The following is a 288,358-nucleotide window of genomic DNA, read 5'->3' as shown; positions in this document are numbered from 1 at the left end:
CCCCCAGGCTTGGCCTTCCCCCTCGCATCAGGAGTTGCTGGGGTGGGTCCTTACGTTTTTATGTTCTTTTACAGAATGAATATCAGGAAGAATCATCTGGGGCCACCTTTGAGGCTGGCCACAAAGCCATGGAACTGAAGGGTTTTATCTTCAAGTACAAAAGCCATCCTTTGGGCCATTCTTGCTCTTACCTACAGAGGTAACTGAAATTTCTACTCATAAATATGGAGAAGCATAATATCTCTGTTTTATCAGGTCTTGACTGTGGAAATATGTATACATACATACACGTACATCTGTGTGTGTACATATATATATTATATTGAATTTCGAAGAGTCTAGTTGTTTGTTTGAGAGTCTAATATCTACCTTTTTTATTTTTCTTCTATTTTGTGGGATCAGTTTTTCCTTTCTTACAAAAATTATATTACAATGCATGTTAGACACGCATCTAAGACTTCAAGCTGTTATTTTCTCCACTTGGTCACAGCAGAAGCCCTGTATCCCTATTATCATGTCATTTTGCAAATTCAGCCTGACTTGTGAGGGAGGGGGTCAGCCAGCCACATTTGTGTGGGTCTTCAGGACTTTCTGGGTTCTGTTCCATCAGTTTATGTCTGCCCCCTTTTCAATACTACACTGTCTTAATTATTGTAGCTATATTATAGGTCTTAAAATCTGGCCACGTGCAGCAGCTCATGGCTGTAATTCAAGCACTTTGGGAAGCTGAGGAGGGAGGATTGCTTGAGGCCAGGAATTCAAGACCAGCCTGAGCAAGAATGAGACCCTGACTCTACAAGAAATAGAAAAATTAGCCAGGCACGGTGGCATATGCTGGAAGTCCCAGCTACTCGGGAGGCTGAGGCAGGAGGATCACTTGAGCCCAGGAGTTTGAGGTTGCAGTGAGCTATGACAATGCCACTGTACTCTAGCCAGGGCAACAGAGAGAGATTCTGTCTCAAAAAAAAAAAAAAAAAAAATTGTGTGGTGTGATTCCTCCATCTTTATTCTTTTTCAAAATTGTTTTAGCTCTTCCAGTTCCTTTGCTTTTACAACTATATTTTAGAATCAGCTTATCTGTATCTACAAACACTCTTGCTGGCATTTTGATTGGAATTCCAACTCAAACTATAGATCTTTGGGGGACAATTAACATTTTTTTCAATGCTAAGTCTCCTAATCCAAAGAAACAGTTAGTTACTCCATTTATTTAGGGCTTTGATTGTTTCATCAGTGTTTTGTAGTTTTCATCACACAGATCCGGTATTGTTCTGTTACATTTCTACCTAAGTTTTATTTCAGCTATTGCAAATGGTATTTTTAATTTCAGTTTTTAGTTCACCTACATTTTCAAATTTACATGCACAGACTTGTGCACAGTATCCCCATATCATGCTTTTTAATATCTGTGGGTTCTATAGTGATACCCACCTTTTCATCCCTGATATCGGTAATATGCGTGTCTCCTTTTTCATTTGTTTTATTTTTTTCTCTGTTACCTTTTCCAGGTTTATTTTCCTTATTTTCCCGGCCTTCTCCCTCCGTAGATCCCACTCCTCGTGTTAACCTGGAAATTATTCTCTGCTTCTCCGTTCTGCCGGCGGTTCCTTCACGTGTAACAGATAACTAAACGCACCGTGTTACTCAGGGTTTTCTGGGGAAACAGAACCAACAGGATGTGCACATACGGAGAGAAAGATTTACTACAGGGCTCTCGTAATTACGGAGGCAGCCCGGCGCCAAGGCCTGCCCGTGGGAGGGCGAGCTGCAGGCCAGGAGAGCCGGGGTTCAGCCCCCGTGGGCGTCTGAGGGCCTGAGGCCAGGAGAGCCGACGGTGCAGTTCTAGGCTGGCGGCCTGGAGGCTCCAGACCCAGTACGAGCAGATGCTTCAGTTCAAGCCAGCAGGAAGGCAAAGCCAGTGTTGCAGCGTGAAGACAGTCGGCGGGAGGAGCTCCCTCGCACTCACAAAGGGTCAGCCTCTTACTCTGTTCAGGCCTTCAGGTACTGGGTGAGGCCTGCCCACATCAGGGAGGGCATCTGCTTTGCCCAGTCCACCCATTTAAATGTTGATCTCCTTTAAAAAAATCACCCTCACGGAAACTCCCAGAATAACGTTCCATCAACCCCATGGCCCAGACAAGCTGACTATTCTATTCTTTAAAGTGCCATTATTTAGAGGGAATCAATTAATTTAGCCTTTGGTAGCAAAAGCCCACTGGCCTCCTTTTGGTACCTTTCCCCAGAGTATTACAGCCTGGGGACAAACGGCCCCACAGCCCCAGCCGCAGACGCCATCGCGTGCATCAGCGCTGCCGAGGCTGACTCCCTGCCTCCGGACGAAGCTCATGCAGGGCCTGGAGACACCAGGAAGAGCGTCACTGAGGAAGGTGGCCCTTCTGGGAAACCGGGGCCCATGACAGTAGGCGGGCGCTGCTCCAGCTCTGCAGCTCTGAAACGTGAGGTTTGTGAGTGTCGTCACCAAGCGTGTGTCCTCCAGCAGGCAGGAAGCCAGTGGCCTCGGGCCTTATGCTCCGTGGGTGAACAATGCTGTTTCACCTGCTCGATTTCTGACATCTCATCAACAAAGTAGAGGCAATTCTAGAGCTTGCCCAGAAGGAAACTACACTTTCCCTCCTGAAGATATTGCCTGAATTATCCATCCGACTGTTACACGTACAGAAACGTTATTCGCTAAACGGGTTTGCTGGTAATTTGATGACCGTCCCACCGGCAGCTGCCCCAGCCTCTTGCTTTCAAACCAGCCAGCAGTTTATGTCCCAAAAGAGGAAACACTTCGAGGGCCGAGGCCTCAGCCAGCCAAGCACAGGGCTCAGTCAGGACAGAGGGGCCGGGCGTGGGGAGGGCAGCAATTTGGGTCCCGGCTCGCAGCAGGGCTCCCGGCCGCCAGGCTGGTGGTCGGCAGTCCTACAGAACATCGAGTAAGTTGCAACGTGGCACCGAAAGCTGACGGGCACTGAGAGGCTGTGGTCGCTTAGAAGCCCCACTGAGGCACTCAGGGAGCTGGCCGTGAGGTGCATGTTCCTAAACAGCCTCTGGGAGCTGCCGAGTGCAGGCTCACACCCCGGGCTAGAAACCCCACGCAGACAGAGGATTATGAACACGCCCTAGGGAGCTGGGACCCAACCCTCACCTGCTGCCCACTCGCTCGTGTGACACTCTTGAACCTCGGGAAGCAGGCACTTAAGGTTAGTTTGGTTTAGAAAGGCTTACCTCTCAAAAAAAAATTTTTTTTTTTTGAGACAGAGCTTCGCTCTGTCACCTGGGCTAGAATGCAGTGGCATCATCACAGCTCACTGCAAACTCAAACTTCTGGGCTCAAGCGATCCTCTCAAAAAAATACTAATAATAGCTTCTCTGACACCTCTCATGGGGTCAACTGTTCAAAATCCCATTTGGCTAGCTCCATGTGGTTCTTCAAACCTTGGCATCCTTAGTTTACTTGTTGGGAGAGGCAGATAGATAAGCTGGGCCCTGCCCCTGGGTGCTCAAGTCTAGGGGACGGCAATGTCCACCAGGCATTGGTGTGTTTGAGTGAGCCCTCGTGATGGGTCTTGCAGTAGTACGCTCAGGACTCACCTGCCCACCTGTGCGCGAGGGAGGAGGGTGTGCAGGGCCAGCAGGCCGAGGACGGCAGGGCGTGCGTTCTCCGACCCTTTCTCCTCTCCGGGCGGGATTCAGTGTGGTTGCTGTCAAGCCATGCTCCCTTTTTTGTGTCTGCATAAAAAGGAAGGAAGGAGAAAGAGGCAGCAGGAGCTCGACTCCCGCGCACTCTGCTGAGGGGGCCTGGCACTGGGGCGTTCCAGCAGGCCTTCCTCCACCAGCCGCTCTGTCTCGGGGGACACAAGGAGAGGTGGTCGCTGGGTTTGGCCAGCAGCGACGCTTGCCCAAAGAACTGACCAGTAGAGGTAGCCAGGAAGCCTCCTGGCCTGGCTGCCACGCTCAGGCTGCCACTCAGTGTCCCTCTGTCTGGAACCCAGGGCTCTCTCCCTCAGCTGTTATGGCAGTGCCAGCCCCTTCCTGCCCTCAGCCGCTGTGGAATGAGAGGCCAAGAGGAATCTGGCCCCTGGGAGCCACTGCCACGCGTGCCTGCAGAGCCCGGGGCCCGAGTCCCTGCCTGGGCCCACGCAGGTCCTGACTGAAGACCCCCTGAACTGGGGCTCTGCTGCCCACGCTGGACCACCGTGGCCATTTCCTGCTCCTCCCCCAACATTCAGAAACAGCCTGGATGTGGCTGAACCAAACTCAGGATTCCTTTCCCCGGGAAAAGCCCAATCCACCCAGGTGCTGCTGGTATTTCCTTGCTTGTATCCCAAACTACCCCACGTGCCCTCTCCCTTCCTGCCCCAGGCTCTACTAGCACAGCCGTGAGTTGTAGGAACAGGGTTGGCAGCAGCGAGGGACAGCTTGCTGTGGGGACCAGGGTCGCCATTCTGGGAACTTAGTGAACAAGTGAACCAAATGAACAAGCACTTTCAGATGACGGTATTTATTTATTTGAGTGGAAATGGGCCAAATATCTCCCTTTCAAAAAGGCACGGCCAGTTTTCCAGGAGCCTGCAGGATACAGAAAGCACAGCTCACCCCTGAGTTCCAGGTGGCTTCGCGAGACTAGACTCCGACTGGCCCTGGCAGGGAGAGGGTAGTGCGCACGCTAGCCAGCCTGGCCACGGTGCCGCAGACTGCGGGCTCCAACACGGAAACGGGCAGTCTCACGGTTGTCGAGGCTGGAAGGTCAAGATCAAGATGCGGGCAGGGTTGGTCTCTCCTTGGCTTGCAGATGCAGTCTCCTCCCTGTGTTCTCACATGGTCGTCCCTCTGAGTGTGTCTGAGTCCTCATCGCCTCTTCTGATAGGGACACCAGTCAGATTGGACCTGGGCCCACTCTAAGAACCTCATTTAAACTTAATTGCCTTTTTAAAGGCCCTATCTCCAAAAACAATCACACTTCAAGGTACTGCAAATTTTAGGGGGACAGAGTTCAGCCCCTACCAGGCAGTCCCCTCCTACTGCCCCCAGCCCTGCCCACCTTCGGTTTCCCCTGAGATGTTCTAAACGCCTTCCTCTTGTATGTCTTGTTCCAGCCCCTCGATCACTTTCCATTCCTAAACTCTTTGTCTCTGTTCTGTGGTTTAGGACATTTTAATCATCCTGTTATCCTTTGCTAACCACCAAATCGTCAAGTCTCCGGCCTGGAGAGCCTTCTCCTGGGCTGCTCTGTGATTTAAGGGCAGCCTGGTGCTGGCATCTGTCTGCACTATTTTGGAGACCGATTAATCCAGAGCCTCCTCCACGATGCCAGGCTGTGGACTCTTCAACGTGGCAGAAAACCTCAGGGCAGACCACCCCCACAACGATGCCAGCTTCCTCCACAAATCTAAGGACTGTCACCGGGAACCCCCAATTCAAGCCAGACTGTCACAGCAGCACTGTCAGCATCAGTGCTAGCAACGTGCAGATGCAGGCTGTCAGGCCAGACTCTTGCATTGGAGCCACCTGCAGACTGAAGACCCCTGCTCTGGATCAGCACCAGGATTCATCCCTGGTTTCAACACATCTTGGGCCTTCGGGCTCCTATCACAAAGCTGCCTTCACAGCTGACAGATTAGCATTCTACTGGCCAGGGCCTCACACAGAGCTGGAGTCACTGGTCACTCTTGCTGACGTGTAGCAGATCATTCCAAAGGAGTCAAGGAGTGCTTATTGGAGACTTCTAGCCATTTAGAGGTAGTGCAGGCTAGCATTCCAAAAGCACAAATTCCGCACTTTGCCTAAGTGTGAACTCCGACTCTCCCGGTTACTAGCTGTGTGACCTTGCGTAAATTACCTGACCTTTCTGGGCCTCCATTCACTCTTGTATAAAGTAGGAACAATAAAGGCGCAGTTGGCCCTCTGCATCTATGGATTTAACCAACCTTGACAGGAAATCTCTGTGGAAACAACGTGCATGGCTGCCTATGTACTGAACATGAACAGGTGTTTCCCTCATCATTATTCCCTAAACAACCTAGGCACTAGTTTCATTGTACTGGGTATTATAAGCATCCTGGAGATGATTTAAAGTACTTGGGAGGCCGTACGTAGGTTACGACAAATACTATGTCATTTTAAATAAGGCACTCGAGCGTTCACCGATTTTGGTATCGGGGTAGTCCTAGAATCAACCCCGCACAGATACTGAGGGACAACTGTACTTACCTTCTCAGGTAATTGGATGAATGAAATTATCTATAGGAAGCATTTAGAAAGTGCCTGGCATACAGTAAGCATTCTGTAAGTGTTTCTGTGAACTATTATCATTATGGCACTTTTACCATGATTTAATAAACACTGTGGGGAGTTCATCATCTGCCTCTCAAACTTTGCTCCATCTTACTGTGTCTTGGCCGGTAGCAGCCAAAGCCAGTCAGTCCCATTGCGGTGACAGCCGAACCCTTACCAGGGAGTCCCGACAACCGCTGGCTGCACTGGGAGGCACCAATGCTGAAGACGCTTGTCCTTGCAGTGGGAAGGCTCTGTCCAGGCATTCATGGATGGAGCCTGGCCCTCACCCCCGGGCACAAAGCTGACCCCATCCCCAGGCAGCATTCCCGGCAGACTGGACTTAGGAAGTTCCCATGGCCTCTCCCACATTCCTGGACATGAAACAAGTTGCAGAAACAGTATTTTAAGTAAAACTGAAATGTTGGCCTGTGAAATAGAATGCTATGTTCTTGGCTAGCCACGCATGTCTCATAGATGGATCTGGAGGAATAGCTCTACCATTTTTCAAGCTACCTAGAAGCTAATTTGAACAGTGTGATAGTTAAGTTAATTTCATTCTGGGCACTTGTCACAACAGCGTATTCTCTCTTTTTAAAGGAAAATTTCTTCTGGGGACCTTAAGCCATTTTGTGTCCATTAAGAAGCCTTCCTGCACCTCCCGCGAGGTATCGGCACACACCTGCAATGACAGGGCAGAGGAGCGCCAGCGGACGCTCCAGAGCACTGGCATCCACAGACCGCCCTGAGCCTGGGAGTCCTGTTTCCTCCTCCGCCAGACTAACTAGTAGCCAAGTCAGATGAAGTTTTATTCCTGGGAGGATAGAGGAGGTTTTAAGCAAGCAGTGGTTAAATCCTGGGAGAAGTTAGAAGAAGTGAAAGGGACTCTTCCAACTGGGATGACAAAGTGGCCAAGTGGCGGGTGGCGAGACTGCGGCAGGCAGCCGAGGGCCGGGCCAGCCCAGGCAGGCCAAAAGCTTCACCTGCCATGTTTGGAAATCGGAGATCCTAAACCACATGACTCTATCCTATGGGTAAAAACGACGCCAACTAGGGCAAGTGAAGAGGAGTGAGGACGCGGCCCCACCCACTGGGAATGATGCCTGGTTCTTCTAAAGAGGGGGAGGATGGAAGGAAGGAAATCTCGAATTCTGATGAGAAGCCAGACAGTAGGAAAGACGAAAAAGCATCATCTAAGACTCCAGCATACGAGGGAGGAGGAGGGCTGTCAAGGATGCTCTCTGCTCCTTCAAAGCATCTCAGCTGCTCCCTCCATATGTAGAAATAAACACTCTTTGCAAAGGCAATGATTCGCTGAGAAAACATCCATTTAAATTGTCTTGCAATATTGACACTGTCATTAGACCTTTCCAGTGACGGTGTATTATTGCTTCCCGTAAGTGTTTGGTGAGAGTAGAGTCTCATTGTTTAGAAGAGAAAATAAAACAAAAGTCCAAAGATACTGTGCTTGAAAAACACACCTGGCGACAGGAAGCTGATGGCCCCAGACATCGGGAAGCCTGTGTCCCCGCTGTCCTCCAGCCCGGCAGGCTGAGTGCACTCACTCTCTCGCTCTCAGTGAAGCGCAGCTGGGCAGCCATCCAAATGGTTCATATTAAACTCTAGCTATATTCAGCACAAAAGTCATCGGGCATCAGAGGATCAAAGTTACATCAACTAACAAGCGCCGGGGGATTGATAAGCAGCTAAAATTAGGTCATTGCAGAGTAGTGGCCTTTGATGGATGAAGTGAAATTTAGCCGCGGGTTTGCTATTTAGAGATCTGTTACAGCGCCCTTTCCCGCCGCCACGATGAGCACAGGACGAAGCTCAATGTTTAATCATCACTGTCGGCACGACTGTGGCAAAGCCCCAGTTTCCTTAAGAGCCGTTCAGCTCTCAGGCCCAGCCAGAAAGTGCGTTTGAATCCCCACATCCAGAGCCTAAAAGAGGCTGTTTCTTCCTCCTCGGGGCAAGTTCTCTAAAGTTATTTTAATCACTTTTAAAAGCACTGGGTCAAACAGTGCCATGTCCAAATCCTGACCCAGCTCGGTGTTTCAAAATTCTTCATCTACTTAAGACAAGCTCAGCCCTGGGCTGCCAGGGGTGCATCCACTGCCCCGTGGCCGTCTTTCTGTTTCTCCCTCTTTGCTTCGATCTTGGAAGCACACCCTCCACAAGGGCTCCCATGTCTTCCTTCCAGATCATTCTGTTTCCAGATGGGCTAAGGTGGAGATTGGTTTCGTTTGCTTCTGGCTGGTTGTGGCTGAAGCCCCAGCCTGCGAGGCGGTCACCAGCTCTGGTTTCCTAGCCCTCCTGGCCAGGCCAGGGGCCAGCAAGCCCTTGGGCAGGCGTGTTCCGTCCAGCAGGGCGGGGCGGGGCTGTGTGCTCACAGGTGTCGCTCCACCGCAGCTGTAGATGGCTGTAGACGGCTGTAGACTCCGCATCAGGGCCCCCAGGCCACCTGAGAACAATGATGATTCTGAACTCACCACCGGCAGAGGGGAGGAAAAGGCAACAAAGATTAGGAAACCAGTCAGGGAAGAAAGGAAGCAGTTTGACCCAAACGAAGCTCGAAACTAAATAAATAGTGGTGGACACATGGTGGGGAGGGGGAAATGCCTCCGGGGTCATCTGGGCCAGAGACATCTGGGTCAGCTGGGACAGCTCCAGGGAGAGCCAAGCCACATGCACGGCTGGGAAGAGGGGAGCACCCGGGCATCACCCCTCCCCGTGGCCCTGGGGAAGCGTGAATCCTCAGCACTCCAGGGAGAAGCTGCCTCCAGAGCAGCCGGGACAGTCATCCCCACCAACCCCTGGGTGAGGACAGTCTGGGGGCACTGGGGTGCTGAGAGCCACTGGAGAGGAGTGCCCCTTCCCACCTTCTCCCAGGAGGGGCACACACGCTTCCCAGGCATCCTCTGGTCCTGGGTGGCCAATGCCAGATCATCCCATCCTTTCAGACACGAGGACAGGGCTGGGAATGGCTTTCCATATGCAAAATCCACACCTTTGCTTCCTATTCTAGCCCAACAGTTATGCCAGGCTTTGTCAGGAAGACAAAACTAATCAGGGAGCTGTCAGGTCCCACTGTCCCTCGGTGGAGCAGCCTCTGTGATCTCGCAGGCCTCTGCTGCAGACAGGCTGGGGGACGGTTCGAGGTTTCCTATGATGGGGTGATGGTGGGTGGGGCTGCAGGGCCCAGACAAGGAGGGAGCTCTCAGGCAGCCCAGCTGATGCCGAGCCTGGGCGCTTGCTCGGATTCACATGACAGAGAGAGAGATAGACTTTAAATCTGAGAGTGGCTGAGGGTCTTGTTCTTAGCTGTGTTTCTGCCTTCTCCATACATAGCCGCCCCACATATCTATCTTATTTGGGTTCCCCCAGAAGCCCACCCTGAGGTCACATCCAAGTGCAGGCAGTGGATCTGGGAGGTCATCCCCAAGGGCGCTGTGGGGGATGGGACAGGGAAGGCAGCAGTGAAGCGAGCTGCCCCCAGGGGCAGCTGGAGCCCGACCCTGCCTGGGAGCTCAGGCCCCCCCCCACCCTCCGTGGGAGCAGGAGGGGAGGCAGCGGGACGGTGTGGAGCAGGAGGGGAGGCAGCGAGATGGTGTGGAGCAGGAGGAGAGGCAGCAGGACGGTGTCGGCCGCTCCCCACCCGCGCGACCACTGGTCGAGGCTGCTGGGTGTGGTGGGCATTACTTCTCCAGCATTCTGGCCTGCTGAGTCGTGGGAAATTAGGCTCTGACAGCCAGAAACATCCCGGCCAGGAGATGCAGGTGCTGGAGGTTGGGAGTGTGAACTAAAATAAAATCTTAAGCCCCCCAGCTGACTGCATGGACCCCTGCTTGGTCAAGGGGACCCCAGAAATACCCTAAAGCTGAGTTGCTGGCCATGAGGGGGCCTGCTTGGTCATGGCCCCTCCCCTCTTTGTAACTCATTGCAAAGTTTACATCACCCCTCCAAGTCCTCAGTATACCCAACGGATCTCATGAGTCTGAGTCTATGTCCAGTAGCTTGTCTCTGATTAACAGACTTCCTTATCTTAAAACATTCCAAGCCTTTAGACAAAGCTTCATTTCTTTAACCAATTACAAATCAAAGAATCTTTAAACCTACCTATAACCTGTAATCCCCTTAATTTGAGTTGATCTATCTTTTTGGGCCAAACCAATATACACCATGTATTGACTTATGACTTTACGTGTAACCCCCGTCTCCCTGAAATGTATAAAACCAAACTGTAACCCAACCACAGTGAGATCACTTGCTCAAGATTTCTTGGGCCTGGCTCCAGGCCGTGGTCACTCATACTTGGCTCAGAATAAACCTCTTTAAATTATCTTACACAGTTTGAGACTTTTCTGTTGACAGGAGCTAACAGCATGCCCTCGCACGGCAGGGTGGGGGTCGGGGCAGCAGAGCACGCACATGGCACTTGCCACAGCTGCCAAGATTTTATTTTCACGGGGTACTTTAAGAAAGCTTAGATTTGAGCCCTATGTCATGAGAAATGGGAGCAAAAAATCTGATTAGAGTCAAGAGTTGTTTTCAAGTTTAATTCAGAGTCACTTCGACTCATGTTCAAAATCCTAGCCATGTGGACTTAACACAGGGTAGGTGCTCAGATCATCCACCTGAGGGATGTGACATGCCCTGGGAATGTGAGCCCCACCCCCGCCAAAAGCCCACTCCTGGAGGCCAGTAAGTTACCCCTGTATACATTACACAAGGACAATGCTGTCAGTGTTAATCACCTTCAGCTCTGTCATTTGGATTGTACCAGGATGGCCCTGTAGCTCATGTGGGCCAATTGTATTTTCCAGAGAAAATGATGTTGGTATATAAGCCATTCCTCAAACTCTTCTTAAAGTGTGGTGCTAGCCTTCTCTCAGGAGGTAGGTTCTATATTCCCTCCTGTTGTGGTCTGAATTGTGTGCCCCCCAATTTATATGCTGAAGCTCCAATCCCTAGTGCCTCAGAATATGACTGCCTGTGTGTGGAGATGCGGTCTTTAAAGAGATAATTAAGGTTAAATGAGGTCCTTAGGGTGGACTCTAACCCAACATGACTGTTGCCCTTATAAGAAGAGATGAGGACACGGACACACACAGAGGACAGCCATGTGAGGACACAGGGAGAGGACGCCGTCTGCAGGCCGAGGAGAGAGGCCTCAGGAGACACCAGCCCTGCTCGCACCTTGATCTCAGGCTTCCAGCCCCCAGCGCTGTGGGAGAGTAAACGCCTGCTGTGTAGCCCCGTCTGTGGACGCTGCTATGGTGGCTCTGGCAAACTCCTACGCCTGCCCCCGGAACTGAGCAGAACTTGGCCACTCTGCACCAGCAGAACGCAGTGGAAGTGACACTGCACGACTCCCAAAGCTAAGTGGGGAAGGAGGGAGCAAGAGAGCTTCTGCCTGGCTCTCTGTCTCTCCTGGTGCTTGTGGTCAAACCCAGCCACCGTGCTGAGGGAGCCCCAGCCAGCTGACAGAGATGCACTTAGGAGAACTGAGGCCCCAGCCAGCAGCCGCTCAGTCGGCAGACACGTGTGAGTGAGGCTGCGGGACTCCCGGGCTTTTAAAAATTGAAGTGCATACAGGAATGTGCACATAGCATACTGCACAACATGATGCATTTTTGCAAACCGAACACATTCATGCAACTAGCATCTTAAACAAGAAACAGATCAACACCGGGACCCCAGAAGCTCCCTCTCATCTCCTTCCGTCAGGAGCACTCTAGAAGATAAAATTGTCTACAGATACCCCCATATGATAGTACGTGTGCTTTTCCTACGCGGTAAATTGAAGCAACATGTAATGACACAGAACCAATGGATTCTGTAAACAGTTATGTTTTATACATCGCAGCAGCAAGTCCACACATACAGCAGTGTATTTTTGTGCGATAAATACTTAGGACGCCCACAGACAACACGTGGTGCCCAATGGGCTCAGGATCCTGCTGTCACCTGCAGCTTCCAACAGGCTGGGCAAACAGACCACCAGCTTCCCTACCTCAGAGAAGCTGTCAGAGAGGAGCCCAGGGCTGTAGCAGCCACGTGGTGCTCAAGTTAGTAGGAAAGCTCAGGCCACCAAGCAGAAGCCTTGGCAGACATCAGAAGCACCGCCTTTCTAGAGGAGGCTTCTCTTTAAAAGAGTGAAAGGGCCAGGGGAGGAGGGAAGGACAGAAGGGGAATACAGGGCTAGGGCATCTCAATGCTCAGCCCCAGCAAAGGAAGCCCCTGACAGGCCTGGCCACACACCAGGAGGAAGCCTGGACTGGGGGCGTTGCTGTTGAATTTGGGGGGTAGGTGAGGAACTTGTCCCACCTTAACTCACTCTGCTCTAATTCCCGGTCCCAGGTCCTCTGGAGTCTCACCTGGGCATTGCTACTGAAGACCTGCCTGGGTGCCCCGGACCTCAGATACAATGGCAAATGCAGGACACATGGCCCTCTCCTCATTGTGCAGCAAGAGATTCAGAGAAGAAAGGACGCAGTCCCAGGGGTGTGTGCAGGTGCATAACTGCTGTGGCATGAAGAAAATGAGGTACCCTGGGACACTTTGCAGCGGTCAGGAAGAGGCTTGAGTAGTGGCAGAGGCCAAGCCACAGGGCATGGAAGGTAGGGATGCGCAGCCGTACGGAGGGGTTGGTGCCGAGGCAGAAGAGAGCAGGCCATATTTATGGAGCCAGAACCTCTCAGAATGCCTGCAAGGTAGAGGTGCGGAAAGTAGGCTGAGAGCTGCTTGGGCTCTGTCCTAAGAGAAATGGAAACGAAACACTATTTTTTCTTGAGACAGTCTCACTCTGTCACCCAGGCTAGAGTGAAGTGGCATCATAGCTCATAGCAACCTCAAACTCCGGGCTCAAGCCATCCTCTTGCCTCAGCCTCCCGAGTAGCTGGGACTACAGGCATGCGCCACCATGCCCGGCTAATTTTTCTACTTTTAGTAGAAATAGGGTCTCACTCTTGCTCACACTGGCTTAGAACTCCTGACCTCAAGCGATCCTCCCGCCTCTGCCTCCCAGAGTGCTAGGGTTACAGGCTTGAACCACCACGCCCGGCCCAAACACTATTTTAAACAGAGTAATGAAATGAAGACGGTTCTAATCTAGAGCAATAACAGGAAAGAAGGCTGGTGGGGAGCTGCAGGCAGAGGCCAGTCAGGAGGCCGTGGCCAAGAGAAGGATGTGGGAGCCGTGCCCACCCTGTGCGGAGATGGCCCGGCCATGGGTGCCAGAGGAGCACTGGTGGGATTTGGGAAGTGGCTGGATGGGGTGGAGGTAGGGAGGACGAGCGCAGACGGGCTCCAGAGCTCTGCCCGGGACAGCTGGGTGGACACAGCACCACAGAATGGCTGTTGGCGGGGCCATCAGCCTTGGTGAAACTGCCCTTTCCACAGATCAATAACGGGGTGCAAGGCGAGCACTGCGGTAAGAGCCTAGCCAACAATAAGGCGCAGGCCTGGCTAAAAATGCTGACAATAACTAGCCACTGTCCCCCTGTTTGCGTCTCTGTAATCGCCACTCTGGAGCCACACAGCTGGTGGTCATAAAGATCCTTAGCTTTCTCCGTAGATAACATCACCTTTTTGAGACCCAGGGGTAGTTTCTGAGGTATCTTCCAGGCCCCGCATTCCAGCTGAACGGCTGACCCACCCAGGCCAGCGGCCCATACCGAGGGACTTGATGCAACTGGTCTTGTGACCCCACCCGAGAACCTGGTCAGCAAAGAAGACAATTTCTGCACCCCTAGGGCTCCGGCCGAAACCCAGCCGATTAGCGGGCTCAATTGCCTATGCCACACTGCCTTTAAAACCCAGTCTCCCAAATTCTTGGGGCGGTGGATTTGGGAAATTTCTCCTGTCTCCCCTCTTAGCACTGTGCGGATTAAACTCCTCTGCTGCAAACCCTGCTGTCTGGGTGCACTGGCTTCCTCCTGGGCCGAGGGCAAATGAGCCTGGTGGGTGGCAACATTAGGACAGCTAGGACTGGGGTGCCACTGGGCATGGGGCCCGAGGAGGGATCAGCGCTGGGGACCAGCAATTGGAGTCCCCACCAATCCAGGACACTTGAAGCCACCGTGCAGGGTGGGGCAGCAGCCCCAGGGATGGCACGTGACCTGGAAGGACCAAAGGGCCCTGGGTGGGTCTAGGAGAACTCCCAGGTCTCAGGAATGGAAGGGAAGCAGCTGTTCGCAGAGCGTGAATGAGAGGCAGCCACCGCAGAGAGGGAGGGCCAGCAGCCTGGGGTGCTGCTGGCGGGAGGGAAGGAGTGTCTTGTGCCCCTTCCTGCACCTCCTGGACAACACTCGGCTCAGCTCCCACCTGCTCTGCCCTCGCTCTGCCTTCCTTCTGCCGCCTCCGGGGCTGCGCCAGCGAGCCTAGCACCTGCCTCTCCCACCTCGGCCTCAGCATCCGAGCACTCCTGAGGAGGGAGGAGTGGTCTCTGCTCCCTGCCCTGACCTGATTTTAACCTCACATCCTGGGACCCCAGTCTGGGTCCCAGATCTGCCCCGGCCCTTGAATCACCCTACAAAGGGGGCTTCTGATAAACATAGAAATGGACCCCCTCACATCATGGTTATAAAGTCATGGGTGATTCTGGATGGGGACACAAAGAGTCCTACTGACAGTGGTAACATAGGGAAAGGGCCCCAGGGACCTGAAGGGCGGTGAGAGTCACACTCACTGCAACCCTTGTCCTAAGGTGAGAGCTTTTCGCTTCTGTGTTCATGCATCACTTCTTACATATAAAAATCCTAGATAAGATAAAAGTGGGTTTTTATAGTCAAAAAGTTCAAGCATCACTGCTGTATACTCTTCTGCTTTTGCACAAAAATGGGTTCAGGCCTCCTTCGTCCAGACCTGAGCTAAGCAATCCATAAAAACACAGAGCTGTGCTGTCTCACCAGACATGTTGGAAACTCCAGTCTAACAGCCAAAGACAAACGGAAGCAGCTTAGATCTTTACTGCCGCCTAAGGATGACACCGAATGTGCCCATTCAGAGCACCTAGCAAGAATCCTTGAAATAAACGCAGCCCGAGGTGCCGTGCTGCTCAGCACCCCTCCCCGAGAGCCCTCCCCTCCTCCTTTACCCCCCACCCCCTGCCCAGAACTGCCCCTGCAGACTCTGCTCCCCATGCCGGCCAAGCCACCCACTGTGCGGGTGACGCTGCCTCTCCTGTCAGCCCTCCGGGATTCTGGACAACAGAGGAGGACGAGAGCTGACCAATAAGCAAGTTAAAATCCCACCTCCCCCAGCAGGGGCGATTGCAGAAGGCTGCAAACACGGACGAGGCACCACCTTTCACACGTGCCACAACTTCATTCCACATTTTGTGCCTTTCCTTCCCCCGTGGCAAGAATGGCTTTGCTGAATGCTCTCCTGGGGGAAGTCATTTAATTGTTTCAATAGTGCCAATTATGAACTCATGGGTCAATGTTTGTTTCCCATAATATAGCAGCTTAGCTAATTAAAAAGATTAACCTTGGGTAAAAACAGAGCCTGTATTTATGCAAATCACATGAAAGAATGTCTTGCACACAGGGGATGAGGGTGGCCCTCGCCCTTTGAAGGCTCACCGAGGCTGTCCAAGGTCCAGACACGTCCTGGCCCTGGCTGCACGCTACCGCTGTGACGGTCTGGGGGCCTGGCTCCCTAGCCCATCACAGCAGGACCTGCAGATGTGGGCAGGACACCAGGACTCTCCACAGCTCCCCAGGGGACTCCAGCGAGTGGCTTTTGGTTGGCAGTCAGAGCCTTCTTTCTTTCCAAACGGAATTTTTAGAGGCAAATTCAGGCCAAGTCCTACCCACATGTCCCCTTTCAATCACAGGCGCTAACAAATATTTGGGAAGAGTCTTCCAAAAACATGCTTTTCTTCTCTCTCACCAGAGTGGTCCTCAACTTTAGCTACTTCTCACCCCGGGAGCATGAAGAAGCAGGCAGGCCCGCACCTGCCCGAGAGGGCCTCAGTTATATGGTGATCTCTCGGGTGGAGCCACGGCCTCAGCGCCTCCACATGGACCGCCCCTCTCTGGCCTCTTCGGTCACCAGGCTGCCCCTACTTCCCCCACGTCCTCCCTCACAGATGTCAGTGCCCGCGGCTGGTTTGGGGGATCTATCACTGCTGCATGTATCTTGGGATCTCTGGGGTAACTTGTCACCTGTTTTTCTTGCCCATTTTCGGCCACGGGCTTTTGGTTTTGCTATCTAGTTACTCAGCTTTTAAGTGTGTGAGAGGGGAGAGGGCCGGGGAGAGCGGGCGCAGCTAACCCTGAGGGATGACCCGAGGCTCCCGCTGCCCACCCGAGCCATGGACTGCAGCTCCCCGGCGCCTCTCCTGGGAAACGATGCGAAGTCATTACAGAAAGGTCAAGTTGTTTTCAAAAAAACTCCTTTTTAAAAAGGGAAGAAAAAGTTTAATATGGCTCATAAATATTTGTTAAAAAGTGCTTAATTTGAAAATGAAATTTCATGCTGCCTGGAACTTTAATACACACGGAAAACTCAGTCTCTGACAAATCTGAGTAAACGTACGTACATAAGCATATACCTGTCTCTGGCTTTCTGTAACTCAAATGCAGGGTTTAAGTATCGCTTTTTGAGAACGTAATAAGCATACATCAGAGATATTGCACGTTCACTTCTAGACCACTGCAGTAAAACAAATATCACAGTACAGCTAGTTGCACTAATTTTTGGTTTCCCAGTGCATACAAATGTTATGTTTACACTCACCTGTAGTCTATTAAGTGTGTCATAACATTATGCCTAAAATACAGGGTCTCCCAAAAGTCACCATACATAGGGAAAATGGGAAATTGTAGCTAAATGTACCTTTATTTACGAAATATTCAATACAAAATTTTTCCTTTGTATGACAAAGGAACATACCTTAATTAAAAAATACTTTACTGCTAAAAATTACTAACAATCAACTGAGCCTTCAATGACTCATAATCATTTTGCTGGTGGAGATCTTGCCTCAGTCTTGATTGGGGGCTACATGCTAAGGGTGGCAGTTGTGGAAGGTTACGTGTCTGTTGGCAAATTCAACATAAGGCGACAATGAAGTTTGCTGCATTGGTTGCAAGAAAGATTTCTCTGTTGCATGTGAGACGTTTGATAGCTTCTTTTTTTTTTTTTTTTCAGACAGGCTCTTGCTCTGTTGCCCAGTCATAGCTCACTGTAATGTCAAACACCTGGGCTCAAGCGATCCTCCTACCTCAGCCTCCCAGGTAGCTGGGACTGCAGGCGTGCATCACCACGCCCAGCTAATTTTTCTATTTTTTGTAGAGACGGAGTCTCTCTTGCTCAGGCTGGTCTCAAACTCCTGACCTCAAGCAGTTCTCCCGCCTCAGCCTACCAAGGTGCTAAGATTACAGACGTAAGCCACCACACCCAGCTGATAGCATTTTACCCACAGAACTTCTTTTAAAATTGGAGTCAATCCTCTCAAATCCTGATGATGCTTCATCAACCAAGTTTATGTAATAGTCTAAATCCTTTCAGCAATGTTCATACCATCTTCACTAGGAGTAGATTCCACCTTAAGAAACCACTTTCTTTGCTCATCCATAAGAAATAACTCATGTGTTCAAGTTTGATCATGAAATTGCAGCAATTCAGTCCCATTTTCAGGCTCCACTTCTAATTCTAGTTCTCTTGCTATTTCCACAACATCTGCAGTAACTTCCTCCACAAAATTCTTGAAGGCCTCAAAGTCATTCATGAGGGTTGGAATCAATATCTTCCACACTCCTGTAAGGTTGATATTTTTACCTCCTCCAATGAATCACAAATGTTCTTCATGACATCTAGTATGGTGAATCCTTTCCAAAAGGTATTCAATTTATTTTTCCCAGATCCCTCAGAGGACTTACTATTATGGTACTATTACAGGCTAGCAAAACGTATTTCTTAAATGATAAGACTTTAAAGTTGAAATTACTCCTTGATCTGTGGGTTGCATAAGGGATGTTGGTTGCTGGTAGGAGACGCTGGTCTCTTTGTTTACCTCCATCAGTGCTCTAGGCAGACTAGGCGCATTGTCAATGAGCAGCAATATTTTAAAAAGAGGGTTGTTTTTTTTTTTTTTTCTGAGCAGTAGTTCTCAACAGTGGGCTTAAAATATTCACCCAGTAACAGATGTGCTGTTATCCAGGCTTTATTCTTCCATTTCTAGAGCACAGGCACTGTAGATTTAACAATGTTTAAGGGCCCTGGGGGTATCGTAGGCAGCTGTAATACAATGTAAGTATTTGTGTATCTAAACTATCTAAATGTAGAAAAGGTAATGTGTTGCACTATGACACTACAACAGCTACAATGTCACTAGGCAATAAATGAATTTTTCACTTCCATTATAATCTTATGGGACACAGTCTGTTGTAGACTGACTGAATATTAACATCATTGTGTGGTACATGACTGTATTCCCACTAAAATCTCCACTAATGTGCCTATTTTTCCTAAATAGGTCTCTGGCTCTGTTGGCAGCTTATTTTTCATATGAAGCATAATAAATTACAGGGTTTTATTGGTTCATCCAATACATTTCTACTGAGCAACAAGGATGCCTCTAGCTCCTGGAGAAACAGTGAAAAAGAAAGCAGAAGTCTTCTAGGGAATTCAAGGACAGAGAAGGAAAGATGTGAATCCAATAATCTAACAAAGAGCTGTGGATGGCTGAGGGTCAGAGGGAGCTCAGGTGGCCAGCAAGGACTGCTTGTGAGGAGCTGGCGCAAGGGAAATGGATTATTGTCTCTGTTTCTTGTTGCTGCTGTTGTTGTGGCTTTGATTTTATTTTGAAGAGACAGCAGTTAGTACAAACCCCCAAGAGTATGGAGAGGTGTGTCCATCCCTAGGCTGTATGCCCTTAACTCTGGACGTTTCAGCCAGCTTGATGTCCACTTGTGTCTCTGCCCAAGGTCGTGCTCTGGACCCTCAGTCTGGACCCCGGCTCCCTTGCTTCTCAGAAAGAGTAACCCTGAGCTGCCTGTTTTTGGGGGTCCAAGGAGGGTGAGGCTCTGGATGCCACTGTGTGACAAGGAGTCTCCACTCTTCACAGACCGTCCTCAGCGCCCACCCCACTCCGCACGCTACTTTCCTCTGCTCCGCTGGGAGGATGGCACTCCTGGGACTGCCTCTTGAATAAACAGCCTGCTCTTACATCTTCATCTCAGGATCTATGTCTGGGGAAAGCCAGAGTAAGACATGACTCTGAAATCACACTGCGAAAAGGAAGGGGAAGGAGCCTGAGGAGCAGAGGCCAAAGACATTAGGGGGAAAGTGAAGAAATGGTGCCTGGAAGCCAAGGAAAGGAGGAGTGGCCGGCAACATGGAGCCCCGCACAGCGCTGAGCAAGACAGAGGGCTGGGAACATCCGTGTCTCTGATGCCTGGGGCACGTGGCCTTCCCAAGGACGTGCCCCCCAGTCCATTTGGAGCAGGCTGTGGCAAGAACAGGCATAGATGGTGGGAAACACATGCAGCTAGTGTGGATGGCGCTGGCTGGACAGGGGTGGAGACAGGCGGCAGCCGTCAGAGACCCTGCGGTTGGTGGGGGCTTTGCTAAGATGGGAGAGACCTGAACACGTTCCAATGCCTATTGCAGGATGCACCTAAAATGGAGAGGTGGATCCACAGGAGAGAGAAAATAAGCAATGGCGTGAAGTCTGGGGAGGCGGGTGATGCTGAGGCCAGAAGCAAGAGCGATGGGGCTGAGACGGTGCAATGTAGGCGGGGTTGTGCGCTGGCAGTGAGAGCAGCCTGCCCGCAGGAACACAGCCTTATGCTTACGGGGGAGAGAGGGACACACCCGTGTGTGCAGAACACAGGCGCTCTGAGACCCTGGGCACAATAATTTACAAATGTTGTCACAAACGTGGATTAGTGCCCAATGTTTAGAAACCTAGAGCCCAGAGGGAGTGAGGCAGGACTACACAGCTCAGATCTGGGTCTGGCCCTGTGGCCCCAACAGCCTGTCTGCTGAACTTGAAGATGACAGCTGGATTCCAGTTGCATGTCTGCGGGTTCCAGCCTTGTGACCTTGGGCCAGTCAACTCAGCCTCTGGGCGCTCAGTTTTCGCACCTCCCCACTTACCTTATACGGCTAATGGGAAGGACCAATTACCAAATACAAACTCGTGAACACTCAGCTTAACAAATAATGACTCGTCTATTCATACGACAAGTAGGTTCTGAGGGCCCCAAGAGCTGTGGCAAGTGTCTCCGGCCCCAGAAACCCAGAGCCAAGCCCCACCTGTGAAGAGCTCAGCTCAGTAAGGGACAGACGTGCACAGCATGTGCTCCAGAGGGGAGGGCAGTGGCTGGGGGCTGCCCAGGATGTCTGGAGGCCGGGGGGAAGGGGGGGTCACCTGACTGTCCAGAAGCTCGGAGGAGTAGGAGGAGGAGTAGGAAGGCAGCCTTTCAGTTATCTACATATACAACAAAGCACCCCAAAGTCTGGCAGCTTAAAGCAACAATGTTTTCTTATACCAGTGATTGTTTCATCATTTTGCCCCTGGTCCCGGAGGTGGACTGCACTCTGCTAGGCAGCTCTTGTCTGGGTGCCTCACGCAGCTACAGCCTTGTGGAGGCTGAGGCTGGACTCATTCATGAGGGTCCCTCACTCATCTGTCTGTGGTTAGTGCCAGCATCGGCTGGGATGTCCACTGAGGCTGTTGCCCAGAGCACCTGCCTGTGGCCTCACGGTGTGGCCTGGGCTTCCCTGTAGCATGGTGGCTGGACTCCAGGAGCAGGCATCCCAGGTGCTGTGGTTTGAGTGTTTGTCTCTTCCAAACACCTGCTGGAATTCAGTTGCCATTGTGACAGTATTAGGAGGTGGGATGGTTGAGAGGGCATTAGGCCACCTCATGGGCAGGATTGGTGCCTTATAAAAGGGCAAGTTTGGCCCCTTTTTGTCCTCCCTCTCCCCTCTCTTGCCCTCTCACTTGCTGTCATGGGATGACACAGCAAGGCCCCCACCAGATGCCGGCTCCTCCATATTGGCCTTCACAGCCCCCAGCCGGGAGCCAGCACATGTCCGTTCACTCTGCACTGCCAGTCTCGGGGTTCTGGTACAGCAGCCCAGAAAGGGCTGAGAAGCAGACAAGAGGTAGAAGCTGTATCACCTTATATGACCTCACCTTGGCAGCAACATTGTACCCCTTATGATGTCTCTATTTGATGACTGATCATCAAGCCTGGCCCAGATTCAAGGGGACAAAACAGAGAGCCCACCCTTAAGGAGAAGGGTAACAGCATATTATAGAAAGAGCACTGGAACAGCACATAGTGTGACAGCCATTCTCTGAAGACACAATCTCCCATAGGTAGGACGGCAGAGCAGGTGTCCCCTCCAGAAGATGGCCCTGGTTGGCGAGCAAGTAGGCAGCCCCTTGGAGAGGGAGCCACAGGGGCATGACCTGGGCAGTGCTGAGGAGGCGGTGGCGGGGGTGGGAGAGGCCGTGCCACACTGGTGGAGTCCAGCAGGCTCGGAGCAGGCGATCAGACATACTTCCGCCCACAGACACTGTGCAAACAGACCACTGGAGCACATGCATGTCTGTGTGTCCATCTCCCTGGGGACATGCATGACGAGCAGTAATGCCCAGGGCTGGGAAAGGAAGTAGATGTCTGAGGGAGGATAGCAGGTCATCCCACATGTTCTCGATGCCATCCACCTTGGGAGGCAGCCCTGTGGCTCATGGCCAGCTCAAAATAGGGGGCTCAGTCCTCTCTGTGACAATGTGAAGACAGATGGCTCTGCAGGCCAGGAAGGTCATCTGCTTTTGCAAATGACTTCAGCCCCTCCTCTTGTAAAAGACAAGAAGCCTGTAGTTCAGCCCTCCAGTTCACACCTCCTGTTTTCTCAGCCTTTCTCAGTAGGATCCTAACACTTAAGCCCTACAGGGCCCAATATATAGCCACTAGCCACATGTGGCTCTATTTGGCTAGGCAGAATTGAGACATGCTCTATGTACAAAACACATATCCAATTTGGAAGACTTAGCACAGAAAAGAAATGCAAAATATCTCATTAATGATCTCTTATGTCAATAACATGTTGAAATTATATATTTTGGATATGTTAGGTTAAATATAGTATATTATAAAAATTAATTTCACCTGTTTTTTGTTTTTGTTTTCATTTTGTTTTGAGACAGAGTCTTGCTCTATTTCCCGGGCTAGAGTGCCGTGGCATCAGCCTAGCTCACAGCAACCTCAAACTCCTGGGCTCAAGCAATCCTTCTGCCTCAGCCTCCTGAGTAGCTGGGACCACAGGCACGTGCCACCATGCCCGGCTAATTTTTCTACTTTTGGTAGAGATGGGGTCTCACTCTTGCTCACACTGGCTTAGAACTCCTGACCTCAAGGGATCCTCCTGCCTCTGCCTCCCAGAGTGCTAGGGTTACAGGCGTCAGCCACCGGCCCAGCCTCTTTTAATTTTTTGATGCAATTACTCACATTACATTTCTTTTGGACAATGACACTCTCCTGGCTGACATGTCCAGCACCAAGACTCTCCCCTCTCTGTGTGGTGGCTGAGCTATTTCCCGGCCTGTGCAGCCCCCTCCCCTTCCCCGACAAAACCAGTCCTCTCTGCTTGAGCCAGATCGAGTCCTGCTAAGCTTTGTTCTCTGATAACTCATTCGTGTTTGGGCTAATGTATCTCCCTAGACGTGATGCTGCCTCAAGTTTATGATTAGAACATCACTGAACTGGCTAAAATGAAGTAAGAACCTTGGCTTCCCCTGGCCTCTTCCTCTGAAGAACTCAGATTCTGTGCAACAGAAAATGCTGCAGCTGGTAGGTAAATAGCTTGGCAGCTTCCGGAGAGCCTGGTGCACTTGTAAACATTTATAATTCAAACCCTGGGCAATGTTAAAACAGCGTCACATTACACAGTGCATTTCCCATTTCAAAGACTCTGAAAATGAGAGGAAGACAGTTCCCAGAGCACCCTCAGAAACCCCTCAGCAGAGGCCACAATTACCAAAAAAAAATACACAGATCATTTCTCTCGTTCCCATGCCTGTGATACCAGCATACAGATATCAGATGTGTAAAGACCTGACCCACAGCTTCCTTACAGAATAAACACATAAGCTGGAACCTATTTCTTCTCTTGGACTGGTCTCTGATGGGGAGGATCTATATATTAATACTCCAACCACCAGCAGAGAGGGTTAGCTTTCTGCTCCTTTTTTAGTCTGCAATGTTATGTATTCCCTAACTAACATTTGTGCTGACATTTCTCCTGCTATCTCTCAGCCTAGAAATGACTTATTTTTGGAAAGCTTAAAAAGATATTCATTCAGCCTTTTTCCATCCAGTAAGAAATGCAGTAGAAAAGAAAAACAATTGGATGCTCACTCAAAATCTTTAAGAATTTAAGCCATCTTTGCCAGGCATGAAAAGTACTCACTGGTAAGGATCATGGTAAGGAAGAAAAGACATCTAAACGCATATGACAATGGCACAACAAGCTGGGGGCCTGGGAGACATATACACACAGACACTTGGATGTAAACTGACGCATGCACAGGTTCTGTTTAAATCCACTTCATCAACAGACCTGTGTGGCATCGTGGGCGCCACCACTGAAACCCTCAGTGGGACCGAGGTTGGCTCTGACCACCACCTCTGCCTTTGCCACCCAAGAGCCACTTCAGGAGGAGAGACGCAAGCTGAGAGAACTGAAATGATGACTTAGATGCTTGTTATGAATAAACCAAGCCCTGTGCTTGACATGAATTAGTTCATTTAATCCTACCTTTCTTGGGAGGTAGGTATGATGCCAGGTGGAGAAATGAAGCTGAGAGGACACAAACAGGCCATGTCGTCTGCCTGAGGTCAACAGCACAGCTCCATGCGGCGCTGAGCACATGCGCTGAGCACGTGTGCTGGCCGGAGAGTGCAGTCTGCCCTCCACGTCTGAGGGCTCCACGTCCATGATGCAACCAACCTCAGATGGAAATAGTTTTTTTAAAAAGATGGTTGCATCTGTACTGAACATGTACAGGCTTTTTTCTTGTTATTTTCTAAACAATACAGTATTGATATAGTATGTACATTGCATTATAAGTGATCTAGAGATGATTGAAGTATAGGGAAGGATGTGGATAGGTTATATGCAAATACCACACCATTTTACATCTGGATTTTGGTGTCCATGGGGCATCCTGGAACCAGTCCCCCATAGACACAGAGGGACAGCTGTATATCGCCTCTCAAGTAAAAACAAAGAAGGAAATTGTTCATTTATTCATTCATTCACTGATCCATTTTCTTAGCAAATGTTCACTGAATCCTCACTGAAGGAGCTTCCCTGTTGGTCCCTGGTCAAGTGTTAACTGTAGAGCCCTTTGCCGGCCTCCTGAGAAGACAATGTGAGTGACAATTCCTACACCCAGTCAACTCCGCACGGCACTGCAGGGACTCAGAACCCTCCAGCCTCCTTTTCTTCCCTCCAGAATTAAAAAGCTGCCTGCTCCCAAGAAAGAGTGTTTACTGTCTGGACAGCAATAGGGCACCAAGGTAACCAAGACAGGTTTTAATAAAGCACACGGCCAATTTTTCCTCTACAGAGAATAACACTAATGCTCTAAATCATTGAGCAAGGCCATGGTAAAAGCCTTAATAATAAAGACTGACATTTGTTGAAGATTTACTTTTTGTCAAGCTCTGAGCTGAGCATGTTTAATTTTCAGAACTCTATGCAATAGGGACGATTCCCTGATTTCCTGCTGAGGAAATGAGGGCTTAGAGCACTAGTCTGCCTGGGTCACAGAAGCAAATGCCAGCATCGAACACAGGTCTTTCTGATTGAGTGCACCCTCAGCATCAACGCTACACACACATTCCTGAAGACTGAAGCACCACACAGAGATGTCTAAGTGACGATGCCATTCCCAAGTGACTTGAATCTAGGATGGCTCTATTATTTCTAAGCCACAGGCAATGACCCACTTATTTCAATGCATATTAAGTGCCTGGAATATTTAGAACAAGCAGAAAATAGTGCAAAAATTTTCAGCCTATTAAGATTTATCTTAACAATGTGAATCCTAGAGTCCTCTAATCAAAACTCATTTATGTTATTTCCATAGTAAATATTATGCATTTCCTCCTGCTGCTGTTTTCCAGGAAGGTGGACTTGCAAAGGGCTCTGCCAAGAGAGGGCAGGCACACTGCCACCTCAACACCCTCCCCTGAGGCAGCAGCCCACCTCCCCCACCCATTCCAGAAAACTGAAGGGTCATTCCTGGGTGGTCCTTGTTTTGAAAGAAGAGGTTGAGGAGGGGAACCCAGGCTGGGATTAAATCCTGAGGTGGCACCAGGAGAGACTGAATTTCGAATGTCACTTGCAGAACATGTCCCAAATTGGGAAGCGGGGGGCAGGCTGGTGAACGCATCTTATCACTTGTGCAGTATCTGAATGTATTAGTGGAGAGAAGCTTTTGAGAAAATCAGCCCATGGTTTTCGTATAAATCTCTGATAGCGTCTGGAAAGCTTTGAGGACAGAGACAGGCAAGAAGAATTGCTCGCACACGTCAGCTGTGGCTGCCGCCTGGTGCCCTTCAGCTGGCCAAGAAGTGCACATTGGCTAAGCCCCCGGAGGCCAGGCCTTGGGGTACCAGATCTGGGCTGTCAATTCCGGGAAAGCCTGCTCCACGGAGCCGGGGAATCGGTGGCAACTTTCCTCAAGCTTCACCCTGGAGCTGGGCTCCTCCAGCAGTGGCAGGAACCTGCCTCCCACTCAGCCGCGGACACCCCAGCATGAAACCTTCTGTGTCATCGGGAATCTTTGAACACATCTGGGAGAGACAGAGACAGGCACGAAGAATTGCTGTGGAGGACGAGGCGTGGGGGGAACAAGGGATAGGAGGACAGTTGTGGCCCAGGGCCCCTTCTGCACGGTAGGACATTGGTGGCTTAAGGTAAAACCACGAGAGAGAATGAAGTCTGATTTTTCCAGTAAGCTCTTTCCGCGCGCCCTGCCTTCTCCTTCTGCGGCATCCACCCGTTGGGGATTTATTCACAGGAACGGGAGGGACAGGGAACAGAGAGGCGCGTCGTGGTCATTTCGTGCTGCTGTGACAGTACCACAGACCGAGCATTATCGGCAATATAATCTACTGCTCACGGTTCTGGAGGCTGGGAAGGCCATGTTCAAGGCCCTGGCATGGTCATCGTCTGTGACAGCTGCTCTCTGCTTCCACGGCGGTGCCTTGAGCACTGCGTCCTCGAAGGGCGGAAGGCCAAAGCGCAAAAAGGCCTTGATGCCATTCACGCCATTCACTAGGCTCTTGCCACTTAATCACCCCCTAAAGGCCCCGCCTCTTGATACTGTCACCCTGGCAAGAAAGTTTCAACATATTAGTTTGGGGGGCCATTCAGACAGCAGTGAGCGGAGGGACCCCAGCGTGGTCACTTTTACTGAGCCAGTCAGCCCTTTGCCACGCGTGTGGAGGAGGGCGGCTCCGAGCCGGGGACACGCGGGAGGAACGCGCTCGGCCCAGCGGTCGTGCACGTTCACGTCCGAGGATTCACCAGGTACTTAAACATGGTTCGCATATTTTTTCTAACCCCCCCCCCGCCCCCACCCCGTGAGACTCTGTAGTATGTTCTGCATTCCTTTTAACCTCTTGGCTTGTCAAAAGAGCATTTCAAACTCTAAATTTCAGGGGGCCCTGACAGGCATTTCTGAGTTTGGTTTTTTCAGGAGGACATCAGCAAATTAAAACAATTGAGCAAAAACAAAAATGCCATTTTGTGTTTTCCTGGGTTAAAGACAGACAATAAAGTCTGACTTGATACGCTGACAACATTCCCGGTTTACTTGGTCAGAAACCAAACCCCAAAGAGGCATGAACTGAAGTTGCATCCCATCTCCTGCTGCAGCGGGTGACATGCATTATCAGCTTTGTCTTCCATGTCTGTGTCACCCTGCTGTTTGCTCCAAGCTCTTGATAGGGCAGAGAAAAGGGAAGAACTTCCACACTCAAGGTCTGCCAGAACTCCCTCAGGCAAGCAGAAAGATGGTTTCTCTTCAAGAGCTTTGCATGTTGATGAGACAATGAGTCAGGAAGGGATTGGATTTAACCTGCTTGAAGATAAAGCTGCTGGAGATTTTCAAATTGGAGACTGATACCCTTTTTATATTAAAAAAAAGTCACTGGCTTCTAACTTCTCAGAGCATGAATTTCCATGTTATTACAGTTTCGTTTATCTTTGGAAAGTGCTAAATATTTAAAGGCTTAAAAGTGGCCAGGAAATTCATAAACACGCATTCAAAAATAATCTCATTCCATTCTAAAATTGGAAGTGGGGAAAGTCAAGGAAATCAAAACAAGTTGTTAAAATCAGTATTAATGTTGGATCAAATCTTTGTTTGTTTCACTTCATTTTATTGATTCTCGATAAACCCTGAAAGGAGGTGACTCACGCTATTCCCGGAGTGTAGGTGACAAACCAGGTCCCAAAGAAGGGATGGCCCTCCCAGAATATGTCACACTCAGTGAGGCAGAGGTCTGACTCTCACAGCCTCTTCCCCTGTCAGAATGCAAACTGATTCTGGCAATGTAAATTGCATGGATGGTAATGTCTTGCTTTGGCTGTTGGAAGAAACATTCAGGAAATGTGCCTCAGGCAAATTTAGTTTTGACAAACTAAGAATGTCACATATATAGTTTAGCCACCTACTTGGCAGTGGTAGCTTAACAGAGCATTGTTATTTTTCTGTAGAGCCAGAATGCTAAATTTGATAGTTGAATAGTTCTTGGATATGTTTCAGAAAGAAACATCTATATTCTATGCTGAACAGCTCTCTGAAGGAGCAACAAAAGCAGGATATTTTTCTAGAAGGCATAGAATTTTGGCTAGGGCATTTTAAAGAAAACCTATTAATAGATCCTCATGCCTGAAATTCTGTAACACACTAGTGTCTTGAGCGAAATCATACGAGGCCTGTGCCTGGCCTGCCCCTCTGCGCTGCTGGGCTCCGATGAACAGTCCGGTGCACCCAGGCTGGGCGCTGGCATGTGTGGATGCTCTGACTTGACATGCACATGTTCTTTTTCACACTTCTCTCACTCAGCCATGAACCTGGGCATTCACTACGTTTGTGTACATATCTTCTTCCTTAAATGGATGGAAAACCGTTTACTTACCAACTCCTCCTATTGTTTTCTATCCAAGGGCCAGATAACCAAACAAACCCTCAGTTGAATTTGCAGTTCCCTGAGGCTGGACATTTTTATATATGTTTATTATCCACCTGTATTTCATTTTCTGTGAATCACATATTTATCTTTTCCATTTTTCTCTTTCATTGCTTGCATTGTTTTTATGGTTTTGTAGGCACTCTTTATACATTCTGAATACCATTTCTTGGTTTGCTAAATATCTTCTCCCTGTTATTTGTCTTCTCTAAATGTTTTGGAACAGCTATTCCTGTGCACTTTCTTTTGCATGTAAACTTGAGGATCATTTTGTCAATTCCAACTTAAAAAAAAAACCTTATTTGGATTTTGATTGTGATTGAAATGAGTTTATATTATCCGGGTAGAATTGAAATCTTTATAATATTGAGACATCCTTTCAAAAGAATGGTCGGTCTTCCTATTTATTCAAATTATTTATATACATTAAGGTTCAACTATAGATTTCTGAGATAGTCTCTATTAGGTTGAGGAAATATTTTCCATCAATCAGTGACTAATGATTATTTCCTTAATTAGGAAAAGATGTTGAATATTTAAATATATTAATTATTTCTATTGAGAGAATATATGGTTTCTTCCCTTTGCCCATTAAGGGGGTAAATTGTGTCAACAGATGTTCTGATATTGTACCATCCTTACATTCCAGGTATAAACTCTAATTGTCCATATTTTACTTCTTTAATATGCAATTAGAGTCAGTGGGCTAATATTTTATTTAGAATTTTCATCTTTAGGTACCTAAGTGAAATGAGTCTGTGATTTTTTTTTTTACACTGTTATCTAGTTTGGGATAAAGATTATACTAGCTTTACACAATGTATTGGGGCATGCCTTAGTCCATTTTCTGTTGCTATAGCAAAACACCACAGACTGGGTAATTTATAAAGAAGAGAAGTTTATTTGGCTCACAATTGTGAAGGCTGGTAAGTCCAAGAGCCTGACGCTGGCCTCTGGGAAGGCAGCCAGAAGCTGAGGAAACAGAGGGAAAACACACAGGGCCGGGGGTGCTTTATAGCAACCCACTCCTGCAACAGCAGCATTTATCCATTTGTGAGGGTGGAGCCCTCTGTGTTTTAAAAACTGAAACTGGAGATCATTTCATAAATGTGTTTATGTAAGAAAAGTGAACAGAAATCCAATCAGTAGTCCCATTTCCAAGGAGAAGGACTAGACCCTGTCTTAAAAAATTGATGAGTAAATAAATTTTTTTGTTTTCAGTTAAACGCTTGAGGTCTGTAATGACATTTTATTGATTCCTCACTTTAGCACACTTTTTTCACTGAACAGACTGTGTTGGATAAGAGGGATTCTACTCTAATTTATATTTTCCTGGATTAGCATTACTTTCATCTAAAGTTTCAAAAATGTTGGCATAGAGCTGTATTCAATTCTAATCTCTTCATATCTGCAGTTTTGGACTCGTTTTCACTTCTAAGGCTCTTATTTGTGTCTTATTGCTGCTTTTTGTATTTGTTTTTTACTTGTTCAGAATGGCCAGAGATTCATTTAAATTATGTTTTATTTTTAAAGCCCTATTTCTTTTTTGTTTTCTGTTTCACTAATATTTACTTTTACCCTTATTATTTTCTTATTTCCACCATATTTGGGTTTATTTTATTATTCTCTTTTTGCTTCTCTTGTTTTCTAGTGCCAGGATTGACAGCTGGACATTCCCTCTGATGGCTGCTGTGTCCACGTCCCTCGTGGTATAGCGGTGTCATGGACATGCAGCCACATCCATAACTAGCTGTAGTTACCTAGGTTTTATTTTCTTTTTATGTTAAAGGATATGCTTAAATATTGAAGTAGAATCATTTTCCAGCCTTTTGATATTAATGCTTAATTATGTTTTGCAGTATTCAGAGAATGTGGCTCATCTGCTTTTTGCATTGTGGAATTTATTAAGATGCCCTCTGTGTTTTACTTTAGCAACAATTTTTGTGGATGTTCTATTCATGTTGGAAAAGAAGGTATGTTCTATGTTGGCATAAAAGAAACATGTTTGCACATACATATGTATATACATTTACAATTAAGCTTATTAATTATGTTATTCAAATCTTCTACATCCTTGTTATTTTTTGTCTACCATGGCAAACTGCTCACCCAGCAATCATTCCACTCCATTTCTATTTGCCCACACATTCTGATTTTCTTCTCAGGGGTAGCAATATGCCCAGGCTAGAAGATGAGTCACAATTAAGTCTAGGCCAGCATTTCTCAGCAGAGGCCTTGCTAACATTTTTGCTCTTGCTTGGAATGCTGGTGTAAGAACATAAGATCTAGAGCTATGGCAGCCATCTTGTGATCATTAGGCATTTTTACTCATTTTAAAAGTTCATTTGCTCACCACTCCTTGTGTAGCCTTCATGTTTCTCTAGTATTTCTTTTTATTTTATATTTTGTTTTTAAACAATCCCTCATAGATAGTCCAGTAGTGGTACATTTTCTGAGTCCTTAGTGCCTAACAATGTTCATTGTTCACCTGCTGCAGCTTCACATTTCATTGACCTTGGGCCTGATCTCCCCGAAACCTCTGGCCTTGCAGTATCTTCTGCAGTCATTTTGCTCTGGTTTTGTTTTTCATGGAATCTGATCCTGTGTTCTGTCTTTCAGAAACTGTTCAAAAATCTCTCCTACCTCATGGCACTCTTTTATGTTTCTGCATCATTAAGGGTTTATTCTTCTAAAATTTTCTTTTTTTGTCATTTTGTGGGAATTGGGACTAAAATGATGGTAGATGCATGAGCTCAGTCAGTCATCATAATTCAATATAAAAATTTTTTAACAGAAAAATCAATAATCCATTCTTTAGAAATGTATAAGGCAATAATGGTTTTCAAACGATTCCATCTGGGCTCAGGAATATACTGATTGTAGTTCTGTGGGGTTTTTCCTCCCCTGGCTGCTTTATGTGCCTTTATGTGTGGACCCTTTTCTGGTACCATTAAAATATATGCTTGCTTCTAAGCAGGCCCCAGCCCAACCAAAGGGTGAAGCATGAATACACATCACACCCAGCGAGCAGGCTGGGCTTGGTGTCCAGAGCCTCTTTAGCTTAGATTTGCCCTGCCATCCAAAGCCGGCATCCTTTACTCCACTGGAGAACCTCATCCCAATTCCCAGCTCATACTTCCCTCAAATAAAAATGTGGTCTCCCAGCTACATACCAGGCAGCTTTTGTTTAAAGTGGAGAAGGTACCAAAAGTAAACAACAGGGCCAAGGGCATCTGTCCCCATGGCACAAGCCCCATGGGGACTGAGGCCTGTTTATAGGCTCTAAGCAAAAAGCCCCAGATTGTAAAGGACTGGGGTGCCAAGGTGGCCCACCTAAGTGGATTAAAGGTTAAGAGCCAAGGCCCACCTTCCCCCTGTGACCCAGGGCAAGCTACTGAGCCTTTCCAGTTAGCATGTCCTTAACTGTGAGATGGTGAATAGCTGTGGCTGCTTCGCGGTTCCAGTGTGACAAGCGAACACATGCATGGCACTCCGAGCCTGGCCAGCACTCCGTGAACACCTGCTGCAGCTCACAACCGTTGCTCACTGAAAGCCCTGAGGTTCCCGCCCTCACCACCAGCCTCACATTCCAGGATAAAGCCTAGATGTGTCCACTGTCAGGGCCCACTGGGAACAGTGTACCTAGGCAAACATAACTCTTAAAATGTAGCTATCTGCAGAATCAAAGAATGCAGGCACACAGGTCGAACTAGACAACAGAGTGTGTGTGTTCATGGTTTATACATGTACAGTCAGGCATCACGTAGCAACAGTAAGCTAAGACTAATTTATTATTGAAGACAGAATTGTTTGACATAAATGTAGTGTAGCCTACGTGTGCAGTGTTGGCAAGTCTGCAGCAGCGCACAGCAACGTCCTCGCCTTCGCACTCACTCGCCCGCACTCTCCGACTCTCCCAGAGCAACCTGCAGGCCTGCAAGTTCCATCCACGGTAAGTGCCCATTACAGCTGTACCATTTTTTCATCTTTTATACCATATTTTTGCTGTACCTTTTCTCTGTTTAGATACGCAAATACTTAGCAGTGCATTGCTGTTGCCCACTGTGTTTAGTACAGCCACATGCAGCACAGGGATGTCGCCTAGGGGCCTGGGTGTCGCCTAGGGGCCTGGGTGTGCAGTGGCTCTGCCATCTAGGCTTGCGTAAGTGCACTCTGTGATGTTCATATGACAACAAAATCACCCAGTGACACGTTTCTCACAACATATCTTTGTCGTTAAGCAACCCACAAGCGTTTAAGCTTATATGTGTGTTTGCGTGTGTGTGTGTGGATACGTATGTGTACGTATGTAGATGTGAATGTGTATATGTCTGTGTGTACATGAATTTGTGTACATCTGTGTGTCACTGTGTGTAAAGATGTGTGCACGATCATGTGTGTGTTCATGTGTGTCTTGGGGAAATGGCATATGACATCAGGGGACAGAGCTGAGCATCTCATTCCTCCAGCCAACCTAAGTCCATAAAGTTTCTCAGTTCACAAGAATCACTAAAAATCTTTGTCAGGTCCAACTGTGCTGGTTCTCATTCAGAGTGTGCACAGGGAAGCTCTCACTGTTCTTACAGGGTTTCATTAGCATAAATATGACATTAGTGGGACTGTTAGAATGTGCTTCTCTCTCAAGAGACTCTGCAATCCAATTCGTGAAACACTCCAGTCTGACAAATGTGGATCACATTTAAATGAAATATCAAGAGAAGTCAGTTAAGTGACTGACAGCCAGAGGAGAGAGGCACAGATTATAATTTCTTCTTAAAGAAAAAATGTATTCCTAAAATATTTATGGATCAGTTTCCTAAATTGCTTTATAATCTATAGAGACAATTGTCCTTTAAACATCTTCCATAATATTAGTGTCCTTTTAAAGCCATAATCAACTTTCTTTCCATTTATTTCCTCCATTTTCCAAGTTGGCATGAGTTATAGACTTTTCCCTAAGCTCTTCTTTCCTCCAAAATCATTACAAAATTCAATTATGACCTAATATGCAGTACTTTCTATAATTGGAGAAGCTGCCTATAGAAAGTCAGATAGAAATGTGATTATTACATTTATTATCCATTTAGTGTCACAGGCTTCCTCAGCAAAGGAAGAATACTTTAATTGTAAGTGCAACTGATATCATCATACAAAATAGGCAGGTCTACATGAAATGCTATTGTCTTGTCAGTGTTTCAGTGAAACTGTCCCCTGGTTTGCAGATACAGACCTTCATGCCAACAGAGGGTTCCGAGTTCACTTGCAAAGAACAGAATTCACTGGAGCCACTTCAAGTAGGTAAGGACATGTGACGGAGTATGAAACGGCTGACGGGTCAGTGGGACGGCTTCTCCCTCCCCTCTGCTTTCCAAATGCTGCCAGCGAGCCTCTGGAAGCCCAGGTGCACAGGCACCCACATGGTGCACCTGCCAGCCTCCTGTCCTCTCCCAGGCAGGGCGCAGGACAAGAGGAGGTTGGCATGGAGGTCGGATGCCAATCAATCCTTCCCACCTGGGCCACATTCCAGGAGCCATGCGGAACCGTGATGTTAGTAGGGATTGTTCCCCAGGAGAACACACATGCCTGCGTGGATGCTCGTGCAACTTCTAGGAGGCAGAGCTCATTCAAGACAGCGCAGAATCACAGTGTTGAACGCAGAAGCCGGTAGCCGCGTGTGGCTGCCATGCTCCTGAACCGGGGTGAGTCTGAATCTAGACGTGCTGCAGGTGTAAAACACACACCCGGACCCAAAGGGTTAGTATGACACCAGGAATGTAAAACATCTCTTTAATAATTTTTACATTGATCACATGTTAAAATTATAATATGTGGGGTTTATGGGATTAAGTAAAATTTATTAAAATGAATTTCATATGGACAGAAAAATGGATAAAACAAAATGTGGTCTATACATCCAATGGAATATTATTAATATTTGGCCTTAAAAAGGAAGGGAATTCTGACATCAGCTACGAAGTGGATGAACCTTGAGGACACTATGCTGAGTGGAATAAGCCAGTCGTGAAAAGATAAATACTGTGTGATTCCACTCAGGAGAGCCACCTCGAGTACCCATGGAACTCGTGGTCACACAGAGGAGATCTGTGTGTGTGTGAGAGAGAGGGAGAGAGAGAGAGAGAGAATGTTTCCCGGCAGACTGGAGTTAACAATGCAGAACGTCCAGTGACAGTCCAGGCTCACCGGGCTGTGGACACGGCTAGCCCGGCACGTGCTCCACCGAGAGGAGAGGCAGGGCGCAGTGACCCGGGAGGGCCGGGGACAGCGGCAGGGAGGACACCAGCGGCCTGGTGGGAATAGTGATCCCCCCGGAATGGACAGCTGGCCCTCACCGGGCCCTGTCGTGTGCTGGGAGCGCACCCCAAGGGCAGCCATGCCCATCCAGCGTCACAGCAGCCCCTGAGACAGGCCCCCTCCTCCCTCTTACAGAGAAGAAAACCAAGCACCCAAGGAGAGCCGCTCACCGCAGCCCAGAACCCACCCTCTCACCGGACCGGGGCCGCGGCCTGGGGAGGCGGGAGGACCAGGCTCGCTCCTCACTTTTCCGCGTCCCGGGTTTGCTTCTGCTCCGGAAGTGCCTTCCAAATCCGTGTGTCACTTCTAGGGCTTCCTGAAGCCCTTCAGCGTCGAGCCCAGTTAGATGTTTATTTTCCTGTGACCTCAAATCCCTGAGGTTGATGGCAAATGCTAAAATATCCCCATTTTATATGGAATTTTTCATAATTTTAAAGCTATTCTTATAATTTGAAAGCAAGTTCTGTATTTTCATCACAATGAGATGTGTCACTATAAAACCTCACATAAATGCCATTTATATATTACAGATTCTTTCTCTCTCTCTCACACACACACATACACATGCCGTAATTAAAGATAGTCACAAGTCCCTTACTTAACCTAGCCATAAGATGTCTATCTCATAAGGAATAAAATAAATATCATGAGTCCACACTAATATAAAATAATAGAATAAATAAGTGAATAAATGTGGGAGGATAGATATGTCACAGAAAAATTCCACTAATAAGTGCAGAAGGAATGAGGGAATACAAAATCATTATAAGGCAAACACCACAGTCACAATGGTTGCAGGCAAGATATGCCAGTTGTTTGTGGATAAAAGGGATATTTGCATAGTTCCAAAGCATCTCCCCCGCAAAATTTATTAACTACAGAGGTAAAATGGTAACTTTACTAGTTCTTATTTACATCTACTTTATAATTTCTTATTAATTATTTATAATATTTACTATTTCTGCATTAAAAAATCAAGTGGACACTCCCTTACACAAATCATCAATGTTAGCAAAACCGACAACACCACCTATTACGTCACATACCCCTGGTATGGTGCACTGACAAGGGTACGGCGTCACTTCTGGAGTATTCCTGCCAAAACTCACACCCTCGATTACATCACAGGAATACAGCAGACAAGCCTGGATTGAGAAATGTTCTGCAAAATAACTGACCAGCGCTCTGCAAAAGTGCCAATGTCAAGAAACACAAGGGAAGACTGAAAAGCTATCCTAGATTGGAGGAAGTTAGGGAGCCAGAGCTCAATGCAATGTGGCATCTTGGACTGGAGCCTGGGACAGATAAACGACATCATAGGAACATGGGAAAATCAGAAAGAAGTCTGTAGTTCAATTAATGGTGTTGCACCAATGTTATTTCTTGATTTCGACAGTTGAAGGTTACACAATCACTGATTAATTTTTGCAACCCTTCTATAACTCTAAAGTTATCTCAAGATAAAAAGTTAATACAAATAAAGACATCTGGGTCCAGCATACCCAGGCAAGCTCTCCCGTCATCAGGACAGAGCGTGAATCTTCCTTTTCCCGGTTGCCCCTGTTAAATACCCTGGGCCCAGTGCCAACTAGAGTCGGGACGCATTAAACCTCTTCAGACCCCCTCTCAGACTTTTATTTGTTTGGAGGGTTTTGCAGAGAGGTTGTTACTGGATTTTATGAAATGATGAAAGTAGTACGTGCTCACTGTAACAAGTCAAAGAATGAACATGCATAATGGAAACAGCAACAAATGATTCATCTTCCCACAATTCATCCCCGCCCGGCGGCACCCGTAGTTAGCAGCTGGCAGGCAGCCTCCCTGCACGGTCGCTCACAACCACTGGTCACAGAGGGATGTGGTTTTCTTTGCTACCCGTACGAAGAGAAGGAATCAGAACAAAAGTATTATTTTGAAACTTAACAATTTTTCATTTACTAATTCATCCTGGGTATTTCATAGATGTAGAGATAATATAATTCTACCTGATGTTAAAGAGCAGCATTCTATTCCAATAAGATTATGCTTTGGTTTAGTCAACCAATCTCCTTTTGATGGGTACTCATATCATTTCTAGTTTTTTGCCACCATAAACAATAATCTTATCTATTGGCACTTTAGTTTCTGCAGAGTAGTCTCTAAGAGAAAGGGATTGCTAATACAGAGGAGATAAACATCTTATCTTAATACATACTCTGGCATTATTTTCCATAACTGTTTTAACAATCGTATTCCCACAAATAATGCATAGAAAGCCTTTTTTCTCAAACTTTCACAAGCTCTCATTCATGCAGCAGGGATTTTTTGCAAGGCCTGCTATGTCACACTCAATTAAACTGTTGCTTTTAATTATGTTAAATTTCCATATATATTTGGACCTATTTCTGGTCTACGGATCTGTTTCATTTTTTTCCCACCAAGTCTGTTGTGTCTGATTACAGTAGCTTTATGTTACGTTTTACCATTGAGCAGGCTGCCCAAAATCGTACTTCTCTAACTTTTCTTAGCAATTCTTACATATTTATTTTCTTTAGAAAATTTAAAATAGTTTCTGCCGAATTCACATAAATTTTATTGGGATCATCTTTGGAATTGCATCACATCTATAAAATAAATATATAAAATTTGTTAATGTTTTCAGTATATTAAACATATAATGTGTAGATATAAAATTTGGTTAGGTATAAAATATATATACATATATTTGTCAACTATTCACATTAAGATTTAAATATTCTTACCCAGAAACATGGGATATCTCTTCATTATTCAAGAATCAATTTACATCCTACAATGAGATTTATACCTTTCTTTGAGTACGTTTGAATCTTTCTGAGCAGTTATTTTTTCTGGGGCTTTTAGGTTTTGCGAGATGTTTTAATCTCATTCCCATGAGAAAACTAGTTGCTACTAAAAAAAGAGACGATATTGTTGATTGTTATATGTTGATTTTGTTTGTAGATACCTATTTAAATATTTTATTTATTTTATCAAAAGCCCTTAGGGTTTTTTTAATCAATATCTGCAAAATAAAAGATCAAATTTTCTGTGATTTCTGATGTTTATTTCACTAGCTATAAGTTCCAGAAGGGCAAAGATTTTGGTTTGGTTTTTCAATATTAGATCCCAAGTTTGGAACTTAGAAAACTCCGAGTATTTGAAATACTCAATAAGTATTATTCATGAGGAATAAAGAAAGGAAGAGAAGAAGGAAGGAGGGAGGGAGCAGAGCGGGAGGGGGAGGGCAAAGGGCTCAGTATTTGGTGCCAGACATTATACTCGCTGCTGTGTTTTAACCAGTTGTCTTAATCATCTATAGACAATCTATCCTTGCGCCATCTTTGGTGCTTTACCTTTGACATCTAACCTGGGTTAAAGTGCCTCATGACGGGCTCTGGCATCTGGGACTTTTGCCTCCAACAAAACAGGTTCTGCCCACAAATCCCAGGCCTGTGTCTTCCGCTCTGGGGTAAGATAGAGAAGAAGCGGCAGTTGCTGAGTCCCTGCTGTGTGCCCAGCACTGTGCTGGGTGAATTTTCTGAATCTCTTGTTCGAATCTCCCAGGAGCTTGTGAGGGCATGTTACTCTGGTTCTCGAGTCTTTCTTGCTCTTGCCTCTGGCGAACATTTTCCCTGGAATTATCAGTCCCTAACAGATATTGCTCGCTTAACTGGGGGCGCAACACAGAAGCAAATCTCACACCTAAATGTTTGCCACAGATCAGCTCTCAAAGTGACCCTCCACCTTTTCACTAGATTTACTTTGGAATGATGATTTTATCATTTTAAGAAGAAAAAAAGATCAGTTTTCAGAAGTTTCTCCTCTTGAGCAGTCAAAAGAGAATGCTGTCAGCTCTGAAAGCGTTTACGAAAGCAGCATTTTAAAACTATGTGGCCATTCCTCAAAAAATTAAGCATAGAATTACCACATGATCCCACAATTCTACTTATGGGTATATTCCCCCAAAATGGGAATCAGGGACTTGAACCGATATTTGTGCACCCGAGTTCATAGCAGCATCAGTCTCGGGAGCCAAAAGGTGCAAACAGCCCGAGTGCCCACAGATGGATGAACGCATGCGCAGGTGTGCTCTCCCGGTGCGTCTCGTACGTGTACGCACAGGCACAAACACAGTGGATGTTACCCAGCCTTTAAACAGAATGAAATTCGGACACAAGCTGTAACGTAGATGAACCTGGAGGACACTAGGCTCAGTGAAACCCACCAGTTAGAAAAGGACAAATACCATGCAATTGTGATCCCACTTATGTGAGGTCCCTGCAGTAGTCAAATGCACAGAGACGGAAAGTGGAATGCGGTAGCCAGGGCTGAAGGGAGAGATGGGAAGTTAGTGCTTAATAGGGACAGAGTTTCAGTTCGAGGAGATGAAAAAGCTCTGGGATGGATGATTGGGCAACAATGTGAATGTACTTAATGCCACTGAATTTTATACTTAAAAATATTAAAATAGGCCAGGCACAGTGGCTCACACCTGTAATCCAAGCATTTTGGGAGGCTGAGGCAGGAGGATTGCTTGAGCCCAGGAGTTTGAGGTTGCTGTGAGCTATGATGATGCCACTGCACTCTAGCCCGGGTGACAGAGCAAGACCCTGTCTCAAAAAAAAAAAGAAGAAGAAGATTAAAGCAGTAGATTTTAGGTTATGTATGTTTTACCACAATAAAAAAAAGTGTTTTAAACCATTTTGCGCAGTGGCAGTGTGCCTTGCTTCTCCCAGGCTGTCCACAGGTCAGCATCGGTTTACCCGAAAGCGTATGGCAAGAGCACAGGTTCTAGAGTCAGACGGACAGGCTTCAAGCTCTGGCTCTGCAGGTTCTCAGAGGCAGGGCCCTGGGACAGCCACCTCACCCCGGGCCTTGGGGTGGCTGTGTGGAATATGTAAGTCAGGTTTACCTCTGGCGCCCAGCACAGAGCCTGCCACGCGGCAGCTAGCAGTACCCGGCTGCTGCTGTGTATGTATACACATGCACGTATGATAACCACCGGATCTTAAATCCGGGGGAACTTTTCCGCTTAATTTTCTGGGTAAGAGAAACTCATTCATTTAATTGTTCTATACCTAATTTTCAATAGCAATCTTGGATATTTCACAACTTACGGTTGTGAAATAGTTACCACTAGTTACCAACAAGCTACGGTAACTAGTGGAATAGAATTGGGAGTCCACAAATGAGCACTCGCGTTTACAGTCAGCTGGTTTTCAACAAGGGCATCCAGACACTCAACAGGGGAAAGAACCGTCTTTCCAGCGGACGGTGCCGGGACAGCTGGATAACCACATGCAGAAGAACGGAGCCGAGCCTCCTACTTCACACCATGTACAAAAATGGACTCAAAGTGGATTATGTACACAAATATTAGAGCTAAGACTATAAAATCCTTTGAAGAAAATATAGGAGCAAATCTCCATGACCTTGGGTTAGGCCGTGGTTTCTTAGATATGATGCTGAAAGCACAAATGACAAAAGAAAAAAAAGATAAATTGGACTTCATGCAATTAAAACTTTTGTGCCTCAAGCAATATCATCAAGGAAGTGAAAAGACAACCATGAAATAGGACATGATCATATGTCTGAGATACACATGACTTGCATCTAGGATATATAAAGAGCTCCTACAAAGCAACATTAAAAATACCCAAAAAATCCAATTTAAAAATGAGCAAAGGATTTGAGCAGACGTTTCTCCAAAGATCTATAAACAGTCAGTAGGTGCATGAAAAGATGCTCAGCATCATTAGTCATTAGGGAAATGCAGATCAAAAACAACAGGACGGCTATGATCAAAATAACAAGCACTGGTGAGGATGTAGAGAAGCTGGAATCTTCACATATTGCTCGGAGGAGTATAAAATGGTACAGCCACATTGGAAAATGATTGGGCCATTCCTCAAAATGTTTAATGTAGAGTTGCCATATGACCTCGGGATTTTACTCCTAGGTATCTATTCACTAGAAATGAAAATGCATGTCCACAAAAAAACTTGCAAGCAAATGTCCACGGCAGCACTATTCATGATAGCCAAAAAGCAGGAACAATCCAAGTCTCCATCAGCTGATAAATAGATACATAAAATGTGATACATCCATTCAATGGGATGTTGCTTGGTAATAAAAAGAAAGGAAGTAATGACACATGGTAACCATGGATGTACCTTGAAAAGAGATGCTAAGGGAAGGAAGGTACAATCTGTGTGATTTATTTATATGAACTATCCAGAATAGGCAAACCTATGGAGCCAGAAACTACATTAGCAGTTGCATAGGGCTTGGAGGGGCAAGGGGGAGGGGGGAGGGATGGGAAGTGTGAATGGAAAGGGACAAAAATGTAGGATTAGATTGTGGTGCTGGTTGCAAAAGCTTGTGAATATACTAAAAAACTACAAATTACATTTTAAACAGGTAAATTGGTATGTTATTTATATCTCAATAAAATTGTTTAAAATGATTCAACAAATAAACGAGAAAACAAATGAGATGGAACTTTGAGGTGCAAGTTCTCCAAAATGTTTTACATGATTTCTATGTTCTTAAGAGAATGCCGTGGACAAAGTCTCCCCCTCCTGCCTCCCTTCCCTTTCTCTGCCTGTAAGAGGCGCTCGGGCCCGGGGCTGGTCTTCTTGACCCTCTGCCACCCTTTGCTGTTTATTCTTTGAAAGGTTTTCTTTTTTTGTCATCATTATCTCTTTCCCTTACTGCCATATTCTCAGTATGGCCAAGGACAGAACATGGGCTTTTGTGACACTGGTTTGGTGGCTCAAAAGACCTTTTTGGAGTCCTACTCATTTTTAGATAAATGAATTTTACTCCTAAATCAACCCTGGGTGAGTAAATCATCATATGTTTACTTAACAGTACTGGTTAATGGTCACATCTTAGATGTTGAACTTCTAAAACTGCTTTTAAGTTTGTGTTTGTGCAGTTGCTCAGCACGTCACTTCTGGACACTTCCAACACTTCTCCAGCTGGATCTCAACTAGTGATCAGCAGGCCCCAGTTATTTTTTTCAAAGAGTAGTTGATTCTCTCTATATATTTACATATTTTTTATTTTTAAATTATCAAGCACTAGAGAAATCATGAGTGGGTAGGAAGAAAACATCAATATGTTGATTATTATCTTTGTTTTTATTTCTGGAATTTTCTGAATTTTTAATTTTTTAATGAACACTGATCATTTATATCAAAAAAGTTACGAAAGCATGCTGTAGCCGTGGCTCCCAGGGTCTGCTTTCTGTAGTGTGGAAATATAAGGAGTTTGCTTTTGCATCTTTCTCTACAGTTTTCAGATCTCCGTCTATGCCACACTACGAGGGAGTTGAAAGCAGTGAATAAGAGCACATAGACAGTGGGCACGTGCCTCAGCGATGCGGCGTGGACAGATCAGGAAATCGCCAGCGTTCCATCGAGCAGCCACCGGCGTGGACAGATCAGGAAATCGCCAGCGTTCCATCGAGCAGCCAACGTGCAGCACAGCCCCTGTCCATGCAGACACACACAGAGGCTGACGTGGCTGAACAGTTCCAAGAAGATGTGGGTTAGATGTCACAGGCTGACATGTGAAAGGCAAATGCGTTTCTTGAACAATTTGATGCCCTGTCAGGGTAGCATGCTGAGCTTCTGACCAGATGCATACGGCAGCTGTCTTCAAAGGTGTTGAGAAAATACTCTTAGCCCGGAGGTCGGTTTTCTTCAGTGACACCCTAAGCTCTGAGCTGAGCTTTTGATCGTGGTTTCCATTCCTAGCACCGCAGCGGGCCGGTTAGTGACCCGCTGACTTTCAGCCACCTCCACCCTCTGTGCTCTCCTCTGTGCCTGAGGGGAGTGAAGGTCTGCAAACTACCTTTCCTGGACACCCATCTGCTGGCTCCCTGCAGAGCCCCTGGTGGGAGATTAGCAGGAAAAAAGGAAAAACCCTTTCCATTTTTCTTCTGAGGAAAACTTTGTATTGGGGCAAATAGTGTCCCCGAAATTCATGTTCATTCGCAGCCTGCGAATGTGACCTCATATGGAAACGGGGTCTTTGAAGATGTGATCAAGTGAAGTCGAGGTACACAGGATCAGAATGGGCCCTAAATCCAACATGGCAGTGTCTTGATATGAAGAGGAAATCTGGACACAGATGCACACAGAGAGACAGCGCCACCCTGGAGGCAGAGATCGGAGTGGTGTCGAGGATTGCTGGCCGCCACCCTGAGCTAGGAAGAAGCAAGGAAGGGCCTCTCCCAAAGCCTCCAGAGAGAGCACGACCCTGCTGACGCCTTGATTTTGGACTTTTGGCCTCCTGAACTGCGGGAGAACATGCTCTATTGTTTTAAGCCACCCTGTTTGTGGTGCTTTGCTGTGGCAGCCTCAGGAAGCTCCCACAACCCCTAACGGTGGCAGCATTCACAAGCAGCTCCAAGTGCAGCCCTGGGTGCCTTTGGTCCAGCAGCACCACAGTCACAGCTAGGTGTGCGCTCGGGCTCCTGGTCCGCGTGGCTCAACAGCTCGGACGGCTCTGGCCGGCCGGTGACCAGTGCAGGTCTGTAGGTCTGCACGCCGCAGCCAAGGACCATCTTATTGGTGCAAACCGTAGTTCACAGAGCTGAGCAGCTCATCAAAAGCCCCCTCCCGCCTCCCAACAGAAAGAGCAGAAGTATAATGCAAACTCGATGCTCTTTCTACCTTGCCACGCTGCCTGTTTTTTGTTGTGTTTCTGTTTTTGTTTTTGTTTCTTTGAGACAGAGTCTGGCTCTGTTGCCTGGGCTAGAGTGCCATGGCATCAGCCTAGCTCACAGCAACCTCAAACTCCTGGGCTCAAGCAATCCTGCTGCCTCAGCCTCCCGAGTAGCTGGGCCTATAGGTGTGTGCCACCATGCCTGGCTAATTTCTTTCTATTTTCAATAGAGACAGGTCTCACTCTTGCTGAGACTTGTCTTGAACTCCTGAGCTTAGGCAATCCTCCTGCCTCTGCCTTCCGGAGGGCTAGGATTACAGGAGTGAGCCACTGCTCCCAGCCTAGATTGGCTCTTAGAACATACGAGTATGAATGTAGGTTCAGCCACATTTTAGACCACACATTCAAAGTGCTTCAACCCAAGTGCCCATCAATACATGAGTGGATTAATAAAATGTGGTATACGTATACCACAGAGTTCTACTCAGCCACAAAAAACAATGGTGATCTAGCACCTCTTGTATTATCCTGGGTGGAGCTGGAGCCCATTCTACTAAGTGAAGTATCCCAAGAATGGAAAAATAAGCACCGCGTGTACTCACCATCAAATTGGTTTTAACTGATCAACACTTAAGTGCACATATAGTAACAACATTCATTGGGTGTTGGGCAGATGGGAGGGGGTGCAGAGGGTGGGTATATTCACACCTAATGGGTGCGGTGCACACCATCTGGGGGATGAACTCGCTTGAAGCTCTGCCTCAGGTGGGGCAAGGGCAATATACGTAACCTAAACATCTGTCCCCCGTAATATGCTGAAATGAAAAAATTTAAATAAAAGGTGCTTTCAATAGTCACATAATAATGTCTCAGAAACTCTTGGTACAGCTAAGAGGCTATACATTTGCTATTAAGTTAATCAGCAATTTATGGAGCATTCATTAAGTGACAGACATTTTGCTAGATGTTTAGGCCACACAGATAAATTGTTTCAGTGTCTGGATTGAGAAGCTAATTTATCAATCCAGCTAGTATTTGCTGAGTACCTACTCTGTGCAGGTGCTATGCTAGTTCCTGGGGAAAAAGCAAGTAGGCAGTTTTCATGCTATTCACCAGACAGTCCCCACTGTCCACCTGTGAGCACACGAGGGCTGCACGTGCTGATCTCTCCGGCTGGGCGGGCCACGCGACTGCCTCTGGCTGAGGGGCTGTGAGCAAAGCAGCGAGTGTCACTTCCAGGCAGAGCAATTCACTCCACACTGCGAAGCTCCACCGCCCTCTCCCCCTGCCTGGCCATGGCAACATTTGTGGCAGCAGCTGTGCCACTGGCCTAGGTGACTGAGTGATTGTCACAACGAACAGAACCCCCTGTTAACCCACAGTGGCCATGTGGCATGAGCAAGAAAAAGCATCTGCTGTCTCAAGTGACCAGGGCTCTGGAGTTGCTTGCACCTTGGCGTCGTGGGCAAATCTCGACTGGCCCAAGAGAGGCCTGGTGTCTGCTCTGAGACACTGGCAGCTCTGCAGAGGGCAATCTCCATGGTGACAAAGCGGGCCAGCAAACATGGCTTTACTAGCATGGCAGGACACAGAGAGAAGGGGACAGCACCGCAGGACTGTCAGAACCTTCCCGGAGGCAGGGTCCACTCAGTCGAGCTGTGGAGGTGAACACTGGAAGCAGCCGTGACACAGGAGCACAGACAGGGCGCGCTCGTCCCCCGCAGGGCAGGAGGATGTCTGGAGGGCTGGGAAAGGTCTCCCCAGGAACCAACGTGTGGCCTTGTCTCAACAGGCATGTCACAAGGTGGCGGCAGAGGAAGGCCACAGGACCCTGCACTGTCTTTAGTTTGTTTCCCCGCACTGTCTGGTGTGCACCCATGGCATGGAAAGTCCTCGCTGAGTTCCTCCAGAGGGACGGAGGGAGTCAGGCAAAGTCTAGAGAGCAGAGCTGCGTGAAGGGTTGGGGCCAAGAAAGGGTGCGGCTGTTCAGGGACAGTATGAGCTGCCTCTGCAGGCCTCGCAGGTCCCAGCTGTCCTTTCCTGTCTTCTGCACAACACCTGGAGTCAGGAGGTGATCCTCCCTCGGTCCTCCCTTCCTCTTCGGTATCAGTCGGGGTTCTCCATATATAGAGAGAGATTTAGTTCAAGGAATCGGCTCACGTGATTGTGAGGACTGGCAAGTCTGAAATCTGTAGGGCAGGTACAGGGGAGGACGGAAACTTTTCCTCTACCCTCTCATGGTCTGTGCCTGGGGCCTGTGAATTAACCTGACAAAAGACAGATTGACAGGAGAAAAGACACACAAATTTTATTTTTAATGTTATATGCACTGGAGGGCTCCACAGAAAAGATGTGAAAACCCCAAAGAATTGTTTAGTCTCGAGGGACAGTAAGTTGGGAAGTGACCAGACAAAGGAAGAGGGGCAGTAAGTCCTGGGGAGAGAACCATATGGGAGGCACTGTCGGTGCGTAAGGTTACTCAGTAAGGTTCGTGACGCACTCATCTCAGTGCCATCTCCATCTCTGCTGGTATGGGTTGTTCTCTTTCTGGTAGGGGACTGGAGACAGGAGGTGGGGTATGACACTTTCACAAGGGAGATTTATGCCCTGCTTTTAGGCAGAAAGGAAGAGGGCAGAGAGCTCTGCTTGTGTCTGCTTTTTCTTAATTGCATTCAGCTCAAAGTCATCCTTATGTCAAAATGTCATGTTTTGGGATGGCATTCTCTGAGCTCCCTCACAGGCCCAGGGCAGAACTCAGGCAGGAGTTGATACTCCAGTCCTCAGACAGAATTTCTCCTTGTTTGGGAAACCTCAGCTTTTTGCTCTTAAAGCTGTTTAACAGCTCAGATGAGGCCCACCTATATTACTGCAGACAATCTCTTTTACTTAAAAGTCAACTGATTATCGATGTTAACCACACCTATGAAATACCTAGATTAGTGTTTGATTAAATGACTGGGTGCTAGAGCCTAGCCAAGCTGACACAAAAAACTAACCATCACACCTTCCAAACCATTTCTCCTCCTTCCTCCCTACAACCCCCAGCTCCTCCGAAGTCCCTGTCACCACCCGCTGTGAACCCCCCACTTCCTCTTCTTGTCACTGTCCACTGGTGACTGACTACCCCTCCCCCTCCTGGGGAAAGGAGTAAGCTCCTGGCCCCTCACTGTCCTCTGCGTCCTACTCCTATGGTGATCCTCAGATGGGGCAGAGTGGTGCCAGTCGAGCCCACAGGGCCCTGCTTCCTGGCGAGCCTGGAGCCAGCCTTACGTTCTCCCTGCTGGGCCGACAGCAGGGTGCTCTCCGTCAGGTGTCTGCCAGCGCACACGCAGTGCTGAGCCTCGGTGGCTCCCTAAGAGACCCTAGAGTCCCCAGCCCTATTATCTCCACATGTCCAGCCAGTCACACTTCAGAAGAAAGGATTCTGAGCAAAAGCAACAGCAAACACAATCCCAAATACATGACTTCATTCTCGAACCCCTGAACTCCTGGGGCATGCCGGGGCTTATGCCGTGAGGAAACGGCATCTGAGCAAAACGATTGCCTTTGGAAAACTCCGTTTGTGAGTTGCCTCGAGGAGGGGGCTCACCAGTCACATCTGAAGCCCGAATCCATCGCAAGGTGACTGTTTCTGGCAAAGGAATTCAGAGTTAATTTGGGGGCCTTCAGGCATTTGGAAGTCTGAGCACAAGTCAGCAAGACATTTCCTCATTTTATAGGGACCCAAATATCCAGCATTAACCTGCACAGCTGGACACCCGTATCCATATCCGGACATGCACGCACAGATGCATACATACGTGCGTCCACCATCCATCCCTCTGTCTGCAGCACCAAATAAAAGCTGTCTGGAACTGTATTCTACTCAGCAACACAAATAACACCTCTCAGTTGTACCAAGCCTTGAGCAGCCTTCACCCTCCATCTCAGAATGCTTAGAGGGATCTGAAAGTATTCAGTCACCTGCCCAGTCCAGACCTGTCCTACCTCACCCAAGGGAAGACCAGGCCCCTAAATAACTTCCAGAGGATGCCAGTTGCTCAGCTCTCCCACCTCCAGAAGCCCTGGCGGCACCTAACTGAGATCACAGCCTGCTCGGCTTTTCAGAATATGCAGAAATGCAGAGTCTTGAGGACCCCATCTCTGCAGCCCAGAGCCAAGTGCGCCACAGTGATCCCTGAGTGCAGCACGTGCACTGACACCGAATGTAGAACAAACACCTACTGGGTGCTAAGGGCATAGTATTTGCCTGCCAGCGGTGTCCAGCCTACTGAATGAAACACCTAATATGTTCCCATTAGTATTATAAATGCCCTGGGAGTTGATATGAGCAGCCCCTCCCCCAGAGCCAGGGCGTGACTGCAGAGTGGCCTTCTCAGCATAGGGAACAGCGCAGGCGAAGGTGGGGGGGGAAGGAGAGCACCCCCGACTCCTGCGAGCTGAGGCGGGGTGTCCCCCTGTCAGTGTCTGTGTGGGAGCAGTGTGACACGTGCAGCTGTGAGAGGTGAGAACAGAGGGCAGAGGCGGCCACCTCCACCTGAGCCGTGACGGCGCCCCGCTGGGGTGGGGCTGGGTGGACTCTGGGTCCCTGATGCTACAGAGGAGAAACGGTGCAGTCCAGCGAGCGCTTGGACGCGGTGCGTTAGCGGAGACGGAGGAGCCCAGGTGGGGGCAACTGGACAGACCGGGGTCCCCGCTGAGCTGGAGAGCACAGGGGGAGCGGGGCGGCAGGCCCCTGGGGGACAGGGACACTCCTGAGGAAGGCGGCCTGGGCCCAGGAGTGTGGGCTGCCAGGCAGAGCAAGGAGCCCCGGGAACCCCGCATTTCAGGAGTGAGTGAGAAATCAAAACTTGCTGGTTTTAGGAACTAGGTAGAGGAAACCCAGGAAAGAAAGATATCAGAGAAAGTGAAAGAAAAGAGCATTTCAAGGTACATACAGTTTAATAGACACGTGTCCTTTTGAAAATATATTTTGATATGGTATAATAAGTACAAAGATGGAGAAAGTAGAAAAATTTTAAGGCAAAAAACACCACTGTGCACTCTATTTTATTAAAATGAATTCGATTTCATTTTTTTCAAAAATGTCAGTCGCATCTCACTAAATTAGTTCCACGGCCCATGAAGGGGTCCTGGTCCACACTGTGAACACGCCGGTCGGCAGGCAGCCCCTGCGCGTGCGCCCGCGGCCGTGGCAGCCTCCGCCGGGCCTTGCGCGCTGTCCTCGGCTCCACCAGTCAGCGGGCCCCGCGGGACAGAGGAAGGCAAGGGGCAGGCTGCGGTGGCAGTCAGGGCGCGCGCCCTCACGGGCGTCCACACTGTCCTCCTGAGTGCAGGGACACCTTCGTGTTGTCCCTCCGCTGAGACCCTCAGGTTGTCCTATGTCACATGCGCCAGTGCCACTGAAGTGTGCCTGAGCTCTGCACAGGGATGGCACCTTGCTGCCACTAGACCACGTTTGCCCCCGTGCACCCCCACCAGCCCACGCTGAGAGCTCATCCCAACTCCAAGTCTCAGGGCAGGGCTCCCGCCTGTCCACAAGAGCTCCAATTCCCTCCGCACCGCGGGAGCCCCCACCTAGGCCCAGGCACTGGATCAGAGAAGGAAGGGGAGGCAGCCTTGGCCAAATTTCATTGCATGAAAACACACACACACACACACACACACACACCCCCAAAAAAGGGGCCTTGTTATGTACCCTTACATAGCCATACACTTACAGAGCTACTTTGCATCTGCCTTTCTGGATTTATGTGTGTGTGTGTGTGTGTGTGTGTGTGTGTGTATATATATATATATATATATCCGCCCCCCCCCCCCGCAAAAAAAAAAAAAAAAAAAAAAGGTTACTGAGTCTTTAACAGATCCATAAGAAAGTTTTGGGGAAACCGAAGAGCAGCCTGCACGCTCAGAGGCTGGCTGATCATTACTGCGTTGGGGATACGTGCATCCGTGCATATGCCCTGCGTGGAAATGAAAGCAAGCAATTCAGGAAAGTACTTCAGAAACCCTTCTACCAGGTACAGAATTGCTCACCAGGCAAGAGATGAGTGATTAAGAATCAGAAAGGATCTCTTACAATTTTCAGTTAGACTTTTTTGCACTCTGTGAAGGTAAATGTGTTCTAATAATTTTACATGTCAACGTACTCATGGCACACCTAGGGTATATTTCAGTAAGACAGCAAAGATCTGTTTTCTTTCCTTCCTTTCTCCCTCCCTCCCTCCCTTCCCCTCTTCCCTCCTTTCCTTCCTTCCTTTCCTTCTTGGGTCAATTCAGGAAGAAGCAACTGATCCAACTAAGAGGAACTAGGAAGGCTTCCTGGAGGAGGGGGCATTTAGGTTGGGATTTGAAACACAGTAAGCGTTACAGGCTTTGAGTAAACATGGAGAGGTTAGGAAGGTTCAGGGCTTTCTTGGGAATACTGAAGAGTCCAGGGGGCTGCAGAGTAGGGTCTTGGGCAGTGTGTGCTGGGAGGCAGGAAGGCAGTGAAGCTGGAATGTAGGTGATGCCTCTGTCCACAGGCAGTAAGCAGCAGGTCAGAGGTTTTCCCAAAAGGCAGTAACATGATCTAGCATGTTATAGAAAGGCCCAAGGCTGTGGCTGGCACTAAGGTGGGACAACCTGAGACTGGAGAGTTGAGGCTTGTAAACTGTAGGCCAGAGTGAAGGGTTCCTGCTCCCCAGAGGCCACCCCAGCAGGGGGCCTGCCTCTGCCTGGAGCCCCTCCAGGATACCTCTTTATCAGTGAGTAGCCTAGGGCACCTGGGTAACAGAGAGAGGAACCAAATCACAGAAAACAAGATCTCTGACCCCAGCAAAACTGATGCCATGTAGCATTTCTATTTCCTGTATCCAGACACCAAAATAATGGATGTGGGGAAGCAGCTGGGAAGACAAGAGTTCCCGTCACTAAATCCTTGCACCACGTCCTTTTGTTGACGTTGGTGGAGAAGCACTTTATAATAACAAAGCTCCCTATTTTTATTCTAGTAGCTCATAGTAAGTTAAATACACCTCAGGCCTATAAAATTTTCATTTCAATGGTAAATTCTGTTCCTTACTTTAAACGTGAGGTTTGCCTTTTTTTTTTTTTTTTTTTTAGACAGAGTCTCGCTTTGTTGCCCGGGCTAGAGTGAGTGCCGTGGCGTCAGTCTAGCTCACAGCAACCTCAAACTCCTGGGCTTAAGCGATCCTACTGCCTCAGCCTCCCGAGTAGCTAGGACTACAGGCATGCGCCACCATGCCCGGCTAATTTTTTGTATGTATATATTTTAGTTGTCCATATAATTTCTTTCTATTTTTAGTAGAGACAGGGTCTCGCTCTTGCTCAGGCTGGAGGTTTGCCTTTATTAATGTTTCCTTAAAGTCAAACACCAAAGTGTGACCTTACATCTCCTCTCTCCTGAGGGAACATGTCTCCACAGATGGCCCTAAGAACCCTAAATCCTTGCAGCTGCCCTTCTGCAGTGACCCTCAAAGGGGGTCAGAGCATGCCACCCCAAAATATGCCACGTTGGCATAAGGATTATTTTGAGCTGAAGTCAACTGAGAAATAGCAGACGTGGGCAATCTCTCTTCTCTCCCCCATCTGAGTAAGGGCAGGCCATGAATGTCCCTGTATGAAGGGGTCCCACATACCAGGAAGAGGGGACAAGGCATATCCCCAGAGATGGGACTGGCTTCAATCTTCACAGACAAACCTCACTAAATAACCCTTATCTTCCATTAGTTTCCCCACATATCTGCCTTCCCACAGTTCATGACCCCTAGAAGCCCCAGCCCGTTCCTCTGCCTTGTCACTTCTCCACAAATTTCTCACTCTCTGTTAAAATGGTATATAAGCTCTCAGGCCTAAATGCTTCTTTGTGTTTTCACTTCCTCTTCTGTGAGACCCTTGTGTACATACAAAAATTAAAATCAAATAAAATTTGTACACCTATACCTTTTGTATGTCTTCTGTCAATTTAATTTGGAGGGCCACAGACACTAAACCTAAGAGGGTAGAAGAAAAGGTTTTCTTCCCCTGCTTCCCAACGTTGTGTCTGGGCTGAGTTTGTGACACACTTTTGCCAACAGCGTGTATCAGGTGACTCTGTGCCCATTCTGGCCCTCTTACCAAGGGTGAGCAGTGTCTGCTCTGGTGCTCTAGGGACTCCTGAACCACCATGTAAGACATGGGTCAGCAGACTATGACCCACAAGCCAAATCTGGCCCACTGGCTATTTTTGTAAATTCAGTTTTATTGTAACATAGCCATAACCATTTGCTTATGTATTATCTGTAGCTACCTTTGTACTACAATGGTGGAGTTGAGTACTTGTGATGGAGACTGTATGGCATGCAAAGGCCAAAATATGTGGTCCTTTACAGAAAAGTTTGCTGACCCTTGATTTTAAAAGACCATCTACCTGCTGGAGAGACCACACGGAGAGGCCCTGCAGCCACAGGGAGAAAGAGAGAGGCCCAGCTGTCCCATGTCCCAGTCTCAGCACCAGGGACTGCTAGTTGGGGCGGTGGGGGGGGGGGGGGGACCAGCAGAAGAACCACCCTGCTGACCCTAGGCAACCCTGGGGACTGGGACAATAAAGTGGTGGCTTTACGCTGTTACATTTCAAGGTGATTTATCACACAGCAGCAGATAACTAGAACCCACTCCCTCTCCCGTCAAAACCAATTATTGGGCTATTTCCTCCAACCCCCAAAATATTATTGGGCTCTGACTATGAAGATGGAACAAAAAGACAGAACATCATTGAAGATTAGACATAAAACCACAGTTGAATTCCTTCCCGAAGCTGTCTAATAGCAAAACATAACTGGTTATGGTTAGCAGAGTTTTTCTGAAGAAATACTATAACTCATCATGAAACCAGCTTTTAAACCACAAGACTTCTGTTTCCTTCACCTTGTACGTCACCCCTACTCTCTGCAACAGTTTGACCACAGTTTAGTTTGTGGGTTTTTGCCTTTTAAATGAATCTTATTAGGAACACTAAGTACCCAAATGGTCCCCCAGGGCAGGAACTGCTCATCCCTCTGAGCACAGAATGTCCACTTGTGTATCTCAGGTGTAGCATCTCCTTGCCCTGAATCTCTAGATTACCTTGTTAGAGAAACACTCTTGTCATTCAAAATATTTCAATTTTTTGAGAGACAAGGACCACTATGAATCCAGCTCATGGTATTAATGGCTTTCTCACCATAAATCCATCAGTTACATTAGTTCTTTAGGGAAAGTGAAGATCAGAACAAGTTCTATTTATCACATTTCCTCAACCACATTTTGAGTGAAGGCTTGATCGAGTGCCCCCGTCCTCTGGCAGTAGAAGCTGCTCATCAGGAAAGAGGAAAGGTGGCACTCATGCTGGAAAAGCCGGACTCTGCTGCAGAAGCCAGGGTGGTTTGGGGGTGGCCTCTCTTCTCCAGACTGGATGTGGCAGGCAGAACAGCCCCAGGGATGCCTGTAGCCTGTGCATGTGTTACCTTGAATAGCAAAAGGGACTTTGCACATATAATAAAGTTATGGACTTTAAAACAGGGAGGTTATCCTGGTGAGCTCAATCCGGTCACATGAACCCTCAAAAGCATAGCATTTTCACTGGCTGAAGGCAAGAAGAGATATGGCAGAATGATGTCTTACTCCATTCAGGCTTGCAAACAGAAATTTATTTCTCCAAGTTCTGGAGGTGGAGAAGTCCAAGATTAGGCACTGGCAGATTTGGTGTTGGGTGAGAGCCCATTTCCTGGTACACAGACGGCACCTTTCCACTGTGTCCTCACGTGGTGTGAAGGGCAAGGCAGCTCTCTGGGGCCCCTTTTCCATGGACACTAATCCCATTCCTGAGGACTCCAGCACCCTGACCTCATCACCTCCCAAAGGCCCCACCTCCTAATCCTGTCACCTTGATAGTTAGGTTTCAACAAATGAGTTTGGGGGAAACAAACAAGCAGGTCATAGCAGGTGACTTCAGAGAATGTGGAAGCATGTGCCATTGTTGGTTTAGGACGCATATGATGAAGAAGGGGCCAGATGGGCTGACGGCCAGCAACAGCAGAGGGAGACCCATGGTGGGGGCTCCAGGGACCCCAGGAGTACTTTCCAGGAACACTGACCTGACATGCAAGACATGGTCAGCTCTTCTGCTGGAGAGACCCAATCAGTTTCAGAAATGAAGCTCTGTCTAAAGGCTTGGAAGTCGTAACGTAAGAACGGCCGTCAATCAGAGACAAGCCACTGGACATTTACCAAACTCAAGTGGTCTGTTAAGTAAGTTGATGGCCTGCAGGTGTGGTTTGAGCTTTGTCTTGCATGGCCTTAGGCCTTTTGATGATGTAGCATCTTACTGTTACAAAGAATATCTCCAGAAAGGGAGGGGCATGAATGAGGCCTGTGTGACCTCCCTCCTCATGGCCAGCAACTCAGCTTTAGGGTTTTTCTGGGGGCCCCTTGGCCAAGAAGGGGTCCATTCAGCCAGCTGGGGGGCTTAAGATTTTATTTTAGCTCACAGTTGGAAATCCCCATATAACTTTTGACTCCCTCCAAACTGAACTGGTAACAGCATACTGTTGACAGGAAGCCTTACTGATAGCAGGAACAGTCGATCAACGCATGTTTTGTGCGTTACATGTATGATATACTGTACTCTTAAAGTGCACTAGAGAAAAGGCAATGTTATTAAGAAAATCACGAGGAAAAGGAAAATCTGTTTGCTCTCCGCCCAGTGGAAGTGACTCACACACAGGGCTCCATCCTTGCCCTCACCTCGGGTAGGCCGAGAAGGGGAGGAGGGTGTTGAAAGGAAAACTCTGGAAACATTGAATCTAACCGAGTGTAACTGAACGCAGAACGGTGCAGGACTCGGGCAGCCCCTGGAGCAGCACGGGTTCCCAGCGACTCGGCACCGCCACGTTGTCGGAGAGGACGCATGAGCAGAAAGAGGAAAGCGACACGGGAGAATGGAGTGAGGACCAGAAACAGCCAGGTGCTCTGCCTTTTTGAACAGAATCTGGGCACCTGGCTGCCCGTGACTGGCTGCAACTCAGTGACTGGTGCAAGGGTAGGTTACAGTCTGTGTACACATCCACTCAGGTGACAGTCTGTATGGCGGGAGAAACCTCTAGGCCAGACTCAAACACGCAAGGTGGCGGCTTCAAGCTAAACTTAATGGAACAGGGGGTTGGTCTCGCTGGCTCCGGGGCTGCAGAGGAGAAGGAAAATCCGTGTGTAAGTGGACCGGGCTGTCCAAAGCCCCGTTGTTCAAGGATCGACTGCACACCCAGTCCTCGTCTCAGACCTAGGGCTCAGGTTTGTGCTAATGCTCCTGTCTCTAAGATACCGGTGTCGCCGCTCCGCTGCATGCACTGCTAAGAGGTGTGTCCCCTGGCTCCGCAGGCTGTGGTCGCCCTAGCCAAGAAGGGCTTGGCGACAGAAGGGACGGGAGTTTATCAGCCACCAAAGCCCCACCTAGAGAGGCTCCCCCAAGCTGCAGGCGTTCACGGTGGGTGCTGGGACTCCTGTGTCCCCTCCTGTGCGCATTTTGAGTTCTGGAGAACCACTCTGCCTCACAGGAGCTGACAGAGGTCTGTTTGGCGGTGGCCCGCAGAGCCGCGTGCCTGCCAGCGGCCCGCCAGCTGGTTTCCACCCGCGAGGTCAGGGCGCCAGCCATGTGGCTCTGCTTCTCCTGCCGACCTTCTCGCTGCGGGGAGCCGGTGGTGGTGCTGGGCCGACCCCAAGGGAACTGAGGCAGGAAAGCCACCTGACACCGTAGCGGTTCAGGGTGTCCTGGGAGCGATGCTGGGCAGGTGTTGGGAGGAGGGGAGGTGGACACCCTGAAGACCTCTGACCCTTCCTGAGGCCGAGGGTGGGTGACAACGTGTTGTGTGAATGGGAGCTGGGAGAGGACAGAGCCCAGGGTCTGCCATGACTTCAGGGGGCCTCAGCCAGGCAGGCCTGGAACACTGCTGGTTACGCTGGGGCACCGACTGCCATGGCCCCTGTCTCGCCCAGCAAAGCCCATCGGTCAGGATGGGTGAGGGCTGCCTCGGGAACCTGTGGTCCCCGGTCTCGGGGGCTCTGCTCAGCACGGTCACCTGAGGGCCCAGGCCGACAGCGCACCACCTCAGCAGGAGGCCCACCGCCTTTGCCGGGTGGGGAGGCCCCTGCAGCTGCGACAGTGGCGCCTCGCTTTCCTGCCTTGGGCCATTCTGTGGGGACTGCATTCTCAGACACACTGCTTCCAGGCACCCACCCCGTGTCACCTGGAGGCCAGCGCAGACCAAGGGCTGCACGCTCTCGGCCCCAGGTGCATCTCGCCTACACGTGGGTGTTACAAAGGAAAGTGGAACAGCAGGTACAAATCGGACGGTTTCCCACAGAACTACGGATGCCCGATTCCTCTTGAAAACCAGGTGACGGTCCGCTCTGAGCAAGCACTTGGCAGCAACACCTCCGAGGGAGGCAGCTGCCTTCTGTGAGGGGCACGTGCCCCTCTGGGTTTCCGCCGTGCCCACAACCCCAGCTGAAGTCCCTCACCGCCCCCTGCCAGCGTCTCGGCTCCCTGCCCGGTGCTCTGGCGCACACGGGGCCCAGCATGCAGTCCTGCCTCTGGCCCTTGGCCCACACCGACCGACAGAGACCGACCGAGACCAGCCGCAGGGTCCGAGGGGCCGGGTCCCTCAGAGCTCTCAGCGCTGCACAGGTCAGCCTTGCCACCCTTGCTGCCCTGTGGCCCCTTCTTGCTCACTGGAGGTGGCTGTGCTCTCTCCGTGCTTCTTGTCCTTTGGGGCTTGTTTTGGCAGAAGGGCAGAGGGGTCAGGAATGCCTGTAGCCTGTCCTTTTCAGTTCAAAGACTCCAGAAAGATCTAGGCTTGTTCCCAGTCTGCCTGGAGTCTGTCTGCCGTCCATCCGGGCAGGCCACCCAGTGTGGTGCCCAGCCCAGGGCTCCAGCCATCCCCTCTCTCCATGAGACCTACTCAAGAGACTGTTGCTCCGTCCCCTCACTAGTGATGTCCTCCTGGGAACACTCTCCTGTAACACCTGCTGTCTGAGTCCTGCTGGGTGGCTGCCACAGAATACTGGGACTGGGTAACTGATAAACAAGAGAAACCTGTTGTTCACAGTTCTGGAGGCTGGATGTTCAAGGTTAAGGCACGCTGTCTCCGGTGTCTGGGGAGGCCCTCCTGGTAGATGGCGCTTTGTTGCTGTGTCCTCACTGGCAGAAGGACGGAAAGGCTTCCCTTGAGCCCTGACCCCATCCCTGAGGGCGCTGCTCTCAGGACCTAATCGCTGCCAAGGGGCCTCAGCTCCTAGTCCTACCACAGTGGGGTTAGGTTCCAACATATGACCTTTGCGGGACACCAGCGTTCAAACCATAGCAACCTTCTATCCCAAACATTTAACCAGTGCCTTCTAAGCACCAGGCCTGTGCTCACCTTTGGGCGACACAGGTGAGCAAGGAAAGCCGGGTCTTGCATCTTACAGTCTGCAGAGGAAAGGGAGGTGGAGATGGGAGGAAACCCAGGGCGGGCCGTAGACAAGGCCTGCAGGGCTCAGCCACGGTCACGGCAGCGCGGCCCCCGGGGGGACACGGGCCGGTGGGGCAGGTGCGAGGGGCGAGGAAGGGCAGCAGGACCAGCGGCTCCCGGCGCGGTCCGCAGGGGCGCAGCGCGCTGGGCGGCTCCGGGCGGGCGTGGCCCGGCAGGCGCCTGTTTGGCGGCTTCGGCTCCGGGGTGGCCGGATGACTCCGGCGGGCTCTGCGGCGGTCGAGAGCTGGGAGGCGCCGAGGTGGTGCAGGGTTCGGGGTCCAGCAAGTTGGAAATAGTTACCGGGAGGGCAACCGGCCAGCAGGACAGCGGGAGGAGGCCCCCCTCTACGCCGCTCCCCCTCCTCCTCCCCCATGCCGCTCCCCCCCCCCCCCACGGCGCTCCCCTCCTCCTCCCCCACGCCATTTCCCCTCCCCCACGCCCATCTGTGCAGGGGCCTCTGCGCAGCAGCGTGCTAGGCCCGCAGGGAGTCACGCTCTATCTCCAACACGGGGTCAAAAGGGGTGTTATGTAGATTATTGTTGGTGAGAATTGTCATGGGTTATTTTTTAAGAATGAGGGTATTTTAACTGAGAAGTCAGAAGTAAGGGGTTTTGGTAGTGCACGTATGAGTCAGCTGAGGCATGTGTCAATATGATATATTATTGGGGGGGTCTTTGGATGTTTTTATGTCTACATAGGGATGTTTGAAAAATTGTAAGTGGCTCAGTCAGAGGGTTGTGATGGTCTAGGACAGAATGAGGCTTGACGTGACATATTTAATACTGAGATAATTTAGTAGAAGCAGCTATGGTTTGGAAAATCTGTATTAATGAATTGTCTTTTTATGTAAAAGAAGATAGTGTTGGTAAGACAGTTATGATTTACAACATAAAGACTCAATTTATTTTACTTATCTGTTAGTAAGTTTGGCTCGCAACAGTAATTTTAGATTATTTAGTGGTTTATGGGATTAAGTCTGTTGTTTTTTGTTTAGGTTTTGGAGAAGCAAGTTTTATTTGGGTGTTATATTAGTCTGTGTTGCACTACTATAAAGGAACACCTGCAGCTGGGTAATTTATCACGAAAAGAGGTTTATAGGCTCCCAGTTCTTCAGGCTGTCCGAGAAGCCTGGCACCAGCACCTGCTTGGGGTGAGGGCTTCAGGAGCTTCCAATCAAGGTGGAAGGCAAAGGAGGAGCAGGTGTATCACCTGGGGAGAGGGAGCAAAGCAAGAGATGGAGGAGGGCTGCTCTTTTAAACAAGGAGCTCTCCAGGAACTAACAGAGCATGAACTCACTGATTATTACAGGAGGGCACCAAGCCATTCATGAGGGATCCGCCCCCATGACCCAAACCCCTCCCACCCAGCCCCACCTCCAACACTGGGGACCAAATTTCAACATGAGATTTGGAGGGGCCAAACATCCAGACTGTATCCGGTATGATAGATTGAAGATTTTATTTTGGCTAGTTTGACTGATGAGTGGATGGTCAGAGGTATTTTATAGGGCTGATTTATTGGGGACGAGTTGATCTTTTGGTATATTTTCTTTATGGTTTGAGGGGGACTTGGTCATTTGTCTGGAACTGGTGAAAGTGCATGTTGGTTGGGAGCAGTAGTCTGTTAGAAGTAAATTTATGAATAGAAATTAGAATTTTATTTAAGATTTTTAGATATCCTTTAAATGTTATTTTTTGTTGTTGTATAGGGTCCCTTCCTTCCAGCAAGCCTAGGGATGGTTTATAATACTATTTTGAAGGGGCTCATTTGGAGTCTGTTTTGGGGGACCATCTGAATTTTTAACAGGGCAGAGGGTAATATTTTAGGTTAAATTATTTTTTTGGCAGATTTTGGCAATTCTTTTTTTTTTTTTTTTTTTGAGTCAGGGTCTCCCTCTGTTGCCCTGGCTAGAGTGCTGTATCATCATAGCTCACTACAACCTCAAACTCCTGGGCTCAAGTGATCCTCCTGCCTCAGCCTCCCAAGTAGCTGGGACTACAGGCTCACGCCATCATGCCTGGCTAATTTTTCTATTTTTTATAGAGACGGGGTCTCGCATTTGCTCAGGCTGTTCTTGAACTCCTGACTTCAACTGATCCTCGGCCTCTTAGAGTGCTAGGATTACAGGCATGAGACACTGTGCCTGGTAGACAATTATTTTTTTAAGGTATTTTTTGTAGTCTTTTTAGTGGGCTGGGATGCTGAAATATGAAGTTTTTAATTTATTTTTAAAATATGTGATACTTTTTGAGTTATTTGGGAGATGAAAGTGGTCTTATTGAATTCACCACTCTGGTTATAGGAAGTCTATATTAGGGATTTTTTTAAGTAGGGCTTTAGCCACTTTTGTGGCCTTTGTTGTTTTGGAGGAAAAGGCTTTAATTTATTTTTTAAAGGTGTTAACAAATACTAAAAGGTATTTGATGGCTTTAGGGGCTGGGGGCGTTATGGTGGAGTCTGTCATCCTCGCAGGGTTTCACATCAGACTGTGTGATGGACTGTTGTCTCAGGGGTATCGTTGGCATAAATTATATGTTGTCAAATGACTTTTTGGATGGTCTTTTGTAAATTAGGCCTGATTAAATATTTTTGGATTTATTGTGAAGTATTTTTTATAATGAGTGTTTTGATTAATTCGACTTATAATTTTTTTTAAAGGGCCTCAGGCACTAGGATGATATTTTTTGAATTACATTTTCAGTCCAGGGTGTTCTGGGGTGGAAGACCTAGATTTTTATTTTTTGGTTTTTTAAAAATTTTAGGGGTATATTGAAGCTGATAGTTGGTAAGGTCAGTTTGGGGAATTGGTGCTTTCAGAAGGGCATTAAGGCGCTGAGTCTTTGTGGCAGTCTCAGTTATCTGATCTGTCCGTGATTCCTGTTGTTGCTGTTGTGGTGAGGACACCCTGTTCCCTGCCGGGGCAGTGAGTATAGCGTTACGTTTGCACAGTTGGTGAAAGGTTTTGTCTGTCTTCTCTCTGTCTCCAAACATCGGTGTCACATGCTTAGCTTTGATTACACATCAGAGGCACGAGCCTAAATCTGGAATTCTGCCACAAGGCTGCCTCCAGGGTGCCCCAGCGTATTCCAGAGAGCCAGCAGGAAGTAGCTGTCACCAGTGTCATGACCTGGCCTCAGAAGTTCCATAGAGTCTCTCCACTGCGCCCTTCGGTCAGCGGGTCACGAAGGCAGGCCCAGCATCAGGGCACCTGTCACTCGGCAGAGCTGCGCAGGGCAGCACGAGGACTGTACGAGTCAGTATCTGTGACGGGTTTAGAACAGCTCCTCAGAGGAACACACCTGCACAGTGATTGTTAAATAAAGCTTATTGCTCCTGGATTTGAAAAATCGTGTTCCAATAAGCCAACTTCCTGTCTAATAGCTAGAACATTCCTGCATTGTCCCAAGAGGAAAGGACCTAATCCCGATGCTCTTTCAGCACCTGGCCATTGGGAGCTGGAGTCAGAATCCTTGTCGCAGCTCCAGAAGCTTCACCAGGAGATGACAGAATCCAGAGGGAAGGCCCCTCTGTGCAGGCAGAGGGGACAAACAGTGGGCTTTAGCACCGGACTCGGGAGCAAATGCCTGGGTGGCCCCACCTCGGCCGTGAAACACAGAGCAAAGAAGGCCAGGGTGGACGGAGGCTCTTGCTGCATGTTCCAGCCTCCTGCGGCCCTCGGAAGCCTCCACCCCTGGCCTCTCCTCTGATGGTTACACCAGAGGCTCTGAAGCAGGACCTGGCTTCAGAATTTTGAAACCTTGCGGGTGATTTCAAGATGCAGCTAAACTTAAGAACAACTGAAAAGCTGGTTTCCAGTGTTCCCGTGCCTGGGACTCACTTGGGGATCTTGTTGAAGTGTGGACCCTGACTCAGAGGGTCTGGGAACACTGAGCTTCTGCCTTTCCAGCAAGCTCCCAGCCATGTTGGTGCAGCAGGTCTGTGGACCACACTGCGAGTGGCAGGAAAATAGAGCAATGTTTCCCAGTCTTGTCTTGACTTTTTGAATCTATGCCTCCCACAGATTAACATAAAAATTGTATGTCTTCTTTAATGTTATTTGAAACCTGCACAATAAATTGGGTATTGGGACTAAAACCAAGTGCTGGCATGAGGGACAAAGCTCTACCTCGTCTGCACATCACACTCTGTGGCCTCCCTGCGGCTGAGCCCAGCAGGGGCGTCCCACCCACACCTGCGATCTGAGAACACAGCATAGTGCACAACAAGCAGAGGTGGCACCCAGGACCAGGGTCCCGCCTGCTCCTTCTCCCACTGTTGAGGGGGACCCACCACCCCACTTCCTCTTGGGGCCTTGCTTTCCCCATCACCAAGCAAGAGAGTGCCAGGTGACTTCAAAGGGCCTTTCCAATGTGGCTGGGGAATTTTGATCTTAAATCATCTTTTAATCTTTTCTGTCACGTGGCCAAAGGATCTCTGGCCTTCTCTGTGACTTTCAGGAAAGAGGCAGGCCTCCAATAGCACTGTGCACCATGGGCACCCATGGCAGGGGACTTCCCCGACAAGGACATGGACAGGCACATGAGGGGCGGAGACCAGGCCGCAGGATGCCAGCAGGAACAACGCCCAGGCTGGGGGCTGTGGAATCTCGGTCTGTAAAGGGCCAGGTGGTCCCACAGCCGGTGTTGCCAGCAGCGCTACGTCACAGCTACTTAGCTCCACCCCGACGCACGAAGGGGCCATGGACAGTGTATGTGCGCCAATAAACTCGATTCACAGAAACAGGCGGTGGGCGGATGCAGCCCACAGACTGCAGTTTGCTGACGGGGCCTAGAGCAGAGCTTCTCAAACCTTCAGGAGCTCACCCAGGCGTCTTGCTAAACTGTGGGTTCTGGGAGCGAAGGTCTGAATGCAGCCCTGCCCAGTGGAAACATAACAGGAGTGACGTGTGATGTAAAATTTCCTGGTGCCCACTTTTTTTTAAAGTTTAAAAAAAGGTGAAATTAATGTTAATAAGCTACTTAATATAACCTAACATACCCAAGATAGTATGATTTCATTGTGTGGCACTAACCATGTTTCAAGGACACAGTAGCCACGTGTAGCCAGCAGCCAGGGTGATGGCTGCACAGGAGCCATGTGAGGCCTGGGAGTCTGCATTTCAGACCAGCTGCAGGTGACACGATGCCACTGGTCCAGGGACCTCACTTTGTAGCGAGGGCCCAGAGAATGTTACCCTCTAACTGAGCTGGTGAGATAGCTGTGGAGCTTTTACACAGTTGCCTGGAGGATATTTGGCAAATTGTGTACATGTCCTAAGACATGAATGTTTGAAGTCACATCTTAGGGAACGTCCCCACTCATTGGTACCATCCCTGTGTGTTACTATCAAGTAATATTAGGTTGGTGCAAAAGTAATTGCAGTTGTAGCATTGCTGAAATTTGCCATTTGATACTGGAATACATTCTTAAATAAATGTGGTTATGTTATACATCATCTTAATGTGCATTTCTTTATGTTTTTTGCTAATGACTTATTACTTGCTGTTTATTTGATGTTTATTTTAGACTATGGAAATGATGTTAGACAAAAAGCAAATTTGAGCTATTTTCTTATTCGAGTTCAAAATGGGTCATAAAGCATCAGAGACAACTGGCAACATCCACAACGCATTTGGCCCAGGAACTGCTAATGAACGTACAGTGCAGTGGTGGTTCAAGAAGTTTTGCAAAGGTGATAAGAGCCTTGAAGATGAGGAGCGCAGTGGCCATTGGAAGTTGCAAACGACCAATTGAGAGCAATCATGGAAGCTGATCCTCTCACAACTACACGAGAAGTCACCAGAGAACTCAGCATCCACCATTCTACGGTTGTTCTGCATTTGAAGCAAATTGGAAAGGTCAGAAAGCTCGACAAGTGGGTGCCTCATGAGCTGACCGAAAATCAAAAAAATTTTTTTTATAAGTGTCATCTTCTCTTATTGTATACACAACAACAAACCATTTCTCAATAGGATTGTGACATACGACGAAAGGTGGATTTTATGTGACAACCGGTGACGACCAGCTCAGTTGTTGAACTGCAAAGAGGCTCCAAAGCACTTCCCAAAGCCAAACTTGCTCCAAAAAAAAGTCATGGTCACTGATTGGGGGTCTGCTGCCAGTCTGATCCACTACAGCTTTCTGAATCCCGGCAAAACCATCACATCTGAGACGTGCGCTCAGCAAATCGATGAGATGCACCGAAAACTGCAACACCTGCAGCCGGCATTGGTCAACAGAAAAGGCCCCATTCTTCTCCATGACCAACACTTCAAAAGTTGAATGAATTGCTGGCCAGGCACGGTGGCTCATGCCTGTAGTCCTAGCACTCTGGGAGGCTGAGGTGGGAGAATCACTTGAGCTCAAGAGTTCAAGACCAACCTGAGCAAGACTGAGACCCCATCTCTAGTAAAGAGAAAAACTAACCGGGTGCTGTGGCACTCTGGCCCTGGCAATAGAGCAAGACTCTATCTCCAAAAAAAAAAAAAAAAAAAGTTGAAGGAATTGGGCCATGAAGTTTTGTCTCTTCTGCCGTATTCACCAACCGGCTACCACTTCTTTAAACTTCTCCACAACTTTTTGCAGGGAAAATATTTCCACAACCAGCAGGATGCAGAAAATGCTTTCCAAAAGTTTGTGGAATCTCAAAGCATGATTTTTACACTGCAGGAATAAACAAACTTATTTCTCATTGGCAAAAATGTGTTGATTGTAATGGTTCCTATTTTGATTAATAAAGATGTGTTTGAGCCTAGTTACAATGATTTAAAATTCACAGCCCAAAACCACAATTACTTTTGCACTGAGCTCCAGATTCCCATGGCCAATTGTCTGCTGGACATTCCTCCCTGACGGTCACTTGGGCATCTCACATTTGACCTGTCCCAAAGCAAACTGTAGCCCCTACCCCTCCCCGGCCTCCCCATCCAGCTTCCCAAACCAGAAGCTGTCCTAGCCTCCCCTAGCCCCCCAAGTCTGTCCTGTCTGCCTGGGCAGGCAGCCCTCCCCACACCCACCCCGGGAGACACTGCCCCTGCCTGCACCTCCCCTCCATGCCTGTGCCCCAGCCCATGCTCCTCAGGACTGCACCCTGAGTCTGTCACTGGTCCATGACAGCAGGACAGGGCAGGGGTCCTGCCTGCACCCCCTCCCCAGGGTGCTGGTCTCGTACGTCCCTCCCAGCAAGGCTCCCAGCCCCTGGGGGCACTCACACCGCTGGGTCTCCGCTGGGTCTCTTTCATGCTCTGCCCCCTTCCTTTTCTGTACTATCTGCCTCAAAATTCATCGTCACCTGCTAACTAACGGAGGCCACTCTGCTGTGTCTCCTTCAGGACCCCTCGGCCAGGGGTCCCCGAGGCCAGCCCAGTGCCTGAAGCACGGTGAGCTCGCAGTGAATGGGAGGAACAAATGTGGGTAGGCCCCAACACTGCCAGCAACAGAGAAGAGGGGTCCAACCCCGGCCACCAACCCCTCAAGGACAGGATTTCCCTGGTTCAAGAACTGGGCAGTGTTACAGAGAAAAGTATCTGCCTCTAGCAACAGCCAGAGTTCCTGCTGGGACCAGAGGCCTGAGGAAGTGCATGTGGCAGGAATCCTGTCCACCCAGGGAGCCCTCCTATGCCACACCAGGTGTGCCGTGTCCCTAGGGCAGGACCCCTCAGAGGGTGATGGAGGAAGGAGGCTCCCTGAGAGACTAGGGGGGTGGCGCAAAGCAGGACACAGAAAGAGAAGAACCAGGCAGGCCAAGGTCAGGCCAGTTTCCCAGGGGGGCCTTTCAGCCTGATCCCTCAGGGGAACTCGGGGGCCTAGGGGCACCCTGGCGTTCGTCTGGGCTTCATACGCCCACCCGTTCTTGCTGGCCGAGGCCGTGGGTGGGGCTGGGCGTGGAGGTGGCAACTCCTGGCCCTTCCTGCACCCGTGCCCGGGAGTGAAACAGTGCCATGAGCCCAGGGGCAGCTCGAGGGCCACCAGCGGAGGAGACCACCCTGTTCCCACGGCGAGGGCCACAGCTTCCCTGACACCTCCACTGCGCGTCTGCGTCCACCCCTGCCTCGCCCGGGCCACTCCATCTGCCGTTGACGTTTATCCATTGATATTTTCCGCACCTTGGGTCTCCTCCTCTCCGTCTGCAGCTGCACCAGGGGCCGCAGGTTGCCAGGGAGCCCTCTGGAGCAGGGGCTGAGGAGATGTGGGGTCCCTTCCCACACCGAGGACAGCCCGTCCCGCCCTCTGTGAGTGAGGAGGGCGGGAGGGAGGGGGGCTCTTGGGATGTGCTGGATCCCCAGGGTTGATGAGAGAGATTCAGAACTGCGGGCGCCTGCGGGGCTGCAGTGTCCCTGCTTGGACTTCCTCCTCGGGCTCAAATTGCCACCTGAGAGCAGGTGGCAAAAAAGTCCCTGAGTATTTCATCCTTGGCTCTCAGGGGCTGGAGGATAGCATTGCTGTGCGTTAGGAAAAGATCTGTGTTGCCTGCACCTCACTTAGGACACAACTTGCATTTTACAGAAATTTACTGGGTGATAAAGAATTTGGGGGGGTCTGTTTTCTCAAATACAGGAAACTGACTTTTCTCAAAAGTGACCTTTACTTACCACTCTTGAGCAGAGAACAAAGTAACGGTTGCCCGCCCCCGCCCCCCCGCCCCCCAGGTGCTGCCTGTAACTCAGGTGTCTCTCCCAGGCCAAGAAAGATTTCTCTTTTCTCTCAGTTGTTAATTTTTCCTAAAAGATCATTTGACACCTTGGCTATGGAGGATTCAGTTCAAAGACAGCTCTGCAGCCCACACAAGCGTGGTTCTGGGCAGGACGCCCCCAAGGCCACAGAGGCTCGGAAAAAGGTTTCCTCAGCCCTATTTGTCTACTTAAAAAGAAATGAGCACCTCCAGGTCCTCCCTTCTGTCACAGAGACGCGGCAACGCAGGTGTGTCCTGGCTGACGCTGTGACCAGCGCGGGCTGGGACGGGGTGGGAGGCGCCAGCCCTGCCAGACGGAGGCGTGGCCAGCGACAGATGCATGTCGTGAGATGCCATGTTGGAGACGCTGGGCTCCCCCTCCGGCCGAGAGAGCTGACGAGCACAGGAGAGACGTGGACACGGACATGCCAGTGCGCAGAAGAGACGGCCGAAGCCAAGCTCGAAGACCATGGGCCCTGCCCCAGGAGCAGACGATGTATTTAGTAATTTAGCAGGATGTTTGTGGGTAAATCAAGATGTTGCTGTAAGTAAAAGTCTGCCAACTAGGCAGTTTAACTGAGGATCGCAGAAGCATATTTTACTTCCATGTTGGTGACAGAACTATTTTCCTAACACAAGTCCAGTGTGACCCTTTTTTCAGAGATGCCCTCTATGCGGAGGGCTTGGGTGCCTTTTTGGCAGGGGCTACAGTCAGAGCCTGGAGAGCTTAGAGACCCTTCTCCCTGCGTGGCCCAGCAGTTAGACCCTGCATGCCAGGGGCGCATGTGACATGCCCCACTGCCCACCCAGCCCGGAGTCCAGGCTGAAGTGTGTGCCAGGCTGCCGTCTACACTCTTCCGCCAGGGAGGGCCCAGGGGTTCTGCCGTGCTCTGCGACTGAGCAGGAAGGACGGACTCCGGGGGTACTTCAGGCACTGCTGCATACACAGCAAACACCCGGCACACGTAGGGTGCTTCTGCGTATTTCTGGTGTTGCCTCTCCCCTGCTTTTGGTACTTGAGTTGCGGCTCCTTCAGTCAGTGCACAGATATGCGTGCACAGGGCCAGCGCTGAGCTTGGTGCTGGGGAGGGCTTGTGACTGGAGCCAGCCCTGCAGGAAGCTGGCACAGCCCCTGACAGGAGAGTGCAGTGGGCAGGACGAGGCATGTGTGACGGAGGATGCGGGGCCACACATGCTCTGCTGTCCCTGCAAGGAGAAGTGTAAAGGCCCCAAAGGACAAAAAGCACGGAGAGAGCACAGCCACCTCCAGTGAGCAAGAAGGGGCCACAGGGCAGCAAGGGTGGCAAGGCTGACCTGTGCAGCGCTGAGAGCTCTGAGGGACCCGGCCCCTCGGACCCTGCGGCTGGTCTCGGTCGGTCTCTGTCGGTCGGTGTGGGCCAAGGGCCAGAGGCAGGACTGCATGCTGGGCCCCGTGTGCGCCAGAGCACCGGGCAGGGAGCCGAGACGCTGGCAGGGGGCGGTGAGGGACTTCAGCTGGGGTTGTGGGCACGGCGGAAACCCAGAGGGGCACGTGCCCCTCACAGAAGGCAGCTGCCTCCCTCGGAGGTGTTGCTGCCAAGTGCTTGCTCAGAGCGGACCGTCACCTGGTTTTCAAGAGGAATCGGGCATCCGTAGTTCTGTGGGAAACCGTCCGATTTGTACCTGCTGTTCCACTTTCCTTTGTAACACCCACGTGTAGGCGAGATGCACCTGGGGCCGAGAGCGTGCAGCCCTTGGTCTGCGCTGGCCTCCAGGTGACACGGGGTGGGTGCCTGGAAGCAGTGTGTCTGAGAATGCAGTCCCCACAGAATGGCCCAAGGCAGGAAAGCGAGGCGCCACTGTCGCAGCTGCAGGGGCCTCCCCACCCGGCAAAGGCGGTGGGCCTCCTGCTGAGGTGGTGCGCTGTCGGCCTGGGCCCTCAGGTGACCGTGCTGAGCAGAGCCCCCGAGACCGGGGACCACAGGTTCCCGAGGCAGCCCTCACCCATCCTGACCGATGGGCTTTGCTGGGCGCGACAGGGGCCATGGCAGTCGGTGCCCCAGCGTAACCAGCAGTGTTCCAGGCCTGCCTGGCTGAGGCCCCCTGAAGTCATGGCAGACCCTGGGCTCTGTCCTCTCCCAGCTCCCATTCACACAACACGTTGTCACCCACCCTCGGCCTCAGGAAGGGTCAGAGGTCTTCAGGGTGTCCACCTCCCCTCCTCCCAACACCTGCCCAGCATCGCTCCCAGGACACCCTGAACCGCTACGGTGTCAGGTGGCTTTCCTGCCTCAGTTCCCTCGGGGTCGGCCCAGCACCACCACCGGCTCCCCGCAGCGAGAAGGTCGGCAGGAGAAGCAGAGCCACATGGCTGGCGCCCTGACCTCGCGGGTGGAAACCAGCTGGCGGGCCGCTGGCAGGCACGCGGCTCTGCGGGCCACCGCCAAACAGACCTCTGTCAGCTCCTGTGAGGCAGAGTGGTTCTCCAGAACTCAAAATGCGCACAGGAGGGGACACAGGAGTCCCAGCACCCACCGTGAACGCCTGCAGCTTGGGGGAGCCTCTCTAGGTGGGGCTTTGGTGGCTGATAAACTCCCGTCCCTTCTGTCGCCAAGCCCTTCTTGGCTAGGGCGACCACAGCCCGCGGAGCCAGGGGACACACCTCTTAGCAGTGCATGCAGCGGAGCGGCGACACCGGTATCTTAGAGACAGGAGCATTAGCACAAACCTGAGCCCTAGGTCTGAGACGAGGACTGGGTGTGCAGTCGATCCTTGAACAACGGGGCTTTGGACAGCCCGGTCCACTTACACACGGATTTTCCTTCTCCTCTGCAGCCCCGGAGCCAGCGAGACCAACCCCCTGTTCCATTAAGTTTAGCTTGAAGCCGCCACCTTGCGTGTTTGAGTCTGGCCTAGAGGTTTCTCCCGCCATACAGACTGTCACCTGAGTGGATGTGTACACAGACTGTAACCTACCCTTGCACCAGTCACTGAGTTGCAGCCAGTCACGGGCAGCCAGGTGCCCAGATTCTGTTCAAAAAGGCAGAGCACCTGGCTGTTTCTGGTCCTCACTCCATTCTCCCGTGTCGCTTTCCTCTTTCTGCTCATGCGTCCTCTCCGACAACGTGGCGGTGCCGAGTCGCTGGGAACCCGTGCTGCTCCAGGGGCTGCCCGAGTCCTGCACCGTTCTGCGTTCAGTTACACTCGGTTAGATTCAATGTGTCCAGAGTTTTCCTTTCAACACCCTCCTCCCCTTCTCGGCCTACCCGAGGTGAGGGCAAGGATGGAGCCCTGTGTGTGAGTCACTTCCACTGGGCGGAGAGCAAACAGATTTTCCTTTTCCTCGTGATTTTCTTAATAACATTGCCTTTTCTCTAGTGCACTTTAAGAGTACAGTATATCATACATGTAACGCACAAAACATGCGTTGATCGACTGTTCCTGCTATCAGTAAGGCTTCCTGTCAACAGTATGCTGTTACCAGTTCAGTTTGGAGGGAGTCAAAAGTTATATGGGGATTTCCAACTGTGAGCTAAAATAAAATCTTAAGCCCCCCAGCTGGCTGAATGGACCCCTTCTTGGCCAAGGGGCCCCCAGAAAAACCCTAAAGCTGAGTTGCTGGCCATGAGGAGGGAGGTCACACAGGCCTCATTCATGCCCCTCCCTTTCTGGAGATATTCTTTGTAACAGTAAGATGCTACATCATCAAAAGGCCTAAGGCCATGCAAGACAAAGCTCAAACCACACCTGCAGGCCATCAACTTACTTAACAGACCACTTGAGTTTGGTAAATGTCCAGTGGCTTGTCTCTGATTGACGGCCGTTCTTACGTTACGACTTCCAAGCCTTTAGACAGAGCTTCATTTCTGTAACCAATTACAAATCAAGGAATCTTTAAACCCACCTGTAACCTGTAACCCCTCACCCCTTTGTGATGTCCCGCCTTTTCAGGCCAGCCAATGTGTGCCCTCTGATTAATGACTTAGGGTTTTACTTGGGGTCCATGTGTAATTCCTGTCTCCATGAATGCATGAAACCAAACTGTGACCCAGCTACCACCGGCACAGTGGCTCAGGGCCTCTTGAGGCCATGTGCTCTGGGCCAGTCACACACGTTCAGCTCAGAAAACTCGTAAACCTCTTTAATTATTTTACAGAGTTTGGGTTTTTCCCTTTAACAAGACTGTGGGGGAGGTTGGCACCCCTAACCCCCCTGCTGTTCAAGTGTCAGCTGTTTTCTGAGGTACTGTGATTTCAGGTGATTGATTTGTATTTCTTGTAGGTACAGCGTGGTTGTTTTCCCACTGAACACATACTAGCAAGTGAACTAACAGAGCTTTAAAACCAGAGAAGCCCAGGTTAACAGCACCGTCAGCTCTGTGCCCTCCAGCAAGTAACGAAGGAGGACGTTCCGGCTCAGCCCTCTACTCAGTTTCCTGTGGGACTCAGGAGCTCCCTCTGGGCCGTGGTAAGACTTAGAAATAACGCGCACACAGGCACAGGTCAGTGTTTGTGGGCTACGATGGGAATCAGACCCGCCCAGGGGGCCCTTAGTGTGTGCAGGTTAGGGGGACACGAGACTCACCATCCAGACCACACCCTCCCACGTGTGGTGATCGGCTTCATGTGTCCATCTGAGTGGGCCTCGGGGTGCCCGGAGTCAGCGTCACTCTGGGTGTGTCTGTGAGGACGCTTCCGGCCGAGATGAGCGTGTGTGTCCCTGGACTGCAGACAGCAGGCGGCCCCTCCTCTGGAGTCTGGGCGGGCTTCCCAGTGGAAATGCAGCCTACCTGACGGTGGGAGTTCTGGACCAGGCTGCAGAGAGCTTCGAGGGCTCGGCTTGTGTCTCTCAGAACACCTCCTCTCGGGACGCCTCGTCCGGGAGAGTCGGTGTGTGCTGGGAGGAGGCCCAGCCTTCCCTTTCTGTTGCCAGCCAGGGAAAACTGCCCTTAAAGGACTCACGTTTACCTTAGGCTCACCCAGATAACCTCCCTTTTTTAAGGTCAATGGATTGGTAATCTTAATTAAATCTGCAAACCCCCTTTTGTGGTATAATATAATCATGTTAATAACACCAGCCAGGGGCTGGGTCTCGGGTGGGGGTGGAAATCTCCGTCTCTGCCCGTCTGCCCTGTCCTCAGTGGCTCTGTGTCCCTCCTCTCAGCTGTGCCACCACCCAGTCACTGTCGCTCTGCAGGAGGTCTTGAAACTAAGTGACGTCAGCCTTCCAGCTTTTAAAAAGTACTTTGACTAATCTAGGTCCTTTGCATTTTCAAGTACATTTTACAATTAGCTTCTCAATTTCTACACAAAACCTTGATGGAATTTTGATTGAAATTACATTGACTCTATAGATCAATTTAAGGAGAATGGATATCTTAGTACTATTGGGTCTCCCAGTGGAAGTGAGATTTGAAACAACGTCTCTGCATGTATTCAGGTCTTTTTAAATGTCTCTCTTAGCAATGTTCTGTAGTTTTCTGTGAAGAGGACTTCTACATCTTTTGTTAAATATTTTTAAAAATATTTTATTTGGTGGTATTATAAATGGAATTTTTAAAAATTTCATTTCCAATTGTTTGCTGCTAGTATATATATAATGCAATTGATTTTTATGTCCTGCAACTTATACTAGTGGTTTTGTAGATTCCTTGAGATTTTTCTTGTAAACAATCATGTTCAAATTGAGACAGTTTTACTTCTTCCCCACCAATATTTATGCCTTTTACGTCTTTTTCTCATTTTACTGCCATAGCCTGATTCTTAGTACAATGTTTCCTAGAAGTGATGAGAGAGGGAGGGAGGGAGAGAGGGAGAGAGAAAGCTCACCTCCTCATCTTGACCCTGATCCTAGGGAGAACGTACTCAATGTTTCAACAGCAAGCATTGTTCTAGGTTTTTAACAAAAGCTTTTTATCAGATGGAAGAAGCCCCTCTCTTTGCTGAGCTTACTGGAGGAAGAAGCAGTTCCACAATCATAGTAAAAAGTTTAACATTCTCCTCTCAGCCACTTGTTGGTCAATCAGAACAAGCTATCTGTAGACACAGCAAGGGCTGAACACGGTCACCATTTACCTTAACCTAATTGCTGTTTGTGTATCACTACACGTTCTTTTCAAAGACACACACAAATTCTCTAAGACAAAATGTATGCTGGGCCGTAATACAAACTCTCAGAATTTTAAAATATCTGAAATCACACAAAATAGTTTCTCCTATCACAACAGAATTAAACTAGAAATCAATAACATGTATAGGAAAGCCCCCAATATTTGGAAATTAGCCTACACACTTCTAAATAAGCCATGTTTCAAAAAATAAATCACAAAGAATTTTTTAAATATTTCAAATTGACTGATAGTAAAAACACAACACATCAAAATGTGTAGGGGCAAGTAAAGCAATGCTAGCAGGGAAACATACACTTTGAAAGGCTTACATTAGAAAAGAAGAAACTTCTAAGATCAACAACCAAAGATTACACCCCAAGAAGCTAAGACAAGAAGACCAAAGTAAACCCAAAGTGGGAGGAAAGAGCAGAAATTAACAAAATAGAAAGCAGACATCAGGAAAAAATTACAAAGCTAAATCGTAGTCCTTTAAAAACAACAAATTAAACTCATAACTAGTGAATAAACAAAAAAACAGTAATGGAACACAAATCACAAATATCAGAAATGAAAGACTGGTTATCGCTTCAGATATTATAGATACTAGAGGGAGAATAAGCCAATTTTGTGAATAAGTTCGCCAATCAACGTGGCAACTTAGGCAAGTGGACAAATTGCTTGAAAAGTACAATTTACCAAAATTTACACGAGATGAGAGGGAAAATATGAATAGCTCTGTGTTCATTAAAGAAATTGAATTTGTCATCATAAACCTTCCCAGCTCAGGTAGTTTCACAAATGAATTCCATCAACCGCTCACAGAAGTAATACCACCGGTCGTACATGGACTGCTCAGGAAGTGGAGGAGGAGGGACACATCCCAAAGCCTGTGTTTTATGGGACCAGCATAACCTCACACCAAAACATCATGAACATTGCCCCCCACCAAAGGACTTTCTTAAAGTTAACAAGTTAACACACTCCTGAGTGTCTCAAAGTGTACTCAGCTCCACGGTGACAGAAATGACTCAGCTAAGCCAGTGAGTCCCAACTTCAGCTCCCAACTTCATAATGTCAAATTTCATTCCATGATGTGTTTTAAGAGCTTGCCATATTTAGTAACAGATTATTTTAAAAAAACAAACCTAAATCTGGGCAAAGAAATATAGAATACCAAATTATTGGTTTAGCAGAAATCAAAATATAGTAACTAGGACCCTGGAAAAACTATGTGTGTTGGAAGGGATTTGCAGGTGAAGAATGATGTAGGAAACGCGCGGAGGAGAGCGGCCCTCCTGCTCATTCTAGCTGGCACGTTGTGCGGAATTTTGTGAGCGTGTTCGTGTGAATTCTTTGAAGAAGGCTCTGCAGTTTCTATTTCGGCGGATGTCCTTGTTGTGGTTTCCACCGGGTCGCTAAGTGCTCAGAGTATCTGTGATAATGAAAGGAGAATGTCTTTAGTGATTAAGAATCAGCAAGTTTCCTGGAGAATAAAACTCAGCTCCACTAGTGACTCTGACGGAGCAAACGTGGGCAGGGCCACGCGGTGCCCCAGAGTCAACACTTGGCCAGGGCCCTGAGCGCCAGACGCACAGAGCCGCCGGGGGGCCACAGTGACAGGACTCTGGCTGCTTCGGCAGGCGTGGTCTGACAAAGGCCTTTCTGGCTGGCAGTTTGCCAGCCCTGGTGCTTTATGGGAACAATAAAAAGGCTGTTCATGGCTGAAATAGGAACATGCATGGGGCATGCAGGCTGTGGGGCTGCCAGCGCTCTCTCACTGTGGTCAGCAGGCCGGGCCACCCACGAACCGTGGGGCTCTGCCCCGTGACGTGATCACAGAGCGTGGTGGAGAGGGAGCGCCCAGCCACGTCCCGGCAGTCAGCCAGGCTGCAGCATCAGAGCATGCGGCTGTGTTTTGGTGATCCACGCCTACTGTGTTTTACAAAGCACTGCTCCACGGCGGATTGGGGAAAAACCAAAAAGAACTGGTCCTTGCCCACAGACTGTGTGTGACACACTATTGCAGGACAGCAGCTCTGGAGTGTGGCTTGATGGTGGCAGTTCTGGAGGGAGCTGCAGATGCTTAGCCACTGAGGCAGGTACTGACGATACTTAGGGTATCAAACGTCATAGTTGATGTTTAAAATGGATTTTAATGACTCCAAAGTTGTCCCTGAGCTTGTCTTATTCACACTCTCTCACCGTGTTTTCTAGCGGAAAAAGGAGGAGTTTTGGTCCGTGTGCCAGGAGATGCCAAAATCTGGGGCGTGCCAGGCAGAAGAAGGCGGAAAGGCGACTCTACCGGGCGGCGGGAGGAAGGGGAGGTGCACAGGCTGGGATGCGATTTTGCACTCAGCTGGAAAGCTCCTTCCAGCAACAGGCACGGCAGGCTGGCCGGCTCTGCCCTTCCCGCAGGCGCGGGGGGATTCTTCTCAGCTCCCATCTTACAAGAGTGATTTAAACCTCTTTGTTTTTCTTAGTCCGTGCCAGGCTTCACTTAAATGTGGTTATTTATGGAGGCAAACTGGAAATAACATGCTCTTTCTTCTTTTGCAGTCCCTCCAGTGAGCTGCTGGGAGCCCCATACCCACTGGCCATCAGATTTTCTATTTCCTATCTGTTATCTATTTTCTATTTCCCAGAAGCTTTTAATTTACAAAGTTAACAGAACACAACCTGCTTCCATTGCTCTGAAACACACCAACCCCCACCTTCACTGCCTTCGCAAGAACAATCAAAAGCCCAGGGAACCTCAGCGCAATATTTGATTTCATGATAAACCCGTCTTGTGGCCAGTCAAGTCTGGCTCTGGAAGGTGTTTGCCAGGAAACAAGCCGCCTCTCATTTCTGTGGTTTGGCAGGGGAAACTCAGCTGCATGGGTTTGGGCAAAGGGAAAGCGTAGCTCAGGCCACGACAAGGTCCAGTTGACCTGAGAGGTGCGGAGGAAGGGTCCTGGGCATTGCACCAGGGCCAGAAACTCAACAGCCAGCAGAGGTGTGGGCACGCGGGGGCCTGGCCTGAAGGCTCTGGACTCTGCACCCACAGGCTCCTTGTGCAAAGCCCTGCATAGGGCCCCACCCACAGTGCTCGCACTCTCACCATCCCTGGGCTGAACACCCCCAGGGTAGGGAGGGCTGGGCTGCCGGGTGCAGAGTGGGCAGAGGAGCGAAGAAGCCAGCCTGTGTGGGCCTGTGCTGCTGGGGACCCACAAGGGCAGCGTGCCCTGCCTGGCACCTGGCCTGCTAGCCTCCCCATCCCCAGGGGACCTGCCAGCACTCCCTGTTTGGTGTTCAGCTGCACAGCACCATGGGGGCTTTCAGGAGCGGCTGGGGCCCAGTGGAGGGCAGTTCCTAAGGGGCTTCCTCTGTGGCAGGGGGACACCTCGTTTGTGAGAGAGGAGGAGGTGTTGGGCCCAGCTCGAGGCTTACAGCTGTCTGAGGGGACGCGGGGCTGTGCCAGGGTTGTCCTGAAATCAACATTATTTACGTAAACTTACTCGGATTTGTCCAGGGTGAAAGGTCAGGCCAGGAGGTCACTCGGCAGCTCCAGAGGCATCTCAGACCACCCCAGTGCCATCTGGAAACAAGGGCCCTGTGCCTCCACCTGCAGCGGGGAGCCCCTACCCCACACCTGCCTTGCGGCAGCCCCCGCTTATACCATGGGCTGGAAGGGACGTGAGCCTCAGCGGAGAGGGCCGTGGGCGTGTGGGGAGTGGTCATGGTGGACAGAGATGAGCTAGCAATGGTTTAGATGTGGGCCTCGGGGGCTGAGCGGGGAAATCCACCACCACAGGTGAGCACAGCACAAGGGGAGCCAGAAGCCCTGGGAAGAGGGCAGGGAGGCGGCCGCGGCACGCTGAGGAGCCCACGCGGGCCAGTTCCCACGGCCCAGGGCAGCTGCCAACTCCCGCCTCCCCTCCCACTCATGCTGCCTCCACTGGGGCTCACGCTCACCCCACTGGGCATCCTCCCTGGCCTCTGGCCGCCCCCCAGCACCCCCAGCACCCCACGGTGCCTGCCCCGACTGCACGGTCAGGGGGCTCCCCCTGCCGCCCACCCACTGCCACCTGGCCTGGTCCACAGCTCCCCGCGAGGACCCGAGCTGTCTGGGGAGAGGATCACACTCCAGAGCTGCCCAGCGAAGTGCTGGGCCAGGCGGGAAACAGGGCAGAGGCTGTCTCTGCCCGCAGCACCTCTCCAGCACCCTGCCCAGAGGGACAGGCCCTCCCACCCCAACCACGGCCACATCCCAATCCCTTGGACACCTGAGTGTGACCTGACCTGGGGAAAGGACTTTGCAGATGTGATGAAGCTCAGGACCAAGACTCCGGGGAGGGCCGGGGGCAGTGTGGTCGCAGGGTCCCCACAGGAGGGAGGCTGACTGGAGAGGAAGCAGGTGCTGTGGAGGATGCAGAGGTGCCTTCAGCGGCTGCAAGCAAGCCAGACAAAGGATTGTCCCCGAGAGCTTCGGGGCAAGCAGCCCTGCCACACCTGCCCGGGCAGACTGATTTTGGACTTTCAGCATCCAGAACAGTAGGAGAAGAAATCTGTGTCCTTTCAAGCCACTGAGTCAAGCATCCCCCAGCACCACCTGGGGAAGGCACCCAGCTCCCTAACGAGCCACTCTCTGCGTGAGGACCACCCTGCTCCGTGCCAGCTGCGTCTGAAGCCCCCCAGCCGTGCAGGCCTGGCTGGGCTCTGCGGCCAGGGACCCATTGAGCCCATGGTGGTGGCCCCTGTCACTCTTGCCCCAGGCCCACCGTTGGCCACTGCATGCTGGGGCCGTGGACACCCATGACTTGGTTCCATTTCAGGGAAAGCTCCTGTGGATCTGGAGAATAGCTTCCCTTCCCCAGTGGTGATGTTCCGAGACCCCACTGGTAACCGGCCCAGGATAAGCCTCTGAGTCCACTGGCCCAGGGACAGCTGCCACCTCTGTGGCCGGCTGCTTGCTCAGACGTAAGTCTCAGCCTAGGACGAGTCACCAAAGTCCTTTCCTGGTAGAGGAACTGGGAAAACGGGCAGCCTACTCGCTGGGGTAGGGGGCAGACGAGAGAGGGCCCTTCTCGCAGCAGGACTGGCCCAGACTCAGCAGGGGCTGGACTGGAGATGGACCTGGTGGGACCCCGGTGCCTGGACGCTGGAGACAGTGGAGGCCTGTCGTGGATCCTCAGAGCTTTCCCTGGAGTGGGGAGGGGAGCTCCCCGAGTGCCATGAGTGGGGCAGGTGCCCTCAGCTTCCTCTTCCCATCTGGATGAAGGACAGCTCAGGGCCCTGAGGCATGTCCCCTGATCCTGTGTCTGCTGATCCTGTCCCAGGGCCCACAGGGGCATCAGAGTGGGGGCCGTGGCCCCCAGGCCACAGTGCCCACTAGCTCTGTGTGGCTGCAGTCACAGTGGCAGGTGGGAACACGGAGCGGGTCAGAGGCCATCGTGGGCTCTAGCATGCAGTGGCTACCATCTGCTGTGTGGCCACCACCTCAGGTGCCCACACGGGTATGATCTGGGATGCAGGGGTGGGGAACCTACTGCCTCAAGGCCACATGTGTCCCTGTAGATCCCCGAGTACAGCCCCTCGACCAAATCCAAACTTCACAGAACATCTGATAGACCGTAAACTCCACACAGGCAGGGATTTTTAGAAATCTTTGTATACCGATTATCCCCAAAGCCCACAAACTATATGAGCCTGACACAGAAAGGTGCTTAGTATCAGCTGTTAAGTGAATAAATTAATGCTTAATTATTTGGTTTGTAGGATGAGCACTTCAAAAATACAATTTGAAACAATATGAAGGTTCAAAATTGAGGACTCTTCTTTACCTAAATGTGCTAATCTGGCAAATTACTGGTGTGAAGAAGGCACAGAGTGTTTGTACATGTGTTTTGTTTGTACAAAAGGAGTTTAGCTATAAAACGAACTGTAGAGGCTGACAAATATATTGACGTTGTTCACAGTGGTGCTTGCACGTTGCACGAGATAAATGAGAATCCTTTACATAAATAATAATTATGGAAATGAAAAGTAAAACAGTGAGAAAATATTTCTCGATGATCAGATGGGCAGAGTCCAGCGTCTGGGTCCACCCCTGGCCTGGGCGTGGAGACAGGGTGCTCTCAGCAGAGAGGCCAGGCGGCACAGATGTGGGAGAGCAATTCCACGGCACCTGAGAAAATTAAAACTGCATGTCCAGCACAGAGCAGTAAGAACATGACAGCGACCCTCAGAGCAACCTGAGTGTCCCCCCAGGGAGGAACAACGAATAAGAACGGTCGCCTGTGGAAAGGTGTGTGGTTACTGGCCAGAGAAAATCCTCACTACTTGTTGTGAAGTGGTAGCTCCAGCTGCAGACCTCCACGCACAGAGTCATGGTATTGTTTGGAGGGAAAAAATTACATCCCCCAAGGAGTCCGCTTAACTTTGGGGTAAATAAAGAAAAATCCAGAGATATTTAGATAATCCAGAATTTTAGAGATACCATTTCAAAAATTCCATAACAGTCAAATTTTCTTACAAACAATAACAAAATAATCAAAAATAATTTTTAAAAGTTGATGTTGTGTGTGTGTTCACGGATGTGTGGGGTGCACATGTGTGCACACGTGTCTGCTTTTGTGAGCACAGGCAGAGGTCAGGGACAGTCGTAGTGGTGATGACAGTGGCACTGAGTTCCACCGCAGCCAGGCTCCGTCCGAGCCCCTGCAGCCCTGGATTCATGTATTCACTCTTCATAACAATCCTATCTGGGGTGCTACCGTTGATATCTCCACTGCACAGGTCAGGAAACTGAGGCAGGACTGACCAAGTGACTCACCTAAGGTGAATTCGTGAAGCCAGGCAACCTGCGTGCAAAATCCCCGAGCAGCAGCACTGTGCTCTGCAGCCGGGCTCAAGTGTGCACAGCAGCGGGCTGGCAGGCACCGTAGGTGCATGTGTGGGCGACTGTGCGTGTTTTTACTTTTTTTTTTTATTAGTATTTTTGTCTTTAACATTATTACTTTATAAAATGAAAGAATACAGTTTCTCCTTAAGGTAAGACAGTGCCATGGGCTTCTCCTCTCCTGATGAGATGATGTAAATGGGTCCAATGAGGACATGGTGCTGCGTAACGACAGAATTACGCAGCCACTTGCGTTTCTCACGAATTGCAGATCACCTGAGATCCTGATGCAATCCTGGGAGCCTGCGGCTGTCAAACGTGGTTTTAAAAAATAAAAGGAATACACCCAGCCCACACCCTGACTATACAACCTGTAATTAATTAGGGGAAGAAAGAGAGATCTGTCTGGTTGCATGACTTCAACTTTCCACCCAGATTGCGAAGCTCTAAGAATTCCATTCAGCTTCTCTCCCCCAGTCCTTTCCTTCTTGTCTTTCCCTCTCCCTCTCTCTCTCTCTCTCTAGCTTCTGATTTCTATTTTCAGTTCTGCTGCTACCAAAATGAGAATGCAAATATATTCTGCGTGATTCCTAGGAGGCCCTGTCGAGTCAGAGTGCCATCACTGGTACTCCAGTCGCAAAGGCACGCACAGGTGGGCACCGACCACTGCTCCGTGTCCCTCGTGTTCCCAAGCCAGCCAAGGGTATCTGAAGTTGGAGCCACACCATCTTCCTGCCCGGGCTGCTAGTCCCAAGCCCTTTATCTCATTCACTGGAGAAGTCTGTGATGTGCTGAATACAGGTGCATCTTTTTCCTAGGGAGCCTGGCCAGTTTGTTGGTGGGAAGGCAGGGCTGGGAGGCTCTCAGAGGCTGGTGACAAGCCCTGGACACCTTCGAATTCTGGGAACCTGGCACCTTTCTTGTCTATAATTAGGCCTTTAGGAAGTGTTAGTTAATTAAAATTTAAACACATTTTCATTCACTGAATCAATGACTCTTACCAGTCATGGCCACCACAGTCATCGGCTGTACCGTGACAATAACTCAGGGAGTTTTTAAACATACCCAGGCCTGGGCTTACGTGGCCAGAGCTGGTTTAGGTGGCCTCGGTGGGACTCCAGAGGGTAGTATGTTCCAAAACTGCCCCAGGGGCTGGTGACGTGCAGTCAGGGTTGGGTCCTCTGCACGAGGACCTCCTGTTACCCCGGAGCTGCTCTCTGAAGCGGCCGCCTCGTCGGCCAGCCTTGGGCAGATCCCTTCCTGCAGGAGCTGGCGACCTCCTGGCTGGCGTAGGCAGCCCTGGGGGTGCCCTCCCTTAGCGTGTGGCTCCAGCAGCAAATAGTTTATGGTGTTGCCAGCAGCAGCCAAAGACCCTGGGGAGGAGCTGTGTTTGGGTTGGCCCTGAGAAACAGAGGGGTCTAGGCAAAGAGGTTGGGGGTGAGCAGCACATCTTAAGGCAATAAAAAGAAGGATGAACTATTCTGCCCAGAAAACAAGAGGCCCTTGGGAGGGGATCAGAGAGAAGGGGGCACCAGGTGGTCAGGACCAGGTGTGAGGCTGTCCCATGGGGCCCCCGGTGGCCCAAGAACCCTGAGGAACAAGGACGTAAAAGGGCCCAGGTGAGTTTATTCATGGGTCCATAATCTCAGCCGCAACTCCCGCCAGTCCTGGCAGCCCCCACGCCCCTCGGGACCATTTCATTCTCTGCAGTCCAGGCGAGCCCAGGAACATGACGTGATGGCCCCAAACTTGGCAGAGCACTCCACCCCCCGCCTCCCTGGGGTGAAGCTGGGCTGCGTGTCCTGGGCAAGGCCATGCAGGACGAGGATGGCAAGTGCCTGCAGAAGAGGCCCTGGGACATTCTGGGGGGTTGCAGAACTTTGGGCCAGGATCTGCCCTTCTTCTGCATGTGGGGTGTGGGGCTGCAGGATGTTGTTTCTAGATTTAAAGTGACCAAGAGGTGCCACTGATGCCTGGCCACGCCCGCCTTCCACAGCCTGCCGTTGCAAGCTCCACAGGGCAGGCGCCTGCTCCCCAGAGCAGGGCAGACACACCTCGGGCTCACAAGGAATGTTGGCTAATGGCTAAAGGGCACAGCAATGCGAGCAGCTGCTGTGTACAGGGTATTTGCTAGCACTGGGCACGTGCTATGCTTGGTATTAGGTTCTTAAGTATGAAATGTCCGATCTCCCTAAGTACTAAGCTTGACAGTTGGTATCTCTGATATTTGACTTTGACATTTCTTGTTTTATGTTTATTGTGAGGGTTCATCCTCAGTCTTTCAAACACATGTTTGACTTATGATTTTCTTTTCTTTTCTTTTCTTTTTTTTTTTGAGACAGAGTCTCACTCTGTTGCCCAGGGTAGTAGAGTGCCGTGGCGTCAGCCTAGTTCACAGCAACCTCAAACTCCTGGGCTCAAGCCATCCTCCTGATTCAGCCTCCCGAGTAGCTGGGACTACAGGCATGTGCCACCATGCCTGGCTAATTTTTTCTATATATTTTTAGTTGTCCAGCTAATTTCCTTCTATTTTTGTAGTAGAGACGGGGTCTCGCTCTTGCTCAGGCTGGTCTCGAACTCTTGAGCTCAAACGATCCACCCGCCTCGGCCTCCCAGAGTGCTAGGATTATAGGCATGAGCCACCACACCTGGCCTGTGATTATCTTTCAAGATTTTTTCTTTCAGTTCTTTTTGTTTTGTTTTGTTTCTTTATTTTGTTTCAGCACATTACAGGGGTACAAACATTCAGGTTACATATATTGCCTTTGCCTCACCTGAGTCAGAGCTCCAAGCATGTCCATCCCCACCGACAGTGCGCACCGCACTCATTAGGTGTGTATAGACCCATCCCCTCCTCCCTCTCCCATCTGCCCGACACCCGATGAATGTTACTACTGTATGTGCACTTAAGTGTTGATCAGTTAATACTAATTTGATGGTGAGTACATGTGGTGCTTGTTTTTCCATTCTTGGGATACTTCACTTAGTAGAATGGGCTCCAACTCTATCCAGGATAATACAAGAGGTGCTAGGTCACCATTGTTTTTGTGGCTGAGTAGAACTCCGTGGTATACATATACCACATTTTCTTAATCCACTCATGTATTGATGGGCACTTGGATTGTTTCCACATCTTTGCAATTGTGAATTGTGCTGCTATAAACATTCAAGTGCAGATGTCTTTTTTATAGAATGTCTTTTGTTCCTTTGAGTAAATGCCCAGTAATGGGATTGCTGCATCAAATGGTAGTTCTACTTGGATCTCTTTGAGATATCTGCTTTCCAAAGAGGTTGTACCAGTTTGCAGTCCCACCAGCAGTGTATGAGTGTTCCTGTCTCTCCGCATCCATGCCAACATTTGTTGTTTTGGGACTGTTTGATAAAGGCCATTATCACTGGAGTTAAGTGATATCTCATTGTGGTTTTCATTTGCATTTCCCTGATGATTAGAGATGTTGAGCATTTTTTCATGTTTTTTGGCCATTAGTATATCTTCTTTTGAAAAGTTTCTGTTCATGTCCATTGCCCACTTTTTGATAGGGTTGTTTATTTTTTCTTGCTGATTTTCCTGAGTTCTATATCAGCTCTTTATCGGATGTGTAACATGCGAGTATTTTCTCCCATTCTGTAGATTGTCTGTTTGCCCCTGTGATAGTTTCCTTGGCTGTGCAGAATTTTAATTTGATCAGTTCCCATTTATTTATTTTTGTTGTTGCCGTGATTGCCTTTGAGGTCTTCTTCATAAATTATTTCCATAGGCCAATGTCTATAAGACATTTTCCAACATTTTCTTCTAGAATTCTTGTAGTTTCATGCTTTAGGTTTAAATCTGTTATCCACCATGAGTTGATATGTGTGAGAGGTGAGAGGTGCGAATCCTGTTTCAGTCTTCTACAGGTGTCTATCCAGTTTTCCCAGCACCATTTATTGAGTAAGGATTCTTTTCCCCAGTGTATGTTTTTGTCTGCTTTGCCAAAGATTAGATGGCTATATGAGGATGATTTTATATCTGGGTTCTCAGTTCTGTTCCATTGGTCTATGTCTCTGTTCTTGTGCCAATACCAAGCTGTTTTAGGTACTATAGCTTTGTGGTATAGCTTAAAGTCTGGTAAGTTGATGCCTCCCAATTTGTTCTTTTTGCTTAAGATTGCTTTGGCTGTATCAGGTCTTCTCTGATTCCATAAAAAGTGTAGAATTATTTTTTCTACATCTGCAAAAAATGATATCGTTATTTTAATAGGGAATGCATTGAAACTGTAGATCACTTTGGGTAGTATAGACATTTTAACAATGTTGATTCTGATGACCCATGAGCATGGTATGTTTTCCACCTGTTTACATCCTCTGCTATTTCCTTCCTCAGTGTTTCGTTGTTCTCTCTGTAGAGGTCTTTTATTTCCTTAGTTAAATATATTCCTAGGTATTTTATTTTCTTTGTTGCTATTGTGAAGGGTATTGAATCTTTGATTTGGTTTTCAGTTTGACTGTTGTTGGCATATAGGAATGGTACTGATTTCTGTACATTGATTTTGTCACCTGAGACTTTGCTGAATTTGTTTATCAATTCCAGTAGTCTCATGGCAGAATCTTTGGGGTTTTCTAGATATAAAATCATATCCTCAGCAAAGAGAGATAGCTTTATCTCTTCTGCCCCCACTTGGATGCCCTTGATTTGCTTCTCTTGTTTGATTGCTCTGGCTAGGACTTCAGGCACTATGTTGAATAGAAGCGGTGATAGAGGGCAACCTTGTCTGGTTCCAGTTCTAAGTGGGAATGCTTTCAATTTGTCCCTGTTCAATATGATGTTGGCCATGGGTTTGTTGAGATCAAGTTTTTTTAAAGAGCAATTTTTGTGAAGCCATGGATAAGTCAAAAATTCATGTTATTTTCTAGTATGAGTTCTATCATGGAACCAATGCAGTGCAGACAGCTCAAAATATCAACAAAGTGGGAAGGATGTGGCTAATGAACACACAGTACATCAATGGTTTGAGAAGTTCTAGTAATTTTAATCTTAAAAATGATACACATGGGTGACCTGAGGCCAAAATGGATAATGATGAGCTGAAAGCTGTAGTGGAAGCGAATCCATCTCGACTATGCGGGAATTAGCAGCAAAATTTGACGTTACTATTCCAACAATGTTAGACCATTTGAAACAAATTGCCAAGGTAATGAAGCTGGATAGATGGGTTTTACATGAATTAAACAAGCATTAGAAGAGAAATAGTCTCAAAGCTTGCCTTTCTTTGCTGTGACAACATAAAGCCGAACCATTTCTGTACCGTATTGTAACATGTGATGAAAAATGGACTCTTTTTGGCAATCACAAGAGTTGGGCACCAGGCTGGATAAAGATGACATGCTGAAACATAGTCCAAAATGGAATATTCATCAAAAAAAGTTAATGGTATCTGTTTGGTGGTCCAGTGCTGGTATTATCCACTTCATGAAACCTGGTGGATAGATTACAGTGGATGTCTACTGCAACCAGTTGGATGAAGTCATGAGGATGCCTCCTGATGAAGGAGCCAAGATTGGTCACCAGAGACAGGCCAATCGTCTTGTGAGACAACACTTGACCACATGTCAAACAAACAACACTGCTCAGACTACAGAAGGTGGACTTGGAAACTCTGTCATCCACTGTATTCATCACAACTTGCACCAACTGACCACCACTTCTTCCAGGCTTTGGGCCACTTCTTGCAAGGAGTATATACAGCATCTCATTTAATCTCTGTTCTGGCACATGAAGCCTAGAGTTTCCTTCATCTCCTCTTTGGCCAATAGAATATGGTAAAAGTGGCCTTCTGGGCCTTCGAGCCCAGTCCTTCAAAGGCTTTGAGCTTCCACTTTCTCCCAATTAGAGCCAGCCTAGACCTGTGAATTATCAAAGCCATGGTCAGGGGGAGCCTGGAGGATGGGAGGTCAGCTTTGACATTCCAGCTGGGTTGATCCCAAAGCTAAACACAGCCACTGGAGCAGGCCCAGCGGATACCAAGTAGAGTGTGAGAATCACCCCACTGAGCCCTGTCCAAACTCCAATCCACAGAATCTCCAGAAAGAAAAAGTTGTGCTGCTTCAAGCATCATGTTTTGGGATGGTTTGTTACACAGCCATAACTGAAATGCCACCAGGCTCCTCTGTGCCTATGGGGCTCTGCTGACCTAAGGCACCCAGAGAAACAGACACACACATCCCTCACAGAGTCCTGTGAGGTGGCTTCCACCTGGATGATGGTGCACTCAGGTCACCAATCAGGTGTCCCCAGTGATGTTCCAGAGAGCCCAGCAGGGGTGGGGGAGGATGGCAGTTGAGGGAGGACTTCGGGGTCAGGGAGGGGGACTGGCTGCCTTGCCCTCAAGACTAAATTATAAAAAACAAATTTTGCATCTTAATAGGACTGGCTGAATCTCTAAAAAAATTTTTTTTCTTAATTCTGGAGTGGAAAGAGAAAAATCCAGAGATATTTAGATAATCCAGAATTTTAGAGATACGATTTCAAAAATTCCATAGGAAAAATCAAACCCCAATGATTAATAAAGCCATTTAAAAGATAGACTAACTGTCATACACAATAGCCCTGGTTATGTGCAGTCCCCTGTGCCCCTGGCGAGGGACTTGCCCACGGTCCCTGCAGCTCCCGCCTCCCAGACAGCCTAGAGCCCCCAGAAGCCATTCTCTCATGACAGTTCCCATGGACAGGCTGAAGGTTTAGGCCACCAGTGCTGCTGGTGGCCTCTACCAAGAACGAAGTGCTGGCCCAGAGAAATGGCCACGGGTCCAGGAAGCAGAAGGAGAGGGGCTTCTCGCTTCTTTGCCTAAAGCCCTTGTCTGGTCCAGCAACTTCTTATATTGTTATTTAATGTCTACAGAGCCCCCAGTGTCTCCAAAGAAATGTCATTTTTTTCTTTCCAGAGGGAAGGCTTTCTATTATTAAGAGTTTAAAATGAATTTAGGAGCAGTCTTGCAACCCTACCCCCAGAGAAGTCAAACTTCAAGGAATAGAGCTGTAGATAAAGTGAGAAATGAGAAAATGAGGCTTTGGGCTGAGAAGATGATCTAGGGGCACCATCAGTGTCCCAGCTCAGACAGTCTAGCCAGACGCTGGAACGTTACTGCCTTGGCAACTATCTAGATGAAAGCCTTTCAGCCAGCCTCGGGCGACGTGTCCACGAGGCAGCAGCACCCCTTCCCAGCTGAGAAGCCTAAGGACCAGGCATGGGTCTGGGGGAGAGAAGCTGAGCCCTGACGCTGGGTGTGCTGGCTGTTCTCTGAGTGCACTGAGCCCAGACCCGCTTTCTGCCCCGACACGGTGGGCTGCACGGGCCGGGCTCCTGTGCCTCTGCCTTCCAGTTGGTCACTCAGTGAATCCGCAGGAGACTGGTGGGAGTGAGGGGAGTTCAAGGCATTTATTCCCTGCTTTGGTGGCACCATCCTGGGAGTGGCCATGTCCACCACAGGCCCAGGGCTGGCAGCAGCAGCTCCCTGCTTGTCATGGGCACTGGTGTGCCACCCAGGTTCCCCCTTCAGGATGGAGGATTTATTCCCTAGCGGGGGAGGTTGTTGGCCTCAGGCATCAGCTGTCCGCTCTCTGGGACCTGCCCACGCTCTGAGAGAAGCACCTGTCCCACGACATCCAATGCACCCAGCGACTGGTCAATGTGGGGCATGAAGTCCCCTTGCCCAAACTTGGAGCCCTCTGAAAGGCCATCCAGCTTAGAGCTCCCTGTGGGGTCTGCTGCAGCCCCCAAGTGACCGCACCCCAGGCCCCTCCCTGCTCTCTGCCCAGGTGCCGGCCCCATGAACCCGTCTGCGTCTGAGGCCATTCCCACACACTGTAGCTGCGAGGTCAGATTATTACCACCTCTTTTTTAAATACAAAAGTTGTAATTTAGGCCGGGCGCAGTGGCTCACGCCTGTAATCCTAGCACTCTGGGAGGCTGAGGCGGTAGGATCGCTCGAGGTCAGGAGTTCAAGACCAGCCTGAGCAAGAGCGAGACCCCGTCTCTACTAAAGACAGAAATTATCTGGACAGCTAAAAATATATAGGGAAAAAAATTAGCCGGGCATGATGGCGCATGCCTGTAGTCCCAGCTACTCCGGAGGCTGAGGCAGAAGGATCGCTTGAGCCCAGGAGTTTGAGGTTGCTGTGAGCTAGGCTGATGCCATGGCACTCTAGTCTGGGCAACAGAGTGAGACTCTGTCTCAAAAAAAAAAAAAAAGAAAAAGAAAAAGAAAAAAAGAGTTGCAATTTAGAGAGGCAAGATGCCGACTGAGTCATCAGTTGATAAACGGCACAGGCAGGCTGTGCCCCTCTGTCAGATTCCACAATCCCTGTCACAAAGCGTTTATTTGTGCTCTTTCCTATTAGCCTGTCGGCTGGGGATGGGTCTGTAAATACATGAGGTGAAGTTCATTTCTAAAAGCTAGAGGAATCAGAAAATAAGTTTTAAATCTTCCTTTCAATGTCTTAGAAACATGTCTTCTCTCACACAAGTGGAGGACACAGGAGGAGACACAAAGTGGGCGTGGTCTGCACAGAGGGCTGGAAGGACGGGGTTTCCGGGACTGCGGGAGGGCTGGACTGCAGGGCTGGCAACGCTCCCTTAGAGCTCACCATTTGCCCCCCAGACACCCCGGCCTCCTCCCTTGAGAACTTAAGCATGAGCTCTACTTGCAAATGCAGTTCGCCCTCCAGGAAAGATGGGAGTTGACAAAACCTTCTTCCCCCAAACCTTACAAGATAAATTCCCACGAAAGAGCAACAACAGAAAAATACAACACCAGGTGTGCTCAGAGTAACACAGTGGATCAACCTCGCACCACACACACGTAGAGACCTGCAATCCGGCACAGCTTATGACCACTCCACCCCCGGCCCGCCCCCCTGCCAACCCATAATGTGCCCCATGCATTTCAGGGAGGGGGACACCCCTGACCACCATCACGGAAGACCATGCAGGGAGAGACTCGGACCCCAGTCAGGGCAGAAGCGCCCCCCAAGGTCAGACTGCCTACCAGGACTCGGCTCAGCTGTCTGGGCGGGAAGGAGGGCTGGGAGCCGACCACTCGAGCTCACTGTGTTGGGCATAAACAGCGATTTGCTGCAGGAGATAATTAGTAAGAAGAGAACAAGGTCAGAGCCCTGGGTGGCCCAGGAATAGGACGTGCACAGCATCTTGTTTTGAGGGTCCCTTCTACCACATATGAGTCACTTCTGGGTGAGAACCCAGATGGCTGCCCCGTCCTTTCCCTCCTTGGCTGTGAAGGAAGCGGGAGCTGCACATGGAGCCTCTAGGTCCACGGCTCACAGGAGGACAGGCCTGCGGGCGCTACTGGAACAACCTAGACCAGCGTGGAATATGGCTGGGCTTGGGGCATCCCAGGGTGGGCTGTCAACAGCGCAACTGCAGCAGTGCTCTATCAAGACAAAGTTAGTGGCTTGCAAGTAAGAATTCTGCGCAGAATTGTTAGTGAAAGGGATCGATCGTTCTCAGTCTCACCAGCAATTCACGAGACTAGTAGAATGAGTCTCCGGACGGTAAGAGAAGAAAAAGGTGCACCCAGGTATGTGACACCCAGTTACATCGTCACTCTAGTCAAAGGCAATAGACACGTGCTTTCAAAATTGCCAGGTTTCAAGAAATATAGAAACTTCTAGGAAAACAAAAATAAAATAAAATTGCCCGATCAATCAAGAGATAGAAGTGGAAAAGCCATGATGTGAAATAAATGAGATTGAATTAATTTAAATTTAGAGCCAGAGCTGAGAACTGCAGGAACTCTGGTTATAGAAATGAAGGTGAATGCTCCAGGCGGGAATGAACATCAGTACGAAGGGACCAGAGCTGTCTGGCTTTCCCAGCCGTCCTGGGCTAATTGAAACAAGGCACAGCATGTTGCCGTGGTAAGCGAACGCCCGCCCCAGAGCTGCTCATGCCCTAATCCCAGCAACCCCTGAGTGTGTCAGGTTGCGCGCCAGGGAGGACGTGGGCTGCTGTCAGCTGACCTTACGACAGGGACACACTCTGTGATCCTCTGGATCCCCAGGGCCCTTAACTGCGGGGGAGGGAGGGAGGCGAAGACTTGACCTCCTGCTCCTGCTTCCCGGGACGGTGAGGACCGCGCTGCCCAGGCAGTGGGACAGGTGGGGACAGGGATCCTCCCTCAGCCTCTGGCGGAGGCCCAGCCTTGCCCTCTCTGCCCTGCAGGCCAGTGAGAGCCACTATTCTGAACACACCACCGTCAGATGTGTGCTGTTCGAAGCCACTAAGTTTGTGGTTATTGTTACAGCAGCCACAGAAAACTAATGCAATTGTAGAAAAATTAGAATAGGTACAGGTATTTTATATATATATATATATAAACAAAAATAAAATTTATATACATATGAAATGCATGTACCTATTTTACATATACATATATACACATACACATATGCAAACACCCCTCCACCTCCCAGCCCGCAGCACCTTTTACAAGCAGGTCAGATTAAATGGTTACAGTTCACCAGCTACAAAGACCCTCTGCTGGCTGGGCAGTTCCCCGCAAGACTGAAAAGGCAGGAGCCACCAACACCTTCTGTCTAGGCCTGACCTGTCACCCAGTGATGGTGACGGTGACAGTGGTGGCTGCCTGGCCTCACAGCCCCTTGGCCTTGGCCTTCTTGATGACTTGATAGAGCTGCTGGTCCTTAGAGCCCCAGGCAGCTGCCACCCCCTAGACACTGAGTGGCCTGTCTGGCTCTCTGAGGCCCTCACAGTCCCTGCGCACCTCTGTCTTCTTCCTTTCTGTCCAGGCATGTCACAACGCCCAGCCCAGGAGGAACGGGCCTCTCCTCAGCACACTGTGTGTGTGGTGTGTGCACACATGCATGCACTTGTGTGTTGGGAAGTGGGAACTGGGAGCTGTTCCTGTTCTTTCCAGAAAGCACAGGAAGGTTCAGACACAGTCAAAGCTGAATGCAGGCATTCCTAAGCAGCAGAATCCCCAACCCTGCTGGTGACAGTCTGGTTTGGGGGCAAATAGTTTGACAGAGCTGCTTGGAATTGGAGAGGTCACGCTTAGACAAAAGGCTGAGAAAAGCTTTCTCAGGGGGCGGCCCTGCAAGACGAGGCTTTGCTGAGTTTAGCGGCACCCAATCGCCGATTCCACGGGCCAGAGCCAGCCTCTCCCGCTGCAACCACAGAGCCTCGCCCAGAACCAGCAAGCTCTCTGCATGGTGGAGGGGAGCAGCCCCAGGACAAGCCTGGCTTGCTCAGGCCAAGACATCCACCTCCACCGGGAACCGTGGGCAGTGCCGGGGACTGCTCTGCGCACCTCTCTTCACCCAGGGAGGTGCCATTTCCATCTTCGCTTGGTTTCCCACATCCAGGTGAGCCCCTCTCCCACGTGAAGCAAGAGCCAGCTCCATTCCTGACCTCTCTCTGGGGTGTGCATCACGCTGTTCACACTCGGGGTCATTTCACAGAAAACAGTGGCGACAAGGCTGGGGACGGCTGTCACATATTGTTTCCAGCTGCAAAGGCTGCACAAAGTACCTTAAAAAAAAAGGGCTGACTCTGGGCTAGGCCTGATTCTAGGAGGGGCAAACGCTTTGCTCCCCAGCCGTGAGCAGGGAGCGGGTCCCATCAGTCCGAGGCTCTAGAACAACAGGTGATAATTTGTTGACACTTAAAGATTTAAGGGGACTCAATTACAGTCATGCTGAAAAGCTTTCTCTAACATAAGAAAGCATACAGATTCCTCAATGTGAGGAAATTGCTGACAGCTTTGTTTTCAACCCAGCAGGATAAAAAGAAGCTGACAACTTATTTTTGCAGGTTATGCTTATTCAAGTCTATTTTTAGATCTTTTTCCTAAATAAGTGCACCAGAATAGCATTCAGTTTTCAAATCTCCATCTGTTCCGAGCCAGGGGCACAGCCTGGAGTGGGGGCTGAGAACTCCCGACCACCCTCCAGGAGAAGGAAGGGGGCGTTTCCACGCCTCCCTAAATGTGTTCAGGGAATGCACTGAACCAGTCGTGGGCAGTCAGTGTTGTAAATGCCCATTAAACAACTAGTAATACATTTTATTTATAAGTTGAGAACCACAAAAAGATGCCTTTGGCTTTAAAAAAAGAAGTTCAAATAATCCCTTGTACTAAAATAGATTTCTTATCAAAGGGCCATCCAATCTTATCTTGGTTGTTAAGATAAAAATTAACCTGTGGAGAAGAAAGCCACCCCAGAATGCTGTACAAGGCTCCGTCCCCCGCCTCTTTCTTCCGGTTTATGGCGCTGCTGCCTGGCCTGCCAGGCCCTGGGTGTGACTCACCTTTCTGTGGAAGTGCAGCCCCTGCATGAAGCACATAGGATGGGACTCTGACATATGAGTAACCGGCTGGGACAATCCTAGAAATGACATTTGCAGGCTGGTTAGAATTACGCACGGGCCTCTGAGGGTGTGGCTGGCGGGGGAACGGGGGGAGGAGAGGTCCCAGGCCCCAAGGCCGCAGCTGGGGCTATTTTTAGCCTCCACTAAACTTAGCTCACTCCACCCTCTTGACTAACCCAGATCTTAAATACCACTTTTCCCCTACAGGTCAAAAGACTTCTGCAAGGAGGAGTGTAGATCAAGCTGCTAACAACAGGCATTTAGGGTTTTACAACCTAGATGATTAACCCGACCCTGCCAGCACCTCCTCAGCAGGACAGTGCTGGGCAGAGGTCTCGGGGACCCTGGCCGCGTGGTGGTCAGTCTCGGTTTCTCAGCACACCCACTGTGTGCCAGAGCCCTCGGGACCACATGGAGCCAGCAAGGAAGCCTCCTAGCTTGTCACTATTTTTGGCCTCTGAACGTTTTCCAAAATAATTACGAAAAGTAGATCTCAAACACGCACACAACACACAAAACGTCCTTCTTGGGGAAGCCAGCTCTAGAAAAAAACGCTAAGTACAATTATGACACAGGGTTTTGTAACCCGCAGTGCAGCCGGCAGTTCGTATCTGCGCCGGTTCCAGGAAGCAGCCAGTGTCGTCAGCGCAGCCCCCGCCGTGCCCTGGAGGAGCTGGAATGCGGGGACAACAGGTTCCCGGGGAGCCGGGTTCAAAAGCCAATGTTTAACCACCTCACGTGAGAAGGAGCCAGGATCAGAGGCACCTCAGTTTGCAAACACACACTGCCCAGCACGGAGGCCCAGCAGAGAACATGCGAAGCTTTCTCAGTGAAGCGGAAGGAAAGTCACATCAGTTACGCGGCCACTTGGCCACTACTGAGCCTCGCCCGCCACTGCTGTCACAGGAAGCAATCAAAAGTACCAACAAAAGGAGGTTTCTATAAAGCCTGTTCTTGGAAGGAAAGAACTGGAGGGCAGGGCTTTGGAGGGGAGGAGGCTGGGGGGTTCCCTCCTCCTCCTCGCTTTTCCTCCACGCTCTGCAAGAACAGGTTAACTGATCTTGCACCAACTGAGCCATCACAGAAATTGTTCAGAAGAAAAAATACCAAGTGTTCTCTTCCTTAGACGCTGCATTTAGGAAACGGCTACGCTATTCAGGAAAAACTCACTCCTGTGGCCTGAGCATCTTGCAGCCCCAAAGGGCACACTGCGCCCGAGCAGGAGACAGCAGGGCTCCCATTTCTCTAGTTTGGGCGTGGAAATGTCGTGAGGAGCCCAGCATGAGCGTAACCGGACTTTTACCATCTTCTGAGAAAACAAAATGACAAATAACTAACACGAATTAAGTGACGACTTATAGTGAATAATGCTTCATTAGACACACAATGCTTACAGCATCGGGAGAACAGGGCCCTTCCTGGCCGAGCATGTTTACTCAGTTGGTGGCAACAGGGATTTTGAAAACTGTGCAACAACTGAGTGGTTTCCTGGAGACCACAGGCTACACCTGGGGTGTCGGGGCCACTGTGTGTGCAGCGGCAAAGACGTGTCTAATAACCTAGAGACACAGGAGCACGGGCAGGCCCGACACTACCCCGCAGAGCTGTCTGCTGGAGTTAAAAACCTAGTGGAGCAGGCATCTCCTGCACCCTCTGCTGCCCCTAACCCCGCCAAGGGCCTTCGTCCTCCCCAGACATCTCCAGGCGGGTGACAGTAAGAGCTCCCTGCTCTCTGGTGGGAGGCTGGGGCTGCTGGGGGCAGCGCGGGGCAAGTCCTCTCCCGCAGGGAAGCCCAATGGCAAGGGAGAGGAAGAAACTGAGTTTTGGGAGCACTCAGACTGCAGGTCCACTGGCCCCTGAAACCGGCTAGGCCCTGGAGTCTCTCTCTCTCTCTTAGCTCAAGCTCCATCAGTGTTAACTGTCCCCTAAAGAGCTTTGACACGGGCCTTGGTGACTTCTCCATCCCGTCTCCACATCACCTGCTTCCCTGACAGTGGCTCCTGCTCCTGCCCCAATTGCTGGCCCAGGTCCTTGCTGGTGGGGCCGCAGCCGGAGCAGACCACAGCCCCTCTAGAAAGCCCTATGCTTGCTGCTGCTCTGTGGCAGACGCCAGCAGCTGCGGGCCAGAGAGAGGCAGAATCTGAGGCACCTGCCGGGAGGCAGCCCCCAGATCCCGCCCAGCCCAGACGCACATGGTAATTTGGCAAGAATCACGTTACTGGCTATTAGACAATGGTCTCCCTCTCTGCATTAAATCTATGGAAAGCCAAGGAAGGTTTAAGAGGTCTATTCTCAGCCAGTGACGACCTCCAGGACCCTCTAAAACTGCACGAACAAAAATAAGGTGGTGCATGAACCAGGGAGGGGGTAAAGCCTCCACGTGAGAAATTCTCCCCTCTGTTCCTGCCAGAAAGAACCTCGGTCGTGACATTCACTAAGGGATCAAGGGACTGCCAGGGAAATGGGTCAACAAAGGGACGTCTGAGACCTGCGGGCTGGGTCAAGTTCTGTCCCACACCCACGGTGTGGATGGGAACTCGGGACATGTGCCATCTCCATTTACAAGAGGGTCTCTCAGTCACTGGGCAGCTGTGTGCTGAGGGGACGCAACAGCACTGAGGCCACGGGCTGCCTCCTTCTATGGAGCCACGTCTGGCTTCGAGAGGAGTGGACGTGACCCAGATCCGCACTGGGCGCCGGCGCAGGTGCTGGGCGGGACCCTGGTGGTCTCACTGAGCAGCGGGGCAGACACCTTAAGGCAAGAGGGGGGGGGCATCCTGGGGAAAGGATGGCCGATTCAGTCAAGTTGGCCCTCAGGTGCTGCTTTGATTTTGGAGGCCAGGACAGCAGCCCTCCCTTCTCCTGAGGAGGTCCCTGTCCTCCAGTCGTAGTTCCCCGCCTCCCTGGCCACAGGAAGGGCAAATGACCTAGGCCCATCAGAGGCCTCTCCTGGGAGTTTCTGAGTTGGGAGCAAAGAGAGGCCCCTCCTTCCCTGGTGCTGAGGCGTATGTCTGGGAGCTGCCGGCAGCTGGAGCTGGTCTACAGGGACAGACACAAAGAATGCGGCTACCCACCATGTGTGGTGAGAAGTGGAAAGCGTCCCTGCAGCCCTGTGACCCTGGCTGCCTGTCCCTGAGGATGCCACTCCCCTGTCCTTCCGCAGCTCAGGGCCAAGAGTCAATGAAGTTTCCTTTCTCCTGAGCTACTTTGGTTGAGTTTCTTCTACTCACAGTGCAGAGTCTACACACATCCAGCATTTCAGACTGCACTCCATTGACAAAATTCGAAATTCTGTTAAAGAAATGCAGAATGAACTCAGTAACAAGTATCACCGTAACTTTCCACTGTGTGTGGGAATATGCACATCATATCTTTGTAGCTCTGAAAATGCTTAGTAAAAAAGCAACTGTATACTCAATATTTGGCTCATAAGGTGGAGTGCTATAAAACAGATCTGACATTTTCAACAACTAGAATATATAAAGATAAAATTACAATATGGTAGAAGAGTGTTCACACATGAACCAATCTCACATTGAAACCTCTATTCCTAAACAAAAAAAAAAAAAAGGAAAGAACAAAAGAAAAAGAGGTTTCTCTATTTCAAACTCACTGGCTTTAAAACAGTTGTTAATCACGTACACATTAAGAAGCCAAAACACATTCAGTTATTTCTGAAGCACATTATTTTGAAGCTCTGTTTGACTCTCCCATCTTTGTATGATGAGAGTTATGTCACAAAGTTAATCATTCCCAGGATGTTTGCAGCAAGGGTAACGAAAACTTCTTGTGCGAGTGACCATTAATCAGCCGCATAACATTGCGAAATGCACTCTGAACCCCGTGTCGCAGGAACAGAGTACATGGCTGAGCACAGGCCAGTGTCTGGGCCTCCTGCTGACCTTTCTGAGGCAGAACCGGGATCATGTGATGCATGCTTCTTGCCAACAGTTACTTATTGCCAACGAGTAAGCTGGACAATATGGAACAACACAAATTTCAGTTCCTTTAGAGTTCTAAAAAGAAGACTCTTTGAAGTCCCTGGTTTCTGGCATGATGTTTGGCTGGCTTGCAAGTATTAGTCTTCATCATTATATAAACTCTCCATTAAAATCACAATCAAATATTTTACTCAGGTGGTTCCTGGCATTTGTGTTAGAAACAATAGACATAGCCCCACAATAAGATTATTTGATATGTAAGAAAAGCAAAAGGCTAAAGAGGCTAGGAGCCAAAGACATACATATTATATATCCAATCTCAATCCATCATGTTTGATGTTCTTGAGCAACAATGTGAGCAAGAAACTATTACTTAATCTTGCCAGTATTACCCAAAGAGAACACTTGCGAAATACTTAAGACAAATATGCTATAATTATTACATGAATAAAGAGCTTGTGTAGCATAAACAGTTTTTGTAACATCAACACAAATTCTGTTGGAGCAGACTAATAATTAGCGGTGGTAACAATGGCCACTGTGTCTGAGAAGCTTGGAGAGGTAGCAGCGCCTCCGGAGTGATCTGATTCACACAGGTCTCATCCACGGCCTCAAAGTGGCTCAGTGGAGTAGGGCTGTTTTTGATAGCACCTTAACCTACAGATTCCTCTGAAACTTAATCAACTAGAATATATCTGCATCCCTAACATATATTGGAAATAATAATCAAATTTCATCTTGGTTATTTTTGTTTTTCTCTTTTGTTTGAGAAAAAGACTTTTGGATTTCATTACTAGCAAACTCTTACTGTACTTTAAAACCTGTCCAATGTCTGAAAGTTCACATTAATAAATGGTTTTGTCATCAGAGTCTAAATGTCCAACAACAGAATGTGAATTTACCAGCATGAAAGTAAAGTTTTCCTAAAATAGAAAATAGTGCTGGGATTTTAATAATTAAGCTTTGATTTCTACTACTAGACCGCTGCATTTATGCATCTATTTGCTTTGTTTCAGTCACTGAGGGCTGAGTGAACACAAACCCCTCACAGACTACCCAGCCTCACGGCCAAACAAGGGACCTCAGCTGAAACAATGCATTTCTGTTCCCTGAGCCTGTACTCAGAGCACATGTTTAAAAGACAACACAGCAACAAATTCTATCCTTCCTTGACTAAACTAAACTTGACATTTGGGAAGTGAGGAATATTAAATATTTTGGGCTATAATAATCATACTTCAATAAATGTCAGTTTTGATGTACCAGAAGTCAGAAAGCTACTCTGCACACCTTATTTGCAAATAACAGCCCATGGTATACATGGCTGCATTAGAACCAACTGGGGGAAGTGATGTCAGTGAGCATAGTGCAGTGAGAACCTCCAAAAATCCACTTCTCCATACAAGCAATGAGAACACTGGCAAAGACTGTTTAAAAAAAAAAAACTGTCAAAACTTTTCCAGAACCCTAGAAATTAGCCAAAGGCTTGCAAAAATCTGAGCAGCATTTATTCAAGAAAAATGGCTGAATCTCAGTAAGAACAGCGAGCTTGATGGCATTTTAACTTGCCCTATTCCACCCCTCTTCCCAGAGCCACGAACACCTTGAAAACCAACAGCCTTACAATCACCACAGCCATGAAAACCAGCAGCCACTGGAAGAGAATGAATGTGTTTGTAGCTTCCCCTGAGCCCTGTTCCTAGAAACCTGTCATTATGGGATGTGCCTGGCAGTTCTCTGGAGATTTAACAATGGGGACAACCCCCACACACAGGGCTTGTCTTTATTTCACCCAACTCAGGAACTTACTCGCTGGGAACAACTTCTTCCTGCAGGGTGTTTAGGGAAGACAATCAGTGGCAACTGTTTAGCATCGAAGCCACCTGAGGTGGTGAAAACAGCTGGGGCAAGTAGGAAGCTGACCAGAAAACTGAAAATGAGAACGTCATGTCCATAGGGGCTACAAAAAGCTCTGACATGTCCCTAGGAGTCTAGAAGGCTCTGTTCCCATGCAGGGATGTACCAGGCTCAGGAAAGGCCTGACAGGGCCCTCACTCCCACCGACTCTGCAAAGGAGCAGTGAAGCACAAGGCAGAGCTGGCAGCTGCCTGCCGCAGCATGGCAAGGGAGCCCTGCACGCACACACAGCCCCTCAGCAAGGGTTGGACACTTACTGGTTCAAGGCATTCAAGGACATTTCAGTCCAATCACTAGCTGACAAGATATCCATGCAGAGACTTCAGTAACCACATACAACAAAGCATACAAAATTAGTTTTAAAATGTCAATATATAAACAAATAGCAACAACAACAAACAACAACCATGAACCTAGGTTAGGGGAGTGGGAATGTCATTTCCACAGTTGCCACATTATGTTATTTAAAATGTCCATTATTTTACAAAACATTACAAGACATACAAGAGAGCATGACTCATAAAGGAAAAGAAACACTCAACATAAACTGTCTCTGAGAATGTCCACGTGTTGGACTTACCAAAAATTATTCTGAATCAGCTATTTTAAATATGTTCAATAAAGAATGAAAATGATATCTCACCAAACAAGAAACATCAATAGAGAGTTCAATAAAGAAAAGTTATAAAAATTTAAAAATTTTGTCAAAAGACCAGAGAATAATTCTAAAATTGAAAATACAGTAACTGTAATGAAAAATTCAGTAGATGGTTTCAAAAGCAGATCTGAGACGGCAAAGGAAAAAGCAGTAAGCTTGAAGACTTACCAAAAGAAATTATCACGTCTAAAGAGTAGGAAAAAATAAGATCACAGGAAAATAAACAGCCGCGAGGGCCCTGTGTGCCGCCATCAAGTATACTCACATACAGGCCACGGACGCTCCTGAGGGAGAGAAGAGAGAGAAAAGAATATCCAGGAAAGAATATTTCAAAAGATAATGGCAAAAAAGTTCCCAAATTTAACAAAAGACATGAATCTACACATCCAAGAGGCTCAATAAAACAGGGTCAGCTCAAAGAGACATATCATTCAAATTGTCAGAAGACAAAGAGAGAGAGAATTTTGAAAGCAGCCAGAGGGCAGTGACTCACACACAAGGGATTCTCAACACAGTTAACAGATACTTTTTCATTAGAAATCACGGAGGCCCAAAGGCAGTGAAATGACATATTCAGTGCTGGAGGAAAAAGAACCCAGCAAAATATCCTCCAAAAAATGAAGGAAAAATTAAGACATTCCAAGATAAACAAAAACTGAGAGTTTGTCACTAGCAGGCCTGCCCGGTAAAATATACTGAAGGGAATCCTTCAGGTTGAAATGAAAGGAAAGTTACTCAAATCCACATAAAAAAAAGAGCACTGGTAAAGGTAACTACATATATAAAAGACAGTGTAAGTATATTTTTCATTTGTAACTTCTTTTTCTCAAACCAAAATTAAAAGACAACCTCATAGAGCAATATAAAGCTGTTCTGATGGACTCATAATGCATACAGATTTAATTTGTATGACAGTAATATTATAGCACAGAGGAAGGGGAAGTATAATACAAAGCTACATAGAAGCAGAGATGTTGTATGCTGCTGAAATTAAGTTGGTTTTATCCAGCATAGATTTTATAAGTCAAGATAGTAATTGTAATTCTCATGTAGAAAACAACTAGCAAAATGGAAGATATAAATCCTACCTCATCAATAATTACATTAAATGTAAACGGTAAAACACTCTAATCAAAAGGTAAAATGGGCAGAATGAATTAATAAAATGACTCAATACAGGAGATACACTTTAGATTCAAAGACAAAAATAGGTTGAATATAGAAAACATATACTATGTAAAAAGTAACCAAAAGAAGGCTGGAGTGGCTATACTAATATTAGACAAAATAGATTTTAGGATATAATGGTTACCAGAGAAAAAGAAGCTTATTTCATTAATGATAAAAGGGTTAATCCATCAAGAAGACATAATAATTATAAACAAATGCATCTAACAGCAAAGCCCCAAAATACATGAAGCAAAAATTCACAGAATTAAAGGGAGAAATAATAGACTTTTATTTTTGAATAATAAACAAGTCAAAAATAATAGTTGCCTAGTTCAATATCTCAATTTTAAAAATTGATAGAACTATACAGAAGATCAACAAGGAAATATCAATAAAAGAATGAAATAACACTATACACCAACCAGACCTAACTGACATTTACTGAACATTCCAACAACAGCAGAATACACTTTCCTCCCAAGTGCATGTGGAACCTTCTCCAAGATAGACCATATGTTAGGTCATAAAAGAAGTCTCAATATAATGAAAAAGACTTAAATCATACAAAGTATGTTTGCCAACTACAATGGAATGAAATTTGAAATCAATAAAAAGAGGAAATTTAAGAAATACACAAGTACGTGAATTAAAGAATATAATCCTAAAGTAACAAAGGGTCAAAGGAAAGAATATCACAAGGGACATTTAAAAATACTTTGAGATGAATGAAAACAAAACCACATGTGTTGGAGGTTCGGTAATTTACTAGGAGGACCCCTAGGACTCAGCATAGAGTCATACTCATGGCTATGATTTATTACAGCAAAGGGAGATCAAGTAGAAGCAGCAAAAGGAAAAGACCCAGGGGCGAAGATTCGGGGAGACCAGCCGCAAAAGTCCCAGGGTCCTCTCCCAGGAGAGTCACACAGGATACATTTAATTCCCCCAGCAATGAATTACAGCAACACGTGAAGTGTGGCCAACGTCTCAATAGAGCTGAGAACCCAGGGTTTTGCTGGGGCAGCCATGTACGCATATTCCCCCTGGCAAGTACCCAAATTCCATATTCCTAAAAGGAAGGCACAGGGTTAGCATAAACTATATTGTTTGTACAGTTAAAGCATAATGCTTACCAGGTCTGGGATTGGTGGGAATCTCCCAAAATCTAAGTTCCCAAATGCCAGCCAGGGGCCAACCCTGCAATCAGTCCTCCCTGGGGATGGCCATCCAGGCCTGTTATGGTAACTCTTTCTACCAACAACCAAAACTGGTAGGATGCTACTAAAGCAGTGCTCAGAAGGAAATGTTTAGCTGAAAATGCCTGTATTAAACGGACTAAAGATCTCAAATCAATAACCTAACATTCCATATTGAGAAATTAGAAAAATAAGGGTAAACTAAACCTAAAGCAAGCAGAATGAAGGGTATGGTAAAGGTCAGAATGGAAAAAAATGAAACAAAGAATAAGAAACACCATAAAGAAAACTGATGACAAATAGTTGGTTCTTTGAAAAGATCAACAAAATTGACAACCTAGCGAGACTGACCACGAAAAAGAGAGAAAACTGAAACACTGAACTCAAGAACTCAAGAGCGGAAGCGGAGTCGATTCCCCCACCCCCGCGCCCATAGGGCGCCCCCAGCAGGTGGTCGCTCAGACAGGCGCTGCGATGCCGGCCTGTCACGTTACCTGGGGACCTTTCTGAGCAGGTACCCCAGGCCCCTCTGATGCTTGAGGAGCCGTGGAGGAGGCTTCTGGCGCGGAGGCCAGGCTGGCTTCATTATGGGGCTCATGAGCCACGACCACACATTCTTCTCTTTAGACGGCCTCGTCCAAAAGATCAACAAAAATGAAGTGTACCTGGGATCGTCAATTAAATCCTTTTCAAATTTAATGCATATGTGTATATAAGGTAGTATTCAGTGAATACTTGCAAAACGTACGAAGCATTCACCCACACCTGTGCATGAGCTGTATTCGTCACAGCAACAGAGCTCAGCTAAATGCAGCTGCAAGTAGGTTACTGGAGGGTCTTTAAGACAAAATTGCTTCTAGTCAGTTTTTCTCTTAATGTAAGAGCCTGTTTGACTGTACCTGTTACTTTTGTTAAATAAAGTTTGTATGTTGCATTAAAAAAAAAAAGAATGGAAGGGGGAACACTTCCTCGAACTTATAGACATAAAAAGGATTATGAAGGAATACTATTCAACTGTGTGTGAACAAATTAGATAACAAATGAAATAGAAAAAATCCTAAAAAAGCCACAAACTATTGAAATTGAGTAAAAAAGAAATTAAAAATCTGAATAGAGCTATAACAAATAAAGAGACAGACTTAGCAATCAAAACATTTCCAACAAAGAAAAGCTCAGGTCCATAATTTCACTGATGAATTCTACCAAATATTTAAGGTAGAATTGGCAGCAATCCTACACAACTCTTCTAAAAACAGACGAGAAAAGAATACTTCCTAAATCTTTCTGGGAAGTCATTATTATGGTGAGACCCAAATTAGTTAAAGACATCACAAGAAAACTACAGACCAATATTTCTTATAAACATAGACCCCCAAATCCTGAACAAAACGCTATCAAGCCACACCCAGCAACATAAAAAGGAGGATACATCATGACCAAGGGATTCATCCCAGGAAAGCAAATTGGTTTAATATCTTAAAATTAATCAATGTAGTAGACATACCAATAGAATAATTTTAAAAAAAAACCACACAATCATCTCAATAGGTGCAGAAAAGGCATTTTTACAAACCCAACACCCATTCATGATTAAAAAAAAAAACAACACTCAACAAACTAAGACCAGAAGGGAACTTTCTCAACCTGCTAAAGGCATCTATGAAAAACTCCTCAACTAACATTGTAACAGTGAAAGACTGAATGTCTTCCCCTAAGCTTAGGAAGCAGACAAGATTCCACTCTTGCCATTTCTGTCAACATGACACTGGAGGTTTTATCCAAGGAAATAATAAAAGAGAAAGAAATAAAGATAACCATATTAGAAAGGAAGAAGTAAAACTTTCAGATGATAGGATCTTGTACATAGAAAATCCTAAGGAAACTGCTAAAAAAACCTATCAGAACTAATAAAGTAGTTTGGACAAAAGGACACTACTCCTGCTCAGCATCAAGATATAAACATCAATTGTAGGTCTATGAACTAACAAAGAATAATCCAAAAATGAAACTAAGAAAACAATTCCATTTCTAGTAGCATCAAAAGGAATAAAATACTCAGGAATGACTTTAAAAAAATCAGTTGAAAATATACACTGGCAACTACAAAGCAGAGTTGAAAAAAATTAAAGAAGAACTTCAGGAAGCAGGGCAAAAAAAGAAAAAAGGAAAAAAAAAGAACTAAATGGAAAAAACATCTTATGTTCATAGGTTGGAAGATAATATTATTAAGAGGGCAGCAGTCCCCAAATTGATCTACAGATTCAACAATGCCTTTCCAAATCCTAGGTGCCTTTTTGGGGTGCAGAAATCAACCAGTTGATCCTACAATTCCTGTGGGGAAATGCTAGGGAAGCAGAATAGCCAAGACAATCTTGAGAAAGGCGACAGACTTACATTTTCTGTTTTTTGTTTTTGTTTTTTTTTTTTGTTTTGTTTTGTTTTTTTTTTTTTGAGACAGAGTCTCACTCTGTTGCCCAGGCTAGAGTGAGTGCCGTGGCGTCAGCCTAGCTCACAGCAACCTCAAACTCCTGGGCTCAAGCAATCCTCCTGTCTCAGCCTCCCGAGTAGCTGGGACTACAGGCATGCACCACCATGCCCGGCTAATTTTTTCTATATATATTTTTAGCTGTCCATATAATTTCTTTCTATTTTTTTAGTAGAGATGGGGTCTCGCTCTTGCTCAGGCTGGTCTCGAACTCCTGAGCTCAAACGATCCGCCCACCTCGGCCTCCCAGAGTGCTAGGATTACAGGCGTGAGCCACCGCGCCTGGCCAGACTTACATTTTCTAATTTCAGAACTTGCTACAAAGCTAGAGTAATCAAGACAGTGTGGCACTGGCATAAGGATAGATAAAAGATCAATGCAGTAAAATTGAGAGTTTAGAAATAAACCATTATATTTATGGTTAATTGATTTTTGACAAGAGTATTAAGACAATCCAATGGGGGAAAATAGTCTTTTCAGCACGTGCTGGGACAACTGGATATCAACATGCGAAAGAATGAAGTTGGACCTCTACCTCATACCATATACAAAAATTAACCTAAAACTGATCAAAAACCTAAATGTAAAAGTTAAAACTATAAAACCCTTAGATGAGAACATAAGTTTTCATCACCTGAAATTAGGCATTGGTCTCTTAGATACTCAAAGTACAAGCAACAAAGAAAACAATAAATAAACTGGACCTCTCTGAAATTAAAAACTTTCATGCTTCTGGAGTAGCGAGGCAGGCCACTTCCTGGTCTGAGACCCTCAGTGGCCTTGGGCAGGGCTTCTCCAGCAGCCCCTTGGTGTGTACTTCACATCAACTAGACAAAGTCCACCCTGGAGGGGCAGAGTAACGAGAGTAGCCACTTCCTGGGCTGAGATGCCCAGTGGCCCCAGGAGGTGCACATCCCCCAGTCCAGTGGTGGCTTATCTCCCCCTCTGGCAGGGCAGACCCCACCCTTGGAGGAAGGGAGAAACGAGAGAAGACGTTTTCCCGGCTGGGACTTGTGGCAGTCTCAGCCAACATCCCTCCTCCAGCCCGTCAGGACAGACTCAGCCCTTGAAGGCAGGGTGAAAGGAGAAAAATCGCTTTCCCTGTGTGACTGGCTTGAATCTGTGGGACCTTGGAACTAAGCAAAAGGGGACAGATTGCTGACTTGGTACAGCAGGTTGGTTTTGATCATCTGGTAAGATTATAACACAAGGGCTTGACCTTGGTGCCTAGACTGTTACCAGCTTTGGGGCTTGTGGTCTGGGAAGGAAAATCTTGACCAGAGTCCTTAGCAATTGCACCAATTGACACCCCCCATCAGGAGCTGCTTCTCAAGAGTGGCAAAAAAAAGCCCTGATTAGCATATTAGCAGCTCTCCCCTAGCTGCAGATCAAGCCAGGTCTAACACTGTTAGGCTCGCAGGTACCTGTTGCTCTTCTCACCCTATCTAAAGTGGTAACAGGGCTCAAGCAACCCTTGGGAGTGGCATGACATTCCTCAAAGACTGAGGCACCTGTATACCCATTTCGGGGTTCAGGGCTCAATACAAAGGTATTGGAATGCCTTGATAACCGACTCCTCCATGCAAACTAGAAGCAACAAAAGAGAGGGTAACCTCATAGCCCAACACAGTGTCTTCCACCTCAAACCAGTGGTTGGCAGTGGAGTCACACACACACACACGAGTGATCCAACTCCTGGGAGTCTAAGTAAGGGATCCAAACTCACTAATCTCCTTAAGCAGGAGATGAAGACAACAGGTCAGAGATAACCCAACAAGCTAAAACACCTCTTACACAGTACAGGACCAGAGCAGAGCACATCTCCCCTGCATTGTCAAGGAATGTCCCTTCAGGGACCTGGAATTAAGTCCACAAACTGGTCCCAGCAGCCCCAGTGGTTGACAAAGTAGCCTGATGAGAAAGAATCAGCAAAAGAACACAGGAAACATGAAAGATCAGAGAGAAAAGTCACCTCCAAAAGAAAATATTTGATCTCCATCAATAGATACTAGCTTACATGATATGATTAAACTGACAGAGGAAGAATTCTGAATATGGATTGTAAGAAAACTCAATGGAATTGAAGAGAAAATAGAATCCCAACGTAAAGAAACCACAAGAACAGTTCAGGAAATGAATGAAAAATTCTCTAAAGAAATTGAAATACTATGGAAAAACCAAACAGAAATCTTGGCAATGAAGGAGGCATTCAAGGAACTTCAAAACATAGAGGAAAGCCTCAAGAATAGAATGGATCACACAGAGGAAAGAATCTGAGAGCTTGAACATAACATGTGTGTGCTAAACAAATCAGATGAAGAAAAAGAATACAGAAACAAGAGACAATACTGAAACATACAAGAAATGTGGGATTATGTAAAGAAGCCAAATATAAGAATCATTGGCATCCCAGAGGGAGAAAGAAAATACACAAGGGCTGGAAAACTTATTTCATGGAATACTGGAGGAAAATACACCTGGCCCGGCCAGATATCTAGACATCCAGACACAAGAAGCACACAGAACTCCTGGGAGACTCAATGTGAAAAGGCAATCACCATGTCACGTAGTTATTAAGCTGACCAAAGTAAACATGAAAGAAGCAATTCTCTGAGCAGTGAGGCGAAAGCAACAAATAAACTACAAAGGAAAACCTATCAGACTAACTGCAGATTTCTCATCTGAAACTTTACAAGCCAGAAGGGATTGGGTGCCTTTCCTTAATCTTCTAAAACAGAATAATGCCCAACCTAGAATTCTTTATCTGGCAAAATTAAGTTTCATCTATGAGGGAGAAATAAAGTCCTTCCCAGACAAGCAATCACTGATGGAATTTGCAAAGACCAGACTGGCCCTACAGGAAGTACTCAGACCTGCATTACACACTAAACAGCACCATAGACACTCTTCAAAGTAAAATCCTTCAAGAGTTAAAGGCTAGTACTTGGACATCATGATGGCTCAAGAAGCAAAACAAAACAACAGGATTTCACCCAACAATATGAAAGGAAATCTACCTCAAATTTCAATCCTTTCAATAAATGTGAATGGCTTAAACTGTCCTCAGTAGAGACATAGACTGGCAGAGTGGATAAAAATCCACAAGCCTAGTATCTGCTGTCTACAGGAAATGCATCTAACCCACAAAGATGCCCTCAGGCTCAAGGTCAAGGGGTGGAAAACAATCATCCTGGCAAATGGAAGTCAAAAGAAAGCAGGGGTAGCTGTACTATTTTCAGATAACATAAGCTTTAAAATAGCAAAAGTAAAAAAAGACAAAGATGGCCACTTTATAATGGTAAAAGGGAAGATCCAACAAGAAGAATTAACAATTCTTAATATTGATGCACCCAACTCAGGAGCGCCCAGTTACATAAAGCAAACCTTGTCTGATCTAAATAGCATGATAAATAATAATGCCATAGTAGCAGGGAACTTCAACAGCCCACTGACTGAACTAGACAGATCTTCCAAACAGAAAATAAGCAAAGAAATAATGGACTTAAACAGAGCTCTAGAACAAAAGGGTCTGACAGATCTCTACAGAACATTCCACCCAAATAAAGCCGAATATACATTCCTCTCATCAGCCCATGGAATTTTCTCCAAAATTGGTCATATACTAGGCCACAAATCAGACCTGAACACATTAAAAAAAATATATAGAAATTATACCATGTATCTTCTGTGATCATAGTGGTATAAAATTAGAGTTCAATTCCAACAGAAATATCACCTCATAAAGTCATGGAAATTAAACAATCTATTGTTGAATAACTATTGGGTCAAGGAAGAAATACAGAGGGAAATCAAGAGTTTCTTCGAACTAAATGATAACGGAGACACTAGTTATCAAAACCTGTGGGATACAGCAAAAGCATACCTAAGAGGAAAACTAATAGCATTAAACTCTCACATCCAAAACACAGAAAGCTCCAAAATCAATAATTTAATAAACAGTCTCAAGGAATTGGAAAAGGAAGAGCAAATCAATTCCAAACCTAGTAGAAGAAAAGAAATAACTAAGATCAAAGCAGAACTAAATGAAATTGAGAACAAGAGAACTATACAGAAGATCAACAAAACCAAAAGCTGATTTTTAAAAATATAAACAAAATTGACACCCCTCTTGTGAGACTGATAAGAACTCGAAGGGAAAGGATACTAATAAACTCAATTAGAAATGAAAAAGGAGAGATCACAACAGACACCATGGAAATACAAAACATTATTTTCGATTACAATAAAAACCTATATGACCAAAAACTACATAATGAGGAGGAAATGGACAAATTCCTGGAAACATACAACCTCCCTAAGTTCATCCAGGAGGTAACAGAATTTCTGAATAAACCAATCTCAAGCTCAGAAATTGGAGCAGCAATTAAAAACCTCCCAATATGGAAAAGTCCCAGACCAGATGGCTACACTTCAGAGTTTTACCAAACATACAAAGAAGAACTCATACCTATACTACAGAAATTATTCCACAACATTGAGAAAGATGGTACCCTTCCTAACTCATTCTACGAAGCCAATATCACCTTGATACCAAAGCCAGGAAAGGATACAACAAAAAAGAAAACTATAGACCAATATCCCTCATGAACATAGATGCAAAAATTCTCAAAAAATTTTAACAAATCGAATTCAGCAGCATATCAAACAAATAATTCAATGACCAGGTGGGCTTTATTCCAGGGATACAAGGCTGGGTCAACATATGCAAATCTACAAACGCTATTTGCCTCATAAATAAAAGCAAGAACAAAGACCATATGATTCTCTCAATAGATGCAGAAAAAGCATTTGACAAAGTCCAGCACACATTTACGATAAAAAATCTTAATGAAATAGGCATAGATGTGTCATACCTTAAAATTATCAAGTCCATTTATGATAAACCCATGGTCAATATCACACTGAATGGGGAAAAACTGAAACCATTCCCACTTAGAACCAGAACCAGACAGAGTTGCCCACTAACTCCACTTCTATTCAACATAGTGCTGGAAGTCCTTGCTAGAGCAATTAGACAAGGGAGGGGAATTAAGGCATCCAAATTTGGCCAGATGAGATCAAACTCTCATTCTTTGCCGATGATATGATATTATATCTGGAAAACCCCAAGGATTCAACCAACAGACTCCTAGAATTGATAAACGAATTCAGTAAAGTCTCAGGATACAAAATAAATACAACAAATCAGAGGCATTCATATACGCCAATAACAGTCAAGCCAAAATTCAAATAAAAAATGCAATACCTTTTACAATAGCCTCAAAGAAAATTAAATATCTAGGAATACATTTAACAAAAGATGTGAGATACACATACAAGGAGAACTATGAAACACTAAGAAAAGAAATTATAGAATACATAAACAGATGGAAAAATCTACCTTGTTCATGGATTGGTAGAATCAATATCATTAAAATGTCCATACTACCCAAAGTGATATACAAAATTAATGCAATCCATATCAAAGTATCATAATCATTCTTTACAGATCTAGAAAAAAATAATTCTATGCTTTGTATGGAACCAGAGAAGACTTCATATAAGTAAGTAAAAAGAACTTCATATAAGTAAGTAAAAAGTAAGTAAAAAGAACAAACTGGGAAGTATCAGTCTACCAGACTTCAAGCTGTACTACAAGGCTATAGTAACTAAAACAGCATGGTACTGGCACAAGAACAGAGACATAGACCTTTGGAACAGGACTGAGAATCCTGAGATTAAACCATCCACATATGGTAATCTAATCTTTGACAAAACAGACAAAAATATACACTGGGGAAAAGTATCTTTTCAATAAATGGTGCTAGAAAAACTGGATAGCTACATGTAGAAGATTGAAACTAGATCCCTACCTCTCACCTCTCACAAAAATCAACTTAAGATGGATAACAGACCTAAACCTAAGGCATGAAACCTTAAGAATTCTAGAAGATGTTGAGAAGACCCTTTCAGACATTGGCCTAGGCAAAGAATTTTTGAAGAAGACCCCCCAAAGCAATCACAGCAGCAACAAAAATAAATAAATAGGATCTGATCAAATTAAAAAGCTTTTGCACAGCCAAGGAAACTATCATTATAGCGAATAGACAACCTAAGGAATGGGAGAAAATATTTGTTGTCTACACATCCGATAAAGGGCTGATAACAAGAATCTATTTAGAACTTAAAAAAATCAGCAAGAAAAAATCAAACAACCCCATCAATAAATGGGCAAAGGAAATAAACAGAAACTTTTCAAAACAAGACAGAATAATGGCCAGCAAACACATAAAAAATGCTCAACATCTCTAATCATTAGAGAAATGCAAACCAAAACCACAGTGAGATATCACTTACCTCCAGTGAGATTGGCTTCTATCAAAAAATCCCAAAACAACAAATGCTGGCAAGGATGTGGAGAGACAGGAACACTCTTACACTGCTGGTGGGATTGCAAATTAGTGCAGCCTCTGTGGAAAAGAATTTGGAGATACCTCAAAGAGCTAAAAATAGAAATACCATTCGATCCAGCAATAGCACTATTAGGCATCTACCCAAAAGAGCAAAAGACATTCTATAATAAAGACATCTGCACCCGAATGTTTATGGCAGCACAATTCACTACTGCAAGGATGTGGTAACAGCCCGAGTGTCTGTCAATTCATGAGTGGATTATTAAAATTTGGTATATGTATACAATGGAATATTACTCAATTATAAGAAACGACAGTGACCTAGCACCTCTTATATTTTCCTGGATAGAGCTTGAGCCCATTATCCGGAGTGAGGTGTCACAAGATCAGAAGAATAGGCTCCACATGTACTCGCCATCAAATTGGCACTGACTGATCAACACTATGGCGCTCACACAGTAGTAATATCCTCCAGGGATTAGGGGGTTGGGGGGTGGTAAACTCACAACTAATAGGCGCAGTGAGCATTGTAGAGGGGAAGTGAAAACCTCTAATCCTGGCTTGGGTGAGGCAAAGACATAAAACGTAACCAAAATATTTGTACCCTCATAATATCCTGAAATATATATATATAAAAAAACCAAAAATAAAACACAAACACATTGTATTCTATACAAAAGAAAAAAAAAACCCAAAACTTTCATGCTTCCAATGACACCAATCAAGAACATGAAAAGATGACCTACAAAATAGGAGAAAAGACTGACAAATCATATATCTAATGAGGGACTTGTATCCATGATACATAAAGAACACTTAAAACTCCACCATAGAATGACAAATAACTTAATTAAAAATGAGGGAAGGGCTTGAATGGACATTTCTCCAAAGAGGAAATACAAATGGCCAACAAACATATGAACATGTGTTCAACATCTTTAGTCATTAGGGAACTGCAAATCAAAATCACACTAACACACACTGCACACTCGCTAGAATGGCTACAATTCAAAAAGTCAGTAACAAGTGTTGGTGAAGATGTGGAGACGCTGAAACTTTCGTACATCGGTGATGGGATTGTAAAATGGCGCAGTCGGTTAGTTTTGCAGTTTCTCAAAAGGTAAACAAGGCTGTCGTGTGACCCAGTAATTCCACTTGTATTAATAGGAACACACAAGGGAAATGATAACACACATCCACACAAATACTTGTACACACATGGTCATAACGGTGTTATTTATAATAGCCCCAAATGGAAACAACCCAAATGTTCACCGGTTGGTGAGGGATAAACAACTGTGGCATGAACATACACGGAACATTGTCAATCACAGAGAGGAAAGAAGTGCTGACACCAGCTGCCCCATGGTTAAACCTTGACAATTTTGTGTGCAGTAAAAGAAAAGGCCAGACACAAAAGGCCACCTATTACATCATTCCGTTCATGTGCAATGTCCAGAAGAGGCAAAAGCACAGAGACAGAGAGTAGATCAGCGGTTGCCAGGGGCTGGGCGTGGGGGCAATAGGAAGTGACCACTAACAAGTACAGGGCTTGTTTTTGGGACAATGAAAATATTCTGGAATTAGATAGTAGTCATGGTTGTACAACTCTGAATATACTAAAAAAACCCACCAAATTACACAATTTAAACAATGATTTTTATGGTACATGAATTATATCTAAAAAACTACAATCACCAAGGTGGCCTTTTCCCTCAACCCTGATTCTAGAGCCAAACTCAGGGTGCTGATCTGAACTCATGGAATAGAGTCCACGAATGCAGTCCCTTTTCCAGGCCCAGCGGCTTTGGGAATCCCCACTCTCAGGCCTGATGCAGAGACAAGACGAGGTCTCTTTCACAGTCGTGGCCACCACTCTGCATCTGCCGCAGGTCACAGAGCAAGAGCAATAGGGCTGCACCAGCCCAGTGGCACCACAACCCCTATGCTATCATCAGGTTTACTTCTGAAGATTAACTTATCCCTGGGGGAAACTGTATACAGTTTAAAATGTTAGGTCTGTCAAGTTTTTCAGGAAATTCAACATACATCCCCTTATGTGCATAGGCAAACATTGTTTAATGCACAGGAAGCATACGTGGGTGGATACAAACTGTAAGTCGGGGTAACTAGAGCAAGCACGGGGGGCTTGGAGTTTTAGGTTGCCCGTGCATTCGAAGCCTGGCCTAATGGCAGGTGCGCCGAAGTCACGCCCCATCACTGAACTCAGAAGTTCCAGCACCACGGAGGGGCCAGCATAACACATCCTCTGCCAGGGTTTCTAGAAGAGTGGTTTAACAATCACAAGGCACATCGCATATTCCCACAAAGACCAGAGGAAAAGAAAGTAACTTGTCAATGTCGTGTGCACCCCTGTACCGATGCTAAGCAAGCAGCCAACAGAGCCACTGATAGGTATTAAAAATAAATATTCCAATCACAGCTCTCCAATAATTAGAATTTCTTTCCACCAAGTCAGATGTGGCTGTCGTTTCCTGTCTCTTACTGCACATCACACATTTCTTGTGCTTATATTTTTAAAGCACTCAAATTGTGGTCACATTCAAGCAAGTTCTAGGCAATCGTAAAAAGTGTGTTTCAGAACTCAAATATTACTCAATGCAGGAGAGGCTATTAGGATTTGAACTTATCGCGCCTGTCAAACAGTTCTTCACTTTCTGTAAATTGCACAAAGGATTCATTCAGCACAGTTTGGAGGCTGAAAGTGAAAGTGACTCAGACTATTTTTGAAAAGGTCAAGAAAGTGCACTTGCCAATTCTCAGATTTCTCTGAAGCCTTTTCCTGTGAACATCCCCACTAAAACTATGCAGTCCCTAAGCTGCAACCTGATGACATGGTGACTTTACCATTTCTCTCTAAAAGTTTGGGTATGGACTCTGTGCAATGGGTTCATGAAACACTGCGTTCAGAGGACGTTTTACATGTCAGTGTTTTTTTTTTAAATGCTTTAGGAGACCGAACCGTTTAAAGGCACCTTGACAGCATGACGTGGGAATGAACTGAAGCCCAGGCAGGAAGCCTGCCCTGTTCCTCGCCCGGCCACAGCTCACACGGGGGCCGGGGTCCTCCATGACCTCCTCTCTGATGGTGGTGACAGCTGGTCAGTCACGTGACATTTAACAGAGTGATGAGAAGTGGTTGCTTTTCTCAGGGCAATCCTTCCACCCTGGACTCCCAAACCGGAAACTGGTACACGAACATGGCATTCAAACATGATAACAATTTTTCTTAAAACAGTAAAGAAACTAAAATTCCTTAAACTGTGAATTATCCCAAGGGCAGAAATAGTTAACTAGACACACCGCAGGCAGATACTTGTTTTCTTTGTCTCTTAAGACCCAGCCCTCCAGTAACCAGTATCTGTAACGAGACCCTACATTTCGCATTTACTAAGTCTGTGCCAGCATTAGAGGGATGCTAACCAGTGACACTTGAGGGACAAGGACCATCCACATTGGAAGAGCTGTCCCCTGGCTCTGCAGCCCTGTCCACAACTGCCCGCTTTCTGCTCCCACACTCCAAGAGGCCGGGTGGCTTGTGGACCTAGTCCTGAGCCCTGTGTCCCTGGACAACTGTGGAGCAACAAGCTGAAGCCGGGAGAGTCCGGCATGGCTTCCTCCCCGCCAGTGGCAGCCTCTGAAAACCCCAGTTTCAAACTGCAATTCCACTGGGGGCAGCTGCCATGTCTCCCCGGCTTCCCCTTTCCAGGGTGAGCACTCCGAGCCCTTGTACATGCCCCTGAAGTGGCCACAGTTGTGAGAACCACCTCCCTGTCCCAACTGGTCTCTCCTGAAACAGACAAAACCCGCCACCACATTTGCATAAGATTTTACAAATTGTAAAGTACTTTGATGTAGAGCGCATCCAATCTGAGCGGGTCCCTGCAGTGCTCACGAACAACTGTGGATTCCTTTACAAACCCAGACTGGTGTTAGAACCAGGCTGGAGGGGACGAGGTGCTTCGCCCACAGTCTCACTGCTGGTGTCAGTGGAGCCCAAACTTGGCCAAAGACTCGTGCGTGCTTTCCAGAAAATGACAGTGATCTATGACCCCCTGGAGTTACAAAGCTGAGAACTGGACACAATACTCCTGGAGACTGACCAGGGCAGAACAAATGACACACCTGTCACCCTCCCCTAAACCACCTGGGATGCTCTTGACCTGGACGGAGCTCACCTCGCCTCCTTCCTGTTAAGTGTCGCTGTCACACCACGAGGCCCCAGACCTGCAGTCTGGGGCGCTGGTTTTAGGTGGAGCCAAGCTGCAGGTCCCGGCACTAATCACGGCAGCCCCTCGACAGACTCCGCACGTGATCCTGTCACCCAGACGGCTCCCTGCACTCGACGGTGCGGTCAGCAAACACCAGGAACACAGCACGCCCGGCACGAGTCCTGCCGCTTCCGTCCTTTAACCTATAAATTGACAAACCCATCTCACAAGGTTTTTGTTGAGTATTAGGTGTGAAAACGTGTGTACGTGCAGAGGAGGTGCCTAGCGGGGCTGAGTGCTGAGCGGCACGCTGCCTGCCTGTGTCACCAGGTTACTGGCCAAGCACACTTTTCACCTCCTTCCAAGTCACAAGAAGGTCGATCAAAACGGCAAAGGGGAAAGCACGCTACTCCTTCCGGGTTGATGAAAACACGCCTGTTAGTCGTCTTTGTTTATGCGCTCTGGTTTTCAAGCTCAACAGCAACAAAAAGGTCAGTGGCTCTAGGTTCAACCCCTGCCTCCACCACGCACCTGCTCCTTCCCTGTGCAGTGGGAGGAGCCTCAGCGCCTGTTCTCTCTCCGTGAGACTGCGAGGCAGCTGGCAGGTATTAAGGGCTTCGTAAGTGTTAGTGATTATTATCATGACAGTACACAGCCCTGAGTCTCTCATCTCACTCACAGGGTGTTTAATGTTCCTTTAAATCAAAACACACCGTAAGATACTGTTTTCTATATGCTGCTTGCGAGGAGCTCACTCTGCTGCCCGCCAGGGAACTGTCAGCGCGCGGAGGGGCCGTGTCCCTCCTGGCAGCCTTTCAGCACACTGGGTGCCCCCAGGGCTGGGCCTGAATCACACGGGGTGCGCTTCTTGGTCTGTCCTTGGCATCCCTTATTTTCCCTGTCGGGCTCCCAGTTCTCTCACGCTGTCCTGAGAATCATTGTGACACACACTGCAAACCAAGTCATTTCTTAGGTGCTCTCCCTCTAAGGGGTAGCTGAATCTTTGAAGGTTCTTGGAGAGAATGACTATGAAAATCCACAGGAAGGCATTTGAAAGTGACTTGTAGGGCCTGAGACACAGACACATTTGGAGCAGAGGGTTTGGTACCCCTCCTTCCCCAAATTAGAGTCTATATCCTGCTTCATCTATGCAGAAAAGTGGCTCTTAGTTTATGTTACCAAAATATTAGCTACTAATAACTTTAAAATGCTATATGTATTATTTCTTTTGTGACAATGTATACCATATATAGATATTCTTTAATATGAGAAAATGTTTATTGGGGTTTTTTTTTTTTTTTTTTTGAGACAGTCTCACTCTGTCACCAGGGATAGAGTGCAGTGACATCATCATAGCTTACCGCAACTCCTGGGCTTGAGCAGTCCTTCTGCCTCAGCCTCCCGAGTAGCTGGGACGGCAGGCATGTGCCACCATGCCCAGCTAGTTTTTTCTATTTTTAGTAGAGATGGGGTCTCTCTCTTGCTCAGACTGGTCTCGAGCTCCTGACCTCAAGCAATCCTCCTGACTTGGCCTCCCAGAGTGCTGGGATTACAGGTGTGAGCCTGTGAGCCACTTCGCCTGGTCCAATTGTTATTTTGATAAAATCCAATAAATAGTGACTTACATATATATTAGTATTTAACTGGGTCAGTAGACAAATAATGGTGTGATTATTTTAAAATGTCTGCCTGCCAGGATCTTTGGACCCCAAACTACGAGCAATATGGGGCATATCACTAAAAGTGGAAGTTAAGGTCACATGAGGAAAAGGTCAGTGGCCAGCCTCGACAAGCCTGATGAAGACAGTCCCACGTTGATGCCCTGCGACCCTGGCCCACACAGAGCACTCTTCTAAGGCTGCCAGAAAGGCGACACCTGTGACAAGCGAGTTCTTTGATAGCTAGACGAGAACAAAACATGACGACTTGATTGATGGGAAAACCAGATCCATTATTACTGAAACCAAACCAAACCAAACTTGAAATGATGCTCTAATCACAGAAAATCTGACTCTTGCCTCAGAACTTCAGTAACTTAGAGACTTCTTTCCCTTTTATAGATATTATAAAGTAATCAGCATTAAATTACTTCAGAGTCAGGAGGCCTCATGCTCTGAGATAAAGCAACCTGTTCTTCCCTCTTTAGTTCACCTTCACCCTGGGAATGACGACCACGCCTGACCAGCGATCCCCACCTCTGAGAACCGGCTGTGAGCTACGCGGGCCGCACGGAAGCACCCACTGCAACCCCAGCTGGATGCACCAACACTGCTGAGAAGCAAGAAGGGAGGTGGCCCTCCCCTAGTGGCATGGCCTCTGTGAGAGCTCCAGCCGGGCCCCCTGACCTGGGGAGTATGGAGACGGCTCCTTAGAAAGACTGCTCTGCTGAACAGAAATCAAGAGAAAGGCAAACATTGATACAGAGAACTGGATACGTTTCTTGTGCTATAATACGTGAAGTCTACAACATTTGAAATCACTGCAGGACTTTGCTTTTGGGCACACTCCAGTGACTTAATCAGAACTTGTAAGGAAATTAAATGGTGCTCATTCAACAGTAGACTGGACTATGAATCCACGTTAAGAGAGAGAAATCATTTAGCACACTCTCAATTTTTTTTTTTTTTTTCCCTGTTAACATAATTATTTTCTTTGAAGTTAAAAAGGAGATAGCATTTGGCATGTCATGGACAGGACAAAATGGCCCTGAATCCTTTCAAGGACTAGGGAAACAAGCACCAGCACTTCACTAGCAAGTTACCACGTGGAATGGACAGCTCAGCCACTGTATCGGTGAGCGCTGTGCAAGCCCGGAGAGCGAGTGTGAATTGCAACGAGCCCCTTCACACCGCGCTCGCCAGCCCACAGAGCCTCCGCACCCAAGGCGAGGACGAAAACCGTGCGCACCCTCGTGGCCGGCGTTAGCGAAGCCGCCACCCACCTTTGTCAGGATAAACACCAACTGACGGCCAGTCCACGCTCGCCTTCTTTTAAGAATTTCATAAGAGAGGTTGAGTTCAAATTCCAAAATTAAAAAAGTTTCAGGATTTTAAAAATTACAAGTCTATTTATTTTCAAACAGCAATGAAGTTACTGTCGTGAGGACATAAATCCATGATAAAATAGGCAGCTCTCCCGAACGCTGAAATTTGCAAGGGGCCCTCGGGGCTGCGTCTGGACTGCACTGCGAGGAAGCGCAGCTGCAGCGTCCAGGGGGCAGTGGGGCACGCTCAGGGCTGCCCTGTCCCCGCACTGCCAGACTTAGACCCGGGCAACCTCAGAAGGCAGTCCAGTTTGATACGACGAATGGAAACTAAAGGTATCTCAAGTTATTTCAGAACACCATTAATGTTCTCCTCACTTTTTCACAGTGAATTCTACGCTTGCCGATTTCCACACCTGTACCTATGCCCGCCCCGCCACGTGCAGACCCTCCCTGGGCAGCCGCTCTGCCCCGCCTGGGTGGGCGTGGCGTGTGTGAGAGGAGAGAGGGCTGTCCTGTCCACCTCCTTCCTTACTCTCAGCCCCCTGAGCCACACGTTTCTCTCCTCCCCTGTGGAAGGGCCTGGCCGGGACGAGGTCTGGGAGGCACGACCGCACCGGGTCCCCCCGCGGGCCTCCCCCGGGCCTCCCGCGCTCTTCCCGGTCTCTGCCTGGGTCAGTTCTTCGCCTTCAGTGCTGTGCTACAGGACCACGGAAAGAGGTCCCCAACAGAAGCAGCAAGAAAAGGTCGCTTCTTCCAAAATCGAACGTGCAATGATTTAGTCCATTCAAAACGGATGGGGTAAGAGAAAAATTTCCAAGTTTTCTTTTCACTAATTTTATTTATATTAGGTAGTTTTCACTCAGAATATCTATCAATTCATTTTTCAGGCTGAGAATTACGTATATGTGTCTGTTCGTATGTATATAATCACTTAGAAACTTTATTTGGTATAACTTCATATTTTTGGTATATAGAAATAATTTTATTTTCTTAATGTAGCACAGTAGACATACAATCAGTATTATTCCTAGAATGTGCAATATATAAATTATTCACATTAAAAAATTAAGAACAAAAAGCCTCCTATGCAGGAAATATTTAAAAATGTATACCTAATTCTGAATCAGTTTTGACAATATACACTGCTAGCTTCACAAATCGGCATGGCTGTGACATGGACACATTTGAAGGAAGTGCATATGGGCCCATTCCAGACACTTAATACACTATATGAATAATTCACTCTTCACTTTGGTCATTGAAACTCCATGTGCTGAGGCATATAGTGGATCTGAAAGAAATTCCCAGAAGCACATTTATTACATCGGCATTTGAAGCAATTCTGTCCCTTCTATTCTCCTTTATAGCGTGGGGGCCTTTTCTCTTTAAAAGCAAGAAGACCTTCAAGTCTGTCTTTCGTTGAAATGGTCTAAGAAAAACAAAATATTACATATATTAAAAAGTAAAAAACAATTGTAAAAGTTTATCAAACATTATCCAAGAAAACTACTTAGAAGCATTCTAAAATTTTGAAATCTACTAATCACTTAAACAATTCTAATTGTATAACGAAATTGACCATTTTACACCAAATTTTTTTTCATTTCAAATATACTTTTAAAAAATTAAGACTATTTTTAAGAGCAATTTAGGTTTATTAAAAAATTGAGCAGAAAATAGAGTTCCCATATACTCCCTCAAACCCTGCTCCAGTTTCCCCTATTATCAACACCTTGCGTCTGTGTGGTACATTCATTACGAGTGACGAACTGACACGTTCTCGTTCACCAAAGCCCACAGTGGCCGTCAGTGCTCGCTCTCCATGGTGGCGTTCCATGGCTTTTGACAAATGCATGATGTCATGCATCTACCATTACAGCACCACACAGAATGGTTCGCTGCCCTAAATGTCCCTCGTGCGCCAGCTTTCATCCCTGCACCTCGCCAAAATCGGTTTTGTGTTTTCCAGAGTGTCAGTGAATTGGAATCATATTGCATGTGGCCCTTTTCAGATTGAATTTGTTCACTAAGCAACAGGCACTAAAGTTCCTTCACATTTTTGTGGCTTGACAGTGCATATCTTTTTATCACTGAATAATATTCCATTGTATAGACGTATCACACTTCATCATGTCACCTACTAAAGGACATCGTGGTTGCTTCCAAGTTTTGGCAATTATGAATAAAGCTTGGTGTGGAGGTTTCTGTGTGGACGTAGGTTTTCAGCTCATTAGGGTAGACACCACATCCACACCGACAAAAGACGAGATAAGCCTAGAGAGACAGCTACAGCACGGATGGCACTGACGTGGTTACTCTAAGAGTTCTCTTGATTAGGTACACAAGGCCATTCGTCTGTGGAACAGAATCAATCGTAAGAGCTGATAACAGTCAAATAGCAGAAACAACTAACGCCACCGCCCCCGGAAGTGTTGCAGTGGCATGAGGGTAAGATTGCCCAGTGACACACAATTCATTTGAATGACACACAAGGTAAGCATCATTGGTGAGGGTGCGTCCTCGCTGAATTTGTGGCTGTATCACATACCTGAGCGTAACAAGCTTCTTCTATGGCTAACCCTGTTACTAAATCGACCTGAGGATAAAAGCATAATGCATTTCAGTAGAAATAACTTTTTAAAATATGGCACATTTAATATAAATTTAAATTGAATAACCCTATCCCAAAAGCACAGATTCCTTTGATGTAAGTAAATCACTAGTATGACCAACACGAGAGACTTAGAACCAGGCTTCCTGGGTTCAAATCCTGGCTCCTCCACTTCAGAGCTACGTAACCTTGGGAAAGTTATTTAACCTCTTTGTGCTTCAGAGAGGGATGTCTGAACAAAGGCCAGTTATAATGCTCACCAAATGAGATACTGTGAATAGCAAATGAGTTAATCCAGGTGAAGCATTTATAAAACACACACACACACACACACACACACACGTAAAAAGCTTGGTACATAGTAACGGCTATATAAGGTGTTTGCTGTTAGGATTGTTGCTGTTAAATAAGTCAATCAAATACTTTTGCAAATTTATAAAACTACATTTATTGCTAATAAATTCCATCTCTTTTTACAGCTATGAAGCACAGGAAGATACAGTAGCTCCTAGGTCTGCAAGAAAGAAGCACTTTTCTTCAAAACACCCATAATTTAACCAAAACGTAATAGCTGTAACTAAAAGCCCGAAGTAAATGGTTGTGTGTGCCCCGCCCTCCTCTGCCCGGGGCCTTCATTCTTTTGGTGCCATCTCCCTGGGTAACCTCGGGACACCCTGCAGCTTCACCCGTCTGTGTCCCCCGCAGAAAGCACACTGAGACATTGAAGGTGGAGAGAGCTAGAGTCAGTTCTGAGCTAGGAGTTCTCCTTGGAATGTTCTGTATAATACGACACTGATGGTAAGAATACACAGAATGAGCCCCCTTTTTTTTGGTTTTCTATGAACTGCTAGCAATAAATGTGTCTGTTAGCAATGGAAAAGACAACAAGTATGTCACAAGCTGCAGGGCGCGGGCAGATGTGGGCAACTACACTAAGAAGGATGAATGACGCAGCCAAAAGGAAGCTCAGCAGCTTTTGGTGGTAACAGCATTCAAACAGCTCTATTTTCGAACATTAAAAAATAACATAGATGTCCAAACATGTTCATTTAAATTAAATCTCCACTATCCATTCCAAAAACAAACTTAAATACTACGGAACTTACCTCCATCCCTTGATTAATTGCTAATTTTGCCACTCTCATTGCAACAGGTCCCTAAAATTCAAAATAAAGAAACACAGACTTTAATTACTATTTATGCAAATTCTCTTGTAAATAGCAGTAAAATTCAGAAATTCCTATTGCTGGATTCATGGCACAGCCAACAACAGTTGTGTGACACTAGATGAAGATTTCTTCTCTGAGCTTTACAAGTTTTTTTTTTTTTTTTTAATTTAAAAATATTATGGGAGTACAAATGTTTTTGGCTACGTGGACTGCTTTTGTTATGCTTGGGTCAGGGTCGTCAGTGTGCCCATCACCCAGATAGTGTTCACTGTACCCGTTAGGTAGGTTTTCACCCACCCCCTCCTTCCCGCTCCCCGCTGCTTGATAGCCACTGAGTTTTACTTCCCTCTGTGCACATGCGTGCTCATTGGCAAGGTTTTAATTAAACAGCAATTATAACAACTGGGTGGCAACAGCAAGTTATTTAGATTCACAGATCCTGTCACACCACAAACTGCCTCCCTGATGGCTGGCGGGCAGCGCACTCCGCTTTCAGGCTCGCTACTTTTCAGCAACCCGCTCTGGCAGTTCAGTAGGGGAAGGAAAAGGAGGTGGGCTTTGGCTCGCATGACATCCATTAGAGGGTAGGACAAAAGCTCAGGCTGTTGCTACAGAGCAAGCTGGGGCTTAGACAGCATCGACTTCAGACGTTGGCGCTTCATCGTTTCTCCATTACCGTCGGCAACTAACTGCAGTGACGGTGGACTAACACGGACTCGCCCTCTAGGCAGTGCTCCCGCGTCACAAATAAATGCAGAGTCTGCATAAGTCTTCCGGGGTGTGTGAGGGTCTGAGGGGGGAATGGGATGTCCTCCGTGAGAAGGAAAACATGGCCTTTGTCTGGTGGAAGCCAAACTCTTACCAAACTACCCTATAGAGAACCACAGTCCCCGAGATGGAATTTACTTATCTGATGTTTTAAATTCCTAATGAATGATGAATGTGAATTCAGTGGCTTATTTTGGATTGAATGGTCTTTTGAATGAAAACACAAGGGAGGCTCTAAATAACAGGCACAACAAAGGACTCTAAAAAGTGAATGGAGAAATGGGTGAATGTACGAAAAATGTCATTTTTTCCTATCTAGGGCTTTCTATTTTCAAAATTTGACCTATCTAAATTCTCTTCCTAAGTCACATGCTTAATCTTTTTCAGATGCCACAATTTTCCCAGGCTACAGTGTTTAGACAAGTGTCTCAGCTATAATTCTTCCAAGCGCGATCTGCGAGTGTGGTCATACTGGTACCGGTGTTTCTCATGAGCATCAGCCCATTTCTAAAAACAGTGTGTTGCTCTCGAGGAGACTCTTTCTGTTTTCACTGCCACGTGGTCGGGACGAGGCACCTGCCCACGGCCCAGGTCACACGGGTGCCCATTCGCACCCTTGCTGCCCCCGGGGTGCGGGTCCCGGTGTCTGGGGCAGGCCTGGGTTCTGCACGTCCAACACGCTCCCAGGAAATGCCCCAACAGCCAATCCACAGACCACAGTTTGCAAAGCAAAGCTTAGAAAACCATGGGGAAAAACCAGGAAAATTTTAAATGCTATTAGAGATAACACTCACTTTAATTAGTTTTTCCTTTAAAACATAAAACCAATGCCCCTTCTTCCTTACAAGCCTCTTTTCTCAGGGAAATAGAGTAACATATAATACAGATATCACCCCAAAATACTAATTTTACAGAAGCTTTCTGATTATTTGAAAGAGTAACCATTCAATAACAAAGTAACAAATGTAAAAACAAAGATTATTCCACTCAAACTTCATTTGATAACTTGTGCATATAGTTTTACAGTCATACATTTTCTGAAGTCATTCAGTATCTCCTTATTTATTTGTTTGACCTGGAGAAAAATTAATTTAACAAAGAATGTTCTCAGAGGATGAAAGGTGAGCAACGCATGCACGGAGACGGAGACGAGGCTGGCTGACCGCGGGAGGCAACGCGGCGCCATGTCACACCCGCGGTGGGGCAGGGCAGGGCAGGGCAGGCGGAGACGGTGGCGCCTGCTGCGGGGAGGGTCGCGGGGCATTGCTGGAGGGAGCGTTTGTGTGGGGGGTGTATGTGTTTGTTTTGGAGATGGATTTTATGACCTCTCCAAAAGGATCCATGGCCCCAAAAGAGATTATGAATCCTGAGTTAAGTGATCCTAAGTTGGAGAAAACATTATTTGGACTCCAGAAATGGTTAAGGGGTTTATAAAACAAACTCCATTAGGGATAAAGAGGTATCACTAACTGCTTGTGTAGCAAAAGCCTCTTCCTCTTAAGTCCTTTAATCTTCAATTTCAAAAGGGATGTATAAAAAGCACAGCTGAGAGAGTGACAGAACCAGAGTCCCTTGCAACAGGCCATGGGTGGACCGTCACCAACAGCACTCATCAGCACGGTCACCCTGGAAGAGACGTGCTATGTGTTCCCACTGTGAGGAAGCACAGAGGGGATAAAACAGCACCTACAGCACCACAACACACACGCACAATACACACACGCGGAATGAGACAAACAACTGCTGCTCCACGAGCGGCCATCTCGAATGAAGTCATCGCAGTGAAAGCCCAACAGCCTGTGGTCTCCTCACTGATGAGAAAAGAGTGCATTTCAAAGTGTTTGACTTGGGGGGTGGCCCAGTGTGACAGCCACCCCTCATTCTTCCTTTCCATGGGTATGGCTTAGGTTAGGACACTCAGTTGGTGAATGAATTAAAACAATTTGTTAGGAAGTTGTGCCACATGTGACAAACGCTGTTCAAGTGACATCTTATCAAAGCGTGGATACCGCATGACCCTCATGGTATCTTCAAATCTCGACCTGAATCTGCAGGGCCTCGCGCTTATCTGGCATTAATATTTCTAGTTTCACAGGCCCCACACGTCCCTTCACTTGAAAGCGAGCCCAGGCCGTGCCGGGGATTCCAGATGACTGCTGTTTTAGTCAACATGTTATAAGCTGTTTAAAATGAGAAAAAGGAACTCCAGTCAGAAATACCTGAGGTAAAAACTCTCTTGCCAGGTCCAGAGCCTTTCTGTAGGCGGCATCCCCCTCCTGGTTCTGCTCCAGGACGTGGCTGATCAGGCCCACTGCTTTGGCTTCTTGGCCATCGAGGACTCGTGCAGAGAAGATGAGCTCCTTGGCCAGGGACATCCCGATGGCACGTGGCAGTCGCTGTGTGCCCCCTGAGGGGTGGAGGAGAAAGAAAAGGCAGGTGATGATTGGAAACCTTTTAGTTTTAACACGTCAGTGTTTAATTTCTTCATGTATAAAGATAAACAAGGGCCAGAAGTTTGTATGTCAAAATAAGTAGCTGAGACAGGAGATCACTTGAGTCCAGGAGTTTGAGGCTGCAGTGAGCTGTGACCAGGCCACTGTACTCTGGCCTGGGCAACAGCGGGAGACTCTGTTTCCAAAAAAAAAGTAGCTGGAAAACTACTTCAGAACAGAATCTCATTTCTTAATTCATTTATGAAATCAATAACACCAAAAAAGCACTTGAGAATCTTCCATCTTAAGTGATTTGACACTGATGATTACCTGCAGCCTAACTGGAGTGTCCCTGAACCCACGGTCGCTACCGCGGCCGGAGCCGGAAGGCGAATGGCGGTGGACGAGCAACGCCGCCTACTCAGTCCACTCACCGGAAATGCTGCCTTCGCCACGCCGGGCATCTTTCTTTCAACTCAGACAAAACTTAACAAATTCTGAGAAATTCAACTCATAACCTTTTAAAGAATCCTTTATGGTGAATGAATTGTAATTTTAATTAAATAAAATTTTTGTTAACATTTATTAATAAATTTTTATTAAACTATTTTAATAAAAATAAAACCAATTAAGCATGAGAATAAGCTCTGTCCTGGTAATGTTTATTTTCTCAGTGCAAGTACTGATCATCTCCATCGGTTTCTGCTCTTTTGAAGATACCATCTCACACACAGACAGGCCCTCCTTCCAGCTGTTGGGGAAAATCCACTCAGTATAGAGCCATGCATTTGGTTTTGACTTTGCCACCTACTACCTGAGGGGCTTTGGGAGTTGATCAGCTCTTCTGTGTCTCCAAGGGGACACGGTGGTATACTAGCATGATTTAGGGTAAACTTAGGTCAGAACAGTTATGTAGCAAAAGATGCCTGTTTTGTTGAAGACTGCCTAAATCACTAGATCCATCTATCTATTCACTACATGTCTTCTAATGTCATTAAATAGAAAGGTAGTAAAAGCCTGGCCTTAATTTCTACCAATATGAATATGAAAACAGCTGCAACATTAGGATTTGTAGAAATCTTACCCTAAAACCAAGGCTGCTGCACTGCCAGAGATTGCTGAGTTTATAAGAGCATATACTTGACACAGCAGAAAATGTATCTGAAAAGAATAAAGCACTGGCAAATTTAAATTTGACTGTAAACAATGATGCTGCTCAGTGTAGTAAAGATAGGTCTGAGAAATTATGGGACAAGCTGCATGGAAAGACGAGTTATTTGTGGTGTTTCCAGCAGCAGCTGATTAGAACACAAATACAAATAAAACCCACTTGTCACCAAGTGTCAGAGGAGAAAAGCAAACTGATGGTGCCCTGTCCACACCAGCCCACAAGGTTTGAACTTCTGCATTAGTCACCAACGTTCAAAACTGGATGTGTGCTTTGATCCAAAAACCAATTTCTAGCTGAAAATCAAGTGCCACTGTGCCTTTTAGACAGACTGCTAGACCCCTCATCTCCACCACTGCTACTGCAATACTATCGATTCACAAGCTCCGTCCTTTAAAAGGAAAGTGACATCATTTTTTGTTCACAGCTCTATGAAAAGTGGGAAAAAAATAAAGATCACAAATTTTAAGAAGGCATATTTCCCTTCAGTAATAAAGTATATTCCTACATATTTAACAAAGTGTGCCTGAGTTGGAAGAACAGAGCTTTAAGATGCTATTATTAAGCAAACTATATTAAGAACCATGAATAGTATTTATTAATAGAAATATGGGTAATATTAATGGAAAAACAAAAAAAATCAGTGAATTGTAAAAGGACTGATATTTTCAATAGAGATTAAATATAATGAGTAATGCTTCTGTAAAATGCAGTTATTATTAAGTATTCAAACTGCTCAAGCAGTTAGAGATTGCTGAGTTTATAAGAGCATATACTTGACACAGCAGAAAATGTGTCTGAAAAGAATAAAGCACTGGCAAATTTAAATTTGACTGTAAACAATGATGCTGCTCAGTGTAGTAAAGATAGGTCTGAGAAATTATGGGACAAGCTGCATGGAAAGACGAGTTATTTGTGGTGTTTCCAGCAGCAGCTGATTAGAACACAAATACAAATATAACCCAGATAACTATATTTACTCACAGAGCTGATGAGAATTTTGGTATCGGAGACTGAAGAGCTTAACGGGTATAGTATTCACGATAAGCACAACATTATGAAATGGCTCTTTTTTGTGTTCTGTGAAAAGTTCAACATAGATTTGTCAAAATTAACAAACGTAATGCACATTGTTAATATCATACTTTTTATTCAACTGAAACATTCTGCAAGTCCATGAAGCCCACATTCATTGGTCGCATCATTCCATTTACAGTATCATTCTTCAGGAATGAGCACTTTGCAAACACTCAGTGAAGTAATGGTCAAGGAGGTGGCTACCAAAATCACAGAACAGATCCACTTTCCTGGAGCCGAATGCCATGTAGCTGGACGCTCCTGCCCATTAACTGCATGTCCAACACAAGACTGCTGGAGGATGGGGTGTGGGATAGAACGGCAGTTCCCAGCCTTTGTGACACCAAGGGCCCAGTTTGGGGAAGACAGTTTTGCCAAGGACAGGGGCACGGGGAGGCGTCGCCGCAGGGGCTCCCCTCGGATCATCAGGCGTTGGCTTCTCACGGGGAGCCGCACCCTGGATCCCTCGCGCGCGGGCAGTCTGCAGCGGGGGTCGCGCTCCTGTGAGGGATTGATGTCGCTATAGACCTGGCAGGGCAGGCACGGGGAGTGACGTGCGTGACGGGGAGCAGCTGTGGGTGCAGGCGGGGCTCCCCGCTCGCCTCCTGCTGTGCGGCCCGGTTCCTGGCGGCTTCTGGCACGCTGAGGACCAGCACCAGTCCTCGGACCGGGGCGGGGACCGCAGGGCTAGAGGCATGCGCTGAAGAGAGCTTTGTGATCCATGAAAGCAACGCACCACAGGACCCAAGGAAAACCCCTCAACTTGGCTCACTGCAGTGACTTGGCATTTTGGGTGACATCACAAGCCATCTACTCAAGTACGTCATATAAATGAAACTGCACAGTATTTATCTTTTTGTGACTAAAACCTCACTTACAGTGTCCTCAAGGCTGAGCCCATTGAGCACGTGTCAGAAATGCAGGCCTGTTTAGGGCTGAATGACATGCCACTGTAGGTGCAGACCACATCTGGCCTACCCAGCACCCGCCCACGGACACTTGGGCTGCTTCCACCCTCTGGCTACTGTGAACGATGCTGCCATGAATATATGGATGTGCAAGTGTCTCTTAAGACCAAGCTTTCAAATTCTGGGGTATATACCCAGAAGTGGACTGCTGCATCATATAGTAATTCTCGTTTTTTAAGACATCACTGTTCTGTTTTCCATAGTGGCTGAACCATTTTACAGTCCCACCAACAGAGAATAAGGGTTCCTATTCCTTCACATCCTTGCCAACACTTGCTATTTGTTTTTTGTTTTTTTTTTTCTTTTTGGATAGTAGCCACCCTAATGGGTGTGAAGTGGTATCTTATAGTGACTAGTGATGCTGAGCCTCTTTTCCCTAATGACTAGTGATAATGAATAGTTGTTCATTGTCTTTATTGGCCATTCATATTATCTTCTTTAGAGAAATGTCTACTTAAAGTCCTTTGTCTATTTTTTTTTGTGTGTTGTTTGAGTTTTGTTTGTTGAGTTGTAGGAGTTCTTAATATATTCTGGATATTAATCCCTTATCAGATATATGATTTGCAAACACTTTCTCCCACTCCATTGGCTGCCTTTTCACTGTATTGATACCGTCTGATGCACGAAAGGTTTTAATTTTGATGAAGTCCAATCTACTTATTTTTTTCTCTGTTGCTTGTGGTTTTGGCGTCATATCCAAGAAATTATTGCCAAATCCAATGTCATGAAGCTTTTTCCATATATTTTCTCCTAAGAGTTTTATAGTTTTGGCCCTTAAGGTCTTTGATCCATTTTGTGTTAATTTTTATATAAAGTACAAACTGTTCTCAATACTATTTGCTGTAAGGGACATTATTAAATATCTAATAGTTACACAACTACATGATTTCATTCACTCATTCCTACTGAAATTTTATCTTTGGAAAACTTGTTTGGTAAGAAATTATCTCAGCTTGCAGAAATCAAAGATCAATGGCCTGAGCTATATTTTTACACTTGTGGAACTGAAGGTGACCACCTCTACCATGTCCAGGCATATAAAACTTGTGATTCCAAATGTTGTAAAAATGATACAATCTGTTCAGTTTGCCTTTTTCAATTAATAATCAAAGCAAGCAAAGAGCTTTACAAATGGAAGTTACAGTAAAAAAATGACATAAAAAAACTAAACTTGATTGATACAAAATCTCAGATTTTTATAAATATGTCAGGAACAGTTACCCTAAATGGCAAAACTTCTTATGCCAACATTCTTCTCCAGTGTGGATGTGTGCATGGTTATGAACAGCTAGTACCTATTACGAAACTAAGTGCAACTCAATACTCCTGCTGGTTAGGAGAGCCAAGGGTCAGTGCAGCACTGCGTCCCAACCCAAAGACAAGATGTGCCACTCCAGCCTGGGTGTGGACAAGAAGGCATCAGACTGCAAGCTCCAGATGCAAAGAGAAGTACTAGAGAAAATTTATTTCAATTCAATTCACTTTTTCTTCATCCTGAATATCAAACTCCAATATTAACTTAGAGTTAGGTAAAATGAAGACAATGTTTCGTATTTCTGTCAGTGGATTTTTTTACACCAGGCTTGCTTCACTACGTCACATAACCTGCTTAGGCATTTGAGTTCAGGATGCCTCACGTGCCATTTCTAGATACAGTCTCCGTGACTGATGACATTAAACATTGGAATTAAAATTAGGATTGTCCTCAACAGAATTAAAATTGTTCCAGTCTGAGAGCAGCCCTAATGCATTCAAGATCACAGAGGTCTGTAAGACTGTGCAAACGCACACCATTGTCCACCCAACAGCTTTCAACACAGAGCCTGACTTCTGTTCAGGCCTGCTCTGAGGCTCCTAGGGCTGTGGCCATACGCTCAGGGATCACAACAGGAGCAAGTGACACACTCCCAGGACACTGCTGCAGGCACTCACGGTACTACAGAACACGAGGAGAAACGTGAACCGGAGCCAAGAACTTCCAGGATAGCTCACAAGGCTTCTGCTAAAGATCAAGGACCTCATGGTGACCATCGTTAGTAATAATGTACTATGTATTTCAAAATTGCTAATAGATTGTTGATGTTTTAACCACATATACACAAAAAAACATTAAGTTGTTAAGGTAATATGTTAATTAGCTTGACCATTTCTACAATGTATGTATATAGAGCAAAATATCACATGGTACCTCCAAAATATATAACTATTATTTGTCAGTTAAAAATAAATTCAGGCCAGATATGGTGGCTCATGCCTATAACCTTGGCACTCTGGAAGGCTGAGGAAGCAGGACCATTTGAGCCCAGGGGTTCAAGGCTGCAGTGAGCTATGATCACACCACTACATTTCAGCCTGGGTGACAGAACAAGACCCTGTCTCTGAAAAAATTAAAAATAAAAAACAAACAAAGCAAAATGACAAGTATGTCAAACCTTGCCAAGAGGGTAGTGAATTTAGAGCAACTATTTCTGAGTCACGTCATCACCTAGCAAAGGCATGCTGTGCTATCACGTGGACCTGCGTGGGGCTCTGTCCAGGTCAGCAAGCAAAGCCGCATTACTGTGCTACGAGGCAGGGAGGGTCCTGGTCACTGCCCTTGTCCTTTCTAAGGTGTGAATGCTTGGAAAACACCAGGTGACTTCTAAGGCTTTTTTGCCTTGGCTCTGTCAACTTGGAGATTCTGATTCGGTGGGTCCAAGTGGAACCTAAAGCTCTGCACTGGGATCTGCAGACCCACTGTTCTAAAACAGGAGATGGGTGAGGACTCTTCTTAAATAAAGCAACAGAATTTACGGTACCAAATGAGTAATTGCATTCAACACCTCAAATGCTGTATACTGAATATTCAGGACCACTTTGGAATTCCTCCTTTGGAACTAACTTCAGAGATGACAACACACTTGCTCATTCATTCAACAAGTATGTACTGAAGCGTCACTATGGAGGGGCCCTGCTCTAGCTATGTGGAGAGAGCTGTGAACAAAACAAAGCCTCTGCCCGTGACGCGCGACACTGTCTCAGGGAAGCCCCACGATACGCACACAAGCACCTGCTGTCAGGCAGTAGAGAGCAGAGAGATTGGTCAAAGGGTGGGCTTAGTTCAGACAGGATGGCCAGGGACAGATTCTGAACAGGTGACACTGGAGCAGAGGCCAGGAGGAAACGAGGAGCCCGTGTGTCTCCAGGAGGAGCGCACAGTGCACAGGTCTGTGGGGACTGAGTCCGACTCACTTGAGGAGCACAAGGAGGCCAGCACGGCTGGAGCGCAGAACAACGCCCCATCCTGCGGGTCCCACAGGGGCTTACTCTGAGGGGGACAGCAAGCCACTGGGCATTCAAGAGCATTTCTGAGAAACACTGCTGCAAGACTGTCATTCTCCAGTGAAAGTCTGGGTTTGTCAACCTAAGGAACAGAGAGCTCTCTAGAAGAAAAAGATATTCATTCAGGAGCAGGGCATTGCAATGGGAACACGCAAGCCATAGTAAATTATGTGCACATTCAGACAGGTAAAGGAAGACAAAGGGTTTTAGAGGAAAAATGAAGAGGATTACATAATTGTTCTGAAATAATTATCCTTGGCTACAAAGATCAATAACAAGGGTGATGCCAGCCTAGAGTTGGACAGAAAGCTGCTGGGCAGATGTCCTTGCAGAGGTACTTCTGTGCAAGGCTGTGGTTTTTGCACAGTCTTTTGTGATAGTTATCAGGCACACAAGCATGAGAACCCTCTCCTCATGGCCTTCCCTGGCTCTGTTTCTTAGGGACTTTTAAAGTTTTGGTTTTTTTTTTTTTTTTTTTTTTTTTTTTAACACTACTGACTCCATTTTGAGTCTGACAACTTTTGCAGACATGAGGAAGAGACGTGGTCACAGGAGCCGTGAGGATACTGGGGCAGGCAGACACGTGTGCTCATTGTGGCAGGGCTCCAACAAGCTGCAGAGAAACTTCAAAACCTAATTCTCAAGATGCTTTGAATGTTTGTCCCATGTTTGGGCTGCTCAATGTCCACTGCCCCCATTAAAATCCTGGTCTTGCTTTTGGAGACCACCCCAGCCCCCTGCCTGTCCTTCCCTCCACTATATATAGCTCGGACAGCAGAGGGTCCCTGCAACTGAAGCCACGGGGCAGACCCTCTCCTCTCTGCCCTGGCACAGTGGGGCGGGCATCTCAATCAGGCCTGGCGTGTTGGGTGCTATTTCCAGGATGGAGAGTCTGAAGGGGCAACCTTGTAGCATGGAGACTTGCTGAGGTCACAGGCAACGTGGGGGCAGCAATGTGCAGACCCCCATGGGGAGACTGTCTAGAGCAAGGGCTTCTGGGCTCCAGTTTGTGCTCTAAGCCTCGTTCTCTATCCACCTATGGACTCCAGGAGCCTTACAGTAAATGTTCTTTTCATTTACAGTATCCAGAGTCAATCTGCTTGCTCTCCAAAAACATGAATGATACAATAACATAACTAGTAGTTTTCTCTGTCTCTCAAAAATAGTCAGATAAAGCTGAGTGGGAGATTATCTGTTTTACTTTCTGCAAATAAAATTCATTTGTTCAATTATTAATTTATTGGTTGAGTGGCCTAATACGTGACAACACTGTCCTAGGTGCTGAACACACAGTGGTGAAGAAGACAGACCATCCCTGGTCCTAGACAACTTACTGTGCCGCAGAGGGAGAGGAAGAAGAAAGGCAGTAAGCACGCACGTGGCCAAGAGAGAAGAGAGACCGTGAGGGGTGTTATGAAGAGGAGCTTCGGCAGGGAAAACGGTTCTGAGGCAGCACACTAGGTCAGTCCCCAACATTTTTGTCACCAGGAACCAGTTTCATGAAAGGTAAACTTCCCCCAGACTGAGGGCGGCGAGCCCACGTGGTGATGTGAGCGATGGGGAGGGGGACGGGGCAGCTGTAAATGCAGGTGAGCTTTGCTGCTCACCAGGTGCCCCCCTCCTGCTTCCCAGGTTTCACGGAAGACAATGCCACAGAGGGTGGGGCATGGGGACGGGAGCTCTATGGCCCCGTCCCTGACAGGCCGAGGAGCAGTACCAGTCCATGATCGGGGGCTGGGGACTGCAGCACTCAATGACTCATTTAGACTGGGTGGTCCTGGAAGGCTGCTGGATAAAGGTGAGGCCAGCGTGTGAATGATGACCAGGCAGCCACGTAGAGACCAGGAAGGACACGGAGTGAGGAGCTCGCCAGTAAGGAGGCCAAAGGGGAGGCTGAGCGTGGCACGTTCCAGAGGCAGGAGGCCACTGTGGCTCACAGGAAAGGACGGGGGTAGGGGGTATGACACAGGCTGGACAGGCAGGGTGAAAGTTACATTTTACTCCACACAAAGCGATGCAACAGACACTGGAGGGTTTCGAGCAATCAGTGACATAATTTGACTTGCGTTTTAAGAAGACTCTTTGTAAACTTGGGAGGAAACAGACTATGGGGCAAGATCAAACAAAGCAGGGTGCACAGTGGGAGGCTCTGGCTGTCCTGCAGGTGCAGTGCGATGGTGGCTCAGACTGAGACAGGCCAGTGTAGAGAGGGAGACGCCCAGGAACCTGGGATAAGTGTCATCTGAAATTGCTAGTAGAACGAGTGTGGAGGGACAGGGAATCACTCTAAGAGCTAGAATTTCTGGCTTGCGTGTGGGAGTGTCCGTAGTGATACTGAGGAGACTGGAAGAGGAGGAGGGCGCTCTGGCCTTGGCAACTGCGAGATGCCTTTCACACACACAGGGGAGCAGTGAGCGAGAGGCGGGACGCAGGGTCTGATGCTCACCAGTGCTCGGCATCACAGACATGACATTCCAAGCCAGGGCCTGAATAAGATCACTTAGGAAGGCTGTTCAGACAGAAGACTCAGCAAGGCCTGGAGAAGTGCTCACTGAGGCAAGAGAAATGTGGAGGACGCTGCTGCTCAGCTGAAGCCGGCCCACGCCGCAGGTTACCCTTCCCAGCACCGCCCGCCCCAGCTCTGCAGAGAAGTCTCGTCTGCAGGGTTCTTCTAGAAGAGTTTCTTCACTGAAACAGACAGCCAGGAATCGGCAGGTCTTCTTGCAGGATGTTGCCACGTCCACACGTGACACTTGGAGATACCGCAGCCACCTTGTAACCAGGATGGAAGCCAGCAAGGGCAAAGTCCCCAAACTCGATATGGCACAGCAGAAAGATGTCGTCATGCTGCTGAATTTGCCAGTCCCAAAGATGCCTTACTCTGTGACTTCTTGGGATATTATAGGATATTTTCTTATTAAGTCAGCTAGAATAGGATTTCCTGTTATTTGTGCCTGAGAACGTTTGGAAGAAGTATAGATGGATTAAGGAAAGAGACCTGAACACACGTTTTGGGAAGTGGAAAAGCAAACATACTAGGGAATTGTGATAGTATTGCTGGGCAAAAGTAATCACACATTTGAGATATGTGGTCAGGAAGGAGATGAGTTAGCATGGTTATCTATTTGTTTCGAGCAATTTCTAGCTATTTGGGGTCAGGCACAGAGTAGGCAGATAAGCTGGAACTTAGCTAGACAAGCACAAGAAGAGAGGAGAGAACTAGTAATAGCAATAGTTGACATTTATTGAGCAGATACTATGTGATAATACTATGTAAATGGTCCTAAGTGCTTTGCATGTATTAACTCATTCAGTCCTTACAATTCCCGCACCCACCGCCCGAGGTTGGTGGGAAGGTAGTTAAGGTCATTTGTAAGGAAGAGATCATCACAAAGGACCATGATATCTAAGCTGGGTGAGGAGGGAAGAAAGGACAGGAGGGAGATGAGTGACAGTGAAGTGTCCCGGACCTGGTGACTCAGTGAGGTCTGTGGAGAGCTGGAAGGTTGGGACACTCCTGAATGAGACGCAGGAAAGGGAGGTCAGGATGGCGTAGCTGTGCCTGTCAAGGCCGCGGGGACCCTGGGCTGACATGGGAAGGAGGAAGGGACTTCCGCAGTGCACTCAGATTGCTGAAATCCAGTTCTGCGGACAGAATGAAAGTGCTTATCCGTTTCTGGAATAAGTTTTCTGTGTTTTAAAAGCCACTGAATAGCAAAATATTTGAATACTGGGAATCTATCATTCTAAATGGGAAAAATAATAAGTTATTCTTAGCCCACCCAAAAGCTCCAACAAATTTCCCCCAAAATCAATAAACTAGCTGGAAAAAATGTTGTTAAACTGCTATGTAACACTCTACCACAATTTCTGCATAAGATTTAACATTTTAAACACCAATTACCTAATTATTGAACATGTAATGAATTCAGTAGGGGATATGTGTGTGTGTGCAGAAAACAAATGCATCAGGTACAAATTATGTTTCCCTCTGTGTGGCATTAAACAAATAATGTAACGAAAATAAACAATAAGCTACGTTAAAGTTAATGATGAAAGTCAATAATGCTTAGCAAAATTACCAGATAATTTTAAAACTGTTTACTTATCAAAGGAAAAGTCTGGAGGTGCTAGCAGGGGAGGGCAGGCCTGGTCGCTGGTGCTCCCTGACCATGGATGAAGCGGCCACGCCCTGGGCAGGAGCGAGCAGAGCTGTAAACATCCAAGCTCTGTCCATGCTCACGCTGAATTCTCTTTTTGGAGAGGGATTCTGGAAGGGGATGGCTTTGAACCATCGTCTGAAGCCACAGATAAAATAAGAGGATGAAACACCCAAAGTGGATGTCTTTATTTCTTTTGCTTGTGATCTATAAATAATATAAAAATGAGTATGTAATTGTGGTTCGTAAGTAGTTCTTTTCTTTTATTTACTAGTTTTCAAAATCACAGCTGGATCCTTAGCATCCTCTAAAGATGAACAGTAAGTTTTTGATCTTGGAAAATTATCAACTTACAGACTTTAGCCTATGTGATACATGACAACCCACTGCAGTTATCATCTTTACTGATGCTCAAACCACCCCATCTTTGGCCAGTGGAAACATGCTTAGATTGGCTCTGAAGTCCTTTTGACACAACAAAAATAATCTTCGATAACTTCCCGTTATCTGGTATCACAAAATGTCCCAAGCTCATCTTGTACATTTCCTCCTCACATCTTGGTTCCTTTTAGTGGAACTACATTTTTAAACACAACACTTCTGCTCACAATCGTGATCAAGTTTCCTTGCAATAACCATGATTTCATATGCATGTTCTGAATTCTTTTAAAAGATTCTGCATTGCATCTCAAGGATTCTCCTTTCCGATGAGTGATGAGCAGGGAGGATGAGCATTATTAACAAGCGAGGAGCATGGGGAGCAAGTCTCCGGCCGTCAGTACTTTACTATGTGACGCTGCCAGACTGTCAGCCTTCTCCCTGTCTACTTTATACTAATTTTACTGCTTTGATTTAACCACTTCCTTGAAACTTTGGAAGTCAACAACAAATCTGGGGGCCAGTTTTCCCAGGGCTGCATGAAGTTCACAAATGGCCACTCTATAAGCCAGAAACAAGGCCCCCTCAATGTTTCTTCTTTGCTATCCTCAGACTACATCTTCTATCCTCCACGTGATCTCATGGTCCAAAAAGGCTGCTGAAACCTTGCAATCATGTCTGCAAACCAAGCAGCGGAAGGAGGAGAAGGGGAATGGCAAGAGGGTGCCCCATTTTCAGAGCCACTGGCTAAGTACTGGCCAACAACTTCTGCTTGCATCTCACTGGCTAGGACTTGGTCATGTGTAGTTGGAGCTGGCTAGGAAACGAGTTTCCTTGCTGAATGTTTTGCCATAGCACAGAGAATAAAATTGGGACTCTATTACTAAGGAAAAAGAAAATGGGCAGGCAATCAGCAGTCACTACCACGAGCAGCAAAACTATTTTAATCATGTAACAAGATGTCTTCATGTTTATATATTATTTGGATAGAATGAAAATATGCTTGAATGTCATATTCCTGTCCATAAGTTTTTCATCATTTAATCTAATATTCTGAGAAGGCATCAAGAATTTTTTCACCTAGAGAACAGTCTCTTGATACTACTTAAAACAAACTTACATTGAAGTAGCAACCTGTACTAGCAAATGCTTCGGAATAGTAAGCTTTTGCCAGAGAAGGCAAGAAATACAATTTTTAAAACATATGGTGATCTCCCCACCAACTGTATTTCCGGCTGCCTCTTGGGAGTTACAGGACCCTACGATGTCAGGGGAAGATGCTGGCAACAATCTGAGACCACCAGCTCTTCTGCTCCCAGACCAAATTCCTAAACTCAAAGTATAAAATAATAGCAAATACAGAAGCTATTTTCCTCTTTATATTTACATATATTAAATAACTTAAATCAGACAATGACATTTCACAATTATAATATAATATGTAAATCACTGAACGTAACCTATGATTTTAGATTATAAGGCACATTTCAGGAACATTTAAAGGTGGGAAGTGCCATACTTTGTGCTTTAACCTCCATCTTTTCCCTTTTTTAATGACTTCATGGAGAAAGAAGCCACACTAATGAAGGTGGACACATGCAACAAAGACTGGAAGCTGGAAGTCATGCAGACACCACATTATGGGCATTTACTGGTATGATTAGAAGTGATCTCTGCCTTCTAGAATTTTACCACTTTTGAATTACGTATAAATCTTCTCTCAAAAATAGAAAGCCCCACTTAAGGTTGTTTTTCCCTTGAACTGCGGGAAGAAACATTGAAGTAAAATGTTAGCTTTGGATTAGAATGTTCACTGTGGCGGATTCCCGTGGAACTGTGTGTCAGAGGGCGTCGGCAAGCGCTTCCTTCACAGAGCAGGGCTCGATGCTTACAACACTGACTTCCCCTCACTTTCACAATGCCAGCACCGCGGCGGGAAGAGTGAGCTGTGCGAACAAACAGGGCATGTTTACTGCTCTTATAACAGACTATGTCACAATCGTACAAAACCATAAAAATATTTATTCTTCAATTTGTGAACAATGTTTAAAGTGTTGTAACACTTCCTATTCCCCGAGGCTTTAGCATGTTATAAAGCAATGAAAACACACATACACTGAAAGAAACAAGGCAGGGGAATATGTGAGGACAAAAACCTAATTGGTTCAACTTCAGTAGAACCTACCTAAAATATATTAGTTTGAGCTGTATGTGGCTTATGCTAAAGGGGCATTTAGCAAAAACTTTAACACTTTTAAGGACTAGGGTAAGGTAAGAAAGGCTGGACATCAAAAAGAAAAGTTTCTCGAGGGCAAATTACAAATTAAAACCTTTGTTATGCAGCTTTCATTAATATTTATTATAGAAAACTTTAAAATATATTATCTCATATACTTTTAGAGAAATAGGCACACCTAAGTTGTATTCACTAAAAACAAAATTATACTTATTTTTAAATGTTTACATGCACTCTTTACAGCAAGTATTTGCTGAAGCATTGTTCTTTTTTTGCCTTTGGAAAAATGTATAGTTATATACCAAATGAACACAAAATCTTGCATTTAAAAACTGTTTTAAAGACTGTCATGATGCATTTTAAAGACTGTCTGTACATTTTGGGTCACAGCGCCCACCAACAGTACTGCACACTCCTCTGCCATCGGGTGCTGTCTTGGGGGCTGTGAACTCAGGTCCTTGTCCTGGCAGTTCCAGTGGTCTTTGAAGGCTTCTCCTGACCAACCCTCTCTCCCACCCAGTGGAGCCAAGAGGTAGGTAAATGATGTCAGCTGGACCAATCAACTCTCTCTCCTGCAGCCTGGATCCCGAATGGCACAATGGAAGGAATGGTCGGGCTCATAAATTCAAAGGAAGGCCTTCAGGTAAGGCGGTGTACAGGTCGCTGCCAGAGAGAACTTTCTGTGATGGTGGAAATGGTCCATGTCTGCACTGTCTAATATGGAAGTCATCAGCCACATGCTGCTACTAAGCACTTGCAATGTGACTAGTGTGGCTCAAGCTTTTAGTTTACTTTAATCAATTTACATTTAAATAGCCACATGTAGTTAGTAGCTATGGTACTAGATGGCACGGGTCTAGAGTCTCCTGCCACTGAGAGTCTCTGGCGGCCCCTTCAGCCTCTCATAAGCTCCCTGTTGGTTGCAACGATGGTTTCTGTTCAAAACCAAAGAAACTTTGACATGACCTCCAGTTCATTTCAACATGCCTAATGTCTTAGTCACTGATGGAGTGGAGGTGAGAAGGTCTGCTCGACACCCCCACAGTTCACCTGCCATGGTAACAGGATGCCACGTAACACAAACTGGGGAAAGAGTCAGTCAGTGCTAATGATGGAGGTGTGTTCTACAGTCTAGGCAACATTTGTCATGCAAAAATTACCTAGGGGAGGGAAGACACCCAGAGACCAAATGATTATAATATGGCTGCCCCACGATACGCAGGAAAAGTGTTACCAGCAAACCTGATCTAAGCTGAGATTTTTCTAACAGACTTCTGAACATAAACCTATCCTAGGTTTGCTTGAAGTTAAACATGGCAACTGCCTAGAGAAATAAAACTAATAGGAAGAAATGATCCAGTGGACCCTTCCATAGCTACAAACGTGTATCAGACACATTACTACTGCTACAGGAACAGAAATCTTCTACCCATAGTAAAAATACCGTGCCATAATATATCTGTTTATATATATGCTGTATTTTTCCATTCCAATCCCTAGTTATTGCTATAGACATATTATTATATATAATAAAATACATGTAATTGATTTAAAGTCATTTTATTATCTATATTACCAGGATTATGACTAGGTTTGATATTTTCTCCTTTTTGAGATTATTAGTTTTGTGGTGTGTATAAAATATGTATGTATAGCTTACTTGTGGTCTCAAATGAACATGAATATATAAACCAGCCTTAAAGAAAAATCTTGATTAAATTATTTTTAAGATAGGGATGTTTGCTACAGATGCAGTGTTTCATGTTTACCTCATTAGATAAATCATCTAAGTAGTGAAATGAGTTGTCAAATTTAACACCTTGATATCTACAGATTCTACCCCTCAGAGTTGTGTTTATAATTTTATTCTTTAAAAAAAAATCTCTCTCAAATATTGAAAACAAACCAATTATGCAAAAATATTTCCTAATCCATCTGGACGGTGAGACTATAGTAAAGTGTAAACCAAGCAGTCTGTGCTTTATGAAGCAACAGTTTCAGCTACTGTAATGATTGCATCATAAGAACTATATTAGTTATGTATTGTGCGTTGCAAATCACTCTAAAACTGAGTGGTTTAAAACAACAAACACTTACCTTTCATAGGTTCTATGGGCCAGGAATCCAGGCAGCGCTAGAGACCTCTAGCTCGGGGTCTCTCAAGAGGCTGCAGCCCCTGCCCCCAGACTCCCTCCCCCATGGCCAGCAGGCCTTCTGGTCCCGCCCACGTGAGCCACACCACAGGCTGCTTCTGGACACGGCACTGCCAGGGCAACAGGGTCAAGAGAGATAAGGCACAAGACAGAAGCCACGGTCTTTTTAACAACCCATTTGAAAGGTGACATCCCATCACTTCTGAGGCACAGCCGTCTCACTCCACGGAGGGACACCAGAAGGCCCTGTTGGAGGCCGCCTGCCGCAAGGAGGAAGGCTGAGTAAATGACACACATGGTAAGGGGCATCTCTTCTTCTACTCATCTTTTACCAAAAAGCAGTTTTTTTTCTAGAGGATATTCAGAGAGTATTTCCCAAAAGTTCAAAATCATCTCTCATTCTTTCAAAATCAAGGAGGAGGAACAGAACATGTTAACCACTTATCTTTAAAAGATAACAGAAGAGGGAAAGTGGGGAAAGAAAAATATGAAAGATACTCCTTTTGGAAAGCTCAACACATGAAAAACACACCATACTTGCCAACTACAATCAGATGTAAAATAAAAAGTGACACCCACACATCCAAGGTTTCCTGGCCTTTCTAAATTGTATTGATTTAATTGTAACAATAAAAAGAGTGGATACTTTGAATGCATTTCATAACAGTTGGACCTTCATGTTTTCATTAAATGAGGGTTCTAATAAAGGGCTTTAGATAAAGTGGAAAACTCTCACTATCCGGACATCTTTTCTCTGCTGTAAACGCAAAACATCTGCGTAAGTACTTTTCACAGTTTACCAGGTGTTACCATATCAGACAGACAGTAAAGTATTAGTCATAGAAACCGTATGTAAGAATATTTGATGTTACCTAAAAATGACCAAACAATGGAATGGACATGAAGACACGAATACTTTAGATTTTCCTTACCAAAAGCAGCTCACATGCTGAAAATCTGAAGATTCTGGCACAGCAACACCATAGTAATAGATAAATTACCACAATTTATTGAGAATTTACTCTGTACTATGTAATTTAACACATTATTTCTCATAGTGTTTGAAAGAATTCTATGTGGCCACTACTACTATCACGGTCATCTGACAAATGAGCAAACTGGAGAGGTCGGGTGGCCAACTCACCCATGTGCGCTAGTCCATCAGTGACGGATTAGCCAAGTCTGACTGCAGCTCACCTGCTTTCCCCGGGGCCAGCTGCCTCCCACTGGTGGAGACCAGAGACCTGTGCTCCCTAAACAGCTATCCTCTGACAGGACAGGGCCTCCGTGACAGTTAATCAGCATGACTATAACTTGATAACCAGAACAAAAGGAAAAATGAATTTTTACCAGTCTTATTTGGTATAGACGCAGTGACAATGCCAGGAACCTTCAAAACAAAATCACACAGTGGTCAGCTCCCACTGGGCAAGTGTTGCTGAAAAGAAATGAATTAGCAAGGCCCACGAGAGGGAAGGATACATAACCTTCCACCTCCTTTACACTCTGGCTGCAGATCTTCCTCCTCCTCCATCTCTGCTCTCTGACGCTGGCCCACCTCCATCTTACCCTATGGTTTTTAGGGCTAGAACTGCAGGAAAAGGCCCAAGGCATGAAAGACGCAGGAACCGACCACAACACACAAAACCTTAGCAAGGTGCCCAGCCGATGCCTCATGTGCCCCGCCCTGCACTGTCTGAGGTCTCCTACTGGAGACCAGCCAATGCAGCTCACTTTTTTTTAACCTTTAAACAGAAAATAAACAGCAAACTGAGCAAATTAAAACAAGCATGGTATTTGACCATGACTAAAACCATACAGGTGAACTAGTTAGCATTACTCACTGGGAAAATCACCAAACATTTTGTAAAAGGACAGTACATGAAGATTTTGTTATTTAGAGAACTAGTCCACAACTGTTTCATATTAAGAAAGTGAGATGAGCCATTCTTCAGAGCATAGCCAAGCAAGATGAAGCAACTCTAACTTACTGGAAATAAACTATTTTTGTAAAATATATCCAACATCTAGTCAGTTTTTCAAAAATCTAAGCCATAGCCCAAGAAAAATAAAACCCAAATAACCTTCCCCCAAACGCAAAACAAAAATAAAAACAAAGCGTACCAAAAAACAACTAAAATTTGTATCTAAACCAGCAAGAAGAACTACCCACAACATATAACAACATGAATGAATATATTCACTCACACCTATTGCTTTTCCAGGTTCAGTTGGCTAATTGATAAAAATCACCAGCTATGTACTTGTAAAATGTTCACTGTATAGTATTAATAGAACATAAGTTAAAATAACATTGGCCAAAATTGTAATCATAAACTGTTGGGGGAAAACCTCACAACACTGGCCAATTGTAGATTTCCTAGTTATTCAATTTGCTCATATATGAATTTAAACTTAAGCTGCAGGTTTAATAAACATGTTTTTATAGTTTTTAGAGTCTCATATTTCCAACCACTTTAAGGCACAGTTGGAAAAAAAGTTTATTTGAAATTAATCTGTCTAAATGTTGACAGTTTTGCCTTCCCACCCACATCTCACGGCTAGCTTCCTACAGGCACTGTTGAGGACGTGGGTAATGACAAGGCAGGACAGATCAGTCACTTCCCTTTGTTCAGCTTAACAGCGTCCTGAGGATTATACACCCCAAAACGGTAAGGTCCGCAGGGCAATCCCTGTCCTCCTACCCTGCTGCAGAAGAACGTATGAAGGGAAGTTCTGGACGTGGTAAGTATACATTACTGCTATCCTAGCAAAAGCAATCAAAGGTCTGTCACCATCACTATACAAAATACAGCGTATGTCAACAATGGATTGATTTACCAAGGTGTTCCTCTGAAAAACTGTTTGAAATGCAGAGTTTAAAATTAAGCAGTGTTTTAAACGGAAAACTCTTTAAACACTAAAAATGTAACATGCATTGATTACGAATTTAAAATGTATATTGTAGACTTTTTAAGGATAGATGTTTAGCTAGCTTACAACTAATTCCTAGACTCTCTCTTTAAACCCAATAAAAGTAACAAAAATTAGTTGAAAAACCAATAAGGGAGGGGATGAGAGGCGGGGACAGAAAGAGCAATGAGAAAGAAAAAGTGGCAATCTTACACCATAATTGTGAAAAGCAGGGGCCAGAGCCTTGTGGGGCAAAGATGGTGAATGGGCAAAACTTTGAAAAGTGCTGATACTATCACAACGCCTCTTCCCATTTGAAGAAAAAGGGGTGTGAAGGCAGCCCAATAAAAAATTCAAAAATCCAAACGCTCTTTGAGAAACAAGGTTTCTCATCAGGTGGTCCCACAGAATGATGAGATAGCCATTTTGGTTTTTATCTGGTAAGAGAGCTGGAGAAAGAAAGAAAATATTAATATCATAATCACCTAATCACTAATCATTCCCACGAATCAAGCACAGATTTAGTAAAAAGTAAGGCAAAAGTGAAAATAAATGAAACACAGTCAGTAGGACCAAAATAATTGAGTAAGAAAAGTACCCGAGCGAGAGGTCTGTGAAAGATCAATGACTGGAGCCGACACCTGCTGAGAGCAGCAGATTCTGGTGCCAAGTGACGTGCAGGCATCATCTCAGTCAATCCTTCCCTCTGCCCTGGGACGCAGGGAATCGCTTTCCTCCACACAGACAGCAAAGTGGAGGCCTGAAGTCTGGGTCTGGGAGGCTGCTCTGGCCTCTGTGCTCCTGCCTTGTATCACGGAGGGAGTGCAGCCTTCGTCCCTGCCCTGTCCCCACACACACGTGTGCACACTCACGGACTGTGCCCATCGTTCCTATCTACAGCGGAAAAAGTTGCAGGAGCTGGGGGATGGGGACAGGAGCAGGGCTCATGAATGCCAGAGACCTACTGTCCTAAAATTCCAGGCTCCTGTCCTAAGCTGGGAAATGATGTCGAGCAAAGAGTACATCTCAAGGGAAACAGGTATGAGCAGACCAGGTGGAGGGAGCCCTGGGGGAGGACTTCTGGAAAGCTCTGTAATGGACAGCCTTCACTGTCCTCGGTGGGAGGCTTGTTTGGTTTGCTTTGAGGAGTGCGGAGCTGACATGTTTTTGTAGAGTTACCACGCCCTGTCTTTTGTCCCTCACATTTTTTTGCATGGGCCTCTGTTAGGATTGTTACACAGTGAATAAGCTTTGGGGCTCAGCACTGCTTTTTTTTTTTTTCCTTGTTGTCTGAGAGAAGGGGAGAAGGGGCAGTGGGAATCACCCAGTGGGCCGGCACCTACATGGCATGCTAAAGACACAGTCCTTCATGCACGGAAGCCTCATGTAGTAACTGAAGTGACATACCCAGAAGCGCTTTTACTATGAAATAATTTAGAGATGACACGAAATCAATACATGCAATTCAAAGAGGCGATGATAAATAGAGTGGAATGAAAAATGAGACTGCAGAGCTATGAAAACATTGAGAACCAAAATAACATTGTTACAGAACTAATAAATGAATTAGAAATAGCAGTATATCCTAAAGGCAAAATACTTGTAAAAACATAGTGTATGCACAAAAAGAAGTTATAACTAAGCAAATAAACATAAGAGAATAGGAGTGTGGGGCAAATAACTACTTAATAAGCAGAACTGCCATTCCTAAACACAAAATCCAAGTGTTGGGACACAAGACGCGAAGTCCACGCATGAAGAGCCACACGATGAGGACGGCAGAACAGCAGGCTGGAAAGGGTCTGGGTACGTGCACCCCGTCCCCAAACAGCCACAGTGCGCCAGTAACTGTCCCCCCCAGAGGTCTCATGAAAAGATGCCCAAACTCCTGCGGAAGCCGCAGGAGTCTTCTGCTTCACCTGCAGCAGCTCCTCTCCCCACCGGCCCCTCGGCTTGTCACACTTCACTTCCCTTCCACCCAGCCTGCTCTTCCCACGCCTGCAACACCTCGGCCACATTCTCACCTGTATCCTTGGCCTTGACCTCTCCTCCTTCATTGCACACAGCTGGCAAACTCCCCACTGTGTACCACACCGCTCCTTTTCCTTGTCTGAGTGTGCACCTAGTGCAACACTGCCGCAGAGCATCACTCGTTCCACCAGACGGGGCCACTCGGAGCTCAAGCCGGGCATGGGAAGCCCGGGGAGCAGCTCACTCCCTCCCCCCATTGTCAGTGGTTCCCTCCCCAGCCAGCCCCTCTCTCACACGTGTGTATGCAACACGTCAGTCCCCAGCCTCCACCTCCTCAGATCAAACCGCATTCTTCATCTCCGACATCAGTAGGCTCAGAGGGAGGAGAATCCTTTCTCCCATGTAAAACTGAATCCCCTCTGTATCCTCCAGGACCAGAGTCCTTGGGTCACCACACTGTTATTATTCTCTCTGTATTTTACTTTTTTTCCCCCTTAGAGACAGAGACTCACTCTGTCACTCAGACTGGGGCACAGTGGCAGCCTTGCTCTCCCGGGCTCAGGTGATCCTCCCGCCTCAGCCTCTCAAGTAGCTGGGCCTACAGGCACACACCACCATGCCCAGCTAATTTTTAAATTTTCTGTAGCAATAGCGGTCATGTTGCCCAGGCTGGTCTTGACCTCCTGGCCTAAAGCGATCCTCCCGCCTCAGCCTCCTGAAGTGCTGGGGTCACAGGCGTGAGCCATGCCGGCCTCCTTCTCTGTTATTGACCCCTGCTGCTTGCTGCTTTCTCTCACTCTAAGGACGCTCCCCTCACCTGCACGGTCAAAAAAGTCACTAAACACTGTTCTTTAGTGTTTTACAGAAAATCTAACAAGCACTTAAAATATAACGGTGTAAGTCAGCCTTTCAAGAATTTCTGCTTGTCTACCTGGCAGCTATATCACATATTCCCATTCAAATGAGCTGATTTCATAAAAACTGAATTTATGTGTTTTATTATTTTGATTTTAGTAATGACTTGTCATGATAAAAGGACACAGGAGAAACTTTAGGTTGAAATAAAGCATCCGTTTTGGGGAAAGGAAAATATTAGATATAAAAAGCTATTTTCCCTCTGCCTTTTTTCAAACTTACATTTCTGAAGTAATTCTGAAAAGTTTTCCCTCAAAATAAAGAAGTATGATAACAGCCATTCTATATTAAAACTAAGAATGGTGTAGAAGAAATTTTTTGATAAGGTGCATCTAAATCAAACAAGAGCCTGCCGCTGCCGCCACTGGCTGTGGAGAGCACGTGGACCCCGCTGTCGGGGCGCTGCTGTCCCTCGGCCACCGGGTGCCGCGCGGCCATCGTGGCGCTGCCTCCCAGCCTGCCACAGGAGGTTTCCAAGCTCTGCTGCTTTAGTCAAGCCACACAACTTCAACGCACGGTGCTAAACTTTGAGCTACTCTTACTGCTTTTTCTTCTATTTGAGTTCAGGAATAGACGCGAACTGCACTGTAGGAAGACTTGAATTTTGGAAATACCTTGAAATACATTAATTCTATAAAGTCTTGGGAATAAGAAGGAGGAGGAAAGGGAGAAGAGGAGGAAAAAATAACCACAATAAACTGGGAATGTTTATTTCTAATAAATTTTATTTCTGAGGTCCAAGGAAGGAAGAAAAAAAGAAGGGAAGGATGCAAAGAAGAAAAAGATATTACACAAACACAAGCAGAAAGCTGTCATTTAAAAAACAATTAAGGGCCGTCAGAGTCTGGCTAAAGGCATCCACAGACCCAATGCCCCAGCCTAGGGCAGGTGGTTAGAAACCAGCACTCGCAGGCCTCGGCCCCTGCGTGGGACACAGCTGAAACACGCAGGCACTGGCTGAGCCTCTCTAGTCCTCACTGGGGTCCACCCCGCACGCGCCAGCCAGGCTGGCCAGCTACCAAGCATGCGCTGGGCCCTGCTGGACCACACCCGCCTGATGGGCCCAGCCTAAATCACTCACCCACAGGTAAGCAAAGACTAATACATTTTTATGCATTAAAAAAGTCTTAAAAAGCAAAAGAAAGAAAAAGGAGAAAGAAAAGAAAACGAAGCTTGAGCAAAGTTAAAAGACAATGGCAAATAGAAAGAAAAATATTTGCAATTATAAAAAATCATAGGTCATAGATAACTAATTCTTAATATGGAAGAAACACTTAGCATAGTCTTTAATTCTAGCCATTCTAATAGGTGTTCAGGAGTCTCACTGTGGTTTTAGTTTATATTTCCTAACGACTGATGATGCCGAGCATCTTTATGTGCTTATCTGCCATCCACACGTCTGTAGTGAAGTGTCTGCTCAAATCTCTTGGCCATTTTTTAATTAAGTTGCTTTGTTTTCTTACTACTGAATTTTGAGAATTTTTTATATATTTTGGATGTAAGTCTTTTATCAGATATATGATTGGCACATATTTTCTCTTAGTCTAGGGCTTGTCTTTCCAGTCTCTTAATGGTGTTTTTTGAGAAAAGACATTCTTAATTTCTATAAAGTACAATATTTTCCACTTTTTTTCTCATACGGATCATGCTTTTGGCGTCTCATCTAACAAAACTTTGACTTCTAACCCAAGATCACATCATAGAAGATTTGTCCCCTAAATTTTGTTATAGGAATTTCTGTTTTCAGGTTTTATATTTAGGTCTGTGATCCATTTTTGTGAATTTTTACATATTGTGAGGGATATGCATTGAAGTTCATTCTTTTGCATGTAGAAAACCAATAGCTGAAAAAGAGCATTCTTACCCCAATAAACTGCCTTTGCACCAGACTTTATTTTTACATGTTTAAATGTGTATCATTTATTATTTTTGTTTTTAAGGAGCCTACTAAGAATGTCTCAAAATAAAGTAGATACAATCTTCCTTAAAATGCCTACAATTACTAGAAATATAAGGGGGAAAAAGCATGAGTTCCTAACAACAGTGGATTTCTAACAAAGCCTGCAGAAGATAGGAGTGGCCCTGGGGTAGTGGAAATAAAGCCTAGGTTGTAAATATGGGCTCTGGATTGAGACACAGAAATTTAAATTGCTGACAGGTAAGCCTTAAGCTTACATTACTAGTTTTTGTCCTCATTGTTTCACAGTAAAATGCAGTTAAAATATGTACAGCAAGTACTCAACGGTGCCTATAGGTTCTTGGAAACTGCGACTTTAATAGTCACAAAACCATTTTTTTTCTCATCAATGCTATAATGAAAAGATGTTGAACAACAGGACGTTATTTGAGGACCTGCTACAGATTGTTTTACTTAAAGTCACTTAACCCATCGACAACATTAAGTAAGGACTTACTGTATACACACAGTATTAGCAGGCTAGCACAATGGCATTTTTACCTTGTGGTCAAATGCAACCAAGCTTCTATGTTTGCAGGGGATAGCTCCATGTAAATGATAAAGACTAAAATATTTCTGAAGACTGACCTAGAGTTCTATAAAAGGGGCTCTGGGAACATGAGGGCCACCGTGGCTCTGTGACACAACCAAGGGAACAAATTCTCACACAGCATCTTGTCAAGCCCCCTTTTCCTGTACCCTCACCCCTGTGGCTGATTACACAGCTGATTACACAGAAGTTGTTTGTTTAGCAGATCTGTTTTTGGTAGCACGCCACAGTATCAGCAATATAGGGGACACATTAAAAGCATGTTTAATGCTCAAATATCTTTTACACCTTTGTCCATGATTATGAATATAACAGATAAAATTATACTTAAAGACCATGTTCAAAAATGTATTTACTATAGTTTTTGTTAATTTTAAACAAAAAATGCTTTTTAATTTAAAAAATTCAGGAGTTCCTTAAAAGTTGTAGTCTCCTCTATCTTCGTCTTTTAGAAAGAAGAAACAAATGGAAAATATAAAAAGGTATCTCCAGGCCAAAGAAGCTGTCAGGGAGTTGGTTTCCACCTGCGCAGGTGGGCCTGGCAGGCGGGAGCTCTGAGGCTGCACTCATCTCCCCGGCACGGGGCGACCCTCCCTGCGCACACACCTTACCCACACCTCGCAGCTCGCACACCCCAGCTTGTCTGGTGTGCAGGTTTCGCTCACTTCTCTGAAAAATTCTTTTAGTGCCACAGTCATCCCAAACCATTCTACGAAGGGCTTTAAAAGCCACTGCATCACTCAGCAAACACCACATTTATTTACTACAGGTTTCAGGTTCTTGTTCTCTGCATGTCCTGAGTGAGGAGCAGTTGTGATAGGAGAACGTGTCCCACACCTGTCCACATGTGCACGCGGGTGAGTCTCCTGTATCCCCAAGGAACTACCAGATGTCTGACCCATCAGCTCGAGTAGTACGTTTTGCCAGCACATCAGTATAGAATCACTATAGAATACCTGTGCCACTGTTACATATTGGCAGCAACCAGTTAATATGAATACTCTTCTTATTCTACTGCTAAAGCAACTGATTAAAAACATAAAAAAAAGGCTAAGGACATGTTCATTATGTTTCTGCTCTCTGGAAAACAGCACTCATAATTTAAAGCTCATTAAATGGGAAATTTCATGTCTGTAACATCTAATGAATCACTGCCGTCTTCTGTCTTTTAACAGCAGATGGACAGTGGCCCCCAAGACAAGCCCCATCAGACTATAGACAGCCAGGTGTGAGCTCTTTGTTTCCTTCAGCACAGAAACGATTTAGACTTCTGTTCTAGGGGACTTCTAATACTAGACTACACATCAACACACCCCTCTGGGTACTTGATAAAGAGAAGAGATCACTCATGAGCAGACTTCGACTTCCCCGTGCACGGGCAGGCCGCGAGCCCGCCAGCACACTGCCGTGGCAGAAGGGAAAGGGCACTGTCGAGGGAGCCAGATCTGGGGCTGCCGGGGGACCACAGGGATGCGTTTTACCTTTGTGAATCTTAGTTCCGTCATGATCTTGCCATTGTGAATATTCCGTGGGGTCACTCGTCCTCTCCTGGCCAGTCCCCTCTCGGTGCAGCAATAGTGCTCTGAGGTCCTAACACCTGGGGTGCACTGACACCGTCAAGGTGCCGAGCTCTCACCAAAACACGACAATGAGTTCTTCTCTCCTAATTTGAAACCAAGCTTTATCCAGTACAGAAGTGTCACCTCCTCTCCTAGGTCCTTCTACAATGCGGGGGCCGTCAAGGTGAAATTGTGCCTGTGCTGTGTGTTTTTGGAGTGTGAATACTCATAGGAGATTAATTCATGTTGGGTCTTTACTACTTACAAAGTAGCTGGATTTCTGAGAGGAGTCACTGGAAATACAAGTCAACCATTGGCTGATCATGTATTCATTATAAAAGCCAGAAGCTGTGGTTTCCACTGATATAAGCTCCCAAAGAGCCTGTAAAAGAAAAATGGAAAGGGAGCCAAGTGTGGAGTGCACGCCAGGACAGTGCAAACTACACTTTTCCTCGGGCGGCTCCTGCACGTTCCCTCTCATTCCCTGGAAACATTGTAGCCCTTTGCGCTCCATTCAGCAGCTGCCGGGATAAACTCTTACACTGACTGAGCAGAGAGTAATTCACATTGCCCCTCTCAGGGCTGTGACTATACAGTGATAATGTAGTATGGGGTCAGACACTTTCCATATTCCAGTTCCTCTAAGTCCTCTCTGCTGTCAAAAGCTTTTTATGTCTAACTGAACTACAAAAGCTGTTGAGGAAATCTGTCGATCCACCAGTCCCTCTTTCTTTCCTTTTTCTCCTCTTTTTATTTTTTAGAAGAAAAAGCAGAAGTCATTCAAAAAAACATCGAATTTACGTATCAATAGCTACATGACAATAAGGTGCCCTGGAAAAAAGCACAGCAGCGAGCAGGGAACACGCAATCTGGGGGTGCTTACTACGTGCCAGGCCCCGCTCTGAGAACTTTCTAAAGTCATTTAATTCTAACACCAATTCCTAGAAGTGGGGCCATGACCCCCATTTCACAGATGAGAACACACAGCCCTGGAGGCGTCCACTGGCAGGCGACCACACCCGTCAGCGCAGCCTCTCTGCCCTGTCACCACAACAAAGACACCGCTGTCCTCGCTGGGCCCCAGCCCCACCGCGCGAGGGACGCACACCTGGAGCAGCAAGGAAGTCAGATACTGGAAATAAAAACCAAACAGGTACTTAAGTACACTATTAAGGTATCACTAGATGTAGATATAATACATATTTTGACTAAATTGGAATAAAGGTATCACGAAAGACTTAAAGCAAACAAAGCCATTAACACTGACCTTTTACGTGGAGGAACCAAAACAATCTTATAATTTTCATCTTCTCACTGTTAGACTGTAATCATATATGTATAGATGTATATTTAATGAGAATAGGCAAAGTTTTTGCCTCTATACCAGTTGTTATTACTTGTATTTTTTATTCTTCATCTTTTCCTTTAAATCCAATGTATGATTTACAATTTTAAAAGTACACCAGGGTCCATTATGCTTTAGAAAATAATTCATCATACAATTCCTTAAACAAGGTCCTTCCATTGTTTGGAATGATTAAGCTCACCATGATTCTACAACTATCTTTCATAAATGCAGAATGAAAAGCAAGCTTGCCCCTAATAAACATTACAACCTCAGACTATATATAATAAGTGACTTCTTACTCACTGGAAACTTGGAAAAATTAACTTGGCAGTTACTATTGTAATGTTTAATAAGTGGCACATGTTCGGGCTTCCTACACAATATAATAAGAAGTGAGCAAAAAAAAAAAAAAAAAAAAAGAAGTGAGCAAATAACTACAACTCTGGAAATTTATTGGATATCCTGATTTCAGAAACTCATATTTATCAGCACATCATGACTTGTATCCTAAAAACTAAGCTTGTCAATAATATCTTTCTTTGTAATATGTCAAGTTTATAAACACATTCCACAGAACCTCTATGAAAACAGGAAGTAAATTATGGGGTATAATGAGAAACTCAAGAAGAGATACGCCCACAGCACTACGCCACAGGACCAAGGCCAGTGGCGTGCTCATCACTGTAAGCCTCCTTGCCAGAACAAGCACCTTTCTGTTTAACTGAATCACAGTTTTTGTCAAGTGTAGTGAGGAGCTGACTTTCACGGACTTGTGGCTCCTCGGTGATCCTGTGTCTTGGCGTCTAGAGAGCTGAGGACTGCCGCAGCGGTAGCTTTTCAAGCTGCTCACTGCAAGTCTCCTTACCCCTTGGAGTGGCTCCTTGCAAATGAACACTCAGAACCTCTTTTCAGAGTAGTCTATCAAGGTTATCTAAATATATCACTAGGCAGTAGACAATCTTTGCATACCTTAAAGAGTGAAGATAAGTAATTCTGCATACAAATCGTATTTTAATGGCATGAAATATAGCATGATTTAAGGAGCCAAACTATAAATATGTGAAGAAATTAACATAGGAAGTCAAGTAAATAAGCTAAGTAAAGAGTGAAAATAATTACATTTCCAGCTAATTAAAATGGAAATAAAACTAATGTCCTTTCTGGCATACTTAAAATCCATCCACGAACAAACTAGCAGAAAGAATGTTAACAAAGTAAATCGAGATCATCTTGAGCACGCCTACACCAGTCACAGGAGCCTGCAAATGTGTGAGGAAAGCAATCTCTGGATGCTGTGCCCAAATTTATTCTGTTTACCTGAATTTTCTAGATTTTGTGGTTCAGGGCTCAACTATTAGGTACTGAAAGAGAGGAATACACAAAGGGCTGTAGGAGGAGCCTGGGAAAGTCTTCCCGGAGGAGGGGCGTTGGGAACAAGCAGGGACCTACACAGTAGAGGGGGTCGCAATGGCTGAGACAGGACAGGGACACGGGGTGGGAAGGGCAAACCGGGGAAACAAAATCAGAGTCTGCAATGCCAGGTAAGTGTACACTGTCTCTGGGGTAAGCAATGGGAACCACTATGGGTTTTGGAATAAAACTAATCTGGCAATTATAAGGCCTTAAGCATACTGATGATAAAATTCCAGAGTCTAATTACAAGATGCTCAATTAGCTCAGGTGGCAGGCAACACAAGTCTGAATTAAGAGGGCAGTAGTAGAAATAAAAATGAATTCCAAACATAAGGGATGGCTGATCTAAAATAGCAAACTGTCCATATCTCTTCAGTTAACTAAAAATGTCAAGAACTTTCTACGTCTGCAACCATTTATGTGCCATCAATGCAACGATATGTTTACACTGTGAAAATTATTTTCAGAGCATTTTTCTTAATTAACAAAAATCCTAAATGGTAGAATGGGGCAATCAATATATCTTGGTTCAAATATCTTTAATTACCTATGTGATCTTGGAAAGGTTTCAGGACTCAGTTTCTGTATCTTTGATGCGGCAGTAATCTACCTCCCAGGCTGGATGTGGAACTAAGACACAACGGCCAAGCCCTACCCCAGGCCCTACCCCAGCTCAGCACAGACTGAATCTGATGTTTACAGCCTGAAACTGAAAATGTTTCAAACTGTCACACAAGAGCTTGAATGACGTTTAAGTTTATAAAGGGGGTTATATATTCCAAAAGTTCCCATTAGGGCCAGAGGCTTGGAATTTCAGACTTCTGATAATCTTATAAAGTCACTAAATATATACACTTTTGTGTATGTATTTCTCAGCATCAAACCAAGGAAATGGTGCGGTATTAACCCTCAGAATAGTAACAACAGTTGCAGTTAAACTCAGCATAAGAAGTTTCATGTTTAACATAACCTAAGAATGATAATCTACATTACTATGTCCTTTGATATGATTTTTAAAAATTTTAACACATTTGTTTTAAACTGTCCCAAAAGAGGAGTTTTTCTGTGATGGTATCATGAAATATAGTGACATCAAGCATTTCATCAAGTTCTACTATTTATTTGCTTCTAATTTGCTGCCCAAGTGTGTAATATGTGAGTGATGGCAGTACTACAAAAGAATGTAGTTTTTAAGAGAAAAAAGATTTACACAGCTGCTTGTAATAAAATAATCAAACCTCACAGCAAGGGCTGATTAAGACAAAGATAAATATAGTAATAGATGCATAAGTCCAAAATAAGTCTGAGGCAAACCATTACAAAGGGACATATCCATGGCTGTCCTGATGAGGAATTTTTAATGATTCAATATGCCTATGTATGTACATGTACGTGTCTTCTATATAAAAGCAATTTATGATGTCCCCCTTACAACCTAATAGTCACAAAATAGAATTTTTATTTTAAACTGTCGAATGCTAACTTGGTACCCAGCAATGTTATCATTTAGAAATAACTCTTATTATTTAAAGCCAAAAATATAACGTGAATTAACTTGAAAAATCTTTGTTCATTTTCAAAAACAATCCGATTGTCCATGAACACTGAGACGCTGTAAGTTATGTAGCTCTATCTTAAAATTGGATAATTAAAGGATAAGCTCTAAGTTCTGGCATCTTATCGTCCATTTTACAGGAATTAAATATAATATGATTTAAATAACATCATATAAACATTTTATTTCAGTTTCATTTTATCTTACAAACAACAAAGATTGATCATCTGTAATAAATGGAAGTATCTGAAACTGCTTTTGGCTAGTCTATTAAATCAGTTAGTGAGGCTTAAACTGTAAAACAAATATGCTTCTACCCAGACTGCAGCAATTAAGCTTATGGTTTATTTAGTGGCGTAAAATAATCCTTCATGAAATTTGTCCTAAAATAACACTGTTAATAAAACTATGACCAAGATTATTCTGAAATGCTACTCCATATAATAAGACGACAAGCGGGGCTGCACTGCTGCCCCCCCACCCCCGCCCGGAGAGGGAGACCCAGCCCGGGGGAAGGACACGGAGTGTCCCGGAGTCTGGAGAAAGGTTTGTCTGAGCCCAGCCCCTTCCGCGGGGCTCATACAGAGGCGGCTGCACTGGCTTGGCGGCCTCCACCGCCACCTGGCCACCTACTTCAGTCTACGTAGTCCTAACGAGGAGGGCGGGGGCTTTTCTCTTCTGCTCCCACCTTAGTGCAGCAGGCGGGTGGGCAAGGGGTCAAGGGAAGAGGCCGAGGAGACCGGGGTGCCGGCAGGAACCGCAGAGCAGCACTGTCCCTGTGCTTGGGCAGGCGACTTACTGCCCGGCCCCCGTCCACCCAAGCGGGAAGGCCAAGTGAGGGCCGGAAGGCGAGCACTGGCGGCAGCCTGCACTCCTGCCTTCTGGTGTGTGAAGGGTGAGAGTCTCTTCCCAACACCATGGAAGGTACCGGCCCTACACAGGAGACATCACTAGGCAAAGACATGCGAGTTATGATGAATGAAAATAACACAGGCTTTAAAAAGACTGAAGCTTATTTCTCTTTTTAAAAAATTCCAAACTTGTAGGTATTCCTGAATTCTCTCTCTTGTTGTTTTGTACCCACACCCCAACTGGGTGTTGTCCTCATCTGTGGGGGTTGACAAGAAATATTCCCCACCAAATTCACAGGGCAGCCAGCAGAAACTCTGTCACAGGGCCATCCCGAAGCTATACGGGAGACTAACAGGGTTGTGCTGCGCTGGCTGGATCCGAGCCAGGCAGAGCTTAGCAGGACTACTACTGGAAGGCAGGCGGGAAGATTCACTGTTTGGGAACAGCCAGCAGTCTCTGCCACAGAGGCCCAGGGTGGCAGTGCAAGAGAAGCTGCAGTCAGACCTCCTACCTCAGGGAGCTGTGGCACCAAGAGAGGCCACAGGAGAGCCAGCGCTGAACACATGCCACCCAGGGAACAGCAGCAGCAGCAGTGAGAGGAGCTCCTTGATCCCGCCTCCTCCCAGCCCCTGAATAGAGGAGCTGGAGTCAGGATCTAGAAGGGAGGGGAGGTGGGTGCTAGGGGTGGACTGACACTCCCTCAAATGCGGAGGACAGGGCGGTAAGAACAGATCACAGGTCCTCTCCACCAAGGAGTCCCTGACCACATACATTGTGGGTTTATTTTTGGAATTTCAATTCTGTTCCATCGCTCTGCCTGTCTGTTCTCACACCAGTATCACGCTGTCTCGATTTCTATGCCTAAGTAAGTCTTGAAATCAGGCAGTGTAATTCAGCCAACTTTGTTCATGTGAATTTTCATAAAAATTTTAGAATCACCTTGTCATTTCACACAAAAAGTACACTAGGATTTTTAACTAGGATTCCATTAAGCTATAAAGTTGAAGAGAAATGACATCATAAAATATTGCATCTTCTGGTCTATGAACATGTTATGTCTCTCCAATCACTACAGTCTTCTTTCATTTTTCTTAGCCATGCTTGAGTTTTGAGTGCATAGATCTTGCACATATTTTGTTAAATTTATTCTATACTTTTCATTGTTTTTAATGCTATTGCAAATGGTAATGATTGTTTAAAATTTCATTTTGCAATGTTCCTTGCAAGTATATAGAAATACAAGTCATCATATATTTTGACCTTGTATCCAGTGACCCTACTCAATTCACTTACTAGTTCAAATATTGTTTTTGGTAGACTCCTTAAAATTTTCTCTAAACATAATCATGACATCTATGAATAGAATGTTTCAATTCTTCTTTCCATTCTGCATTCCTTTTATTTCTTTTTCTTGCTTTCCTGCACTGACTAGAAACTACAGGACAATGTTGAATAGGAGTGATGAGAGTAGACATTCTTGTTTTGTTTCCATTTTTGGCAGGAAAGTGTTCAGTTTTTCATCATTAAATATGATAGCTGTAAGTATTTTATAAAGGCCATTTTTCAGGTTGAGGAAGTATCTCGTTTCTAATTTATTACATTTTTTTCCCCTAATCATGAATCAATATTGAATCCTGTCAAATGCTTTTTCTGCAAATATTGAGATAGTCAATTTTTCTTTTTTTCTGTTAATATGGTAGATTACATTAATTGATTTATAAATGAGATAAATCCCACTTAGTTATGATACCTTATCTTTTATGTATCATTGGATTTGATGTGCTAAAATTTTGTTAGGACTTTTACATCTATTTTCATGAGGGATATTTGTCTGCCTATTTTTGCCCTTGCAATATTTTAGTTTGCTTCTAGTAGGAAGGTAATGCTGGCCTCAAAACATGAGCCTGGAAATATGTTCTCTTTCCCTATTTCTGAACGAGCTTGAGTGGGATTGGTAACATTTCTTCTATAAATAGCTGATAGAACTTACCACTAAAGCTCTCTGGGCCCTGAGTTTCCTTTATGGGAAAATTCTTAATTACAAGTACAATTTCTTAAAAAAGTACCGAGGTATTCAGATTTCCGATTTCTTCTCATGTCATGTTTTGGTAATTTTACATGTCTTGCAAGTTGGTAAATTTGCTGACATAGAGTATTTCATAATATTCTATTCTCTGAATGTCTGTAGGATTTGTAATAACCTTTCAATCCTGATATTGGTAATCCCTTTCCTCCCTCCCTCTCCCCTCCTTTCATTTCCCTGATCTGGTTGACTAGCAATGTTACTTTTTTTTTTTTTTGGACATTTTCCAAGAATCAGCTTTGGTTTTACTGATTTTTCTCCATTGTTTGTGCATAATCTATTTCACTAGTTTCTGCTTTTAAGGTAGAAGTTTAGATCACTGATTCTAGACTTTTCTTTTTATCTAACATAAGTTTTTAAAGTTACAATTTCCCTTTAAGCCCTGCTTTAGCTATATCCCACAAAATTTAATATGTTTTCATTTTTGCTAAGTTCAAAATATTTTCTAATTTCTCATGTGATTTCTTCTTTGATCCACAGCCTACTTAGAAATGTATTCCTTTAATTTCCAAGTGTTTCAGAGCTTTTCAAATGTATTTCTGTTATTTATTTCTAATTTAATTCTGTTGGGGTCAGAGAATATATTCTGTATTATTTTGACTTTTTAAAACTTGAGATTTATTTTACAGGCCATCATTCTATTGTGATAAATATGCCATGTGCAACTTGAAAAGAATGTGAATTCTTCTGATGATGTGTGGAGTTCTCTGAAAATGTCAGGCCAACCAAAATAGTGGATTTATTCATTTTAGTGCTGGAAATTAACATTTAGGATTGGTGTGTCTTCTTGGTGAATTGACTCTGTTATTATGAAACATGTCTCTTTAACCCAAATAACATTCCTTGTCCTAAAGCCTAGTTTGTCTAGTATTAACATAGCTACCCCAGCTTTCTTTTCTATTGTTAGCATGGCATATTTTCTTCCATCCTTTCGGTTTTAACCTATATTGTGCTTTTATAGTTAAAGTGTGTGTTTTATAAATAGCATATAATTTAGTTTTACTTGTTTAATCAAACTGACAATCTCTTCCTTAATTGTACTGTATAGAAAATTTACATTTATTTATTTCTTTTTTTTCCAATTCTTTTTTTTTTTTTGGAGACAGAGTCTTGCTCTGTTGCCTGGGCTAGAGTACCGTGGCGTCAGCCTAGCTCACAGCAACCTCAAACTCCTGGGCTTAAGCAATCCTCCTGCCTCAGCCTTCCGAGTAGCTGGGACTACATCCCCAGCTAATTTTTTCTATATATTATTAGTTGTACAGATAATTTCTTTCTATTTTTTAGTAGAAACGGGGTCTCACTCTTGCTCAGGCTGGTCTTGAACTCCTGACCTCCAGTGATCCTCCTGCCTTGGCCTCCCAGAGTGCTAGGATTACAGGCATGAGCCACTGCGCCCAGCCTGAAAGTTTACATTTAATGTAACTATTAACCTGGTTGGGTTTTAAATTACCAGTTTGCTAATTATTTTCCATTTTTATCATCTGTCCTTCTTATTCTTCTTTTCTTGTCTTCTCTGGGTTGAGCATTTTTAATACTCCATTCTATGTTCACTACTGGCTTAATTGCTATACTTCTTTTAAATTTTTGGTGGTTGATCTGCAGTAGCCTTTCTCGACTAGGGTTTGGTGAGAGACTACAGCTCACAGGAAGTAATATGAAGGAGTATTTTTAAATCTTCCAATGACAGTGCATACCTCTTCAATACACAGGACAAAAGTTAATTCACTATGTACAACAGGTGTCTTAAAGCATAAAAACTTAGTTTTCACTAAATTTAGAAAACTTTTGGCCATTATTTTTTCAAATATTCTTTCTATCCCCACATCCACTGTTATTGTTGGGACTCTAATTACGTATGTTAGACCACTTAATATTGCCCCGTAAGTCACTGAGTCTCTGTTAGTTATCATTTTTAGGTCTTTTCACTTTGCATGCTCTGGCTTCGATAGTTTCTACTTCTGTGTCTTCAAATTCACTTAACTTTTCTTCTGCAGTATCTAGTCTGCTGTTAACACTACACACAAAAATTATTCATGCATGAGACTGTAAATTTTAGCCCTAGACATTCCACATAGTTCTGTTTTACATCTTCCATTTCTCTCATTAGGTTCATTTCTTCTTTTAAATCTTTGAACACAAATTTAACAGCTGCTTTGAAGTCCTTTCCTACAAATTCCATCACCTCTGTTGTATCTCTATTTCTACCAACTGCTTTTTCTCCTAAGTCACATTTTCCTGCTTCATCATGTCTACTAATTTTTTACTGGCTACTAGATATAATGAGGTTCAGTTGTGTGCTAAGATTATCTATATGCCGTCAAAGCACATTGGGCATTGTACCAAAAATAGTTCCTTGCCCAGCAAGTGGATCATTTTGAGGCTTGTTTTTAAGCTTTGTTGAGAAAGGTCTAGAGAACTCTATGTTAAGGACAGTTTTGCCCCACTAACACATAATCCTTCTGGGTTCAACTCAATTCACAGCGTGTCCTACAAAGCCTCTTTACTGTGCTGCTCAGAATGTTTTCTATTTCACATCTGTGTGAACTCTGGGAATTATTCTTCTTACAGTTCCCTGGTCCTTCTTTGCCTGGCCTTGTTGCATTTTATCATATGAAAGTACTTCTTTGCATTCAACAACAAATTCAAGGTCACTCCCGTGCAAATTTCTGGAACTATTCTTCTGTGTAGCTACTTCTTCTCCTGTGCTATATCCAACATACTGAATCCACTTCAGCCTCCTCAGAGATACTTCCACAGACTGCTTAGGCTCCTCTTTCTTACACTATAGTCTGGAAAATGCCATGAGGCAGAAAGTGATAGTGATTTTAGTACTTTCCTAGTTGGATTCTTTCCTCTCAGAATCACAGGCCTGTACTACCTGTAATCCAATGTCTGAAAATAGCTGTTTCAAATATTTGCTCAATTTTCTAGTGCCTTAAGGTACACAGGCAAAAATGGTCTCTGTTACTCGAACATTGCTGGAACTAGAACAAGGGCATACTTCTGAATTGGACATGACACCAAAATTTTTAACTGGGCTAAACTAAGCGGCTATTTTTATCTCTTGAACTACCAAAAGTGACTAGAAAGTAATTGGATCTGTCAATAACACAAGAATGAATTGAAACAAGTGATTTTAAAAAGCTCGGTTGAAGGCAGTAACTGGAGAAAAAGAAATGCATTTCATGTTTATATTCCACTTAGTTCATGCTGTTCAACAAACTGCTTAGTTCTCTAAATATTATTCCTGTAAAATGTCACCAAGATAAATTGGAGTTATAACATTTTTAAAAGGTGGTTTACATATTCATTACTTGCTAACCATAAATTTATATCAGTTATGTTTCTGTAAAACTCAGTGGAACCTGAGATAATTTTGAGTTGAATCAATTTTCTAATAGAAATATTTCAATGTAGTATTATATTCGTGATCAGGGAGAGGTTACCTAACAATGGCAGGATCATTTACAAGAGGTAGCAAAGACCTGGCCCAACTACCGTGGTCTTCCCTCTCCCCTCAAACACAGCTAGTCAGACAGCATTGTTTCCACTGAACATGACATGGCCAAACACTCACCAGACTGAGTTAGCATGTGAGAGTAAACTTAACAGCCACTTGTAATAATAGCTAAAACTTGAAGAGCAGTTGCTGTGTGTCAGGCACTGTTCTCAAACACTTTACATACTCTATCTCATTTAATGCTCACAAAACTCTACGGCATCGGCACTTCCATTTTCTTCATCCTAAAAATTAGAAAACTAAGTCCCACAATTAATAGGGGAGTCAAGATTTATATCTAGGTCATCTAGTTCCAGACTGCACGTTCTTAACTATTACACCAAGGGCCAACAAACTATGGCCAGTGAGCCAGTTGCTTGTTTTATAAATAAGTTGTTTCTGCCAGGATGAAAGAATTATTACTTTTGGATATAGTCACATAGTAGAAATTTGCTTGGGGAAAAATAAATAGGAATTATCAATCCCACTTAAGCCACAAAAGTAGGCCAGGCGCAATGGCTCAAGCCTATAATCCCAACACTTTGGGAGGCCAAGGCAGGAGGATCACTTGAGCCAGGAGTTCAAGACTGGCTTGGGCAACACAGTGAGACCCTGTCTCTATAAAAAACATAAAAAGTAGCCAGGTATGGTGGGCTGTGCCTAAAGCCCAGCTACTCAGGAGGCATAAAACTGATGAGTGGCCATAGCAACAGGTACCCTTCTTGAGTGTAGGAGACACTTTTGTTTTGCTGAAGTTACTACAGTGTTTCTGTATTTTGAGGTAGTTCTTACCAGCTCACTCCACACTGGGTTTATCTTTCAAAGTAGAAACAGAAAGGTGCCAAGAATACAAATTAGATTTTTGCTCTTTAGTCAACTCCAAATGACAGTCAAATGTCTACTTTATACATAGAACACAGTGTTGGAAGGATTCTGAAGCCCCATCCCCACTCCTACACCATGGTTTACAACATAAGGTATTATTCCCGTCATCAACAACTTACTCCACCAGATTCAGGATTAAATTGCAAATCTATTAACAGTGAGCTAGATTGACTTATCCTCTACATTCATACAACTGATAGTATAAAAGTACAAAAGTTTTCAGGAAAAAGAAAGTGTTAGGTTTAGTAACAGGAGGAAGAATTTGTTGTTGTTTTCCAAAATGATAACTCAGTTTTAAAAGCCAAGATCGAAGTAACAGTTTTCATACTACTTTATTTCCTAAGGCCACTCAAATAATTCAAACAGATAATTATTTCAATTAACTTTCTTTAATAAAACTTCATTATAGGTCTGACTTAGTGAAACACTAGACTAGAAAATACTTTTAAATGTCTTGTTTTCTCAAAATACGAGAGCATAGAAAAAAATCTAATAATACATCAAAATTTATGTTTCCACTTTCCTCCCCACACCATGTCCCATTCCCCAGAATAAAATTTCTGACTATTTTTGTTTTTCATTCTTCTGGGAGTTATCTCTATATCCCTAAAAAATAAATATGTATCTAGGATTCTGGATTTAATATAATATATAATATTTAATATATTTATATTTTATATATCTATTGATTCTCCTAAATTTAAAAATTAGAAATTAGCACTTCTACACTAATCTTCAACTGCCCATCCCAATTTTACCCTTATACCAGTTATGATAAGTATATAGAATATGATTATTAGTAAATTTCCTGCCCCACTAAGTCAGCCATGTGTGTCAATTCCTCGCCGACACTGGAGCCACAACACACTTTTCTTCTGAGAGTCCACAACCCACCTTGGGTCAGCGAGACTTTTCCTTTAACAATATCAAGACTGTAACCATTTGTATCTGGAAGTAAACAGCCACCAAGACTTCTGTACCACAGACCAGTTCTAAATGTTGAAAATCCACAATTAGCATCTATATTATGATATATAATTATTATTTAATGTCAGGCAAAGAGGTATGCTAAAATTACATTTCATTCTTTACAATTCTAATGTCATAATCTCCTGACAACTCCAAAAAATTAAAAAATTCTAGTTTTAAGATAAATTCACCCACTTTTCTTGCTGTCTGTTTTAACGCATGGCCTTCTCCTACAAACTGACACACCAATGGAGGTTTTCCTGGGGTTTCCAACTGCTTTCTTTATGGGGGTACTGGATGGCAGGGAGATAGAGGTTATCCCCAAGTTGTCAGTTCTCACTTTGCTTCAGGGGTCTTTTGTACGCCTGGTCCCATTTGGAATGGCTGTTATCTGGACCTATTTTACAGTCATTATTCCTGCAAAGATTTGCTTCTACTGCCCAATCAGGTTGGTTCCTCTATTTCCTGAAGGCCAAGTCTTTCTTGGTTATTCCTTTGTTTTACTGGTATACATGCTCAGCTATCTTCTTAGTAAGAGTATTTGAGAGGCTAAGTTTTGTAGGTCTTGCACATCTGAAAATGTCTTTATTCTGCTGTTACACCTCAGGTACAGAATTCTAGGTTAAAAAAGTATATTTACCCTTGGGTTTTGCAGGCAATACCTACAGCATCCAGTGTTGCTGATGGAACATCTGATGCCATCCAGTTTGATACTTCTTTATAAACAGGCCAACTTATTTTTCTTTCTCTCTGAAAACTTTAATGATCTCCTATCTTCTCTTAATCCTTGGAGCAGTGAAATATCACAAATACATACCCACAGTGACTCTTTTTAATTAATTGTTCTGGCTTTAAGCGGCTCCTCTTAATATAAAGATGTATATCTTTTCCATCTCTGGGAACTATCTTCCCTGGCTGTGTTGATAATTCCTTTTCCTCTCTTTCCTTCTAACTTCTGTAAGTCAAATGTTGAACCTCTTACATTTTTTTGGTCTTTGCTCTACGTTTTTACAAGACGACTTTAACTTTATTTTCTTATTTCTACTGAAATTTTTCCTTCAGCAGTCTTTTTTAATAAACCTAATAGCTCTTTATTGTAATATCATTGTTTCTGCATTAGCTCTTTCCCTAAGGCTCAGCTGTTTTTCTTTTGTGCTGCCGATTCTCACGTGCTCGATGACCGCTCGACTGTGTTCATTTAAGACGATGATGCAGGAGAGCGGAACCGGCTCCCCTGCTACGGTGCCAGCCTGTGTGTTTCAGGGGAAGGCCTTGTCCCTTAAGTGGGGATTCTGAGCGCTGCCGGCCCAGGAGAGGCGGGCGTTACTCCATACGAGCCGAACAGAGCCTGGTGCTGATCAGTGGACCCCACGGAATGGGGAGGATTTTATTCTGTGGCACGAAAGTCTACATCGTAAGTCTTCGTTTTCTGAATTTAGTTCCATGTCTAAAAAGAAGAGGTAGTTTTGTGTGTTTTGCCGACAATACGCCAGCTGCCTGTGGTCTCGGGAGTGCGTGTGCGCCCGCGCACACTGGGACGGCGGGGAGAGGGGACGGATCTCCACTGCAATTTAATAAACAGCCCCTCAATACACCGTTTGGGGAAAGCTCATTTCCGAATCGTGCCCTAAGACTGCTGCTGACCTGCACTGACCAAACGCCCCTCGCAGGGCGGCAAGGCTAGAACTTTCAACTTGCCTCATCCGTAAAACCAACCCTACCTTCCAAAAGGGTTTTATATCTTATTTGTCGAAGACTCCTTTCCCCTTTTGCTTGGTATTTATTGGTTTGTCGTGCTGCTGTTTCCCCCCTTCCAGCCCATGCTCTTGTTCTGGTGAAGCTGCAGGGTGGGCAGGGGCAGTGACCACGCTCAGTCTCAGCCTGCCTTCCTGGCGCTGGAGCTCAATGACTTTTCAGCTTATCAAGGAAAGAAGAGAGAAAACCATAATGAAAGGCCATGTACTGATGGCTAACCATCAAAAATATTTTAAGCAAATAAAATTTGTTAATTTGTGGCCTCTACAATAATAAACCCTGAGCAAAGCCCTCTCTGACTGGCTTATATGGATAAGGATTATGCAATATCTAGAAACCAGCTTGTAAAAATGAGTGTTTCATATAATTTGATTTTGTAATCAGGTCAAGAGTTCCTCGCAATATCTGCTACACAGCATTTCACAGAGTAATCGCTCAGAAGGGGACACCAGGTCTGCTAGGGGCCAGCGCCCTTCGTTGGCAGGGTAGGAAGAGCGCAGAGGCGGGTGTGTGCCCCTGGGGTTATAGAAGCCACAGGCTTGGGCAAGTCTATCCTGCCCTCGCTACGCAGCAGACAGTGCCCCATCCAGCTTGTTAAAATCTCAATCATAGGTAAGTTAAAAGGTATACACAGTATAATATAAACATGCATTGTATAGGTTGGATGGCAAACTTTATATAAAATTATTAAATAAACTGAGATTTTAGAGAAACTGTAAGCACAGCACACTCCGTATGCATGTTTTACACTGTTCTACTTTGGTGGGAAGTTTGAGAAGCACAGAGATACTTAGGAGCAAAAGCAGATCTATAGTATCACAATCCAGTCTCTTGATTATCAGTCTGGAGAGCAGAAAAGGAAGCGTCAGTAAAACGTAGAAGTAGCCGTACATGGACTCTCCAGTACCCCAGGTACAAACGTAAACTCCATGAGGTAACTAGTATGTATGTAGTGTTCTACAGTTTATACAAAGCAGCTTTTAAAAGGTAACAAATATAACAGATCTTAAAACAATCTGTAAAACAGATATTATCACTTTCATTTTACAGAGAAAGGAAAGCTCAGAGACCTAAGTAAACTGCCACAATTAGTAACATGTCACACAATTAGTAAATAGCTTAACCCAGTGTTAACTCCAAACCTTTACAGCCTAGGATGAGGCCTTTACTCTGCTCCCTTGCTCCCTTCTCATCGAGGCTTAATCTTGCTTAATGGCTGTAATAGCCAAGTGAATTAACTCAAGGTTTTCAGATTTATATTTTCAGTTGCCTGCACTTTCTGATTCCTTTGGGCCTCATGTGCTTGCCCCTCCGAGTGCTCGGCAAGCGGAGAGCAGGCAGGAAGCTACCCTACAGAGCATGTGCCATTCTCCCTTGGTGGAGGCTGCAGCTGAAGGGGCGAGAGCATTCCACTGCCAGGCCCCATCCTCACTGTGGCTTAAGGGAGCCTACATCTATCTTTTGGGAACATTTGGTTGCTTCCTCTCTGGTGCCCTGGGTACCCTAGGCAGGGACAGCAGGAAGATGATGGAGTTCATCTCCCCTCTCCCATTCTCTCTTCCCCACTCAGTGAATGCTTTCTTTTATCTATGGCTGGTGTGACTACTCCATCAAAGTTTATCCTGTGGAGGTGATTTGATTCAGATAATTAATGTTTTCTATATATTTAAGAAACCATTTTTCATGAACTCTCTCATAAAAGATGGGATGAATTTATAGGAATGCTTCACTGTCTAGAAGGCCTAAGATGAAAAGATGTGACAGATAGTGATCTAACACAAAACTATGTCGTGACAGAGCTAAACATAAATGCTCAAACTTTCCATTTCATTAGTTGATACTCAGATTGAAAGAAAAGTGTTTAATTTCTTTTTAATACATAATTCTCCCAGCCATATTCTAATTTCAATAGGAAATAAATGCCTTCAGAGGTAAAGGTACATTTTATTCTATATTAATGAATTTCAAAATGTAATGCTTCAAGTTTAATCATCTTATACTTCTAACCCTAATATAGTCATTTTAAAATTACAAGAGGGAAGAGAAGGACTATGATATAAAAACTCAGTTTAGCTGACACATGCCTGTAATTCCAGCTACTTAGGAGGATGAGCCCAGGAATTTGAGAACAGCCTGGGCAACACAGCAAAACCCTGTCTCAAAAATAAAAACAAAAACACCTCAGTTGAAGAAATGTTTTAGTTTGGCTACCCTTCATGATACACAACATCCAGTAACCGACAATGGCTTTAAATGCTTGGGCACGAGAAGCATTACTAAAATTTTAAATACAATTCAGCAAAACATTGCCAAGTCCCTTTATGGCATGCTATTCAGATTTGTACAAACCGTATCTTCAAAACCTAACTACAAAGAGAAATAAAGCGTTCCCCTGGCAGGGTCTACAGGGCCAGTGGGAGAGCTGTCTCCCAGCCATGGAGTTTAAAATGGCATCAAACCATATCACGTTAGCCAGCAGAACACTTTTACTAAAATAAAACTTCACTTTAGATTTTAAAAGGATATGCTTCTTGAGCCAATTAAAGTTCTTGTGAAGGTTATAAGCAACTAAAATTGACTCTGGTTCACATAAGGAAAAGGGGATTTTTGGAAGATTCACAGAGAATCAAAGTAAGGTTCTGAAAGATAGCAAGCAAGGAGACCAGAAAGACCACTTGGCAATGTTCAGGGGAAGAGTCAGAGCATCCCCTTGGAAACCTCCGCTGTGGCCACTGCACTCCACCTCCAGTAGAAAGCCCTGTGGGAGGGCCCCAGACAGCAGGAACTCAAGGTTCCACGCCCAAGGGGGTGAGGGGGGCCTCTGCTTCCCCTTCTTCGTGGGAACAGGCCCTGTGCTTTCTTCATGGAAACTGGGGTGCTTTCAGGAAGGGGGAACAGATGCTGGACAGCCAAAAGCAACAAATGTCTACTGCAGATTCTTACTAGTAGTCTAATGCTATTGAAATATTTCTCGGTATAAGTATTTAGATGAATTTAAGCAATACACCATTTTCGTTCCTGTAGGACTAAAAATAGATGTTCCCTGTAGAGCAATAAAGGAATAAACACCTTCTGTTTGTGCTCCACCTAGAATCTTTGTTCAATTCAGATTGTGATCAATATGAATAAAGAACCAATACTTGACAGGCTCTAGTGCAGCCTGCCGGGTGCCATATGTGGTATCTGTCAAATCAAACACTGTAGTTATTCAGCCACCAAAATATACTTGTACACAATCCAAATAAATTCTCAAACTGGTATTCATCACTTTGATATAGAGAATAATAAGTTTGTCTCAATGCTTTTTTAAATATTTACATTTTATGAAGATTGAATATTATTTTTACTAGAAAAATTCAATTGGAGGTTACTACCCTCCAATTAAAAAGGATGAAAAACTACATATTCTATTATGATCAAACTACTCTGTTAAAAAGTACTAATGCATAAATTGGAATTCATATATCTAGAAAGAGTCAAATATTAATAGCATAAAAAAGGAAAATATATAAACCTTTATTAGAAACATGTTTCAAAACACTTCTTTAAAATAATATAAGTTATCCTCTCTCAAATGCTCAGTGTTACAAAATTTGGAAATACCCTTTACATATAGGTACTTAGGATTCAGCTAAACGGGCTTTTGTTTATTTGTTGAAATGAAGCAAAAGATAAATCTGAACTTACAGCAGCATTCATCCAAACCCAATCATAAAATGCTTTATAAAAAATTAAACTGAAAAGAGTGTGCTTCCAAATGGTGAGGGTGGGATGTGCGTTTGCTTGCAGAGATCATTAATGCATGCAGCTGGTGTCAACCTTCAGCAAGTTTCAATCAAAGCTTGACAGCAACCAGTTATATTTCACACAGAGTAATTATAGCAAATGGTGTTCAAGCTTAATGTTCTGCCATTTTTTTTCCAGAATGTAATCAACAAGATATTAAGATTGCATCTACATAGCCTTTTCTTTAATATTCACATTGACAAAAATAAATATTCAGTCATAAGACATTTACTGAAAAGTATAGGTGAGGAAGTAGGATTTTTCCTATGACAATTACTTCTACATATATATATACGTATATATATATATATGTATATAGAGAGAGAGAGAGAGAGCGAGCGCGTGCATGCCTTTCTGCATAATAAAATATTCTATTAGTCCTTTTATAATAAAATACAAAATCTTTGATATGCTTCTAGTTTTCTACAATTCCTAGGCTTTTCTACATATACTGCATTTGCATGTATCAGGTGTCAAATGCTTTTGTACGTTAAATAAGGAAACACAACAGCAGTTTCCCTGATGATGTTTTTCTAAAAGCTGGTACTTCTACACATTCTTTGTATGTGGTGGAACAACTAAAATAGACATTAGGATAACGAGCATATGGTCCAGATTTAATAGACCATGTGCTTAAATTTTCATAGTAAAGTATTTAAATGTTAATTCTTGTATCCAAATGTGCCTTTACAACTACCTTTACAATAACTGCTTATTTAATCTCTTTACACCTATACCTGCTGAGTTAAGTTTAGGCTGCTCCCATGCTCCTGCAGCCGGCTGCTCTTTTAAAATGCTGCTTCTGTACGTTCCACCGGTGCCCTGGACCAATCAGAGCGTCTCGGGAGTCAAAGGAAATCTGGAAGCTGAGCACCAACTGTGGGTGAACCCTGTTCCTTCCTAGGCCACCGAATCGTCCCAGCAGAAATGGGAGCTTACTGTGTATCCATAATAAGTAAAAATTAAAAAAAAAAAGAAATGGGAGCAGTGCCCAGCACTTCCCCACCTCTGTCTTGAGACCATCAGGATTTATCTCATTATGTCCTCCCAGATCACCCGACCCCTATCCTAGTGGCTTAATTTTTTCATCACCACATTTATCATCATCTAACACATTACATATTTTGTTTATCTGTCTGCTTCCTCAAATATAAGCTCCTTTGTTTACTGCGGTATTTCCAGCCACTACAAGTGTCTGGTACATGAACGGTACTCAATAAAATACTCCACATGGACTAATACATCTCATAGACCTATCGACCAGAAAGAATACTTCACTGGGAAATCAGGTAAGACATACCAGACATGGAACATACTCTGAAGAAAAAGGAGAGCAAAATTCTGAGTACCTAACACTTGACTTTAGCATCAATATGCCTCACTGCTTCGGATTTAGGAGGACAGAGTGATACACAGCTGCATTAACAGTCAAGCTTCTTAGTGGCTAGCGATGGAAAACACCTTCAGCTGATTTACACAGAAAAGGAATTTACTGAAAGGTTTAGGTGGCCCCACAAATTACCAGGAATGCTGAAGAATTATGTTTCCAAAACAAGCAGGAACCAAGAAGACACCATGATCCAGGACTGCAGCCTCACACTGCACCCAGGAGGCCCGCCTCTGGTAAGGACCCTGCGGCCCTGCACAGGAGGAAGGCCGCCAAAACCCAGCAAGCAGCCAGCCAGCCACCCACACCGACAGACGGCAGGGCCCCAGAGACTTGGAAAGTGGGGTTCAGATGCTGGCAAGGCCCAAAGACAAACAAAACAAAGGTTCACCACAGTAGTAGAGTAGAACACCTTTCACTTAATAGAAACACCAAAGAGAAAGCTCTTCCCCGTGTTCTCTGGATGCAGCTATCCCCTTACATCTGCCTGGCAAGCGATCCTGCTACAGCCCGCCAGCACTAGCTGGTAAGTGGCTATTAATTAGCACTGCAAGCAACAACAGCCGAAACACTAACATACTACATTTCACATATTTGAACAGCAATTTAGATTTCTATAACATTAATGGGAAGTATTATGAGAAATTAGAGAAGTGTAATTAGAAATGTTATGCTAATTAAAGGTCACACAAAATAAAGAGACCAAACTGAAGCATTTTAATTCTCTGTAACAAATCCTCTATAACTAATGTTTTTTAAAGTATCAAAAAATAACGTGCATATATGGACACTCATGAAGCAAATCAGTAAAAAGATAATCACACAGCAGCCCAAATGATGGGCACTGGGAGGGAGACAGCTCCAGTTCCGGGCGTCACTGCCCAGGAACATTCAGTGGTTTACATGTGAAAAGGGCCTGAGCTCTTTGACTAACACTTTTTGCAGCTTTAATTTTACACAGCCACAAAATACAAGTAACTCCAGAATCTTAATCTACTTTCTTTTCAGAGTTGTAAGAGGGCTGGCCAGTTATACTTTAGTTTAAGAAAGACAATCTACTCCTTTTTTCGTCAGCTGAAGGATCAAATGGGCACACAAATTAGGAAGAGCTCTCTCAAGGTCTGTGTTACACGGGGCACGGCAACAGTGTTTACATGGTCCCCAGAATCTGAATCATTTGTCCCTAATGGACCCTGAAACCATGCCTATTTAAAAAAAAAATTACAACAACAGCAACAGAAACAGAATACAAATGAAAAACATAACTTATCAGCAGAAACATCCAAAGAACATACAAGCATAGTTTCCGGGTATGCCTCCTAAAAATCCTTGAAAATACAAAATACAGAGAAAATCATCTGATGTATTTAACATTTACTAAGCACCTTTCATTTAACAAGCACTGGGCTAGATATTGCTGGAGTCAACCAAATGGACCAGCTCCTTCCCTGCCGGCACTCAATGACGGCCCATCGACGACATCACCACCATCAGCAAAGAGCTATAACTGCAAACTGGAAGAAGACAGGATGATTCGAGGTTCCTATTTCAATACTTAATGATGTAGTCTTAATATACTTAAATAAAAAATCCAAATCCTTTCAGATTTTACAATATTTATTTGCCACTGAATTACCAGTAGTTATTGTGAACCTTATGAATAATTAGCAAAATTTTATAATTGCAAAGTCAAATATATAAAAATTAAGAGAGTAGATTGGCAACTCAACTTATATTCTAAATAATACAGGACTAAATCCATATTAAATAAATCTTTACGTAGGTTAACAACACTGATAAGATGAAAGTGAACTTTAGAAACTCAAGGAAGAAAAACATCTACTAAACAGACAAATACATGAAATTGAAGCACAGAAAAGTCCCCAAATCCACAAGCCTGCCTAACTAAGCTTCATCCTTTAATGCTACAGTTTGGAAAGTTCTTCCATTGTGTTAAGGTAGGCCATATGGCCAATCCTACGAGAATCACACTTCCTGAGTAGTTCGAAATGAAATGATACTATACCTCAACCTTGCCCTCTCAGGGAATTAAACACAACTAGGTAGCCCTAACTACACAGAAGAGAGTAAACAATTTTTTAGACAAGAAAGGAGCAGGGATGGCAAAAGAGAAAGAAAAGTCATCTATAAACACTAAAACACAACAAGCAACAACTACAATGACTACTACCACTACATGTATTGAGTGGCAATTACCTACCAGAACCCTTTCAAAGCCATGTACATGCACCGATTCCCACCGTCCTCACAATGCCATTATAAAATACACACAACTACTCTTGCACTTATGGATTAGGGGACAGAAACAAAGAGAGGTAAGTCACTTTCCCAAGGCCACACAGCAAGGATTCAGACCCCGGCAGCCCAGCTCCAAGGCCCTATATCCCCAGACAGCCCACAAAGTTAGTGGTTTTGTAATAGTTCATATCTTTTCTTTTCTTTCTTTTTTTTTTTTTTTGAGACAGAGTCTCACTCTGTTGCCTGGGCTAGAGTGAGTGCCGTGGCGTCAGCCTAGCTCACAGCAACCTCAAACTCCTGGGCTTAAGCGATCCTACTGCCTCAGCCTCCCGAGTGGCTGGGACTACAGACATGTGCCACCATGCCCGGCTAATTTTTTGTATATATATATTTTAGTTGTCCATATAATTTCTTTCTATTTTTAGTAGAGACGGGGTCTCACTCTTGCTCAGGCTGGTCTTGAACTCCTGACCTCGAGCGATCCACCCGCCTCGGCCTCCCAGAGTGCTAGGATTACAGGCCTGAGCCACCGCGCCCGGCCTTCATATCTTTTCAATCTCTTTTTCAACACTGAAGTGATACATAACTGATTTCAAAGTAGCTCATTTTAAGTATTAGTCATTATTGGACCCACAGATAATTAAATTTAGAGGAGCTCTATGGTTCTTTTCCATTTTTCAAGCACTACTTTCTAGCTAAGAATGGAACAAGGATCTTCCCTAAGCACGTTTAAAGCTGGCCACAGGGAAACATAATCCAAAAATACATTTAGATGATTAGATGAGTGTTCTCAACCACTTGAGGCAAATCCTAGCATGGCATCAGATAGAAGTTTGCTCCTTGGTTTTCATAAAATGTCAACCACTTCAACAGCTGAACAGAAACCCTGTAACTTATCACCTAACGTAGTGACTACAGTCATTTCCAGAGGCTTCTTCTGCCACTGAAATGCTAGTGACCATGTGTAATTATTAACAGGTCAAGGAATGAATTAATTCCAGGGCACTGGAAATTATGCTGATGAAATGTAAAGTGGCCATGCTGACGATGCATTACTATTTCCAGACAGCACATTTGAACGTCGAATCTCCCATCATGGAGACGTGCCAAAAGCCAGTGACCTAGTTTCATTAGGGTGGAAAAGAAATAGCTATCTCTCCTTTGAGACTAGTACCAAAATAGCTTCCTAAAACACAGTTTCATGCATCAAAAGTTTTAAATAATTTTCCATGCACGAGCAAAAATAAAAACCAAAGCCAGTATCAAATACAAATTTCCTTTATGTAACCCATAAGTTAATGCTAGCTCTCATAAGCTTATTTGCATTTTCAAAAATTGAAAATAATCAGGATCAGTAGAATTAAATTAAAAAATATTTTCAATATCTTATAATTTAGTTTCAAATAATGTTTCCTACTAAATGAAAATGAATACTGCATATATAAATTATTATCTACATGAGTTCTCAAAAATGTAGCCTACCCTTATCTACAGATAAGATAAAATTAATAAAAATGTTTTGAACTCTTTTTCTAAACAATGAAAAACAAAAACAAAACACCTTAACAGTAGGTCTTTATTTTTTAGAAATTCAACAGATTATAGACTGACTTTGCCAGTGCCACATCTAAAGAAAACTGCAAGTAATGAAACACAAAACTTAAAAAAAAAAAAAAAAGGTATCTTTAGGTTAGGCATACATAAAAAACATAAGGAAATACAAACTTGCAACGTACTGCCATGGAAACAAAATCTAGCATGATATACACTGGCAAGACTCAAGGACAATAGCTTACAAAAGATATTATAAGACTAGAAACAAGTCTGGAAGACAATAGGCCTATAAAATATATCTACCATATGCTGTTCTTCCTGAAAACAAGATAAAATTACCTGTTAGAAGAAATGTACACCTACAAAACTCTGTATAATGGCTTTAAAACATACACTTTTTAAAGCAACTCCAAGGTGGAAAATGAAAGGTTGGGTAAAGATACATCAGGCAAATGACAGTCAAATGGATTAGAGGTCATAGTATCGCAATCAGTAAGACAGAATTTAACACAAAAACATTTAATGGCAAAATAAGGGCATGTCATGATGATGAAGAGTATAAACCATAACAAATACATGACCTCTTTCGGCACCAAAAAACATGGAATCAAAATACAGATAAGAAAATCTGATAGAAAAACAAGAAATTGACAGGAACATAATAGCAATGAATGCTTTAATATACGACTCTCAAATTTCATGATCAAAAAGACAAAAACTAAAAAAGAATAGAATTAATAAGATATAACATATAAACTACATCTAAACTCTACAAACACAAAAGGATACTTTCTTTTTCAAAGGCTCATGGAATATATTTTCAAAAACTGGCCAATGCCAACTTACATTTTTATTATATAAAAATGAAACTTCAATCACTTCCTAAAAGTAGTGCTATGAAAAACATTATCTGAATGTGTTACGATAACACTAGAAATTATTAATAGGAAATACCAAAAGTAACTTGGAAACGTAAAAATAAAAAATTCTAAAAAGAATTATAAATTAGATAAGAATAAAAATGTGAACCAAAAATAAAAATGTTATATGAAAATGAATGATAAACAGCTAAAATAAGCTTTAAAATACAGTCAAACTCTTTCATCACTAAAAATGAAGATGAATTCAATTAAGTATTTGAACTGTTAAGTTTTGAAAAAACAATGAAAATACTGAGGCAAAGAAAAGGTAGGATTAATCATCATACAAGCAGAAAGTCATAAAATAGAAAAGAGAAAAAGAATAGAATAATAAAAAAACAAAAATCCAAGAGCTGGTTCTGGGAAAAAGTAAATCAGGAGAAAAAGGAAAGAAACCAAAAACTCAAATTAAGGAATTAATAAGGGGAAACAGACAAATCTGAAGGAAAATCTAAGGAGTTTTGGAAAATGCTATATACAAGTCTATGTTAATACATTTGAAAATCTGGGTATACTATATTTCCCAAGAAATACCAGTAATTAAAAGGGAATTTTAAAATGTCAAAGTAAATCAGGGCACACAGATAAATTTAATACAAAATTTCAAAGAGGTGGCAATTCCAGTATCCTTTTAAGTATTCCATAGATCAAACAATAAGGCTTCCAAATACTTTTTAAAATGTTAATATTTAAGAGCTAACAAGATAACATACAACTGTGGTCCCCAACCCCTGGGTCATGGACCCATATCAGTCCATGGCCTATTAAGAACTGGGCTGCACAGCAGGAGGTGAGTGGTGGGTGACCCCACGCAGCTTCACCTGTATTTACAGCAGCTCCTCATCACTTGCATCACCGCCTGAGTTCCGCCTCCTGTCAGATCAGCAGCAGCATTAGATTCTCAGAGGAGTGTGAACCCTACTGTAAACTGTGCATGGAGGGATCTAGGTTGGGCTCCTTATGAGAATCTAATGCCTGATGATCTGAGGTGGAGCTGAGGTGGTGATGCTAGTGCTGGGGAGCAGCTGCAAATACAGATTATCATTAGCAGAGAGGTTTGACTGCACAATAAATGTAATGTGCTTGGATCATCCTGAAACCACACCCCTCTGCCCCGCCCAGTCCCGGTCTGTGGAAAAATTGTCTTCCATGAAACTGGTCCCTGGTGCCAAAAATGTTGGGGACTGCTAACATACAAAACAAAACTTCAAACTAATTTCATTTATAATGATGGATACATAAAATACTATTCTAATATAGACAATATACAATCCAGAATTACAATTTACCATAAAAGAGTAATATACTATGACATGTACAGTTCACTCCAGAAAAGCTAGAATCTTTCAATAATAGAAAATCTATCTAAATAATTCAAGTATCAAAAAATTCATCATCAGTGTGCCAAGATATTTCCTTAGCACAATTAAGGAAGTACATCTCAAACTAAAAGCCAGGAGAAGGTTTTATGGTGAAATACCAGAAGTTTTTCTATTAGAATTATACATAAGACAAAAGGGTAAGATGTCTAAAATCTACCATTGAATAAAAACAGAAAGTTACAAAAGAGAATGTACAATATAATCGTATTTTTAGGGGAAAAAGTCTATGTATGTATATATTAATACCTCAGTAGATGCATTTTAAAAATTGTTGATCAAATCATCAACAATGATTACTTACTAGGACTAATATTTCCCTATGGTTTGAATCAAAATTTAAGTGACACGAAACAACACAGGAAACTACTTTTAAGAAATCTGGTTGGGTGCTCATGCCTGTAATCCTAGCACTTTAAAAGGCCAAGGTGGGAGGATTGCTTGAGCCCAGGAGTTGGAGGTGGCAGTGAGCTACGATGACACCACTGCACTTTAGCCCAGGCAATAGAGTGAGACCCTGCCTCAAAAATTAAAACAGGAAATCCTTCCATTACTAAAAGATTAAATAAATTTTGAAATTCCCAAAAACTGTCTCCCATTATAATTCTGCATTTCTCATCAGACATTATTAGTATTTACATATTTTTCTTTTTTAAAAAATAGCATATTACTTTTGTCTTCAAATGCTCTAGAAACTAAATTTAAAGTAATACCATTACTTTCTTATTAACTGATGTTACAATAGCCTTGAATTAAAGACTCCCCCAAAGGGAACATGGACTCTGGGGTGGGATGCTCAAGGTTTTCCCACTGGAGGAGGCCTGGTAGAGGGAGCTGGTAATTTTTTAATGTTAAGCAAGAGACAGTGAAGGTAGGAGACAAGGTGATGGAAGCATGAGAAAACAACTGATTGCTGGCAAAAGGCTGCATGCAATAGAATCACACAATACAGCTGTCACAAAAGGTCACCATAACTTGTGATCACAGAGTCCAGGAATATACTCACAAAGTTCCACTTTAAAATGAAAAAATAAACAAAAGAGAAGTAAGATACATGAATATAAAAATACATTCTAGTTTCACAGCATAATCTTATAGGCAGCAAAAAGCTTATCTTATAAAAGCCAACTTTATATACACACTAAAGATAATAAACTTGAATATTAAGGATTTTTTTCTCCATCTCTTCCACAATGATGACAGATGGTACTCCCTTCTGAGTGACAAGTAACTGCAAAACTTTCCATTTTCAAAGGAAAAATGTTCCTTTAAACTACTCATGCTTAATGTCCTTTAAGATTGTCACTCTTAAGTTTGATTTCACCTTTGTGAGTAATAAGTCTTGGAAGATGTTTGGTGAGATTTCAATGAATAGAAAAATAGCAACAATCAGTATGGATATATATTAAGAGAACTTTCCTGATTAAGTGGTCAGTCATTTGACAAAAATAATGCAACTCAAAGACAGTGCATTTATTCATTTAAGGAATTGTAGCATTCTCTCTTCCGGCCAAGATAATCCAGCCTGAGAAACCCCAAAACCAGTTTTAAAGACACTGGAAATGAGGCAACAAAGGATAGTAACTGCTAAAAATGGGAAACAAGCAAGGTGAGCCCTGTTATTGCCCAACCTCATGGCCTTGAAAAAGTTTCCAGGTCATAGTACCGACAGGCAAAAACTAAGTACCCACTGGACCTTCTCAGCTGAAGAGAAGGAGCTAAGAGTCCAAGAGATCCAGGTGACTAGAGCATACAGGAGAGAGATAAAACTGCCGAAATCTGACAAGGCTCCCTCTTGAGTATTCAGCAGAGTATTTACTGATCACTTCATGTGTGAGGAAACTATCTGAGGCCAGGGAAAGAATCACCTAAAAGGACTAGAAATTCACAAAGTTCAATAAATGTCAAGCAAAAGAAACATAAAGAAAAGCACATCACAATTCAAAGTGCTCAAAATCAGTGAGAAAGAGAAAATCTTAAAAGCAGCTATAGAAAAAACATACTATAATATATACAGAGAACAAAGAAGAAAATGACAGCAAATTTCTTGTTCAAAAAAAAAAAAAAGCAACTAAGAAGACAGTGAAACAACACCTTTAAAATGCTGAAAGGAGGGGGGTAGGGGAGTGGAAAAGCCAATCCAACCTAGAATTTTATACCCAGCAAAAATACTTTCAAATACAGAGGTAAAATAATGACTTTCAGACATTCAAAAGCTGAAAGAGTTTAGCACCAGCAAACCTGCACTATAAAAATGTTAAAGGAAGTCCTTCTAGAGAAGGAAGTAACAAATAAAAATACAGATCTACACAGAAAAAATTTAAAAACTGGAAATACATAGCTAAATATATAGGACTTTTCCTTATTACTTAAATCTCTTTAAGGAATAATGGACTATTTAAACAAAAGTAATACTAATGCTGTATGGGTATATAACACATGTTAAAGTAAAATACCTAATAATAATAACACAAAGGCCAGAGAAATAAATGGAAGTACTTACTATAATATTCTTATATGTGAAACAGTTTATCACTTGATAGTTGGCTTTTATAATTAAAGATGTATAGTATGAGCCCTAAAACAACCAAAAAATAATAAAATAAAATAGCATATAAACCAATACAGAAAATAAAACTGAATCATGAAAAATATTCAATTAACCCAATGATGGCAAAAAAAAGAAAATAAGAACAAAAACAGGCCGGGCGCGGTGGCTCACGCCTGTAATCCTAGCACTCTGGGAGGCCGAGGTGGGCGGATCGTTTGAGCTCAGAAGTTCGAGACCAGCCTGAGCAAGAGCGAGACCCCATCTCTACTAAAAATAGAAAGAAATTATATGGACAGCTAAAAATATATATAGAAGAAAAATTAGCCGGGCATGGTGGTGCATGCCTGTAGTCCCAGCTACTCGGGAGGCTGAGACAGGAGGATCGCTTGAGCTCAGGAGTTTGAGGTTGCTGTGAGCTAGGCTAACGCCACGGCACTCACTCTAGCCTGGGCAACAGAGTGAGACTCTGTCTCAAAAAAAAAAAAAAAAAAGAACAAAAACAGAATAAAAAAACTAAATAAGAAAATAAGGACTTAAATAAAACAATATCATTAATCACATTAAATGTAAATAATTTAAATATCCCAACTAAAAGGCAATAACCATGAGGCAGGTTAAAAAACAAGACCCAACAACATGCTGCCTAATAGATACAAATAGGTTAAGAATAAAAGGAAAAGGAGCTCACACTGTGAACTGAAAAAGGATCTATTAGGAAGAAAAAATCTTAAAAACTACAGAAAAAGACACATTATATGCAGAGAATGAAGAAGTGGCAACCCTAGTCAGAAGAAAGCTGGAGTGGCTATATAACTATCAGACATAGATTTCACAACAAAGAATATTACCAGGGATTAAAAAAAAGATTATTTCAAAATGATATAAAGGTCAATTCATCAAGAAGACATGACCAAACTAAACATTCATACATTTAGTAACAGAACTTGAATATACATGAGGCAAATACAAACAGAAGTAAAGAGAAATACACAAATTCACAATTACACTTAAAAGTTCAAATTCCCATCTCTCAATAATTGATAGAACAAGTAGTGAGAAAACCAGTAAAGGTATAAAAAAAACTGAACAACCAAATTAATTTAACTCATATTTATAGAACATTTTGCCAAATACAGTGGAACACAAAAAATTGCTAAGAAAAACTAAAGACTTAACAAAGTAAAGACAGATACTGGTGCCAGGCATGGCAGCACACACCTGTAGTTCCAGCTATTGGGGAGGCTGAGATGGGAGGATCACTTGAGCCTAGGAGTTTGAGGTCAGCCTGGGAAACATAGCGAGATCCCATCTCTTAAAAAAAATCCATCATAACAATTCTAAAAAGAGGTACTGGGTTCACAAGCCCAAAGAGTCAGTAAGGCAAGATGTCAAGTCTCCACAAATTAATCTAAAGATATAATACCAACCAAAACCCCAACAGAATTTTTTGGTAGAAACTGTCATGCTGATTCTAAAATGCATATAGAAATGCAAACAACCTAGATTGGACAAAACAACTTTGACAAACAAGAGGACTAACACTACCTGATTTCATGATTTATTATAATGCTACAGTAATCAAGACAGTAGGGTGTTACTATCAAGACACAATTAGATTAATGGAACAGAACAGCATCCAGATATAAACCCAAACATGGACCACCTCATTTCTGACAAAGATATCAAGACTGAAAAAAGGAAAAGAAGAATCTTTGCAACGAATTCTGCTAGAACTGGATGTCTACATGCAAAAAGAAAATCAATCCAGACCTCATACCATATACAAAATGACTCAAAATGAATCATAAATCTAAATGCAAACCAAAATGATAAAAGTTCTAGGACAAAATATAAAAGAAAAACATTTGTGACTTTGATACAACACTAAAAGCACAATCCATGGGTGAACAAATTGATAAACTGAACTTTGTCAAAATCAAAATTTTCTGCTCTTTGAAACACACTGTTAAGAGAAGAAAAAATCAAGTCACAGATGGAAAGAAAATATTTACAAAACACATATCTGATAAAGGACTTATATCTATAGTACCGAATACTAAGAAAACTCAAGAACTCAAAATTAAAACAAATAGCCCAATGAAAAAGCAAGCAAAAGATTTGAATAGATATGTCACCAAAGAAGAAATGCAGATGGCAAGTAACTACAAGAAAAGATGCTCAACAACATTACACATTAGGGAAACAACCTAGCAAATTACAACCATAATGACATAACACACACCTAAAATCAAAAAGACTGACCATACCAAGCACTGATGACGATGTTAAAAAAACATGGAACTTTTTTTAACTACTTAAACTCATGACAACATGGATGAATATCAAAATAATTATGCTCAGTGAAAGAATCCAGGCAAAGACTGAATGAAATATGACAACATACTTACTTACATAAAATTCTAGAAAATGAAAATTAATCTATAGTGACAAAAAGCAGTTCAGTGGCTGCATGAAAAAACTTTTAAGAGTGATAGGTATGTTCATTACCATGACTGTGGTTGTGGTTTCACAGGTGCACATATGTCAAAACCTATCAAATTGTATGCTAAAATATGTAAGGTCTAGTATACATCAACGATAACTTAGTACTGTTAAAAACAATACAAAAGAAGAAAAATTACAGCAAACAACTATTAGGTAACCACAACTACAGTAATAAAGTGTTAGTCCTCACAATGTGCCAGGTAATACTATGGGCACTTTATGTATATTATCCTACCTGGTCAATTCTCACAACAACCCTTGGTATAGACATTATTGTTATCTTCCTCTTACACAAGAAGAAACTGAGACATGCAATGAAGAAATAATTTGACTAAGGAAATACAGTTTAGTGATGGGGGCGGGATTCAAGTCCAGGAGTCCAGGGTGCATAGCACGAGCTACTGCCCAACTCCACAGGTAGACATGGCTAGTCATCAGACATTCATTCAGTCATGTTACTTCTGAGCTAGGGTGTTCATTTTTATAAGTGGAAGAAATACAATGTTAATTCTATTATTCCAAATGAGAATTCTTGTTATCATCAGACTCGACGTGTAGGTTGTCAGACGCAATTCTCGGGAGCACACACTGAAACATCCTTGGGTGGTAAGTCTCCACAGTTCACACCCTGTGTTTTCACACTACAGGCACTAGAGATGCAAAACAGCAGTCACCAAAATGGATGATTTGTAAAAAGTGAATTCAGTTTTATTTTTAAATGATGAGGGAAATGAACTGCCACTCTTCCTAATTTACAGGCAGAACTAATTTACCTTCCTTGATTAACTTTCCATACTCTAATGATTCTGAGACAAGGTTAGGTCTTTGAACATCTGTTTTCTACACTGCTTCAAGTGATTCTGGAGACCATTTATTTAACTTGATACATAAATACTATACAATATTAAAATGCAAACAAGGCTACCTTCATTACAGCTGAACAATAAGAAAGTAACATGCTGCTCACAAAATGAATTAATATAGTTTTTTAAAATATCAAGTTACTAGTGATTAAAAAACAAGAAAAAATAAAACTGAGAGCATCAATCTGACGTTCTAAGGAAGAAGCTAAAGTACTTATAATCAAAATTCCCAATTAATTAGATTTCATGACTTCAATAATTTCTATCTTCTCCAGGAGCAGTAATTCACACATTCAATATAAACTGAGTACCTACGGGCGTTGGGCTAGGTCCTTGGTCTTATACTCTAGGGAACGAGAGATACAGTCTGACTTCATGAAGCTTCAAAAATTATATAGTTTTATATTTATGATCTATCTTAAGCCAATTTTTACATAAATTGTGAAGATTAAGTTGAGGTTCTTTTTCACTATTTTTTTGCATATGGATGTCCCATTTTTCCAACACTGTATTTGCTCCATTGAACTGTCCGTACACCTTTGTCAGTATCAACTGGCCATATTTGTGTGAATCTATTTCTTGATTCTGCTGTGCTCCACCAATCAGCATGTCTATATTTTCAACAGTGACACAGTAGGTCTGCAGGCAATGAATTCTTAGTTTTCCTTAATCTGAGAATGTCCTTATTTCACCTTCATTACTAAAGGATAATTTTCTCTGGATGTAACATTTCAGGTTAACAGTTCTTTTCTTTAAGCACATTAGAAAGGTTGTTCCACTCATTTCTGGATTCCATGGTTTCTGATGAGAAACTTCTTGGAGCATTTTTGTAAAGGTGCTTTAAAATCTTTGTCAGATAATTCCAACATCTTTGTCACATTGGTTGGTACCTGTTTATCATCTTTTCTCACGCAAATTAAGATTTTCCTGCTTCTTCACATGCTGGGTGATTTTGGCCTGGACATTTTTGTTTTAACATTCAATCGACTTGGTTGTATTCAGGCTACACATTCCAACTAGCCTTTTGTGGATAGTGGTTTCCGCGTTAATTATGTTTTCGAGATATTTGGCCTGTCTTGGACCTGGGCAGTTGCCCTTCTCGGTTCAGTCCTCACAAGCGTGTGATCTGCTGTTGCACATCAGAGGCTCACGCATGGCTCAGCAGTGAGCACAGCAGTTCATCAGCAACTGCATGGAGAAGCTTTCCTGAGTCCTTTCTAGTTCCCTGGGTTGCCTGCTTTTCGGTCCTCTGGCCAGGACACAGGGGCTATATTCTCCTTGCTGTCTTGGAATTCCAATAGCTGTGTCAGTGCCCAAGGACAAATGGTAGAAGGACAGAGAAAAGAAATGCAATGAGGATTTGCTACACCCTCCTGAGACCACAGCTCTTATGATTAAAGAAGGTTGTCCTCCCTTAGAATTTCTGGGTCCTGGCTGCCACTACTAACACTAGGAGGGAATCTGTTTCCGAATTTCTCCAGCCTGAAGTAGAAAGATTCTCCTGGACTTCTCCCTCTCAGAACCAAGGCCCATGTCTGTGTTTCAGGATGCTTTCAGACCAGGCCAGTAGATGCCAGGAAAAAAGATGAATCCCACATTTTTTTTCAGCCCAGACTGTTCCTCTAAAATTCCACATTTGTACAATAAACTATCTACTTGATTAATATTGTACTTGGATATTTAATGATCATTTTCAACCAAACATGTCCAAAACAATATTCTTGATTGTCACTTCCCAACCTGCTCTTTTCATAGCTTTCCACATCTCAGTAGAAAGTAACTTATCTTTCCAGTCACTCCAGCCAGAATCCTTGGAGTCCTTCTTTACATCTGTTTCTTTACACTCCCCATACAGTCTGTGAAGAGATTCTCCATCTTTAAAAGATACGCAGAGTCTAACCACATCCCACTGCCCCCACCACACTCCACTCCAGCTCAGCAAAAGGCTCCTAGCAGAAAAGGCAGCCATCCTGCTTCTGACCTGGCCCTCCTATGGTCTGCTCTTAGCACAGTGATCACAATGCACCTCCAAATAACTAACAGCATGTCCACGTCTCTGCTGATAAACCTGTTGTGAGTCCCCTTCTCATTCAGGATAAAAGCTAAAGTCCTCACAGTGGTTATTAATACCTCTATGACTGCTTCTTTGACAGTGTCTGCTATCACTCTCCTCCTCCTCCCCTCTGCTACGGTTGCAGTGATAGGGTGGATGTCCCAAATATACTCCCATCTAAGCCCTTATACTGGGTGTTACCTTGTCTGAAATGCTCTTCCTCATATCCGTATGATTAATTTCAACTCATTTAAGTCTCTACTTCAATGTTATGCTCTCAGTGAGGCTTGCTCTGACCTCCCCGTCCTGCAAACCCCACCCCTTCTCAGACTCTATCCCCTATTTCTTTTTCTATAGTACTTTCCATTTCTGCCATAACACACAACTTACCATTTGCCATGTCTACTGTTCCTATGCTAGAATGTAGCTGCTTGGTGGCAGGGATCTTGCCTTGCTTGTCCCCAGTGTCTACAACCAGCAGATGACTCAACAAATGCTCACTAAGGCAGGTGAACCAACATGCCTGGAACATGGTTTATGAGCAAGGGGAGTGCCAGCAGGAGCTGGTGTCAGAGGTGTAGCCAGGGACCCACCCTGTACACCTTGTCAACTGAGATCTATTATTTCTTCCTTCATGATGGCTAGTGGAACACACACTATTTTCTCTGAAGCCATGATTTCCAGTTTTAAATTGCCTTATTCCTGTTTGATTACAACAACTTTATTATAAAGGGCAGTTATGATACTTGTACACATATTTAATCTCACCCATCAGATTTTACATGGTCAGTTCCAAAGGAGCATTGCTGAGGGCTACATATATGTGTTTCCTCCACAGCAACTAACACCACAGCCTGCACACAGTGCGAAGTTGACAAGTAACTCCCCAAACCCTAATTAAACATAAAGAACTGGTCACTGAATTACATTTTAATGTATAAAAACAGACTTTGTAGTGTGTGCATGTGTATATGTGAGGTATGTTAATAAATACATTAGACTTCAGAGAGCTGAATGAGTGTTAGCTTTTAAGGAAGTCACCTTAAGGAGCAATACACTAAACCCAACAAGGCTGTTCATTGTTCACAATATTGGCAAAATGTTTGACATCAGATAAGCCTCTTTTAAAAATAAATCAGTCTTATTTTTGTTATACTTTTCTTCTTCCTGAGATAGTATGACCTTACTAATCAGATGTGGCACATAAAGATCTTTTGCTATTTATGAATCACATTCACCCTCACAGGATAAAGATGGGTCACTGCTGAGGATATTCAAAACAATAAGCTCAGATTCTGATGGAAATTCTGTGAGTATTTCAACAAAGGTTGTAAACAAAGCTTTCCAAAATGACTACTGTGTTTAGGACAACATACGCTCACAGGATTTAAAAATCCACCCTTACTTCATAGACGCATCTTAAAACAGAGTTCCTGGAAAACATGCCAAAAGACTGCCTTATTGCTAAGCACAGCGTACAATTATGTACAGTGATGCTTCCAAATCCCTCACCCTGGGGAAGGGAAAACAAGACAGCACTGGAGGCACAAGCACTCACGCGCTCTCTCTCTCTCTCTCTCTCTCACACACACACACACACATACACACACACACACACACACACACAATTTGAGGAATGGCCAAAGTCAACAGAAATTACTAAAGATTCTTTTCCTACAAAGTTTCTAACAGAATGCTAAAAAGTATACCCACTGCTAGATACCACTTTAACCAAGTGATCAAAGTTATCATCACCCAAAGTGGGAGAACCTAACATTAATCGCCACATAATGAAATGCAAAATGAAATATATAGCACTGCCCACTTAGTATTCTTGGCAAAAATTTTTAACCTACACCTAACCATGAAGAAATACTAAGTGAAATCTAGAATATGCAAATCTCAGTGAGATAATTTGCCTGCATTCTTTTAAAAAGTTAGTGTTTGGTTGGGGGGACTGGGGACATGTTGGTTAAAGGACACAAAATTTCAGTTACACAGGAGGAGTAAGTTCAAGAGATCTACTGTACACCATGGTGACCACAGGCAATAATAATACATTATGTACTTAAAAATTGCTAAGAGAATAGATTCTAAGTGTTCTCATCAAAAAAAAAATAAGGATGTGAGGCAACACACGTTATCTGGCTTAATTTAATCATTCCGCAATGTGTGTCTATATTAAAACATCACATATACAATTGTTACTCTCAATTAAAAAAAGAAAAACTGAATAATGTAAAAAACTGGTAAATAAGTATCATATTTCAAGTCAAAGAAAAGTTACCATCGCCAGTAATGAGACACACGCACATCATGCAACCCCAATGGCATGCCCTGAACGGAACTTCTGTGGCATCCCTGTCAAAAATACAGAATTCTAACTTACTCAAGAGAAAGCATCAGACAAACCCAAACTGAGAGACATTGTATAAAACTATAGGCCAGCACTCCACTCTTCGAAACTGTCAAGGTCACTAAAGACAAATACACACTGAGAAACTCTCCAGGTCACAGGAAGCTCAAGAGCCACAGCAACTCAGTGCACCGGGGGTCCTGAACTGGATCCCGGACCAGAGAAAGGGCACTTGCGAGGAAAGTGGCAGCATTTGAACAAGGTCTACAGAATAGTTAGTAACGTCTCTCTGTTAACTGTATGATAACTGTGCTGCAGTAAGTTAAAGAAGAGGTTAATATTTGAGAAAGTTGGGTAAAGGGTAGATGGGAATGCTTCACACTATTTTTGCAACTATTTTTTACGTCTGAAGTTATTTCAACATGAAAAGTTAAATAAAGACCACTGACAAAACAAAATTAGTGTTATAACAAAAGAAAAAACATGGGGTACTCTTCTAGATTTGAAAAAAAAAACCCTAACCAGGATGCAGAATTCAAACACAAAAACAAAACAAAACAAACAGCTATAGAAAACTAGAGAAATCTCAATATGGATTATATATTAAATGATACTACTTAATAAATTAATGTTAATGTTCTTAGGTGTGATAATAACGTTGGTTACATAAGAGATCATTCTTATTCTTAGAAAATGCATGCCTGCCGAAATATTTAAAAGTTCACCTTGTGAACAATGCAACTTATTTTGAAATGGTTCTGAGAGAGGATTTGGGGAGTGGAGTGAGAAAGAAAGGAGGAGGGATAGAGCATGTGAAGGGCATAAAGATGTGTGTTTCATTGTGTTTCAAATTTCCTAAAGTTTGAATATTTCCCCAAAAAGCTGGGAGGAATAAAAAGAATCAACAGAGCAGTGCAAATACCAGGCATCCTGGCCACAGTAGCGTATACCCAAGCAAGAAGGCTCAATAATGGTTACCTTAGTTATAGTAAAGTTTCTTGACACAGACCCCAAAACCTCCAGTAGAAGAGGCAAGAAGAAAAACCAGGAATAAGGGAATCTGCCACTATTTTCTGTATAAATTTAAAGAAATTTCCTAAATTGTCTAATGTCTTAATTCTCTGAATTTGTTGTATTTTGTTCTCATAAATGTGTTAAAGGGTGGTACTGATTTAGGAAATTATTTCTAAAAGAGAATTTTATTTATAATATTTGCATATTCCATCAGTTGGGAAAAAAAGATAGAAAATTTAAATGTTTTCTTAAAGGTGAGAGTACTGGAGAACAAACTAGGGCTACATATTCCACAAAAATCCCAAATAAAATTTAGAATATTATAGGAATGTTCAGGGGTAACAATTTTAATTATTTTCAAGTCAGCTAGTACTTAAATCAATGACATTATATTTTGTATTTTATATTTGTAATCAAATTATAAACAATATAAGTACTGATTTATATATTTGACAGTCAATTATATTCCATCTTTCAATTACATTTGATATAATTATTAAATACTATTTAAGAAAGTTCAATTTTGTTTTAATATGTTTCTACATTCCTTCATATATTTCTTTTTATTAAACTATGTACTTTTAATAGTCGCTTGATACTAAACATCCTTTCTAAAACAACTGAAATTGAGACTATGAATTTAAAGACTGCATGACAGCAGTGGCCCATTAATGCTCATGTGCACTAGGACTATTACTGGCTCTTCAAAATAATCATTTCATAATGGAACTTTTAACAACATTTATAAAGCATACCTTTAAAATAAACATATTCCTGTTCCGGCTCAAGTTAAAAAAAAAAAAAAAGAAAAAAAGAAAGAAAACTAAGTGCTATTTTTTGATAAATGTTTCCCTGTAAACTGCTATCACAAAAGGCCGTAAGTGATGATATCACAGCCAGTAGCATTGTGTTAACTCTTTTGTCTTTATCAAGTATACAGTTAATTCAAATAGGGCGGTACAGTTTCATTTGGATTAACTTTCAAACGCTGCCCAGTATGGAACTACAGACCTGGAACAACTCATTATTTGTCAGACTAACAACACACACATTTCCTAGATTAGCTGCAATTCATGTATTTTACCCAAACATAATTTACTTCCTCTATAATATTAAAAAGGAAAATGAAGCACTTCTCATTTCCCCCATATTCTCCCCATACGTGCATGCTCTCCACTTCTTTTCTATCCATCTTCTGGCTGCCAGCAGCTGCTCCCATCCAAGAGGAGGAAGAGCCAGGCCGCTGGCAGTGCAAAGGCCCCCTGGCGTGGCCAGGTCTTCCCCGGAGATGACACCCTCGGCTGCTCACATGAGCATGTCTCACAAAAAGCAAGTGAAGTATCTTCTTTTAGCCCAAAGAGATCCACAGAGAGGGAAAAAAAAAATTAAGTGTAATCTACTGTGTCTATTATATAGAAAGTGCTTCGTAACGGTTAACTGAAACGTTTATAGCAAAAGGGAAGATATCTCAGAAATCATTTTAGGTATGGCAAAACTCACCAATTTATAAACAGACATTTTTAAAATTCACATGAGGATCATCCATGAGAAAGAGAAAAGAAAGAGGAAAAAAGGATATGGCAAAAATACCTATGACTAAAAAAATCTGTGGGTAGATCAGAAGAGGATTTACTACATAAAAATTTCAGAATAGCTCCTTTAGGTAATACATATAAAAGCTTATTTGAAACAAACCTCTCTGCTATTTCAAAAAACAGGCTTTATGCAGGGTGCTTTAAGAAATATAATACTAATGTAAAAGTGAACAAAAATTCTCTGTATACCTGTTTTTATCTAAATGTGAATATGTAGCCTCATATGTAATCAGATTAATTTTCATTAAAATATTCAATGCTATATAACATGTTATGACCTATAAACTTTAAAGCTTCACAATGGCCGGGCATGGTGGCTCACGCCTGTAATCCTAGCAACTTTGGGAGGCTGAGGGAGCAGCATCACTTGAGGCCAGGAGTTTGAGACTAACCTGAGCAACATAGCAAGACTCCCCTCTCTACAAAATACAGAAAAAGTAGCTGGGCATGGTTGCACGCACCTGTAGTCCTAGCTACTCAAGCCCCAGCAACAAAGAGAGATCTTGTCTCAAAAAAAAAAAGCTTCATAGCATTAAAAGAAGAACCAAAATATACTCTTTTCAACCAGATCTACAAAAAGTGGGTTCTAATTAATGCATCCACTATTGAAGAGGATCCTAAAGAACCTAAATATATTGGGGGAAAAATTCTAATTTCTAGACCTCATATGGCATGGTGCAGTGACTTCATGAGAAGATGGAGGAAGTTAAAACTATCATCCTCATTTCTTTAGTACAATCAATCTTTTTTCACCTAATCAAACCAAACAGTACTCTCATAGGACCATTTTACCTTCTGATGGTTGTAATACAAAACATTTCATATCCAAGACACAGTAAATATCCAAATTACCAAGTTCCTCTTGCTCCCACCCCTAATCTCTGCCACTTACTAACCCCCACCCCCACCCCAAATTACTTAAACATCATTGTATTAGTTGCTGTGACAATTACCGCAAACCTGGTGGCTGTCAACAACAGAAATTTATTCTCTCACAGTTTTGGCAGTCAGAAGTCCAAAATCAAAGTATCTGCAGAGTCGGTTCCTTCAAGAGGCTGGGGGCAAATCCATTCCATTCCTCTCTCCACTGGCTTCTGGGGGCTGCCCGCAACCCTTCGCACTCCTTGGCTTGCAGATGCATCACTCCACTGTTTCTGTCTTCACACTGCCTTTTGCCTTCTCCTCTTCTGTGTCTTCTCTTTTTTATAAGGACCCTTGGCATTGGATTTAAGGCATTCAAAAATAATCCAGGAGATGTCATCTCAAGATCCTTAATTACAAATGCAAAGCCCTTTTTTCCAAATAAGGTCACATTCACAGGTTCCAGGTTGGCATGTCTTTGGGGGACAAAGGGGTGGCACCATTCAACTCACTATAGCCATTATCTTTCTAGGATTAGGTACATCCTAACTACCAAAAAATGCTTACTTCTTTAAAAATTTCAGAAACATGTAATGTCATCCTTTTTCTAAAGTTTATTTTATTTCACATATTAGTTACCTTATAATTCTTTTCAAGTGGATCCATTTCCTTATAAATCCTCCATCTCTTGTTTTCATTAGTCACAGTGAAAAAGGTAGGCATGATAGAACAGGTAGTTATTAAACGCTTTTGGCCTACAAGAATAGCATTTTCATCGATTACCAAAATAGAAAACTTAATCAGTCTTTGATCTGGGCAGTCTTCAATTTCACTGTAACCTATGTTTTAATTTCTACCTGTATACGCTAATTAGAATAAATACTCTTATAATCACAAGGTTAAACATACAATTTTACCTATTCACACACAAACATGTCTGCTGTATTCAACATCGACTTTAATTTTTAGTTACTATTATTTCATTCATACATTAATAAGTTTCATTTATCATACATAAAAGGTACAAAAGTTTACCATATATGTATATCCTTAAATGAAATCTATTTTTTGAAAGAATGACTTCAAAAAATGACAATATCTCCAAATTCTCTAAATCAAAAGGGCAAAAACTTCAGATTTATTGGATGATGCAAGATTTCATTATTAATATTGGAAAGGTGCTTTCTTAAATGGCTCTTCAAATAGAAGCAGTTTACCTATCTTTTTCATAGGAACAGAAGCAGCAACACCTCTTCAGCTCCCAATTCAGGCTACCTGCTAACCCCAGCAAGATGGCACGAAGCCTGGGAAACCCTCTCTCCTCCTCCACTCAGGATTTGACTCTGCATGAAGCCCTTGGTGAGGCCACACACATTTAAATGTAAACATAACAGTTTCAAAATATCTGTGTAATCTTTTAAGAAAATAGATCCAAACAGTGATAACAATGTGACTAGCACAATAATTTAAAACTTAAGAACCACTGCCTTCACCATTTATCTGAGCTAAGGCATACCTGGTTTTATTGGGCTTTACTTTACTGTGCTCCACAGATACCAGGTTTCTGCAAATTGAAGGTTTGTGGTAACCCTGCATCCAGTAAATCTATCGGTGCCATTTTTCCAACAGCATGTGCTCACTTTGCATCTCTGTATCACATTTTGGTAATTCTCATACTATTTCAAATGTTTTCATTATTATTAGATTTGTTACGGTGATCAGGGATTTTTGACATTGCTATTGTAATTGTTTTGAGGCATCACAAACCCCTTCCATAGGACAGCAAGCTTAATGTTGTGTATGTCCTGACTGCTCCACCCACCGGCCATTTCCCCATCTCTCTCCCTCTCCTCCCTATTCCCAGAGACACATGATACCGAAATTAGACTAATTAATAACACTACAATGGCTTCTACATGTTCAAATGAAAGGAAGAATCACACCTCTTTCACCAGAAATCAAAAGCTGGAAATGATTAAGCTTAGTGAGGAAGGCATGTGGAAAGCCACATGTCAGGAAGGCCATGATAGGCCAAAAGCTGGGCCTTGCACCAGTTGGCCAAGTTGTGAATGCAAAGGAAAAGTACTTAAGGGAAATTGAAAGTGCTACTCCAGTGAACACATGAACAATAAGAAAGCGAAACGAACAGCCTTATCCCTGATACAGAGAAAGTTTTAGTGGTGAGAACAGCAGATCAGCCTAGCCACAACATTTCCTTAAGGCAACGCCTAATCCAGAGCAAGACCCTAACTCTCTTTAATTCTAAAGTTAGAAGACACAGAGGTGAGGAAGCTGTAGAAAAAAAGTTGGAAACTAGCAGAGGTTGGTTCATGAGGTTTAAGGAAAGAAGCCGTCTCCGTAACATAAAAGTGCAAGGTGAAGCAGCAGGTGCTGACGGAGAAGCTGCAGCAAGTGATCCAGAAGGTCTAGCTGAGATCATTGATGACGGTGACTACACTAAACAACAGATTTTCAATGTAGACAAAACAGCCTTATATTGAAAGAAGATGCCATCCAGGACTTTCATAGCTAGAGAAGAGAAGTCAATGCCCGGCTTCAAAGAACAGGCCGACTCTACTGTTAAGGACTAATGCAGCTGGTGACTCCTTTACCATTCCAAAAATCCCAGGGCCCTTGAAAACTATGCTAAATCAACTCTGCCTGTGCTCTGTAAATGGAACAATAAAGCCTAGATGGCAGCACATCTCTTTACAGCATGGTTTACTGAATACTTTAAGTCGACTGTTGAGACCTACTGCTCAGAAGATTCCTTACAAAATATTACTGCTCATTGGCAATGCGCACCTAGTCTCCCAAGAGCTCTGATGGAAAGGAACAAAGAGATTTAGTGTTTTCATGCCTGCTGACAACATCCATTCTATAGCCCAAAGATCAAGGTGTAATTTCTACTTTCAAGTCTTATTTAAGAAATACATTTTATAAGGCTATACCTGCCAAAGATAGTGATTTCTCTGATGTATCTGAGCAAAGTAAATTGAAAACCTTCTGGAAAGGATTCACCATTCTAGATGCCATTAAGAACATTTGTGATTCATGGGAGGAGGTCAAAATATCAACCTTAAAAGGAGTTTGGAGGAAGTTAATCCTCACAACCACGGATGACTTTGAGGAGTTCAAGACTTCAGTGGAAAAAGTAACTGCAGATGTGGTGGACATAGCAAGAGAACTAGAGTTAGAAGTGCCCAAAGATAAGACTGAATTACTGCCATTTCATGATCAAACTTGAACAGATGAGGATTTGCTTCTTATGGATGAGCAAAGAAAGTGGTTTCTTGAGACAGAATCTAGTCCTGATGACGATGCTGTGAACGTTTTTGAAATGACAAAAAGGAGTCAGAATATCATATAAACTTAGCTGATAAAGCAGCTGTAAGATTTGGGAGAACTGATTCCAATTTTGAAATAAGTTCTACTGTGCTATCAAACAGCATCACAAGCCACAAAGAAATCTCTTGGGAGAGAAAGAGATGCAGTGAACTTCATTGTTCTTATTTGAAGAAACTGCCGTGACCAACCCAACTTTCAGCTACTACCACCACCCTTCCCAGTCAGCAGCCATCAACACCGGGGCAAGACCCACCGCAAACAGAAAGACTGTGACTCCCCAAAGGCTCAGATGCTTGATCGTTAGCATTTTTTAGCAATCAAATATTTTTACATTAAGGTATCTGCAGTATATTTTTAGACATAATGCTACTGCATACTTAATAGACTACGAAGTGTAACTTTTACATGTGCCGGGAAACAAAAAAATCTGTGCGAATGGCTTTATTGCAACGTTTGCTTCACAGCGGTGGTCTGGAACCCAGCTGGCATGTCTCTGAGGTAGGCCTGTATGTTGATTAGGGACCCTGCCAGAGGAGCAAACAGTACAGCATTTGGCTCTTTACCTAAAATGCTGCTTTTCTAATTAATGTGTTTTTGCCTTATGCCCTGTTTCTAAGAACAAATCAAGGGTACTGAGAGAAGAACAGTGAACAACTCATACCTCCACCAGGAATAATTGCCAACTTTGTTTCAACCAGGCCCATTTTTGCAGAGGAAGCTAAAATGAAAGAAAGATAATTTAGTACCATCCATATCGTCACACTCAAATGTGACTACTTGAAAAGTTAAGAAGATACAATGAAAGTATTGTTTATTAATTAAATTGGTGGCACAAATTTTTAAAAATTCACTTCAAAAGGCATTCAGTTATGGAAATAAATACTCAAAATAACACATATTAGGAGAGTCACACAACATTTTTTGTTAAAGATTGCTTGGCAGTGAATTGATTTTTGATGCAGAAAGACCAGAGCTGAAATTACATTATTAGACCTGATATTGCCAAGTCCTAGTTGAAGAATTAGATCCCATTAATTGTTCTGGATCAGGAGAGAGGCTGTGTCTGACAAGTAGGAATTCTTTAGCTGCCTTAGTATAGTCCCCCAGACCAAACAGCTTAATATATCATATTAGATATGGCAACTTTTCAAGACCAAGTCTCTAGTTACTTTCTGACAAATGGTTTTACTGTTCTGAGCTGGATGGGGTTCCTCTTTTCATTTTGTTTTCATAGCTACTTTAAAATATCTTAATCATTTCTTTATTTGCATAGCCAAATGTACTTAAACTGCTTTTTATATCCTAATTCTCAGATTCTGCATTCTTTTAGAAATGGATTATATATACCTTAGCTTTTCAATTTAAAACCCAGTGATTTTATCACAAGAAAACAGGGACTTGAAATAAAGTGAAAAGGAGGAAAAAGTATACCTAGACTGGCAACTCCAAATCCCAAGAAACTGTCACATAAAATTATCAAAAACTGAATTATGTTGACTCAACTTTTAATATGCGGTCACATTGGAAGTGACAGTGGGAACCGAGGGAAGAACAGTGACATTTCTGTCTATGATGCCCACGTCTCAGTCTGGACAGCGAGGACACTGGCAGAGCCAAGACTATGAAGCACAGTGTCCACAACAATACATGGCAGTTCCAGCCTGAGCAAGAGTGAGACCCCGTCTCTACATAAAAGAGAAAAATTAGCCGGGCATGGTGGCGCATGCCTGTAGTCCCACCTACTGGGGAAGCTCAGGCAGGAGGATCACTTGAGCCCCAGTTTGAGGATCACTTTGAGGTTGCTGTGAGCTGTCATGATGCCACAGCACTCTAGCCTGGGTGACAGAGCGAGACTCGGTCTCAAACAAAAACAATTCATGGCAGAGCAGCACACACTGCTCCAGTGAAATAGTGAGGGCTGCGATGCCAGGCAGCCTGGGCTCATGGTCCAGCCCAGTCACTTCTCCGGGGCTGTTGCTTCGCCTTCTCTGTGCCAGCCTCCTCCCGCACCTGAAGCACCCACTGGTGGACTGTGAGGGAGACGCAGTGACTGAGCACCTGTCAAGTGCAGAAGGGCCCTTGGCACCAGCCAGCAGGCAGTGAGTGCACAGCCACCTCGCGCTGTCCTCAGAGACCACTGAGAAAGAAAGTGAACTTCAAAAAGATTGAGCTAGTATCACTGTGCCCAACAGTGATTAGCCTCTCCGAAGCACATCAATAGATAAATTCACTCAATCTACACAACCATTCCCTTTAAAGAGGAAGAAACGTGCCTAAAAAGGGCAGGACCTATGGTTCAAACTCAGTTCTGTCTGACTCAAATCCTGGCAAGAAACACTGAAAGACTGCTTTTGTAAGTGAGAATTTTAAATACACTATTAAGCCCAATGGGTGACTTTTAAAAAAAATGTTCCACTAAACAAGAGGAAGCAGAATAAAATATTTGCAATTATCTGAAGAATAAACACAAACTTCATTCTTAAAAAATTATGTTTTTAACAGGATTAATTCTCACCTGCTACTCGTATGTCACATGCTAAAGCCAGTTCGAGACCACCGCCTAAGGCCAGTCCGTCTATTGCTGCAATCGTTGGCACTGGAAGATTAGCTGAAATGCAAAGAAAAATGTTACGCTTCTTCAACAAGATCATTGCCTCACTGTGGGATTCACTGTAAATTTTTTTCTATGAATACATTTTTTAAATGGGCATCATCATATACAGACTTTTGTACCCCTTTTGCCTTTAACAAAATATAAGCATTTCCATCATTCTTTAAAACATTATATAATGATTGTATAGTGTTCCATCACATAAGTCGCCGTATCTTTAAACCTTTCCATATTATTTAAATACTTTCATAAACATTTTTTGTTAAATTAATGGAATCATAGTCCTATGACTTCTTAATCTTAGGGCCTAAAGTTTTCGACAAGATGTTTGGTTCATACAGATTTCAAATTGAAATGACCAATGTATAATTGTGAAAATTATGATCCTTTACTTCAGTGCTCAGAATGAAAGAGTCTCATTCAAAGGAGTGACATCTGCTCAGATAAGAAAGAGAAAGCACTTGCTGTGGCGTCGCCCGCAAGCTCCGTTGCTCAGCAGCGCGGCGAGAATGGGAGCGGCAGCCCAGCGGGCTCTAGCGCTTCAGAGGCCAGGCGCTCTAGGAACCCGCTCGGCTGGGCAGGGGTCCACCAGTCACAGAACTCAAAACTATTAATAGACTTTCCTGAGTCTAGAAACAGAGTATTAGTATGACTTTTGTAAATTATACAGATTTCATTTTTATAACTAGTTCAAAAAGTAACTGGTTATGTTAGTTATTCTGTGAAGCAGAACCCTTTCTATTAATTTCATTTTTGACTGTGGGAATGTGAAGCTAGGCTGGCCAACCTTAATATAGAAACAAAATGTGGATTTTAAAAACGAACATCCCCCAAACTCTCTCTCTTCCATAGGTATTCTGATATGTGAAATGTCAAAAAGAGAGGCTCACTCCTTGACCCATTTTAAAATATACAAATTTGCTGAAGTACACTAAGCCTTACTTATTCACACGCACTGGAATTCATCAGATTTATTCTGAGATCAAGCCTGAAAAGGCTGGCAGGAGCACATACATGCAACTGCCACCCGAGGCAGGAGCACGCCTGGAAGAACCAGGGTAGACAGGGCTGGCTTGGGGCCATATTTCACTATTTGTACCTGTTGAACAGTTAGGGGGAGGTAGGGACTTCAAAAGACAGGACAAATTTAAAATGTGCTTTCCAGAACTCTTTGCAAAGAAAATAACAGACAGCTATGTCAGCTTTTACTGTTGGTAAGTGAGAGTAATATACAAACAATATCTAGTAAATTTATCTGGAAAAAAAAAGAAAAGAAAAATCAATAAAGTAATACAATGACAAGTTAATCTGAGTGGTTCCCAAGGTCATCTCAAGCTACAAGTAAAATGTAACAACTTTGTTATCCTCTCTCCACCCATCTTTCTTCCTAAGAACTTGGCTAGAGAGATTATTTCCAGACTCTCTCAATCCAGACCTCTCCAATCTCAAGTGTCTCCCACAGACACCTCTCCTCAGGCCTCGCCAAGGCCCTCCAGCTCAGGCTGTACAGAGCAGCTTTTGGGAGGAATAGAGAAAGTCCACAGTGCCAGGACCACTCACCTCCAGCCCACCAAGACTATTCCTGCTCCAGGTACCAGCAACATCAGTGTTGTCCCACAGCCAGTGGCCGACATTCAGTCCCCATTATATGTCTTGTCCCTGAAGATCAGAGACATTCACCCTAGACACTCCCTCCCACAAATCCACTCAATTCCAAGGTTAAACTGATCACCAACAGCTTGCTGGGTCCCTCACCTTTCCTGCCTTTCCATCTGCCTCTGGTAATTTCTCAGCCTTTTTCCTCTCTCAGTACAAGCTCTACCCAGGAGGTCTCATTCCCATCTACAAATTTTACTAAATATAATACCAATGATGTTCAAATCTCTACTTCAAACCCAAATTTCTCTCCAAACTATGTCTGTATGGCCACCAGCTTATCAGACATATCCACTTCATGCTTTGCCACGCCCAAACCCATGTCTTTTCAACCCTCCTTCTGCAACAGATTCCATTTCAGTCAGTAGCACCTCCACTCACCGAGTCCCAGATGTTCTCCTTTCAGATGCCCTTATATCCAATCATCTTCTAAGTCCTGACAGCCCACAAATCTCCAAGCTCCCACCCCTTTTCCACTGCCAAAGTTCTGGGTCTCAGCATTTCTCACCAGCAAGAAGTCCCCAGTCGATCTTCACCTGCAATTTGAAGCCTTCTGATGCATCTTCCACACTTCCTATAGGGCAATCTTTCTAAAATGCAAACACAGTTATGCTAGTTCCATATTTAAAACTTACTCCACCTTCAGGATAAAAACAGAACAAACCTTAAGCATGCCACGGGAGGCTCCTGGAACTAAGTTCTGCCCACCTATCTTGTCTTTCATCCAACCTCAGAAAGACACTCTGTTCCAGCCCCAAACTATTTAAAGCCTCCAAGAAGTCATTCCCATTCAAGATTCTATGTGTACACAAGCTGCAGCTCCACCTGGAATGCCACGCTGGCCCCTATTTGTCTTCCATGGCTCAAATATCCCTTCCTTTATGCTTCCGTGGCACTCCGTACACATTTCCTATCGGAGCTGTCACTATCACACTGCTCATCTGAAACAAACACTAGCAGCACATCAGTGCTGCTTAATAACATCCTTTGACCACTCTGGGACAAATCTCAAGGGTTTCGCTGCTTCTTCCCCCTCTATCACATTAAACCTGACATTTTGCCTACTTTTATTATTAATCTCTTTTGTTTGATACTTTAAAGAAATAAAATAAACAAATGCAGTCCTATAGAACTACAGGGAAGAATTAGAGTTCTAAGCTGGAGAGAGCAGCGGCAGAGAAAGAGGGGGTGTGTTCCCTCTCTCTGCTGTATGAGTGCTGAAGGCATTCACCAAGTAGCTGCTAGAGGCTGTGACTTTATGAAATATATATTTGGTCTTCATCCTCGTTTCCAGACATACAGCCCCTAAAACCTTTGGAATCTCCAGAGTGATACGAGTATCTTTAGCATGCTAATAAGATGACTGGTGGCTGGGGGACCCTAGAGAGCTTCAAGATGGGGGCTGGTCTCCAGGAAGACCAAGGCAGGATTAGCGGGTTTAGATTTCCATCCCCATCCCCAACCTGCTGGGAGTGGACAGGGACAGAGGGTTAAGCCGACCATCAACAGCCAATGATTTAATCAATTGTGAGTACTTAATGAGGCCTCCACAAAAATCTAATAGGCCAGGGTTTGGATGGGCTTCTGGGTACCGAACACAAGGAGATGCCCGGAGGGTGGCCCAGAAAGGACATGGACGCTCCATGCCCTTCCCCTGCACCTCACTCTGTGCATCTCTTCATCTGCTGTTCGTTTGTATCCTTTGCAATATCCTTTATAATAAATGGGTGAATGTAAGTATTTCCCTGAGTTCTGTGAATGCTCTAGCAAATTAACTGAAACCAAGGAGAAGGTTGTGGAAAGCACTGATATGCAGCCAGTCAGAAGTATAGGTGACAACCTACTACTTAGAACCGGGATCTGAAATGTGGGCACCCTCGGGGGACTAAGCCCTCGACCTGTGGGATCTGACGCCATCTCCAGTAGGAATTAGAGGACACGCAGCTGATGTCCACTAGACAATCCACTACAGAACCACTTGCTTGTTGTGTGGGGGAAAAAGCCCACACACATCTGGCCACAGAAGAGTTCTGTGTTGTATTGTTGTGTATGAAATTAAAACACAAAATATTTTTCCTATCTCTTTATAAGCCGACTCCTCAAGAAAGAGCAGCAACAAAAGTGAGTTTCAATGGCCTCCAAAACCATACACAGGCCAAAAACATCTGTACTGCTGAGGCCAAAACTGAGCTCCAGTTTCAGAAAATCTACCCATAGTAAGCAGGTGTCATCTCATATTTCTTAGATTTTTCCCTAGAAATGGAAACAAACTGATGTGATACATAGGGAAAGAGAAATCTTTCTTTACATCAAATTGTGCACTGAAAATGAAGGCTCACCGAAAGTAAGCTCACCGTAAACTGTGACAATAATAACCCACACCCGCACGGACCTGATGCACGACAGAAAGACAGAGACTGTAGTCCTTGGTCCTCCACAGGTTCTCGCACAAAGGGAAGCACAGCCTCAGAGTCTGAGGCTTTGCCCTGCATTTTTATTAGTTGATATTCTCAAATAAACATCACACTTCGTCAATAGAGAGCTAAAATGCATTATTTCTTTAGAAGCATGTCATTGAAATAAAAAGATCTAATGCATAAAAAGCACTTAAATGAAACTGATCAGTGAGCATACGCCCCTTGTGAGAGTTGCTATAAGAAACAAACTTACTGTGTTCATAAACTAAGAGGGGGAGGGCACAGGTTGAGTGGAAAGGTGTCAGGCGCCACGTGAGTCGTGCGTGGCGTTTGCACAGGTGAGGCAACGGCGGAGTGAGCAGCGGGAATGTACTGAGGCGGGGCGGGTGGGGCCAAAAGGAGTCAGCTCATGCTCAGGTTTTCATGATTCTGAATGCAGACAACGTAATGTTTTCCCCTATATGTTTATATTTTTTGGAATAAAAATTATTTTTAAATTTGATAGTGAAGAATTTGAGAAATTAAGTTTCTCAAGGAGATAAAAATTTTGTGCCCCCTTGAGAAATTTTAAAATTCCAGGGCTTGCTTTGCTTTGTAAAGGCCTGTGCCCCAAGGTTACTATAAAGGAGCCAGACAGCCTGGGTCCAAGAGATGCACCAGAGGGGAGGGCTGGGGGCCTGCAGATGGGAGACGGGAGTTCCAAGAGCAAGATGACTCAGGCGCCATAGGCTTTATAACTTACAAGAAATATATAAGACAAAAATGACAAAAACTTGGGGGTCCTTATACAAAAAGAACAAGGAAAACAGGATACTAACATTCTCAAATTATCAAACAGGTTAACTACTTGGTACTTCCAAACACTAATTAATTAAATTAGCATTGTAGAAAGCTGTCATAAATATTTTCTCACTAAAGAATTAAGTAGAACAGCTTAATTAGTATTCAATAGGTAGGTAATTAAATATTAGCCTCTTTATATATTATAAATTCTAAAGCTATACATAATCCTAATTTCCCCTGAAAGATGTTTGTCTCAGTAAACTTCTTTTAGGAAAACATTCATCATCTCAAAGCGCATGCTAGTTTCATAGTTACCTGATATGCTTGGGTCTGTTTTTGTTTGTTACATCTAGTATTTCTTCTACGTGGAAACACTTAATCACAGAAGAACCTCAATGAAACACACCTTTGGAAAGGCAAGTTATCAGTGTCACAGAGACGAAGGACCGTGGACAGGGCAGCCATGCGCGAGCGCAGACCAGCGTAGCAGGACTGCAAGTCCAGCGCAACGGCTACTCCCACAGCAACAGGAAGAAACTGTGACTCAGTGTGTTATGCAACCAACAGGATCAGATACTATTTTGAGTTTTGTACCAGGAAATGAGCCAGGTGTGACAAAGAAGATAATAATCCTTTGAAATGCTCCTAAAAATATAATTACAGCAAACAATTAAACAGTTTGCTATTTTAAGAGGGAGGAAAGAACAGCTGTAAGGAAAGCTTCTGGCTCAGTTCAGTGGTTTGCAGGGCCCAGGGGAATCACAGGGCTATGAATGTGCAGAAAATGCCAGCATCTACTTTCAGCTCTCAAATAAATACGGCATATAATGTAAGTTATTTGTACCCTTTTAGAAAAATATAAACAATTTATTAAGGAAAAAATGCTGGTGTCAAACATGATTTTTTAAATTTGGTTTTGCTTGGAAAATAATGTTCCTATGCAAAACAGAGAAGTCAAGTATGTAAACAGAAAGAAAGGCCCCATGTAGTATGCTGGAAGTCTGAATGTTGAAATCTTTCAAGAAGAACAGAAAAAAAATCAAAGTTAACTGAAAATTACAATAAATTCCTAATTATCAGCTAAAATTTCACATAACATTACTATGTTCTCCCATTTCTGTCACTGGGTTTTAAAGAAACCACAAAAACAAAACAAGCCCTGAGCAAAGCCGGCAGCCTTGGCAGCCTCAGCTCTCCCGCCAGCGCTGGAAAGAGCCAGCCTGGGGCCAGCACACACAGCAGTGACCAGGGCTGGGGCCTGCAGGTGTAAGACAGGGTTCCCAGAGCAAGAGCCTCAGGCACCACAGGCCTTAAACAGAGCATGTATCCAACACCTCAATTCCAACGCTAAGTTAAAATCCAAATAAAATGTAGAAACTCTACAACTCGTGATGAAAAACTAATAGTTGAATAGCAGCAATATTCCTTACAGAAGGTGTTACTGTATCAAGAACAACTTGCTGAAAGCTAGCATTCCCTCCCACATGCATTTTTACGCGGGTATTTTTGGGCCGTATCAATTCATACAGCAAAGAAAAATAAACATTTTTACTAGGGATAAAAGAAGAAAAAAACGACCTACCTTTCTATATACACATGTATGGATCTAGCAAGTATTATAAAGTTTTTCCTACGTGTGGCCACTGTCCTAGGAACCTTACAAATACTACTTGAACTTCCTGTCAGCCTTATGTTATAAGAACTGTCACGATCTTCATTTCCCACGTGCGGAATACTGAGGCAGAGAGGAGTTGCTGTTACTCGCCTGGAACTGCCACAACTTGAGTACAGGCGGTCTGGTTGCAGGGCCTGGCTCTTAACCATCACTGCCTAGCACTGATTCTCACAGCCCAGACCCAGGGTCCCTGAGGAAGGACTCAACATTGTAAGCCATCCTCTCATCCTTCCCCTAAGGGAAGGTGTCTGGAAAAAGGGAAATGCCAAGGCTCCACAGGGAGTGTGACAGCACACTGGCTTTGCCCTCCACTAATGCCTGGGGACCTGGAGCAACACCAGGGTTCACTGGGTCCAACTGGGGGAACCTCGGGAACTGGATGCAAAGCACTGTGAACTGAAATAAAATCTTAAGGCTCCCCCGCCACAGGCTGACTGAATGGACCCGCTCTTGGCCAAGCGGCTAACCCAAAACTAAACTGCCTGCCATGAGGAGGGAGGTGAGACGTGCCTCATCATGCCCCCCTCCCTTGGAGACATCCTTTGTAGCCCACTAACAGGCCTAAGGGTATGCAAGACACACCTGCAATTTACACAAAGAATACAAGTCGGGTAGCTCATCTCTGATAAACAGCCCCCTATCTTTAAAACTTTGAAAGCCTTTAGACAAACCTTCATGTCTTTAACCAATTACAAGTCAAAGAATATTTAAACCCACCTATAACCTGTAAGCCCCCCCACCTTCGAGATGGCCCACCTGTCACATATTATGACTTTACCTGTAACCCCTGTCTCCCTGAAACGTATAAAACCAAACTGTAACCCAACCTCAACTAGTCCACTTGCTCAAGGCTTCTTGGGCACGGCTCTGGGTCATAGTCCTCAAATTTGGCTCAGAATAAATCTCTTTAACATTATTTTACAGAGTTTGGGATTTTTTCCATTAAGAGCACCAGTCAGTTGTCTGTCATCAAGTTCTGACTTGAGAACCTGGGAACCCCCAAACCCACGGTGTGGCAGTGCCCCCAGCACATGACTGTACAGACTACTAAAGTAAGAAGGGTCAACCCAGAACATCTCTTTGCTACCAAAACTCCAAGTCAAATAAAGCCTCTCTGGAGGACACACAGAGATGAGAGGCCGGCAGGGTTACGTCCCCACACATTCCCACTCAGCAACCTTATCTGGAAGGTTACATTTATTAATGGAACTGAGTAATGACTTCCACTGTTACACCTGTAAAAAACAAACAAACAAACAAACAAAAAAACTCTTGGCACTGTTAAGTGCTGCTTAACATGGCAAATGCGGTTACTTCCATTTCTGATAAAAAGATAACATAACACTACCTACAAGTAGCTTACTCTCACCTGGCAGGAAAGAAATATATACATCATTACTGCCTTGCTTCATTAACTCTCAGGCTCTCTACCCCTGCTATTTCAAAGTGTGGTTTGTACACCAGTAGCATTAGCATCACCTGTAAGCTTGTTAGAAATGTAAAATCCCAGGTCCCACCTCAGACCCACGGACCCAGAATCTGCATTCTTAACAAGGCCCCCAGTTGATTTATACACACACAGTTTGAAGAGCCTGGATACCTAAGCCAACCCACAGAGCACCTGACAGTCTGGCCATCCATAGGATAGTGCACTGATTCACTACACGGGTAATGCTACTGGTCTTGGTGCGTAAATGTAGCAGCTTTACATGCAACAGCCCCGAACTGGACACAACCCACATATCCATCACGTGGTACATCGTGCAATGGAACACTACTCAGCAACAAAAAGGAACTATTATTGGCACATGACACAAGATCGATGAATCAAAAAAAATTATGCTAGTGAAATACGTACAAAAATTAATACATACTGTGTTCCATTTACATAAAATTCTAAGATGGGGAAATTAATTAATAGTGATAGAAAGCAAGTTCAGTAATTGCCTGAGGACAGGTGCGGAGCAGTAGGGAGGGGCAGGAGAAAGGACTGCAAAGGCCATGAGGACATTTCTGGAGGTAATGGACATATTCATTATCTTCATTGTGGTGATGTCTTCACGAGTCAAAAGTTATCAAACTGCACACTTTAATATGTGCAATTTATTTTATGTCATTATCTGTCAATAAAGCTATTTTTAAAAAATTATATGACCTGATTGATATGAAAATGATAAAGCCAACAAAAGAAAGTACATTGATTTCCTGATCTTTTATAGACAAGGGTTGATGGAGCGATATAGTAATAATTTAAAATTTATAAAACAAGTAACAGAAGTATGAGTAAATTTCAAATTATAGCAACTCCTCCATTATCTGTGGTTTTGCTTTTTGGGATTTCAGTTACACAGGGTTAACTGCAGTCTGAAGATATTAAATGGAGAAGTATAAATATAAACAATGCACATGTTTTAAACTGTGTGCCATTCTAAATAGCATGGTGATCTCTCCCACCTTTCTTCAACACAAAAGGAAGGGTTAGTATCGTACAGTAAGATCTTTTGAGAGAGACTAAATTCATGTGATTTTTGTTACAGAATATTGTTATAAATTGCTCTATTTTATTACTATTGTTGTTAATCTCTTACTGCACCTAATTTACTAATTAAACTTTATCATAGGTATGTACACAGCTTATAGAGTTCAGCACTATCTGTGTTTCCAGGCACTAAGGGGTCTTGGAGCATATCCATCACAGAAAAGGGGGAACTACTGTATAAAGAAAATAGTAAGAAGAAATGGTGGGAGAAGAGAAAGGTCGGAGGGAAGAATTTAAAACTGGAAATATACCAAGTCTGTCATCACACATTGCAGGAAGTCAACAGAACTTTCTAAAGAAATAATGGATCACACCTACTACATAAAATATTAGAAAGATGACAAGGTAGGTAGTACAAAGATACCACTCATTAACATTAGAGTAAACCCATACACAGAGCAAACCAGAAAAGCACCTAACCTAGTTAAGATGATTTTTAAATTGTAAAATCAGAAAGCATAGAAAATCATAATGACAGGCCTAACACCAAACACATCAATATTTTTAAAAGAGCTGCATTCCTTAGTAAGAAAGAGACTCCGCCTGGACCACAAAGCAAATCCCAACTACAAGCAGAACATAGGAGAAACAAAAGAGAAAAGAAATTTAAGGCCAGGCGCGGTGGCTCACGCCTGTAATCCTAGCTCTCTGGGAGGCCGAGGTGGGCGGATCGTTTGAGCTCAGGAGTTCGAGACCAGCCTGAGCAAGAGCGAGACCCCATCTCTACTAAAAAAAATAGAAAGAAATTATATGGACAGCTAAAAATATATACAGAAAAAATTAGCCGGGCATGGTGGTGCATGCCTGTAGTCCCAGCTACTTGGGAGGCTGAGACAGGAGGATCGCTTGAGCCCAGGAGTTTGAGGTTGCTGTGAGCTAGGCTGACGCCACGGCACTCACTCTAGCCTGGGCAACAGAGTGAGACTCTGTCTCAAAAAAAAAAAAAAAAGAAAAAAGAAATTTAAAGGAAAGGTATGGTAACTCAGTTAAATATAAAGAAAATATCTCACAATCTTAACAAATGAAGACAACAGCTGGGTAAAAGAGATATGTCTGTTGATACACAGACATATTCATGTAAAAGCCAGGAAAAGGTATAAAATATAATTAGCCTATTAGCAATAATTACTTAAGTGCAAGAGAAAGAATAGAGGTAAGCTGCTGAAAAGAGTTTTAAGTGTTACATAAATATGTATTCAAATATTCTTTATGGAATTAAAAGCTAACAAACATAGAAGGGCCAAAAAAATTAAACTGAATTCCTTTTTCAGTCTTGTCAAATTTTAGAATATTCCAGAGTGGTATTTTGAAGTGACAGAGCGTGGTTAAACCCCATTGCTCCTGCTTAAATAGTATAATTTTCACAAAAAGTGGCAAAAGTCATAATGTGATTAATATCCAATGAAAGTGAGTAAAGACAATAAAATTCCAAAAAAGAAAAGAGACATAAATCATAAACTGTGAAGTTTAACTATGCACTAAACTATGATTCGACAGGAGATGGATGTCAACAACTTGTAGGAGAAAAGAATTAACTCCGAGATACTTGTTTTCATTCTCCATCATTCTTGGCATGAGGATAAAGAAAACTAAAATTGAGATCTGCAAATCACTATGTGAAAAACCAAGTTAACTAGAGTGTCAACCAATCTTTCACATACCATAATTCAACACTTCCAATTTCCAGTCATTATATCAAATTAGGAAATTAAAAAAGTGAAATACATGCTGGATTGAATCTACTTTACATTAATTACGTATTTTAAAAATCTCCTTGACCCTCAAATAAAAAAGACATGGTGAACATCAATAAACATTTCAGGTCAACTTGGCAGATTGACAAACAATTCTGTAAATTTTGAAAATGTTTTTATTAAGCAATTCTTAACACAATACATCTAAAATAAAAGTGAAGTAATAATTTAGGCAATAGTAAAGAAAATATAATAACTGTATAATCTCTCAAGTTGTATTACAATAGTCACTGTGGCACTAATTAATATTTTTGAAATAAGCTATGCTTTATTTTTCAGATAAAGTAAAACAAAAATGCAATACCTAAAACAGCTATGACTTATATAAAATGGTGATAAGCCATTAAAGGCTAAGAAATTAATCATCTCTGGATTTTTGGTAAGTATCAGATATCTCTAAATCAAATGAAAATCTTAAAAGGGATGATATACCTAGAATTTATGCAAGCTCTTTCATGTTAATTACTCAATACTCTCTAAATTTTAATATGGAGTAGAAATAAAAGTTCTAAGTGGATGTATACCTTTACAAGCACATCCCTTCGTTTAAAATTTTATGTAATTAAAATGAATATAGTGACAACGCTTTGAGTAACAAACACCATACTTTAAACTCTGGTAAGAAATTATTCATGCCCTATTCATAGTCAAAGACTCTGAATACTCATAGCTATTACTAAGCTATGATGAATCAGATGTTATGCTTCACAAAACTGTATATACATATTTTGCAGGAAAAACTTTCCAAATACTCTCATTCATAGTTTATCTATAAGTCAAAGTCATGGGAAATATTTTTCCATAACCAGGGCAAGTTTCAGATAACTAGTTTTTGGACCTATACCAAAAAGCCCAACAGTCAGACTAGGGCAGCAGGAGATGGGGAGCAGGGGGGGGTGGGCTCTCAGAGTCACCCAAGGGATGGAGCTTTTTCATCCTTTGACAGCCAGGAAAGCGGCCGCCCACGGTGCCAATACTCCCCTACAGGAAGTGCTTGCTGAAATCATCACTAACAGCCAAGGTCCACAATCCAGCAGTCCATTCTACGTTCACCTTTCTTGGCCTGTCAGCAGCATGTGATGAAGCCCTCCTTGAAACGCTTTCCCACTTGGCTTCCAGAATGTAGCTTTCCTCCTCCCTCCCCACCGGGCTCTTCCTGCTCTCCCCAGTCTCTACATATCCTAATGCCTCAGGGTCCTCAAATGGGTTTCTCCCTACAGCCACTCCCCAGTGTCAGGGCATCAACATTCTAATGATCCCCAGGCCTAAACTCCAAACTCATCTCCACTGACGTCCTCTCGGCATCACTGCCTTCACACATCAAATCTGAGCCCCTCAACTACCCCTCCCACCCCAACCTGGCGCTGGGGCAGCTGTGTTCTAACTGACCATTGACCATCGTAATTGACTATGCAGCAAGGCTCCATTCCTGCTCATTCTGTCCTGCTCCATCACAGCCTGGGAGCCGCAGGGAGCTGGGGGAGGGGAGGGGAGAGCTGGCAAGTTCAGCATGATTCTTGGAATTTTAGGGAGAGGCCGACAGAAAGGGATTCCAGGAGAGGGTTCAGTAAGAGGAAAGCATTACACTTGGACTAACATGTCTACACCAAGAAGATCCCCTTTCAATCAGGTACCTCCCATGTGCCTCTTACTGTGCCAGATACTAGGCACCGGTGAAGGAAAAAACCCGCCTGTGGTTCTCACAAGGAGACAGGGGGAACACACGCTGGTGGAAACAAGACTGGAGTCCACATCTTCTGGCACCAGGTCAAGAGATTTTCTTCAACCCGTGTGCCTCAATAAACTTACCCCAAAACAGTTCAGGAGTTTGTCACATTTAAATAAAGTATAAAATGTAAGTTTTCTACAAAATAAACATCATCTTTTGGCAATATCTTTGAAAAAAATGTTAAGCTCAGCAGATCTTGTGACATTCTAAGAGCACCAAACATTTTGAGATACAATGTCACTTCAAGCTTAAAATACAGATGACAGAAAGCAAGCTCTTGTGGTTACCAACACGTTAAAGAATCCTCACTGATGCAAAGACAGCCAAGATAGGGCAGGAAAAGAGTTTGATCCCAATAGCAAACCTCAGCCAAGATAAAAGTCTGATATGTGTGTGCATCTATTACACTGTGCTGGGTTTGTTTTCTTTTTAATTAGTGACAAATTTTGTGTTACTTTGAGCCTTTCAATTCTAAAATTCAAATGTGTCCCAATTCTAAAATTCAAAAACATGCTAACAAAAACAAAATGAGAAGCACTGCTTAAGAGGTTTATCCCATAAAATTTACATCAGATTTTTCATATGGAATTTTTTCATTCAGTTGTACAAAATGTTTTCTTTGTATTTCACCCAGAGACAGCTTTTTCTTATAGAAAAACGCACATAAACAGATTTTTGATCACATTTAGAACAGCTAACCAGAGAATGTGAAAACTTCCAAAATTAAATTATTTTTTATAAAACCTTATAACAAAATCTTTAGAAAAAAAATGTTTGCTAAATAGATGAATTTTGTCATCTATCCCTTTTTAACATAATTATCTGTATTTCAATGCAAATTCAGCTTTGCATTTACACACTAAAGCTTTTGTAATTTTCTTTCATCAGAGAAAGGAAAAGGAAGCTGGGAATACCTGGAATTTTAAAGGATTACTGTGGAAGGTCATTTATAAAAACATCATTGCCTCACACTAGATTCTGTAATCTAAAATTCTATTTTAAATATTTCTTTACCATTAGGTAGCAATTCTTGGATGCCTCTACTCAGCCTGTCCCCTCAGACTTTCTACTTAAGGGAGAATTCTAAAATTGTTTTCTAGCTCTTCATGAAATATCATCTAACATAAATCCCTAATAAAGAAAGAATAAGGCCAGGTGCCATGGCTCAAGCCTGTAATCTTAACACTTTGGGAGGCCAGGGCAGGAGGACCCCTGGAGGCCAGGAGTTTGAGACCAGCCTGAGCAAGAGAGAGACCCCATCTCTACAAAAAGTAGAAAAATTAGCCTGGTGTGGTGACACATGCCTGTAAGTCCCATCTACTGGGGAGGCTGAGGCAGAAGGATTGCTTGAGCCCAGGAGTTTGAGGTTACTGTGACCTGGGCTGACACCAGGGCACTCTAGCCTGGGCAACAGAGCAAGACCCTGTCTTAAGAGGAGAGAGAGGGGAGAGGGGAGAGGGGGAGAAGGGAAAAGGGAGTGAGGAGAAAGGAGAAAGAGGAGAGAGGAAGAGGACAGAGAATAGAAGACAGAAGGGAAGGAAAGGGAAAGGAGAGGGGGAGGGAATAGGGAAGGGGAAGGGATGGGGAAAGGGGAAGGGAATGGGAAAGGGGAAGGAAGGGGAAGGGAAGGGGAAGGGGAAGGGAATGGGAAGGGGAAGGGAAGGGGAAGGAAAAGGGAAGGGGAAGGGAATGGGAAAGGGGAAAGAAGGGGAAGGGAATGGGAAGGGGAAGGGAAGGGGAAAGGGGAAGGAAGGGAAGGGGAAGGGGAAGGGGAAGGGGAAGGGAATGGGAAAGGGGAAGGGAATGGGAAAGGAGAAGGAAGGGGAAGGCAATGGGAAGGGGAGGGGAAAGGAAAGGGGAAGGGGAAGGGAGAGGAAGGGGAAGGGAATGGGAAAGGGGAAGGGAAGGGGAAGGGGAAGGGAAGGGGAAGGGAAGGGGAAGGGGGAAGGGGAAAGGGGAGGAAGGGGAAGGGAAAGGGAAGGGGGAGGAAGGGGAAGGGGAAGGGGGAGGAAGGGGAAGGGAAGGGGAAGGGGAAGGAAGGGGAAGGGAAGGGGAAGGGGAAGGGGAAGGGGAGGGAAAGGGGAGGGGAAGGGGAAGGGGAAGGGGAAGGGGAAGGGGAAGGGGAAGGGGAGGGGAAGGGGAAGGGAAGGGGAAGGGAAGGGGAAGGGGAATGGGATGGGAAGGGGAAGGAAGGGGAAGGGAAAGGGAAGGGGAAGGGGATGGGAAGGGGAAAGGGGAAGGAAAGGGAAGGGAATAAGGAAGGGGAGGGGAAGGGAATATGGAAGGGGAGGGGAAAGGAAAAGGAAGGGGAAGGGAATGGGAAAGGGAAAGGGAAAGGGAAGGGGAAGGAAGGGGAAGGGGAAGGGGAAGGAAGGGGAAGGGAATGGGGGAGGGGAAGGGAAGGGAAGGGAATAGGGACGAGGAGGGGAAGGGGAAGGGATGGGGAAGGGGAAGGCCAGCAGTGAGGTAATTAACACATCTACCCCCCCACCCCACCCCAGTATTCTTTACTGCTAATTTTTACAATATGAATCCCAAGAGTGAGGCACACACTGCCACAATAGAAAACTGGAAGGTGCACACCATGAAGCCCTAGAAGGAATCGCAAATTAAGGGACAACAGTTGTTAGTAGATCCTGATAATTTCGTGTCTGTGAATCCTTGCTGACTTGCTGATGCCTTAATATTTCAAAATAACCAGTTAAGTCTTTCAACCCAGATATTCCATATTTTACAAGAGGACTTGTAACATTTGTTCAATGTTTTAGAAATCCGAGAATTTACCATTTCCTTTAAATCAAACCTCTCAAGAAGAGCCATATGACTTTATTTTTGAAAAGAGTAAGAGAACTGAATTTTGTTCTAGGGTTCTGGAGTTACTGTTTAAGAATAATTTTCTAAGAAGCTAGGAACACTAAAGTAACAAATTTAGTGACCCTGAATGAAATATACAACTTCTTTCTGATCTCTGTTTTAATGAAATAGAATACCTTTCAAGTAAGTCCAGAACATTTAAGCTCTTACAGACTCTTTCACTGAAAACAAGCTGAGCACAGGAAATCACCATGGCAAAAAAGAAAGCCCTTGCCTTTCATATCCCAGAGAGGTTCCCCAATTGTGGAAAGTATAAATAGAACATGGGGCAGGAGGGAAAAGTGGTACCCAACAGGCAGGATGTCTCCTGATTTGTGTCACTGTCAACACTGCTACCATGTCAAGATGCCTACAGTTCAACAGCCTGCTCGGCTGGCATTAACAATCACCTTGAGTCAGCGTGGGCTGCCCCAGCTCCTCACTGCCAGGGCATTTAATCACTGGATGGTCTGTAAATGAAGCAGCCCCATGAGTACCATCAAAGACAAAAGTACAACAAATTTAGTTGTAGATATAATTGGCTTTTATTTGTGATTCATGAATGAGGCAGCCTCCATTCTACAAAACAGAATGAAAGCTCCCACAGGACAATGGTAGAACAGTGGGTTTTGTAAGGTGGAAACAAGAAAACAGAACAAGGAAAAAAAAATTGGTTAATATCAGGTTATTTCAGATTATTTTTTTGTCAAGGATTTAAGCAGAGGAGACTTCCCTATTAAGCTGACTCGCATAGACTAGAATCTCCTGTTTTCAGGAAAAACTCATCTATTTTGGGGATCTATCTGCTTCCTTAAAGTCTCAGTGTGATTATGTGGCATTTAGCGTAAGTAACTCCATTTTGATTTGGGCTGGTCTGCAGGGGCCTCGCGCAGGAGCTCAGCCCAAACAATGGCCTCCCCAGATTTTTAACAGCACGATGCAGGACATCCACCATCAGCACCCACGAACATGCGCCAACCGAGCCACTTCCTCTCAAGGAAAAAATACACCTAGGAAGCCCTTCTCTCAGAAAATAAACAATCTGTGTGAGAACCAGTGAAATAAGAGCCAAGAAGAAAGATGGAGGCCTCTGTACTGGTTCTGGTCCACAAACCCATTTTGTTAGACACGCAAAGGGTTTTTTCTCTCCCTTGAATAACCTTAAACCTAGGAGATATTTTCTAAAAATGTAGAATTCTAACTTTTCTTGAAAATAAGAGCAAAGAATATAAGAAAAAAATCAAAAAATTACTCGAGAAATATTAATAACATAAATGTTTGCAGGTCTCAAGAAAGATGAATCTTTTAAAAATTATATTATCTGATTTGGCACATACAAAGAATATGTCCATATACATGTAATGAAGCGTAATATTAATAACAAACTCCCACCCAATCGCCACTCAATACTAGATCTAGGCAAGAACCAACACCTGTCTGTCCCTGTGCTCTTCACCTACCCTGCCTGCCTTCCAAGCCAAAGGTAACCAGCACCAGGAAGTCTGTGTGTGTGTGTGTGTGTGTGTGTGTGTATGATTTCATTACATACTTACAATCTCTAAACTGTAAACTGTTTAGTTCTGCATTCTTTTTGTTTTATAAAAACTCTTCTCTTACTCTTTTGTTTTATTTATCTTACTGCTTTAAATTCAACATATTTGAAAGATTTTTCCATGTTATTACATGTACATATTATTCATTTACGTGCAATGCTATCTACTATCCAATTACACAAACATACTAAAGCATTCATCCACTCTCCTGTCATCGAAATTTGGTAGTTTTCAGCTTTTTGCCGTTAACAGTTTAAGTGTCCCTCGGACATATGTGCAAAATGTCTATAGAATGATGTAGTTTCAGATACAAGTAGCAATCTATTCATTAGCAGGTCAAAATCAGGCATTATTTTAAATGACATAGTATCAAATTGTAGTGCACAAAGAAAGGAACCACGAACTTTTGCTATTCACCCACTCCTATGTGTTTACTGGGCCAAACTAAATATATTTCTTCCTAAGGATCTAGTAAAAAAAGTCTTAAAGTCACCCTTCTAGGTTAATGCCCCCTAAAAAGTGAACCACTGGGTTTTATGGAATGTGGATATTCAAATTTGTAAGACAATACCAAATTATTTTCCAGTTATACCAATTTAACTTCTATTAGAAGTGCATAAACCTTCCTTCCAGGTGATCCACTTCCTCACTCTTAGTAAGACCAGGCTTAAGAATTTTTGGCTAATCTGGTGGATATAAAATAGCATACAACAGTGGTCTTAATTTGCATTTCTATGATTACTAATAAGGCTGATCACCTTCTATGTTTACCCCCACTCCTCTTTCCTCTTGAGTGAAATGTTTTTCTGTCCTGTCCTACTGACTTTAAGGCTGCTGGTAGGTATGCATGTGCTGATTAATGCATGTATGCCCATATACATGAATCCTTTGGCAGCTATTTATTTCAATTACTTTTTCCCAGTTTGTATCTTTATGAACAAATTTCAATGACCCCTATATATTTTTTTATAATCCTTTCCATTAACTAACTACTTGACCTTTTGAGTTGTTTCCCAGAAATGGTAGATTTTCTGCAAGACAAAGAAACTGAGTTTCTGGCCAGGTGGTGTGGTAGCTCACGCCTGTAATCCTAGCACTCTGGGAGACTGAGGCGGGAGGACTGCTTGAGCTCAGGAGTTCGAGACCAGACCAAGCAAGTTCGAGACTCCACCTCTACAAAAAATAGAAAAATCAGCCGGGTGAGGTGGTGCATGCCTGTAGTTCCAGCTACTATGATGATGCCACTGCACTCTACCCAAGTCGACAAAGACTGTCGCAAAAAAAAAAAAAAAAAAAAAAAAGGAGAGGAGAGGGGAGGGGAGGGGAGGGGAGGGGAGAAGAGGAGAGGGGAGGGTGGGGAGGGGAGGGGAAGGGGAGAGAGGAGGGGGAGAGGAGGGGAGGGGAGGGGAGGGGACTCCACTCTGAGATTCTCAAGGCCTCTGGGCAGACTTCCTGACACCAAGATCACCACCCCCACAACCTCCTCTTTGTTAGTTACACCACAGCCTGCCCCAAGGCTATTGGCCCCTTCCTTTAAAAGCTCAGGATCATACTAGTCAGAGAGGGGGATTTGAGGCAGCTTCTCTTGTTCTCCCTAAAGGACTTAGGTCGCATTAAAAAATACCCTTTTTCCTTGGCATTCCTCATTGTCTCAATAATTGGATCTTTGTGCGATGAGCAACTAGACCTAGACCAAAACTCTCTTGCAGTTTCGACAACGGTATCTTTTAATAAATAGATGTTCTTAAGTTTAATTTGGTAGAATTTACCAATTTTTCCTTTTATGTGTCATATTTTGTGTTTTAAGAAAATCTTGACTTCATTAAGATCACAATAGTTTTAGTTTCCACTTCTAAACTTTTAATAACTCTCTGGCATTCCCCAGTAATCTGCAATGCTTCCCTGTAAGGAACCAGCCTCCCCACTTGGGTGGCTCTGATTCAGAGTTCTACATTCCACTCCAGTGGTACACGTGCCTATCCCAAAGCCAGTAATATACCATCTTAATTTGTATAACATTAAAAATAAGTCTTCAGTGCTGATAAGGCAAGACCCCTCATTTTCTTCTTCTTTATGATTGCTTGGCTATTTGGGGGCCTCTTTTTGCTCATCAAGTCCCTCCGAAAATCAGTGCTGACAATTTAAGTGTAATTACATTGAATCTGTACATCATTTGTGAGAATCATCTTTTTGATACTCAATCTTCCTATTCAAAAGGATATGTCTCCATTTAATTATTTTTAAATGTCTTACAATAAAGTTTTATAATTTTTCCATATATATTACATATATTTCTAGATGCATTTTTGCTCCTACTGTCAATGGTATCTTTTTTTGACATCTTTTCCCTGTTACTGGTATAGGGACAACTGATATTTTTAATGAGTCTCACATCCAGCCATCTTGTGACACTCTTCTTATTTCTAATAATTTGTTGATTTTTTTCCAGCTTTTTGTTGGAAACAATCACATCACCTGAGAAGGACAATGTTATTTATTCTTTTGAGTAGCCCTTATTTATTTCTGTTTCACAGCTACACAGGCCAGGAATTATGGAACAGTATTGGACACAGGTGGTGACAGTGAGTCCTCCTATCTTGTTCCTGATTTTAGGAGACATCTTCTAACATTTTATTAAGAAACAGATACCTGTCATCAGGCTAACGATGTTTCCTTTTATTCCTAGTTTGCTGAGAGCTTTTCCAAGAACAGATGTTGACGTTTCTCAAGTGCTTTTTCTCAATGAGATAATATATGGTTTTATTTTAATTGGCTAATATCATGAATTAAATTTAACATTGCAAATGGAAACTACCCGTGCATTCCTGGGAAAGCCCAATTTGATCTTTTGTTACACCTGCTGCATTTCATGTATGCTCACAAGTCAGATCGGCTCCTCTAATTTCTTTCTTCCATTGTGTTTGTCAGATTTAGGTATAAAGGCTTTACCAGTTTGAAATAATGAGTTTAGGAATAATCTCTCTCGCTTTATTATCATAAGTATAAGACTGTAATAATCTATTCCTTACAAGTTAGGTAAAACACCTGAAATGTAAATCTCTAACATCTAGGCCAGGCAAGGTAGCTCACACCTGTAATTCTAGCACTCTGGGAGGCCGAGGCAGGAGGAGGCAGGAGGATCGCTTCAGCCCAGCAGTTTGAGGTTGCTGTGAACTAGGATGACGCCAGGGTATTCTAGCCCAGGTGACAGAGCGAGACTCTGTCTTAAAAAAAAAAAAAAAAGAAAAGAAAAGAAAGAAAGAAAGAAAGAAAGAAAGAAGGAAGGAAGGAAGGAAGGAAGGAAGGAAAAGTAAACAATGGGGAGGGGAGTGGAGGGGGAGGGGAGGGGAGGAGAGGAGAAAATCCCTAACATCTAAAACCCAGGCCTGGTGCTTTGTCTGTGAAAAAATTTATTATAACAAATGGTTCAGTGTCTTCGGTGGTTATATGACTATTCCATCTCATAGTTTCTTCTTGAGACAGAAATTTCATATTTATTAGCATAAAGTTTTTTCCTGGTATTTTTATTATCTTTACAGTCTCCACTGTGTCTATGACCATGCCTTTCTTTCATCTGTAACATGCATCGTTAAACACTCTTTACTCCCTTGTAAAGGGCTTGCATCTTCTCCATCTTTTATTTCACACATGCTGGTCCCTGTGTCGTTGCTTTCCTTCAACTTTCTTTAAATTTATAACTTCATATAACTTTTTAAAATATCTTTGCAAGGTGAAGCTTGGCTATTTGTCTGTGGTCTTCCCTTGCTAACTTACAATTTAAGGTTGTGAATGTTCCTCAAGTACCACTTTAACCAAATCTCATATATTTGGATATATAGTAATTTTATAATCATTCAGTCTTCATATTTTTTTCCATTATAGTTTCTTCTTTGATTCCTGAGCTATTTAGTTCTTTTTAAGTTTATAACTATGTGCTTTTAAAATCTCTATACATGTATTTTTGCTTCTAACTTAATTGCACTGTGGACAGAAAACATTGTCTCTGTATATATCAATTTCTGAAAATTTAAGACTTAAGGGTCATGTGCATAAACTCATTTTTTTTTAACATTTCACATACTCATGAGAACAATATATATTCTCTAATTTAGGGTTAGAGGGTCTATTAAATCAAACTTGATAATCATGTTGTTCAAATCATTATTTTCATTAATGTTTATCTTTCTGACCTAATGATAAATTGAGGGAGATATGTAGAAACTGTCCAAAATGATGATAATCTTAACAACAATGATAAATTTACCAATGTATCCACATCATTTTACTTGAGTATTTTGAGACTTTTGTTTTTAAGTACATACAAGTTTAGGGTTAGGTTTCCTGAAAAATTGAACCTTTTATCCTATGTGGCAACTGTCTCTCACTAATAATGCTTTTTATCTTAAAATGTATTTTGACTGTTATAACATACTGATATATCTCTTTCTTTTGGTTAGTAACCTTCTGGTACCAAAAAAGCTATAGCTATTATGAACAATACACAGCAGATTTTAATTCTTTAGTCAAATCTGAACATCTCTGCCTTTTAACAGCAAGTTTAACCAACTGACATTAAAGTTAATTATTGGACTTATTTCAACAACATCCTTTTCAATATGTCCTAAATTTATGCTTCTTTCTTTCCTTCACATTTTTTTTTAGAATTAGATGAACTTTTTTGGTTGCTGTTTTGTTCTTCTTACTTCTCCCTCCACCTCCCCACTCATTTGCAAGTTTTATGCTCCATTCTTATTTCCTCAATTTCACCAAGAATACATAAACCCTAAATGCAATATCTTAAGCTCCCTACCAAAGGCTTTAAAACCTATAAGTCTCTAAAACACAAAACCCAATGAAAAAGGTCTGAGCCAAACATGAATCAAGTTGTTCAAATTAGAACTGCAGTCAGATTTTTAAAATAAATAAAAACAATGGAAGAATAAAATTAATTTCAAATAACAAGCAAAATAAAGAAGACAGAAGATACCTGAGATAAGCAGAAGGAAAAAAATCAGACCTGCTGCCTGTTTTATTGTTTTAGTACAATCTGTGAGCTTAGAATGGTTTTTATATTTTTTCTAAATGGCTGGAAAAAATAAAAATACTATTTCATAATACACAAAAATCATATGAAATTCAAATTTCACAATGCATACATAAAGTTTTTTTGGAACAGAGCCATGCACATTTGTTTATACACTGTCTGTGGCTGCTTTCATGCTATAATGTCAAAGCTGAGTTGCTGCAACAGAGACCATATGGCCCTGCAAAGCCTATTTTATTTACTATATGACCCTTTAAGATACAGTTTGCCTGCCCCTGATTTTTAACATGTTAAATGAGTAGATTAGATCAAGATATTTAGTTTCTACATGTCCTTCACAATCTCACTGAATCATCATAAAAGATAGTTTAAAATTTTAGAGTCTACTGTCATGTTGTAATAAAAAGTATCCCTAATAAATACTGAAGAACTCACAGAGGAAAAATGGAGAATGGATCGGGACCCAGAACAGAAAAACTACAGCTATAATCACAGAAAAGAAAATGCCCCTGCAAAGATAGAAAGGGTCCCAGAAAATTTTCAATTTCAGAATCCATAAAATATAATAGAAAGAGACTCTGGAACAAACATGGAGGTAATTTTAACAAGAAGACCAGCTTTAGCCAACTCCCCCCAGCATATATACAAAGTTACAGGCATCATCAACCTTTACTTCCAAGATTAAGCTCTTCTGACCAACTTCTAAACAAAGTTCATGCTCAACCTCAAGAGACATCTGAACATGAAATTGAAGCTGGAGAGACAAGCAAGGAAGGGCCCAAGATAATATCAACAAACAACAAAAAGAGGCAATAATCATCATAGAAATCAAAACATGTATTTTCAAAATGTTAGCTCTAACAAAAATGAAGAAATAATAACAAAACTGCACAGGACCCCAAAAGGTGTTACATGATCAAATTCTACTAATCTTTCAAGTAACAGATGATTGCTCTATACAGAGCACAGAAAAGGATGGAAAGCTCATTCTGTGAAGGCTGTAGAACCTTGATACCAAGCCAGAAAAATAATACAAAAGTATTTAAAATTGAATCCAGCAATAAATATATAAATAATAAATATTAAAGACCACTGTAACCCCTAACCACGGTGACTGAGGAAGGCTTATTCTAGTACTGCAAGGCCAGCGCGGCCTTAGTAAATCAAGTACCACTCAGTATTATACCACTCAGTATAATACAGGTTAAATGAGGTAAATGCTAATATACACCAATGATAATCCTGACATATACTGTAAAAGCATTTGACAAACTTTAACATTTATTCTTGATTAAAAAGCAGAAACAAATTCCTAATAAGCTGATAGAAAAAAACTGCCTGAACTTGATATTACTTGCAAAATATTAGATTATTAAATATGAAATGTCCAATTTCGAATCAAAAGTGTAGTTTATTACATCTCCAACAGGAAGCAGTACAATTAACCAAAGTGTGCTCCTGAACTATCAACACAGTGTTGCCATCTTAGTGGGAGCTTGTTTACGCCAGCAGCCAAGAAGCCTGGAGAGTGAGTGGTGATGAAATCACAAAAGATATTTTCCACAGCTTGTTGAGAATTGAATATTTTTCCTTGCAAGAAGTGGTCCAAAGCCTGGAAGAAGTGGTAGTCAGTTGGTTCAAGGTCTGGTGAATATGGTGGATGACAGAGAGTTTCCAAGTCCAGCCCATGTAGTTTGAGCAGCGTTGTTTGTGCAACATGTGGTCTTGCAAGAGCATTGGCCTGTCTCTATTGACCAATCTTAGCTGCTTAATGGCAAGCATCCTCATCATTTTATCCAGTTGATTGCAGTAGACATCCGCTGTAATGGACTGACCAGGTTTCATGAAGCTGTAGTGGATAATATCAGCGCTGGACCACCAAATAGATACCATTAGCTTTTTCTGATGAATATTTGTTTTTGTACTGTGTTTCAGCACTTCATCCTTATCCAACCATTGTGCTGAACACTTGCTATCGTCAAAAACAACCTATTTTTCATCACACATATCAGTATGGCATAGAAATGGTTCGCCTTTATGTCATGACAGCAAAGAAAGGCAAGCTTCGAGACAATGTCTCTTCTGACACTTGTTTAACTCATGCGGTACCCATCTGTCCAGCTTCTTTACCTTGGCCATTTGTTTTAAATGGTCCAACATTGTTGGAATAGTAATGTCAAATCTAGTGCTGCTACTTCATGCATAGGTTGAAACGGATTCGCTGCACTACAGCTTTCAACTCATCATAATCCACACCTTGGTCTCAGGTCACACACATGGCTCACTTTCAAAATTAAAATCACCAGAATGGAACTTCTCAAACCATCAACATACTGTGCATTCATTAACTACATCCTTCCCAAACACTTCAATGATATTTGAAGCTGTCTGCACTGCATTGTTCCATGATGAAACTCATATTCAAAAATAACACAAGTTTTTGACTTATCCAGGGTTTCACAAAAATTGCTCTTAAAAAAATGTGAAAGATAATCATGAGCCAAAACGTACACTTGAAAGACTGAGGATGGACCTTCACAATAGGAAAAATCCAAGAAGCGTCAAAGTGAAATTTCAGAGGTATCAACTGTCAAACTTAGTACTTAAGGAAATCGGACACCTCATACTTAATGACCTAATATTAAAGGTACTCACCAAAGTCAAAGATAAGTATGAATACTCTCATCTTAACAAATGAATATTGTACTGAGGGCCTTAGACAATGTGAAAAAATATGAAAAATATATAAGATTAAAATGTTGGGAAATGAAAAGATAAAAATTGCATTATTCGTGGATAATTATGATAGATAATGAACTTTTCATCTGGAAAACACAAGAAAATTAATTAAGGGAGAACAACAATTAACACAAGTAATTAGTAAGCTGGCACGATATAAAGTACGCACATAAAATTTAATAACTTTCCTCCAGACCTATGATAACAAAACTGCAACAGAAATAAGAGGAAGATCCCATTCAAAGGAATAAATGCTACAAAATTGCTAGGAATAAATTTGAGAGGAAAAAAAGATAGAAGACCAATGTGAAGAAAACTATAAAACATCCTTGAAGGACATTAAAAAAATGAATGACCCTGAAAAATGACAGCCATGCACACTGTGGAAAAATTCAGAATCACAAAAATGTCAATTCTTTCTTAACAAGATTTAATAAAATTCCAATCCCAGTTCCAACAATTTTTCCATTTTGTTTTAAAAATTAGTAATTCTAAATTCATTTGGAAGAACTGATGTGTTAGAATCAATAAAATCTTTAAGAAAAAATAATAAAGAGAATCTAGTACCTTCCAGATATTGTTTTAAATTTAAAGCTACTAGAATCAAATTAGGGTGGCACATTAGAAGATATTATCTGTATCACATTTAATAATAAGGGATTAACATGAAAATATCTTTTCAATAAATAAGTAGCTATTAAGTAATCCTATAAAAGGAGGATGAAGGATATCAAAAGGCAATTTACAGAAGGGGAAAAGCCAGTCTAATTTGAAAAGATAAAGCATTACATAAGCATTTGAGGAAATGCAAATTAAAACATTGAGATGCCTTTCTTGATTTTTACCAAGTAAACTTAAAAAGTAGCAACATTAAATGCTAGTAGGAGTATGAGGAAATTATTAATAGATAGCATCATATAATTGATGGGAATATGAATTATTATGATCTTTTCGGTATACAATTTGGTAGGATTTATTAAATATAAAATGAACACCTGATAATTGGGACAGCAATTCCACATGGAATCTATCCCTATGTACGAGGATTGTCACTGCTTTATTATAAATAACAAAAAGAGAATTTTAAAAAGACCTAAATGTTCATTAATGAAGAAATATTTTAAAATTTTATATAAGACTGTAAATGAGTATGCAGGAGGAAATTAAAAAGTAATAAGTAAATTGATAGGTATCGTAATACTAAAAAAAAAGTACAATCTTATTTATGTCAAAAGCAAAAAATTCCAAACCTATAAATATGTTTGTATGTAAATTATTTAGGGTAGAGATATTTTAAGTCAATGGCTTATGCCAAATTATTGTTTTCTAATAAATACCCTCATATGCCATGCCATCATACATAAGAGTTATCTGTAATTACAAAATATTTTACATAATTTTTCAAATTAAATATAAGTGCTGTTTTATAACAATAAGCTATAGGTCATGATTATGTAATTATGTAAGTATTTAGCCAAAGCTTATATACATAGACAGCGTGCAACTTTTAAAATCGGACATTTAAGGTCATCTTCAGCATGCTAAAAAGAGAATTTAATTGTGCTTACCAATATCATTAATCACTGCTCTTACTTTGGAGACAAAAGGACCAACTTCACTGGAATTCATTTTTGCTCTTTCCTTAAGGTCAGCACCTGCAAAGTATTTTATTTATAAATATAATCTAGTTATAAACAAAATTTTAAGGCAAAGAATTGAAAATTTACTTAACGTGTAGCTTAAAGATCCACTTAATTCATCTGAACTTGAAGATCCACTTAATTCATCTGTTAAAGGAATGACATTGCCCAAGTTTTCTTTCTCAATGACCAACATAAGCAAGAATGAAGTATTTATTTGCTCATATACCCACTACGTGCTTAAAGCAATGCTTCTCAAACTTTCTGGTCACAGGACCCCTTCATACTCTTAAAGGAAAAGACTATGCTTGGATTATATCTATTGGTAGTTACCCTATTAGAAAATTGAAACTAAAAATTTTTAATGTTTATATGTTCATTTAAAAATACAAATAAATCCATTAATGTCATATAAACAACTACAAATTGGTGCCACCACCTTGGTTCCTGCAAAGACCGTAGGCAGTTTTACCCAGCACAGCTTTTGCAGCGCATGAGTGCAAATGTCAACCCAGGGAAAAGGGCAAATCACCCTTTAGTGCCATGAAAATTGCTCTGACGTAGTGGATGCAGCAGATGCCCACTTTGTAACTGTGGACCACATTTGAGAATCATTAGCTTTAAAGTGTGAATAATCTGACAATCTCATAAATATGACTTTATTACAGAATCATAATTTTGGAATAGATAAAAATAAACATATGGAATTCCTTAAGGGATCATTAACTCTGAGCTCAACAAAGACATTTGTTTTAATAACAAAATTAAAGATCTGAGGGGAAAAAATGGTCCCCATTTAAGTAAACAAACAACAAAGTAAACTTACAGTATAGAAGGCATACACTCAGCTATTTACTCTCTTATTAGTCCATTATAAATTAGTTATGACTATACATAATATCAAGTATGGGCCGGGACTTTCTGACCTCACACACTTCCAGGAGTGAGAACTGGAGTAGGCAAGAGCATGTTATCCTACAACCCATCAGTTCTTAGGTGTATATACCCTAGAACATCTTTCACAAACCCAAGAAAATGCACACAGTAACAGTCAATGTATTTTAGCATACACATAATAGCAAAAATTGGAAATAGCCTAAATATCCAACAGGAGAATAAAATTAGGACATATTTATAAAACAGATTGTTACACATACAGTATGGAAATGAAAGAATCTTTGCTTCACAGACTGAAACAAAAAAAAGGAAATGAAAGAATCACAGCATAAATACAGATAAATCTAATGTAAGAAAAATATAATTACGGAAAGACACATAGGATAGTAAGCATTTACATAAGTTTCTAAAACAAGAATGCTATTTAGGCATAGAAAACATGCGTGCAAATGATAAATAACAAATTCACTTTGTGGTTATAGGGGTGGGGTGTGATCGGTAATGGGTACACAAAGGACTTTAATTTTATTTGTAATATTGTATTGCTTAGGTTGGATAGTGGGTGCTCAATGTTAATCATCAAATGGTTTTAGATGCCCGACATGTCTTTGTGATTAATTTTTTCACAAAGAATTAAAATTTAACAAAGAAGAAAAATGTTAGCCGGCCCAAAAAACTGTATTTGCTAAAAGAAATAATAGTTTAACCTAGTATTTAAAATTGAGAACATAAAATGTGGCTTACTACACGCTATTACATATGTTGGTTAACAAGAGCAGCTAAATGCTGTGCAAGGAGGGTGGGGAAGTGAGCAGCACAAAGAGGAGCCGAGGCAATGAGAAGGAGGAGGCAGCCACGGGCTCTGGTGGCCCTGGAGAAGGCCCTGCAGCCAATCCAGCAACTGGTCCACCTGGCCTCGGGCTGGGCTAACCACCAGGCTGTGGTCTAACACACCACCTGGTTCTGACTCTGACTTTATAGCACACTGTGCAAACCACACTCCGGGCTGAAGGGACCAGGCTGCTGGAAGCCAGGCCAGGGGCTGGCTCCTGACACCTATGGCCCATTCGCTCACACCAGTCCCAGGGAAGAGGTCTGGAAGACTGGCTGCGTTATCTAGTGGGGTTTTATCCGCACAACAGAAGTCTTGAGACTTCTTCTGGATCCAAGATTTATTTTAGAAGTAATTACCTTTCTCCATAGAATGTTAAACAGGAATGTAAACTTGAGACTACCTTTAAAAATGTGTTAATTTCCATTCTGCTTTTACTTTGGAAACACATGCTGAAATCTCAAACACTAAAAATACACTTTCACCTCTATTCTTTCCAAGATCATTTGGTAGTACCCAAAATCTTTGAGGCCTAGTATTGCTCAATTACACTACTTTTTACATTCAAATCCTTTAGGTTCATGACTGCTCATTGCAGGCATGCTATTCGCTCTCCTACTCATTTACAGACCATTTGACACCTTCCCTCTCTCCACAAATCTCAAAATCTCCTACCAGCCCTGATACCAACTTATTAGGAAAGCAGAAAAGACATTCTACCACTGACGCTATCCACTTGCAAGGACCTCAACCCAGATACTCTGCCTTGCCTCCTCTTACCATGGATGGATGAACTCATGAAGGAGACTATGCTGTCCCCCACCCCTCCCACCCCACCCCACCGCCCCCCCGCCCGTGCACTGAGTTCAACCCCTTGTCTCCTCAGGGCCATCGCTTCAGCATGTATATTCTGTCCAGCTGGCATCAACATTCCCTCTCTACAGACTCGTTCTCATCAGCATACAATAATGCTGCAATACTGCCATCTTAAAAATAAAAACACCTCACATAGACTTGCTCTGCCAGCTTTGATCGAATAGGTTATCATCAGACCAATTCTTCCATGAACCACTGGAGAAAATACATAAGACAGTTATTTGAGAGTAATGGAGAGCAACTGAGGCAGCCAGGACATAAGAGGCTGGAAAGCCAGAGAGAAGGGAAACTACGGTAAATCCCTGCCTTCCCCTCACAAAGGAAAGGATAGACTGAGTCATAAACGTGGGGCACAGGGCACCAAAAGCCCTGGAAGGAAGCAGCAGCTCAGAAGTCCCTGCAGTCCCCTAGAGCTGGGGAGACCAGCACCGGCAGTGAGGACCACTGCCCCAGCCAGAATGTAGAGCCCAAGATCCTGGAGAAAAGGAACTGCAGAGAAAAGAACCTGCGTGAGGGAGACGCATGTTTCTCAGGCAAATGTTAAGTTTCCAAACAATCTCATAGAAATGGGAGAAAAAATTGGAGCTCAGAGCTTGCCAAGGAAGAGGACCTATAAATACCCCAAGCTTTCAACTGAGACCTCTGAAAGTTAAATATAAAACAAGATAAACACAAAAAAAAATACCAAGTCCAACTGCTGAAAGACAAAGACAAAAAGAGAATCTTAGAAGCTGCCAAAGAAAAAAGACACCTGAATATCTAAAAAAGACACCAAGACTGACAGCTGACTTCCCAACAGAAAATGGATGATACCTTTAAAGTGGAGAAAGAAAATAACTGCCAATCTAGAACTCTAACTAGGCAAATCCACCCTTCAAAAATGACGGTGAAGTACAGACATTTTTATACACACACACACACACACACACACACAGTCACCAGCAGTGCCACACCAAAAGAAACACTGAAGGGAGTTCTTTAGGAAGATTATGAGAGCAGATTTTTAAATCTTATTTTACATTGTTTATAAGAGTTGTATTGTATAGCAGCAAAGAATGCCTAAAGTAAAAGGGTAAAAAAACATGCTAAAAGTAGCCAAAAGGAACTTGTAAAATTATCCTACTATCTGACAAATAATATCTAAGGCAAGAAATAATACTCAAGCTAGAGGTTCAACATATAGTAATAAATAAGATAATCTACTAAAAAGTCACAAGAATTTTAAATTGGGATTACATATAGGAAGACAGCCCCAAAATATGTAAAGCAAAAACCAACAGAAGCTAAAAGAAAAACTGACAATCACAGTGGATTTTTAACAGATGTCTCTCAGTAACTGATAAAACAAGTAGGCAAATATCCTTATCAAGTATCCCTACCTATTACAATATATGAAATGAGAAAAAGTTAATGCCAAAGTAGAAGAAAAGAAATAATAAAAACAGGAGCCATGGATACATGGAGGGATACTTTCCAGACATATTCTCATATTTTCCTACAAATTTGCCTTTCCTAGACATTTCATATAAATAAATTCATATAATACATGGCATTATTTTTCTGTTTTCTTTCACATAGCATGTTTTTCAGGTTCATCATGTTATAAGCATGAAATCAGTACTTTTTTCTTTTTACCACCAGAGTGTGTTCCACTGTATGGACATGCAAACATTTTGCTTATTCAATCATCAGATAATAGACACTTTGATTATTTCTACTTTTTGGCTGCTATGAACATTGACTTACAAGTGTGTGTGTGAACGAATCTTGTCATTTGTTTGGGGTAGATACATGGAAATGGAATTGCCAGGTCATATTGCAAATTCTGTTTAACTTGGTGGGGGGACTTGCCAAACTGTTTTCCTAGGTTCGCTACGCCATTTTACTTTCCTACCAGCTATGTATGAGGGTCTGTTTTCCTACAAAATCATCAATTGTCTTGTCTTGCTGATCAGTCATTTTAGAAGGGGTGAAGTGGTATCTATAATGGTTTTAATTTGCATTTCCCTAGTGACTAATGAGGTTAAGCATCTTTTCATGTGCTTACTGGCCATTTATACAGCTGCTCTATGAACGTCTATTCATATCTTTTGCTCATTATTATTTACTGAGTAATTTCTTTTCTCCTTATTGAGTTCTAAGAGTTATATCTTAGATACAAGTCTGTTCTCAAACATATGATTTACAAATATTTTCTCCCAGTCTGTGACTTGTCTTTTCATTTTCTTGGTGGTTTTTGAAGCACAATTTTAATTTTGATTAAGTTCAATTTATCAACTTTTTCTTTTATCACTTGTGCTTTTGGTGTCATATCTAAAATCAACACTCATTCTTGATTAAGTTCCCTGTGCAAACTAGGAAGAAAAGGGAATCTTTCAAATCTAATAAAAAGTAAATGTAAAATACTTGTATCTTACATAATATTTAATGGTCAATTATTGAAAGCTTCCTCCCGAGATCAAGAAAGACACAAAGATGCTCCGTGTCAGTTTTACAGAATGTAACAGATGTACTAGTGAGTGTGATAAGACTAATTTAAAAGGTACAAGGGAAGGTGAAGGTGAAGGTCAAGGTCAAGGTCAAGGTAGATGACCAGACACAGGTGGTGCATGCCTCCCCCACAGAGAAGAACCAGCGCAGTGAGCAGACTCCCACATTTCACACAGTCACTCAGGAGAGAATGCAGAGAACACTGGGATTCACTAGGGAAGTGACAGGAAGCACCGAAAGTAAGGAGAGGGTGCATGGCAACTTGCCCAGCCAGGTGCTGGCTAACTGTTGGGAGAAGCTCCGGGACACAGGGAAACAGGAACAGAGAAGCTCCCAGGGCTCCACTCTCTGAGAGGAACTTTTACAATCTTGGCTACAAGAGAACCCCCCCCCCCCCCCCCCCCCCCGCCACCGGCCCCTGGCCAAGCCCACTGCACAACCCATGCAGGTCTTGGGCCTAACTAGGGAGCTGCATGGAGACTGCACAGAGACATTGTTCCCGAAAGGGAACTCACACTGAATCCTGCAGGCATCCGAGCCTGGAGAAGCTGGAGTTGGCCGTCACTCTGAGCCTGGATACTGCAGGCACAGCAGCGGACACTGCGCAGCTCCAAGGAGGGAGGGAGGAGCCCAGGCACTGCCACGCACCCCTGGGAAGTCCCCCATCGCCCTGATGTGGGCTGCTCACTAAGACGGGAACAGACAGCATTTTCCATGCTGACTGCCTGGGTGGGGCCCCAGCCTTTCTGGTCAAAGGTTCAATGCACCATTTTGAGAGCCTGACACTGGGCTTGTGACCTGCCCTCAGGCTGAATTTGGGCTTAACACAGCTGTAGTCCCCACCTGGCTGGGGAACAGCAGAGAAAACGGGCTTTCCAGCACACATCTGGGATGGTGCCCACCATCTTGCAACTGGCTACCGTGGCACCGAACCTCAAGCAAACTGCACTACCCACAGTTTCTTGCCAGCACAGCCAGCCTCACAAGGGCTCTGCCCTCTCTGGTCATGGGCCAAGGGCACCATTTTGGGAGTCTGAAGCCAGGCAGTGCCCCAGCCTTCGGGCTAAATTCAGGCTGACTCAGCCTTGCCCAGCTGAGGAGGGACAGGAGAGCCCCAGCTCTCCTACACACACCTAGGACAATTCCCACCGCCTTGCCAAGGGTTTCCGTGGCAACCCAGTTGTGAGCAAACAGCATCTTACATATGCAGTGAGCCTAGAAGGGACCCCATCCTTTCTGGTCACAGGCCCAAGGTGCCAGTTTGGGGGTTTAAAGTTGGGCAGTGCCCTGCATTCAGAATGAATTTCAACTGACTCAGATGCAACTCCACCCAACTGGGGAAGGACAGGAGGGCCCCAGCTGTCCTACCTAGTCCTAGAAGAATTCCACTGCCCTGCCAAAAGCTGCAGCAAGACCAAGATGCAAGCAGACTGCACTCCATCCAGCATCTTGTCTATGCTGTTTGCCTGGAAGAGGTCCCACCCTTTCTGGTCACAGGCCCAAGGGGCCATCTTGAGACTTTAAAGATGGGCAGCCCAGGAAGGGACCCAAATTGCAGATGTAGCCACGTCTGCTCCAAAGCATGACCTTGCAGTGCAGGTGAGCTGTGGGGCAGCCAGTTCCAGGCTTGCAGTGGGGACAGCTCCAACAGTACCCTGCTCACTGCAGTGGGTGTGGCTCACTTCCCTCCCTTCACAGACAGGCAGTGTTTCTGCAGCTGTCCCCACCCGAGTCCGAGCCCCTGGGATTCTCTCACTAGATCCACAACCAATGCTCCCTAGCACCCACTTAGTCTGCAGTAGCCTTAGGGAACCATTAGGTCCCAGGGAAACTATGGGTCTCCCAGAGCTTGGGCATTCAGGGCAGGCTGATTCTAGCTGCATGCCAAAGGACCGCTTAGGACAAAGGGGACCAGGGCACCAGCTCCTCACCATTCGGAGCCTTCTTCTCCTCTACTCCGCTGTCCACTACTGCCAAGGCAGCCATGGCTCCTTCTGCTCGGGACTGGGAAGGACTCCACAGGGGACAAATAACCCAGGGCACTTGGGAGCAGCTGCCCCATGTCTGACAAAGCATTTATCACACCCAGGATTACACGGAGCTTGGGGCTCACTCTTTTCCCTCTAAAACCTTGCAGCAAGCACTTTCGTGATCCCCCAAGGACAAGAGCTATCATTTGCCCAGTAGCAGGGTGAACCTAGCAGTCCTCTCCCTGAACTGCTCATCTCTTCAGGGAGGAATGCCCAGAGCCCCTGGAGGCAGGTCCCTTGTACAATCACACCTCCACGCCAGAGCATCTCAGCCACAGCCCACAGCCCACAGCAAGTCTGGTGGCCCTTCACACAGTGGGTTGAGCTGCCTCCACCACTTCAGCTGCAGCTGGGTCAGAGTGGGAGCTGGGAATCTGGACACTTTTGTGCCCCCCAAAGGACAGAGACCACTGTTACTGCCAAGAGAGGAGTTGTGAGCGGCTTGTGCAACTCATAGCTGCATGTCTCTGCTAATCTCGCCAAGAGGGGTGCACCTCATCTGTTGCAGGCTCACAGTACATTCACTCCTTCCCTGCCTGAGCATGCTTCTGGAGCAGATCACCCCAACCCTCACTATCACAGCCAGCACCAGAATATAAGGAAGCTTGAGGGCAAGGTTGCCAGCCCGGTGTCAGTCTGGTCCCCCCAGAACTCAAAGACATCATCCATGGGCCTAGGCACTGGGATTACCTAACCTGCTCCACCACCACTGGCACCTGAACACTCTCCCAGGGGTCTGAGGTCCAACCAACCCAAATTACCAGCAACACCACAGTGGGTACCTACCTCCACGAGCCAAAAAGCAGCCTACCTCTCCCTCTCAACACTGAGTAGCAGAGCTGCTGGCAGAGAACAGGTGAACCACAAAGCTCTCTGTTCTGAGGTGAAGGAAGAGGTTCCAGATGAGAAGGAACCAGCATAAGAACTCTGGAAACATGAAAAAGCAGGCTGTTTCAACACCCCCAAAGGATCACACCAGCTCTCTGACAATGGACTCCCACCACAAGGAAATTATTGAAATGTTAGATATGGAATTCAAAATATAAATTGTAAGTAAGCTCAATGGGATCTATGAGAAAGTTGAAAACCAACACAAAGAAACCAAAAAAGTAATTCTGGACATGAATAAAAAATTCCCTAAAACAATAAATATTTTAAAAAATAATAGCAAAACTTTAAAGAGTCATTTAGGGAATTTCAAAATACAGTGGAAAGCTTTACCAACAGACTAAACCAAGCAGAAGAAAGAATTTCAGAGCATGAGGACAAGGCTTTAGAATTAACCCAGTCAGTCAAAAATAAAAAAAAAAAAAAAATTGACAAGAGAAATGAACAAAGTCTCCAAGAAAAATACAGAATTATATAAAATGCCCAAGCATAAGAATCATAGGTATCCTTAACGGAGAAGAAGAAAAAGCAAAAATTATGGAAAACCTATTTGTGGGAATAATGGTGGAAAATTTCCCTGGTCTTGCTAGAGATTTAAACATCCAGATACAAGAAGGCCAATGAACTCCTGGAAGATTCACTGCAAATAAGACATCATCAAGGCACATAGTCATCAATCTGGCCAAAGTCAAAGTGAAGTCAAAAATCACACAAGCTGCAAGACAAAAGCATCAAGTAACTTACAAAGGAAAACCTGTCAGACTAACAGCCAGTTTCTCAGCAGAAATCTTACAAGCCAAAAGGGATGGGAGTACCATCTCTGGTCTTCTTAAACAAAATAACTGTAAGCCAAGAATTTTATATCCTGCAAAACTAAATGTCATAAATGAAAGAGAAATAAAATATTTCCCAGACAAGCAAACACTAGGGGAATTTGTCATCACTAGACCTGCAAGAAATGCTCAAAAGTGCTCTAAACAGGAAAAAGATCTGTGTAAGAACATTTGCATGTGAAAACTCACAGAAACATAAGGGAGAATACAAACCAACTAGGTAACAATCAACATGATGACAGGAACAGTATCTCACTTAGCAGTATTAACACCGAATGTAAATGGTCTAAATGCCCCACTTAAAAACATAGATTGACAGATTAGATAAAAAACAACCCATATATCTGCTGTCACCAAGAAGCCCACTTAACTCTTAAGTGTCATGTAGACTCAAGGTAAACGGGTGAAAAAAATATTCCAAGCAAATGGAACCCAAAGCGAGCAGGAGTAACTACTCTTGTATCAGATAAAACAGACTTTAAATTAACAACAGTAAAAAAAAAAAAAAAGGGACAAAGATGGTCATAATGATACAGGGATAAATCCCACAAGATATAATAATCCTAAAGGTATACGCACCAAACACTGGAGCTCCCAGATTCATGAAACAAATACTACTAGACCTAAGAAATTAAATAATCAGCAAGATAATAATAGTAGGTGACTACAACACTCTACTGACAGAACAAAACAGATCACTGAAGCTGGACTTAAATAGGACTCTAGAACAAAGAAAAATTGGACTTAAACAGGACTCTAGAACAAATGGACCTAACATTTGGGGGAGACATTTACAGGACATTCTCCCCGAAAAGTGCAGAACATACATTCTTCTCATCAGCACATGGAACATTTTCCAAGATAGACCATATCTTAGGTCACTCAAGAAGTCTCAGCAAATTTTAAAAAAATCAAAATCAGACCATGTATCTTCTCAGACCACAGTGGAATAAAAGTAGAAATCAATTCCATGAGGAACTCTCAAAACTACACAAATACATAGAAATTAAACCACCTGCCACTAAACAATCTTTCAGTCAACAACAAAATCGAGATGGAAATCAAATTTTTTAATTGAATCACCATGGTAACACAAGCCACCAAAATCTCTGGGATACAAGAAAAGCAATGAAATGGGGATTTCACAGCACAAAATTCCTACATCAAAAAGACAGAAATGTCACAAATTAACAACCTAATGTCACACCTCAAGAAACTAGAAAAACAAGACTCCAACCCTAGCAGAAGACAAGAAATAACAAATATCAGAGCAAAACTAAACAAAATTGAAACCAAAAAAAATACAAAAGATCAATGAAAAATAAATTGGTTCTTTGAAAAGATAAAACCAACAGACTATTAGCTAGATTAAATAAGAAGAGAGAGGATTCAAATAAGCTCAATCAGAAATAAAAAAGAAAATCCTTCATCGGAAGGGCAAAAAAAGAAAAAGAAAAGAAAAGAAAAAGAAACATTACAACTGATATCACAGAAAAACAAGAGATCATCCCAAGACTATTATGAACACCACTGTGCACACAAACCAGAAAATCTAGAGGAAATGGATAAATTGTTAGAAACACACAAGCTCCCAAGCTTGAATCCGGAAGGAATAAAAATCCTGAACAGGACAATAATGAGCAGCAAGACTGAATCAGTAAATAAAAATCTCCTAACAAGAAAAGCCTAGGACCAGATGGATTCATAGCTGAATTTGACCAGACCTACAAAGAACAACTTGCACCTATCCTACTGAAACTATTCCATAACATGGAGAAGGAGGGAATCTTCCCTAAGTCATTCTATGAAACCAGTATCACTCTGATACCAAAGCCAGGAAAAGATACAACAAAAAAACTACAGACCAATATTCCTCATGAACGTAGATGAAAAAATCCTCAACATAACATAAGCAAACCAAACCCAACAAAACATTAAGAAAATAGTTTGATCAAGTGGGATTCAACACAGGATGCAAGGATGATTCAACATACATAAATTCATAAATGTGATCTGCCACATAAAGATAATTAAAACCAAAAACCACATGATCACCTCAATAGAAGCAGAAAATGTATTAAATAAAATCCAGCATCCTTTCATGATAAAAAAAAAAAACCTTAACAAACTAGGCACAGAACAAACATACCTCAAAATAATAAAAGCCACATATGACAAAGCCACAACCATCATCCTGAATGGGGAAAAGTTGAAAGCATTCCCCCTAAGAAATGGAACAAGACAAGAATGCCCACTTTTACCGTTTCTACTCAACATAGTAGCAGAAGTCCTAGCCAGAGGAATCAGACAAGAGAAATAAAGGACACTCAAACTGGAAAAGAGGAGGTCAAACTATCCCTGTCTGTCAATGCTATGATCTTACATCTAGAAAACCCTGAAGAGTCCTCCCAAAGACTCCTAGAACCATTCCAGTTTTTCTATATGTCCTGCCAATTCAAGCACCCTTGTCTATCTTGATCCCACCCCAAACAGGCTTTTATTCTCTCCATTAAGGCCAAGTATCAAGTCAAGATATCCTATGATTTCCATGCAGCTACATTTGCACCTTAACCTACAAGCAGCCCTGGGTGGGGTGTACCTGTAATGTCTCCGTCTAAGATCAGGAAACTAGTCTGTTGTTTCCTGTGCTGCTCTTGGGTGCTTGTATCAGGGTTACCCTAGCCTTATAAAATGAGCTGAGAAAGGGTCTCTCTTTTTCTATTTTCTCAAAGAATGTATATAAGAGTAGGATTATCTGTTCCTCGAATGTTTGGAAAGTCATTGTGGCCAGGTGCTTTCTGTGTGGAAAGAGTTTTAACTACTGCTTCAATCTCCATATGTTGTGGGATTATTAAAGTTTTCTATTTCTTAAGTCAGTTTTGTGGTTAAGTTTTGCTTTCCAATAATTTGTTCATTCCACCTAAAATCCTGACTTTAGTGGCATAAAGTTGTTCTTAGTATTATTTTACCAGTTTAATCTCTGTGGAATTTATACCCATGGCTCCCTTTTTCAATCTGAAGATTGTGTATTTGTACCCTCCCCCTTGATTAATCTTGCCAAAAGTTTGACTATTTGACTTTTCAAAGAATCAGCTCTGGGTTCTTTTTACTACCTAACTGTGTGTTTTCCATGTCATGTTAGTTTATGCTCACTTTCTGTCTTCTACCCTATTTGAATTTATTCTGTAGTTATTTCTGTCACTTAAGTTGGATGCTTAGTTTATTCATTCTGAGTCTTTTTTTCTTTCTTAAAGTACAACCTTAACTATATTATACAACTTTTAAAGTATTTTTGTTAGCAGTTAGTTTTGAGTATTTTCTAATTTCCACTAAGATTTCTTTGTGGAGCTATAAATTATCAGTTATCTTAAATTTCCCAACGTAGGGGACTTTTTTTCTAATTACCATTTTGTAAATGACTTCTAACTTAACTGCCTGTAGTGACAGAATGTGCTCTGATAATAGCAGTCCTTTGAAATCTGTGGAGGTTTTACGGCCTAGCAGATGGTTAATTTTCATAAATATTCCATGAGTGCTTGAAATGAGTGCCTAGTCATCAACCACTGTGGATGATGATCCACACAGATACATTCTATTAACCCTCAGCAGACCAGAAAAAATAACCAACACTATCTGCTGGAGCCAATAGACTCTTTGGATTTTATTTCATAAATAAAATGTAAATCATTTTACAAGTAATTTAAAGAAAAATAAAAGGATAGCAAAAAACCAACTTTATTAGAAATTTTAATAAAAATTTAAACAGAGCAAATCTATATTTTTATATTTTCCTGGTATGTGTATGTATGTGTATACACACACACCTACAAATACATACATATGTATAAATACACACATATATACACTCACATATATATACAAGCACACCCAAAAATGGCTATACCATTTGAATCAAATTGTTAATCAACTGACATGCATGAACCTGAAATATGTAAAACAGTTTATAAAAACGGACTCCAGAATTCAAATACATCTTTTAACAGGTTATCATTACTTCTGGTTCTTCTTGCTCCTGCACTGTAGAAATGCGCTGTTTCTGAAAACATTAATGGGTCATAATTTTGTTGACAAAGGGATGGCCATCTTCTTTGCCCCCTAATTGCAAAATACTAACATTTTCATTTTTAGATTTATAAACATCAATCAGAATTATCAAGCCAATGATGTGTTTTCATTTCTGTTACCTATTTCCTACCCATCACCTTTGTATACTCACCTACCTTCAACACTTCATTTAAAGCTATATCAAGTAAATGTTCATATCAACAATACTGTCACACATCCTTCTTGGCAAAATAGGATGGTCCCTCCCCACTGCCTATGGAGGCTCCACAGAGCAGAGGCTACTTCTGTCTTATTTGCTGCTATAGCCCCAGATGCTAGACCAATACCTGACACACGGCAGGCTACCTACAAAAAAAATATTAACACATTAACTGCCATGTGAATTGTACTTAGGCTAGTTTTGAGCCCGGAGCCTCATGAAGCGTATGCAACTCACATGTCTCTTCACCTGTGGAGCCAAGTGAACTATTTTTCAAGTTGCATATAACTCACACACAGAAAACAATAAAAAAAAAATTTTTTTTCATTAAATTAGAAAGGATTGTTTTGTTTTTGAAGTTTTTATTCTATTTTTATAATAAAATGCCAGGCCCCAAGGAAAAAAATTTTTTTCTAGTGTGGCAATCAATGTGTTAATGAATGAAATCCATGTGTTTTCTTTATAGTTGAGCCCTTATGAACACAGTTTACAGTAGGAATTCTTAAAATGAATAAATACTGACCATCTACTTAGCACTGACGCCCCTCCTCGTATTTCCTAATGGCAGCCTTATTTTTGTTCTGGCATCTGCCTTCCCCACTGCCCACAGTCCACGTACTTTGGAAGAAGATGAATCCACCCCCACATCTGGGGGGACCCTGGTTAGCTTGAGCTAATCAGCGTGGTCCATTCCCCCAAGCAATCAAATCGAGGTCAGTGTGAAAGCTCCAGCTTGGAACATAAGTATTCTCTTCCTTTCAACAGGGTCATGCATGGACTCAGAGCCCAGAACTGCTGAAGCTTCTGGCTACCAAGCTGAGAACAAAGGTGGAACACAGAGGAGAGTAAAGCCAAAGGAATTTCAGAAAAATTCAGAATCACTGGAATCAGGCAATCCTAACAGTCCAGCCAATTTGTGATAGTTTTTTTGTCACATGAAGCTGAGAGTTTATTATCTACTAGACGACATATTGCAAATGATAACAAATTGGTCCTACTTCAGGCCACATCTGTTCTCAAGGGATGGAATCTTGACTGGTGGTAGCATAAGGGTTGGCCCTTGTTATTACAGGAAATTTCTAGACAAGGTTTGGAGTGGGAGAGGATCAAGTGAAGTTAAGGACTATTACCTTCGTTATTCTAGTTGTTAAGGATATGACTAGACTATCCTCATGGCTTCTAGAGCACTAGATCCTCAACAACAATACCAATTCTTAAGTACTTTTACTTATATCTTCTCACCCAGGATCTGAAGCAACCTTTTACTCCAATTAAATATAAACTTTCTATCTTTAAAAAATTACTAGTAAATTTTTATAATTACCCACTTGATGAAAAGGACTGTTCTACCCTAGGATTCTATCAGAATTCAAGGCCCTAATGAAGAACACTTCATTTTTCCTCAAAGTGTCCTTTCACCAACCAAAACCCAAACCCTGCATTTCTGTTCAGCATCCCAGCCTCTCTGTCTTACTTCTAGGCTTCCTTCCTAAAAGTGGTATCATTTCTTCCTCTCCAAAAGGATTGTTCAGTTCCATCAGCACGCAAACCGCGGTCACATCTCCATCTTGAAAAAGTCTCGTTAATTCCTCATAAACTTCCAGCCATCACCACATTCCTATGAACTAATATGCATCATTTCTGGGAGGTACTGTTAACTGCAAAAAATAAAGGGCAAAAGCGTACATATGGAACACTGCTTGCGTAAGAAAGAACGGAAATAGGTAGGGTGTATCTTTAATTTTGCAAAAAGAAACATATGAAGGATAACCTAGAAACTAATGAGATTCATTAACACTCTCAAGGGCAGGAATCAGAGGTAACGGATTGGAGGGAGGAGGTGGGCACTGACACATCTATGACCAGACCTCTTTGTACAGTTGTGACTTTTGAAATCATATTAATATTTTATATATTCAAAATAAAATAAACAGGAGTGAGGAAACCTAACTTTTTTTCAAATTACAAAAAAAATAACCACATCAAAGGAGAAATAACTGAAGTAATAACTTTTCAACACAGTATTATCAGTATTGTGTTTATTATAGTATTGCATACCTTCAGCCTAAAGACACAGAATACAAATGCTCCTCGACTTGTGATGGGTTACCTTCTCATAAATTCATCATAAATTGAAATTGTGAGTTGAAAACGTATTTAATAGATGCTCCTCAGATTATGACAGGGTTATAGTCCTACTGAATTCACATTGTTTTTCCACCATTGCAAAGTTGAAAATCGTTAGGTTGAACAATCATGAGTCAGGGACCATTTGTACTGTAATAAGCTCTACTTAAAAGGTATGTCTATCACAGAGGTATGAATCAGCAATTCTGAAACTACTTTCTGGATGGTATAGGATTGAGCAAATGAGTAAATACATTACAGACAGTGCACACACGGCAAGGGAAAAGATGAGAATGAACCCTGTTATGATGAACTGGAAATGGAACTATCAGTGTGAACTCACGGTTTTCAATGTATAAATACAGAAATTAATGTAAATATGTGGGTATGACTATGTAATACAATTTATTGATTTATCTACTTATTTCTTAGGTCTGTCTCAGGATAGGGCCTAGAAGTAAAAACACCCAAGTAACAATGAGCACATGCAGAAGCCAACCTTGGTTCTTCAAACCCGTCCGACAAAGGGAACTGGGCACTTGCACCTCTGACTCCGACGGAGTAACTGCAGGGGACCCCCAGCCCTCAAAGTAAATCAAACAGCTATTTCAGACGGCGATCGACAGGTGGGGACAGACTGTGGACGGGGAGCCTGTACCTGTCCCAGCTTTCCTCCTGAAGGCACTTTGTAGACGGGTGTGCGGCAGGGGGACACAGAGCATGGTAGGCTTGCTGATCTGAGATCAGAGTTCAGGGAGCCTGAGGCAGCTTGAATTTGAGGGGCAGGGAAACAGAAAGAAAAAGAGCCTCTCAGAGAAAGCGCTCCAATAATTTCCTTTGGGGTTCCCTTATGCTTCAGGCTAAATACTAAACTGTCCACTCATAGGCAACTATCAGAGAAAGAAAAAAAAGACAGCTGTGAGCTGAACAAAACCCAGAGAACATACTGGGCTGAAGGCATTCAAGTCATGACCAGCAGGAAGAGAGAGAACTTGTGCACACCCAGGCCCGCAGATCCTCCAGCAGTGACTGACGCTGGAACAGTCAACACTGTGTAAGACAGACACCTAGTAGGCTGTTTGTCTTTGTCACAAAACAAACAAATTTACAGATATTTCATATAATTTAAGAAAGAAAAATCATCAAATGTTCATAGTTAAGAACTGATAACAAGCACATAATCTTCATTATTGCCAATTTTCAATGAGTAAATAATATTGGTATTTGTTAATCATGTTGCCTTTACTTGTATTTTAGCAAATGTAGAATACTGACTATCTCCATCTCTCTCAACCTTATTTTGCCCCAAAAAGTCCTAAAGTTATTCAAGTGAAAATTCTAATCAGGCGGTTTTTAAGAACCATAACCTCAAGGTCATCCTAATTGGTACTGGCCTTTCAAATCTATCAATCATTCACCCAAATGACACTATCACTGAACAAAATACTTCTCAAACTATGAGTTCTACAGCTGTCTGCAGATCATTCACCAAGCACACAGAAAAATGAATGTTTTGACTGTGTGTCAAGAGACGCAGCCTCCAAGGCCAGGCCTGTTTAGATTCTTCCTGCGCAGTCTGCTTCCAGCCCTCTGGCTGTGGGGGAAGAGCCGGGTGCCACAAAACGGAGTGGGACCAGCAATGAAGAGAAACAGGAATGGAGTCCGGACCAGAGTTCAGCAAACTACAGCCTGCGGGCCAGTCTGCATCCAGTTTTGTTTTTTTTTTCATCTTTTCTAAAGACTTGTAAAAATAAAATAAAGAATATGTGATAAAGATTGTAAGAGGCCCACAAAGTCTAAAATATCTGGCCCTTTACAGGAAAAGTTTGCTGACGTCAGTCTAGACTAATGCCAGTTCCCAAAGCTCTAAGAAAGCAAACTATGCTGCTGAATATCAATTTCCAGAAACAGACTGACAAAAACCTAATCTTCCTCTAATTTTTTCAACTCTGCCTTTCTAGCTGCTGGAGCTTTACCAAACCTGACCCAGTTTTGAGAGCTAAATCACATTGCGCTGACCTCACGTAAGAGGGGCCTTGTACCTGGAGGACCCCTCTGGCCCCTCACGGCCTCCAATACTGTCCTCCTCATCTAACTGGGCAGTCGAGCGAAAAGAACCGAGGAAGAACAGCCCAGGCTCTCTGACCAGCTGCCCACCCTCTAGGGGGCCCATTCTCCGCTCACCCTCACAGGGGCAGCTCTGCTCCTCCAAGACAGCCCTTGTTGGGGGCGAGGGGACACTGAAGTCCATTTGGGCATATATCCAAGTCACATTTTTCAAATAGTTTTTAACAATAAGTAATAAAGCTGATGTTTTCATCTCCATTGGTCCACTGCAAAAGTGGTCAGATCTCCTAGTACCCTAGATACTCTCTGTAAGAGTCAGAAACAGGGTAAAATGTTTTACGAGCTGTCTCCTTAAAACCCCCTCACCCTTTTTGGGAACTAGAACCTGCATCCCTGCCAGAGGCCAGTAATCAGAGTGCCTGGGAAATATTCTTTGTTTTTTGGTACCATAGGAGAAGGCTCAAGAGCACTGTCTAGGCAGAGGTCACGAGATTGTCTTCACAGGAGATGGGGTCAATCAGGACCATCAACTATAGTTAAACAGCAATAGCCCAAAATGAAAACTCCCTTTAAAAGCTCTGTATTTCTACTTACATAGAGGACAATGGTACTTTAAGACAAGTCTGCCATTCTCCTCATCTGCCGACGAATTAATAAACTCTTTACTTCTGAAACCATACTTGTCCTCATTCTGATGCAGCCTCAGGGACAAGTGCCAAACTTTTGGTAACAGAATCCGGCATCCCTGGGTGGGCCCATCTGTGCCCCAGTGGAACAGCACCCCACGACTACTGGAAGAGGTGGGGAGCAACCCCAGGTCAAGTGGTGGGTAGGAACATCAACTTTTTGGGTGCAAAAAAAAAAGGGGACTACCCCAGAAACTGCCGGAGCCTGTTTAGCTCCAGGCAACCCCCCCCCTTTCTCCCCAAATTAGACACAGCTCTGACCAACATGAACTTCTTTGAAGAAAAGACAATGGATTGGGAAGCATCCGGACACTCCCCAGCGCGCACACCAAGATCCTCGATTCCACCCGTTTGGGAGAGGTTTTCAGAACTTCCTGCTTTGTGACAGGACATTTTGTTTGGATTGTATTTGGAGGCACCGTTTGGGGGTAAAAGTCACAAGGCTGAGTGAAACTAGGGAAGCTGGGGAATTCATTCCCTTTTAGATTAGGAGATATTGGCTCTTGTTTGAGAAAATCTGATTCTCATTTGTGCAGTTCCCATTTGTTTGGTAGGCCTTCACATTTAAACTTGTTTGTGCTGGGAATTTCCTATATTGTCTGTGTTTGTTGTTTGTGAGTATTTGTTTCAACATAGAGACTCTGTTTCTATTCCATCTGGAAAGCCCCTTGGGGAGAATCTTGACAGAATGGTGGACTTATAGCTACAAATCTATTCTAAAAAGAGACTGGTGTTACTGTAATCCAATGTACATACAATAGTGTGAGGAAAAGTGACTCTTAAATACAACCTTAAATTATTACACTATCTTACAACTAAAATTATTTTGTTAAAAGTCAGGTAACTGAGACAAGACCCCACATGCACAATCTTTCCTATAATTACATAATAAACAGGCTGAAAGGCGGGTAATAAAATTGGGAAGGGATTAACCAGGTTGCTCCACACAGGCGAAGCGCTGCATGAACCACGGTCCCAGGAGTGGACCCGGCGGGAGCGGGGACCAGCCCACTGCAGGCTCGGCTGAGCTTGATCCCATGCTGATGGGGCCCCTGACGGAGGCCTACATGGAGCCAGGTCCAGGACTGCCACCGCTGCCATCACCACCATCCTGGCACCATGAGAGGGGCTGGGGAGGGCACGATTAGGACTAATTCTTCAGTCCCATGCCCGCTAGGTTATGTGAGTCAGGGGTGGCAATGGTCTCTCCTTCTAAGATCGGACAGGGAACTCAATTTGGCCAGAGGACGCTCATAGCCAGGACAGGACAATGTCCATTATGGCAGTATCAGTAGGGGGCTTAAATGGGGAAAGACAGCTCCAGGGTATTATGAGATTGACACAAAATGGGATCCTAATGAAGAGCATCCCTCTAAATTTTTGAAACACGGCTATCAGGCATATCAGAAATATACAGATGTAGATCCCAAGGCCACTAAAAATATACAAATAATTAATATGCCAGATATACGGAGAAAGCTACAACATATGAAAGGGACAACTGACATGAATCCTTCACAATTTACTGATATCACCTTTACAGTATATAACGCTAGAAAAGAACAAAAATGGAAACCTATGTGTGCTCTACTAACCACGCCAAACAAGTGTACTTTGAGACAGTCAAAAGAAAAGGATGGAAAAATTCACCCCAGATTCCCCAGATTAATGTACAATCAGTGTACTTTTTATAAAAAGAAAGGACATTGAAAAACACATTGCCCAAAATTATAAAAGGTCCAGGTAACAGGAAACCCCCAGAAGAACAAATATGTTTTTTTTTTAAGTCCAGGACTCAGATGACAAAGCAGGAGCTCCAGGGTCCCCTGCCTCACTAGTGGCTCCAATCCAAATATTCCCCACAGGAGTCCCAGGTAAAACCGACAGTGGGAATTCGACTGGTACGAAGCCTCGTGGACAAAAGCGGTCCAGTCTGCCACTTTGGCTAGAGCCCCAGCCCCCACCATCAGCCAAGCAAGGCACTCCACGAGCCAGACAGTGGGGTGGGGCGGGGGGATGAGGCAGCAGTGGACAGCTATGGACAAGTGGTGGCTGAGAAGCTCGCCACAGTGGGCCCACGTGGACCCCAGAGAGTTGCAGCTAGAGACAGGGACGCCACCTCCACTGCCAAATCCTACGGACCTGGGCAAGCAGTGGGAACACCGGGAGCTGCTCCAGAAGTGACAAAAGCTCACCTCCAGAGATGTCACCAAGCTCCTGCTAAATAAATACCAGGGCCTGGTAAAACACACAGGAGAGTGCCATTACAGAACAATTCACTTTGAAGTTAGGGCCTCAACAAACCTACACATCATTACATTTGCAAAAAAAGAAAAAGGCTACCAAAAGTGAATAAGATAACGGGACCCCATGATGCACCAAAAACATTTTAATTCCCCATACCAATGAACATAGATTCATACAAGACCTATGTGCCATCAATGATGCTGCACAAGTGGCTACAAGTAGTACTCAGTCACATTTAAATGACAGGATCCTGGGACCAGGGTGGCCTCACAGCACTGCTGGACTGTTGAAAAGGGCTCTCCTGCCCTGTTAAATGAGAGCTCAGCAGGTGGCCTGCGAAACCTACAATTAGACAGATTTACAAACAACAGGTTACTTACCTTGGCAACTACACGGGTTCCTAAAAATGACAGGATTCTGTCACATCTGAATCCCAAACTTTGGACTAATAACAAAGCCCTTGTACAGGACTCCTACAGGCACAGATGTGGAGCCCCTGATCTGACCCACAGACTGTCAAAACGCCTTGAAACAACTAAAACAGAGTCTTCTGACTGCCCCTGCTTTGGGGTTGCCTGACTCACAAAAGAAATTTAAATTATATATTCATAGAAAACAAAAAATGAGCCTTAAAATCTTAGTACAGACACTGGGAGTCATCCCACGGCCAGTGACATACTTGCCAAAGCCACTACACAATACACTAAGACGGCCTCCTTGCCTGCGGACAGTAACGTATGAGCTGTCATTAAAGACTGTGTCTACTCAATCCTGCCAAATAAATAAATAAATAAATAAGTCTCTACAGCATGACTGTTCAGAGTTCTGGAGGCTGCCTATCCCAGCAGGCCAGATCTGTCAGATTCAGACTGGACAGAAACAGCTTTATGGATGACACAGGACTAGATACGCAGTGGTCACGGAACAACGAGTACTGAAAAAAATGACCTGCCACCTGAGACTGCAGCCCTGAAAGCTGAACTGATTGCTTTGGCCAGAACGCTCCAGTTATCCAGGGGAAAAAAAGGTAAACATTTATATGGACTCTAAATATACTTTTATAATTGTACATGCTCACGGTGCCATTTACAAAAGAGGGGGGCTCCTGACAACAAAAATTAAGAATATTAACTATGCCACTAAAATATGGCCCTGATACAGGCTGTGACTCAGCCCAAGTGGGTGTCCATCACACACTGTCCTGGTCACCAAAAAAAGAGAGACACTTATGTTACAAAAAAAAAATCACGCCACTAAATGTGATCTTGGGGCCTTAATACCCTGGCTAGATTTAGATCCCCTTTAAAACCAAAGAAAGACTGGGGCTCTGACATTTAGAATGACACAACTAAATAGAGACAAAATCCTCAGAGACTCATTCTCCTACCCAAAGCCTTGGTTCAGCCCCTTATAAGGCACCTACATAAATACACACATTAAAGGCGTGATGTCTTAATGGATTTGGTGGGACCTCATTTAAGAGGATCCCATTACAACAAACTCAGATACTAACCATTATATGTAAGTTTGTCTCTTTCAGGTCCCCAACCCAGTTAAAAACAGAAAAGTAAAAGAGACCCCATAAAGTACCTCTAATAACTCACACCTCATTACAATTCTCAAGAATAAAAACGGTGAGCCCATCACACCAGAGTAAAGAGGCACCCTATAAAAAAAGAGGACCCAAGCCCCCAGTGCATGGACCAACTTTTAGAGTATCTAAAATAGCTGTTTAAAATAAAATAAAAAGAAAAATGTTGATATTTTCGCTAACCTTTCTTTGGTTTTTGTTCTGTCTATAAGATGGAGAGACAACTCTTCAATGAAGATTTCCCTGGGTTATTACCTCTTCTACAGATCTGTCTCACTACTGGGTTTGTCATCTAAACCTCATTAGGTACAAGTATTCCTGTACATGATTTCTAAATTTAAAGAAGCCAGTCTCTCGGATCACCTACAGGGTACAACCAATAACTCCACACTCAGAGGTCCCATGTTTCCCAGCCCCGTATCAGACATTGTGTGCAAGGTGACAGGAAGGACTCACAGTCCAACTGGTGTCTTAGATACCAGGTGGGGTAAAATCGCTATCAGGTATCCTCCTCCATTTCGCCTTGTCAATCCTCACGGTTGTAGTTGTTGCGTATGCCCTTTTTCACCTGGTAATCTGTTGCATTCGTTATTTTCATAAATCTACTGTCAAAACTTTACCATGACATAAATTAAGTATAAACCTTCCATTTAAAACACTGCCCCCACTCAACAGAAAATAACTCAATGACTACGCTGCCCCTCCACCCATAGATATGAAAGGATAAAACGGACAGTGGGAAATACATAACAGAGGTAACAGCCTATAAAAAAAGATAAAATGTTTTACGAGCTGTCTCTTTAAAACCTCCTCACCCTTTTTGGGAACTAAAACCTGCGTCCCGCCTGAAGCCAGTAATCGGAGGGACGGGGGAGTGTTATTTTTTTATACCACAGAAAATGACTCAATGGAATTGTCCGGAGAAGGGTCACAAGATTGTCTTCACAGGAAATGGGGTCAATCAAGACCATCAAATATGGTTAAACAACAACAGCCCCAAGATGAAAACTCCCTTTAAAACTCTCTTTCTCCTTATAGAGAGGACAACGGTACTTTGGGACATGAATCTGCCATTCTCCTCATTTGCCAACAAATTAATAAACTTCTCTTGCCTTCTCCTCAAACCACTTGTCCTTGCTCTTCTAATGTGGCCTCGGGGACAATGCCAAACTTTCGGTAACAGTACAACCTTCTATTTATAAGACTGACAGTATCTCAAGAATAAATCACTCTTCTTAACCACACAAGCCACCTACACACCCTCTGTATCAAAGCTTGTTTTATTTCACAATGGCACTTCGTCGGTGTTACTTCTTCCACAACCAAAATGGTTCACAGTCATCCCATGGACTATTTGCACCTTCTATGGGCCAGGCACTGTTCCGGCAATGGGCCTCTGCCCTAATTCCAGCAGAGGAGGTTATCTGTGGGGGGAGGTAGACCAATAACAAATAAGTAAAAAATAAATTCAGGAACTGAAAAGTGCAAAGATGAAGCTAAAATAGGAAAATGTGAGGGGCTGGGGGAAGTAGGTAGGCCTGCTTTGACTTAAGTGATGAAGGAACAACTCTCTAAGGAGATGACATTTGAGCAGGGGCCTTTCTCAGCACAAAAGGAATACTACGAATAATAAGCCTGAGGGAGCTTTGTCGAGCACAGAGCAAGAAAGGGCACAGGACCACGTGGAGTGGACAAGATAATACAAATATGGAAAGGAAAAAGATGAAAATGAATGCTGCGGTGATGAACGGGCAGTGAAGTATCAGTGTGAACTCACAGAGAACAGCAGCAGACACGGTGGGAGAAGGTCACGTGGCCAGAGTAGGAGAGACCCGACACACCTGATATCAGTTACTGCTGCTAGACAAATAACTACAAATAGCCCAACAGGTCGAGATCAGAGGTCTATTACAGACTGGCAGGGCTGCGTGCCTTCTGGAGGCATTAGAGAAGAATGAGCTCCCTTGCCTTTAAGAGCTTCTTGAGGCTTTCCATATTGCTTGGCTCGTGGCCCCCTCCATACATCACTCCCAACTTCTGCTTCCCATCGTCATTTCCCCTCCTCAGATTCCTCCTGCCTTCCTCTTGTACAAACCATTGTCTTTACACTGGGCCCACCAGACATACTAGGAAAATCTCCCCATCTTAGTATCTTCAACTTACCTCGGCAAAGTTCCTGTTGCCATATGAGGTTACATGTTCCCAGGTGTCAGAATTAGGACATAGACAGCTTTGGGGGCCAGGACTCTACCTCCTACACACTTTATTTCTGAGAACTATCTGAAATAGGGGAGTGATGTGATCCATTTTTTTTTTTTTTTTTTTTTAGATCACTTGGGCTGCTGTGTGGGGAAAGCACTGTAGAGGGGTAAGAGTGGAAGCAGGTGATTACTATTAAATAATACATATTTCCTATTTCTTAAAAAGAAAATATTATCTACAGAGCCTAAAATATTACATAGGGATGTGCTTTTTTAAAAGAAAAAAGGAAATAGAGTCAGAAATAAATCAGCAACCGCAAAACAATCATGACTTCATATGAGTACTCTTGAGTCATTTTTAATGGCATCTCTGACATGCTCAAATGAAGATATGAAAGTACAGTTGACCATTGAACAACATAGGTTTGAACTGCACAGGTCCATTTAAATGCAGATTTTCTTTTGCCTCTGCCACCAGAGACAGCAAGACCAACTCCTCCTCCTCCTCCTCCTCCTCCTCCTCCTCCTCCTCCTCCTCCTCCTCCTCAGCCAACTCAACATGAAAACAATGAGGATGAAGACCTTTGATGATGATCCACTTCTACTTAATGAATAGTAAATATATTTTCCCTTATGATTTTCTTAATAACATTTTCTTTTCTCTAGCTTACTTTATTAGAAAAACACAGTATATAATACATGTAACATACAAAAAGTGTTAACTGACTGGTTTATGTTATTGGTAAGACTTCCAGTCAACAGTAGGCTATCAATAGTTAACTTCTGGGAGTAAAAAAGTTATACACAGAGTTTCAGTGGTGTGGGGGGTCGGCACCCCAACCCCACACCGTTGAAGGGTCATCTGTAACTATAATAGCAAAAGGTTATATAAGAAAAGAAAGGCCTCAAATCAATGATTTGAACTTCTGTCTTAAGACAGGAGAAAAAAGAATAAATTAAACCCAAAGCAAAAAAGGAAAATAATAAATCAGTGAAACAGAAAACAGAAAAGAGCAAAAAAAGAAAAAATGAAACCAATGAAACCAAAAGGCAGTTCTTTGAAAAGACCAACAAAAGTGATCAACATTTTGACAGCATTTTAAGAAAAAGATAATCAATATCAAAAATGAATGAGAAGATAGCACTACGTATTCAACAGAAATTAAAATAAGGAAAATTATAAACTTTACACCAATTACTTTGAAAACAAATAGTTTCTTAAAAGACACAAATTGCCAAAAATCACTCAAAAAGAAATAACTTGAGTAGCCCTGTATCTACTAAAGAGATTAAATTCATAGTTAAAAATAATTACATATACTAGCAATAAAAAACTGGGAGTGAAATTAAGAAGAAATGCTATTTAGAGTGGCATCAGAAAATACTAAATACTTAGAAATAAGTTTAATCAAATATATCCGAGACCTGAACATAGTAACTGAGATAGGGCGGTGTTGGCATAAAGATAGATACATAAATTAATGGAACAGCACTGAGAGCCTGGACATAACTCACACATACATGATCAACCAATATTTTAGAAAGGTCCCAAGATAACTCAATGGAGGAAAAGTGAGTCTTTTCAACAAACAATGCATACTAAATATGCATATGCAAAAAACAAAAAACCCTATGTACAAGCCACAGCTATAATCCTAGCACTCTGAGAGACTAGGGTGGGAGGAGGTGGGAGGATGGCTCCAGCTGAGGAGTTAGAGACCAACTGGAACAAGAGTGAGATCCCATCTCTACAAAAAATAGAAAAATTAGCCACACATGGTAGGGTGCACCCGCAATCCCAGCTATTCGGGAGGCTGAGGCAGTAGGATTGCTTGAGCCCAGGAGTTTGAGGTTGCAGTGAGCTACGATGACCCTACTGCACTCTAGCCAGGGCAACAGAGCAAGACTCTGCCTCAGAAAGAAGAAGAAGAAAAAAAATTTGGTCTTTGTCCCAAGTTCCTGGCACAGAGCTTCTAAAACCCTTCAAATGCCCTGAGTGACAGAGAGTCTTAAGACATACCTGAGTTTATACTAATGAGGTGACCCTCGGAGGGCCCCTAGACAGCTTCAGACTAGCGGCTGGTCATCAGAAAGATCACGCCATGATTAGAGAGTTGGAACTTTCAGCCCCTCACTCCACCCCTGACCTGTGGGGAGAGAAGGGAAAAGGAGCTAGAAATTGAGCTCAATCACCAATGGCCAATGATTTAGTCAATCCTATGTAACAAATTTCACATTAAAGAAACTCTAAACCACCAAGTTTAGGGAGCTTCCAGGCTGGTGAACACATCAAGTGCTGGGAGGGTGGAACATCTGGAGAGGGCATGGAAGCTTGCAACCTTCCACCTTAATTTTGCTCAATGCATCCTTTCCACGTGGCTGTTCCTCGGTTTTATTCTTTATAATAAACTGTTAAAACTAAGCCCTTTCCTGAGTTCATGAGTCAGTCTAGCAAATCTCATTCCTGACACCAATTGTGATGTCTTTTTTCTAACACCACTACTGACAACAAATTCTCCAATTATCTAACACCACATGGGTGTTGGATAATTATCCACCAAGTGGGTGTTGGATAATATATCCAATAATTCAATTAAATTCTGACACTAAAACCCAAAATTAGTAGGATCCCACAGGTTAAGGAGTCCTGTAAGACTGCTCTCACTTCAGATGAGGGTCCTGAGTCCCAGGGGCACTTAGGGATCCATACTCCTCCTACGGTTCATTAATTCACTAGGACGGGGCCAGGCCCAGTGGCTCATGCCTGTAATCCCAGTGCTTTGGGTGGCCAAGGCAGGAAGGCTGTGACCAAGAGTTGAAGATCAGCCTGGGAAACATATTGAGACTCCACATCTACTAAAAATTGGAAAAAAAAGAAAAAAATCAGCCAGGTGTGGTGTGAACCTGTAGTCTCAGCTACTCAGGAGACTGAGGTGGGAGGATCACTTGAGCCCAGCAGTTCAAGGTTAGAGTGAGCTACAGTTGTGCCACTGCACTCCAGCCTATGCGACAAAGCAAGGCCCTGTCTCTAAAGCAAACAAACAAAAAAAATCACTAGGAGGACTCATAGAACGCAGGAAAACTTTATTTACAATTACCACTTTACTATAAAGTATACAACTCAGGAACAGACAAATGGAAGAAAGACACAGGGCAAGGGATGGGGGGATGGGGTGCAGAGCTTCCATGACCTCTCTGGGCTCACCAGCCTTCCAGCAAGTCAATATGTTCATTAACCCAGAAGCTTCCTGAACCTCATTGTTAGGGATCTTTATGGAGGTTTCATTACATAGGCCTAACTGATGAAATCATTGGCCATTGGTGATTGAGATCAATCTCAGGCCTCTCTCCCCTCTCCAGAGGCTGGCGGGTGGAGGAGGTATTAAACATTCTAACCCTCTAAACCCATGGTTGGTTTTTCTGACAACCAACCCCCATCCTGAAGCTATCTAAGGGGGCTCCTGCCTTGGGTCATTTCATTACCAAACATTAAGGTACTCTTATCACTCACGAAATTCCTAGAGCTTAAGGAGCTCTGTGCCAAGAGCCAGGGTAAAGACTCAAATATACTTTCTATTATGCCACAATACCTCAATCTGTATTTCACAATACGTACAAAAATTAACTCAGAATGCATAATAGGCCTTAAAAAACTACAAAAGTACTAGAAGAAATCATAAGAGAAAATCTTTGTGACTTTGGGATAGGATAAAATTTCTTAATTCACAAAAAAGTACTAATCATAAAAGAAAAAGGTTAACAAATCAAGTCTTCAAATGAAAAACTTGTTCTTCAAAACAAATTATAAAGGGAAAAAAAGGGCAAGCCATTGAGTGGGAGAGAACTCAGAAAACAGATCAGTTAAAAGACTTGTATGAAGAATATAGAAAGAACTCTTACAACTCAGTAAGAAAACATTCTAATAAAAACATGGGGAAAAATCTGAACAAACACTTCACCAAAAAAGATATATATGTGACAAATAATCACATAAAAAGATGTTCAAAACCATTAATCAATAGAGAAATTACAAACTAAAACCACAATGACATATGACTACCTATCCATTAGGATGCCTAATTTTAAAAACTGACATTATTAAGTATTGGTGAAGACATGAAACATGCGAAACTTTCATAACATACACTATTGGAGGGAATTCAAAATGGTACAGAAAACACTAGTCAGGTTTTTTTGTTTTTGTGGGTTTTTTTTTTTGTTCTTTTTTTTAATTTTAAGCAATGAGGTCCCACTCTTGTCAGCCAGGCTGCAGTGCTGTGGTGTGATCCTAGCTCACTGTGATCTGGAACTCCTCACCTCAAGAGATCCTCCCGCCTCAGCCTCCTAAAGTACTGGGATTACAGGAGTGAGCCACCATGCCTAGCCAGTTTCTTATAAAACTAAATATACAGTTATGATAAAATCCAGTAATTATATTCTAAATAGTTACCTGAAAGAAATAAAATCATATGTTCACAAAAAGACCTGTATGTGAATAGTAACAGAAGCAGTATGCATAAAAGCCAAAAAATAGAAAAATCAAAACAATCATCAACTGATGAATAAACAATTTGTGGTATATCCACACAACGGACCACTCAGCATATAAAATGATCACTCAGCCAGCAATGAAAATCACACTCAGCAATAAAATAAAAAATCATACACAGCAATAAAATGAAACCACTAAAACACACAACATGGGTAAACTTCAAAACAATATGCTAAATGAAAGAGGCCAGACACAAAAGACCACCTACAGTATTAACCCATTTATAAGAAATTCTAGAAGAGGCAAAATTGTAGTAGCAGCAGGGAGATCTACAGTTTAAGGGGTCAGGGCAAAGGAAGGAGACTGACCACACATGAATACAAGAAAGTTTTTTAAGTGATGAACATGTTCTATACCATGACTACGACCATGGTTTAAACATCTGTCAAAACTCATCAATTACACATTTAAAACAGGTATATTGTACTCCAAGTAAATAAATAAGTTATTTCAAAAAATGCAAAACAATAAAACAGAAGAATCCTATGCTGCCATGCTAAACTAATACAAATTTGTATCTGTCCCTTCACTTTACTTATCAAACTCTCTAAGGGACTAATATTCAAATACATAAATATAACAATCTAAGATTCTGAAACAATAAGGAATAGATTACTTCATTAGTCAGAGGCTCCCACATTATCGATGTCATGACATCTGTAGACATTTGAACAATACACACACCACTTCAATAACATATGTTGACAATTTTAGTGAGAAGTCTTTAGTCATAACACAATTTACTAGAATTCAAAAGCAGAAGCAAAACTATCTTTACTTTTTTAAAAAAACCCACACTGGCATAATTCAGTGAAACACTCAATTTAGAGTTCTACATACAGGCATCAATTACCAAGAATTGTTTATCATCTATTTTAGGAATGTCACAAGAAAAAATTCTCAGTCTCAGTAATTTCTCAGAAAATCTCATTTGAAAATGTTATAGTAAAAACAATGTATATGTGCTTTGTTACTTAGTATTAGAATAGTAAAAACACAAAAATAAATAGATGACTGTGATTACATGTTTACAACGCAACAGCCCAACCAAAAGGACTCTTTCATAATTTCATGATGGGCAATATATTAAAATTTTGACTATCTAAACATTTTGAAATAGCAGAATTATTTCAGTTTCCCTGTGTGTGTGTGTATGTGTGTGTGTGAGAGAAAGAGAAAGAGAGTGAGAGAGACAGAGAGAGAGGCAAGGTAAACTTTAAAAATGAAAAAACAGTTTCTAGAACATGCAGGGAGGCAGCACACATTCAGGCCAATCTCTTACATAATCTACACAACCAATGCTTCACAAGAAGCTTTAATGAAATGATATTTCTTAGATTTCTAAAAGAAGTACCCTTAAGTCATGAACCCAGAAGAGGTGTTCTAATCTACAAGAAAAAGTACACAACAGTGATTCCCAACCTAGAGTTATGCCAGGACATGGCATGTCAAACCACACCTGCATGGGAAACATTATCTAGAGCCATGACAACTAAGACATATTTTTATCTGTATCTAGATATTACTGTGGATGATAACAGAAATATTTTAACACTACTGTTAACAAGATTTTGACACTACTTACCTTCCAAATCAACACAGGTTCACTAAGATGTGTGAATGCATGAAATTTTAAGAACTTTAAACGGAGACCTCACACTCCTAGATTTTAGATTAGAAAGGACTGTACAGTAACAAAAATGCCGTTCTCAGATCAAAAGAAGTAATTTCAGCTAAGCCGCCACCTTTAACCAGGTCCTTCACCCTCACAGGGAGTCTGTAAAATTAAAGAGTCTGAACTAGTCCACAAGGTTTCTTTTAGTCTAAAATTCTTCCTCTCAAATGCTGTAACAATTCAGGAACTCAGTTAATACTACAATTTTAGCTTCTAGAACAGAAAAATATACTTTGTAATTTTTCAAAATTATTTATTTTGTACATATTTGCTTAATATGATTTCTTAATAATTATTTCAGAAAGTTTGAAGATAGAACAAAATATCAACCCTAATCCATGATCTTACTTGTATACATACTTAACACAGCTGTAGTAACATTGGGCACAACATTTTGTATACAACTCTCACTACTCTTGTAGTAACATGTATTTTCCACATTTCATATGTATCACTTTATATGTATATTTATGTGTCATTGTAGGTACTACTTTAAATGGCTGCTTAACATTCTAATGAGTGCATTTGTATATAGTCATATGTCCCTTAACGATGAAGACACTTAGTTATAAGAAAGGCATAATTAGGTAATTTCATCATTGTGCGAACATCACAGAGTGTACTTACACAAACCTAGACAGTATAGCCTACTACACACCCAGGCTACATGGTATATAGCCTGTTGCTCCTAGCAGTACAGTAACATTTACAGAATGCTATAGGCAATTGTAACTCAATAAGAAGTATTTGTGCACCTAAACCTATCTAAACATAGAAAAGGTACAGTAAAAATACGGTATTATAAATGTTATAGGAGCACTGTCATATATGCAGTCTATCATTAACCAAAATGTTTTTATACAGCACAAGGCTATATGTATATTTTTATATATTAGTATAATAAAATTTTAGAAAGATAAAAAATAAAAATTGCTTTATTTATGTTCCATTCCTACTGCCATTGAAAAATTGCTATTTTTATTAGAAGCAGCATGGGGTAGAGGGAGTAGGGTGAAAATGAAACTTATCTTTGTATACTTTTTCATATATTTTGAGCTAGTGCCTATTTTTTAAACTAAAATTTGATTAAATTAAAAATGTGAGTGAAATATGTTATAGTTATTAATCCTAAATAACAGATTAAAATGAGAAGTCAAAAATCACTTGGCTCAACCTTCAATGCAATGTAGGAATCTCTTTAACTAGCCAGAGACACAATACCAGTAACTAAGGAGGGTGGTCTGAGACAATTCAGAGAAGCTGCTACCCTAACAGTTCCTGGAAAAAGCATCAGTGAATTAAAGCACGGTTTAAAGGCTGATTAACTGCAGCAAATACATGCTGAGTCCTATTAAATGCTATGTTGTGAGAATACAAAAGATGACTCTCAAAGAGTAAGAGAAGTTCCTATGCTCAAAAAATTTGAGGCAAGACTGTTTTGTAAGTCTTAAGTTTTTAGAAATGAACAAAGTTATCACTAGAATACAGACATACAGAGAAGAGAAATCTTTGAGGGGGCGGAAAAGGAAGAGGGAAAAATGACGACTTTGGGGGAAACTGGGAGGGTGCTAAAAGGATAATCAATAAATGGATATACTGTGTTTTTGAGGGTTTTGATTTTTAATATTACCACTTCAGAATACAAATTAAAGCTTTAATTATGTAAAGGGCTGCATTCTTCCATAATAATTGATAAATGTGGTCTGATTAAAATAAGATGTTTACGCTGATATAGGCTACAATAAGTTTAAATATTCTTTTAACTATGTAAAAAGATGTTATTTACCTGGAATTATTATTTCATGTGTATGTATTAAAAGACAGACCTACCAGACTGCCTATTTCAAATATATGTACGGAAAACCTTTCAGAGAAAAGTGAAAGAAGGGCCCATTATACACACTGATTTACTAAAATAAATGATTTGCCCCCACTTTTCTGTAATTAAAACATTTATTTATTTTGACAAAATACAGTAACAAATCTTAAGAGTTAAAATATAAAAGATTACTCTGTGCAAAAGTTTAAAAGCAAATAAAGCAAAGAAAATAGATTTGATAAGGCTAACTTGCTATTCTGATAAATAGCATCTGGTACATTATTTAATATATCCCCAAAAAGGCAACTTGTAACAGAGAGCTACAAACTGTACTAAAGCATTGAAGCCTTTTTCAAAGCATATTACTAATGTAAAGATGCAGAACCAATGGGCACAAAAGAATAGGTAAAAAAAAAAAAAATTCTACCACTAACTATAGTGTAATAATTACAAAGCACATTGCCAACAGAAAGACAATAATGCCAGAATGATCATTAACACTTATTTTTAAAGTGTTATTCTGCCTTCACATCATTACTCCTCGAAGATTCATATAATTGGACCTTTCTTAAAAGCCCTAAAACGACTCTATGTCATCCCAGTAAGCCACCCATGGTCCCCAGAGGACCTCTTGGCCATCAGTCATGGTGTTAAATGCATACATACTTGCCTCACGACTACGTTCATCTGGTCCTTAAAGTTACAGCTGTAAGAATCCTAATTCCCTTGGTATAAGTTTTTCATATTAAGAAAAAAGAATTCAAAATATATGTAAAACCCTTATAAGAACTATTAAGGAGCCAAGCACAGCAGCGCACACCTGTAATCCTAACACTTCTGAGAGTTTTAATTTCATAATAAAATTTATTCACATACCAGCACAGAATATCCCTGGGACTTCACTCCTGATTATTACGGTTCGTACTTTCTTATCAGATTTTAAAGCATCCACGGCTTTTGATAGCTAAATAGAAACAGGAAGGGTAAGGAGGAAAAAGAGAAAAAATCATTTTCAGACTGATGTCAAGACTATATCTCAATATTAGAAGTAAACAGTTTAATCTTTACACTCACCATCTTTATAAGATTTTTACTGAATGAATTTTTGCCATAAGCTCTGTTTATTCCAAGAACCACAATTCCTAGTTGGGGGGAGGGGGAAGCAGAGGAAAAAGCACAAGCACTTACGTTAGTGAGGCATTCTGAGAACAAACAGACTCCACAACACACACATCTAGCTAACTTGGAACTTAAATCTACCACCTTGTTGAGGTTCACTACAAGAACTGTACCCTTATTCTCATGTTTAGCCTCCTTTTCAAGATAAGCACATTTTTAAAGAATATAGTATTTATAAAGTTAACCTAGTGCTTAATATTCATTGCTTTTCTTCAGCCTTTTTAGGGGAAAAGAACTCCAAGACCTCATGTTCCCTTCAAGTTATCTCTTTTTAAGCACCACCAAGGTAATTTACAACATTTTGGTAAATTTTACACCATTAAATCGGATGAACTAAAGGGAAGGCCACATACATATTAGTGAAAATTATGAATTACAGAATACAATTTAAAAGCTGGTTTCATTATCTTCAAGTATATACAGAATAGCTAACAAAACTTGTCACGTGCAAGTACTACATCTTCTTTTTGCTAGCATTCCAGCTGTCAACATCTCATTTACTCCTTTGTCATACTAAGTAGTTTTCCATCCTAGCCTTCTCTTCTGACTTCCATCCCAATCACTTAGCCTGAGGGCATTTCCATTTTGAAGTCCAACAAGTAATTCCAACTCAATCAATATAAAATAAAGTTTATTATCTCTCCCACAAAACCCAGTTCTCCCTCCTAACTGCCCCATTTTATCACAGACCATCATCTAAACCCAGCCTCCCATTCCAATTGCCAGTCAGATCAATTTTCTAAAAACAATTCTACACACAGAATTCACTCCCTACTTAAAATCCTTTAATTATTTATTTCAAAATATCGGAATTCAAAGACCTTGATTTGACATTCAAAGTTCTATACAGCTTATACTCATGATCTTGTCCCCTTAGTAAACACAAATTTTCATTGTGTCATATATTAGAAATGCCTTCCAGGGAGCTAAATTCCAGGCAGAGGAAACATGGGAGAAAGCATAAACCAGTCAGGGTCCCACTGAAGGTCCTGTCACCCAGGAGGAGGAGAAAAATGACCAATGAGAGTGGCAAGGTCAACACAGGCCAGAGAGAATGCCCTTACAGGCCCTGCTAAAAAGTCTGATCTTTATCCTAGAGGAGTAACTACTTAAGGAGTTTAGGTATAAGCACACACATATGCACACAGAAAACAGGGAGGGAGGGGGCAGTTTCTGTACTTGGAGATCACACCAGAAGTGGATAGGGGTGCAGACTTCAAGGGGGCTGTAGTCCAATCAGGAGATACTAGGCGTGGCTGAGACTGGCTGTGGTAGAAATAAAGGACAGTGAAAGGTCTCAAGAGCTATTCAAAATCTAAAATGAGTAAGTGATGACTAGATTGAGGATTGATTGAACTAGAAGGAGGTGTTAAGGAATATCCATCAGGTTTCTGGCTTCAGCAATTGGATGAAAGGAGATTAACATTTAATGAGACAAAACCATTAAAAAACACCAAGGTGAGGGTGGAGGGAGGTAAAGCTCATGACTGCATTTTGAACTACAGTGAATTTGAAGTATCTTTGAGACATCCAAGTTGGTATCAACTCTCAGGGTAGAGGCTTAGAATGTAGGCTCTAAGTCCGACTGCTGGTGTAGAAATCCCAGTGGCCACTTACTAGCTATTTGACCTTGGGTAAGTTACTTAACCTGTCTGATCCTCAATTTCTTACTCTCTTAAGATACTAACAGTTCCAAACTCTGTGGGACTGGGTGAGGATCAAATAATGTAATTCATATGAAGTTTACAATACAAGTACCCAACTGTCACCATCCCTTCTACTATAGCATGAACACTTCTGATACAGTAAGTACTGAATATTACCATAATTTCTGCTAGATATGATACTTCTGACATCATTACTTAAGTGTAAAGTGCCCTCAAAATGCTTCCACCATAGTTAATTCCAGCACTCTTGGTCCCATCTTTGAGGTCTGATGTTTTGGGTACTTCCACTTCAAAGAGCTGGAAATTAGCTCTGCAATCTAAAATGAATCATCCAATACCTAACAAATGCACCATCAAATGTATAAGCAGGCTTATGATACTGCAAATGTAATAAAACAGTTTTATTCAGCGGAACTTAAATTTTTTTGTTTTGTAATTCTTCCATTTTATGTCACAATTCAACAGCTTCTCAAGAACTCAAATTATCATTCACCCCCCTCACTTAGCCTCGCCAAACAAGTTTATCCAAATTCAGAAAAGCTTAAGCATTCAAATGCCAACCTTGAATTCCTATTTTAGACTTTTCCTGCCTTTTGACAAAACACATAAAAATCTTTGGTGAATGTGTAACAAGTTCACAATGCAACATTAACCCTGCTCTGTAAAGTTCATACAACTGGAAGATGAATGTCGCAACTTAGCTAAAACTTAAACAAAAACGAAAAATAATGAATACATTTTGCTTGTATGAAATTGAAATCATACACCCAAAGTGCAAATCCTCCTTTCCTGGGCCCCTCTCATCCCCCTCCCCAGGGACAGGGGAGTGGATATATAAGTTCCACACAGTTCTGTGTGGATATATAACCTCCAAGAAAATGTTCGATATATATTTACATATAGAAGTAGAGTTATAGACTACAGTTTTGGTTGTTGCTACTTTACATAAATAGATCACATTTTCTTCTGGTGCTGTTCTACATAAATAGGTTCATACATATTTTTCTTTAATTCAGTCTTAAAGATCATTCTATATCAAAATAAACAAAAATTGAGGGAATTTGTTGCCAGTAGGCCTGTCCTACAAGAAATATTAGAAGATATTCTTTAGGAAGAAGGGAAATTAAGTAGATCCATAACTCAGATCTACGTAAAGAAAGGAAGAGCTTCTGGGAAGGAATCAGTGAAGGTAAAATAAAAACTTTTATTTTTCTTACTCTTAACTGATCTAACATATAACAATTTGTTCAAAATAATAATAGGAACAATGCATTCAATTATGTGTGTTTACATATAAGTGAAATGGAGGGAGGAATTAGAAATATTTTGTTATTATAAGGTACTCACACTAGCCTGAAATGGCATAGTGTTATTTGAAAGTAGATTTGGATTAGCTGTAAACGCATAATGTAAACTCTAGGGCAACCACTAAAAAGGGTAAAAGAAAAAAAAAAAAAAGAAAAGAAAAGAAATGCAGCTGATATGCCAATAAAAGAGAAAACTGAAATTATGTGAAATGTTCAATTAAAACCACAAAAGGCAGAGAAAGAGTGCAAGACAAAAACAGGAAAAAAGAACAAGAGCAACAATAAATAAATAACAGTAATAAATATGTGAGATACTAATCCGACCATATTCAATTTGAGTATTAGCCATAACAATGTGAATCAGTATCACTTAGAACATCAGTGAAGACAGAGATTGCCACAGTACATCAAGAAACAAAGACCCAACTATATGTTGTCTACAAAAAAACTCTATGTCAGTGGAAAACAAAACAAAACAAAACACAAACTCAAGGAGTTTGGAGTTTTTTCCTTTTCTCTCACTCAACAACAACAATCAACACACAAGACTTCAGTGACCAATGTCGGGGGTTTCTCCCTACCAACAAACAAGCAATCAATCCTGCAGCAGACATTGGCTGGGTGCCGTCTAATTCAATTCTGACACAACCTAACTGGAGACAGTGTCAGATCCCACAGATTGAGGGCTCATTCCTCAAAGCTTCCCCCCCTCTGCTTCCCACCCCCACACCCACCACCAGTCCCAAGGCCAAGCTTCCAAAATTTCTTACCAACCAGCATCAAATTGGGTTTCCCATGACCCCCTTTTAAGTTTGACTAATCTGCTGGAGCAGCTCAAAGAACTCAAGGAAACATATTTACTGGTTTATTATAAAGGATAATTACAAAGGATACAGATGAAGAGATGCATAGGACGAGGTATGAGGAAGAGGGATGAAGCTTCCTCTCTCGGCATGCCACCCTCCAGGAAACCTCCACATGCTCAGCTTTCCAGAAGCTCTCTGAACCCTGTCCTTTCGGGTTTTTATGGAGGATTCATTATATAGGCGTGATTGATTAAACCACTGACCACTGGTGATCAACTTAACCTTCAGGCCCTCCTCCCCTCCCTGGACATTGGTGGGTAGGGCTGGAAGTCCCAACCCTCTAATACTGCCTTGGTCTTTCTGGGGACCAGCCCCCACCATGAAAATACCTAGGGGCTGCAAGTCATCAGTTAACCAGTAGCATACAAAAAGACAACACTTTAGAGATTCTGAGGACTTTAAGAATTATGACAGGAAATGGGTCAAAGACTAAATACATATTTCACAATATCACATACACTTTAAATACTTAAGATGCATACAGATTAGAAATCTTTAGAGAAAGATACATCATGCTAACATTAATCAAAAGAAAGCAGAAGTAGCTATATTGATTTCAGACATAGCAGTCTTATCTAGATCAAGGAAAGTTATCAGGGCCAGGCGCGGTGGCTCACGCCTGTAATCCTAACACTCCGGGAGGCCAAGGCGGGAGGACTGCTCGAGGTCAGGAGTTCGAGACCAGCCTGAGCAAGAGACCCTCATCTCTACTAAAAAATAGAAAGAAATTACCTGGACAACTAAAAATATACAGAAAAAATTAGCCAGGCATGGTGGCACATTCCTGTAGTCCCAGCTACTTGAGAGGCTGAGGCAGTAGGATTGCTTAAGCCCAAGAGTTCAAGGTTGCTGTGAGCTAGGCTGATGCCAAGGCACTTTAGCCTGGGCAACAGAGTGAGACTTTGTCTCAAAAAAAAAAAAAAAAAAGAAGCAAAGTTATCAGAAATAAAGAAGGACATTACATAATGAAAAAGCAGCCAATTTTCCAAGAATAGAATATTTAGGAACAAATTTAATCAAGAAAGTTCAAGACTATATTCTGAAAACTATTAATACAAAACACACTGAAAGAAATTAAAGACAACCTAAATAAACAGACATCCCACTTTCACAGAAGATTTAATATTAAGATAGTAAAGTATTATCCAAACTGATCTCTACATGCTGTCAAAATTCCAACTGTCTTTTTTGCAGAAATGGACAAGCTGATAAGCAAGGGACCCAGAATAGCCAAAAACAATTTTGAAAAAGAACTAAATTGGAAGACTTACATTTCCCAATTTCAAAACTTACTATAAAAGTGTGGTTCTGGTATAAGGACAGACATATAGATCAATGGAATCAAACTGAGAGTCCAGAAATAGACCCTTACAATTTATGGTAAGTTGGTCTTTTGACAAAAATATCAAGACAATTCAATGGTAAAAGAATAGTTTTTTCAACAAATGGTGATGGGAACACTAGATATTCACACACAAAAGAATGGAGTTGAACCCCTTCCTAACACCATATACAAAATAAACAAAAATTAGAGCAAAGACACAAATGTAGGAGTTAAAATTGTAAAACTGTTAGACAGAAACATAGGCATAAATCTCTACAACCTTGGATTAGGCAACAGATTCTCAAATAAGACACCAAAAGCACAACCAAGAAAAGACAAACAGATAAATCAGACTTCATCAAAATTATCAAGAAACTAAAAAGACAACCCACAGAATAGGAGAAAATATTTGCAACAATATATCTGGTATAAAGATAATATCCAGACTATATAGAGAATTCTTACAGCTCACAACAAAAAGACAAAAATTCAAACTAAAAAATGAGCAAAGAGTTTGAATAAACATTTCTTCAAAGAAGATATGGCTAATAAACACATAAAATGATGCACATCATTAGTCATTAAGGAAATGCAAATCAAAACTAAAATGAGGTATCCCTTCACACCCACTAGCATGGCTATAATAATTTTTAGGGAAAAAAAGAAAAGAGTATTGGCAAGAATGAGAGAAATGAGAGTCCTAGATTGCTAACAGAAATGTAAAAGAGCATAGCCACTGTAGAAAACAGTTTGCTGGTTCTCCAAAAAGTAAAACATATTACCGTATGACATAAATTCAAACAAATAATAGTACACAAATGGGCAAAAGCATTATTCATAATATCCAAAAAGTAGAAACAAAATGAGTCTATCCAAACAATGAAATATTATTCAACCATAAAAAGGAATGAAGTACTGATATACACTATTAACATGGACAACCCTGAAAACATTTTGCTGAATAAAAGTCAGACACAAAAAGCCACATATTACATGATTCCATTTCTATGAAATATCTAGTTAGGCAAATTAATAAAGACAGAAAGTAGGTTAATGGTTTCCAGAGGCCAGGGGGCAAAAGGGAATGAGGAGGGACAGATTAAGGGGTTTATTCTGGGGTTTGTTCTGGAAGTAATGATAGTGTTCTGGAATTAGTGGTGGTGGCTGTACAACACAATGAATAAATTAAAAAGCACTCAATTGTACACTTAAAAAGGTTAAAATGGTAATTTTTGCACTATGTGAATTTCATCTCAATTTACAAAAAAGCGGAGGAAGTATACCTGGGAAGGCCAATCAAGAGGCTAATGCAGAGGTCCATATGAGAGATGGAAGTACACAGGTTTCAGATTGTATAATAGTAGTTAAGATGGGAGGCAGACTGATTCCACAGATATATTGAAGGTAGTATCAATATAACCATCATCAATAATACTAGAAACACTGCTTACCTTCAATTTATAGATAAGGCACTTAGCAACTATGATAAAACAAAATGTCACTATCATAAACTTTGATGATGTAACTAACACTATAAATGACAGAAACTGGAAGACAGAACAGCAAATATTGTCTCATCTTAAATAAAAAGGAGTATGGAGACTGTCTACAAAAATAATAATGCAGGTAACACAAATCAGTAAGACAGTAAAAAAAATTGTAATTCACAGCAAGGACTTAAATGTTTCAAAAGTCTTTAATTTTGATGGAAAGGCCTGAAAGTGAAGGTGCGGCACCTTACTGTAATGTTTTTTTATTTAACTTTTACTGTATGTATAATTTTTTTTACTTTTAAAAATTTTGCAAACTTCAATAACTTATTACTAATAAATTATATGTAATAAACCACTGAAAACCGCTAACAGAAAGAATACTCTTTATAAACCACATATATAATCCAGGCTCTTGAAAATGCTACAAAAGTACTAACATCCTATACTGAAACATACACTGAAACAACTTCACACAAACACAATAAAACATGCACAAGAATTGTAGCAATTTCTTAATAGCCACATCTTAGAAACAAGTTAGAAATTCTTTAAAAGATGACTGTAAACCTAGAAAACCCAAGAATCAATTTTTTTTTTTAAAAAAAAGCATCTTTAAGAGACATGAAATTAATATATCCAGAATCAAACGAAAAACAAAAAGTTGGTATCACAGAAGCACAAAGTAGAACTGTGGTTACCAGAGACTGGGGAGGAGATAGAAGAGAGGGAAGCAGAGCACAGGGAGAGAGGGTGGTCAACAGGTACAAAGTTAGGCAGATAGGAGGAATAAATCCTGGTGGTCTGTTGCACAGTAGGGAGACTATGGTTAACAGTAAAATATTGCATGTTACAAAATAACTAGAAGAGAGGCTTTTGAAGGTTCTCACCCTTTGACAAATGCAACTGCCCTGAATGGATCATTATACAGCACAGACATGTATCAAAACATCAAATTTTACCCCATAAATATGTATAATTACAATGTGTCAATTAAGAAAATAAAAAATTTAAAAATATATATATTCACAAATAATAGCCTTCATTAAAAAAAAAAAAAGAAAGAAAGAGAGCTAAAAGGACAACCACTTAGAAAATATATTGGGAGAAAACATCCCATTTTTACTAACAACCAGAAAGGAAGCAAAGAGATAGGGAGGATAACCAAAAGATACACTTTAACAGGAAATGTGGGGACATTGGTAATTTGAGACAAGAGTCTGCCAACCTCCCAACTTGCTGGCAAATGAATAAACTCCTTTTTTTCTTCTCCTCAAACCACTTGTCTTTGTTCTTCTGATTCGGCCTCAGGGATAAGTGCTGAGCTTTCAGTAACAGAAGTTGATGTCCCTGGGTGGGCCCCATCAGTGCCCCAATGGAATGACACCCCGTGACTGCTTCAAGAGGCAGGAAGCAGTCCCGGGTCAAAGCCGTGGGTCTTCCTGGGTTTTTCAAGGTGAGAGAGCAAGGGATGGCTCCAGCAGCTGCAGGAGCCTGTTTTAGCTCTGGGAAACTACCATCTCTGTCTCCCAGAAGTAGACACGGCTCCCCGCACCTGAACTGAGGAGAAGGAAACAGATTTGGGAAGCATTGTGAAGGCTACGGCCATTTGTAAAAACCCTGTTTCCTCCCATATGGGGGGCAGTTTCAGATCTCCCTGTTGGATTGGTTTTGAGGTGCCAGGTTGGGGCTGGAAGTCAAGAGGTTGAGTGGAACTAGGGAACTTGGTTTGGACTGAGCTCATTTGCGCAGGGAACTGGGGAATTGGGAGATGTTGGTTCTTTCATCTGAGAGAGTTTCGTTCTCAGTTTGTTCCCTTTGGGATGAGGAGATGCTGATTCTCAGTTGAGAATTCGGTTCTCGTTTTGTGGTTCCCATTTGGTTGGCCACGGCATTCTGTGTTGGGGATTCCCCGTATTGTATTTGTTTGTTTCTAAAGTTTTGTTTATATAGGAATCTCCATCTCAAAGTCCCTTGGGAAAAACTTTGGTTGAATGGTTAACTTATAGCTACAAACTTATGTGTAAAGAGAATGGTTTTATTATAATCCAATGTACGTGCTGGAGTGTGAGGAGAAGCAGCCGATAAATGAAAATTCTGATTTGATTGATAGGCCTTGGCATTTTGATTGCGTTGGAAATTCCCTATATTGTTTATGTTTGATTGTTTGTGAGTTTTTGCACCTATGTCTAAAGACTATTGTGATACCACTGGTCTGGAGTGTGAGGAAAAGTGGTGGTTGGAACAGCTTGCATGGAGTATGAGGAAAAGTGGTAGTTGATGGTCCGTGGTTTATTCTGAGCTATTGGTTCTTTTAACACATTGACTGCCACACTAGGAAAAAAAATGTTTTTCCTTGGGGCCACGGTGTTTTATTGCAAAAATAGAATAAGAACTTCAAAAACCAAATGATCCTAATATAATGAAAAATTTGTTATTATTTTCTATGGGTGAGTTATGTGCAACTTGAAAAATAGTTCACATGGCTCCCAAGGTGAAGAGACGTGAGTTATGTATGCTTCACAAGGCCCCAGGCTCAAAACTAGCGTGAGTTAAGAACAATTCACAGGGCAGTTAATGTGTTAAAATGCAGAGCTTAAATGGTCGACCTGCCACTATAGAGTTAAAATGTTGAGTCTCAAGCTCTCTGCTTGAGATAATTGTTTATAGTGTACAAAATGATCTGTTTGTATGATTTTTGATAAATGAGGTCCTCCTGCCCCCACTGGAAGCCCTACAGCCGGCCAGGGCAAGGCACTGGGCAGGGCCGCAGTGCAGGGGCGGGCCTGACCGGAGGGAGGACCAGGGCACATGTGGCCCACTGCCAAGCAGCATGCTGCAAGGGGAAGAACACCTGGCTCTGCTTCCATCTTGGCACCCTGGGAGGGGCCGAGGTGAGTGCAGCCTGAACTAACTCTTCAATCCCATGCCCAGGAAATTATGACTCGGAGTTCAGAATGGTCTCTCCCAGCAGCAACCTCGATTTCAGCCAGAGGGAACCCATAGCCAGGGCTGGCAATTTGCTTGAATGTGCAAGAACCACCAGCAGGGTCCTCTGAGACAGTCAAAACGAATGGGCAAAAAATCCACCCCAAACTGACATTTTGTAAAGAAGCAGGACCTTGAAATGAACATTGCCTAAAAGTTGCAAAAGCCTCCAGGTAGCAAGACACCCCCAGGAGAGAAAAATTTTTCTAAGGCCAGGACTCAGATGGCAAAGGAGGGGGCCAGAGCCGCCTGCCTCCAAATATCCCCACTGGGAAAAATTGACAGTGGGGATTCGGCTGGTGCCAAACCGCGTGGACAGAAGTGGTCCAGTGGGGGCCCATTCTCCCAGCCACAGCCCCAACCCCGGCACCAGCCACACCCGGCCATACAGGGAGCAGTGGGGGAGAGGCCAAGCACCAGTGAGGCAGCATAGGCAAGCAGCTGGGGCACTTGAATGGTACTCAGTTGCGTTTAAACCACAGGATCCTGGGACTGTGTTGCCTGATGGGTTTAAAACAGCTCTCCTGCTCCATTTGATAGAAGCTTAGCAGGGGACTCGCAGAACCTGCAATCAGACAGATTTGTAGACTTAAATTAGCTTCTCTGGGGTTCCTAGGAGTGGCGTTCAGACTTATGGTGAAGCCCTTGTACAAAGAAAAACGAGGAATAAGCCTTGGAGTCTTAGCAGAGATGTTGAGAGGCATCCCATGGCCACTGGCATGGCAAAGCCACTGAACAATATTGTGAGAGGACGGCCTCTTTGCCTCCAGGCAGAAACAGCTACTTGTGAGTTGTATCTACTCTCAATCCTGCCACCCTTTGCCAGCCAAAGAGAATGAGCCTTTACAACATGACTGTTTAGAGGTCCTGGAGGCTGTGTATTCTGGCAGGATGGATCTGTCAGATCAGCCCATGCCACAGTAAGAATGGGATCTCTCTTTACTGATGGGAGCAGCTTTATGGACGAGGGGCTGGATGTGTGGTGACCATGGCAGTGGCACTGCCACCTGGGACCTTCAGCCAGGAAGCTGAGTTGCAGTTAGTGAGAGGAAAAAGGTAAACATTTACATGGACTCTATGTTTTTATGATTGTGCATGCTCATAGTGCCATTTGAAAGAAAAGGGGTCTCCTGACAGCAGAAAATAAGAATATTAAGTGTGCCACTGAAATAATGGCCTTGATACAGGCCACTGCTGAGCCCAAGCAGGTGGCCAACATGCCAAAAAGAAGTCAGGCCACTGGCAGAGCTGCTAAGGAGGCCACTGGAGATGATCTATTCCTCGGGGCCTTGATACCCCAGCTAGATTTAGATCCCCTTAAAAACTAAAGACTGGGGCTCTGACATTTGGGGTGTCACAGCTAAGTGGAGACAGAATTCTCATAGACTCATCTTTTACCCAAAGGTTTGGTTCAGCCTCTTATGAGGCACCTACATGAATAAACACATTGGGAGCATGATGACTTGATGGATTGGTGGGACCTGATTTGAGAGAACCCCATTTACAGCTAACCGTTTCTGTGCTTGGGGCGGCCCAAGGACAGAAAGGTGACCCACTACAAAGGGAGCCCAACATGTGGGGGTCCACCCTTTCGATGATTTCATTCAGATGCCTAGGCTTGTATTGGTAGATACCATTTCGGGCTGGGCAGAGGAAAGAAAGGAGCATCTGAGGTCACCAGAATCCTTCGGGAGGAACCCACTCTGAGATGGGCTCCTACCAGGAGCTGACAGGGCCTTGGCCGAGTTCCTTCATGTGTACGGGAACAGGCCTCAGAGAACAACGGGATGACAGGCAGCAACAGTCCAGGGAAACAGTCCAAGCAAATGGAGAACAACACGCTGGTGATGGAGACCGTGGACAGACAACTGCGGAGACATTTCAGCAGCTCCTCCTCCCACAGTGAGGATGTCAACAGACACCCCATTGCCAACAGCACCCAGGAGCACACTCCACAGAGCCCTGGACATTTTGTGAGAGTTGATAATAGACCATCCTTTGTAGCAGAGGTAATCCAGCAAGTAAACAAAGCCCTACAGCCAGAATAGAAACTGCATGCATTCCGGAATTGATACAGGAAGTCCATCTAAAGTGGGATAAGATATTGCTGCTTGCCCTCTAGAAGCAGGCTTAAGTTAAGCCGCTAAGAAATAGTTTATGAGAGACCCTTTCTAGCACCCAAGGTAAGTATGGTAATATAACCATGAGTAAAAACAATAGAGTAAAACAGTATGTCAAATGAGGGCCAGGTGTTGACCACCATACATGAATTTGCCTCTTTGAGGTCCCTGCCCCAGTTGGAAACAGAGAAGTGGAAGGGACCCTATGAAGTGCCTCTAACAACTCGCACCTCATTAAAATTGTCAGAAGTGAAACCTTGCGGCCAACATACTAAAGAGGTGTAGCCCCCAATGGAGGGGCCAGCCTTTATGAGATCTACAGTATCTGTTTCAGAAAAAGCAAAAAAATGGAAATGCTGATACTTTTGCTTAAAAAAAAAAAAAATGTGCAAATCCTACTGTCAGATACTTTATAAAACTCTCCTAAAAAACACAAAAAGTAAAACTCAACAAACGGAAACAAATACCATGATCTCACACAGAAAAAAATAACAGTCTAAGTATTCCCAATTTATAAATCCAACACAATCCCAATTTTGAAACTAGAATGAATATTCTAAAATATATGTGGAAAAATAACAACGCAGGAAGAGCCAAGAAAACAATGAAAAAAGAAAGACCATTGATGAAGGAGGGAGGAACTAGCCCTATCATGTACTAAAACATAACACAGCACTTTTAATTATTATAATAATGTTATAAGCATGATATATAGAGACATCATAAAATAGAATGTCCAAATGGAAATTTGTATGATAAAAATGGCATTTCAAATCAGTGGGGTAAAGATGAATAAATGATGTTGGAACAACCGGGTACCCATTGGAAAAAAATAAAGGATCCATACCTCACATTGCTATAATAATTCCTTTATTATTACATTGGTGGTTCCAAAATGGCAACTTATCATTTCTACTACCATTCTCCTATAAAAACAAGTTCTCCCCTCCCTAAGTATCACTATAAATTCTTTATGCAACGTGCTATAACCCATAACTATCATTATACATTGCAATATTCAAATTACCCTACGGCCAGGAGGAGCCTTTGCAAGCCTGTTTCTATGTCCTTCCTATATATTCCCTTTAGTATTTGAGCATTTCCTTGCTTTCTGACTCAAAAAGATATTCCAGGTTCCCTATTCTAGAGCTGAAATCAATAATACCTTCAAAGAGCCCTTCTGTTAGTCAGGGAACAATATTCAGAAACCAACATCCGGGCATTAGATATGTTCACTGCTACTGTGATATCACTGCTTTTAGATGCTTTCAATGCACAGAACTATTAATAGGAAATGTATAGTATATATAATATACTTATGGTTTTTAGATTTATTAGAATCATAAATTCATCCTGATAGCCTCAATTCAAATGCAATGTAACAGCATTCTTTCTCACCTTCTCTCATCCCATATTTGTACTTTCCCCTTTTCACCATAATGAAAAACCTGATTTCCAAGAACAATATATTTGCTCTATCCTACAATAAAAACACAATAGATTAAGAACTTTTACAACCATACTATTGCTAACAACAAACCTACTAAATAAATTTCAAGATTCTTTTTGACTTATAATTCTTAATTGATAAAAAAGATAAAAATTTCTTCAAAATAATAGTCAAAATGTATTAGGTGACTGTAGCTTACAGGTAAGGGAAATGAATGACAGCAATGTTACAGGGACAAAAGGGAAAAATTGAAAATACTATGTTATACTTTCACTGTCAGGAAGTAGTGTTATTTTAAAGTGGACTTGATTAGTTGTAAATGTATATTGCAAACTCTAGGGCAACCACCAAAGGAAATTTTTAAAGAAATATAATTGATATGCTAACAGAGGAGAGAAACTAGAATCATTAAATGCTCAATTAAAACAAGAGGAGACAGAAGATCAAAAAAAGAACGAACAAAGGCAATGAAAAGTTACAAACATGGTACATAACAATCCAACTATTAATATTTCAATAATTACTCTTAAGTGTAAATGGTCTAAATACACTAATTAAAAGAGATAATCAAAGTGGATAAAAAATAAGACCCAACTATATGTTGTGTATGAGAAACCCACTTCAAATATAAAGATACAGACTGATTAAAAGATACTAATAAATCACTAAAGTAGCTTTATTAATTTCAGAGAAAGCTGATTTCAGATCAAGTAATAGTCTCAGGGAGAAAGAGAGGCATTACATAATAAAAGAGGGGTCATTTCTCCAATAAGACATAATAATCCTAAATGTGTGTGCACCTAACAACAAAGCATCAAATTATATGAGTTAAAAACTGATAGAACTGCAAGGAGATACAGACAAAGCCACTATTACAGTCGCAAATTTCAACTCTATCAATAATTGACAGATCCAACAAGCACAAAATCAGCAAGGGTATAGCTGAACTGAGCACCACCATCAGTCGACTAGATCTAACTGAATGGTAGAACTAACTGAATATGAAATGCTTTATTCAACGACAGCAGAATACACATTATTCTGGAGCTCATAGGGAGCATTCACTAACACAGACCACATCTGGGGACAAAAATATACCTCAACAAATTTAAAAGAATAGAAATCATACAAAGTACGCTCTCAGACCAAAATGGAAATAGAAATCAATAATAAAAAGGTAGCTGGAAAACTCCAAAATACTCAGAGATTAAATAAGGCCTTTATCAAAACTTGTGGGATGTAACAAAAGCAGTGCTCAGAGGAAAAGATATATCATTAAGAAGTTCAAAAATCAATTATCTAAGCTTCTACCTTAAGAAACTAGAAAAAGAGCAAATTAAATACAACATAAACAGGCAGAGGGAATAAAAATTAGCAGAAATCAATGAAATTAAAAACAGGAAATCAGCCGGGCGTGGTGGCTCACGCCTGTAATCCTAGCACTCTGGGAGGCCGAGGTGGGCGGATCGCTTGAGGTCAGGAGTTCAAGACCAGCCTGAGCAAGAGCGAGACCCCGTCTCTACTAAAAATAGAAAGAAATTATATGGCCAACTAAAAATCTATATAGAAAAAATTAGCCGGGCATGGTGGCGCATGCCTGTAGTCCCAGCTACTCGGGAGGCTGAGGCAGTAGGATTGCTTGAGCCCAGGAGTTTGAGGTTGCTGTGAGCTAGGCTGACGCCACGGCACTCATTCTAGCCAGGGCAACAAAGCGACACTCTGTCTCAAAAAAAATAAATAAATAAAAACAGGAAATCAATACACAGAAAAAAAAAATTCAACAAAACCAAAAGCCAGTTCTTTAAAAAGATCAGCAAGTTGATAAGCCTCTAGCCAGCCTTATCATGAAAAAAAAAGAACACAAATTATTAATATCAGAAATGAAAATGGGGTCATAACTACTTAATCCCATGGACATGACAAGCATAATAAAGGAATAATATAACTCTATGCCCACAAATTTGAAAATTTAGATGAAATGGACCAATCCCTTGAAAGATACAGTCTACCTGAATTCACAGAAGCAGAAATAGAACTGCATAGGCCTATATCTGTGAGAGAAATTGAACCAATAATTAATAACCTTCCAAAACAGAAAACATCAGCTCCAGATGGTTTCACAGGTAAATTCTAACAAAATACCAAAGAAGAAATGACATTATTTCTTCTCTATATTCTCTTCCAGAAAACAGAAGCAGAATGACACTTCCTAGCTCATTCCAAGCAGCCCTTATAACAAAACCAGCCAAAAACATTACAAGAATGAAAGACTAAAAACCAATGTGTCATGAATATAGATGCAAAAATCCTCAAGAAAATATTAGCAAATCAAATCCAACAATATATAAAAAGAATTATACAACACAACAAAGTGGGATTTATTTCAGGTATGCTAGGCTGGTTCACTATTTGAAAATCATTTAATGTAATCCATCACATCAACAGCCTAAATAAGAAAAATCATACGATCATCTCAACAGATTCAGAAAAAGCATACACTACAAACAGAAGAAAGCTTCTTCAACTGATAAAGTGCATCTATTAAAAAAAAAAAAAAAAAACTATCGCTAACATCATATTTAACAGTGAAAGTCTGAATACTTTCCCCCCAAGATCAGGAATAAGACAAGAATATTTACTCTCACCACTTTTATTCAACACTGTAATGGAGACTCTAACCAGGAAAATTGGGCAAGAAAAAGGAATAAAAAAGACATTCAGATTGGAAAAGAAGTAAAATTATCTTTATGTGCAAATGACATGATCTTGTATATAGGAAATATTAAGAAATTCATTAAAAGCTATTAGAACAAATAAACAAGTTCAGCAAAGTTGTACAAGATCAATATACAAAAATCAATTGATTTTGTACCTTCTATACATTAGCAATGAGTAATCTGAAAATGAAATTAAGAAAACAATGCTATTTACGATAACATCCAGAAAGGACACAGGTACTCCGGAATGAATTTAACAAAAGTTTAAGTGAAAAATTTGTAAAACTATACTGAAAACTACAAGCACTATTGAATGGAAAAATAATTCATGTTCATAAATTGGAAAACTTAACATTGTTAAGATGGCAATACTCCTGAAATTGATCTACCTATTCGATGCAATACCTACCAAAATCACCACTAGCTTTTTTGCACAAATTCACAAGCTGATTCTAAAATTTACATGGTAATGCAAGAGTCCCATAATGGCCAAAACACTCTTGAAAAAGAACAGTTTGAGGACTCATACTAAACAATTTCAAATCTTACTATAAGGCTACAGTCATCAGTGTGGTAAGATACGGACAGATACGTAGATCAGTGGAATAGAATTGAGTATCTGGAAAAAATTCCTTATATTTATGGTCAATTAATTTTCAACAAGGGTACCAAGACAACTCAATGGTGAAAGAACAGTCTTTTCAACAAACGGTGCTAGGACAACTGGACATTCACAAGCAAAAAAAATGAAGTTAGAGCTCTTACATACCAAATATGAAAATTAACTCAAAAATGGATCAGTCACATATGTAAGAGCTAAAACCATAAAACTCAGTCGAAAATATAGGTGTAAATCTTTGTAAACTCGCATAAGGCAATAGTTTCTCAGATATGATCCAAAAGCACATCAACAAAAAGAACTGGACTACATCAAAATTAAAAACATCAGTTCTTGAAAATACACCATCAAGAAAGTAAAAAGAGAACCCTGAGAATGGAGTAAAATATTTACAAATCATCCATCTGATGAGGGACTTGTATCCAGAATATATAAAGAACTCTTACAACTCAACAATAAAAAGACAAACAATCCAATTAAAAACTGGGCAAAGGATGTGAGTAGATATTTTTCCAAATATATACACATGGCCAATATGCACGTGAAAAGATGGTCAACAGGGAGTTGGGCCTGGTCTCAATCTCTCCTGCAACAAAAACCCATTGTTTTTTGCCCCTTTCAAATAAATAAAGTTTTTTATAGCATCTTAAAAAAACAAAACTCAACATCATTAGCCATTAGGGAAATCCAGATCTAAAACAATAATAAGTTTCTCCCTCCCACCCACTAGGATGGGTATAATTAAAGGGACAAACAATAATAAGCATAGGCTGAGATACGGAGAAACTGGAGCCCTCATTCCTTGCTGGTGGGAATGTAAAATGCTGCAACCACTTTGGAAAACTGGTAGTGTCTCAAAATGTTAATCATTGAATTACCATATGACCCAGCAATTCCACTCCTATGTGAAAATAAAAAGATGTACACAAAAACTCATATATGAATGTTCTAAGCAGCATTGTTCATAATATCCAAATAAATGGAAACAAACCAAATGTATATCAATGATGAATAGACAAAATGTGGTATATCCATACAATGGAATATTACTTGGCCATAAAAACAGCAGAAGTACTGATGCATGCGATAGGATGAACCTTGAAAATACAATGCTAAGTGAAAGCAGCCACAGAAACATCACACTATATAATTCTTTTATAAAAATGCCCACAGTAAACAAATCTATTGAGACAGAAAGTAGATAAGTGTTGTTTTATGGCAAGGGGTGGGGAGGTGAGAGGTGCGGAGGAGAGTGGGAGTCACTGCTGAAGAGTGTAGGGTTTATTTTGGGGTTGATAAAAATGTTCTAAAATTTGGATCAGGTGGATAGAACATAACTCTGAGTATACTAAAAACAACTGCACATTTTAAATTTTTGGGTATTAAATTATATCTCAATGCTTATATATATATATTTTGCACATACCTCAATGTATATCTTTCTTGAGATATAATTTGCACACCATAAAATATACAAAAACATATTTTTTAAAACAACAACATATGAAAGGAATTAACTTGTTAAAAAAGAAAATGAAGTAGATATTGGAAGACCAGCTAGCAGACCTCTACAGTAGTCCACTAACTGGCTCAGACAAGGGTGGTATTGGTGAAGAAGTACATGGAAAGATTTCAAAGACACTCAGGAAGACTTGATAATCTAGATGTGGAGGATGAGAAAGGAGCAGGTATAATGATGACTTGCACTACAAATTTGCTTGTTTGCTCTATCTCTGCCAGAAATTGTTCCAACGTGGTTCACGAAGATGATCTTTGAAATGGGTCACAATTTTGTGTAGAAGCTTGCCAGACTTCGGGGAAGGTAGGTAGGGGAAGGGGAAGGGTCATTTCAGGAGATGCCCCTCCTGGAGAACCTGTGGCCTCGGGGCCACATGTGACCTTCTGGATCCTTGAGCGTGGCCTTTTGATTGAATTTAAATTTTGGATTCAGTCAAGGGGCCACACTTGGGGATCATGAGGGCCACATACAGCCTTGAGGCTGCAGGTTCCCCACAGAAAAGATCAGGAAAAGACAAAGCTTAGGTACAACTGCAGGGAGAAAGACTTGACAGTTGGAAAGGCCCTGCAGGCAATGGGGAGTCATTAGAGGTTTTTAACCGAACACAGAAGTGCTTCTTGGCCTTATAAAAAGGTAACCCCAGCACCCATGTGAAGAATAAACTGGGAAGGAGAATGACTGGAGACGAGGTGACCTATGAAGGAGATTGTTGCAGGAGACCAGGAGAGACCTCTGTAAGCCATGACCAGAACTGCTACTTTGTAACTCTGAGTAGGATAGATAATAATGCAAGAAATAATCACTATATACTTGGCTACAACAGTGCCTCCACAACAATATGGAGCTCAAACAACAGATGAGGCTTGATGTATTTGGCACCTGCCTACCCCCCACCCTTCCACCTGGAGGCTGCAAGTATAGTTTGGGGCTCCTCTGACCTGGGAGAGTTCTCATATTCCTTAAAGGCTGCTGAGAACACCCAAATTTTAGACTATGAGAAACAAAGGCACCAGGGAGACTCCCTTCATCTGTAGTAGCCTTGACCTCCTGTTTTTCTTTACACTACTTATTGCTGGTTAATACTAAAGCAAAGTATAAGCAATGTTAGCCAGGCCTGAGTCTTCACTCTTGCTAATCCTCAAAGAAGGCTGGGTCAATCTTATAAACCATAAAGTCCTAACAGCTGATTCTTACATTTTAGATAAACTGAAAGCATCTTAATTTATTCAATTGTCTTTTATGCTCTGATATCTCCTATTTTGGTCCATTGAGATCCTAACTTAAAGACTTTCCAGACATTGCAATTTGAATTCATTGAAATCATAAAGACAAAAAACACAAAATGTGGTGCACATTACTGCTGCACTTGCATTCCCTTTGTATTTAACATACTGTTGGTATACCTGATGTAACTGAAATCCCAATGTGACTAAGCTTACCCAAAAGATGGTGGCATTCAGGCTCTAATCACTTCAGTGCCAGTCTACGCTTCCAGCTGAATCTCTTACTATTCTGCTTGTCATGCCACACTACAGCCACACTTGCCTTATGTTATTTCCCAAATACACCACACATGTTCACATCTCCATGCCTTTGACCATGCTCTTGTCTCTGGAATAATAAACAAATAAGGAATGAGGTAACTCATACTCCTGAGCACCTACTATGGGCTAGATACTTAATGCACAATTTATGTTAACAATCTCATTTAATCTTCACAGCAACTCTGTAAAGTTGGTATTATTTTTCCTCACTAATGGCAAAATCCATTGCCTATTAAGGAATGCCTTAGAACCCCTTCCAAATGGTGAAACCTTTCAGGTGTTACAGTCCTTTGCTCTCACCAAGCCTTTGAAGTTAACACAAGCCTAATAATCAAGAGGATCTGCTTCACTATACTAAGACAACAATCATGACTTACTCGTTTTTCACTTCTGCTCAACAGATTATAGGTGCTCAATAAATGCATGTCAAATTTAAATGATTGGCCCCGTGCCTTAACTCGGGCAAACAGCTATTTCATCTTTCAGGATCCCTTTAGATTTTCCCAGCACTGCAAGTGAAATAAACTGAGCTTCATCAGTAATCCCTCCAAATCTCTCCCTCTTCCATAGCCGCCCACCCTCAGTATTGTATTGCTAATGCTTCAGTCTCTTCCCTGGGTAGGTAGCTAAAGGGCAAGATCCGTATCATCCACATTGTTGTCCCCAGACCTTAGCAAGACAAAAAATGCTCGATTGTTTAGATGAAGTAGAACAGTCCCTCAAAACTAACTTTCTAAGATAAAATGGACAAGAAGAAAAACTGTTCCAGCTAAACAGCTTCAAATTTAAGATTCTTCATTATAATAAAGGGCATTCTCACTGCAGCTTCTACAACCATACCACTGATTCCTGAGTTGACGGAAAGCCGTTACACAGCAAGAATAAAGCCTGAAACAACGATTAAATACCCGGAGCATGTACTGACCTTGGCTTGTCTAGAGCGGAGGGCATAAGTTGTGTTTCTGTTTTCCGCGCTGAATGTGGCCACTTTATAGCTAAGGCGTCGGAATACACGTTTAGGTATCGAAAGCACGAAATAGGTGCATAAGGAAACGGCTACATCGGGGTGCGGAGGGCCTGGGCTCTGCAAGCCCGCCTGACCTAGACCCGCGTCCCGCTCGCGGACGCTGCACCCTGCGGCCCTCCCAAGGGAGCAGCCGCCGCCCGCGCCGCGCCCGCTCCGCGGCCCTCACCTCGGTTCTCCTCTTCCAGGTGCCGCACCCGCAGCTCGTCCTCTGTCTTCACCTCAGAGCTGTAGCCCCTTCTCGGGGCGGGACCCCTGGCCGCGGGCGCCCAGCCCTGAGCCCAGATTGCCGGGCCCACCTGCCGGCCCGCCAACGAGCCGGGCGGCCTCAACCCCGGGCCGAGCTGTGCGGAGCACACGGCCACCAGGCGGGCGAGGCCGGCCTGCAAGGGACCCAAGGCCCCCGATCCGATCGCCGCCGCCGCCGCCGCCATGTTGTCTGTTTACGGCGTGGGCCGCGGCTACCGCTCCGCCCCCGCCAGGCGCTAAACCTCCGCGTGCATGCGCACGCGCACGGCGCCCCAACCCGCGGCCTCGCCCCGCCCCCTGCAGCCTCGCTCCAGCGTGGCCCCGCCCAGCCCCGCCCCGGGCCCTGCCTGAGCGCTGTAGGTGCCGCCCCAATGTCGCCATTCCGTGGCGCGAGGTTTAGTGGCTTGTCGGGCACAGAGCTGGAGGAAGTAGTTTTCCAAGTCTGTGGAAGAGTTGAGGAGAACATATTCTATAAGGACGACCCTGAGGGAGTCGTCTCCCCGCGTTCCACAGGCTATGCCCCGAGTTCCCTGTGTTGAGTAAGCTGCAAAAGTGAGCTAAAATACTTTGTCTCCCCAAGGTTTGGGTGAAAGCGTGGCAGCTCAGGATGGGACACTGTTGCACTCACGTATGCTGGGTCCACCGGTGTCGCTAAACGTGCCTGGTAAGCATGAGCGGTGCGAGCCACACGGCATCCGGAAGGGGTGAGAGCGGCGAGCACAGGGTCCCCTGGCCACCCGCCAGCCGGCGAGGACCGCTGTCTCTGTAGAGGGGCCGGACAGACGTAGGCTAAGGTGGGATTTAGAGCATGTGCCGCTTCCAGAAATTGAAAATACCAATGTAGTGTGTAGGTGATCATCAAAGCATATTATTTTAGAATCTTCTGCTACCTAACTTTCATCAGATCGCAACAAGGAAAATATATATTAGTAATACTGTTTGAATTAGTAATAATGTATGCTATGAGCATACTCCTATTGCCACACAAATTTCTATTATTATCCGTTGACCATTTTTGAGTCCTAAGCAAAACTTCCTCCAGTGGTATTATACCCTCAGCTTTCATCCAAAGTGGAAAGAAAAAGCTGATTAAATGCCATTACTGCATCTGAGGTAGGGATGGTGTTGAAGGTGCATTTTATTGTATCTTTTGTAAAGTGCCATGTGAGAAATTTCTCTTGAAGTTTAGGACAAGCAACATTTTGCTTCCTTTGTATCTTTCCTCTTTTCTGATGATGATGTTCACTTTGACTGCTAGGTGTTGTGATTTTTATTGTTATGGTTTCTTTCTAATTTTGTCTTGAGGTCTTTCTCATGAGATGGATTGGGGAGTGTGAAGGTGACAGGGAGCTCAACCAGTCGAAGGGGAGCAAGGACAGGGTACCTGTGTGGCGAAAGCCTCTATTGGGGTCCAAGAGTTACCCAGGTGGTTTCTCATAAGGAGTTCTAGTTGGTGGGCTTAAGCAAGCAGGCATATGTTCCATGGAATTCCCGGTGACTTCGAGGTGGTCATGCAGTGTATCTGCACAGCCCGTGAGGGGTGTGGGGGCCAGCGGGGTGGGTCAAGTAGGCTGCATCTGGCTGTCCATACAAAGATGGTCACTAGGAGGCCATTGTATAACACAGATAGTTGGATCAACTACATCGAGGAACTGGAGCAGGTGGAGAGCTGTAGGCTGTGTCAAGGACGACTGAGCCGCCTGCTTCTGTTATGAGAAAGTTAAACTTATATTCAAAACGGATGCCAAGGCAACATAAAATTAAAAACATTCACTACACTAGGAAACTAAGAATTTTATTTACAGCTCACCCATGACAATTATTGCAACGATTCTATTACTGTTCACTTGATCTCTAATTGTTTTGATATCATCATGCTGGCTCATCAATAGATTGTGAATTTTAAAAAAGCAGTTATACAGAGCACCTGGCACAGTGCTATTTAAAACAATATAACTTCAGATAATATTTGCGATTGATTAGAAAACTGCAGAAGAATAATCATGAATTGTTTGAGTTATATTAGAAAACAAAGTAAGAAGGCCTGCCCATTGTTTTGGTGCACATAGAGCCTGATAGAAAAACGCAACATAGAAGACTATCCCCTTCCCTAATGTTTGTGATAATCATCCTTATTTGCAACAGTCTTGTGGATATCCCAGGTCTGTGACCAAAGTTGATTCTTAAAAGTTAATTCAAATAATAAATATCACCATGGCCATTACAACCTGTCAGGAATGACAACTACCAGCGAATTGCCAAATACCTGAAATCTAACAAATTCCATATCAAACAGACATGGCTTTGGATCCCAGCTCCATAATTGCTTCACTTTGAGACATCAGTGAATTATTTAAATAATCCATGCTTCCATTTCTTCAGAATACCTAGTATAATATCTATTCACCTCACGAATTCTTTAATTTCAATTTCTTAAACTATAAAATAAGAATAATTATGCTCATTTTATTGGGTTGATAAGTATATAAAACACTTGGCATCAGGAAATGGGAACAGAACAGATAATATTAGCTACCATTTACCAACTTCCTCCTTATTCTATTTCAGGCATTTAGACATCTTATTTAATCATCAGAAAACTTTGAAGTTGGCATTACTATCCCCATTTTTATAGATGAGGAAACTGAGGTTAAGTTACTTACAAAGCTAGCAGCTAAGAAGCCATGGAGCTGGAATTTGAATCCCAGTACATCCACAGACCAGGTTCTTAATCAGTGTTTTGCATAGCCTTTCAATAAATGTTAAGATGTTCAATAAAATTTAATTCCCTCTGATTCCTTTCTACTTTTGGTAAAAAATTGTCCAATATGAGAGAAGAACAGTGAGTATCAGTTTGAGAAAGGAGGGTGGGACTTGGTGTTTGAAATGTCAAGTGTGGAAAAGCTGGGGTATTTGGAGTACTATACCCAGTAATATCCTGACCTAAATTCAAATTTCTACCATCTCTTTATAGGATTGGAACCTTTGCCTCTATCGAGCTCTCAGCTAACAGTCTTTCTGATCTGCCACACCCTTGGCATTTTTCTATTGCTCACTTCTATGTAATGTTAAATGTGTGCAATCCAGGATCACTAACACTGAACTCCTGAGTACAGCCTGAACCACAGAAGCATTCGTTTCTAGAACCCAGCTCTCTTGCACAAGACTTGTACCAGGGAATGAGTGTCATCTGTAAAATGAAACAGTTACCAACTTGTTACCAGCCACAACTGGAGAGAAACAAATAGCTGAACAAACACAGTGGGAAGAATAAAGCAGAACTCTGGACTTTGAAAATGAGAGGCTGTCTTAAAACTATTTCATCTGAAACACTCAAAGAGAAAGTAATATCTTGGCATAAAGGCTGGCCTGCTGTATTAAAGACACACATGAATATGATGGCTTAAACAAGAGAGAATGTGAACAGTCCATGATGAGTAAGAGGGTTCTCCTGTCTTAGACAGGAGGTTTCCATCTCTGGGTCTAAGGTGGCTGCTCCCTGCAACCAGCAAAATGAAGAAAAGATGAGGTGATTACCCAGCTCTATCAGCCAGAAGACGAAGAAATGGCATGTACCCTGCTACTTACTCACATCCCACTGGCCACACCAGCAGCAAAGGGGGCCTAAAAAATGTGACCTTTCACTGGCGAGTCATATACCAAGCTGGAGTCCTATTACTGTGTACAAAGGGGATTGCAGATATTCAGGAACACAGTATGCTACAGAGTCTTTTGTTTTTTTTCCATTTATTTATTTATTGAGATAGAGTCTCACTGTTACCCAGACTGGAGGGCAATGGCACAATCATTGCTCACTGCTGCCTCAAACTCCTGGGCTTAAGAGCTCAAGCGATCCTCCTGCCTCAGCCTCCCAAGTAGCTGGGACTACAGGCATGCACCACTGCACCCAGCTGATTTTTTAATTTTTTGTAGAGAAAGAATCTCATTATGTTGCCCAGGCTGATCTTGAACTCCTGGGCTTAAGCGATCCTCCCTCCTTGGCATCCCAAAATGCAGTTTTTTATTTTTAAATCAAATTGTTCATGAATCCTAAGATAAAATTTCACAGTCCTAAGGTATAATAGGTTTCACAAGAAGTGGCAGGAACTACATATAAACTGAAGACTGTCTTTCCACATGAGCTATCTAGGAGTAATGCCTAATTATATCTTCAGAATGGAAAGATAATGTAAAAAAATAAGTGTAGGAAATTGTGTATACAAAATGATTATAACTGTGTTAAATCTGAGGATCTGTGGAACATTTGTAATCTATATGAACAACAGTATAAAACTATGAGAAACTATTTCAGAGCTATGCATATGCATAGATAATGATTGGAAGATGATAGAAAATACATATATAATTGTATTCAAGGTGAGATAGTGGTGGTGTAATTTAGACATTTTAAATATTTGTAACATTAAAGTAAAAAGAATGAGCACAGTACATTTCAAGGGGGATGCAAAGTTTTACTCATGTTTTCATCCCAAAATGAAATTAAAATGGCAGTCCCCTGAATTTCTTTGGGTCTGTTTTTAATGATTTTGTTAAAGACTTTCTTTTTCAAGTATTCTCTAAGGCCCTATTACCAGGATCTGTTTTTACACCACAACTATGAAATGTGTTTACCTACACTTCTAACACCAAATGTGGAGGAGGGAGTGCCCCACAGCGATCAATTCTGCGAAAACAGCTGGGTGTCCTACAACTGAATTCAATTCGGACAGTCTACCCACATGGGTTGAGGCCTCAGTCCCACAAAAGTGGCCCCACTTCAGCTACGAGTCAGATACAAGTCCTAGGTCTTTCATACTTCTGACCAGCCAGCTATAAATTGGGGGTTCCACAACCCCTTCCTTGGGTTCAATAATTTGCTGCAACCAACTCACAAACTGAGAAAAACATTTTACTTACATTTACCAGTTTATCATTGTCAAAAGACAAAATGACAACAAATTTAGGTTCAAGATCTTAATTGGCTTTTGTTTGTGTTTCTAGAATCAGGCAACACCTCATCTATAAAATAAAAGGAGTGTTCCAACAAGCCCAGCAAAGAGGCTTGTTTTTTATAGACAGAAAAGGGCAGAGGAAAGCAGAAACAGAAAGCAAAAAGCAGATTGGTTGTTACAAAGTTACTTCCCTTGTAAAGGTTAAACAGGGGGCTTCCTTATCATGCGGGCTAAAACTGGCCTGTTTGGGGACATCACTGCTATACCTCTCTTTCTCCCAAGTTCTTGGAAGGTCAGATAAACAACTTGGTTTTGGCTTGGTGACATGGAACTTCTGTGTGAGTGACTCCATTTGGTTGGGTCTTTTGGGCCTAGTGTAGAAGCTCAGTCCAAACTAATGGCCTCCTATAAATTGTATTTAACATCATAAAGGACATTATGAAGGACACAAATGAGCAGCTAGAAGAAGAGGTGCATAGAGGGAGGTCCAGAAGGGTCTCTAGAGCAGAGTTTCTGCCCTGTGGAGCCAGGGCGCGCGGCTCTCCTGCCAGGTGGGTATATTTGCCACCCTCAAAGCTCTCTCAGCTCCATAGTTTAGAGGTTTTATGGAGGTTCCATCACTAGGCATGATGGGTTATATCATTGCCCATAGCAATCAACTCAATCTCTAGCCCCTCTCCCCTCCCAGCTGGTGGGAAAGGGGGGTGTGGGGCAGAGAGGGAGAGGCTGAAAGTTCCATACATGTTTGCTTCCTCTGACCACCTGCACGCATCCTCCATCTCATTCCATACCTTAAGAGTCACTTCATTAGCATAAACTCAGGTATGGTTGAAAGACGTTTATTATGAGTAACAAAAGATGCTCCTCTCACCCCGTCACAAGAAATTCCAGGGGTTTTAGGAGCTCTGTGCCAGGAACCAGGGATGAAGACCAAACATATGTCTTAGTTTATCACAATAGCACAGGCCCCTTAATGGGTTTCCTCTCCAAAAGTTCTTTTCCCACTTAATCTGAGAGGGAGGGATTAAATGTCAAACCCAGAAAATCCCATCTCTAGAGTCTTGCAGGGATCCAGCAAGCCTCACCCAAGGACACTATCCCCAGAGAAGTATGTTAGAGGACACCCTCTCACACTCTTCCCTGCAGAGCCTCCTTGACTGATACTGCAATCCAGCAATCCACCCCACCAAGGCTACTGTAGGTCCCCGTTTAGGTGCGGACCACGTGTGCCTCTGAGCATCATGACCTCTAAGGTAGAGAGAAATACAGACAAGTAAACCAAGGCTTACATTACTGAGAGTTACATAGATAACACATTACACAGCTGATATTCAAACACTTGACCCCAAAATCTGAGTTCTTATTTACAACTTTGTACTTTCTGCTTTTCTCAATTGGTCATCAAGAGTTTGTCCTCCCCATACCCATCCCATCCCCAGCAGCAGAGAATTTTATCAATCTCTTCTATTATCACCTGTCTTGGAAGCTTCACTCTCTGCGTTGGATCCCACATGGTGACAATTTCCCAGATACTGCCTCTGCCCCCTGAAAATCCCACAGTCACCTATTGCATATATATGTACACACACAAACATACTGAGAAACAAAACAAAAATCCTAACCCCCCCCGACTGACTGAACTGACCCCCCGTTGGCCAAGGGGACTCTAGGGAAACCTTAAAAACTGAATTCCTGGCCATGACAGAATAGGAGGTCAAACAAAACTCATTATACCACCGCTGTCACTAACCACCATTAGAATTTCTTTCCTAAGGGTTAAACAAACAGAAACCAGCATTTTGGAAAGACTTTCTCCAACTCTGATTTTAACGTCTGCCTGATGCTGCCCCTCCCTTTTTGCAGTTTCAGCACAGCATCTGACCAGCATTCCTTTCTGATAAGAGACCACTGACCAGGGAGCAGTACTGGCCAGTCCACAGAGGCTGTGCACTGAATGCCTTCATGTCTTCTCCTTCACCTGTTGATGTAATGCATTTATATGTTAAGTGTCCACCCCAAGGTGAACATGGGATGCATGTAACATGCATGTCTGCTTACTATGTGTGCAATGCCTCTCTTTCATGAATATTCATAGCTCCTCCTATAACCAGTTGCATATGTATACATGGCCAAAATTTCCAGCATACATTCCTGTGTCATCCTTCCTTCCCTTGAAGTGCTTGCTTCCAATCTCTGCTGGAGGCTGTACTTCCCAGCCTGTGAGGGTGGCCAACCTGCAGGTTGTTACCCTTTATAAATAAGAAATAAGTTCTCCTCTTCAAATTTATAAACCCCATGATTCTTCAGTTGACAATACAAACGCATGTGCCATGCCCTGAAAATACATGCCTTCATCATCTCAGGATGGGAGGGATGGGGAGATGTGGGATGATACCTAAGGGTGTGTGGCTTCTTTGGGAGATGCTAAGTGTGTTCTAAATTGATTGTAAGATGGTTGCACAAACTGAGAATATGCTAAAAACCATTGAATTGTACACTTTAAATAGGTGGAATCCATGGTATGTGAATTATATCTCAATAAAGCCGTTGCAAAAAAAGGAGGAGCAGGGAATTAGGGATCCTTGAAAATATGACTGATTCAATGTCTGAGACAGAAAACACAAGGTGAGATCAGAATATCTCCTCGTGCTGGAAAACATGGAGGTGCTCAAAGACTGACAGAGATGTGAAAGGACACAACTTGAAAGGGATCCCGCTGGCCAAGTCTGGGTCAATTAGAGCATCAGAAAGAACCATGCCAGGAATTGATGTGAACATTTAGCATTTTTTAAGACATCAGTGAGCAATTAAATAAATGGGTGGCAGATAGTGGGAGCTGATTTCTCACGGTTGGGGTGGGAGAATACAGATCAGCAAGGGGAAGGCTAGAATGAGCCAGATGATAAGGGTTAGGGTTGGAGACATCAGTATGAACTCACGTTTAGCTTAATGGCTTAATGTAGATACAGATGGATACCCATGGAAACATGTATGGATAAGTTTACACACGTGGGCTAGTATACACATGTATTTCCTTGCTCTGTCAGCTAAGAAGACCTAGAAGCAATGACACCTCCATTTCAATGAGCACACGTAGTGCCCAGATCTTGGTTTCCAATTCTCTGTAGTTCCTTGGAGAAGTGGATGATTCTAGGACTGGGGAAGGAAATACAGGAGATGAGCCTGAAGGATGTTGTGGTGCCAGAAAGTAGGAAAATGTTCAAAATAACCCCACAACAATGGGGGTACTTCAAAGAGACACAGAAACCACTGAGAGGGTTCCCAGTGGTCACAGCTGGAACAAGATGAACAACAAAATAGACTAGTGTAGGATTATAACCAAAGGAATATAACAAATATCCATGAATCCATACCGATATAAATAAATGAATAAATGGGAGAGCAGAGACAAATCTACCAAGCAGAAGAGCTTAAAATGATTTCTGTAGATACTCTGCCCTCAGGAAGGGTATCAAATATAAACAGAGCCGGACACTAGTTAAAGTGGTAGAGACAGATTTTAGTCTGCAATATTCTGTTGCAATAATATAATATTCTCCTCTGCTTTCAGGAGGTCTCGGGTGGGAACTGGCTGCAAAATTCTAAGATTAGGAGAACAACCCTATTGCTCCTTTTCTCCCTTAGGTTGTGAAGTAGGCAGAACCTGTCTCCTACCTCTCCAAACAGGTAAAAAGAGTACTCACTTTGTCGGGGTATAACTAGATGTCTATGGTTTTAGTCCCCTCCCCCTACTCTCTTGGGTTCATTGTGCCTTGTCCCTTAAGCACTTGTCTGGTGGGGGGCAGGTTTGTTCTGTCCCCTAAATTGACCATCCTGTGGCGTGAAGGGCACTGCAGAGGATGTGTTAGTCAGCTCTGGCTGCCAGGACAAACACCACACACACTTATTTCCTCACAGCTCTGGAGGCTGGAGACCAAGGTGGCAGATCGGCGCCTTCTGAGGCCACTCCCTTGGCTTGCACATGGCCCTTCTTCTGTGCGTGTATGTCCCTGCTCTCTTCCTCTTCTTATAAGCCCACCTTTCCTATCAGATTAGGGCCCCACTCTTATGATCCCATTAACCTTAACCTCTTTCAAAGCCCTATATTCAAATTCAGTCACATTGAGGGTTAGGGCTTCCACATATGAATTTGAGGGGGACATGACTCAGTCCATAACAGAGGGATTCTTCTTCCTCAGGTCCTGCAAGCAGCTCTGATGACCCCTGCCACTGTGCCCCATCCCCCGCAGATCTGCAGCTGCCTCTCCAGGTGATGACAGTGCCTACAGCCCCCCACCTCCTCCTGTGCCCACATGCACCCTCTCTCAAGTTAAGGAAGGCAGTTTGCCAACAGATCACATAGCTAGTCGGCTCAGAACCTATGCAAATCCATCTCCCACCTCCCTACTCACGGTCTGTTTTTTCCCCAGGATCTCTAACTATTCTCATTCAAGTCTTTGTTCGCCTCAGTTAGGCATGAGGCACCGATAGTGGATGCGCTGAGAACATAACACTTCCTTGTCCTCAAAAAAGAGGCGTTAGCTAATCCACTGATCACTAGAGCTTTCAGCAGCTTCAGAAAAAAGCAGCAGATGACAGTGTAGTTGGTCTATCTCTTTGATTCATGGCTATCCTGAAATTGACTTAGAAAAAAAAAGCAGCAAAACTGATTCTACTTCTCAAGACTTCATGGTACTGTCCTTTTTGTACTGTTGTACCAGGGTCGTAATTGTTTTCTTTAATTTAGTAAAGTAGTTTTCTACTTGTAGCACACAGAGAAAAATTACTGAGGCATTAACAGTAAGCCTTACTGAGTGATTATGAGTGCAGTGATACTCAGAACGTCGTGCGGTGCCTCTGGCATTGCTCCCGCATTCGTGGGAGTAGCCACCAAGCTTTGCAGAAGTCCAGTCTGCATTATGTTAGAAGCTAATTTTTCCACCATCAGAAACTGTTCTTGAATCACATTTGTTTTTGTTATTTTCATTATACTGAATCCGTTTCTGAATATAAGCTTATTGTAAAAAGTGATCAAGCTAAATAAAGGTTCATAGTAGCAAGGTCATACCTGACATGTGTTTTTGGTTTTTTACCTGTGGCCCTCATGAGATTATGTTTTTGAAAGAAAGGATCAGTGTGCCTTACTGAATAAATTTTAAAACATTCTTTTGTAATGTGGGGCTATGAAGAGCTCACTTTTCAGGATTATAAAAAATAAATGAGAAAACATACATGAAGATCCATTCAGAGTGCGATATAGCCAGGCACAACAGCTGGCACCTGCAGTCCCAGCTACTTGGGAGGCTGAGGCAGGAGGGTCGCTTGAACCCAGGAGTTCAAGACCTGCCTGGGCAACATAGTGAGACCACATCTCTAAAAAAAAAAAAAAAAAAAAAAGTGCAATATAAAATAATGGATTTTAATACAATAGAATACGAAATATAACAGACTATGATATTGCTTCATATTCCACATTACAACTACCCTTTAAGAAACTACCACTTTTCGAATTTTAGTGTGATATTAAAGATTATCCACAATTATCTGTAATGCCATTAAAATATTCCTATCTTTCCAACTATGTGAAGCCAGATTATCCTCATAACTTAAACCAAATCAAAATATTGCAACAGATTGAATGCAGAAGGTAATATGAGAATCTTGCTGTCCTCCTATTCAGTCAGGCATTAGAGATTTGAAATAAAGTAAACAATGCCACTCTTCTGACTGTATTGCTTTGAAATATAGTTATTTCTCATGAAAATATTTTATTTATGTTAACATATATTTGATTTATTATTTTAAATGAATTAATAAATATTTTAATATTTTGTCAATTTTAATTTCTAATAGGTAAATATAAATAAGTATAATCTATCTAACAAAAACTTACGGGGGTTTTCAATAATTTTTAAGAGTGTAAAGGGATCCTCAGACCAAAAAGTTTGAGAATCACTACTTTCAGTGTGGGTCATGTTTTCCTGTGTATGTTTATAAAACCATTTATAAAAAATGTTTAATAATTTTGGATTATATTACAGATATCGTGATGATAGGTTGTAGAAACTTGGGATTGGATTATGTTCCCCTGAGCAGTGTTGATTATTCATTTTATCAGGCAGTCAACTGATCTGCACACAAACTCTGCCTTTCTTGCAGTGGGCAGTAGCTGGAATCTCTTGTTAGTTCTTCCGGCACTGGCTGTGTTGCTTGGAGTCAGCCACGCACGTGCACAATTCTGGAGCAGCCAGACATACAACTTGGGGCACATAATTTGGGGCAACCGTTCTATAGCTCTCTCCTTTCTGAGATTTCCTCCTTATTTTCCAGCTGTTGTGGCCACCCCAAACTTGCCCCTCTGATTCCTCAAATAGTATGTCAGCAGATTTCTGTGTGAGTTTTAGCCACCACACAGAGCATAAACCAAGGCTTGTCCACAGGCAAAAAGCTGCCAAAGGTGGAGACTCACCCAGTATCATACACTTCTTCCAAGTGCCAACCCCCTCTGGTTTCTCCCTGCCCTTCTCTCCTCTCCCGCGCCTTCAGATGGTTGTTTTCTAATTCGTCCAGAGGTTGTAACTCTCATCTGCAGAAGGCTTGGTCCGATGTGAGCTACTCTGCCATTACCAGAAGCAGAACTCCAAACGAGGCAAATACAACTCAGTTGTACTTTTGAGAAAAGATGTTTCCTATGTTTGATATCACAATATCTAGGCTCTTTTGGCAAGTCACTTATAGCTGAAGTTAGGAGGGAAGGGAGACTTTTCCTATTCCTTTTGTACTTTTTTTTTTCCACCATGTGGCTGTTTTAAACCACATTCATTTATTATCTGATAATTTTTAAAAAGTAAAGGAAGTGAAGTTAAAAATATATTGCAGAAACTAAGGTCACTTTTGTAGGGTGGTGATTATGAGCATGGCCTCTGGATCCAGACCACATAAATGTCAGTCTCAATGACACCACTTACTACCAGTAAGTCTTTCAGCGATTTCCATCTGTAAAATGGGGGAAACAGTATTATTTACTTTGTACAGTTTTATCTTAGTCTGTTCAGGCTTCTATAACAAAATATACAGACTGGTGGCTTCTAAACAACAGAAATTTATTTCTCACAGTTCTGGAGGCTAGGAAGTGCCAAATCAAGTTTCCGGCAGATTTGGCGTTCTGGTGAGAGTCTACTTTTGGTTCATAGACGGTTCTTCCTAGCTGTGTCCTCACATGGAGGAAGTGGGTGAGGGGTCTCTCTGGGGCCTTCTCATGAGTGCGCTAATCCCATTCATGGGGGCTCCATGCTCATGACCCAATCACCTCCCAAAGGCCCCACCTCCCAATACCATCACATTAGGGACTAGATTTCAACATATGAACTGTGGGAAGACACAAACATAGATCATAGCAAATTGTTTGAAGATTAATGAAATAATACATGTAAAGTACTTAATACTGTACAGCATATTATACACATTCAATAAATGTCAGCCGTTATTATTACTTTTAAGATACAATAACTTTAGCATTGAGAAGTGATTTGCAAGGCAATATACATTGGGGTAGAAAAAAAATATTAGGACTTCTGCTTGTATTTTTACGTCTTCCTATAACTTATATTTGTGTGTGTGTATACATATATATTTGGAATTTTATACTTAAATTTTTTAACTGATAGAAGATGTAATTTTTAAAAATTGGAGACTATTGGCTCAGAGATTCAATAAAAAACCAGAAACATATTTTTATAGCATTTTTATTGCCTAGGGTGCTTGGTTTATTTTAAGCAACTGAATTTATAAATAATTCAGGAAATGAGTCAGACCTTATTTTAATCAGCAGCATTACTATAGATTTGTCCAGTAGAAATATAGAATATGGAAATACTCTATCTATGTCATCTCATCGAAATCACTTGATAATTATCTATCCAAATTAGAAAACTGGGGCCTTGGGAGAGGTGGAAGGAAGAACTCTTGATTTTCAATCCCTGTTAGTCAGCAACAGAGTGGGACCCCTGCATTTCTGTCACATTTGTCTGGTGCCACACTGCCGAGTAGCTACCACTCAGGAGGCTGACGCACAGTGCCCGCCATGTTGGAGCCTTTGATTTCCTTTTCTCTAAGGAAAAAGGTGGCACACAGCAGTAGTACACAGGAGAAAAAAGAGACACTAAAATTTTGCTGTAAATAATAATCACTTTGCAAGAGAAAGAGAAGGAGAAAAGAGGAGAAAACCTAAGAATGTCATACATATCAAAAAAATTATTTTTTAAACAATAGAGATGTGCCCTTCAAGTACTAGGGTTTCAGGCTCTAGAGCCCCAGGGAGCAGGAGCACACTCTGGAAACCCTGAGGCTCGCGGCAGCCTGGTCACAGGCAGTCCCTCCTCATCCAGGGGCCACCCAAATGTGCCGGCTTTTAGGGTCAAAGGTATGTTTAGCCCTACGAGAAAGCTACTTCATTTCCTGTTAAATATAAAAGTAGGAACATGTGTTTTTAGCAAGTACATCACTGAGGTGCTACTAGTCAAGAAAATTATGCCTAAGGGGGGCATTTGGTATAATTTGTATCTTGCTTGGGAAAATGCTTGCTGCTTTTTATAATTATTTATCAATAGTTTTGGTTTCTAGAAAGCATATGTGGAATTTGCTGTAAGTTTAATTAGAGAAAATAAAGTTTAATTAGAGCCACATGTTAAGTTTTGATATTTGGGCTGAGCATTCTTTTTCAAGTCTGTAGGCCAGAACTGACTTCTCACACATGTGGCTTTTCTGTGTTCTCAGAGTTCACACCTCTTACTGCTAGATGATCACATCCACCAACACAAGCAGCAGCCCTGTACCCCTCACAAGCCACTGTGTCCCGGGTCTGCTGCAACGCCTGACACGAATTAGATGCTCCAAACCCCCATATTTGTTCATCTCATTGAACAAATAAAACTAAAATCTGTGGATTTCTGTGAAATCTATCAGAACCAGAGCCAACCCCCCTCAAAATTACTACTTAATTTTGTAAGTATATCAAGATTTAGCATTTGGCTTTTAAATTAGAATTGTAGAAATGGAATACTCTTCAGCCATAAAAAAAGAGTGAAATCATATCATTTGCAGCAACA

General features: G+C 43.2%; 1 protein-coding gene across 5 annotated transcripts; it reads right to left on the bottom strand.

Moving 5' to 3' along the window:
- Nucleotides 1-116,869: 116,869 nt before the first annotated feature.
- Nucleotides 116,870-274,507, bottom strand: AUH (AU RNA binding methylglutaconyl-CoA hydratase). Of its 5 annotated transcripts, none has more exons than XM_069473987.1 (10): nucleotides 274,220-274,507; nucleotides 253,311-253,378; nucleotides 253,113-253,200; nucleotides 220,069-220,155; nucleotides 193,663-193,755; nucleotides 191,809-191,865; nucleotides 122,819-123,006; nucleotides 119,769-119,819; nucleotides 118,600-118,647; nucleotides 116,870-117,480 (listed from the first exon to the last, which is right to left on the bottom strand). In XM_069473987.1, the coding sequence occupies exons 1-10, from the start codon at nucleotides 274,482-274,484 to the stop codon at nucleotides 117,403-117,405; spliced, it is 1,023 nt and encodes a 340-aa protein (XP_069330088.1). In that variant the 5' UTR covers nucleotides 274,485-274,507; the 3' UTR covers nucleotides 116,870-117,402. The 5 variants fall into 5 exon arrangements, with proteins under 5 accessions (XP_069330088.1, XP_069330090.1, XP_069330093.1 ...); XM_069473992.1 differs by lacking the exon at nucleotides 274,220-274,507 and adding an exon at nucleotides 272,922-272,938 and having other exon boundaries at nucleotides 116,911-117,480; XM_069473989.1 differs by lacking the exon at nucleotides 220,069-220,155.
- Nucleotides 274,508-288,358: the final 13,851 nt, after the last annotated feature.

Source organism: Eulemur rufifrons, chromosome 7 (genome assembly GCF_041146395.1).
Source record: "Eulemur rufifrons isolate Redbay chromosome 7, OSU_ERuf_1, whole genome shotgun sequence".
NCBI lineage: Eukaryota > Metazoa > Chordata > Mammalia > Primates > Lemuridae > Eulemur > Eulemur rufifrons.
Note: the sequence above shows the minus strand (reverse complement) of the source record. Positions and strands in the feature narration are given on the sequence as shown.

Coding starts and splice junctions, on each gene's coding strand:
- AUH (XM_069473987.1), bottom strand. CDS start 274,484: ATGGCGGCGGCGGCGGCGGCGATCGGATCGGGGGCCTTGGGTCCCTTG. Junction 253,379..274,219: donor CCTGGAAGAGGAGAACCGAG/GTGAGGGCCGCG, acceptor CCCCCCAACTAG/GAATTGTGGTTCTTGGAATA. Junction 118,648..119,768: donor CAATTAATCAAGGGATGGAG/GTAAGTTCCGTA, acceptor TTTTATCCTCAG/GTCGATTTAGTAACAGGGTT.